The following is a 288358-nucleotide window of genomic DNA, read 5'->3' on the forward strand; positions in this document are numbered from 1 at the left end:
CAGCTAGGAAGAGAGGAGCGTGTCCGTGTGAGGAGAAGCAGGCTAACGAGGTGGAGAAGATGCTCCAAGGTTGGGGGAGCAGAGCACAGATAGCAGGGGATGGGCAGGGGGTGCAGGGCCAGCAGGGCATACTCCAAACCAGGTGAGAAAAGCAGTCTTGATTTTGATTCAAAATGTCTACATCTAGAGAGTTCACTGACCCAACCACGAGACCCAGCTCCAGAATACCTTTGGCTGTTTCTCAAACTCGAGCCCTCCTGAGAGGCAGTTGAGTGTAATGGCCCAGGCCGGCCAGGACCCCGCAGGCAGCCACAGTGACTTAGGCGTCCCTTCCCCTGGGTGGCCTCTGGCCCGCACCGGGTGAGGGTGGGGTAGGTTTCAGGGCCCTCACAGCTCTTCATCCAAAGAGCAAACTTCCCCTCTCACCTGGAGGCCCCCTGTAGACCTTGGAGCCCGAGTTCTGTAAATGTGGGCAGGTGACTCAGACCGTCCAGCCTCATGCTTCTCAAATGTCAATTGAGCATGATGATAATAGTTCTTAACTTGCAGTGTTATGATGAAGATTACATGATTTATACCTGTTAAAGTATCTGGCCTATGGGAACTGTTAACTCCTGCCATAATAAAGGATGATGATTTGCCGTCACTTAGAACAGTCAAAAATTTTGCCACAAACTGAAAATAACTAGTAAAAGAGAAATCCTAAAGCGTTCTGGACATAATTGGAGAAAGTACAGCCTCCTGTGAGTGTGTGAGTGTGTGTGAAAAAACTGGAAGAAGACTGCACTGAGCCAACGTGAGGTTAAGAGCGGCCGGTGCAGTCAGAGGTGTGGCTGGAACCTCAGCCCCGGCATGCATCCCGGCACGGCCTTGGGAAGATACTCCAACACTCTCAGCCTGTTTCCAGTTGTAAAACGGCCCAGCACCAGTGCCTGTTTCATGGGGCATTATGAGCACCATGATGATGCACATGGAGCGCTCAGCACAAAATCCAGCACACAGCAAGCACACAATCAATATTGTGCTCAATATTACTATGGGCTCTTAAAAAACATCAATATATAAGTTATGGTCTGTTGGTTACAATGTGACAATCCTTTACTGTCATACCTCCTCCACGTTTGGCCCCCAAATCACCTGACTTAATTGTAGCTTTTCCCAAAATTGAATGGAAATATAGATTAGGTTTGATTTGAAGGTTGCTGAATTGGGTCTTTTTTTTCTTTAAAGACTGGCACCTGAGCTAACATCTGTTGCCAATCTTCTTTTTCCTTCTTCTTCTTCCTAAAGCCCCCCAGTACATAGTAGCATATGCTAGTTGTAGGTCCTTCTGGTGGTGCCATGAGGGGCGCTGCCTCAGCATGGCTTGATGAGCGGTACCATGTCCACAACTAGGATCGGAACAGGCGAAACCCCGGGCTGCTGAGGCAAAGCACGGGAACTCAACCACTCCGCCACGGGCTGACTGCCCCGTGAATCTGGTCTTAAATGAGCCCTAATGGGAGTGCCACAGCCGTCGTTTGACTCCTCATCTCCCATCCTGCCTGGTTTCTGTATGTAAAGTGTAAAGGTCCCTGAGGATTCACTTTGCGGTACCTGGACCCACCCCCAAAGATTATAGCCCCATCTTACACTGAGGGGATTACCACTTGGGGAAGACAAACGAGTTTTTCATGATTAATTCAGACCTTGGGTAGCAGTCCAGGAGGAAGGACTCAAACTGGAGTTCGATGCTCTGAGCCGCGGATCTCCACCTGATCCGGATTTGAGCGCCTGATCAAAGCCGCGTACCACTTCCCTTCTGGTGGAGGCATTAATTACACAGCAGCCTGTTGGTTTGTGGTCATTTGACCACACGGTGGCGCTTCACGCCTAACAATTCCGCGGGTCGTGTGCGTATCGCTCAAGATTTGAAATTCAAACGGAAAGGGAAAAAGGCGTGCCCTCTTTCTCAGAATGACACAGATACCGCCACCGCCGGCGAGCACGGGGCTATTACGGTTGGGGGGTGGGGGGTGAGCTGTGTTCGTTAACTGGTTGCCACACTGTAGGAAAAGCCTCAATTCTTGCTGATTTCCTCGGAACTAAGGGGAAGGTTCTGGTTTGAAATCAAAGGACACGGAATGCTGTAATCAGAGCCTATTTTTCAGAATATTCTTACAACATTGCACCAACTCCACCTACAATGTAAAATGTCATTTACCAGCGAGGCAGATGAAAAAAAGTGGACCCACATGAGCCAGAGTCTTCACTTTCCTGGTAAAAGAAATTTTTCTGAAGGTACCACCTGACTCAAGACAGGTCTAAGCTTCTTCCAGAAAAAAGAGATGGGTTATTACCCACCATTTTTATTCTTTTCTTGGAGGCTGCATAGGACATGGGCCTGAGCTGCAATACCAGCTCTGTCACTAACTGGTTTGGGCACCTCCAGGAAGCTACTTAACTTCTCTGTACCTTGATGTTGTCATCTTCTAAGGGGGGGATAATAGAACCTCCTTTATAGGATTGTAGTAAGAGTGAATTAATATGAAGTGCAACCTGATGAAATTGCCAATATTCAACAGTCTTTGACCCAGAGAGCGACGATTCCCTGTGGTGTGTCCTCGTGCTTTGGGTGGGGTGCACAGTGGGGCCTGATAGAGTGAGCTGTTACCTTGCAGCTGGTGTGACAAGAGGATAACAAGTGCTCGTGGTGAACGTGTAGAAAATAAACCGCCCTATCTTCTGGAGAGTTTTTTCCTGAAGATTCTTACTGACAGGTGACCCTGTTGTTCTGGGTGCTAAATTTCCGAATATGAAAATGTGCCTGAAAGCAGTCTGGCTCTAAATCACAAGCTGTGCCTTTAGCCAAGTCATCAGGACCACAAGCCATCTGTCAGTGAGGTATGAATCCCGTGAAGGGAGAAGACCAAGGCCAACCCAGTACCCCCAGTGATGTGAGTAAAATTGAACTCACTTTCATCTCTCCTCCACCGTCCAGACCTCCCTTTACTGTCCATGCAGAGCTTGCCTCTCCAAGAACACTCTGCGCCTTGGACTGACGTCTCTCCCCATCTCTCTGATGTGCACACAGCCAAGTTGATCTCTTCTACGTCTCCTTCCCTCTTCGCAAGCTGGGTGAATACTCGCTGATCTCATTGACCAAAGGAAGAGACGCTGTTTTCATTTTGGCAGAAGTTTTCAAAGCTGTAGTCAAAAACGGTGAGAATTTCAGACACCAGACAGGCCCGTGTGGGGGATAGTTTTGATCAGAAGGTCCTCTGGGTGCCTAGCAGTGGGGCCACATCCCACGTCATGGTTCCGCTGCTGTAGGCCTGGTGGGAAGCCGGTGGCAGCTCTGAAGCTGGGAAGCCTGAGGTGGGCTGGGAGCCACACACTGATGGTAGGCGTCCCCACCAAGAGGACGGCAGCCACGGTCCTAGACATGCCACAAACAAAAACCAGGGAGTGGTTATGTTTTATGAGAGAATGTTTTCTTCCCTGATGCTCTTTGCTTACACTCTCCCTCTCATTTCTTTCCTCAAACTATAGAGATTTGCTCCAGGGACCTCCCTCTGGCACCTTGCCCTTCCCCCCGTCATAGGAAATCTGTCTGTGTTTATGGACTTATGTCTAATGTGGGGAATGGTGTCTAACTCTTCAATTCACTCACCGTGGGTTAAAAGTTAAGCAGCCAGACACGGAAGAGAACATACTGTATGATTTGATTAACATGAAGTTCAAGAGCAAGCAAAACTAATCTAGAGAGACAGTCTTCAGAACGGGGCGGGGGGAGTGCTGACTGAGAAGGGGCGCAAGGGAACTTTCTGTGGTGATGGAGAGGTTCTGTTTATTACGCTGTGGCTTCACCGGTGTAGATTTATCAAAGTTCATGGAAATGCACCCTGAAGATTGATAAAGATAACAGTGAAAAATGTCCCTCAGAACAACGATTGCAGAATGGGCAGGAAGGCCCATCATGTCATAGAAGAGAAAAGGGAATTTCCATATACTGCAAGATCCTCGCTAGGCTGTCCGCGCGGTTGAAAAATATATAAAACGTCAGCCAATTTTCTAGACAGTTTCAAAATCCAGGGACGTTTTTTCTTCATGCACACACTGCCTATGTCTTTTCAAATGTTTACAGAGTATTTACAAAAAGTAGTCCTTTGGGTGGCAGTTGTAATTAGGAAAACTGGCAGGGAAAATTAACACATACCATGAAAGAGGGCTAATTGCTCCACTGCCATATACAATATTATTATCAAATGGCATTCACCGAGGAATCCAATTGGTCCATACCAGCTCCATCTCATTGTTCTAGGGCAGATCCCCCCTTCCTCGTTACCCTGAGGATGAAGCTGCCACGGCCCACGAATGATATGCCATATGGTACTTAACATCAGAATCAAAATGAGCTTGCGCTTTTTGTGTGAGATGCTGAAATTTATTAGAACATCAGAAAGCCTCGTTTCCACCACGTTCCTGAGACCTGCCATCTGCTCCATGAGAAAGAAAATAGAGATTTTTTTTTTTTTAACCATTTACTTATTGTGAAATGTGAGAGTGCTGGTGTGTTTCAAAAGCAGGGTTGGGGGCTGGGGGAGCGTGCATAAGAGAGAGCCAGAGCAAGCCCACTTGGCAGGGGAGAAAGAAGACTGTCAGCTGAATGGTGGCGAAGGCTTGGGAGGCATAATTATGGAAATCACCTATTCCAGAGCCTTTTTTCTCCTCCTGACCACATGTTCCTTCCACACAGGAACAGCACATGGAGAGGCCAGCTTTTGAGAATAAGCAAAGTCTCCATTTCAGACAGGAGGAAGGGAGTTCAAACAAGTACTGCTCTTTCCGAGTGTTAGGTGTCTTCACGGAGAGGGTAGTGCATGTAGACAGGAGGGTAACGGACAAGGGAGCCAAAAAGGCTAATGGATGGAGGGGGAAACAGGGCTTTCTAAGGGGATGAGCAGAAACGGGGGGAGGCGAGATGAGAGAGGGATCTGAATGGGGTTGGTGCAGGAGTACCTATTGAGTGGGGAGAAATCCTTCAACAAGTTGTTTGGAATTTTGCTCTGTGTGTTGGGTGTTGGTGCTACAGAGAAAAAGGCGCTTTGTCTTTAAGGAGGGCTTCTCAGAGGTCTGGGCACTCAGTTCAGGGCAATGCCTCTGTCTCCGGCATTATCAGGGGCACGAGATGCTGCCTTGACCGGGAGTCCTTTGCGTCCACAGAGCACTGCAGTCTGGAGGGCTCACCTAGCTCCTTGATTTTTTTGTATTTATTTATCGTTACTGTTGTCCTTGCATCAAAGCTGGCACGTCTCTTGGAACTACCGCAGGCGACATTCCTGGGACCTGGTTAGTGGCTGGGTTCTCTGATCACAATACTCGGGAGATAGACCTCCAGCAAGTGCCTACCGGTGCCTGAAATGGAGCGGGGATGGGGAGGACGGTCTGAGGCCCAGGGAACTTCACATAATAATATTATAGACGCAAGTCCTCATTAAGGCAGGCCTTTCTTGGACCACATCCAAGGAGGTTTAATTAAAGAAGAAGTAAAGAGACCTCTCAGTAGGCAATCTCACCTACGAGGCAGTCTTCCAGCGAGATCCTGGGGGCATCCTCAAAGTCAAGGTCAGGGTTCTAGGAGTGCTTCAGGACCAGGTGCCCAGTGACTGGCCACCCACCTGGGAGCACAGCCCATCCCGTCAGCCTCTCCACTCCCCAGGTGCTCATCATGGTGCCCTCACACAGGGAGGTGACCAACAGCTATCTGTCAAATGAGAGGATGGATGACTTTTTAAAAACCTGCCGGGTTTCTGGAATCCTGGCCTCCCCCTTGAGCCAATCGGAAAGAATGCTTCGTACAGAGTCAGAGGCCAACCTCTCTGAGGAGGAGTTAGTGGGAGGGGGGGCAAAGTGAGCTTCTGAATTTGCAGGGAAGTTAAGTGGGAAGCGACGATAAGCCCTGGGGGTCCAGCATGTTCGGGAGGTGCCTGTCCTCTGAGCCTTCTCCCACCGTGGGCAGCAAACTGGTGGGGCCGCCAGCCTCCCGGGTGCTCTGTGGGGCTCTGCGGGCTCCCGGCCCCAGGGCTCCATGCTGGCAGGATGGTGCTGCTGTTGTGTTGGCACCCTGGGGGGAAGTTCAGGTTTCAGGCTGAGCCCCAAGGGTTTAGCATTGGCCACGTTCAGCCCTGGGCCGCCTGGCTGCAGGTCCCATGTGGGGCAGCCTTACTTTTTACTCCCTGGGCGGCCGAGGGCTCAATAGTTAGCTCCTTGCCTGGGGGCCGGTGATCAGCTCCTGATTTCCCTGTGGGCCGCCCAGACCTCTACAAGTCAGCCTTGTGGAGATGCTGGGGATTCTCCTGAAGGCTGACAGGACCGGCAGGGGCTCGATGCTCCACAGCGATTGCTCGGGCCTGAAGACAGCTGCTGCAGGAACATGGTAAGCGGCTCTCAGCATCCTCTGTCCTGACTTCCTCTCAGCTTCCGTTAGTCAATCACCTATTAATCATAATGCATATTATCTAAAAGAACAGTTGTCGTTTCCTTAGCACTTGCCGTGTGCCAAGTGTCTCATACCGATGATCTAATTTAATCCTTAACACAACCCTGTGAGGAGAGGACCATGCTCAGCCCCCTTTTCCAGATGGAACAACTGAAGATGAATGAGATTTAGTGAAGGGCCAGGGTCAAACAGCTGGTCATATGTGGGGTCAGCAATCAACCCGTTTAGTCTGGCTCCAGAACCATTACTCTGTGACACCCACAACAGTCATCCGAAAGAGTAAGCACTGTTATTTCCAGTTCGGCTTGTGAGCAGACTGGACTCAGAGAGGTTAGGTCATTTACCCAAAGCCACACAGCTTTAAGGCACAGAGACAGGAAGCCGTCTGGCTCCAGAGCCCAGGTTATTTCCCCAAAGCCACATCCCCTCTCTGAGCTCACTGAGGCTGTATCATGTTATGGAACCCCATCCCCCAGCCAACGGATGGCAGACCCAGTGAGTAGGATTGGATATGGAGTGAGCAAAGTCATCTTTACAGCAGGAAGATTTAGCTAAACCTTAACAGTTTGGGACTTTTAAAGAAAGAAACAAACTGTTTCTTTTGAAGACTGGTGTTTCTCAGGGTGCCACAGCTACTACGCAAGTAGCCCCCAAAGATTTGGGTGCCACCTGCCAATGAGAGTCCCTACCTGCTTGATGAGCTAACTAGTTTAACGGTGCTAGTTCCGTCACGTTAGAGAACTTGGTGTGTCATCCTTGCCCATTTCACCCAGGCCCTCAAGTGTGTAAGGAATGTGTCTTACCAAGAATCCCTATGACGTGGTGTGTGAGAAGCTAATACAAACGCCTTCCAGCGTGTGCTCAACAAATCGTGTGGGACCAGCCCATCAGTTGCCTCTTTTTGCTCTCTCCAGGGGCAGAGAAAGACCCTGATGGCAGCACCCAGGACAAGGCATTCTTATCATCAGCAGAGGGTGAGAAGGCTGCCCTCTGACCTCTATGCTCAGGGCCCCCTAGTAATTAGCTATGCCACCGGCTTCAGGGACTAGTGAACGTCGAAGACCACGTCCTGGGCCGCCTCTCTCACTGACCCTAAATTCATTGAACCCAGGTGCTTTATCCTATGTGGTTGTAACCCAGCAGCAGACCGCTGGGTTCTCTGTGCCTCAGTTTCCTCTGTCACACACTAGGAGGGTGTCACTGGTCACTTGGGGCTTAGGCAGGGGCCAGGATGTTTTCATCTGACTCGACGCTCTTCTGCAGAAGTTGCTGGGATGAACAACTGTGATCTTCCTTACCATTGGATTGATTTTAAATGCCTGGAGGTTTTGAAAGATTTTCATGGGTTCAAACTTGAGGCTTCAATTCAGTATTTATTTACTCAATAAGAATTTATTAAATACCTGCTGTGCCAGGCACTGTCTTGGCATTTTAGTCAAAATATAGATAAATTACAGCTACTTCCTGACCCTGAGGAGCTTGGAATTTAGCAGAGGAGTGGGGAAAAAATTTATGCGTAAAAATAGTGTATATGTATCTACACAACATACACACCCATACCTATATTTATATGCGTGTGAGTATGGGTGCACGTGTGGATGGAGAGATATAGAGATAGAAAGGAAGAAAATATGTGTGTGTGTGTAATATTTTAACAAAACAGTCCTGTGGCGATGAGGACACAGAGGAGTGGAGAAGTGAGTCTGGGACGCAGAGAAGGGCAGCCAGTGTCCGGCGGAGGGAGAAAGGAAAGTTATAGAGACAAGGTAGCAGTGGAGCTGAGACTAACAGGCTACTGTCTGTCAATTATACTTCAATTAAAAAAAAAAAGGAGAAAGAAACATTATGTGAGAAGTGCTGTCTGTGCTTGGGGAAGGATGGAGGCATTCTGGGTGAGCCTGAGGCAGTGGGAGGAGGGGATCATGGGAACATTCAGACAGTTCTAGAGTGCTTTGAATGCCAGGTGGTCCTGTAAATGGGTCCCACCCAGGAGCAGGTAGAGCCAGGAAAAGCGGAGGAAGGGAAGAGGAGACGCAGCAAGGGACTGGAAATGCGTTCTGTTCTGGAAAGAGCCGCTGGGGTTTAGTCTCCCTCTGTCCTGTGAGCCTTGCTCTCTTTCCCTTTAAGAAATCTCCATATATGAAAATCCAAACCTATAAGGTACACCTTGAGCCTGATATTTGTGAGACAGAAGGATTCTTCGCTAGATGAAGATCATCTTTTTAAAACTGAGCTCCTTTGGTGGAATCCAGTCCCCACATGCCCTCAGGTTCGGGGTCCCACGTTGTGGGAAGTGGGGTGACCTGTGTGGGTCGTACTGCCCTTCCCCAAGCAGAAGCATCCATGGACTCTCTTTTTTCATTTTAAAATGTTTTTAATCTGAAGGAGTAAAGAAGGGATGTCACAGATTAGTGAGCAAACCTGGTAGAAAGTTCTTTTTGCTAATCCTAGTGCTGTCTTTCTTGTTGGTTTTTTTCTTCCTTTATTTTCCTCCACTTTTTATGTCTTTCTCCACAAACGCACCCATCCCTAGCTTCATTTTTGTAAAGAAAAGAAAATTGTCCTTTCACTGCCTTTTGGAATTGACATGAGGCGAGTGCCCTTGCTCACCACCACCCCCCCCCCACCAAATACCCCCTTTGCCACTGTTGTGTTTTTCAACTCTTTGTTCTAACCAAACAGTTCCCTATTCTGGAGATGATTATAGTAAACCTCTCTAATTCTAATCCGATTTCAAATTTAGCTGTGCTTTCTCGGTGGCAATGACTGTTCCCCGAGTCAGGAACGAGCTCAGCCGTGAAACGAGTAAAGTCACTAGAAATAGGGAAAAGGTATCTTTCGTCTCCCCAAAAGGATGTCTCTGCACTTTTTTGGAGCCCCTTCAGATCATGATGACTGGGGATTTCAGGCTCCGTTACCCACATTTCCCCTCGTTTTGTGTTGTAGTATGGATTTATCAACACCTGTCTGCAGTCCCTTGTGACAGAGAATTTTGCTGAAGAGACGTGGGAACAACTGAAGTAAGTATTTTAGGGGAAGACTAAGCCTCCGTCTTGTAGCTCGTCCGCCTCCAGGATCTTCGAGGTGACGCGTTTTTATTAACTTTGTGATTAAGCCAGTTTGTTGACACTAAAGAGATCAGTTCAAGTACCTTACACATACCCACTCTGTACAGAAAAAGCCTGCTCTCCCCTGCCTGTCTTTAAGGAAGGTGTCAGGCTCAATTCCGAAAACCAGCTTTAAAACAAGGTCCCCGTGGGAGTAACACCCATGCTATTCTACCTTTTATTTCACGAGTGAATTCTTATTTGCTCTTTTTAATCGCAGAAGAGAAAGCAACTGTGTTGTCTCCATTGCACATAAATGCAGCTGCCGAGACCCCACGGGGGCGGGATATCCCTTTCGAATGTGGCCGGAATCCCTCCTTAGGCATCTTTAGTTGACTGTCGGAGCTTTCCCTCTGCCTCCGCTGGTGAACCCCTTACGCTGCCGTTTCCGTCTCCTGATCATCTCAGGTCTGATTCCTGCCGGCTTTGCTATCCCTCTGCTTTCTCGGAGGCTCCCAGCAGTGAAATGTGAGAGGATGGGGCTGGAAGGGCCTCCAAGATCTCCTGGTCCTAAGAAAAGGGAGGAATTTAAAAATATGGAAAAATGATTAGCTTTCTCAGTTGATCAATGATATGCAAATGAAAACAATTGGGCATGATGTTGCCCGTTAAATCTCCAAAAAATTTAAGTGATAATAACCAATTCTGCTTAAGACACAGCAAAATGGGTAATTGCTGATGGCATGGTAAATTAGCGCAGCCCTTTTGGAAAGGAATTTGACAACATGTACCAAAAGCTAGGAAAATGATGAAATCTTTTGAATAGTAATTCCATTCTCGAGAATTTATTCCAGAGAATTTATTCCCTTAGAAACACACATACCTATATACAACATATATGTATATATATGCAAAAAGATGTAATGTAGCTTTATGTTTATAAATAATAAAAGAAAAAATTGTGTATAATATCCAAGAACAAACCAACAGACAAGTGGAATGGCAAATGAAATATGCGTCATTATCTGTGATGATTGCAAAGATCATGAAGCAACCTATAAAATTTTATGACAATATTAAGTAAAAAAACAAACAAATGAACGCCCCCCCCCCAACAAGATACAAACTTACATAGTTACTGGGTAAATCATACAAATAAAAATAGAGAAAGACCAAAATAATAGTTAACAGTAATTGAATTAGAAAGATGAAATGCTGGATGACTGACTTTTTTCTCATATCTGTCAAATTTTCTATATGTTTTCATTGCTTTTGTAATGTAAAAATAGCTTAAAATGCTAGTGCAAAGTTTCCCTCAGCCCCTCCTGCCCCATTTCACAAACTGATGGTCAGAGCTGGGAGTGCAGGTGACTGGAGGTTACATGAGGAGGAGCGGAGCTGGCCCCACAGCCTCAGCCCCACTCCTCACCTTGTCACAGCAGCCAACTGTCACACGTATGAGCCCTGACTGCCTCATTCTAGGGAAAGGCAGCCCCTGGCCATTTCCATAGCATCTCTGCAGTAATTCACTTAGAGTGACATAAACTCAGGTGGGAAAAAGGAGGTTTGGCGTCATGGAGGCAAAGAATACTCTTTTCCAAATATTTCAAGGAGGAAAGCTGGATCATTACGATAAGAGAAAGCCTGGACTGGTGGGCCCTTGAGCCATCACCTGGCTCAGATCGCCTCATTTTACAGGTGAGAAAACTGAGGCCCAGAGAGGTTAAGTGAAATAATGGAAATAACCAGAAGTAGCCTGAGCACATAGCCCTGAGTGGAGGTAAAACAACGAGGTGTTCCGTCTGCCTGTGACAGGCCGCTGAGACGCACTATTTAAAGATGGCCTCTTGCGCTCCCCTGCATTACGAAGCAGATGCAGCATGACCAGTTCCCAGGACCCTGACTGGGGGAGATTGTCAACATACCTTTGCAAATCCAGGAAAGAATAGCTTTCCATGTACAAGTAGATGGAAGAAGCTTTTAGCATTTTGTATTCTTGGTGTGACCTCACTGAAAGGAATGGTCCATTTTGCTTCCTGCCCCCAGAGGGGCCGTCCACACAGCATTCCCAAACAAACAGGAAGCCCTGGAGTCCACAGGAAGCCCAAGGTGAGGAGGACATTTGAACAAGGAGTGTGAAAGGGCGCAAGGGAATCAGAGAAACAGGTCTGGGATCAGAGAACCCAGTGGGGCTGTATCCCGAGTCTGTGTGGCCAGTTTTTACCTCTTTAATCTGAAGCACCAATTATCTGCTTAATTGAGTATCACAGGGTGTGTGTGTCTACAGAGCACTGGACACCTATGCGATTGCACTGGAAATGCACCTTTAAACCAAAGGCGAAGCCCATCTGACAGGCTCAACCAGCTATGAAAACTGCATCGTATTAAACTCGTTAAAAAAAAAAAAATGGTGCAGAAAACTCAATGTATAAAACACAAATTAAGGCAAGATTATTTGCTGTGTAAAAGGATTTGCCTCAGGCTGCATTTAAGTAACAAGTTCCCTGGTGCTTTTAAAATAGAGTTTTAGCTGAAAAAGAAAAACCTATCAGTTCCTACACAAATTTTAAGAAGAAACGATTAGGCAAAATGAAGTATGTCTCCAGACTTTCTGACATAAATTTTATTTTATGTGAAATAATCAGAAACAGATGTTTCTCCTCCTTTGCCTGCATTGTTTGTTTCCCTCTCATATAACCTAGATTTATAGATTTCTAATTATGAACCACTCTCTTATAACCTCCTGGCTAAAATCTTTGTCAAGACCTAACAAGGAGAAGCAGCTAATAGATTGGAAGAGTAAGGCCCCTGGAGTCAGATAAACCTTTACATTTTGCCTGGATCATTAACTAGCTGTTTGACTTGGACAAGTTTATTTATTCAACAAATATTTCTTTACTTCCTAGTATGTGCCAAACAGAATTCCTGGCACCGGTAAGAGTGTGAAGGGCTAGACGAGGGCTCTGTTATCTGGGAACATGTCTGCTAACATTGGGGGCAGACAATAAACAAGTAAATAAAAAAAATCTTTCAGATTGTGCCAAGTGCTATAAAAATATAGGGTACTTGGTAGTGACCAGGGAGAGGAGATGTCAGTTTCCCCAAGGTAGTCAGAAAAGGCCTCTCTGCGAAGGTGATATTTGAGCTGATAGGCAGGAAGGGGTCAGCTTTGAGTCAGGGAAAGATATGTGTTATAGGCAGAGGGAACAGCAAGTGCAAAGGTCCTGAGGTGGGACTGAGTTTGGTGAATTTGAGACCCAGAAGAAAATTCAATGTGACTGGTGTACTATGAGAGTCTGGTAGGAGATGAAAGGGGAGAAGTCATTAAGGATCAGAATAGATAGATGTATAAAAGATGGAAAAGAGTTGAAATTGTATTCCAACTGCAGTGGGTTACTGAGGTTTCTGAGCCTTGGTGTCCTCACTTGTAAGTGGGGATAACAATAGTCTTTGTGTCATCTACTCGTGGGGATTGAGATGACTAATATAGGTGAAGCGCCTGGCACTTTGGGTGAGGAGCTTAGTCCAGGATTCTGCTTTCAAAGATCAGCAATTCACTATGTGAACTAAAATTTAAAGGAGTTAGTAGAAGGATGCAGGGGACTCACAGAGCTCAACTGTGGAAAGCACCAAGAGACCTCAGAGGTGACGGAAGAGCAGTAGGCCTCTCTCCATTTCTGTCTCTCCTCATATTTACTCTGTTTTCCTAGCTCTCTCTGCAAGTCTCTTAATTTCTATTTCTCCCAAACTTTTCTGTATGCTTTTTCAATTCAAGGGATCCCCATCCTCTGATTGGCTCAGTTTCTTGGTGCCTTCGTTCCAGATGCCTGAGACAGAGGATTTGATGGGCCGACTTTGGTCAGGTGCCCATACCTAGCCCAATCAAGTGGACTTTGAAAAGTAGGGTCCCAAAAAAGAGGTTATGAGTAGAGCCGCCATGATTGGCGTCTTCTCCACTATATAAACACGTGCGTGAAGAAGAGATGAGTGGCTGGAGGATTTATGTATGAATGAATGAAAGATGAATAAATGAATGGTAAATGGACCAATGACTACTGAGCCCAAACCAATCCATTTAGGAGGGAGGTGGCTGGGATTACATGACTTCTCTCTGTGTTCTTAACCAGAGGTTCACGGACGGACTTGAGAGGGTCTGAGAACCTCTGAAATCATCTATGAAAACGTATACACGTGGCCGTGTGTGTTTTCTGGGGAGAGAGTCCATGGTATTCATCAGAATCTCCAAGAGCTCTGTGACCTAAAAAGTTCAAGGATCCCTACCTATACTTTCTTGGGATTTTTTCTTCTTACTAAGTAAGAAATGGGCCTAACATTCTGACATCGTGAAAAGTATCCCTTCAAATACATTGAAAAACGATTTGAGCCAGAAACAATCAGGATGGCTCCCATTCATCCGACTTCTCCTCCACCTCCTCCAACCTATCGACTCACCAAGCCTCCCCCTCTTCCTTAGAGACCGAGAGCACCCGCTCCTCCCAAGTCCTCTGCTTTTCCCATAAATAAAGTCTAGTTAAAAAGTAGCTGAAAGCTGAGTTTCTATTTTTTAACTTTTCTTGAGGAATGCTGCCTGTCTCCCCACTCCTACTCCATTCCTGGCCATGAACATGTGTTTGCTGATTCATCAGGCTGCCTGGAATCGTAGGTCCTCAGAACGAGACGAGCCCTGAGAAGTCAGTTTCGTTAGGTTGTCGCAACTGGGGGACTCACCCCCAAAAGATCATATCAGAATATTCAAGGGCTTAGGAGATTTTAAAAATATATTTAATATTATGATATTTTTATAAATATAACACAGAAATTGTTTTTCTAATAAAGATCATTGCAAGTAAAACTTGAGAAACATTTTTGTTAAGTGGGATTACATGGAAGATCAATTTAGCAGGAGTAGGAACAGATATACTAAGGCTTGAAGCTTACGTAACTTGGAAAGCTTCCTTTAAAAAAGAATATAAAATTACAAAAAAAAATTTACCTACAAAAGTGAGTACTGATTTAGAATGAGAAAAAATTTTTAAAGCTGGCAGATAACATCAACATCAAAATCCCAAAAGGTAACATTTATTTATTGTTACTATCATTAATTAACTATTGACCCATTTTTATAACATTTTCCCCTGCATCTTTGGCTGCTTTTGCTTTGCCTGTTCCTCTGGCAATAATTTAATAAGATCATTTCCCATAAAGAGAATAGAATGAATATTGATTTAACATGACTGGTTGAAAATTGTTTTTAATTATATTCTAGTTATGGGGCCGGCCCGGTGGCGCAGCAGTTAAGTTTGCACGTTTCACTTCGGTGGCCTGGGGTTCGCTGGTTCAGATCCCGGGTGCGGACATGGCACTGCTTGACAAGCCATGCTGTGGTAGGCGTCCCACACATAAAGTAGAGGAAGATGGGCATGGATGTTAGCTCAGGGCCAGTCTTCCTCAGCAAAAAGAGAAGGATTGGCAGCAGATGTTAGCTCAGGGCTAATCTTCCTCAAAAAAAACAAAGGTTAATTCTATTCTAGTTTTATTGATAGCTTAGGCAAATTTCTTTCTGCACATCTATAACTTTTTCAGCAGTTTCTTGAGAAATTTCTTTTCTCCTTGTGGCAAGTCCCAGGACGCCAGCCCTTGATCTCCCTCCACACGTCTCAGCCCTCTCCCCCAGCTTCCTGCAAGTTCTCTGGCATGAGATGGGCCCCAGTCAGGGAATTGTGGACTCTCCTTTGGATGTCTTCTTTTGGGGTCACATTAAGATCTGGATGCTTGTTGAGTCCCCCGGGGGGAGGTGGCTATGGGGCTGGGTGGCCTGTAGTCCTCCTAACAGGCACCCAGGACCAGTATCAGGGCATGCAGGGTCCCACCCTCCCAGGTCGGGGATGGCCCCAAGCCACAGCGGGCTGGGCAGGGCTGCTTCCTCCCTGGCAGCCTCCGCTTCATTTGCTTCTAAAGCAAATCTGGTTCACTCTGGGCTTAAATGAGACATTTTGGTCTTAAGAAGCTTCTTTACTCTTGAAAATTATTGAAAACCCCAAAGAGCTTTTGTTTATGTATTGGTATTTACTATATTAAAAATTAAAACTGAGGAACTTAAAAAGGTTATTTATTAATCCATCTAGGAATAACAATAATTAACCTATTACATGTCAGCATAAATAACATTTTTCAATGGAAAATAACCATATTATCCAAATAAAAAAATTAGTGAGAAGAGTGAAATGTCACTCTTTTTATATTCTTTGCAAATCGCTTTAATGTTTGACCCGCTAGAAGATAGCTAGATTCTATCTTCTGCACTCTGTTCTTTGTGATCTGTGGTTTTGTTTGAACTATATGGAGAAAATATAGATGGAGGAAGTACTTTGATGCTCTTTTCAGAGAATTGTGGAGATTCTTTAAAACCTCACGAAAGTTCCTCAAGTGGTAGTTTCTCAAACATCAGTTACAATGTTGAGTGTGAAGCCACACCAATGACCTCTTTCATACTCTATGTGAAAATCCCGTGGCCTGTGTTACACTTTGAAATAAATCTTTTACCATCATTTTGAACTATCAGGCATTAGTCATTTGGAAAATATTAGCTCACTGAGTTATGCAGATCTTACGAATGATGTCAAGATACAGTACATTATCCAATATCAAAATCACATTTGTCAATATCACCAGCATCTCATCAAAGCCTCTAAGAATCGGGAAGCTAATGAGCTCACAGTAGCAGATGCAAGTTTTCCAAACTTCCAATTTTCACTTGAAAGCTTGAGTTTTATCGTTGGCAACAAATTCTGTCAGTTATTCTCCTTGAAATGACAAGCTAACTTTGTTCTTTTTTTAAGAAAACGTCTGCCAAATATCCAAGTCTGAGTAACCGTTGTTCGTCTGTCAGTGGTTCTTTCAAGTAGAAATGATGTTGCGTGAAAAAAGTGGCTAATTCAGCTCACAAAAACAATTGTAGGGTGCTTTTCCTGGAGGTGACCATCGCCACTTTACACAGCACAGGGCTTTATGTGTTTGTGTACTTCCCATTTCGTCACACAGATGTACAAAAGATGTGTACTCAAGGCCAAGATTTAATAAAACTGACATTTTTTACTGCTTCATTAAAGATGACCTGAAGTGAAACTGGCTTAAAAAAAATTTTTTTTATTACTGTGAGTGTGTGGCAGTGAAGAATTCAATGACGGCTTAGTACAGGTCAGTGCCACTGCCTTGATTCATGCTAGGGCAGTGATGGTTTCACCCACTAATGCTTTTGCACCATTAGCGCAAATGTCAGCCAGTAAAAAAGGCAAATAATGTCTTGAATTTTTATGAAAATGGTTTTGACCTCTTGGACCCCTAGAAGCATCTTAGGGACCCCCAGGGGTTCCATGGAACACACCTTGAGAATTGCTGGTTTCTGTGCCAGAGTCTTTCTCAGTGCATTATATCATGTGTTGGCTGGGGAAAGTGGAGGGCAAGGGAGGGGAGGGCTGTACATCCAAATCTTCTTGGAAACATTGACCTAAGCCAATACTGTTGTTGTAAAGATGAAGAAATGGAGGCATAGTGAGATTCGTTCCAAGTCATCTACCTCTGTCATGGTAGAGCCAGGGTCAGTGACACTCACAGTGACTATGTAAGCCTCTGTCAAGTTAGGTGTGTCATACCTCCTAAATTCTCTTATAAATATTCATCGGACCCTTATTTTGTGCCAGGTACAGTGGTAGGGAATTGAAGATATGAAATCAAATGACGTTTTCCTGACCTCTGGGCCTCTGTAGTCTAGAAAGCATGCAGACAGGTAAATCAAAGCCTACAGTGCAGCCGGTGCCAAGAAAGGTAAATGTGGTGAGCCTCTGGGCTCAGAGGAGGGATGCTGAATCTGATTCCTGCTCAGAATGACAGTAGCCAGTGACTCTTAGGCTGAGTTGGGAAGGAGGAACAAGACATTGCCAGATAAGAGGGAGTGAAGGCCCTTCCCATGGAGGGAGAGTCTGTGGGAAGGTAGGGAGGAAGGAACTGGCATGGCAGGAACTTTGAGGAGCTAGAGGAACGGGTGGCGGAGATGGTTGGAGGTGAGAGGGGAAGACTCAGGGGCTATGTCATGGGGGACTGTACGTGTGAACCCAAGAAGTCTGGACTTATGAAAGTCTTGGGGAGCTGGAGAAGCCGGCTGGAGGACTAGCTAGAATGATGACGGGCTGGTGCTTCTTCCAAATACCAGATGGTCATGACACCAGGACAAGCCCTTTGACTCTCAGGGCCTCACCTGCCCCAACCACACCTCGAGTCACATGATAACACACAAGTTTGTTATATGAATTCCTGCCTACCATAAGGGAGCTCTTGAAGGAACAATTTCCCATGCCTTAGAATTAATCCCATTTTCTTGGCCTGAAACTTGCTACAAAGTGCTATTTATTTTTCCTGTGGGCTTTATGGCTCACTCCGGACTCTTAGAAACCATTACATCAGTTTAGTAATGTTGAACAATGTAAGATCTATAATTTGTAATCTGTTGCCTTGCCAGACTGAATCCTAGAAAGTATTTCTGAGCAGGGGTTTCCAAACCTGGAGAGTCATCTGAGACAAGTGGTTAAAAAAGTACCGATTTCCAGGCACCGCCTCCAGGGCCCGGGAATCTGTATGTTTATTTTGCTCCCCAAGTTCTTCTGGAACAGGCAGCCTGGCCCTGATTTTCTGCCCAGACATTTTGGGTATCACAAATTGGAACCATCTAAAGAGGAACATACATTTAATCGCTGACTGTTCCAGGTAAATGTTGATTCGTCAGATCACTTACGCGCTGTGTGTTACACGGCCACTTATGTGGTTGGTATTTTTCATGTTACGTGAAGTGTGCTCCTCCTTGTGCGAGCTGGAAACATTGAACTTTTACTTCATTTCTCACATTTGTTGCTTTTCCACCCCCCGACTTCTTCAAAATGTTTTCTGATGGCCATTTTTCTCTCCTTCCTTTCTTCTTACTAGAGCCTTTACCATCTCACTAGAAAGATATCAATCGTTTTATTTATTTATTCTTGGTGAGCATATTGCTTCACTAAAGCAGTTTGAATGACTATATATGCGAGTGTGCACTGATTCTGTGGGAAGTGTTACATGCAAGAGCATGGAGATCAATAAACAAGGCTGACAATTCCTGTGTAATCATAACAGTCTGGGCATGTCTGGCATCCCAGAAATGTGCAACATATATATATAAACCACATAAATCTTTGACACTAAATTATTATGAGTTCAGCCTACAGGAAAGAAGACTCTGCCAGACCCCGCCAGGGATGAACGGGTAGTCCCATCAGAGGCCTGCCAAGTGCCACAGAGTTTCCTACATTTCCAAGGGTCCTGGAGATGACATAATCCTTCTGGGGCCTTCAGAACAAATTAGGACAACATGTCAAGTTTGAATTTGGTCTTGCCCATCGTGTTCAATTTTGCTCATAGGCACAGACGCACGGCACGCGTTTTCACAAAGGCCCACAGGCCCTGGGGAGATGGGTGGAGGGTGATGCCAACATGGCAGCGAGCACCTACTCAAGGGAGTGATGCTGGTTCAGATCCCTCCTCTGCCCCGGGCCCCACATCCTACTCCTCTGAGCAGCTGCATCTGATGATGCTCGGAGACCGCTGTACAGACATGAGCCCAAACAGGAAATTTCACAAGGGAGGGAAACTCAGAGAGCCTCTAGTTCAGTGGCGTTCAACTGGAGGGACCGGGCCCTGGGGCTTTTAGAGATCCCCAGTGAATGCGTGTGCATGGGGAGGGAGGCATGGAGTTAAAAAAAAGTTGAGGAATCCTGATCTCACCAACCACCTCTTATACTTTACAGACAAGGACGTGGAGGCCCAAAGAGGGGAAGTGAATTTCCCTGGGAGCTCATTCATGTCAGGGATAGGCCTGGAACCGGAGTCCCCTGACCACCAGCCCCAGCCACCCCCCAGTATGTTCTCATGATTATTACAGTTCCTCCTCCCATATCTGTGGGGTTCTCATTTTCTCCAAGCTCTTTCACTTTGGTTATCCTCTTTTACCCTCATCAACACTCTTGTCAGAAATGGGGCACAGGTATTATACACTTGATCTTAGACAAAAGGCCGAGAAGCGATAGCTGCACAGGTATTATTATCCCACTTTACAGTAAGGAAACTAAATTCCAGGTAGATAAAGGGGTATTTAGCCCAGAAAAAAATATAAAGATTTAGGAATGAATAAGAATCTTCAAATGTTACTGGGCTGGTCCCTGGAGGAGGGACCAGCCCAGTCTGCATTTCCCCCATTGGCAGAACTAAGGCCAGTAAGTGAAACTACTCGGCAAGATGCAGGAGCTGTGTGGGCTTCAGAGCTCAGAGCCCAGATCCTTCACTTGTCAACTGGGTGATCCTGGCAAGACGCTTAACCTCTCTGAGCATCAATTTTCTCAATAGCAAAAGGGATGATCAGAAATAATCTGTGGCCAAAAGCAGATCCTCAATAAATAAAAGGTATTATTAGGGCCCCAAAATAGGTTTCAGTTGTACATAAGAAAGAACTTTCTAGGGGCCGGCCCCGTGGCGCAGCGGTTAAGTGTGCACGTTCCACTTCGGCGGCCCAGGGTTCGCCAGTTCGGATCCCGGGTGCAGACATGGCACCACTTGGCAAGCCGTGCTGTGGCAGGCATCCCATGTATAAAGTAGAGGAAGATGAGCACGGATGTTAGCTCAGGGCCAGTCTTCCTCAGCAGGAAGAGGAGGATTGGCAGCAGTTGGCTCAGGGATAATCTTCCTCAAAAAAATAAAAAGAAAGAAAGAACTTTCCATCAAATAGAGCAGTCTGTAAGTGCAATGCACTATCTTGCAGAGGAGTGAGCTTCTTGTCACTGGAAGCATTCAAGACGAAACTGGAAGATCAGCAGTCAGAGGTAATATAGCGTGGCAAATTGGACAATGAGGAAATTTTATACCTTTCCCAATTCCAAGATTCTATGGTGTGTTCTGGGATAAACTCAAATGTTCTGTACAGTTTTCTTCTATATTCTTCAAACATGCTTTCTGCTGCCTCAGAGCCTATTCTCTCTGTGCAGAATGCTCTTTTTTGCCCACCCATGCTTCAGACTCAGTTAAACCTCCCTTTCCTAGGGAAGTATTCCCTGACCAGCCTCCTTCCCCCAGAATTGACTGAATTGCTAACTGCATTTTAGTGATTCACACAAGGACCAAGCCAAGAGTGCAAGCCTTCTAAATCCCAGGTGAAGGCTCTTTTCACCGGCTTTGGTGAGCTGTTGCAAGACTAAAGTCCAACACAGCCATCACATTGCAAAATGTGAGATACTCAAGCAGCTCCTCTACCTACTTCAGACCACAAGGCTCCACAACCACTGAGTTCTAAGTTCACTACCATGTATTAGGTTTTTAGCATGTGCCAGTATAGTGCCACTTGCTTGGGGTCTAAAGATAAAAATAAGTCACAATATCCATGCTGGAGGAGTCCAGTCTAGGGGGTAAGACCAATAATCTTGACATAAATTGGAGAAACACATAGCCTTCCGTGGGCACTTGAGAGGGGAGCTCTTGGCCCAAACTGGGGTCCAGGGAAGGCTTCTTGGAGGAGTTGACACCCAGACACTCTAGTGTTTTCCATTCCTTATGATCAGGAGAGTTCTTGCTATATTCAATCTTGCTGGGTCAGGGGATAAATTCCTGGGGCAGAACTCCGGTGGCTGGGTTTTCATACAACGTGGTTTATCTTTCAGAGCTTCTGCAGAAGTGCAAGATGCCTTCATGACTTACACTGTCTATGATGACGCCATCACCATGAAGCTCATCCAAGAGGCCTGCAAGGCTCTAGGTGGGTATGAAAGGAACTTGTTTTGGTTTCCCAGGGCTCCCGTGACAAACGACAATCAGTACTCATTATTTGCCATAGTTCAGTTCTATAAATTCTCTGCAAACACTGAATTTGCGAATACTGGGCCATCGCTCCTAGGGGAAATACAGGGCTGGGTTCCTGAGAGCCTCTGGTCACAACATTTTCATAAATACATAACCTCATATTGTGTGTGTTTCTGTAAAGGCGCCTTATTTAATATATATTATTAGTCATTAACATTAAACTCATGGCCAACAGCACTACTGCTCATGCCTGCGAGAAGCTTATCTAACACCTGTATTTTCTCTGTGAGGCACATCACGACCGCACACCGAGGGACACTAGACAACACTTCAGGCCTATGCCTGGGGGCATTTTAAACAGTAGAATCACCAAAGTACAAACATGCAGAAACGTGACACTAAATAGATGGCAAAAAGGACGCTAGTTTATAGTATGAGAACTGAAACAGGAACACAGAGCGTTTCCTTGTTTGACCTTAGCTAGAAACATCGTGCTGGGCGACTCCGAGTTTTTGCTCTTCTGAACATGTCCATGAATGACTGGGAAAGCTCTGTGAGTGTTGATTTTGGGATTACAAATATATTTTGGCAAGTAGGTGAATTTGCAAATACAGACTGCGAATAATGAGGTTTGACTGTACCACAAAATGGGCAGCTGAAAACAACAGGAACTTATTCTCTCAGAGTTCGGGGGCCAGAAGTCTGAAATCAAGTTGCTGGCAGCTGCTCCCTCTGAAGGCTCTAGTGAAGACTCCTTCCTCTTCCAGGCTCTGGTGGTCCCAGGTGTTCCTTGTGGTGGCATAACTCCAGTCTCGGCTTCCGTCTTCACATGGCTGTCTTCCTCTTGTGTCTCTGTGTCCAAATTTCCCACTTCTTATAAGGATCCCAGTCATATTGGATTTAGGGCCCACCCTAAACCAGTAATCCATCCTTTCCCTTTGAGTAGTCTTAGGCTTCTTACAGACAAAAGTTGTAAGCATCACTTTTAGTTTCATCATCAGCGCCACCAGCGTCACGTTTGGCCTTGATGTTGACTTTGACAGGTGCTATAATACCTTTGAAATGGATCATCATGATTACGTCTGGGTATCAGGAAGAACAGCACTGAGCATTCCCTTACGTCAACCATACTTGTGTTTATCTGGAAATGGACGTGGTGTACTTTGTGAGGTACTGAGGGCCCTTCTCCCTGATCTGCTCTGCCATGGAACATCTTCCCATCTGCCTAAACATTAAAATGCAATGGAAGGTGTCATAATGGGGGGACCACATATGGATGGTTCCACTTACAGTGCACATGTACTCCCAGAATGATTTCTGGCAAAAGATGATTAATTGTTTTAACCTGATCACCCCTCAGGTCCCAGGAGGGAGAGCTATGGGAAAAAGACAGAGTTTAGCTTCGCCTCTTTCTAGTTTGATGACCCAGGACAAGTTACTTACTCCGTCATAATTTTCCCATTGGTCAAATTATGAGAAGAATAATAATATCTATGCTTCAGAGTTGTTCTGAGGATTAAATGAGATAGTGTATGTGAAAATATCAAATGTGGTATCTGGCATATAATAAGCTCTCAAAAAATATTTTCTTCCTTCCTTCCTTCCCTCCATATTAATTTCCTAGGGCTGCCATAAGAAAGTACCATAAATCAGGCAGCTTCAAACAACAGAAATTTATCTCTCACAGTTTTATGTCCTCATAGTGGAGGCTAGAAGTTCACTGTCAACGTGTCAGCAGGGTTAACTCCTTCCAGAGGCTCTGAGGGAGAACCTGTCCCGTGCCTCTCTCCTGGCTTCTGTCGGTTGCTGGCAATCCTTGGCTTGTAGCCTCGTCACTCCCATCTCTGCCTCCATCTTCACATGGACTTCTTCCCTGTGTGTCTTCACACAGCCTTCTTACAAGGACACATCATTGGATTAGGGCCCACCCTAACCCAGCAGGACCTTATCTTGATTTAAGTAGTTATAGTGGCAAAGACCCCATTTTCAAATAACGTGACATTTGGAGACTCAAGGTGGACATGGATCTTGGGGGGGACACTATTCAGCTCAGTACACCCTCCTTTCCTTTAACCTTCCTTCTCACCAGCATTGAGCACGCAATGAGCTGGGGCCTGGAGAGGCAGGAGGGGCAGGTGGCCTCCACTGTCTAGACTCTCGGGGGCTGCATGCAGGAAGCAGAGGAGGCCCCTCTGGTACTTCCAGGCTCTTTGACGACATCACTCTTTTGGTCCCAGTTGAGCTTTCTTTGCCCATTCCTCATGGGCAGCGTGGCTTTGGGTCACGCTGAGATGGCATTTAGGGATTACTGCAGGTAGACTCTGCGTCAGCATCCTCTCCTGGCACCTGAGAGCTTGGGGCAGATTGTTGGCAGTGTGGGTGAAGCCTGGGAGCTCAGGGCCTTCTGGCTGGTTCCTGTGCAGCCCACGGAGGATCAGGCGGCAGGGGCTGTGGTTTCCAGCTGTTTTTCAAGCTGGTTTTCACAGTGTCTCTGAGGGCCAAGCAATTGAATGCTGTCCTTGGGAGCTCTTCCTGAGGTGGTTACAGGTTAAAGCCAGCCCCACGCACCCAATAACCAGCCCCGCAGGTGTGCTTGACAACACACCCGGGCAGCTGCCTAATGTAATCCAGTAGGGACAGGTGGCTTCTCCAGGGTGCAGCTGTGATGTGTAATGTGCCTGTGTCAAGTGAGGCATCAAGCTTATTTCCTTTTCCTTTGAATTTCAGAGAAATTCTCTGATTTTTAAAAAAACTGTGCCAGCTTTAAGCCCATGCACCTGGATCTGGTAGAAAAGAAAGCTTTTCCCTTGATTTTCCCATGGCAGTTCCACATCTGCGACTCTCCTCGTGTTCCTGGTCATCTCCTGGATACAGAAAACCTTCCAGGCATCTACATCTGGGAGAAGCCCCAAGTCTCTGCAAGGCCGGGAGGGGGATGCCGTTGAAGCCTGGGGAGCTGAGCGTGCATGATGCGCAGAGCCTCTCCAGCAAGGGGCAGTCACCTGCTGTCCCTGCCAACTCCAGGCTACCTGCTGCCCCTGGCTCATCTGGCTGCTCCAGTCTGTCTTGGAGCCACAGAGCCAAGCAGGGGCCAGAGGTGCCAAGGAGGGCTGGCAGGATGACGGCGATTGGAGTAAGGAGGAATCTGGGGCACCAACTGGTCTTTAACTTTCAACCAGATATGTGTTGGCTCTTAGTCACTTGCCCCCATACCTCCTAATAAGATTCCACAAGGTTGTTTCTGAGACTGGAAATAAGGCGCAGAGAAAGAAATGTTTGTTTGCTCCTTCAGCTCCGGGAACTTGGGCTGTAAGAGCAGCGCATCTCCCAGTGCCTTCTGAAGCCAGTGCTCAGCCTCCCTCCGCAGGGACCCTTTGAGGGAGGATGCCGGTGACAGGCAGACAGGGCTCATGTGGCCTCCCAGCAGTGGCAGCTGGGATTTTCCTTACCCACTGCCCTTTCAAAGATGCCCACAGAGAGAATTTCTAGGAAAAAGCTGGGCCGGGACCTAGGCAGGGTCAGTGGCACCTGCAAACCCACCCCTACCCTGTCCAGCCTGTTTGGGGGACGCCTAGACCTCTTTGTCTCCCCTTTAGCTGATGCCAGGAGCGTGGGCATCAGAAAGAAACGCAGGGGCAGTTGGGATTTCTCGGCAGGAGTCTGACCCCAGGGCGTGTGCTCTTTATAGGGCTGTGCTGCGCCAGGGGTCTGGGAGCCCGGAGACCTGCCTTCTGGACTCAGCTCTGCTCCTAAGCATCCACCTTCCTGCTCCACGCATGGCAGCACCCCTGCAGCAGAGCGAAACCTCCCAGGCCCCTTATTTGACACAACTGCCAAGAGATTTATGATCTTAAACGCTGCTTTTTAATATTGTAAAATATGTGATATTGATATTAAATATGCCTTTCAAACCCAACAGGCAGACCATCCCTTATTCTAGCTTGCACTCACCCGCGTATGCAGGGTCTGGATGCGGTCCCTCCAGCTGACGGTTCTGTGACAACTGCCTCCTTTCTTCCAGCTGAGTAGGAGGGGCATCCAGTTACTCTCCCTCCACAGAAAGAGTAAAAATCATTAGGTGGGAATTCTGTACTGAGAGGTGACTATTTAGATTTGATCTGAAAAGCTGGAATTTTGACAGAGCTTGGAAAATAAAAGAGCGAAAAGGCTTGGATTGGGTGGTGGAATAAACCCTTCCTTCAGTCTTTTCTTGATTTTGTTTCAAGAGACCCCAGCAGCAGGAGGGTATCACAGCTGTATCGTGCGGTGTCAGTTTGGTTCTGAGCTCTCTGCCGAAGGGCATCTTGTCATCATTCTAGAATGAGCACCAGGGATTGGATTCATCTCTGTGATGCCAGCTGGGTGACCTTAGGCCAGTGACAGAATTTCACGGAGAGTTAATCTCCTCAAAAATACTTGCTTCAAAGGGTCATAAGAAGGAAGGAGTTAAATCAGGTGACAACTGTAAGGCGCTTGGCAACATGTATGGCACACAGTGGGTGCTCAGCAAATGTGAACAGGATGGTGAATCTGAAGGGGAGGCGGGGGGATTTCTATGTTTTGTACCTCTGGCTTGTTGTCCCTTAAAAGTAGAGGCAAGCTTTGCTGTTCACCTTGAACGGCTGTGGTATAAAACACTGTCTGAGCCCTTTTAGTGGTAGTTGGCAAACTACAAACAGCCCATGGGCCAAATCTGGCCCCTTGCCTATTTTTGTAAAGAAAGTTTTACCGGAAGACAGCTATGCTCACTCGTTTACATATTGTCTATGGCTGCTTTCATGTTGTAATGGCAGAGTTGAGTAACTGGGACAGAGGCTGTATGACCTGCAAAACTGACAATATTTGCTATACCCTTTACAGAAAAAGTTTTGTCATCTCATGCTCTAGAGAATGGATCTTTTTTTTTTTAAAGATTGGCACCTGAGCTAACAACTGTTGCAAATCTTCTTTTTTTCCTCCTTCTTCTTCTCCCCAAATCCCCCCAGTACATAGTTGTATATTTTAGTTGTGCGTCCTTCTAGTTGTGGTATGTGGGATGCCACCTCAACATGGCCTGATGAGCAGCGCCATGTCTGCGCCCAGGATCTGAACTGGCGAAACCCCTGGCCGCCAAAGCAGAGCGCACAAACTTAACCACTCGGCCACGGAGCAGACGAGTACAGGAACTCTAATAAGTTTTTAGATCTCCAGAAAGAAATATTGCCTATGTCTAATATCACACGCAGACCGTTTTTTAACAGTGTGTAGCAGAGAGATGCCATCACACACTCGCCCTAACGCATTCACAGTTCCAAACCAACCGATACATTTAGAGGCAGCAACGAGTTTATAGACCAAGATGCGGGGCTTTCTACCAAAAGCCAAAGTATATCACTGTGATTTCTTTCTGTCTCACTTCTTGTTGTTTATCACAACAACACCTCTTGCCTTATACCTGAAAGGGTGTTTAAGTATGGCAAGTGCATTTTCAATTAAAAAGTTGGGATGCAAAATCGAGTAAACACATGCATGTGTCTTAGAATCAGGGTGGCCCTGGGAAGCATGGGCAGAGTGGTCTCTCTCTCTCTCCATACATATATATCTCCCATGAGTCGGAGAGAGCAAGGCCCTGCCAGGAGGAAGTCTGCTGGAAGGACATTTCACTGTTTCACAAAATACACTGGTCGCTTGAGATGAACTCCTCCCTTAGACAAAGAGAAAAGCATGCTCAGCTACCACTAGTCAGTGCTTTGCCTTCCAGTGGGCTCCAGAATGCAATTTTCCTACCTTTAAGCAATTGTTGGGACTCTTCCAGACCGCTCTGCCACTGCATAGCTCTGTGCTTTCTAATTAGCATAATTCAGGATGGGACCAGATGGCGGGTTGAGCATTGCATAAGGAATTGTTCTGTATATGAATAAGTGCCTACTTAGTGTGTAAGTGGGTTATTAACGATCTGAAGTGACAAAATTCAAAACAACACACAACAGCCATTTGGCACAGCTGTGTCCGTCTAGACTTCGCTTGCTGAGAAACCAAGAGCAAAATGTGTTTCAACAGTTAGCCATCAGCAAATGCCAACCAGCCTTCTCTGCACCTACCTCTTTAAAAACAAGAGTAACAGCATAAAATTGGTGAAGTCCTGAAATCAGGCATTGTAATAGTTGCTCTTCACCATGACCCCCTGAGGTGGGACAAGTAACCCAGGCCACGGAACCAACTGAAAAAAGGAGACTTGAACTCAGGTGTCCTGACTCGGAGGCCAGTGCTGAAGGCCGTGGGCCGAAGGGGCTGTTGACTGGGTGGGCACAAGGTCTCTAGCAAGGGCTTTGGGATCAGACAGACCTGGGTGAGCCTTACGTCTAAGAATGTAACCTGAGTCAAATTCCCCACTGGTAAATGGCAATGATACCCACAGCACCGGCCTCAGAGTCTTGTCCTAAAGGTGAAATCCAATAATATGAGCAAAGTCCACAGCACAGAGTGGGTAGTCAACAAAGCAATCCCCTCGCCCTGTCCCTCTCCCCCGACCCCGCCCAGTAGACGCTTGGTTGGGCTGACTTCTCTGTTCCGAAGTTTGCAGGGAAGCCCTGAGCTTCCTACCTACTGGGTTTGAGTGAGATTGCTTCACCCCTGCAGAGGACCTCCCACTGAGCCACCTTAACTCCCCAGCCCCTTCTTCTCTGTGCCCTGATAGACTTACTGCTACACCTGGAACCCAACCCTCCCAATTTAGAATCTGTTTCCTCCTGGCAACTGATGATGCCAACGTGGGTAGCTGTTCCTCTCTTTTTAAACTCCTCTTTCTCCTACTCACAAAGGATGTCTCCGTCCATGATCTCATGCCTGACTTGAGCGATACCGTTTGAGAAGGAGAGTGCTCTGGATGAGCGGCTCTTTCCAGATATCCGAAGCTTATTCCTTTGGATACGAAAGCCTTAAAAAAAACTTACCTATTTTCAATAGAAAACTTTAAAAAATGTACTGCATATACTTCCCTGTCTTGTGGAAGAGCATATGTTTTCTGGGTACCTTAGGTGGGCCACCTTGAGGAATAGTTCTTGTCCCCTGTATCTGGGTGATGGGAGGTGGGCAGCGGTCATGGGCAGTTCATCAGCCCTGAGTGGACCCTTCGCTCAGGAGGCCCGGCGTCGGTGACTGTGACTTGGCGTCATCCCTCTGCCCGCCCACCCTCACTCAGGGTTTAGCAGGCATCCTGTCCTCTGCCCTGGACAGCCCACCTCTGCTCTTTCCAGTCCCTTGAGCTATCACCCAGCAAGAAATAAACATTTCCTGGTGACGCCAAAAAGCCAAGCTCGTTAATCCAGGAAGTTTGAGTTTATACATCATTCCAATCAAAAAGCTTCTTAGAAGGCTCCACACTTCTCCTGGAAAACTAAGCATAGATGCTTTATGACTATTATTTTCCCGCCAACAAAGAAGTCTTCTATTTAAAAAAAATTTTTTAATAGATTTTTTCACACATGCACAAAAGTAGAGAGAATTGTATACTGAAGCCCGCATATCCTTCACCCAGCTTCAATAATTATTAATATTTTGCCAATCTTGTTTCATCTCTCTGGTCCCTCCACCCTTTTTCTGGTTTTGTTTTTGCTAGAATGTCTTAAAGCAAATCTCTGGTTTCCCCTAATGTTACTCATAAATATTTCAGTATGAGTCTCTAACAAGATAAAGACATTTTAAGACATAATCATAATGCCTTGATTATACCCAAGAAAATTCATAATATTACAGAGGCCCAGAATCCAGCTGTATCTCGGCTGGCCATGGATAAATGTGGTCTTTGTGGTCTTATTATATTAGATTTCTTAGGGTCTTTTCAGGACAATAGGAAAACTTTTTACTTTGACGTAATTTCAAACTCACAGAAATTTTGTGAGAATAGTACAAAGAATTCCCATGCTCTTCGTCCATAGTTCCCAAATGTTAACATTTTACCATATTGGCTCCATCCTTCTCTCTATATCTACATCTATAATTTTTTTCCTGAATTGTGAGTATGTTGCAGGCACGATGTCTCTTTATCCCAAAAAATTCTCTTACATAACTACAGTACAACCATCAAACTCAGGAAATGAACATTGATATAATGCTATTATCTAATCTACAGACTTTATGGAGATTTTTCCAGTTGTCTCAACATTTCCTTTAGAACAAAGGAAAACCCTGGATCGTGTCAGTTCTTTGACTCTTTGGGTTTCTGTAGTCTGGAACAGTCTCTGAGTCTCTCTTTGTGTTTTATAACATTGATATGTTTGGAAAGTTCTTGTCGGCTATTTTGTAGAATGCCCCTCAACTCAGCTTTTGCCCATATTTCCTCATGATTCAATTCAGGTTATGCTCTCTTGGCAGGAAGCCCACAGAAGTGATGTTTTGTCCTTCTCGGCTCATCATATCAGGAGGCATATTATGTCAATTTGTCCCGTTATTGGTGTTAACCTTGATTACTTGGTTAAGGGGGGAATCTGCTGGGTTTCTTCATTGTAAAGTTCCTCTTTTTCCCTTTGTCATTAGGATCTTGTGAGAAAATACTTTCAGACTATGTAAATATCTTCTTGCTTCTCAAACTCCTTCTTCCCTAATTTTAGTATTCTTTGGTGATTCTTGCCTGAATCAACAATTATGATGGTGGTCAAGTGGTGATTTTTCTAAGTATATCATTCCTTTTATATTTATTAGTTGGATTTCTACTATAAGAAAGAATTTTCCCATCTCCTATTTATTTATGTGTATCAATGTGAACCCTTGATTCTTATTTGTTAATAGGTTGGAAGCCTTTACTTTCATTATTTTTGATATTCAAATTTTCCAAGATGTAGCCAGTGCCCTTCCAAACTGCCCCCTGTGTCCTTTTGATGCGTCCCTATCATTGTTTGGTCACTTCTTTACTTTCTGGCGTGATGAGAGGTTATAAACTCATCTCATCCTTTCTATGCACCAGGCTTGAAATTTGCCATTTCTCCAAGGAAGCCTGAACACACACACACACACATGCACAAACACCGCCCTCTCTCTCTCTCTCCATCCATTTCTCTCTCTAAAACCATGATGGGTTTTGTGGTCTTATTATGGTAGATTTCCTAATCTGCACCACAGCCTTCATTCTGTTCCTCCCCTTTCCATAACTGTAATTCCTTCTCACACAGCAAGAAATCTGGTTCCCATTATGTACAATGTATTTACTTATATGCTTAATCCTCGAATCTTCAGAAAGTCATTTCAGAGTTGCTCTCCCACACCGCTGTGCAAAGGAAGCCTGCTAACTGCAGTTAAATATTTATTTAAAGTCCTTTTTGTCTTTAGCCTGAGGACAAAGCCGTTGAAATATTATGTTCAAATGCTACTGGATTAATTTTTTTCCTGGGTAATTAGGTTATTCAAAACTGTTCTGTCGAAATACTGTTCTGTTAATCTGTTTCTGTTTGTATTCCATCTGAGGATTTTCCCTATCCTTATTGATCTTATTTATTTTCTTTATTCAAAGTATATGAGTTATTAACACGATTCCCTAAACCAGAACTATTCAAAAAGGTGTGCTCAGAGCAGGGTCAGTCTCCTCCACTCCACAATTTTTCTAACCTTTCCACCTCACTCCCGCCAATGCCTGTAGGTAACGAATCTCAATAGTCCCTGGTTTATCATCCTGGTGTTTAATTTCGCACAAATAAGCAGATAGATACATATTTCCTTATTTCCTCTTATTTGTTACATAAAAGATAGAATATCAAGCATACTATAGATTCTTCTTTGCACTATCAAAAGCTCTGTTAAGGAACCCACAACTTCGGTTTAGTTCTCTCTTGCATTTTCTATATATCCTTGACTCCCTGTGACTTAGAAAACTTATGGAATCCTAAATCCACTGAGGTATACTGTACAACAAACTCAAACAGGTGGTGGTTTTAAAAAGTGACTTTTATCCTCTGCTAGACAAGCATCCTCAACCAAGAATCCTAGAAGAGGCCCCAAACCCAGCACAGAGCGAAAACACCACACACAAACCCGAGATCCATGTTCAAGCAACAGTTGTCTCAAGCCAGCCGTCCTTTCCTCTTAACAGAGCTGGGTGCCCAGAAACAAAATAACCAGGGTCTGGAGCAAGCAACTTTGTGGATTTTTTGTAGGTTTACAGATTTAAAAGAACAGCCAAGTGGGCAGACTTTCTACACAAGGTGGCCACTGTCACTTTACTGTAACTGCTTGACTTGCAGACAGCCTAGTCCTCCCCAGAGAGGTCCCCTGGAGAGGGAGGGCTCTGGGATCTGTGCTTTCCTGGCAGGTCACAGGACGCACCTGCTCAGAGCTCCACCCTCCGGGATGCACAGCACAGCTGTTTTTTCTCAGCTTGAACAAGTTAGATTTAGCAAGAAAGCAGGGGTGGAAGGAGGAAAGAGGAAAGAACAATTCCACACCTGTTCATGTACTTTTCAGGAGTTCTCCTCCCAGGGACTCATAAGCTTTGGAAAGGACTTGAGTGGAATTTATTTCAGTTCCCTTGGGGGTTAGCAGGTGGCTCTTGATTGCTGTTATCCACAAGCCTGCCTGCCTCCAGCTAGCGATGGACCTACAAGCAGAGAACCCAACAGAGGCAATTAATGCAGGCTGTTGCCCCCTCCCACCCTAGCCTTCCAAGCTTCCTCTAGATTCAGAAGATCTGGCTAATACGTTTTGGGGACGTATATAGAACTCACCTCTGACAAGACCAGACCTCCTCAGTGGGGATTCTCTCATGCTCAAATTACGGAATGGTTATCTGCCCGATAGTCTGGCCGTAGACAATGTGCTGCAGAGAATCCGCTGCTCATACCATCTCAGGAAGCAAGGAGAAGCTGGAAAGCGCACAGACCTTCTTGGATCCCCTGCCACCCCCATAGGAATTGGTCGTAGGAAGCTCAAGTGACGTGGAAAGCCCCTTACTATGAATTCCAGTCCCGGCCAGAGCATTATAGGATCCAAGGGTCCAGCCAAGGATTCTGGTGATTGTGAATCCCATGGCTCTCCCATAAACCTGGGCATTCCAGACCTTCTCCCAGCCCCCAGGACTTGCCATGAGTCACAACGCCACCGTAAATAAGAGAATGTTTTCTCACAGATGCGCCAGGCCACCAGCATCAATGGCTTCTCTGTCTCCTGTGTCAATGATGAAAAACCTGTCCACATCCCCCACCTCAGGGGAGACTCCTTGTTTCTCTGACTGCTTCTCCAGAAGCTTTGGGATATGGTACAAAAAGTGCTGAATTCAGAGTTAGAGCATCTGCCACTCTGTGTGATTTGGGTCAATTCACAAAGATGACTCTCAGCCTCGGTGGGCTCACCTGTAAAAAAGAGCACATGATGGTAAGATTATCTTACAAGGTTTTGGCAAGCATTGAGTAAAATAACATTAATTAATGTGTGTTTCCGAAACTATAAAATATTCTTAAAAAAAACTGGCTGGGCCAGCCCAAGTGGCCTAGTGGTTAATTTCAGCATGCTCCACTCCAGTAGCCTGGGTTTGGTTCCTGGGTGCAGGACCACACCAGTCATCTGTCAGTGGCCATTCTGTGGTGGTGGCTCACATAAAAAAAAAAAAAAGATTGACAACAGCTGTTAGCCCAGGGCACATCTTCCTCAACAACAACAACAAAAAAAACAAAAAAACAAACACAGTCTGCCCTTCCGTAAAGGAAATGATAGCGCGCTGTCTATTCCAACAGTGCAGACAGGGCAGCAGCCCCACTATCACAGATTTACCCCACGTATTTATCAAGCACCTACTTTATGTCTAGCACAGAAAACACATAGAACGAGGTCACTGCCCTTCAGAATTATCATACAGTTAGGAAGAAAAGAAAAATGCAACACTCAGGAAGAGAGAATTCAGTGTGACATGGGATGTTGAGAGAGATCTTTATGGAGGATGCAATGTGAAAACTGCACCTCAAAAGGAAACCAGGATGTGGAGAGGACGAGAGAGAAGGGGAAGACATCGCAAGGGTTTGGTATCATCTTTTGGGTAAATCGGAATGACAGAAGTTTGTTGATATTGTTTTTTAGTGGCAGTATTAGTTATTTCTCAGAGGTAGCTTTTTATTCTGCTTCAAGGCCATTATATTTAAAGATGCCTATAAGGGGTAGGAGAGATTGCAGAGGGCCCAAAACTGCCCTGCCCAGAGCGAGCTTCATTGTGGGGGCCAGATTTGGCCATCAGAGTAATGTGAAGCTTCCTGTTCCCTTCTGGACTGTAGAGAAATTTTTACCATGGGGGCCACAGAAAAGACCAGAGTAGGGCTGGGGGACTCATGTTTCCTGAGCACCTACCAGGTGCCAAGCCTGCACTGGGCTCTTCACCACGGCCCACTATGTGGACATTATTACTGGCATTTTACTGAGGAGAAAAGTTAAGCCTTAGAGAGAAGTTCAGGAACGTCTCACACAACCAGATTCGGACTCTGTGGAAATAAATGAAACTGCCCGGATGAGAACACACACTTGGCAGGTGCTTATTCTGGGGATCTGCCTGGCTTCTGCAGGTATCTCCATGGACGCCATTCTGAAACTCTTTGGAGAATACTTCTTTAAATTCTGCAAGATGTCTGGCTATGACAGGATGTTACGGACCCTGGGAGGAAATCTCACGGAGTTTATTGAAAACCTGGATGCCCTCCACAGTTATCTCGCACTCTCTTATCAGGTAAGGCTATCTGAGTCTGGTCTTGGTGGCCCTGAGAGGAAGCAAATGTCTGTAGCCGCTCTGGGCCATCTCCTGCCTCCCCCACGAGGGCTGCAGATGCAAGGGGCCTGCGGAGTCCTTGGTACATGGTGTCAGTGGGCCGAGAAGTTCTCTGGGGAAAGGAATGGAAAATAAATACCTGTTGATCATTTTTATAAACCGGCTGACAACAGCTGGAGAGGCTGGCTTTGTGATGGATGATGACCTATTCTGATAGGGGCTGGTGTGGGTTTGGAATGAAATCTAGAAGACTGATCACAATGGGAACAAAGGCTGGGAAACAGTCAGGTTTCAGTGGACTTGTAAAATCTCTCCTCAGGTTTCCTGGCCTGGATAGAGCTGATAAATAGCTTCTGCAGCCAGATTCATTTATTCATGTATCAGAAGGAAAGACTTGACATGGCCAAGAGCCGGAATCGGAAACCATCCAACTCTGATTAACCCACGGGGTAACTGCCTGAGGTGTTAAGAAACTAACTTCCCTACTGGGATATGTCCTTCTGGAGTTCATTCCTTGATTTTCTTGTTTGTAGAGATCATTGGAAATTCTAACGCCTAGACTCCTTTTTCTTTTTTAAAAAAGAGAATGCTTTATTGAAAAGGCAAAGTGACATTTACACATATCATAATAATAATTTATTATTTTAATGAAATAGTTTCTATTTATTTTTAGGGCCCTTTATGGTTCACTAAGCTCTTTCTTTACCGTTTCTTTCTTTCTTTTTTTTTTTTGGTGAAGAAGATTGGCCCTGAGCTAACATCTGTTGCCAACCTTCTTCTTTTTGTTTGAGGAATATTGTCACTGAGCTAACATCTGTGCCAGTATTCCTCTATTTTATGTGGGATGCTGCCACAGCATGGTTTGACAAGTGGTGCTAGGTCCGCGCCCAAGGTCCAAACCTGCAAATCCCGGGCTGCTGAAACAGAGTACATGAACTTAACCATTGTGCCACCAGGCCGGCCCCTACCATTTCTATATTTAATGGCACAACCATCCTTGAAGGTTGGTTGTGCCATCTCCGTGTCATGAAGATAAAATGGAATTATGTACATTAAAGAAACTCTTGAACCATAGTGTACCCTGATAGGTGTTAAATGGGAAAACTATTATTTTTCTCCAGTTGTCAGATAAGGAATAAGAGGCTTGGAAACCTAACTGACTTCAAGTAGGATGAGTAGGCGGGTCTGTCCTGTTGTTATCATGTGAAATACCTAAGGATAGAGGGAGCGGAAAGAGCCCTGGCTATGGGTCAGATGGGCCTACTGTGCTGTCTAACCAGCTCTGTGACTTTCTAGCTGTGTGATCCCAGACAAGTTATTTGCCCTCTCTAGACTTCCATGTTTTTTTTACTTATTTATTTAATAAATATGTATTGAGCACCCACTATGTGTCAAGCACGTTTTCAGTCATTGGACACACACAGAGATAAAAAAGGAATAAATGGAGAAAAAAACCCTCTCTCATAATGATGTGTGGACTAAAAGAAATCATACATGTAAAAGTCTCTAGTGTTGTAATCAGTACAGAAAAGACATTTCATAAATAATAACTCCCTTCACCTTCCTTTTCTCTCTGTTCCATATGGCTAGTTTTAAAAGTAATTCATATAGCAACTTCCTTTCAAATATCTTTGCTAAAGCACTACAATTCTGGCATAAAGAAATACAGATAGGTCACTTCAATAATTTTCCATAACTGTTTTAAAGTCTAATCTTTCATCTGAAAATTTGGGTAATATTTTAAGACACAGTTCTAGAGAAGATATTAATATTCTTCCATTCATTCATTAAATCAAAAAATATTATGGAACATCTTTTTTTTTCTTTTAGATTGTCACCTGAGCTAACATCTGCTGCCAATCTTCCTCTTTTCTTTTCTTTTTTTCCCCAAAGCCCCTTAGTACATAGTTACATATTCTAGTTGTACGTCCTTCTGGTTGTGGCATGTGGGACGCTGCCTCAGCGTGGCCTGGTGAGCTGTGCCATGTCTGCACTCAGGATCCAAACCAGCAAAACCCCAGGCTGCTGAAGCAGAGCACGTAAAATTTACCACTTGGCCATGGGGCCGGCCCCTGGAACATCTCTTATGTTCTACATATTGTCCTCAGCATATTTCTGTCTCTTTTATGGATAAGAGTGAAAGGAATTGAGGTTCTGTAGTCCCAAATCCATTGTTTTTATCCCACTCCTGCTATTCTTCTGATAGTCATTCCTTCATATGCCAAAACCAGCGCTGGAGAAGCAATAGAAGAGAATGTCTCTAGGGGTGAGAACGTTTTGCATATAATGAGATAAATAAAATATGTGACTATCATAGTAGGAAAGTTGAAATAAAATACATACCGTGATAGCTATACAGTGCTTTCTACTGGGTAAAATGTTATAGATTGTCTCTTTAGTCAAAAATAAAACAAGATAATCCTGACTTTTTCTTTATGTCTGTCTCCAGTAATTTGGCTGTGGCTGAAAGTATACATTTCTGCTTATAGCTGTGCCTTCAGTCTTGTTGGGTTTTAGCTAACTTTCACTGGATTCTAATTATGAGGCAGATGTTGGGCTAAGCAATTTATAAACATTGCATTATCTTATTAGCACCCCTTAGATTAGCTACTCTTACTTTTCCCACTCTACTGATGAGGAAACTGAGGCCCACAAGGGTCAAATCGCCCAGGCTGTGGGGGCTGAGCTAGGACCCCACGCCAGGGGTCCCTGTCTCCAAAGACCATAGTCTGGTCTGCTTCTCACTGTCTTCCTTTTGCCCTGATTATCCACTTTTATAAAGCCCTATTTTAATCAAGAAATAAAAGTATAGTCATGTTACTTAGAGAGTTGGAGACACTGACCAGAATTAAAGGCACCTGCTTTGTGAAGTGTCTCTGGAAGTGGGCTAGCTGGGGGCGAGGAGTGAGGGTGGAGATGGCAGCAGCAGTATGTGGATTTTCATTTTAGCCCTTCTGTACTCTGCTATTCTGTTTTCATTACATCACACAGATGTAGGATTTAGATATAATTTTTAAAAATAATTTTTAATTTCCTGTTTTACCATAGGCTTTTTATATGTGCTGCCTCTAATCTTCTTTAGATTCAGTCAAGATGTAAACACACATACACACAAACACATGCATTCTTTATGTATATGCTTTTGGAAAGATAAAATAAATATTTGAAAAAGAATCTCATTTTAATTAGCAACCCCTCCTGTCTCGTGGAGGAGAGCAAAGATCTGGGAAGGAACTCAGCTCCTTAATCTCTTCCCTCACTCGGACCAAAAGTCAGGGTGCTGAGCTGCCTATGAATCAAACAGGGGAGAAAATTCCTTCTTGGGGATTCCCCCAGGCAAAATCTTCATCCTTGTTTCCCGGCATACATCTACCATGAGATGTCATTCCACCATTAATCTAGTCTTAACTTTCCCGGGTCTCAGTTTCCTCCTCTTTACAATGAGTATAATGCTTGCCATATAGAGTTGCTTAGGGAATTAGGTATAATATAAAATTCCTGACAATATAGGAGCTGAAACCATGGTAGATTTTATTTTTCAATGATTGGAGGGGGTTTGGGACATAGTTCTGTGTGATGTGGTGGATAAGTACTGTTGTTTCACAAGGCCTCCAAAGCATAATTTAACTAACTTTCGTTCACTGGGAAAAACATATTGTGTCTTTTCATTAGGAGATGAATGCACCATCGTTTCGTGTGGAGAGAGAAGCAGATGGGAAAATGCTTCTCCACTATTACTCTGATAGAAGTGGTCTGTGCCATATCGTACCAGGTATGGGAATGGCTTCACCAGTCTCAGAACTGTGAGGCCTCTGGAGTAAGGATGGCTTTCCCCACAAATTCTGCAGAATGGCCAATAGCCAGCTGTGGGTAGGAAGTTAAAGTTCCATTTCTTCTATAGCCTGATTCTTAGCCATCTTAACCATTACTCCCAAAGTTCTGAGTCTTTAAAATAAGTTTCCAAAGTGCCAAAAGAAGGGATAATTTCATTTTCACATCAACATTTAAAATTATGCAGGTCGTTAGATCGTTGTGATAATTCTGCATCTATTATTTTATACCAACTTTTTTTTTGGTATCCGGTATTATAGAAAAAGCATCCTTTCATGTTTTCACAGTCTTTAAAACCACCATCTTCAATGCTGAGTGATATTCCTACTGTGATTAGCTGGTCCCTTATTGTTGGACTCAGCTGATACTCTCCCTTGCTATTATAAACAGTGCTGTGATGAGCATCTTCATGCATGCTTTTCCCATGCTTTATGTTACAACCCTCGGATAGATTCCCAGAGGAACGCTTAACACCACCATCTTTAATGCTTTTACAACTGAATTTTGCTTCCATTATCTCCAGAGTTTGTTTCAAGGGTTAAATGCCTCCCTGAGATAAACAAATAAATAGATGCTGACCTAGAAATTAAAGTGGCAGGAATATATTTGGTATCCAGCCACATATAACTCAAATCTCTGCCTGTAAGTTTTTTTAATTTTATTGATCTTTCATATACTGCCTATCTTGATGCAGGGCCTGGGCGTGGTGAGCTCTGGAATATTCACCAGAAGTTGTATAACTTGATTATTTTGTGATTTTTGTTGACACAACTGCCTTCTGCCATCCCTTACTATGAGGTATTCTTCTGCTTCCTGCAGGTATCATTGAGGCTGTAGCCAAAGACTTCTTCAACACTGAAGTGACCATGGATATCCTTGACGTGAATGAGGAAGAGGAGAGGACAGGGAAGAAGGAGCATGTTGTATTTCTGATTGTGCAGAAGTCTCCCAGACAGCTGAGAAGGGCAAAGCCAAACAGGCTACAAGGCAGTCAGGGCATCCAGAGAGACCAAGAGGTACTGGGTTTGCTACGTCTTCAAAAAGCATTCCCTCCCAGGGCCGGCCCAGCGGCGCAGCGGTTAAGTTGCACGTTCTGCTTCAGCAGCCTGGGATTTGCAGGTTTGGATCCCGGGTGCAGACATGGCACCGCTCATCAAGCCATGCTGTGGCAGTTGTCCCACATATAAAGTAGAGGAAGATGGGCACGGATCTTAGCTCAGGGCCAGTCTTCCTCCGCAAAAAAGAGAAAAGGATTGGTGGTGGATATTAATTTAGGGCTAATCTTCCTAATTAAAAAAAAAACAAACAAAAAACAAAAGCCGTCCCTCCTAGTGGGAGAATCAGCTGGACCTTCTAATAGAGGAGTCAAGGCAGGGTTCCTCAATCTCAGCACTATTCACCTTCTGGACCAGATAATTCTTTGTTATGACAGGCTGTCCTGTGCATTATAGGATGTTTAGCAGCACCCCTAGTCTCTACCCACCCACTAGATGCTAGTAGTACCCTGCGCCCCCAATTGTGGCCATCAAAAATGTCTCCAGGCATTGCTAAGTGTCCCCAGGGTTGGGGTACAGGACAAAATCATTCCTGGTTGAGAACCACGGGGTTAAGATAACCTGGATATACGTTGAGAGGCTTTCTGGGGTGTACCTTAGCCTGGAAAATATCAATATAAAGGGCTTAAAATTTGGATCTAGTGGCTTATTTTGGAATCCTCCTAAAGCAAATTGACCTTTCAAGTCCTTAGTGCCTGCTTCTGCAGCTGAGGCCAGTCAGGGCTCTGGCATCAACTCGTGATCCTGTGATCGGCTGCCTCAACTGCAACCTGTGGAGTGAGCATTATCTGTTTGGGTATTACATATATTAGTGGCCCAGCTCTCCTATCCACAGAGCTTGTACAAATATCCAGATAAGCCTGTGATTCCTAGAGCACACGGTGTTCATATCTTAGAGCATTCAAAGTCCACTTCAAATCCGTTCACTGCAGAATCTTCAACCACAGGAAGAGAAGATGATCATGTGTGATTTTCCTGGCAGCCCCTCTTGAGATTTTGTAAAAAGTTCTTGCTGCTTTTGATAGAGAAACAACATGAGGGTTATTAGAAATTTAGGGGCTTACGAAGGCTTGGTAGAATTGACCTCATACCCCGTCACTGTTCCTCTGGCCCTAATCACAGCAAATGGGGTTTGTGCATCTCCAGTTCCATGACCAGGCACATGACCAGACACATATGCTTCTTTCCCTGCCATCTGCAGGCCCTGGACACAGCTTTCCTTAGGATGAAGGAGAAATATTTGAGTGTCTCAGTTTGTCTGGTGAAGAAGTCCCGCTGGGAAGTTGTGAGAAGTATGGTCATGTTAGGAAAAGGTGAGTGGGCTATTCTCCCACCCCCGGCTCTCAGAGCACAGTGACTGCCTGGTGAACACAAATGGGTGAAGCTTCTATGACTATGACGTCCCTGATTTCTGCAGAGCTTGGATTTGGCAGGCATGGTTTTTAACTTTAAAACGTCAGACTATAACTTGCCTTCCTTTGCCCCTTTTATTTGTGCTGGGTGACACGGAGACACAGTCTCTCTTGTAATCAGGGAAAGCCCCTGGAGAGAGGATGGGATTCAGTGCCACTTGGTGACTGCGTTGAAGAGAAGGAGGATGAGTACTGATATATTACCAAGAACAATGAAGTTCCTCATTACTCCTCAGGCCTGGGATGCATTCTGGCCTAGAAGTCTGTGGACAGTAACCATGGTGCCTAGTAGTGCAAAGGACACTGGACCAAGAGCCAAGAAAGCAGACTTCTGGCTCTGTCCCTGAGGAGCTGTGTGATCTTGGACAAGGTCCTCCATCTTCCACCTGAAAAATGAAGGCAGTAGGCTCTCTAATGGTGGTCAAGTGGTTAAGATTCGGCATTCTCACTGTGAGGCCCAGGTTCGTTTCCCAGTCAGGGAATCACGTCACCTGTCTGTCGATTGTCGTATTGTGGCGGCTGCATGTTGCTGTGATGCTGAAAGCTATGCCCCTGATATTTCAGATGTCAGCAGGGTGACCCATGGTGGACAGGTTTCGGCAGAGCTTCCAGACTAAGATAGACTAGGAAGAAAGACCTGGCCACCCACTTTCAAAAAAATTGGCCATGCAAACCCTATGAATAGCAGTGGAGCATTGTCTGATAGAACGCCAGAAGGTGAGAGGATGGCGCAAAAAGACAGGGCAGTGTTCTGCTCTGCTGTCCACAGGGTCGCTAGGAGTTAGAATCAACTCAATGACACTAATAATGAAGGCTCTAGAGAGGTGCCCTGGTTGGCACTGAGCTGATCTTACGATCAGCACCTAACACCTGAGTCAGAATAAGGGCTCCGACCCACTGGGAGAAGAGAGCCAGAGTGCTCCTCATCACGTCCCCATGGGCCATGTTGACATGCATCTGGGATAAGGGCTGCGGCGCTCAAAGGGCTGCATTTTAAGTCCCTCAAGCTATGGCAAGTGAGTCAAACACGCAATTGACATCCTTTGTCTGGGAGATTTTCATATCAAAAAGGCTCCATTTCGAATCTCTACCCCCTGCCAAATAGGGCTGTTGGTTAAATTTTCATGTGCCACCCCAAACTGTCAGTCTAAAAAGCTCCATGGCAAATGTCCCTGACGCTGGGCCGGCACACACACTCTACTCTGCTAGCTCATTGTCTGGCTGTCACCGTTTCAATGCCGACTCTGTTTTCATGGCGAGACGTACTCAATTGGCCCAGAAACTCTTCAGCGGCGGGCAGAAACTTGGCAGGGGGCAAGGGGGCTTCTCAACCTGGTAGCAAGTTTTCTGTTTGTTTTAATTTGGAAGAAGAATTGCCGTGGCCATCTGGAGATGCTGAGGGAGCCCGTGCTGAAGAGCAGGGACTGCATTTTTCCTTTGAGCCGTTTAAGATACTGTCCCGAGCTCTGCTCTGTGCCAGGTTCGTGCTGCGAGTGGCCTGTGAACAGAACTCTCTTTTTCTACATCCAGGGCATCTCGTGAACAACTTTGTGCCGATTTATCCCAAGAGGCTCTGGATTGAAGAGAAGACGTTCTGCAATGCTTTTCCTTTCCACATTGTATTTGATGAATCAGTAAGAGGCCCCTTCCCTCTGTAGCTTGGATTGTGGATAGGCCTGGGAGGGAGTATGGTGTGTGGTCTTTTATGGCTGGTGGGGACTTTCAAGTCCCCAGGACTTGGGAGATCAGGATTTAGCCTGGCAGGTCCATCGACTTCCTTTTCATTGTGGCATCCTCCAGAAACCAGAATGCAGGATCTCCTTGATAGGTATTGAAGGAAGCACTGCCAAGGGATTTGAACTAGTGAGGGCATGAGAAAGTTTGCCATTAGAAAAAATGGAACTGACCCTAAAATTCACTACACCAAGAGACAAAAGTCGGTAGCAGTGGCAGGGTGGAATTCTCAACATGACCACTTGCCATCCTTGTGGCTACCGTGGATGTCTCAATTCCACCAAGCTACACTTTCTGCATCTTGGAGGTGGCAGAGAGGTCTGTGCCAACTCAGGCCACTGTTCTGTGGGAATTGTGAGGATGACCGTTAACGCATAACGTTTGGTCGATATCAGTTACCATGGATAAAATGTATGTCAACTAAACTGATTATAAGCTCTTGTAAACGGCAATTAGGCAAAGTAAATTTGGTCCAAAAAATCAGTTAAAATGCCTTCAGTCATTGTGGTTTTTCCCTGATATTTATTTTTACGCATAGACATGTTGAATCATCATCTACCAGTGGACTGCTAGATACAGATTCTAGGACATTTGAGGGTCATCTCCGTTTGCAAAGCATTGATCCAGCTGAGGAAATAAACACCCCTATAAGAAACAACTAGGGAATTATGAAGCAATGTACCCCAGCTTTTCCCCCAGTGCCATGAGGATATTATTATTATTGCTACTACTAATATTTTAAATTCTGATCTACTTAAAAAAATCCCTTTCTTTTTAAGTTTTGGGCATAAAATAACAAAACTTAATGATACTTATTGCATAAGGTCAGGTTGATTTCTATAGCCTAACAAAGTCCCCATGGTTAGTGAATTTAAGTATTCCTGGACAGCCTGGGCTGACATTGGACATTTCATGTAAATGATGCTCATTTTGCTTCTTCCTTCTGTGTGTTCCCTGGAGACAGAAGGTGTTTCCCCATCTCTGTGATGGACTCCTTCACCCAGGGCTGGGTGTCAGATCTAATGCTACAGAACTTGCAAGTTTCTTTATTAATTAAGTCTAAAGAGAGGGAGAGAGAGATAGAGACAGAGAGACAGGAAGACAGAAACAGAGGCCTCACAGAGCTAGGGAAGCACTATTAGCCCAATGAGAGCTTTAACCTCTGTTTCTGGTTAGTCAGAGATATGCTTTCGAGCATTCTCATACTTTTCTCTTTCAGAGATTAGCTGCAGATTTGACTTTTAGACTAATATTTATTACTTCCCTGGTGTTTGTTCCATTACTTACCCCTTCCCCCCAGAGAGTCGCAAAGCATGGCCCGAATGCTAGTTCTAAGGGAAAGCTTACGGTGCAGGTTGCTCTTTATGCCCCATTCTTACATCTGTCCTCTGTGACTAGCTGAGGGTCAAGCAAGCTGGAGTGAATATTCAGAAGTACGTCCCAGGACTCCAAACCCAGAAGATTCGATTGAATGAGTATTTCTCCATCGTTCATCCCCAAGTTACCTTCAACATTGTCAGCATCTGCAAATTTATCAACAGTCAATTTGTCCTGAAGGCACGAAGGGAAATGATGCCTGACGCATGGAAAATTCAACCCCCCCTCAAACTACGAGGTAGTGACTCACCCCTTCCCCCTGTTCTCTGCTGTTTGGAGACTGGTCAGAAAGGAGGGAGGCAGAGTTTTCCAATTTCCTCCCTCAAAAAAATGGTGAAAAAGCGGAGCAGGGACTACATTGAGAACAGTTGTTTTTTTCTGATGTTTCCATTTGGCCTGATCTGTAAACAATATATTTTATTTCCTCAACCATTTCTGGTTTAGAAATAAATGAACTCTAATTAGACATATCTATTGTATCAACATATATTATACCACATATATAATAGATATGTGTATACATACATATATACACAATTATAAAATTCTGGTCTCTGTTACCAAAGTTTTCAGAATGTATGTGGTACTATTGGTATTAATGTAATGTCTGTCCTTTAGATAGCAATGTGATCATCTGACCTACTATTAATAGGGCACACATTTCGTATTCATTTTTGTTTCAATTGTGGTAAAATTTACTAACATAAACTTTATCCTTTTAACCATTTTTGAATGCACAGTTCAGTGGCGTCAAGTACATTCACTTATTTAATGGTTGTTGCGCAACCATCACCACCATCCATCTCCAGACCTTTTTTCATCTTGCAAAACTGAAACTCTATTCCCATTAAGCAATTCCCCCTCCCCCAGCCACTGACAAGCACATTTTACTTTCTGTCTCTGAGTCGGCCCGCTCTATAGCTACCTCATAGTAGTAGAATCATACAGTATTTGTCCTTTTGTGATGGGCTACTTTACTTAGCATAACATCTTCAAGCTTCATCCATGTGGTAGCATGTGTCAGGATTTCCTTCTTTTTTACGGCTGAATTATCATTAGATTAGTATAATTATATTATTCCATTGCATTTGCTGATCCATTCATCTGTTGATGGACATTTGGGTTACTTCTACTTTTTGGCTATTGTGAATTATGAGTGTACAAATGTCTATCAAGTCGCTACTTTCATTTCTTTTTAGTATATATCCAAAAATGGAATTGCTGGGTCATATGGTAATTCTATGTTTAATTTGTTGAGGAATTGCCATACTGTTTTCCAAAGCTGCTATACCATTTTACATTCCCATCAGCAGTGCTCAAGGATCCCAATTTCTTCACATTCTTGTGAACACCTGTTATCTTCTGGGTTTTTTTTTTTTTTTTGATAATTGCTTATTCTAATGGGTTTTAAGTGGTATCTCATTATGGTTTTAATATTCATTTCCCTAACGATTAGTGATGTTGAGTATCTTTTATGTGCTTATTAGCCGTTTGTATATATTCTTTGGAGAAATGTCTATTCAAGTACTTTGCTCATTTTTTAATCAGTTTGTTTTTTTGTTGTTCAGTTGTAGGAGTTCTTCATATATTCTGGATATTAATCCCTTGTAAGAAATATGATTTGCAAATATTTTCTCACACTTTATGGGTTACCTTGTCTCTCTGTTAATTGTGTCCTTCGGTGCACAGAAGTTTTAAATTTTGATGTAATCCAATTAGTCTATTTTTTCTTTTATTGCCTTTGCTTTTGGTGTCACATCTAAGAAATCATTGCCAAATTCAATGTCATGAAGCTTTTTTCCTATGTTTTCTTCTAAGAGTTTTTATTGTTTTAACTCTTACATCTAGGTCTTTGATCCATTTTGAGTTAATTTTTGTGTGTCTGTAAGAGAGCACACATTTTGAGCTGTCTTTTCTGTTAGACAATCTGACAGTTAGGTGTTCTAGGCATAAACACAGGCAAAGCTGTGGAGACATCCAAGAGGAGCCCTAAATGAGTTGTAGAGTAGAGAAATGGGAGATGAGGCTGGCAAGATGAGGATTTGAGCTCTATTGTGCAGTTGAAAACACTTTTAAGTATCTACCGTGATCAGATTTGAGGTTTAGAACGATCGCTGCAGGTGTATGATGGATGGACTGGAGAAAATGGAGGCTGGGAGGCCGGGTGGAGGCTGCCACTGGAGAACGGGTGAGAAGCTTTAAAGCGCTGAATGCACTCAGGCAGTGGCACTGGCATGGTGACGGAGGAATAGATTCACAAGATAATTAAGGCAGAAATTGGTGACCATAGAGGTAGGGGTTGAAAAAAAGAGAGAATATTTGGGATAATTATTAACTTTCTTGCCTGGGAGCTGAGTGTGATTAACTGAGAAAAGACACGGTGTAGACTCCCTGAGGGCAGGGATCTTTGCCAGTTTGAGTGACAGCTGTATTCTCCAAGTCTAACACAGTGTGCCTGGCTCCTAGTAGGCACTAAGTGCATGTGTGATGAGAGAATTAATAAAGAGAAGATTTGCAGAGGGGATTGAAGGCGAGTTCAGTTGTATACGTCCACGTATAGATAGGTAATAATAATTTTTAAAAAGTCACTTTGATGAGAATGTAAGTTGTCACAATCATTCTAGAGCACAATTTGGCAGTATGTATCAAAAGCCTTAAAAATGACCATATTCTTTGTCTAGGCAATTCCACATCTAAGAATATATCTTTTAACAAAAGAACCATGATTATACACTTGGCTCAAGTTTGTTTATTGCAACGTTGTGATAAATTAGGTGTAATATAACCAATGCTAGCTTATTACTTAAATATAATATAGTATAACCAATGTAGCCACAAAAACAGGATGCTTATCTATATTTAATGCTGTGGAAGAATATCTATTATATATTTTAAGTGAAAAATTCAGATTACAAAAAGAAGATGCGAGATAACCCCATTTTTTGGTAATAAAAACATGTATTCCAAAATACTAATAGTAATTATCTATGTGGTATGACTGTGGGTGGTTTTATTATTTTCTTCCCCTTTTTTTCCTTTTCTGCAATGAATGTGTATTACTTTTATAATAAAATAATGAACATATCTATTTTTAAAGAAATACGCATCTTGAGTCCGGGGAGCGAGGTTTCCTCTGGAAATTCAGATTCATTGTTAGCATGGTTTAAGATGCAATTGTGGAATGCTCAAAGAGAAGAATATCAGAACAGAATACTGGGGAATACCAGCATTTAAGGAATGGACCGAAAAAACCCTAAAAGTGTAATTGAAAGAAGTAGGGGAAATCTCAGGGAGAAAGCAGCGTCAGGGAAGACCCCAGAATCGAGATTTCAGGGAGGAGAGTCTACGTCATGCCATCCAACAGCAGAAGGGCTGAGGAAGGAAAAGGCTGCCAGGCTTGTGTTGCAGCAGGCAGTTTGGAGGCCACAGACGGGAGCCACCTCAAAGTAAGAAAAGCAGCTGTGGAGAGAGCCATTGTGGAGAGAGAGGGAGATGAGTGAGTGGAGACAGAAAGTATAGATAACGTTCGAGAAATTTGGCTACAAGGGAAGGACAGGCTGTGCAGTGGACAGAAAGTCATATTGTGTGGGTGATGACCTGGCAAGTTGATATCATCTCCTGTTGGTGACATGCTATATTGTCGCGTTTCTCTCCGTGGTGGGAAGGCCAGATGATCTGGATGGAGTCCATGTGGTGCATGATATACATGTGCTCCCCGAAGCTCCGCAGGCTGCAAGAGCTGGAGGCGCACAAGATGTATCTTTCTGATATCGCCCCCCACGACACCACCAGGGATCTCATCCTCCTGAACCAGCAGCGACTGTCTGAGATTGAGCTGTCCAACCAGCTGGAGAGGAAGAAGGAGGAGCTGCCGGTCCTCTCCAAGCACTTGACCATAGAAAAGAAGAAAACAGAGACCTTGCTTTATGCCATGCTGCCTGAACATGTGGCCAACCAGCTGAAGGAGGGCAAAAAGGTTGCGGCAGGTAGGGCCTTCCTTTCCCTTCACAGGGATTTCAGAGCAGGAGGCAGTGCATCTCAGTGGTTAGGGCCACAGGCTCTGAAATCAGACAGATCTGGGTTTGGGTTCTGGCTCCATGCCTTGTTAGCGACATGTTCTTGGGCTAATTACATAAGCTGTATATCCTCAGTTTTCTTCTCTCTACATTGAGAATAATAAAAATAATACAGGAGTGAAATATAGATTAATAAAAGTGCCTGTCATCTGCACACACATATATTACATTCTCTAAGAATTTAAAGCTGTATCTTGAGACTGGCCTCTTTGCTCAGTGACCATGAATAGGGTTCTTCACTGTAACTGGAAATGATACACCTGCACCTTATATAAATCATGGGGTGCCTCTAAGGACCATTCTAGGAGAGGAAGCTATTTCTGGAGGGAAGAATGCCATGTTTACTCTGAACTCACTTTCCATTTGTCATGGGGAGTGTTCATTCACCAGAAAGGCATAGAGAACTTACTCAATGCCAGGGTGTTGTCCCAGGTCTTGGGGACCCAAAGGAGTTCATAGTCTTGTGGGTTTGACAGATATATACAGAATAAATTAATGGGGGTGGAGGAGGCCAAAGGAAAGGAAACTAACGTGCATTAAAGAGCAAGGATTGTGCCAGGATCTGTGTCAGACATTTTACATGTGCTATTTCATTTAATTTTATGAACATTTCTATGAGGGAGGTGTTATTATCCACAACAGCCAAGCAAATTTACATTCACTTTAGTTTATGAGGAAAAGAGCTGGAAACCAATCAGAAGTCCATCTAACACCAACATTCATATTCTTTCTACCACAGAAGGTGCTGTGGAAACACAGATGACAGGGAAATTAATAATAAATAGACACTGGAAGAGAAAGAAATGGGGCAGGTTGGGACTGTGAAAGCTTATATAAAGCATACGCTCTTGAGTTGGGCCTTGAGTCTAATTTCAGCAAAAAAAGAAGGGAAAGGATTTCAGCAGAAGGGGATAACAAGCACAAAGGTGAGGCAGTGTGAAGATAAACACTGCAATGCATTGTCCCCAGAACATGGGGTGCACGGTAAAGTGGTGCCTCTGGAGGCTGGGCAGGAAGGATGAGGCTCCAGTAATAAGTGATGAATCTGAATTACATGGAAAAGGAAGTTGTCTTTTATTTTAGATGTGGGGATTCATGGAAGTTTTTTTTTTCTTATAATGGAAGGAAGCAATTAGCTTTATAAATATGATTTTGGCTGCAGCGTAGGGAACGGATGTAGTGAACACAGTGCAGGGAACTGAGCTCAAGTGCGGTTGAGTGATGGTAAAGTCCTGAATCAAGGCAGCATGAGTAGGAATCAGCAGGATCTCATTACTGATAAGATGCGGAAGGGAAGAGACAGGAGTCAGCGATGAATGTGAGGTTTCTAGTGCAGAAAGATGTGATGCTTTATCCTAAGACAGAACCAGAAAGAAGAGCAGCCTTGAGGGCAGGAGGGTAAGGTCAGTTTCAGAACTGTTTAGTTTGAAATGCCTGTGGAATACTCCACATAGCATGACCAACAGGTAGTTAGGAATTGTAGGGAGAGTTCAATGGGAAGTTCTAGGATAGAGCTACCAATCTGGGAGTTATGGCAGCATAGGTGGTGGTTAATCTCCATAAATGATGGCTAACATCATATAGGGAGCATGAGGTAAGAAGAGGCTTGGGTATTGAACCCTAGGGAACACCTGTTATTTAAGAAGGGAAAAAAGCCAGTGAAAACAAGGAGATCAGAAAAATAGGAAGAATATGAAGAGAGAATGGTGGGCCAGGGGAAGACACAGTTACACAAAGGGGAGATTATTATCAGAGGTATAAATAATACAGAAGGCACCCAGCTGTGTTCAAGGAGTCATCCATTCCGTCAGTCAACAAGTATTAATGAGCATCTACTTCATGCGAGGCCCTGCTCTAGATGGTGGGGATACAGCAGAGATCAAAACAGCCTTCCATCTCATGGAGCTTATATCTCGGTGGGGAGACAGACAGCAACCAAATAAACAATCTCATATAAAATATCATGCCACATACATCTTATGGGGCAGAGGGCAGCAATCAGGCTAAGAGGATAGAGATCTGGGGACTGTTGTTTTAGATAGAGTGTGAGCACAGTTCTCACTGAGGTGGTTACAATTGAGACGTAAGAGAAAGAGCCCTTTGGATATTTAAGAAAAGAGTGTGTCAGGCAGAGGAAACAGCAGGTGCAGAGGCCTTAAGCACTTAATATGCTGGAGGAACCCCAAGAAGGCCAGTGTGGCGGGAATGGAGTAAGCCGGAGGGAGAGAGTGGAGACATGAGGTCAGAGAGGTGGTGTGGACAGAGGGGGCCCCTTCTAGGCCATGATAAGGTTTTGTGTTTCATTCTAAGTGTGACGGAAGTCGTGGAAGATTTGAGGCAGAGGAGGCAGGGATCTGACTTAAACAGATCATCTGGCTCCTATATGGAAATTAGCAAAAGCGGGGGCAAGAGTGGAAGCAGCCAGATGAGTTAGCAGGGCATGTGGAGGATATGGCGGCTTCCCTTCTGTACAGAGACAGGGAACTCGTCACTTCATGGTGACCAGTCTCCATCAACCCTGACCCTGGGTCTCCGGTAGTTGAGGCTGTGCCTTGGCCCACCTGCCAGGGACTTCTCTGTGAGCCAGTGACCACTCAACTCATGTCTGTCATCCCACAGACCTCATCACATCTTACAGAGTATTTGTTTACTCCTCTGTCTCCTTCTCTGGACTGGGAGCTCCTTAAGAGTGGGGTCCTGTCTGCTTTTATATGGTCTCCTAGCATGATGACTAGCTCACGACAAGCATTCAATAAATGTCTGTTGGGTGAATAGTGAATGGGGAATGGCATCCAGCTCCTTTTTCCCAAGGCACGGTCAGATTTGGTTCCCAAGGGGCACTTGAATTCAGAATTCATAGAATTATTATTCCATATTCTTGGCTGTCACTGACACTTGGTTTCTGTTGCAGGAGAATTTAAAACCTGTACAATCCTTTTTAGCGATGTGGTGACATTTACTAACATCTGTGCTGCCTGCGAACCTATCCAAATAGTGAATATGCTGAATTCAATGTACTCCAAGTTTGACAGATTGACCAGTGTCCACGAGGTCTACAAAGTAGGTGTTTGCACACCGTGGGGTGTACGTCACAGTGCACTCAGGCAGGGCAGGCACTCTGTTATGGGCCTTTCTTTGCCTCTCTCTTCACTGGTCTGGGGTTTGGTGTGGATGGGAGTGGGGTGTAGAGGAAGAGATAAAAGAGAATTGGGGGTATTTCAGGAATTTTAGTTTTTTAGGAATCCTTTGCCAACACCCAGTGCTAAGATGCTTCTGAGGAGCAAACACTGTCTTCCCAGGGAGTGGTTCTCTCTTTCCAATTTCAGCAGCAAGTCTAATGCAGACCATATACATCTGATGTATACCATCACATGACTACCCCAGCAGCTTCATCTTCTCTGGGATTTGTTTCTGCCCAAAGCAGAAGGCATTTTTGCTCTCTCTTGGTTGTTTTCTGAGACATTTTCCTTCTACCTCCTTCCTCACACTCCTCACACCCGTAGCAAACAATCACCAGCTTTAATATGGTCCTGCTGACACTATGTGGAAAATTACAAAAGTATTTAATGATATGTTTAGTGCATTAAGGAAACTTTCTGAATACCTTTCTTTTTCTTTTGCAGGTGGAAACAATAGGAGATGCTTATATGGTGGTAGGGGGTGTACCGGTGCCTACTGGAAGCCATGCTCAAAGAGTGGCCAATTTTGCCTTGGGGATGAGAATTTCTGCAAAAGAAGTGATGAATCCTGTTACTGGAGAGCCCATCCAGGTAGAAAGCAACTGAGCACTTTGCTCAATACCAACCTTCTCACACACAAAAAAGAGAATTCTGTGTATTAGGCTGCTCTGATGATTACTGGATATATTACAGTAATTAAAATGGGTAATTTCTCCCAAGCCTTTTCCTCTCTTGCATATGTTCCTAAGTAATAGAGATATTAAGATATTATTGTTCTAACTTCTCTCAAATTTCAGAAGAGGTTTTATAGCTCGAGATTCTCATGAGATTTATCGTACATATACGGTTCTCATTCTTCCTTTGTCCGTAACTTAGGATGGTGCTGAGCATGTCTCCTCATTTACTTTGTAGGGCTCAATCCATCTTGAAAGCCAGGAATTTTGTAATTCCTGCGTGTTTTTTCAAGCATTTCAACAAGTGGTCCAGGTTTACTAAACAGCCAACTTTTCTCCGCTTACGGAAATTGTGTATCCAATGCGCCGTCTGACAGGTTCAGAACTCAGCTGAGGTGTGAAACTGCCTCCAGCCAGCAGGCTAGACACCATGGTGCCATAAGATATTCAGAATAGCTTTCCTTCCACTACGTGGCCATTATCGAGACATCTGCTCGCCTTTCTCACAGGAAGCTACTCTTCCAAGTATGGAAGTTTGTTCACACTATAAAAGTTGGACAAATTTAGAGATGAAAAGTAGGTGCCCTCTTCTGTCTGCTCAGCAGACCCTAACCACCCTAAGATGGCTTACAGCAATGTCTCTGCCTTTTAAAATATACTCCCTCTCTGCTCCTGTCAGTCCAATCTTCAAAATGAACTAAATAGCCAAAGGCATTGTAAGATGGAATATGATTTTTCTAAATTAAAAGCCCTATGCAGGAGATTCTGAAAAATGTGCTATACCCGCCCTCACCACCATGATTTAGAAGCTGAGAAATATTGCAGGTCCTGGTTATTGTGTCCACTGCAGACTTCTGAGTAAAAGCTGGCCTTAGGTAGTCACAAGAACAACATGTCCACAATGCCTGGCTTGTTGTAAACACACAGATACATCTGTTGAATGTAACTCCCAATGTAAGAAATGAAAAATCAAGATGGGAGCTAATGAGGGAGTAGAGACAAGAAGGTCAGATAAGAGATAAGTGTTTCAGTTAAAGGACTCTATGTAAGCCACTGGAAAAAAATAATTGAAAATATACTGTTGTGTAAATAGAAAGAGCGTATGTGTGTGTGAGTGTGTGAAAGAGGCATAGCAACAGAGATGTAAATAATGCTGCACCAATAAGAATGACATTAAACAATGAATTCCTGGAAAATCTTGTGGAGGATTTACTGAGAAGAAAACAGGAAAAGAGGCTATTAATTCTAGGATAAGAATAGGGACATTGTTGTGAGAATCATTAAATATCTACCAGAAACAGCATATCCTGTGGGTTTATTTAAGGAAGTAAGGGAAAGGACTGAAAACTTTTTCTCTCTTAAAGGAATAAAGGAATCATGCTGCCATTTCTACATTTAAATTATACCCTAGATCTTCTATTATTTCATCCTTATACTCATTAATATACATTTACTGAGGTCCTACTACGCATGAGACACTATCACTAGGTGCTTTGAAGGATTCAGAGAAATATTGAGATACTCCTTTTCCTAGAGGAATTTATAATCTTATTTCAGGGAGGAGAAAATCTAGCATGAAAAGACCAAAAGACAAGTACATCTGGTTAGGATATAGAAAGCTGCAGGGGACTTCTGTTCCCATACTAGTAGTTTTTAAAAATAATCCATCAGAGAGCAAAGAAATAGAAATGAACTCAATTCTAGAAAGAGACAAGCCCTTTCAAGGAGAAGACACCCATAATTACATTCATCCCGAGTAGGGCAAAGGAGAAGTAATCCACCAGAGGTGAGGGTAAGAAGAAATCAGTCTAAACTTTAGGGAACTTTTAATGGACACCTTGGGGCTGGAGTGACAGGTTAGAATCCCAAAGATCCTGTCTTTGATAAGGCCTAGCCACAGAGTCTGTACTCATCTACCAATTCTTTTCCATAGGCTTTCACCAAGTGCATGGGGTTATTTAGCAAAGGCTAGAGACAGGAGAAGAGAGGTGAGAGAGCTCCCAGCCCCTGAGGTATATGGGGCCTTCCCCAAATGCAAGGCAGTGGCCCATGGAAGAGTGGTGTTAGAGTAAAGGAACTGAGAGAAATCCCTCTGAGGTACTCTTGGCTTTCACCAAGTGCACTACAATGATGCTTTGAAATTCTGGGAGCAGAGAGAAATCTCTGAAGGTACAGAAAGCCAGGTGGGACTGAAGAGCAAGGAGATCCTCAAAAGTCTCACTGTTGGTCTGTAAAGCAGAAAGAGATCTTCCACAATTCAGAAAGCTGGCAGCTTAGCTGTAAAGCATAAAGAGGTTCTCAGAGTTCTGCTGTGCTCAGCTCCCAAGCCCTGCTGGACAGAAAGCCCTGATCTTGCCTTTATAATATTTGAAATCAGTGCTGCCTGGAATCTAGCAATATTTCTGGAAGATGCCCAGATGCAACTCAAATACAGATTAATTCACTCAGTCTCCACTCTAGCAGTCTGACAGAAGAAGGGGTGTGAACTTTTCTGAGGGATAAATATTATCAGCCTCTGTACTGTACTGTCATTTACTGTAAAGAACTGTAGACTTTTACACACAATATGGGACATACAAGTAAATAATTTAAAATGCAAGATGCAAGAAGAAACAAGAAAATGGTGGTAAGGTATATAGCCAAGAGAGGAAATAGTCAATAGAAGCAGTTCCAGAGATGGCCTACATGTTGGAATTATCAGTCAGAGTCTTTAAAATAAGTATGATAAATATTTTAAAGGATCTACTGGAAAAGAGGAATGACAAGTTTAAACAGATGGTAATACACACACACTATATCTTCATCTATCTTCCTGTCTGTCTGTCTATCTATTTATTTATCTATCTTAGGGTAATGGATATCAGAAATAAAGAATTTATTTTATGGGCTTAAAAAAGACTAGACATGGTAGAAGAAAGATAAGCGACTTTGAAGACAGAGCAATAGATATTATCTGAACTGAAACACAAAGAAGAAAACAGCATGAAAAAAAATGGAATAGGGCATCCTAGATCTGTAGGACAGTATCAAATGGACCACCATATGTGGAACTGGGGTCTTAGGAGAGTAGAGTGACAATAGGTCCGAAGAAATATTTGAAGAGAAAATGGTTGAGAATTTTCAACATTGATGTAAGATATCAACCTTCATATCCAAGAGCTTAGCAAATTAAAACAGGATAAATACAAAGATAAGAACTTCTAGTCAAATAACCAAAAGCACTACTCAGTGCAAAAAGTGAAGAAAAAGAAATATAAGACATAAATTTGAAAAGGAACAAGGGAAATAATCATTCTTCACCAACCAAATAATGGTGCACCTAGAAAACCTTAACAAACTTCAGTAAACCACCAGATCTAGTAAGCGAGTTTACCCAGGCCACAGGATACAAGGACAATACGCAAAAATTAGTTGACTCTTTATATACTAAGCACAAAAAATAAAAGCAAACTATATAAACCTAGTTCTAAATTTTGGAAAATAACAAAACTGGAAGACTTATACAAACTAATTTCAAGACTTATTGTAAAGCTACAGTAATAAAGACAGGGTGGGAATGGCAGAAGGATAGACAAATAGATCACTGGAGCAGTGAAGATAGTCCAGAAATAGACTACATATTTAAGGCCAGCTTATTTTTGACCAAGGCACCAAATCAATTCAGTGGAAGAAGGAACCCTTTTTTGAGAAATGATTCTGTTACAATTGAACACCCATATGGAGAGAAAAATGCACCTCAATCCCACCTCACTCCACACGTAAAAATTAATTTGAGGGGCCGGCCCCGTGGCCGAGTGGTTAAGTTCACGCGCTCCACTGCAGCGGCCCAGGGTTTCACTGCTTCGAATCCTGGGTGCGGACATGGCACCGCTCGTCAGGCCACGCTGAGGTGGCATCCCAAATGCCACAACTAGAAGGATCTGCAACTAAGATATACAGCTATGTACTGGGGGGATTTGGGGAGATAAAGCAAAAAAAAAATTTTGATATGTATCACAGACCTAAACATAAATACTGGAATCATAAAGATTCTTGAAAGGGAATATAGGAGAATACTTTCATGACTTTAGGATAAGCAGTGATTTCTTAGATAGGACACCAAAAGCACTACCCATGAAAGAAAAAAAGTGATAAATTTCATTGTTATGAGCCAAATTGTGTTCCCCGTGAAATTCATATGTTGATGCCTTAAGCTTTAGTACCTCAGAATGTGACTTTATTTGGAAATACGGCCTTTAACAGAGTGAGTAAGTTAAAATGAGACTGTCAGGTGGCCTCTAATGCAATCTGACTGGTGTCCTTACAAGAAGAGGAAACTTGGATACACAAAGAGATAGCAGGGATGCACACACACAGGGAAAAGACCCTGTGAGGGCACAGTGAGAAGGCGGCCATCTGCAAATCGAGGAGAGAGGCCTCAGGAGAGACCAAACCTGCTGACACCTTGATCTTGGACTTCCAGCCTCCAGCCCTGTGAGAAAGTACATTTCTGTTATTTAAGCCATGAGTTTGTGGTATGTTGTTATGGCTGCTCCAGCAAGCTAACACATTCATCAAAATTTAAAATCTCTGCTTGTTAAAGAAAATAAATATACAAACTCACTGGGAAAAATATTTGTAATACGTATATATTACATATCCAAATATATATGGAACTCCTAGATATTAACAATAAAAGATAAATGACCCAGTTTTTAAAATGAGCAAAAAACTTGAACAGACTTTTCAGAAAAGAAGATATATGAATGGACAATGAGTGTGTGAAAATGTCCTTGACATCATTAGCCATCAGGGAAATGCAAATTAAAACCACAATAGGATATCATTTTGCACCCACCAGAAGACCAAATGATGGTGAGAATGTGGAACAACTGGAAGTGTCACATTGCTGATAGGAATGTAAAATGGTTCAAACTGGAGAACTGTTGGGCAAGATTTTTTGTAACATTAAATATACACCCACTTTTTGACCCAGAAGTTCCACTTCCAGGTACATACCTAAGAAAAATGAAAATGTATGTCCACAAAAAGATATGTATGAGAATGTTCACAACAGCTCCAATCTGGAAATAACCTAAGTGTTCATAAAGAGAAGACTAGACAAATAAATTGTGATATATTCTTACAATAGAATAGTATTCAGCAACAGAATAAACAACTGATACATACAGCAATATGAATGAATCTCAAAAACATTATTTTTGGATAAATGAAGCCTGATACAAAAGAGGATATACTTACTATATGCGAAGGATATACCTATATCCTTCGCATATAGTATGAAGATATACAATTTATGTGAAGTTCTAGAACAGGAAAATTAAGCTTTGGTAAAAAAATAAGAAAGTGGTTACCTCTGCAGAGAGGGATGGACCTGAACTGCAAAAGGGCACAAGATAATTTTGCAAAGTAATGGAAGTAGTCTATATTTTATTTTGGATGGTGGCTACAAGGATAAATGCACTTGTCAAAATTCATGGAGCTAAACACTTAAGATCTATCTTTTTTATTTTATGTAAATTATACCTTAATTTAAAAATAAAAGCGAGAGTATTTGATGGTCCCTTTTCAGTGAAGTTCTCTCTCTGCAGATCAGAGTGGGGATCCATACAGGACCAGTCTTAGCGGGTGTCGTGGGGGACAAGATGCCACGCTACTGCTTGTTTGGTGACACTGTGAACACAGCTTCTAGGATGGAAAGTCATGGGCTTCCCAACAAAGTGCACCTCAGCCCCACCACCTACAGGTAGTCATTCATTTATTCCTGGTTTCCTTTGGCCTTTCTCCTTCCAGAACGTATAGAGGGCCTGGCAGCCATGGGATGAGGGTAGTGGAGGGAACCTGTGTTCCATGCCACCCTCGCGTACAGAAGACATTGTGTCAGACAATAAATATTGTTGAGCCTCTACTATAACATAGCTTTTGCTCTTAAGGAGCATGTGATCTAGTGCAGGAATTGGCAAATTACAGCCCACAGGCCAAATTCAGTCTGCTGTTTGATTTTGTAAATCAAATTGTATTAGAACACAGCCGTGCTCCTTTATTTATATATTATCTAGGGCTGCTTTCATGTTACAAAGGCAGAGTTGAGTAGTTATGATAGAGACTGTATGGTCTCCAAAGCCAAAAATACTTACTGTCTGGTCTTTTACAAAAAAGCTTGCTGACCCTTTGTCTAGTGGAAGAAGAAAGAAATATTTGCAGATTTTTTTTAAGGAAGTTTAGCCCTAAGCTAACATCCACTGCCAATCCTCCTCTTTTTGCTGAGGAAGATTGGCCCTGAGCTAACATCTGTGCCCATCCTCCTTTATTTTATATGTGGGATGCCTGTCACAGCATGGCCTGATAAGTAGTGTGTAGGTCCACGCCCAGGATCTGAACTGGTGAACCCTCAGCCGCCGAAGGGGAGTGTGTGAACTTACCCACTGCTCCACTGGCTGCCCCCATACAGATCATTATTTTTAAAGTGTGTTTAAGATATGTATAAAACAATACTTACGGTTTCTTGAAATTTACAATAGGCCACATTCTGTTCTAAGCTCTTTTACATATGTTAGTTCATTTACTATTGCAACAACTCTAGGAAGATAAACTATTGTTATTCTTATCTACAGATGAGAATAAATCAGGCACTAAAAAGTTAATAACTTGCCTCAGGTCACCAGTAGGCTTGGAAGGAAAGAGCCTGGATACAACCCAGGAGGACAGGCTCAGAGTCCACTTTTTAGCCACTGTGCTCCCATGGCTGAGGGAATTCTAGCCCGTGTTACAGGAGCCTGGGCAAGGGTGCCTAACCTAGTAACAGAATTCTCTGCAGAGGAGAGATTCCTGAGCTGAATCTTGAACAAGGAGTTCTAGAGTAGGATTTAGCCAAAACCAAGGTATTGGAGTGCAAAACAAGCAGAACAGCACAGATGTAGAAGAAGTGCAGAGCACCACAAGCAATCTAGCTTTGCTGGACTGGAAAATAGGAAGCAGAAAGCAGTGAGAGCTGTGTTCCCTATTGAAGGGCCAGGGCTTACACCGCAGGTGACAAAGAGCCCTTAAGAAGTGTGAGATTGGAGAAAATGACAAGGTAGAGTCCTGTTTGACACTGACCACTCTAGAGACCCTGTAAAGACAGATTTGAGCATCAGGAAATGAGAAAGAGAAGACTTGTTAGGAGTTTGGTTTGAACCAGAACATTTGTTAGTGGAAATCTGGGGGAAAGTAAAATCAGCTAAACTTGGTAATTACTAGATATGGGGGGTGAGGAGGAGGGAGGAGCTCTGAATGTCTCCCGGATCTCCATCTTGGGTGACTAGGACCTGAATGGTGACATCACCATCTGAGATAGGGCAAGCAAGAGGAATTCCATTCATAGGGGCAGACAATGAATTCAGGTTTGGACATGTTGAATTCAAAGGAATTGTGGAGCCTCTAAGTAGAGGTGCCATTAAATGAATGGATGAAATTTGGAGTCAAGTTGTTGGTTGGGGAGCTAAACTTGGAGTCAGCAACATATGGGTGGTAATTAAGCCAACAGAATTGATGAGATCATGTGGGGAAGGACGCAGTGTAAGAAGAACAGTGGAAAGAGAACAGAATCCTGGGCAGAATTAACATTTAGGTGGCAGTGGGAGGAAGAGGAGCCCATGTAAGGGGCAGAAGAAATAGAAAAAATACAGCAGAGTTCAAAGTGAGAATCACCCTTGTGGATATTTTTAGGGAGGAAGAATTGAACAAAATTGTCAAATATAGGAACAAGGACTGAAAAATATTCACTAGAGCTTTTTGGGACATTATCGGAGTGGTTGTGGTAGAATGTTGGGCATAGACACTGATTATGGGTTGAAGAATAAAAGGAAGAGAGCGTTTGTATGGGATTAAAGCAGGAGATAATCAAGTGAGAGGTTCTTTCCTTCTATTTCGGATGGAAGAGACCTCACCGTGCTAGTAGGCTGAGGGGGCATGCAAATGGAGAGGAAGCTGAAGACAAAGAGAGGGAGTGGCCGATGGGGCCAGGGCCCAGGGAGGTGGGAAGGGAGTGTCCTTGAGCAAGACACCCCATCCCCTGAGGTTGGGGGAAGGGTGAGTGTGGTCAATGGGGTAAGAAGTTACAGCATCTCACCTAAAATGGTTATACTTTTGTAGATGAATCAGGTCACTAAGTAGGAGGCAGAGTCAGCAACTTGAGAGTGAGGGGAGCAGGTGCCAGGTCGGGACATGTGAGGAGTGTGGTGAAGGTCTGAAATCTCCATGAAACCAACCAATGACAAGGGAAGGTTGACGAAGTGCTGAGACCCAGTTGAGGCAGCTGACCATGAAGTTGAAGCATTGCTCGTCTACATGGTCCTATGGTTTTTCTCCAACATCTCTCAGCTGCCAGTAAATAAACAAAAAAGTAATCATTTCATAATCATCCCATATCTGTCTCTTTTCATGATCCCCTCCCTATACTCTTCTTCTTGGGTCCCTTGGCAGCCAGAAGTCATGGAGAAGCTTGGGTAGTTAGGATGAGCATGATGACAACTGTAGGCTATTTCAGGAGCTCAGGGAAGATGGAAAGAAGAGAGCTGATATGCAAGGAGCCTCCTGTTTCAGAAGCATGCGGGGATGGTGCACACAGGGGCATTGAGGACATGGTTGTAGAAGCATGACGGCTGTGGGGATGAGTGCTGTGTTGGAGGAGAAAAGGTGGTGACAGGGCACAGGGTTTTGGTGGGTCCCCTGTGTTCTCTCTCTGCCTTTGGCACCCTGTTCATAATGTCTGAGCTTCACGCCTTTTTGTCCCCCTCAGCAGGCCCCAGCTGATGTCTCGGAGGCCCCCTCCTCCTGGGTGTCCTGTGTCCCAGACTTCTCCTCTTCTATCATTCTTAACATTGCAGCCAACTCTCGAGTTTCAGACCTTCAGTCTCTGACATCTGGTGCACTTTTTTCTCTGTGCAGAGCCCTGGAAAATCAAGGGTTTGAGATCATTGAGAGGGGTGAAATTGAAGTGAAAGGTAAAGGGAAGATGACCACGTACTTTCTGATCCAGAACTTGAATGCGTCAGAGGATGAGATCATGGGGAGACCTCAAACTCTGCTTGATCACAAGGGTAAGTGAAAAAGAGAATCCTGATCATTAGCGTTGAATATTTTTTCCACTAACAACTTTGCGTGTGTTTAGAGTGGTCCTTGGGTTTGCAGGGTCAACACAGGTGTCATCCCCACCCCCACCAAGCTGCTACCTTCCATTCAGTGAAAGCTCCTGAGGATCAGCTCAACCATTTTGCCCTGAACGCTCTTCTCTTGCATCCTGGCTGTTATGGTGTTTCCTGAGCTGGGCTGATGGATCCAGCCTAAAGGGTCTCTCATGCATTCGTTTTCAAGGTTATTCCTTGTCCAAGAAAGGGGCTTTTTCCATTAGCCTCTCCTGCGGCTAGGGGATGATTTCAGAGTCTCTCTCTGCTTCTCAGCCTCCGAGGAGGCTCCAGAACAGGGTTTTCTCACCCACTGGAACCTTCCATCTTCCTCATTTTTTGCTGGCTTCCAAAACTGGGAATCAGTACAAACTCTGTGACTCACCCAACTGCAGGAATGACAAGATTGAGTTTAGGGTAAAACAATCTAGTGCTAAGCCGAACCAGGGATCACCATTTGGCACACAGCGCTCAAAAAAAGCAGCAGCTGGAATCCAACAGCAAGGTCTCCATCAGCGTCAAGGCAGAGCCATCCACCCGATGCGGTCAGGGCCCCTCAACAACCGGCCTGGTCAATGCTGGGAAATGCTGACCTGAGGGGGAAACTCAGTAGCAAGAGGCAAACTTTCCTGAAGCTCTGAAGCAAACTGGAGAAGGAAATGTATTCATTCTGACAGGAGTTAATCTTTAGCTGCTCCAGGGGCCTGGAAAGGAAAATCTCTAAATCCAGAGGTTCCTTGTTTACATAGCTAATATATGCAGGATGTCCCTTTGGGACACATGAATTATGCTTACTATTTTTTGAAGTGGGGCTGTACCAAGGGAGAGATGGGTATTTGAAGAACTTGTAAAATTGTTTTCATAGTGCTTTCATTCTAATTATCAGCTCACCTTATTGTCCTTGAGAGCTGTGATTGGTTTGGGCCACAATTTACTGATGGAGACACTGAAATAGGAAGATCTAAATTAAAAACTAGAAATAACTTTAGCTGATAAATACCAGGAATCACCCTCATGAGAGTTTGCGGCCCCTGAATGTCTAGGCTCTGGGTGCCTCGCCCACCATCACTGCTTCCCCCCACCATGTCCTCCCCACAGTACGGAGGGCTGCTAGACAGGGGTAAACAGACAGTTTTTCCTTTTCTTTTCTTTGTTATCAGAAATAGACAAAGTAGAGAGGGAGGTAGGTGTTTTGCCCCTTGACTGTGGGAGAGAGGAAGGCAGAGCTGAAGGCTTTAGCACCAGGACAGGGCAGAATCTTGCTCAGAAGTTGTGCCTCACCCAAACCTGATACTATTTTCTCTCATTTTCCCTGCATGGGGTTCCAAAACCATCCAGTTTGAGAAACAGAATTCCAAAACAGGGTCAGGGTCAGTAGCATCTAATCTACTTCCAGTTCTGAGCTGGAAACAAAAGATAAACAACCCAGAGTAGAAAATGAGTAAGTGTCTCAACTGAAGATCTCCACTTGGATGCTAAGAAAGAGGAGAAAGAAAGGATGTGGAAAGAGGCAGTGGGGTGGGGGGGGGGGGGGCCCTCCTAGAGCCTAAACAGTGTCTCCTTGCAAACTGAGAAAAGGCATCCCTTTGGCAGGTAGCCCCCAGGCATGGCTTATCCTAGAGGAGAATCACTCCTTCCTCCGGGCTGATGACAGCCCCCAGCCCTACCCACTTGGCCAGGTATCTCTATGCAGAGAAACAGCACAGCCCTGGGTGTGGATCCCAGAAGAGGGGTCTTGGCCTCTTTTTTTTTTGTCCTTCTTTATGTTTCCCTTGCCTCTTTCCCCATCAGCCTAGGATTTCCTGTGCAGAGCCTCAGCTGTCAGGCTCTGGGGAAGCAGGTGTCTGCCTCTCTCTGCCTGCCCCTCCTATCCTCATGGAACACAGCGCTGGCAGCTTCAGCAGGAACAGGAAGGCCAGGACCCCTCAGGGGAGACCCCATGCTGACACTGGTTCCTACATGTTTAAGTGGCTTGAGAATGTGACCCCATTAACCTCCAGGAGCCAAGGGACTTTCTCCCACAGCAAGATGGAGTCTTTCAAAGCCAGGGATGGCAGAGGGGGATACAGAAACACTAACATGCCTGCTAATGCTCTTCTCAAATTGGCCTCTTCCCTCAGATTATCTCCCGTGGGACACATTCACTGGCTCTTTGGATGATTTGGGGGAGGCCCGGGAGGGAGACTGAGGAGATGCACTTGAGGGAATTCGAACATGCAGCCAGCGCCAAGAGCTATGTCTTAGACCGCAGCAGTGCAGGGCGAGGGGACTTAAGCTGTGTCCTTTCCGTGCCCTCATGGGTGAGAGGCCCAAGGGGCCGGTGATGTTCCGATGCATCGAAGGCCCCCCACCTCTACCGCTCATGAAGCCTGCTTGCACGAACCTTCTTACTTTTCGGCCCCTCGTGCTTTTTTGCAGAAGCAAGTGCTCAAGGAAGTCGAGACAGCAAACCTGTTGCAGTCTTGAGGTACGCGGACAGCCGGAAGGTGCTCCCCAAGAGTGATGTAGCAGACAGTGAGGACACAAGATCCGTTACAAAGACTCCCAGCTCTGCGTTGCATGAGAAGAGAATTGGTGGGTTCAGAGGTGTGCCTTATGGGGGATGGGAAAGAGCCAGAAAGGGATAGCACAGGTGGAGCTTGGGGCTCTAGGGCATGATGCTTCTGCTGGTTGCTCACTGTATTTTGAATAAGCTTTTTTGTTTAATGCTCCCCAACCCACCCACCTCCCCACCACAAGTGTCCCAGGGGGCCCTTCATTCTGAAAAGGCCCTTTATGCCCTCCTCCAAAAGAATCTCTAATTCTCAGAAAAACTTATTAGGATGTACAAAATGAATTTTCTGTGGACGTGGTGCTGTCAGTAGCGTGCCACCTATTAATGAGGAGTGCCTCCTCACTATTTCCACCATATGGTCCCTCATAAAGACCTCAGAGCATTGACATTGCCACAAAGTGTAGGCCCAGTGACCGTCTTCTCTGCTTTGTCCCTGAAGGTGGTGGGGGTGAGAGATTTCTCTCAATTCATTCTTACGCTTGACTGCCCTGGCCAGCCATTCAGCTCCCTCAAGAGCCGTTCTCAGAGCTGACACAGCTGGGGTTTGAGTATGGGGTTACAAAGGAGTGGTGAAGGGTCAGGGATGGGCCTGCAAAATGAATCGCCAGAGCAGCAGCCCTTCCTCCCCCTGTCCTTTCTGGCTTTGTGCAGCCACTGCCACTCTCTCGTTCTGGAAACCCCATGTTAGGTGGTCCAGATGGAGTTAAGCTTTTGAGGCAAGGAGTAGCGTATGTCTGCTGCAGTGCACCATCTCTCAAGGAAAGACGGTTTCTTAAGACAAACCAGACAATCCATGTGAAGAGTTAGAACAGCTGAATAATCCATATAAAGAACTTAGCCATTGTTAGTTTTATTAGACAATATCTCTTGGTTGACTCTCACTTGAGCCCTTGGCATTGGGCACTGGCCCAATGCCTGAAGGCTTCTCAGATTCTCCAGAATCTGCGGTTGAGGGAATGATGGGCACCTTTCTGTTCAGTTCTGGTGAGAGGAGACAGAGCAGAGCTTCCCTGGCTCTGATCCAAGGTCAGGTGGAATCTTGGGTTCTGGGACATGGAAGCTCTCAGCAGGCTTTCTGCCGTCACTCAGAGGCACTACCCACTCCCTACCTTCCTGCAGTTGCATGTTTCTGGCAATGTTCAAGACCCAAATAGTCATCCAATGTTATTAGGGTATGGAATTATAATGTTCACAGATTCATTCAACAACAACAACATTTCTTGTAAAACTGTTGCTGCTCCTGGAATACAGAGTGTCAAGGTGAGGTACTGGGCTAGGATCTGTTGATGCTCAAGGCTTGTTGAACGAAACACATGGGGTCCCTGCCTTCATACAGCTTGCATTTTAGTAGTGGAAGACAGACAACATGTAACAAAATAAATAGGATTATTTCAGCTAGTGATAAATGTTAAGAAAATAAAACTGAATAATGGAGGAGAGGGCCAATGAAGGCTTCTTTGGGGAAGCAGCATTTAAGCTGAACCGTGTATGAAGGGAAAGAGCCATCCACATGGCTATCGGGGTAGGGGCTTCCAGGCAGCATCATGCCCTAAGGCAGATGTAAGCTTGACACGTTTAAAGAAGAATAAGGCCAGTGAGTCTAGAGAGGGGTGGAAGAGAAAGGGAGCAGTAGAGGATGAGGTTAGAGAGGTGGGCAGGAGCCCTGGACAGTCTGGCCTTGAGCTTCCCTATCCACACACAAAAACTAGGAGCATGAAGCACGGGGCAATGTGAGGAGCTGCTGGAGTCCACAGGAACATTCAAGGGAAGAAGGCGTCTGCCATTAGAATTCCTAAATGGCTGCTCTATACACAGCTCAGAAGGGGAGGTCTAAGAACTCCTAATGCTCCAAGGAGGTGAACAAATTCATTTCTCAAACTTTTGATGCATGGAGGGTCCCTCCACAGGAGAGACCGACAGGGCTGGGCATCTTGCTTAGAGGTGGGAGACAAGTTTCTTAACAGGGCCCCTATACCTTTTCTAATTGTTACTTTCCTTGATGAAAACCAACACCAACAGCTAGAGAAGGAGAAACTGAGGCCAGCTCAGTTTGGGTGGGAAAGCTGAAAGGGTGGAGAACTGGTATTTGTTGAACAACTACTTTGTGCCTGGCATTTTACCCTCATTATCTCACTTGATACAACAGTCACGTGACTAGTCCCATAACAGAGGTAAGAAACTTGAAGTTCAGAAAGCTTATATGATTTACGTAACGTCCCACAGCTGGGAAGTAGAAGAAGTAGGACTGGATCTTCAGGCTTGTTTATCTCAGGCAGACTACGTCCGTGTGAGATCTCTTTGAGTAACAGACCAAAATAATCTTCTAGTTTTCCCTAGTTGTAGCCTGCTGTATTTGGACTTCTTGGCTTCACAGTGGCCCAGCCATGTTTCTCTCAGATCCTCTGGGCTCCATCTGAACAGAGTTCTGATTGTTGGGTGTGATTAGCAGGTGTATTAATGAGGAATAGCTGACACACTGTAGGTGAATGATACACTGTGTGGTGTGAGCCAGAAGCTTGGAGAAACGAGGACAAAGCCAGCTGGGCCATTGGACCTCGCTATAGCTACCCAGACCCAGACCGACCAAATCAGAAGTTGCTTTCAGCAACTTCCCCAGGTAATTTGGGATACAGTCTTCTTATCACCGCTGGTTGGCAGCAGACATAGAATTTAGCCTTGAAGGATTCCTGTCACCTGCTCCCAGCGTCTGCCTTTTCGTGGTGGTTCAGATCCTGGTTCTCATGGGCTTTCGGCTACATCTGCTAACGTCATGCTTAGCTCTGAGGTAGGTGAAGGCTGCAGAGGGTCACTGTAGGAGCCCCACTGTCACCTCCAGCCCAGGGGCCATTCCACCTGGCCCGTATGTGGGTGTCATCATGGGACAGTGTTTCCATCAGTAGCCAAAACCCGTCAGGACTTGGAAGATTAGGCCGCTGGATCTGGCTGCCTCAGAGACCTGCCTGTTTCCCCATCTCTAGGCAGTCGAGAGGACAAGAGGACGAGGACGTTTGAGGCTCACCTCATTGATCTCATCTGCCATCAACCTCACCAGGTTACCACCTGGTTGTTAAACCATGCTCCCTCCCCAGGGGCATGCACTTCCCCGTGACTTGGCTCTGGGTTTGGGAAGCAGGCTCCCCCTGCCTCCCTCTCCCCTGTAAGGACCATCTCTCCTGAAACATATCTCAGAACCTTGGCAGCCCATGGAGCTGCAGTGGCAAGGAGCACACCACATAGACAGGGCCAGCTGAGATGTGATGCTCACCCCTTCCTTGGGCTCTCTTTAAAAAGGGGGCCTCATCGAATGGCTGCGGCTGCGGGGCCCAGCCAACATCTGCCAGGGCAATAGGAAACACTCCAGCGGGACCCAGGCCTGCAGGCTGCACCCAGGACCTCATTTGCACTTCAATGATGCGCTTTTCTTTCTCTCCACTCTGTATTTGGGTGTTAGCTGTGTCAGTGGAGAGACTCCCCGGTGCAATTAAACGGGAGTATTGAGTCGGAGAGAAATCAGTGTGTTGACTCGGATGTTTAAGCAACCACCTTTCAGTATTGACTAAAAAATTGGCCTTCCAGCTGTCCCTGCTGGCAGGCTCTTCTGGCATCTCGTCAGACCACTGTTAATGTGTTTTTCAAATTTTGGCTTGCTCCAACTCGTCTCCTAACTGATTCTCCCGGCGATTATGATAATGGATTCCAGGCTGACCTGCGTACAGCACTCAGGCAAGTAGCCCAGACTCCTCGCTGGAGGTGACCCCCTTATAAATCATGGTCCGAGGTGTCCGCTGACTGGGTTCACGGCAGGTTAAATTGGTTTGGAGGAGTTCTTACACCGACTCCCGATTGCTCCTCTGGAGTAACAGCGAGGGTCTCTCTCTTGACTGAGTTTAGGGTTTAGTCGTCCTGCCTGCTGGGGGGTTTGCCCAATCCCTCCAAACTTGACTCAGTCTTCCCAACAGGAAGAACTTTCCCACCGATTGCAATCCCCAGATGGGTGATTCTTGCATAGGTCTGTGGTCACTTAATTGCCAGGTCCTTGCCCTTCACTTTGCAGAGTCTTGACAACACAATCGCCTTTCCCAGGCGTGTCCCGTGAGCTGAGGTCCAGCTGGTTTGGAGCCAGGCTAAGGAGCCTGGGCCCCTATTCTCAGCCCTGAGGCCTTTCAACAGCCTTTCTGAGGCCTTCGTAGGCCTGGCTGTTAAACCTTCCTGACCTTTTTTTTCTTGGGGCTGATGAATGGCACAACTGTTGTTAACCTTGGACTTTCTAGAAGTTGAGCTGTTAACACAGCAGTGTTCTGGAGAAGGGTCCTGGGAGGTATAAATGAACTCCTTACAAATAAGGAGGTTGCTAACAGAGGAGTATTCGATTTTCAGCGCACCCAGAGCTAGCTTCTAAAGTCACTGTCAGCCTTGATACCATCGACTGGGATGTGGCGTCAGAGCTGGTTGGCATGGGAAGGCAGGTGGGAGGGCATTGAATCACCTGTGGTTGACAATGCAGGCAGCGGGTCTCACCCTGAAATTGACTCAGTAGGTCCAGGGGCGGAGAGGGGCTTCGACTCTGGTTTGTTAACCATCTCCACAGGGCTTTCTCATGAGCCACTGGGCTCTGGAACCACTGTCACAGTGGAAACAGCATTAGCTTGAAATCAGAATTCCTGGTTCTGCGTCCAGGTCCTGGCACCCAGTAACCAGCTGTGTCACTTTGGGCAAGTCCTTTTTGCCTCTTTTTTTTTTGGATCCTGAAAGCAGAGGTAATAGAGTGCCTGCTTTCCAGGGTCACTTTGAGGAATCTATGAGTTACCACGTATCACTCAAAGACTGTGAAGTGCTGAAGACATATCAGGTATGCCAACCGTATCATCACTGAGGGACCCAATGATTGGGAATTCATCCACTTAACAAATATGTGGGTCTCAGCCCAGAACTGTTAAGAGGCACTACAAGGGTTTTAAAAAGATAAGAATGATCTGCTGCGCACAGGAGCTTTAGATCAGTGGGCAGAAAGAGATCCACACCAAAGTCAGGACCCCAGGCTCGTGGAAGGTGTTAGAGGGCCAACAGCGAGCACAGATGCCACCAGATACACACGGAGGACTCGGAAAACCTCTAAGAGAAGGTGCGGGTGATGGCAGGATGGGGCATAGCCAAGATGTGACCTCTGCTCTGATCTCTGGAGAATGCAGGGGCTTCTGGAAGCTAGAGAGCTAGTTCCTCCAGAGTGTGGCCTCTTTTGCCCATGGATAGAAATAGAAGGCAAGGCGAGTGGGTGATCGTAGAATGGCAACCCCTCCTGACACCTGGAGACTCCATTGTACCCTTTTTGTTACTAGGATAAAATTCTCTCACTGGTGGAGTTAGCCTCCAAAAATATCACTTCTAGAATGTGTGGCTCCTTTCTCTGTTCATACCTCTTGTATGGTCAACCCACCCTTCCCCTAGAACAGGTGGATTCATTGGAATATTAACCCAGCTGGAACCAAGTGGAGGGAGATAAAGTGTTCCACACTTTAATTATATCTGTTACATATACACTTTTTCTTACAAAATGGGAATCATCATACATACACTGTTTTGTAACTTGGCAGGTCACGAATTTCTTTCCTTTGAACATTTAAACACATTTCAAAACATAGGAGGGAAACTTTTTAAAAGACATAATGTGCTTGACATGGTACACTCGTTTCGCACAAGACTTGTGTTGCTACACACCAAAAGCCACATTTACATTGTGTCAAAGGGAAACCCCAATTATCTTGTCCTTCTGCACATTTACAACACATCTGCAATGACCCTGATATTCTGTGAGTCCTGAAGTTTCCTCTGAATTTTCCAAGAGAGATTAACCCAGCTCAATTTAGCTTTGGTTTTTAGGTTTTTCCAGGTGTCTAGAAATGAGTAATTCATGGAAGATGTATATTGCAATTTTCAATTAATCAGAAAACTTAATGAACCAGAATGCTACATTCCCAACCGTCTACAATAATGAGCACTAACTGTAGCAAAATGATGATACTAATAGACAGTCCTCAGGGACTGTGAGCAATGGTCTCGTGGGAGTGAAAGATGATGGATGAGAATTCATCTCAAGTAAACAAGGAAATTCTTCCACCATCTGGATTGTGGAATAGGATTGGGGTAAAGTGTCAATTATGTACGTGTAGAAATTCCAAGAGAGTCTTGCAGTTCTGTGCTGACCAGGTCTTGTCTGAATTGTCAGGTGGCATCGACTCAGACTGATGCAGTCATATTTGGCCTGCTCAGCTTTCACTATGCTGTCTCTGCTCTCTTCCCAACACAACCCTAGCTGGTCATTTTTTTTCTGTGGATCAGAGAATTTTTCCTCAAAGGGATAAAAGAGAAAGAGGAAAATGAGTTTAATAGAAGTGCAAGGGAAATGGAAGTAGAGATGGGGAAGGAGGACCACAGTTAAGAGCCAAGTGAGAAAACGAAAAACGGCCAGATTAGAAGAGAGAAGAAGGTGCTGTGGAGGAGCGAGAAAGGAATCAGCAATGAAAAGCTAAGTTGAAAAGTTTTTGAGAAGAGAAATTAGAAGGATGAAAAAGTGTTGAATAAAGGAGAGACTAAGAGATCTGGGAAATAGTATTTCCTAGTGTTGAGTTTACTTCCAAAATTCTTTGTGAGAGGTTAAGCCACAAAATAGATTATTCATCTTGGTTACAGAGAAATTATGGTGCTGTCTGGAAGCGGGAGCTCGTCATTAACAGAGCCTGCCTCTTGATAGGTGAAGGGGAAGCTTTCCTTTGCTATAATCCCTCTTTTTTTTAGCAACTCCAACCCCTTCTTGTTTAGTTTTATTTTTGTTAGGATAACCCCCACTTTGGGTACGATTACAAAGACACAAAACAAATAAGTTCTGTGATCACAATACTATTTTGTGGAGATTTTCTCTCATAGGTTCTTGTAATATTTCTGAATTGAGTGGGAGATGGATGTATTGGTTAGTGTCCTTTTACATCTGGAGAAACTGAGGCACAGAGCGAGGATAGATGGGGAGGGTCAAGTTGCCTTTTCTAGTGCCAGTGGGCAACCTGGAGGCCCACAGCCATGTCTTCTCAACAGAAAAAATATCACATTTCTATCTATAATCAATTCCTTTTTCTTTATTTGCTATGATGCCAAAACAAAACTGAACCCAAACTTTTCAAAAAGACACTGTCCTTATCATTTATCCTGCATGTTTCCATTTTTGAAAAATTCAATTCCTTGTTAAATTATAATAGCACAGCTGAAAGAAAAACAATACTGAAATAAACTCTAATTCAAAATGAAAGAGGTAAAAGGTATTTGGAATAATAAAACTAGTAGAGAATTAGCAAAGAACAAAAACAAAACCCCCCATATCTGAATAATTAACAATTTCCAAATAGCATAAAATATTGCTGAATGTGATTCTGTTTTTCGCCTGTGCAGGTGGGGGGAAGGGAGTATGTGCTACGGTGCTCAAATGACCATGTGACTAGTGACATCTCCGCTTAACCGACTCTGGTTTGGCCATACCCTATAAAAATGCCACATGTGAGGGTTTTATGAACCTTGATTCCTTGTCAAATTAGCCCCCACTTAATGTGTGAGCCAAATACTCCATGAGTCATCACCTAGAGATGAGGACAAACCAATGACTTGGTTCTAGGTGTTTCAGGAACTCCCCTCTTCTTTTCTCCAGGGTCTGTTCCCCAATTCTCACCTCATCCTTGGCCTGAGACTAGGGAGAGACTAGAGACAGGTCCAGTAGCCCAGATATTTCCACATGTATGTCATCACTTGTATTCATTAATAACCAGTACTTTAGCAAATTGAGCTTGTCTCAGTCCACTTGTTTGTGCTGAAAACTGCTCCTTGCTTTCAGGATCTTAAAACAAAGTCAATCACTGATCCAGGTTCAGGAAGAAGTCTGAGGTGCTAACAGCCCCTAATGGTCAGAGAAGTCATTCATTAATTTGGGAACAGAAGGGTGAAGATAGAAGCTGCTCCTGCATTTCCCAGTTAGAACACTAGACATATGTGAGCACCAAATCTAATATCTGAGGCTTTCTGGACTTGAATATCTCTGTAACAATGATTAGTGTAAAAAAAAAAAAAGAAATAGGGATGATATATGACTTTAAATCTTAGATGCTGACCCTTCAAAATGAAACTGGAGGGAGAGCAGGAGGAGATGGAGGCAGTGTCTTCCATCTAGGCTTCTTGTTTCTCTTCTTTCTCTGAGTCCTGCTCCCTCCCTCCTTGCCGTGTCACAGCACCAGAGGTAGTTCTTTTCCAGTACCTTCTCCGTTGGCTCCCTCCCACACTTAGAAATAAGAATTGGCATCTTTGAGTTTGTACTCTGTGTGGGGCATTGTGTTCATCCCTTTATATAAATCATCTAATCTAACTATCACAACAACTCTGGGAGGTAAGTGTAATCACTATTTCCCCCACTTTTCAGATGAGGACAAACGAGGCCCGCAGAGGTTAATAATGAGCAGTGGCAGCACTGGGTCTGAACCTCAGCCTCTGCGATGTTGATGCTCAGACCTCATGAATAGTCACCAGGCCATCAAGTCTGAAGGCTTGGTGCTATTATGTGAGTTATGCACAAGTCAAGATTTGGTATGTGACCAACAAGATGACACAGTGTAGGATGAAAGAATAGCGACAAGGCAGAGAGGTTGTATGGGCCTTTTCAACCTGGACTATGAAAAGGTTCTCTTGACCAGGAGGTAGGAAAAGCAGCCCATAGTGTCCACACTGTTTTCCCTGGAAGCCTGGCTCAGACAGAAACCCTCTGACTCCACTGATTTGTTCACCCCACTGTCTTGTTTCAGCTTCTGACAAATCGACACCTGAAGGGAGTCCAGTGGCAGGACAGGACTCTGTGGAGGCTGCTGAGCGACAATGGTCTTCGGATCAGATGAAGACACATCACTTTCCTAATGACACTCTGCCGTCTGGTTTCTGCGCTTTGTTGTAACAGAGGGAAAATGAAGCCCTCGGCTTAATTTTTCCCCTCCTCGGTTTTATGGCAGCAAAGAAAAGTAACTTCTCTTCATTTCTCAGGTCAAAACTTCATAAGCTGCATCTCTTCCTCATTGTCCCTTTGAGAATAAAAGTCTAGAAATGAAACACAATCCTGACAAGTTTGGAAAATCTGCTTTTACATTCTCAGTTCAAAGCCAACCCCTACACTTTGAGACTTTGGGTCTTGTTTGTTCTCTTAGATGATAAGTTCAGCCGTGGGGCCTCTTTCTGTTTTCTTCTAACAGGAGTGCATGGCTTTCCTGCTCTCATCACTGTGGTTCCATGGAATCTTTGCCTCGGAGCAAAAGCCCCAGTGGCCGACTTCAGAGGACACCCTGACCTCGGATCTGGTCGTGTGCAATGTCTTGTTTTAAATGATGGTGGGAGGGAGGGAGGAGGAGGAAAGAGACCCAGACCCGGCAGTTTATAAATCACCCCTAACACCGCCAGGATGTGAAAGGCACTCAGCCAGGGGTTGTGAAAGGAAATAATTTTCATTCCCAGCCCTGGGAATTACGTGAAGCAATAGAACAAAAACTGCATTCCCCAGAGATCTTCTGAAAGTAAGATGGAGGGGAAAATGTGAAAATCACCGGAAGGGCAGAGTTAGGAAAGATAGGACAGCCAGGCAGAGTGCAGCCAGACACCAGGTCCCTAGGCAGGCTGCCTTCCCGACACGGAAAACTCCCCTGCTGCTTCTAGCGACAGGTATGGAAACACCTTCTGCAATGGAGAGTGTTGGAAATGCTCCGACGCATGGGCTGGGGGAGAGAGGAGGCAGATAAGTGGCCTATGGACCATTCATCTGCATTTGGTGATGTTGAGAAAATAAGTATTTTTTTCACCTTGAGAATAAAGAAAATCTGAAGGGCACACACAATTTTGTGATTCGTCCTTGCTAGGGCCTTACTTGTCCCAAGAGGCATTCACTGTCTTTCAGCAATTCCCAGGAGGGCAGAGGCAGGACCTGACTCTATCCCCAGCCAATCTCAGGGGCAGGAGGAGAAGGGAAGGTGACAAGAGTTGAATTCCTTGCTGCATCTTCCAGACAGCAACTGTGTCTAGAATTAGGCAGGTGGCCCATGTTCGGAAGGGCCACAGCAAGCCAGGACTAGACTGAATACAAAGTGCAGAGTCCAAAGATGTGAGCTCTTATCCAGACTCCAGTGCTTAATATCTTGGTATCTCAGTTTTACCAGCTATAAAATGGGGTTAGTGACAGCAACTCCACCTACGTCATGGTTTTTTTTTTGTGAGGATTCAGTGAAATACAAGAGCACAAAGATGACTGGGATACTCACAATAATAGTAACTACTAACATTTATTGGCCATCAACCACATGTAGGCACTGGCCCTGCACGAGTGTTACACGTTACTTCTGCTCTTGGCAACAACCCTGTAATATGACAGCTCTTTCAGCTCCTACCTGACAGACGAGGAAATGGAAACTCAGGCAGATTCAGTAGCCGGAGACCACACCATCGGCGCTGTCAAATAGTTTGAGCAGGACACATGGTGCTCAATGTCATTACAACATCAAAAAGACAGGATTGCTTGGAGGGTGGACCCTGGAGCCAGGTAGAGCCAGGTAGAAGCAGGTGTGAATCCTGGCTCCACCACTTACCAGCTGTGTGAGTTTGGGAAAGTTGCTTAACATTACTGTGCTTAACATTAACAAACTACAGGGTCTGGGTCTCTTTCCTCCTCCTCCCTCCCTCCCTCCCACCAGCATTTAAAACAAGACATTTTATTTTGTAAAATGGGGATAATCAGAAGATCTGGCTCATGGGGGTGTTATGAGGATCTCAAGAAATATACAGGAAGCACTTAGAAGAGTTACTGACACTTAGTAAGCCCACTTTAAATGCTAGCATTTCTTGTTTTCAAAATGCTCTTATAGGGAGTGCTGGTGGCCTAGTGGTTAATTTGGCATGCTCTGCTTCGGTGGCCCAGGGTCGGCTCCCGGATGCAGACCTACACCACTTGTCTGTCAGTGGCCATGCTGTGGCAGAAGCTCACACATAAAAAGAGGAAGATTGGCAGTGGATGTTAGCTCAGGGTGAATCTTCGTCAGCAAAAATAAATAAATAAACTGCTCCTACGAAGTGCTGTTCCTGCTGAAGTGGGGGCGAGGAAAGATGATCCGGTTCACAATTCTTTCTACTTTCCCTACATGATTTCCTTCAAAATCCTCAAACACAGTTGTGAGCAAGAACCCAACCGCGAATACGAACACTGTTAGGAGGTAGCATTGCCTGAGAGATGAAGAGCAAGACAGTTGTTTGGTGGAGTGGCGGCTTTTTGTGTTTTGTTTTTGGAAGGAGGAAAGCAGAAGCCTGTGGCCTCGGCTCCCAGCTGGCAGCACGCTGTGCCTCCTTGGCCCCAGTAGAATATGTCAGTTTAATGCTCGGCTCTACCTGAGACTGCCAGCAACTGTGAAGCAGGTGCCCTAGCCCTGATTGAAAATGGAAAAGGATTTTGTTCAGTGTTTATTATGATTGAAATAATCATTTCCAGCTGTAAATGAATGACTACATCCTACATTTGGTATCCCCCTGGAGCCTACTATTTACTCTCTGGAATAAACACTGCTGGAGACAAACTTCAGGTGCCCGGGGAAACCTGGCCAGGCTGCCGACGTGTTTCATGAGCCCCTGGCACTCCCAAGGAGCATTCTTTCTGGGTGGAGCCCTCAGGAGCCCCTGTGGCAAGCTGGGGTGTGTGAACACCCTCTAAGAGGGCAGGTTAGCTCACAGCCCCTCTGCCTGCCTCTGCAAATGCTATGCTCTAACACCAACATCTGGTGGCCTGCCTGATATCCGTCAGCCAAACGTCTGGCTGTCACTCCAGATAACAGACTTTTGTTTATGAGCAGCGAATGCTTGCTCAGCAGGGAAGGCAGAGGGACTCTAGTCTGGGCCGCATTCCAGCCTTAGGACCTTGAAGGAGTGGAGCCCTCCGGCACCTACTACCTGTTGGGTTCATTTTACGCTGTAACCCTATCTGGCTCCAGTCTCCTCCAGCTCCTCCACCCCAGGGCACCGGCCCAGGGGCACAGCAGACTCAGATCCAAGCAGATGGCTGGTCCAGCTTCCGACCTGGGCCAGCAGGCCAAGGACTATTACAAACTCTCTGGCCTCGAGCCTATGGAGACAGGCGGACGTTTTCATTAGTAAGAACTTGAAAACATTGTCCACCGTCCTCCCTCTAGGGAGCCTAGAACTTAATCCCAGGGCTTCTACAGCCAGCCCTGCCTGACCTCCGAGCCTTTTACACCCCAAGCCTCTCTGGGGAGAGTTCATGGACCCGGGTGGTGGGGATAACGATACCCCAGGTGTCCCTTCTGCTTCCCCTTTCTCCCTCCTTCGTGGACATCTGTGCCCAGCTTCCCAGTGCTCAGGCCTGGCTAGGGGCTGGCGTCTCCCCCTCCTCTGGACTATGACAGGCTCATTCTTTACAACAACCCAACCTCTCTCGCCCCTTCTTTTTCACCCTTTCTTCTTTTCCAACTTTCCTTCAGCTCGAGTTGTGGGTGAGAGAAAGAGGGCGAATCATGTGCCTGGCTGCAGAATGAGATCATTTCTCTCCCCTCTTAGCAGGCTTGCTGTCTGCTAGTTGGGGTTACTGGAAGAAAGCGGGAAAGCTCGATTTCCACAGAGAGCCATCTGGCTCCACCAGACTCACGCTGATGCTAATCTGTTGGTTTCTTTTTCTTTATTCTTTTCTTTTTTTTGTTCCTGTGGAACACTTCATCTGCAGCTGTAAACTCAGACCTGGTCCATCTGAAGGCGAGCGTTCATTTGGTGCATATATTTATGATGGCATTATGCCCCCGCACCCCCATCCCCTTGTAGGTGTCAGGACATCATTGTTATCATTGGTGGGTCCATGTAGTTGTAATGTCAGGGCTGTACTTTCAAATGGAAATCAGGCAATTATGCTCCACACGGAGAAATCTGACACGTGCAGAGGTTTTACACCACTGGCTGTGTCATGGGGACAAAGGCAGCCAGTGCTCCCAGGGGATGGTTAAGTAAATAGAATATGTTTCAAGAGCACAGAAAAATCCAGGAATAATTAACTGTGTGATGAGAGTTCATAGATCCTGTGGCTGTTTAACTTCAAAATGTGATAATGATATGTCAACGAACTGCTTAACTCATCCTTGAAAAGGCCGCATTAGGAAACTGATTACAATGTGCATTCAAATGGAGGCAGGGGCTGCTCTGCGCATCTGTTTTCCAGTTTCCATATGCAAAGCTTCAGAGTATCTTCACTTGTTTTGCTTCCCAGTCACAGGGGGCTCCAGTTGGCTTAAGCAGATGAGGAGCTGGTAGCAGCCTGATGTCTACCTAATGGAGCAGCTTCATGTCTATATTCAGTGTTAGATATATAGGTGCTCCTGATAAAAAATATGGTGACAGTATCATCGTGGCTGCTAGTAGGTGAGCATGCGTCATGTACCAAGCGACAGCTAAGTGCTCTACTCCTGTGGGTGTGAGGTAGCGACCATTATCATCTACATTTTACAGATGGGGAAAAAGGCACAGAGGTAAGTGGAAGAGCTGGGCATCAGATCCAGCCCTGCCTAACTCTCATCTTGACCTTCAGCCACTGGGCTGTGCCCTCCCTAATGTTTCAACAGATAGTAGGAAGAAAGATATGTACTCACTCATGCAACATTTATAGAGCCCCCTATGTCAGACACATATAGTTGGAGTGAATGAAACAGGAGAGACTTAAAGAAAAGTTAAAACTTAATTTTCCCCCTAAAATATCCAGCTGTTTAAACAAATGGTTAGTTTGGAGCCTGAAACATGTGGTAAGCTTCATCACTCAATGTGTTCGCAACCAGGTTTAAATTAGCTCATATTACCAAAAAGTAAAGTACCCCCAAATCCTGGCCATCGCTCTCTTCTGTCACGGAGGAAACAATTCGGAACAGACTTGGGTGCATGGCTTTGGGCTTGCAGCCTCTGAATGTCCCCACGATGCAGCTGCCTTGGACTAGACTAAAGCTGACGCCGATTGAGAAAAAGGGGAAGACATTTTCCCTCTCAGAAAAAGTATTTTTTAAACGAGGCATATGACAAAATTAATAAAACAGGTTTACACAGGAATCTCTAATGCTTTCTCAGATCAGCAAGTGTCATTTGGGAAGTCCATGAGGCCCCACTGTAGAGAGAATACATTAATCAAACAAAACCAGAGGTTTCAGGAGACAAAACATCTACTAACTTGCTAGTGACTAATAACCACCAGTCTCATGCACAGTGCCCTTCCATCGTGACTTATTTTACCTTATCCAACGTGGAAAAACCTTTCAGGAGACTCAAAACCTTTTAGAGCATTAGCTGTGTCTTATGTTAGGAAAAAATTAAATTTCTACTTATAGAAAAATTAGTTTTACGTTTTTCATCTCTACTGAGCATAAGTATTTGAAAAAATTAGAGTAATAAGCTTGCATTGCAGAAATAACAAATGCCATTAAAGTGTCCTCACCAATGAAGATCTTAATTAAAGAGGACTGAAAAGACTAGTGACAAGCACAAAAGAGATAAAAAAAAGTCACAAATCACTCAAGAATGGATCACTCAGGAGCTCAACAAAGCAACAGGAGGGTCATCCTGTGCGTGGGGTTATGCGAGATCTTGGGCCCAGCCAGACTGAATAACCCACCATCACAGCAAAGCCTTGTTCCACAGAGCACAAATGACCTAAGAGGAAAAAATCGGAGCGAAGAAAATGGGAAAACCAATTAAAAGTCAGGAGTTTAAAAATTTTGAAATCAAGAATAACTAAAATGAGGGTTAACTATCAAAATATAGGTCATAGCTAACGTTATTCAACTGTTTAATGTCCGCGATCAGCTATTAGCATATAATATCTTTCCAGAAATTTGTTTAATGTCTTCATTCTCAGTTCTTTGCACATCAAAAAGTATTTTTAATTAACTATTTGACAAAAAAAACCCAAATCAGTTTACAGAGAAATCTCTAACACTTTCCCAGATTCAACAAGTGCCATTTTGAAAGTTCAAGGCGCCTAAATTGCAGAGATAATTTATTAACTAAACAAAACCGGAGGTGTCTACTAATTAGCCTGTGATTAATGAACATCAGAATCATTAGTCATTTTAGCTTCCCAAACATAGGAAAGCATTTAGAAAACCATTCAAAAGCTTTTTGGCCATCAAGTTATCTTATGATAGAGAATTTAAAAAAACTCTTGATTAAAAAGGAATTCATTTTGCTTTTTTCTTCTCTTTTTAAACACATTTATTTGAAAATATTATTATAATAATCTTGTGATTGTGACTTTTTCAAAGTGCTTGTGACTGACAAAATCAAAATTTATTTTGACTGAGTTCTTTCAAAAGTAATGCGTGTGTTTGAATAGTACCCAGGATCTAGGTAACATACGTATTGTGACTACGTATATGGCTGTGTACGCATATCACTATTATACCTAAGCATCTTGAAAAAAGTAAAGCAAATTGCTGGCCAACAAGGGTACAGATAAATTGGTAGCAATGCAACAGTGCGGGAAAGCTTTCCATTAACCATTCCAATAAAAACATATCAAACTTCTTTACACCTGGTCATGGACAATGTGAACTTGAAAAAAAACATGTCACATTAGAAGAAGAAATGAAATGAAACAGTGGGCAGACCATATGAAAAACACATGTGGGATTTTTCAGATTATACTCTTCATACCCTTGAGAAAATCTTCTCAGGCTGAGCCACAGTTACTCATGGAAGTGAGTCATAGTCCTCAGATGGATGGGTGGAGAAACGGTTGAAAGCCACTGATTTAGATCAAAATGTTAATAGCGGTCATCTTTAGGAGCTAGAATTGTGAGTGACTTTATTTTTCTTCTTCATGTTTTTCTGAGTTTTCCAAGAGTAATGTAATGGGTTTCCAGCATGATGCTTCAATGAGTGGGCACTGGAGCCAAGCCACCAGATTTGGAGTCTGGCTCCACAGCTCATTGGCTTGAGCAAATCACTTTCCACCTTTGGACTCTCAATTTTTCCCCTGTAGAATGGAAACCATCATAGAGCCTACTTCAAAAAGTTTTCATGATGATTACTTAGCGAATGCTCGCAAAGCACATAGTGCCTTGCGTGTGTAGCTGTGCAATAAATGTTAACTATTTAAGAAACAAATCCTTATACAGTCCATGATTGTATGGTTTCTCACAGAAACAGAAAAAGTGGAAATCCTGTCTCACTGATGAAGTCAATGTAGTTTTCATGTGCCACATTTCCTGACCACCTGGTATAAGTGAGCACATCTCCAGTTCCTCCTCTGCCACACTTCCCTGTGTTTTTCATTCATACCACTCATTGCAACTTGAAGTTAGATTATTTGTTTATGTATTGGAAACAGCCACTATGGTTGATTTTAAGCCACCAGTGGTTTAACAAATGGCTTGCAAAACTCCTGAATATTTAATAATTGGCCCTCATGAGCCAGCACACCATTGGCTAATGTTCTACTTTGATGATTTCAACATCTTAAAATGGGTTTTAAATGGTAGTTTGGGTTTGACAATGAAGGAAAATAAACCCCCCCTCTATACCCGCAGGCCAGCACAAATATGACAATTAGTTTGTAGGCAATATTACCAGTGGGGGCCATTAGCTGTAACTAAACATATAACCAAAACGGTCAATTTTCCGGGTTGATTTTTATTATTGTGGTGGTAAAATGTAAGATTCCTTGGAAAACAATGGGTTGGTCAAAAGAGGACCCATTATTACCTCCCCAAACAGCTCCAGCACCCTGAGAAAAGGAGTAGGATTAAGCATCTTTGGATTTCTTTAAGACCTAAGTATTTTCTTTATCAATTCATTTCAAAAGTCAAAATAATATAAAAAGGCGTACATTAAGATGTCTCTCTCCTACCTAAATCTATCCGCCCATTTCTCTCGTTATTGATAATCATTTTCTATTGATTTCTTGTTTCTATTTTCTTTATGAAAATACCACCTCTTCCTTTTATCACCTCTTCTTTTCACAGCTAAATTGGGTCCAGAAGAGTGCTTACTGCCCTTACTTATGCATTGTTTCCTCTGTTGTAAACCTGCCACTCATATTCTGCTCCTCGCCTCATTATCCCCGTTACAGATGTGTCTTACTGACTCGTCCTGGTTTCTGCAGCCATGTACTCTTCTCTCCTCCGCTTCCTGTATGCTTCCCTGCTTTTTGCAGCTCTTCCATCTATTTTGTTGTTCACGATTTTGACTCTCTCCTAGTTTTGCTGAAAATGGAAATTTTGTTTTCATTTCTTATTTTCCATTTGCTTTCCACAACTTCAAAGAAGAGAGGGGGAAAGACAGACTTCCTACCTTCATCTTCAGACCAGAAAAGCACACGGACATTAGTATTTCAAGTTTCAACATGGATAGTCTAAAGGATTGAAGCAGCTAATTTTGAAAATCTTTTAAAGAGAAACAATATGGGATTCAGTTTCCAGAGGACATAGATATTTTGAAGCCTCAAGGTGGATTTAAGGTGTTCGGGTATTATCTTAGCTTATTATTTGGACAAGTCATCTTCTCTCTCTGGACCTCACTTTTCCAATGAAGGGAAAGGATCTCTAAAGCCTTAAGACAGAGTGGACAAGTCAAGTTTTAACTCCAAGAAATGAATCACCAGTGGTGGAGTTTAGGCTCAAAGATACTTGGACGGGGGAGAAGTTGGGGCCCTGAGGTGCAAAGAGGAGAACTAACTTGTAGAAAGAAATCTACGTGCCTGGCTCTGTGCTAGGAACTTTATATAATATGTAAAGTTTTTAATATGCCTGGGAGACAGGTATTATTATCCATTTTAGAGACACGGAAAATGAAGTTCTAAGAAATTAGGTAACTTGTTCAGGATGGCAGAGCCACGCAGAGCTACCAGTTTGGGAGCCCAATGTTCTTCCCAGAGCAACTCTCATTGGTGTGGAGGCCTGTCCTGCTTGAAATGCATGGGCTGTGGTAACGTTTCCAGTCACCATGGCCCTCTGCTCGCTTGCCTTCCTTCCCATCTTCATGGCAATTATGTAAAAACCAGGCCTTTTAATACTCATCATATTGATTTAATTTCTAATCATGAATGCAACCAAAATAACTGGATCCACTCTGCTATTCATCCCCTGATGACCAAATCCAGACTGTGTCAAGGTAACCACATGCTGCCCGTTCAGGCCAGTGTTCTGGAAACTACATTCTAGACAACAGGGTATTCATTTACTACAACTTTAATAAAATAATTTCAGGCAAATCATCCATTTTAAAAATAGACCAAATAGATATCTTTGAAGACCCAGGGCATCTTTTACCCAGATCGTTTCTTAAAAACAAGACAAAACACACAAAACCCATTGGTGCTTTTGTTCACATTTTAAAAAGCACGATACTGCATTTTGAACATTTTCCATTTTTCACTGATGAAATCAATGCAAATCACCTTCATATTTGTTAAAAGAGAAAAATAAGGTAAAAAATTCATTTCCTAAAAATACATTTGCTTAGAAATTCTTTTTACCTTATGAACTTCCTTGGCCTTATAAACCTGTCAGCAGAGCAAAAGGGGAGCCAGTTTCCTGTGGCCATAAACTCCATCACCCTTTTTACAAGTCTTTATTCTTTGGAAATGTGAATGCTGTGTTGAAAAGCATTCACTGGGAAGATAAACGAGCAGCAAAATGATTAGTGCCCATTTGGTGCTTAGTTACCTCTAGTCGCTGGTCAAGAAGAAAGCTGATTTGATTGGCTTTGACACCTGTCACCCTTCTTCTCACCTGGGGAAAGGAGGTCCTTTGACTTCCCTGTTGCTCTGCCGGGGCCTGCCCAACCCCCAGCCCCTGCACAGGCCACATCCTCACAAGCCTGTTAGTCAGCCTTTGTGGAGTCTCCTCGGAGCAGAGGTTCTAACCTCAACTTATCTTGGAATTTCTACTGCCACATTTACGCCACAGCACCAGGCAGAGAAAAAGTGAAATTATATCCCAAAGAGATTCTCCAAACCTCTAAGAGCTGAGACTGCCTCCCCGTGAATTCTCCTCCTCTTCTCATCCTGAAGAACGGGCAGATGGGGCACACAGTAGGTACAGGTGCTGTTAATTCCCTTCACCCCCTTGGGCCTTGTCTCAGGCCACACCTGCCTAAACCCCAATTGTTCCAGCTCAAGCCCACCTCCTCCATGGCGCCCTCTCGTCTCTGCCTGTCAACCCTGATCTCTCTCTTTTTATGGCTCTTCTATTCTGTTTGAGAACGTACATTTCCATCCGCTTCAAAGTCAACTCCTCTGCCTGGCTCTGAAGACCTGGATAGCCTTACCTCACCCAATTCATTACCCACTGCTCCCGGGTTCTCTGCGTAGCCAATCTGAGTGCTGGAAAGGAAAGACAGATCACAGCTCTGCCAATTAACAGCTAATGCACCTCAGAGCCGGCTGTCTTCCCTGGAGAAGAGTTAACAAATGGCAAATGGAAGGGTTTACGTTTACTGGAGGAGAAAGCCTTCCCAAGAGAGTAAGTAACACATGCATCCTCATTGCTGATACTGAGCTTTTACCAAATAGTCAAAATAAATTAATTAACTTCATCTTCCATGTAGAGTGAAGCATACAAGGGAGGGGGTGGCACTGAATGGCAGTGTAGACTGAGGGCCATCATTAAAAACACCATTCTCACAAATGACTTTGTTCTGCACTATAGGGACGTTCTTGGAGTGACCCACTCTGAAATTGCCCTGGTTTTTATAGTTTTGAATTCTTTTATCTGCTTGTTCTAGCTGCTCCCCTCTTCTTGTGCTGTTGAGACAAAAGATATTATTTCCTTCTCTTATCAGTGCACCTGCCTATTGGCTGTGGGCTAGAAACTAGAAAACAGAAATTTTAAGTCTTTCAAAAATAAAAATAAATTGGCTTCGAGTGGAAGCCTGTGCCCTGTGAAATATGATTGTCAAGGACGAGGATTGGGGGGTGGGGAAGGAAGGGATGGGGACTGGGGGGTATTGGGAGGGCCGCACACTGAAATCCCGGTGCCCAGACCACACCCCAGACCAGTTATCAGTACTTTTAAAGCTTCCAGATGATTCTCAATGTGCAGCCAAAGCTGAGCAGTACTCACTGCTCTGGAGACTGTCACTGTCCGTGATGGAATTGGCCAACACCGTAAACACGTGGTGGAGGAGACGGAAAGCCAGGGAAACCGCAGTCGGGGCTGAGGGCAGGCCTGGCCCACGGCTCCCCACGCTCCCCCCTTCAGATGCAGAATATTTGTCTTCATGAGAAAAAAATTCTGACAGGCTTTTACTGTGTTAAATTTCCTGAATCATTTTTTATTCTGCCTTTTTTGGAAGCATGTACGTTCTTTCTTTGGGTCATTAGGATGTAGTTGATAAATTATAGTATTTCTTAGTTCTTTTGAGAATTTCCACAGGATAAATTTAGCCCTGGCCCTCCAAGGTCATTTTCATTTCAAAAAATAGGTAATAAACCACTTATTAAATGTCAAATACTGTGCAAGTTTCTGGGGACATAGTGGTGTTGAGGTCCCCAAGACCACTCACATTTGAGTATGTGCTATAAGGACTCACAGGAGCTGGATTTTGGTTGTATGCACAGCTAAGATTTATTACAGCGGTGCAGTCAGGCTACACAGTGAATCATAGGGGAAAAGACTGAGCTGGTCTGGAGAAGTCATGTGCAGGCTTCCTTCTGCTCTCCCTCCCATGAGTGCACTCCGGTGGTGAAATACAACATGCATGCAATGGTTCTGCCTGGGGAAGTTCATTACAGACTCTGGCCTTAGGTTTTATGGGGGGCCGGTCACGTAGGCACCCTCTGCCTCGTGCGTCCCCAAATTCCAGGTCCCCAGAAGGAAAGCAGGTATTCAGCATAAGCCACGCTGTTTGTACGGTTTAGGCACAGCGGCCACTCTGATCATATCAGTGTGAGGAGCTGGTTAGCGGCCAGTTCCCAGGTATCAACAAGGGCCGACCTGGCAAGCAGTCGACGACAGCAGCCTCAGCCCTGCTGGGTTAGCTCTCCTCTGCAGAAATGGTAGGCCGAAATGGCCTCTGCCCTCTTGAAGCTCTGTGTAACTGGGGAGATGAACGTTCACCTGGTCAGCACCCCTACAAATATAAACAAGTCTCTGTGAGAGTTCCAGGAAGGAGAGGTACAGGGTGCCACGAGAGCTGCCACAGGAGCTCTGCCCTGGCCTCCCTATGGCTTCCCCCCCGGCACACGAGGGCAGATCCGAGCCGAGGGAAGATCAGGACTTATGTCATTGGAGAGGGCTTTGCAGAACGTTCCAGGTGAGGAAACAGCAGGTCTAAAGGCTGTGTAGCTATAAGCATGGCGCCACCGAGGGGCTGAAATAGATGGAAGGGTGGGAGCTAGGGAGGGCACGCAAAGCCTTGCAGGTCACGGGGAGGATGTGGGGCCTCATCATAAGAGCAGCGAGGGACCACGGAAAGGTTTCAAGTGAAGCTGGGTGTGTCGGGGAGGACTTCAGTCATTGCTGTAAAGTTGAACAATTTGGTTACTGTCTGCTAAGGCTGTAATATCAACAAATGTGAAACCTTATTTTTTGTGCTCTCTTCTATCAGTCGTGTCTTTTTAGTCTCACCTCTATTTTGTAGATAGGAACAGTAATTCTCAGTTCTGGTTATGAAATGTACCAGAGCATTTGCAATGATTTCTGAGGCTCTTGGTAAATCTTCAAAGCCAAATTAATTTCACCATCCATATTCACGTCAAACACACACAATTTAAAGCAAAACATATATTTTTGACTGAGTAAGTGAAGCCAAGGAATCAAGAGTAGGGATCTGGAACCTATAAAGGTTTGAGGACAGAAGAAGAGCAATTACTTGATTACTTATAGTATTTGCTAAACATCCACTTGAATAGTAAGCATGGAACAGTGAAACATAGCTTCTTCCTCCAAGAAACTTACTAAAGGAGACACAAAACTTTAAAAAAAAATTATAATATTGAGAGAAAAAAATATAAGGGACTAATGGTATAAATCAACTGAGTATTTTTACACTTATTGTTTTTGTATTAATATAATAGTACTATGTGTTTATCATAGACATTTTCTCACATAAGGAGGCAAACAAGAAAAAAGACAAAAGGGAGAAAGAGAGAGACATCCCCTGTACTTTTAGTACCAATTTTTAAAAATAATTTTCCTCAGCTCTCCAATTTAATTATTTCCAATTATTTACTATTTAAACAGTCTCACAACGAATATTCTTGTAGCTGAATCTTTGCACACATTCATGGTTATTTCCTAAGTCTATATTTCTAACATGGGTATTGCTGAAGCCAAAGGAATGCAAAGCTTTGCATTTAAAGCTTTGGATATTTATTTCCAACTTGGCCTCCAGAAGTTGTACTTTTTATATCCTTCCTAGCAGTGCCCATTTCCCACATCCTCTCTGGCTCCGAGCATGACGCTTTTCTAAAGTCCTTGACAATTTGATAGGGAAGCAGTACCTCGTTTTATTTGTGCATGAGTGACTCACGTGCTGAGTGTGGACACACGAGACATGCTCAGCTCTGTGGAAACAGAGACACGGGACATCCACTCTCTGCCCTCAAGACAGCTGACCATCTAGGTGGGAAACAGCCTCACGCCTGGTGGCAGCGGGCATGGCGAGGAAAGGGCTTCTTTGAGAGTGCTGGGGTTTTACTGTTGTTGATCTGTTTTAATTGTAGCTTCCCATGACTTATTTCTGAGGGAGGACTCAACAGGACTTGGTTCTTAGATGAAACAATGAAGTAGATGGCATGAAAAGTGACTGTAGGGCTGCTGGCTAGAAAAAGGATAGAAACTGGATATTGGAAATTGGATAACTATGAAAAAGACCTGATTCAGGGCCAAGGATACAGTTACCCAGAGGAGCCTGGGTGGGGGTGGGGGTAGGGATTGCTTTTGCTTTCTCTGTCTTTTTAACTTTTGGGGGAATGTACCATGAATTACTGGTGTAAAGAAAAAAAATAATGAATTTTTGTAATCTTAGGTGTGTCGAATTTAAAGCATCAGCAGTTTAAAGTTCAGAGGCCAATGGAATACGAGGTTGGGGCACAGTTAAGAGAGTGGGGCTTCCAGTGACAACTTAGGTGTCATCAGTATCCAGTGGCTTTGGCCACCAAGGGATGGATTAAATTTGAGGCAATGTGTATGTATGTATATATGTGTGCTTGCCTGTGTGTGTATGTGTATGTATGCATATATATGTGTGTGTATGTGTGTATGTATATATGTGTGTATGTAGGTATATGTGTGTGTATGTGTATGTATGTATATATGTGTATATATATGTGTGTGTATGTGTATGTATGTATATATGTGTGTATATATATGTGTGTATATATGTATATTTCTCAAATTGGGGAGCCTCATACATGTGGAAGCACGGTGCCGACATAGAGGTTTCCTCGAGGTAAGTACTTCTGGAGGAGAGAGAGAGACAGACAGAAAGAGGACAGCCATCACACTAGCCAGTTCTGCTGCCCTGAGATGTGGTCCTGAGAGGCAAACCGATTTGCTCAAGGACACACAACATACTCTGCAGTAAAATTCCGGTGTCGGCAGTTGCTTTGGGCCAAAATACACACTGAGCTCCAAGGACAGTGTTTGGGATTGTGTAAGGAGAGAACAGAGAGAGCCAGCTTTGCGCTCCACAACTGCACGTTAAACTATGTGTCAGGCTCTTGATCCTCACCCAAATGGCCTGGATTTCAAACAGGTAATTTCTGTGGAGCACTCCCTCTTGGAAGCCTCTGAGACATCCCGAATTCCACAACTGACTTCCTAGAGCTGGGTTTTTGGAGAGGAGGATTCACAATATCAACTACAGAAACACAAGAATGTTAAACGTCCCTCCAGCTTAACAAAAATTTCTGTGTGTAAAAGGAGGTATGTAAAAAAATACAGAGTACTTTCCAGAACCAGGTTCTACTTACCCAACGGAGTTGGAGAATCAGAAACGAAATTATTTCCTGAAGCAGAGGTTTGGGCTCATGTTGGAATGCAGGAAGATCATCTGAACAGCTTCCACCCTATTCCTCTTGCATATCAAGTGGACAAGCCAGTTCAAACCCAGACATTTTTACACAAAACCCCCCACAGTCCCCTAAAACATAGTCACTGTGCATCAGAATTCCCCACTAAATTAGTTTTTGGCATTTACTTCCAACCTTCCCCCATATTTTAAGCCCTGCTTCTAAAAGATAATAATACACATACCGGACAGATGATTTAAAAAGGAAGCAATGTTTATAACTTCAGCAGATGTAAAATGCACATGTTCAGGTATCATTATGAATTAGAAGCTGCCAAACTGATAAGGACTAAAGAAAAGTCATGCTTTTTTAAAAAGTAAAGGTAGAAACTTGGTTCATCAAAGCTTTTAGTGTGGGATCAAGTACTTAAGTCACCATATACAAACCTGAAACATGCTCGCCCAACCCCAGGAAAGCAGAACAGGCCAAAGTGGTCAGGCTTAAGAAATGACACGAATTTCACAATGAGTCTTCTCCTCTCAATGTTTTGAAATCCGAAGCACTACACTGGAAAAATCCACACGTTTGTTGGGCACAGGCTCAGGGAAGAGGAGTGACATGGCTTGAATTCCTCAGAGATTGAGAAGGTTCACACTCTGGGGGTGCTTTCAATTTCCATGACAGAATCACCCTCCGGGGGAAATGCCGCGGTCCAAATGGACTAGTGGTATTGATCAAAGAAATAAAACATTCATGATTAGTTCTTTAAAATACATCTTTTGGCATTTGGTGATTTTCTAGCAAGGGCAGAAGAAAAAGTCTTAGCCCTTTGGGAATGTCTTAAGTTACACTGAGAAGCAGCCAAGCCTTGCGTAGACCTGCTGTCACTTGTCCCTTTTCTTTCTTTGTGCTGCCACCTAGAGAGAAAAGGAAAACATATGTTGTATCCTGGTGAGGAGAAGCAGTCACCTGAATGCCCAAGCACCATCTGCACCTTCTAGAACAGAAAAGCAAGGCTGGCTGGTTTAGTCCTCAGAATTGGCAGCTGTGCGTTTTCGCTTCTAAAAGAAGAACGTGGGTGCAGGAAGGGGTCCCATTGTGGCCAGCCTCGGTGATCTTCTAGGGCTCATAGTGGGCTTCTGGAGGGGAGTGGGTGGGCAAGAAGCATATTTTCCTTCCAATGTTCAAAGGGAGTGAAATACACAATAATGTAAGGTCACCCAAACTTATGAAACGGACGCCATCATTTTAGAAAAAAATGAAAATATAAGAAACACATGAAAACAAGGTTCTAAAATGAATAATTCTTAAACCATTTTTCTCCTCTTTTCCTTTTCTTTTTCTTCTTCTTTGTTTTCTTTTTTAAAGGTAGACCCTTTTTAAAAAAGTAGGAAGCCTTACATAGACTCCAATGCACATAAAAAAGATAAATATAGACTTACTGGTAGAAGTAGTCCCTAGTATCCTTCTAAAGAATGCCTCTGAACAAGTTTAATCACTATAACTGGATTTCCTACTGAGGATGAAGTCAAACATAGTTTATTCTGGAGCTATAAGTTACAAAAGAAAACTGTTGATGGCGATCAGATGTCTATGCCATGACGTGGACAAGATGTGACATAGGACAGACCTTCCCTGACCACCTGCCTCCCGAGGACTCTGTCTGCCAGCCTAGCTCAGCTTCTCCCCTCGCCCCCAGCACTAGCTGACAAGCCCATCTATCTGCCCCCTAGAACAGAGACTTCTTGAAGGCAGTATTTCTGTCTGCCATGTTGAAAGCTGCACTTCTAGTGCCTAGAACATTTGGCACATAGTGGGTGCTCAGTAGATGTTCTTAAAGGAAAATATGAATCTAAGCTTATTCCTTGGCTGCTTTTTCTTTTGAAAGAACTAATAACATGACTAACTTTAATTTTACACATATTCTGATTAGAACACATGTGTAAGGTAACAACTCTTTTAACGTCTGTGAAGAAGCTCTGATTCCTCTGTAAATCACATTTGGTGCTTTTCCCTCCTCTCAAATAGGCATGATTACTGTAAGACCATCAAAATAACATTTATTAACAAAAATACAGTAAATGCTAAAAAGCTGACAGCTGAATTAAAGATTTGACATGCAAATGCACCAGCTAAGTAGAAGCTTTACTTAAATTCTGGCTCACCACTGCTGAGGATAAATTGACCTGCAAAATTCATTCTGAATAGAGCAAGAAGATGAAGCAGAATAAATCTGATTTTTCTTTTCTTAAAATAAAATTCACAATTAAAACAGACTTTATTGTTAGTGCCATGGAGTCAATGCTGACTCTAGCGACACTGTGTATGGCAGAGCGGAGCCCTGCCTGGTTTTTTTGCGCCATCCCCTCACCTTCTGGTGCCGTATCAGACATGTTCCGCTGCTATTCATATGGTTTTCATGGACGATTTTTCTGGAAGTGCGTGGTCAGGTCCTTCTTCCTAGTCTGTCTTAGGCTGGAAGCTCCACTGAAGCCTGTCCACCCTGCGTAGGCACCACAGGGAACCACACCACCCATTGGTTGGTTGTCATACTGTGGTGGCCAAGTGTTACTGTGATGCTGAAAGCGATGCCACCAGTATTTCAAATACCAGCAGGGTCACCCACGGAGGACAGGTCTCAGCAGAGCTTTCAGACTAAGACAGACTAGGAAGAAGGACCTGACCACCCACTTCCGAAAAAAGTTGGCCATGAAAACCCTGTGAAGAGCAGGAGAGCACTGTCTGATAGAGCGCTGGAAGGTGAGAGGATGGCGCAAAAAGACCAGGCAGGGTTCCACTCTGCTGTCCACAGGGTCGCTAGGAGTCAAAAGTGACTGGATGGTACTAACAAGAAAACAGACTACTGAAGGATGAAAGACCATAAGGCTACACAAAAATGGTATAGACAGAATCTGGGGGAGGCGAAAAGGAAAGCAGCTTGGGCCTGAGGATAGAAGAGGAGCATGGGGCTCTGCCACTTTCACTCTGTGTGACCTCACTTTGACCATCTATAAAACAGGCGTACGTCCCCTTCCTGGTCTACCTTAGAGAGTTGTTGTAAAGATTAATTTAACTACTGATATGGGATTGCTGTAAAAACTGTAAAGTACTATTAAACATAAGGTAGGAAAGCTTTTCGTCAATCTAATGACCCTCAGGAGTGTAAAAACCTGAGGAGTGTATAAATCTCAGTGTATAAAAAGGTGTAGAAATCTAATCAATTTCCCGATTACTCAGATGAGGTCAAAGCCTGTGGACATCTTCCAAGGACACTGAGAAAATATCCTTGCACTCGCCACCTTCCTAGACTGGGGGCTCTTTGTCTTCCAAAAAGCGGTTTGACTGTTTAATGCAGTAAACTCTAGAGATGTCTAAATTTTGGATTAGTCCTGGAGAAATGGCTGTTTGGGAAAAAACATGTCATACAAGGCAGCTAGTCAAGTGAGATCAACTTTAAGAACAGAGAAAGTCAATCCTAACCTAAGTGAAGAAGCTGTCTTTCAAATCTGGCGAAGGGGTGACTCCCCAGCATGTAACAGAAGTCAGGACTTCAGGGCAAAGGGACTTTGGCGTAGAGAGTGAGGGAGTCAGAGGTTGTGAGTTTAAGTTCTGGCTCAGTTATTTATTAGTTGTGTGTGACCCTGGGCAAAGCTGACCTCACCTTTTCCAACTGTAAAATGCGGGAATTAAGGTCAACTACGCCATACAGTTTCTGGAGGGATTAAACACACAAATTCCGTGAAAAGTGCTTAAAAATTGCAAAGTGCTTTGTCAGTCTTTATTATTACTTTCCAATAACTGTGCTCTTTGCATTTGTTTCTAATGCAAACTAATGTGATGTATGGGAAATGAAGAAAAGAGACAAATATATACCATGAACACCACAATAGATGGAGATAATCCATCTAAAGACCTTTGAGGAGAACCTGAGGCATGCTAAGCACTGGATGGATGCTAACTCTAAAAGCATTTTGCTCACAGGTGTAAAGCAGATGAGGCTCCCCAAGAAGCAGTGACAGCAGAGAAGGACATCGAATGACTCAATGATCCAGTCTCATCTGGCACAGAAGACACGACCAGCAACGCCTGTGATCTGTTCATGGATCACAGACTGGAACTACCACCAGCTATAATCCAGCTACTTTAAATTAATTGGTCTTTTTCAACCAATTACTGTTACTTTTTAAAGTAAACTTTTTAGTTTAGTTTGAAACATAGTTAATCATTTTTCCCTTCATTTATGTTTTTAAAGATCAAGATATCTGTTTATTAGTATTGTCATAAGTTTGCGGACAATATAATCAACACTGTACATTTAGCAAGTAAATGGGTACATTTTAGTTTCTCACTTTGAAATTGCCTTTGCGTCTTGCTGAGGCCCCAAGTAAGAGAAATAGAATCCTGGGAATGGACTGCAGCACACTAGAAATAGACCCGAACCAACGAAACACAATTCCACTTGACATCCACATTAAACCTGATGTAGGAGGATCTCCTTGGGACCGCAGAACCAGGAGTATCAGCCTTGGAAGATTAAAGAGCCTGACAGCCAGAGTACGAGGAAAAGTCAAACTGAAGATAAACCAGACATAAAAAAGGAAAGAATGTTGGCAACCTGAGATCAGTTTCAGAAATAAGTATGGTTTGATGAAAAAGATGGAGGCTCTTGTGTGTGTACACAAGTGGTTTTATAGTTTGCAGAATTTTTTTGAAGTTTTCCCCAAACTCAGCACATTAATCAACAAGAAAAATGATCTAATCAGGAGAAAGAAAGGGCCAAAGGATTTGAGTAAGCTAAAGTATCCTCATGTTTGATATAACAAAGTCTAAAAAGGCTCTAGTCTGAAACTCCCTAAAGAATTTGAAAGGATATATATGTGCATTGATATGTACATATGTGTATACTTATGTGTACATGTGTGTGTCTATGTGTGTATAAGTGTATGTATATATATATAAGCCTCTACTGATTTATTCCTGATATTATTCCCCAAAACAGCACTTTCCATGTGTAATTCCTTTAGTTTTTCATTTTTCAACTACTATTTAACTCCTAGTTAATGCTGCACATTCCAAGTGAGATTAGGGTCTTCATCTTGGCATCAAAGGTGAAGTCAAATACGGAAGAAAACAGAACTGCTGATTGCACAAATTGCCATTTAACCTATATCTAAGTCGTCGTGTGATCTCCTGTTTAATACTCCTGGGATCTAACGTACAGCCTGGTGACTACAGTTGGTAATACTCTAGTGTATACTTGAGAGATGCTGAGAGAGGAGATCTTAAGTGTTCTCACCACACACACACACAAGATGGCAACTATGTGAGGTGATGGATGTGTTAATTAGCTTGATTGTGGTAATCATTTCACAATGTATATGTATATCAAAACGTCATGTTGTGTACCTTAAACATATACAATTATTATTTGTCAATTATACTTCAATAAAGCTGGAAAAAAATAAAGCTCCTGAGAAGACAAGGAGTTTCTATAGACCACAGAGATTCTCAAACTTTAAAGTTTAGGTTGTGTGCTGGATATAAATAATTTCTAAACGCCATATAAAAGCAAATTTATTAACAGTAGCACTGCCACACAGATGTAAACGATATATTCTAACTTCAGATCTCGTGACACAGATAAAATGAGTATAACAAGTACAGCTCAATCAACTGACAGAAGAAATTCTCAGCCCTTTATATATGGAGATTAAAGATTATATCTATTTATTTCTATTTAAGTTTAAGCCTATACAAGGAGGTTACTAACAAGTTTATGAATATGTCTTTGGACTTCAAATTCTAGAGCATCCCAAAAAACCCACTTTCAGAATGATCCTTGAATTTCAGGGTTCAGCCACAGGTGTTGAGAAACCAATCTCGCACTGTAGAACACTTGTCTGAGGTGTCCAGTACAGATTGAGTGATTGTTTGATTGATTATCTCATGCAGTAAACACTTATTGAAGTCCTGTTCTGTGCTGTCCCATGTTAAGTGCATGGACACAACTGTGAACCAGTCAGGCAAGGTTCTGTGAAGAGGGTAAGGCAGAAAAATGAGATGAAGAGGGACTGAGTAGGATGGGGTGGAAGCAGGTAAGGAAGGTCAGGAACTGCATCTCTGAAAAAATGATTCTTGAGATAAGGGATAAGGACAAGACGGAACCAACCATGTGAAGATCTGGAGGCAGGGGTATAAATTCAAACCAGTCCACACAAAGACACCAATGAGGGAGCAGCTTGGCATAGTTAAAGACCAAAAAGAAGGCCAGATAACAGCTTAGACATTTGAAAGACAAGGTAAATGAAGATCCTGACTTTGACCCTTCGAAGAAAAACAATCAAGTCTCAACTAGTGAGGATACTGGTTAGATGATTCAACCCACCCAACTATCATTTATCCAACATTTACCAGTTGCATACTCTGTGCCCAGCACTGTGGAAGACACAAAGTTGAAACAGTACAGAATTCCTGCTGTTAAAGTGCTTAACTTTGATAGGGATGATAATTCAAGTGTTAAAGTAGCTTTCTTCTCATCATGCCCTTTGGGTTGGGTGTCACTATCCTAGCTCCTATGGTACCCTGCCCTACAATTATAGCTACTGTGGGGATTAAATGAGTTATTATTTGTAAAGTGCTCATAACGGCCAAGCACATAAATGCTACACAACGTTTGTTGTTATTAGTATCATTAGTTATTAGTACTATTAAAGGATCACATGAGAAACAGGATATTAACATAGTTTCAAAGTATCTCAAAAGTTGAGGGGCATTTTACAAAATAACTGACCAGTACTCTCAAAAGTGTCAAGATCATTGAAAGACAAAGAAAGATTGACAGACTTACACATTAGAAAAAACAGAGTAGATATGACAACTAAATGCAATGTGGGATAATGAATTGGATTCTGAAACAGGAAAACATTAGTGTAAAAACAGGTGAAACTCAAATAAGGTGGCAGATGAGTTAATAGTATCGCATATGTCCTTGTTTTGACAATTGTAGTATGGTTACATAAGGCATTAATGTTGGAGGAAGCTGGGTGAAGGGTATACGTAAATGCTTCTGTTTTTGCAACTTTTCTATAATTTTCAAATTATTTCAAAATAAAAAAGTAAATAAAAAAGAAAAGAGAGAGAAATAGACCCAGAAACAACAGAGATGATGGAACAAGGAGACAAGGGTATTTAAGCAGCTATTGTAACTATAACAAAGTATTTAAAAGAAAACATGAACATAATGAGGAGAGAAATGGGAAGACATCAAAAAGAACCAAAGAGAACATCTAGAACTGAAAATTGCAACATTTGAAATAAAAATTCACTGAGGTTAATAGAAGATGAAACACTATACCAACATAAACTTAAAAATATAGCAATAGAAACTGTCTAAAATGGAACATTAAAAAAAAAAAACCAAACAACCAGAAACTCAGTGAAAGGATCTCTGGGGAAATATCAAGTGGTCTAGCATACAAGCAATTGGAGTCCTAGAAGTTGAGGGATTAAGAGAAAAGGGGAAAAGAACAGTAAAGTATTGAAAGAAATATTGGCTAGAAATTTTTGAAATTTGATAAAAATTATAAACTCAAAGATTCAAGAAGCTCAATGGACCCACAAACAAGATAAACACAAAGAAAACCACATCAGCTCATCACAATCAACTTTCTGAAAACTAATAATACAGAAAAAATCTTAAAAGATGCCAGCGTGGGAAGAGGGGACACATTACATAAAGTGGAAGAATTACAAGAATTATCACAGATGTCTCATCAGAAATTATGCAAGCCAGAAGACAATGATTCTTTGAAAGAGTCAAAGAAATTAACAAATCTTTAGCTAGACTAATCAAGAAAACAAAAAAGAAGACACAAATGACCAATATCAAGTACGAAAGAGGGAACATGACTGCAGATCCACAGACATTAAAAGGATAATAAAAACATGAGAAACAACTATGCCAATAAATTTGACAACCTAGATGAAATAGACACACTTCTTGAAAGACATAAATTACTAAAAAGGGCACAAGAAAAAGGCTAAAATTAGAATAGCTCTGTATCTATTACAGAAATCAAATTAGTAATTAAAAACTTTCCCAGAAAGAAAATTCTAGGCCCAAATGGCTTCACTGGTGAATTCTACCAACATAAAAGAGGGAACAACGCAAATCTCATACAAACTCTTTCAAAAATAGGTGATGAGAGAATATTTCCCAACTCATTTTATAAGGTCAGTTTTACTGATACCAAAACTAGACAAATCATTTCAAGTAAGGAAAACTATAAACTAACATCCCTCATGAACAGAGATACAAAACTGCTTAACAAAATATTAGGAAATAAAACACAACACTATATATGAAAAGAATAATACACTGTGACCAAGTAGGGCTTATCTCAGGGATGTAAAGTTAATTTAACAATCACAAATCAATCATTATACTGTACATATTAAAAGATAGTTCCTTATTAAAGGGAAACTACATGGTCATCTCAATAGATGCAGAAGAACAATTTATAAAATTCAATACCTGTTCATGAAAACACTCAAGTGAACTGAGAACAGAAGAGAACGTCCTGAATCTCATGAAGAAAATCTACACACATAGTTCGATAGGAGCAATGAGCATACTTTGTGCCTAGATCTTGGTTTCTAAATACCATTCTTCACTAAAACTAACCCTGGCTCCTTGGATAAAAGACCAATTCCAGGCTTGGACAGGGAAAGTACAAGAAAAGCCTGGAATACCCTGTCATCATGGAAGAGATAAGCAAGTATTAAAGAACGATGGAAACATACCAAAAAGATATACAAGCTGGCTTGAAGGGACTCCCACTGGCCCTTCTGGGACAATATGAGCAACAAAATAATGTAATATAACCCACTGGAAAAAATAAAAATCTACAAGTCCATACTGATATAAGTACATCAATGAATAAATAAATGGACAAGGGGAAGCTTGTCCTTATAGGAAAATGCCAACTAAATATAAAAAAAATAAATATAGAAGAAATGGAGTTAGAAAAATCATCAGTAGATTCTAAAACTTGTGGGTAAATGATGACAAATAGAATATTTACAAGTCCCAGAGTATTTACCCATAAATTACCTGTTAATTACAAAGAGAAAAATAGTTAACTCTATAGTGGATAAACCCAGGAGACACCACAAATCAAGTGACCAAATTTAACATCACTGGTATAGGGACACACTGTGACTTCTGATATGGTGCACTGAGAAAGACACATCATTGCTTCTCTGGGTGCCCAAAAGGTCTAACTTGAATCTAATCAACAGGAAACATTACCTCAAAGTGAGGAACGCTCTACCAAATAGCTGGCCTGTACTCTTCAAAAATGTCAAGGTCAGTAAGACAAAGAACAAGTGAGAAATTCTTCCAGATTAAAGACTATAATGACAACAACAACAACAACAAAGAGAAGGCTCAGTGCTAGACAATTTTACCACTGATGTTCTTTGAAATTTTCCAGAAACAGGACATTCCTACACAAAATTATTTCTTCCAGAACACTGGGAAAGCTGGAAAGCCGGCATAATTCAGACACTAAAACCTAATGGCAATATTGCTTTTGAATATAGATGCAAAAATCGTAAATAAAAGCCTTGAAAACTAGATTTGACAAGGGCTAAACCAAATAAGGAGCATCTAATACGTTAGCCTTTCTACTGCCAGGTGGTGTTTATTGTAGGAACTCAGGCACGGATTAATAGTGATAAAAACTCCATAGTCATCTCAATAGGTGCCAAAAAGACATTTGATAACAACCAACATCAATTTCTAATTCAAACTTTAAAGAAACTAAGGTATAAAAGAAAATATCAAAGATGGATTATTCTTTATCATATTAACAACGGTTAGTGTCAGAATTAATGGTAAAATACATTAATAAAATCACAAAGACCAAGATGATGACCATTACTACTCTTTAACACTGTTCTGGATATTCTTGCTTATGTAACATGACATAAAAGATATAAAAGAAGTCTAACTATTGGAAAGAATTGCACACAATTTTTTCAAAGTAAGATTACATTGCGTTATGCATTGCAAACCCAATATGAATAAAATGGAAAATATTTAGATTAATAGTTTAGTAAACTGGTTATTTAAAAGATAAATATATCAAAATGTAAAACTTTACCACAAAATAGCTAGTTATAAGATCTAACTGAAAAAATAAAAGATTTTATTAATAGCAACAAAAATTACCTAGAGATACTCCTTAAAAAGAACTATCTAGAACCTATATGAAGATTACGAACCAAATGTTGGCGAAAGGTATGATTAGGAGCTTCGTAAATATAGAGAAACACTATATTCTGGAAGGAGAACACTGAATTTTGTAAAGATGTCTGTTTTTCCCAAAATAATTTATGGGTCTAACAAAATCTCAGTAAAAATACCACTGAAACTTACTCTTAGAAGCTGATTAAACAATCCTACAGATCTAATGGAAAAATAAACAGGTGAGAAAATAATCAGATTAGTGCTTTATTTCAAAGTATATTTAAACATAAATTCTGTAGATGATTTAAGTAATTAAATGTAACACAAAAAATTAACGATTAGAAAAAAATAAGTGACTAGTGACCTTTCCTATAAAGGCAAACATCTTCCCAAGTATAACGTCTACATAACGGAAAAGCATATGCATATGTGTCTACAAAAAACCAAAACATCTGCACGACAACAAATCATACATACAATTAAAGGCAAATTATAAGTCAAGAAAAAAATTTATAATGAATATGGTGGACAACACTTCATGTACTTAAGTTACAGAATACTTTTGGAGTCAATAAGGAAAATCCTGACACTCCAACTATTTAAACAAGGACATAAACAGATAATTCTCCACAAGACGACAAATGATCAGTAATGTGAAAACATGTTTAATATCATTATTAATCAGGGAAATGTAAATTAAAACCACAATAAAATGCCTTTTCCCACTTATTTGCAAAGATAATATTCAAAGCTAATTTGTCAGAGTATAAGATCCTATAACCTTTCCATGAAGTAATATTCCCACAAATACGTATTCGGAGAACTTACTTATGAACCAGTAAGCCCAGATCTAAAAATCCATTCTAAGGAAACAATAAAAGATGTGGACAAATATTTACATACAATCTGATTCTTCAAACAACGAACATTTGGAAATAATCCAAATGTCCAAAATAAAGTCATGGTCATTAAATAATCAAACATCCAAATAATTAAAAATTACTGCCTGTAAAAAAGCATATTTATGAAAAATATTTTAGTAGCCTTGGAAAATGCTCAGAAAATGATGTCAAGAAGAATGCTTATAAAATCACTTCAGGGCCAGCCCCAGTGGCCTAGTGGTTAAGTTCAGCGTACTCCACTTTGGTGGCCCAGGTTCGCATCCTGGGCGCGGACCTACACCACTTATCTGTCAGTGGCCATGCTGTGGTGGCAGCTCACATACAAAAAGAGGAAGATTGACAGCAGATGTTAGCTCAGGGCGAATCTTCTTTAGCCAAAAAAAACACCAATACAGTCATGCATTGCTTAATAATGGGGATATATTCTGAGAAATGAGTTGTTAGAAGATTACGTTGTTGTGCAAACATTATAGTGTGTACTTACACAAACCTAGATGGTATAGCCTACTACACACATAGGCTACATGGTACTAATCTTATGGGACCACTGTTGTATATGCGGTCCATCATTGATCAAAATGCCGTTATGTGGACCATGACTGTGTTATAATTCCTTTTAAAAATTATTATTATAAGAAAATGCCCCATTTTATCTCTGGGTAATAAAAAGTTGGTAGATTACAATTTTTGTTTTATACTTTTCTCTATTTCCTACAAAGAACATATATTCATAAAACAGAAAATATCATTAAACAAAAGATTTACCAAAAACTAAAGACTTTTAGAAAGTAGTAGTTTATCTGATAGCTTTATCTGATTTCTCGCAGTATATTGAAAACCATATTGTTATAGCTACGATGTGGCAAAGTTGCATAAAATAACAGGCATATACTCAAATATTGTCACAGGTCAGTTTATTGAGGAAATTGTGATGCTAGAGATTAATTCTATTCACTTGATTACTTTTCATTATGTCAAACAAGACTCCAAAGGCCACAAGCCATGAAGTTACACAATTACTTTTCCATATTTTGTTCAGAAATATAAAAATCAAATACAAAGAAATACTCAAGTGAATTTGAAAACTGGCTTTTTTTTTAAGGTGGTAATTAAGGGTCAGGAAGTATAGTGACATGGAGGAAGGACAAAAATAGAACACGTAAAAGGTAAATATTTTTGCTAGATTTCATTCTCAAAGTTTCAAATCTTTCCAATTCTTTTTTTATTTTTCACACCAAAAAAAGAATCAATACTTTTCATCCCACTCTTGTCAACTTTAGCCAAAGCCTTCTGAGCTGCAGTCATTTTGCTATTTTTCTGTTAATGAAAATAAAAGAGAAAAATTGTTACGAATGTAACATTTATAAACCATACATGCAAATCAAACAAGACAGTGCATGTCTTCAGGTTCATTAAGGGAGGTAAGCATTTGCTGCTAACACGCTTCTCAAGGGGGTGATTATTCAAAAAAGTTCTGATGTCTATTCAGAAATCAGCCCTAAGAGAAAAATATGTTAAAAGAGGCAGGAGACAAAACTGCCGCCTTCTAAGGAGTGGAATGTTACAACCGATAGTTTACTTTGGGGGAATAATTCTGGAGCGTGCATTAAGTGCAATAACACAAACAATGGAACTGACACAGGCAGCAACTGTCAGAGGGGGGAATTACAGCCTTGTATTACCACACGATGAATAATTCACGCCACTTTACCATCTGATGTTATTCAGAGGCTCTATGGGAAACCAAAGACATCGCTATTATATTCAAAAGATAACCTGGACTGCAAGGCATTCTGGACCAGCAGGCTAGCTGCCCCGTTTTCCCTAGAACAAAGAAATACTCTCCAAAAAGCTGACTCCAAATATCTCTGCCTTGTAAACTTCTCTCTCTTCCTGGTCATTGTTTTTTTATTTGTTGTTGGTTGTTTTTTTCCATGTCCCAGAACAAGCACTAGTAGAAGGTAACTAACAGCTGATTTTACTTTGATGCATCACAATTTTTAGCAGAAGCATAAATAATGGGAATCAGCAAGGAAAAATCTCATTTGTCTCCCCTGGAACAGTCAGACAAAGTCAGTGCCAAGGTATCTTTTAAGGGCACGGTATGAAATCTTGCTTCTGTCACTTATAATTTAGAAGGCTTGTTTTTTGACCAGATGGTGAAAAGTGACAGTCTCTTTCAGACATGTTATTCCCTGCGTTTAACTGACATCCTGGTCCACCCCTTATCTCACTGGTGCTGAGCCCAAGTGGACACGATGGGAAGCAGCGCTTAGACGGGTGGGGCAGAAATGCTTCTCACAGAGAAATGTAAAAATGTCCCTGCTTCCAGAGCGCATGGAGATAAACAGCTATTTAGCCAAATCTCATGCTAGACTATTCCCTGACGTCACATGGCCACATAAATTACATACAGATTAAAGAATAAACTTTATAAAAACATTCAGCTCTTAGGGGAGTAAATGTTGTTAAACTCCAAGTGAAAGTTAACTTATCTTAGGACAGGCAAGGTCTTTCTAAGCACAAAAATAATGAAAAAAATCATTAAAAAAACACAATTTCTAGATTTACTCCTCAGAAAAACTGAAAACTAGTAAAAAAACAAATGAAAAGGCTAAATACAAACTGGAAAATTATTTGTACCCTAGATGTCATGGAAGAGTTAAAGCCTTAATTTAGCATGACTCATAAAACAACAAAAACAACACCACTACCCCACATAGAAGCAGGCAAGAGACCTGAACCAACAATCTGTAAAAATGCACATGGACAACAGCACTTGGAAAAACAACTAACCTTTCTAGTTAAAGAAATGTAGCCTAAATAGACAGGCAAATATTTTCAAGAATAAAAATAATATTCAATGTTGTCAGGAATGCCACACAAATACTCATTAGCAATAATGGCTGGGAGAACAGGCTTCTGCTACATCTTTGGAAAGCATTTTAGCTGTATCTCTCTCTCAATAATCATGGAAAGGGCTCATGTTTTCTAAGCCCTTACCCTTAGTTCTAAATTATAAGTTCTAATGAAATAATCAGAGATGCAGACTATAAATGAGTGTTTATTACTTCATTAAAACAAAAAATAAAAAAAGCAGAAGCAACCTATGTGCTCAAAAATGAGGGGAATGATTAAATAAATTATATTCCATATGGAATAACACTCCTGATGAATATTATGAAACCATTAATAATTTTTCAAAGAATGCTTAATGACGTGAACATTTTCATAATGTAGTGCTAAATAAAAAGGGCAGAACAAAAACTATATATATATATTACAATGCCACTTTTAAAAGCTACATATGTATTTATAATGCATGTATAAGATAAAACTTAGTAAGAAATGTTATGAAAATACTTGCCAGGGTGATTGTGAATGGTGGAGTTATTAACAATTTTTGTTATCATCATAATTTCTGGGAAGCTTCTGGGCTGTAGAGTTGACAAAAAATTACCTGCAGAGGCTCCCTCCTTCTGCCCCACCCTATCACTGTGAATACATAGCAAAGTCTAGGCACACTCTTGCTAAGTATATTGCCTTCCTTTGATTCATAAAATGTCTTCCCTGTTTGATATTTCGTTGTTATTCACAATTTTGAATTAATTATTAAGACAGAAATGTGAGTCAATAATTCTTCATGGTTAAAGTTATAAAATCACAATCAAGCACACAATCACTCCTGGACATCCTCATGCAGCACCCAGCACCCACTGAATCCAAGAGCATGCCGGCACGACCTGGACACACATACCTTTTCAGTCTTCAAGTCTTTAGAGTTAAACTTAGTGTAATCTTCTTTCGCTTCTACAGGCTCATCTGATAACTTTACTTTCTGCAATGTTAGAGCAGTGGAGTGGTATCAAATGTCACCTTGACACATCAATTCATTTAAAAAAAACCAACATGTACAATTTGGACCCACATTGTGGCCCAGTGGAGCAGCAGATCATGCAAAGGGCTTACTTTTTACAAGCTCCTTCACATTTTGCCAATTATCTAGGGAACTAAGCCACACATCCCTTCCAAGAAGCGGCCTTGGTGATGTGGATATGATTAGGCAAGTCCACGACCCAGCCCCTTAGCGGTCTAGCAGTCCTGACCACATACTTCATATGTACCAGGACGAGGGGCATCTAGGTGACTGCTGACTTCCAGCACAGTCTAAGGGGTGAATGCAGGCACAGAAATCAGAGACAAGAATCTCCTTTAAGGAGACCAGGTGTCCAGACAGAACCCCATCTTTGTTCACCTCCTGGGCTGATGTAATGTCTATTTGGGAATACAGGGACAGATTATTCTATTATGACCATCTTTGTATAGCTTCAGTTCTTATCTCCTTTCAATTAAATTACCTCATTTTATCTACACAAGAACAGCCTTGCAAAGCAAGAAGCCAGCAGGAGAAGGAAGCACAGAAGAGGTTAAATGGACAGTTTAAGTCCACCTGGTACAGGACTTGGGGTGAGAGCTCAATTTTTGTGCAAGTGTTCTTTCCATTAGGCCCAATGCAACTAAGTCAACCTCTACTCTATGTTTTCACCTTTCACGTGAGCCTTTTGCACCAATGAATGTGAGAATCTTATCAAGATCTAGGCTGTGGCCTTAATGTTCACACTATAGAAGGACTGGTGACACACTTATTATGTAAAAGACACACAGCGGGGCAGATAAGTCTTGATGTTTAACACAGACAACTGATTGCATGGTGATCACACTTGGATCTTTCCAGATCTTCAAGGTCTTTGTGGAGAGACCATGCTGACAAGACTCACACGGAGCTACCCTAGGAAACACAGCTTTGTTCCTAGCCTCACTCTCACGCTCCAGCTTTTGCTAAACAAAGAACTGGTAGCGTTGGTGCTAAAGACGCCACAGCACATGGGTTACACAAGAGGATAAAGCATGCCTTGAAATTCTTCACTTAGAAGACAGAGGGGCATCCTGGGAGTGTATCACATAACGTGGCCAAACCTTCTCTTGGCCACACAGTGACCTCAGCAAAGGAATCCTCAAAAGAAAAAGACTAGCGTATCACGTATGAACCACCTATCAGCAAAGTGAATGTATGGATACAAGCGACTTTGTGAAGAATACATGTTTCTACTTCAAATTAAGACAGTAAATGGTGTTTAGATGATGGATATTTTTACTAGAAAAGTATCTTCAAGAGCAGAACTCACAGGTAATAATGACGAAGGCTGTAGTAGTTTCAAATCGCAAAAGCTTAAAGTTATGAGAATGTTTGCTCTCCTTCTCTGTGGTAAAATGTTCCTAATACCGACGTTATGATAAACACTTAGACACTGTCACTTTTCAGTGACACATCAAATAAAAAATGTTCACGGCAAGAGCTTAAGATGAAAGGTACTTCCTTATAAATATAAAACATTTAATAAAATGCTGACTTGTTCAAGTGTTTCAGTGGCTCACTATCAAACAAGACTCCAGTTATAAGTGCTTATAAAAAAGAAAAATGATTGTGCTAGCCTCTGCACATAACTAGTTTTTATGTTATTCCCAGCACATTGTTGAATATGTTTGAAAAAACATGATTGTTACATTAACTTAAATTTTTGTTATTTAAAAGACCAAATAACTATGGATTTGGGGGGATGTTTCAGAAGAAATAGAAACATGGCTCTGAAAGACAGTAACAAAGGGTGTGATTCAATGGGTACAGTTCTGGAAAAAGAAGAGCAAACAGCAAAATACCAAAAGAATTAACTCTAGGACTGGTCTCATCATTCTCACAAATGATTTGCAAGAAGGCACTTAAGAGCATCTCCAAATCCACTGATTGCATTCGGCTCTGCTAGCAGACAGTGATAAATTCAAAAGGCTCAAGAGCGTGAGGACTGGAAGCTGAGCTTCAACATAGGAAAACATGATAGTAAGAAAATAATGCAAAACATGTAAAGGATGACAGGCTCCAGGCTATTGATTAAACCCAGATACAAAGATACCTAACAGCCGCTGGAACATATTTCCTGAAAATAATCAACTACATTACTGTAAAAATCAATCAAATCCTGGAGATGGACAGAAGACATCATCCTGGGCTTGTTTAAACCACGGAACATCACCCAGTGCAGCTTGCAATGTGTGCACCAGAGTCCAAAACACACAACAGAGTAGAGGACCTCGAAAAGCCACTAAAATAAGCCAGGAGATGAGGCTGAGATTCAGGGGAAGCAAGCTGCCGAGATCTAAATCACGGCTTGGCAAACCACAGCTCACAGGCCACGTCCAGCCGGCCGTCTGCTTTATAAATGAAGTTTTACTGGAACCCGCCGTGCTGATTCGGTTATGAATTGTCTGCGGCTGTCTTTGCGACACAGCAGCAGAGCTGAGTAGCTGTGACAGAGACCATCTGCATCATTAGGCCTAAAATGTTTACTATCTGGCCTTCACAGAAAACGTTTGCTGACTCCTGATCTAAATCATAAATGATGAAATCCCAAACGACTCAAGTTTTAGAAATTAAAAAGTAAAAACAGAAAAGTAGGTCAGAGAAGAATAAACTTATGAAACGCATTACCCCTTACGGAATCAAAAACTAGAACCTTCAAGAATAGGTTTAGATCCATTCATGAATGATCTCTAAGTTATTAAAGAAGACAGATATTTGGGAGAAAGACATATGCTTAGTTTTTGGAGGGAGAGAAATAAGAAACAAATGCGCCTATCCTCTTAGTTACAGCAAGACGATGATGTCTACAGCCCCGGAGCGCTTCTGTCAAAGATTAACTACTGCACTGGACAAAGCACAGGTCTGACTGAGACGGCCCCAGATCTCACAGCTGCTGCCTTCTGCCCCGCACTGCTCCTCCAGAGAGCAAAGATGAACCTCCTTTGGCAATCTGCTGCAGATGGCCCACACTGAACACGGATGCAGTTTAGATTTTCCATCTTTTTCTAAAAGTCAAAGTAAAGCATGTTTTTGGAGCTACCACCACCTCGGAACTGGACTGATACAAAAAAATCCTGAGCATGCTGGCCACCTTGAAGGCAGAGGAAAAGGCAGGTTGTTTAACATCCATGACGTGTCCACTTTACACTCTTAAGGCATCCATCATTTTGCCGGCTGGAGAATGACCTTGCTGACAAGATGGTGCGTGTGTTTATTTCCCTGTCTCTGAGCAGCGCGCATTTGTCTGAGGTCAGGCCTGGACCGAGGGCTGCTACGTGTGCCATCCCAGGTGTGGCTTCTCTGCTCTCTGGATCTGGGAGACGAACACAAGTAGCAGCCCATGGGGCAGAGCAGCCGTGGGTGGCAGTCTGAGAACATCTGCGAGAGGAAGAGGTTTTCCCCAACAGATAAAAACTGCACACAAATGGTGTCGATCATTTCAAGCACAGAAAAAAAAAAAAGTGTGGTCATCTTGCTCAAAGGAGTCTTTGTTACAAAAATCATGCTCTGAATTTTTGTGCCAGTGACAGCCTAGATTTGGCAAAATGAGTTCTATACATAGAGCATTCCTGCTGATTAATAAAGTTAATACAGCATCTGGTTAACTCAATAAGATTTAATTTTAATTACGTATGTATAATGTTCTCACATAGGTATCTGGCTATTTGTTTTTCACAGCACTTTATTATCATTCAGGTAAAATCTACAAAAATGAAAAAATATTGATGGAGAGCCCAGACGATCCTTATTCCACATAACACCACTCTGTGCAAGGTGGCCTTAGTACCATTTAAAATAGACTAGAACAAACTAGACTTATGTGGTAAAAGTGTAATATTTTTCCAAGTGCCCCAAAGATATCTTAGTCACAGCTTTTTACCTTTGATGGAGGTTTTGGCAATGAAGCTGAAGGTTCTGGAAGCCTAAGGAAGCAAAAAATAAGAATCATAGTCATGCTTTTTCATAGACAAGCAAACAGAAAGACTGAGCCAACTTAAGACTTGCTAAGTCCTGCTTTCATCTCACAGCGTCACATCTTACTAATACGGTCACCTCAGTGTAAAGAATGAAATCTCTCCAAATGAATAAATCTTCATTTCTCTACTTAATTCCTTGTATCGGAATTGTCTGAACTAAAATATAAAATTAGAACTCATTTGTTGAAATGGAATTGCTTTTCTTTATTCCCTATAAATTTGCATTTTGGTGTTGTACTTTTTCTTCATAAATGACAAATCTATAATATATTTAAAAGTGAAAATTATTTTAACTGTTGACAAAAAGCAACACAAACGTTACCTTTTCTTCCATTAAAGAGAAGTTTAATTGACATCCCCAAATCTTTAACCAAAACCTAAAAATTTCAGTGGAAAGAAAAGAATCTAAAAATATAATGGCGTATAAAGAAATAAGATCTCTAACAAGACAAGCAGCTATTAAGAAAGCCAGGGAACTATTAAACAGAGGGGTATGATCATCAATTTAAAGCAGGTTTTCAACACACTTTACCTACTATAGAAAACCGTTTCCACTAATTGTTTTTTAAAGTAGGACCTATGCAATTTGCTAAAAACGGCAACTCTATCTATTAAAGAGTCATTTTATTTTTATGGATTAGAGGAGAAAAAGGATTTATAAGATCAAGAAAAGCTATTAGATCATCACGCACATAAAATCTTAACAACAGTTGCTGAAATCTAGAAAATAAACACACTTTTTTTCAGCCTAAGGTAAAGTCTTTATATTATATTAAAGATCTTCATGAAGGAAGGAACACAAATGAAGTCATTTGTAAACCCTCTTCCACCCTCAAAGAGACCGGAGGCGTCTCAGCCTTCTTTGAGTTCTAAGTGCTGGGCACAATAAAGGTACTTGGAGAACATCTAATGACAGTGAAAATGGTAAAAAACCTTTAAATGTAACTTTCAAAAATATGCTACATGCCAGCTGCTCTTTCCTTCTACCTTAATTTCTCTTAGAATGATCACAAAGAATCAAATTAATTAAGTCTAACTAGGGATAAAATTTTAACACAGCTTACCCTCTAAAATCATACCAACCCATAATTCTAATTCTAACATTCATATGAGTTCCTGCTGTGAGTATCAACTAAATCAATTTGTTGTAATCAATGTCCATTAAAAATCATCTCCAAACCATGGAGTCTATGACATAACTCAGAATAATCTCTTACCAGAAAGAGTGATGTGATAAGCCATAAAGAAACCCTATTGCTGGGAAACCAAGTAGCACAAACGTACTTCTTAATTATGCCTAAAGATGAGCAATACTTACTTTAAATATTTAGATAAGTCATCACTTAATTCTTTAGAGATGTAATCAGATATCAGACCGTGGGCATAACGAATATAATCCTCTGAAAGAAATAAAATGTAAAATGAAAGAAAAAATAGTAATAATTATGGTAGTTTTACAGTCAAATTAACCAGAGTTCAAATTCTGGCTCTATCTGGCCTTAGAGAGTCACTTAAGCTCTTAGCCTGTTTCCTCTTTTGTAAAATGGGGATGCTAATATCTATCTATCAGGGTAGTGGGTGATATGATGGATATGATACAGGATGATATCAAAGATAGGAGATAATACAAATACAACAAGGTAGATGCTCACTAAATGACAGTTAGTTGTTTTCTGAGTTGAAGCCCTTGAATACAAATGAAATTCAAAAATCAGCTTAACAATGTGAAATATTTGCGTCTTTTTAAAAGACTAATCTTTTCTGGGTCTGTTTCAATATAGAATCAATCTAATAATTGGATAGTAATGAATATGCTTATTTAAGAGAAACAATATGTCATATGTCTCTATTAAGTACTTGCTTTATAAGAGTCCTGAACATTACATATATTCCCAAGCTAATAAAATGCCTTAAAAAAAGTAAAAAAAACTAAACTCCCAGAATGTATAACCATTAATTCTAAAGCATCTGGATCCTCGGTACTCAAATGAAGCTGTGGCATCAATTAAATACAGTTACATAAGACAATAAAACCTGTTTCAAAGCCCTCTTTAACTCAGTATTTTATGCAGAATACTAGGGGATGATCAAAGTTAATTATAAGACGGGATAACCACATGAGGATATAAACTACCCAAAGCAATATCGCAGGTTTGTTGCTGGGATATTCATCTGCGTCTTTCTTTCCTTTCTCTTCTGCCTTCCAGCTAAGATAACAATTTGCCTCAGGATTACTGAGAAAGAGACTGTTGCCTGAGCCACCCAAACTCACCAAGTCTTCAGTGAAAGATTTTCACTGCCAACACAGAACTGAAAGTTACCACTGGACCCTTCTTAAAATGTGCTCCTGGTTCTGAGTTAGTAATTATGCAATGAGTCATGAATAGACAAAGAAAACTATTTTAAGAAAGCCAACATATCATCTGTTAGCTTCTTCTGGTAGCATAACCAAGTTAAAGATCTAAAAAAAGGAAATAATGTAAAGAGTGTTAAGCTTACTTTATGGCTGGGGACCCTAAATGGCAATACAGCTAAGCCTAGACTCTCATATTTAGAGACTGGTAAGGACACTGGTCCCAGAGCAGAAGACCTGGCCTACCAGCTAGGATGAGTGACCTTGGATAAGTCACCTACTTCTCTGAGACTATGGTTTTTCATTTCTAAAATGAGAAGATCTGTCTAAATAATCTCTAACATCCCTTCTCCTACTTTAACAGAAATCTATGGTTTTATCCATCCATCCATCCATCTGACTCCATCCCTTCTCTCCTTTTGTTCAAGCCAGTCAAAGACACTGGCAGCTGGTAAACTCAGGATGGCAAGGGCGCCATCCACCACTCCCAGAATGGCGGAAGCCTGCTATTGTCTGTATGTGTGAGGTATTTTAAGGTCAATTTCTGGAAATCAGAGACTGCCTGAATTACCATCAATCACAAACAGGCAGCAGTTCATAGTTTTTATTTTTTTAATGAAAAAACTCAGATGTTTCAGAGTTGTACACCTGAAATGGGGATTAGTCAAAAAAATTTCTGTCCCACCATTTGAGAGTGTTAATTGCATTATATACCTTTTTTACTCAACTATACGGATAAAAAGAAGAGGACACTACACTAGAAAAAGCTAAAGAATGTACCATAACAACCTAAAAGAAAAAAACTGCCAAGTGAATCAAGTTTCATCTAAACTCAAAATATTGAGACCTATAGTAAGACATATGCTTCCTGAGAGTAAGATGCCGACAGATGCAGCTCACTGGAAGTCATGTGCCCGCGAACAGTACAACAGAAAAGTCAGGAGTGTGGACCCGAGAATGACACCAGCTCTGGTACGAGCTCAGCTTTACCGTGTCCCAGCTCGGTGACTTTGGACACAGCCCCAGGCTCTCACTGTAAAATGAGACTCAGGGGGAAGGTCAGATGAGACGACATGTGTACACTGGCAACTCAGTAAAAGGTTTGACACATAACACACCTTCAACACGTGATAGAGTTGTTAGAGTTATTTTTACTATTAGAGCAAAATCAATATTTGCTAAATGAATGATTTAAGTGTCAATCACAGACAAGTGATCTACATCAGAAATATTACTTGGTTTTGAAACAAAATGTACATCTGCCACAAGATCCACGAGGACACACTGGCAAGAACGGGAAGCTTCTGAGACAGTAAGATTTTAAAATCATAAGACGGGCATTTATACATAAGCAACTTCCTCCAGATAAAAATCATTTCTAATGAAACGATTTCCTTACCTTCCTTGCCACTGGAAACTTGGTCACCGGAGAAAAATGCAGTTGACTGTACTCGGGCACCAACATTTACATTATTGGTTTTTAATGCTGCCACAGTCTGATTAACCTATGAAGTAACCAGAAGCGTCATATCAGGGTATTTTCAACTACCTTTAGAAATCCCTGACTTTCCAGATGGTCCTCAATCTATGTAAGATCCAGGGAGAAGTGTTTGCGAACCTAGAAATCTCTCTGCCAGGTATTAGAAGGTGAGAGATGGCTGCACATTTGGAGAAAGGTTGAGCAGCAGCAACAGCATTTCAGGAGGATCTCAATACATGGACTTCCTAAGGCCTACACATAAGAAGCAGCATATTGTGATGATCGAGAGCACTGACTCTGGAGTCAGGCTGCATGGGTTTTCTCTGTGACCATGGGCTAGTTACTTAACCTCTCTGTGTCTATCTGTGAAATGGGGATAAAAATAATACCTACCTTACAGGACTGTTGTGAGGATTAAGTTAGTTAACATACGGAAAGCCCTTAGAACACAACCTGGCACAAAGTTTATATGAAATAATTTTCTAAAGAAAATAAATAATACAAATTTCCTACATCCTAGGAATTTAAGAAAGGAAATACAGTCAATAAATGTAAACTTCACTTTGCTATTCACGTCATTATCATTTGCTAAGAGCAAAACCTGAACGCCAAAATTCTGCTCAGCACTTACCCTCTTCTCCACCCACACAGAATGCTACTACCAATGACAATACTGCAACAAACGCACAGGAAAAGTGAAACAGGGGCACTTTTAAAATCTTTTCACTACTTTGTACCGTAGGAGCCCGATTCATTCTACAAGATTCGTTTCCACGTTCCCAGGCTCCCAGTGTGCCCCATAACATGATAGAACAAACCAACAAGACAGAAGAGAATCGTTGGAATCAGACTATAACTACTGGCACCCACTGAAGTTGCAAAAACTTTGTCATCAATAGATCCGGCCTGGTGAGATTCTTAATACGGAAGTACAATATCCTCAGACCAGTGGCTTTCAAGGTTTTTTGTTTTGTTTTGTTTTGTTTTTACCACAGCCCACAGTAAGAAATACATAGCAATCCGATACTCAAACACATATATAAATATATGTTTCATTGAGCCATAATTAACACTTGACCTTACACTGTGTTGTATTTTAATTTTCTATCCCGTCCCATCCCACGCCATTCCATTCCAAGAGAAATACTGGTTCTGACTTACTAAATGATTTGAAAAACACTGCCCTAGACCTTACATTAGGTGTAACTCCTAGGATTGCCAAGACACAGGGTTTGCCTGGAAGATGACCCTGCTTTGGCATCCAGACACTGAGCGGGGGACTCACGCCCTCTAAGCCTGAGTCCCGTCTGCCTCAGTCCTCTGCCTGGCCACGTGCGAACAATATCAACCGCTTACTGCAGGACTGACAGTAGCAAATGCATGTCTGGCCTGGAACTGTCTGGCTTGGAAGTCTCAAATCTATACCAACAAACAGCAAGAACTTCTTGCATTCAGTGGCGAGGATCACAGAGAAATGGGGATGCAGTCAAAGGAAAACATCAAGCTACCTCCAGAGATACATAAGTTAGGGAGGATGAAAAGTTAAAGATTACTTCTCATATGTGGATATCTTTATATAGTTTTCCTTTTTTAGCTGGATATACAAGATGGTCTTTGGATTTAGACTAACCACCTTCTCTAAAGATTTTTTAAAAGAAGGATTAAATTTTTCTCTGCCCCAAGGCCCTGGAGAGGTACTATACCTTTTTTTCCAGCCACTTTAATGTCTTCTCTTTGCTGAACTTGTAATATTTCTTTTTGTCTATTTCTGGATTAAATTAAAAGAAAAAAAAAGACAACACAGTAGATTAAACAAAAAATAAACTCAAGTTTACATCCTATACCAGATAATTTAAAAATATTTCATAATAGTTTATATTCTTGAAAAACTCAATTGATAAACCTGACAGCATACTTGAGACATTTAAAAAAAATCCCAAAGGAGAATTAGGGTACCTCAGGTTTCATCCAACCGTCAAATGAGTGGGAATTTAAGAAAATCATCAAATTATACAAAAGAATCTGTAGAAAATGTAATTTTTAAAACTCAGCCAATAACATGCCAAGCAACCTTCATTTTTCTGAATGATTTTAAGCTCCCCTCAATGTTTTCAATGAAAGACTTTTCTAAAATAAAAATGGATATCCCAAGAAACAAAACTGAAACAAAATGCAGGTGCCTATGAACTTCACTACATACATTCAGGAAAAATGTCCTGTTAACTACTCAGTACCGTCCTGCTAGGATTAGTGGAGAAAGAAGAAAAGATACATCTATCTTTTAACGTGTTATCAATATAACCATAGCTATTTCAGGGGAATTCAGATTTATGGCAGGCTCAGTCTGGCCCTTTATGGGGATAAAAGTTTCAGCTCTTATAAATTATACTTCCTCCCCGCACAATCCACCAGCTTTACATACTACGTCATTAAACCCTTATTTCCTCGGTCACACTTCATTCATGGGGTTTCTTGCTTTCTGCGCAACCAGCGGAAGCAGCACTTCCACTCTGAGCCCCCGCCTCCAGGCAGGAGTTATCTTTGTGACCACCGGAAATCCTAAGGCCAGATGCATACTCGCCGCCTGTGACTCCGGGAGCCATCCTAGAGTCGTAAAGAATGACGTTTCCTCTTCCTCTCGATCGTAATCATGGCGCGAACCGGAAACTGCTTATTCAGGGATCTTTCTCCGCAGTCTGTTAAACTGCTCGGGTTTCATTATATGTAGTTTGTAGGGAGGGAGGCCGGCAGTCCCTGGCCTTAGCTCCTGTACGTATCCTCCCCATTTCAGCCTGTGGGTGTCAACACTGTGGGCAAGAGGAGGCAGGAGAGAGTCGGGCTGGGCCTTTGCACCCATCTTCTCAGAAGATGTTATTAGAATAGTAAAAAGGAGGGATTGTTGCAAAGGGCGTTGTCAGAAGTTTGGGAATTCCAAGGCGCAATGTCTACTATCCTGGAGCTAGGACAGCCTGGGCAAACAGGCTGCTGGAGAAGCAAGGCAGATGAGACTGCACGTGAATTCCCTGGAGACCATGTCCCACCCCCACATACAGGAAGGGGAATTCTAAGAGAGCATACAGCAATCACTCACTAAACGTATGCTGGTAAACGGGGTTTAGTTCTGTTCATTGCCTGAGAATCTCCAGAGAAGCTCAGTGCTCAGGCTTCTCCTCAGAAATCCTCCTTTGACTTGGCTACTCACTTCTCTCTTGCTTCTCCCTCTGAATTTCCTGAAAGAATGTTCTACAGTCTGCTGTGCTTCTCCTCCCTCTCTCCCACTCCCTGAACCCCTTGTAGACCACTCCTTTCCCTCTTGAAAATGCTCTTTCAGAAGAAGCGGAGACCGCAGGCTCTCAGCGGTACTGCTGGGGCTCCTGCACACCCAGCACATGATGTCTCCTTGGGAAGTCACCTACTAATGAGATGATCCAAACCAATCTGACAGCACGACACCAGGCACATAAGGAATTGATTCTTTCCCAGCTCAGCTTCCTCCTGCTCCAAGGCCAGCTGTACCTTTGTCCTGGGGTGAGTTCATCCTGTCTCAACAAGACTAAACAAACCCAACCTGGAATCCCAAAGCCCTGAGCTCAGGCTCTGTGTCTAAAGCCACACTGTTCATCTTCCTCCCAAACCATCCTCCTGGTCACCCAGGCTGGAGTCTCAGAGCCATCACTCACTGTTGCCCTGCTTCCCACATTCCATCACTGGATTTCATGGGAGAGGGAAGTGTGGAGAGGAAAGGAGCCAACGTTATCTTGTGGAGAGACAGTGTGGAAGGAAAAAGCAAAAGAAAGAAAAAGGAAGAAATACTGTGCCAGAAATGAGGAGGCTTAGCTTCTTGTGCTGGATCAGCAACTGCTTCATTTCTTTAAAAAAATCAACTTCATTTAGGGCTGCTGTTCCTGTGATTAACACACTCATTTTGAGTGCACGGTTTGAGGACATGGACAAATGTGTAATACAGCCATGTAACCATCACACCAAAAACTTCCCTTGAGCCCTTCTGTGGTCAGTTCTCTCACACCCACCAAACTTCAGGTAAACGCATCTGCTATCATGGGAGCTTCATTTTTCCTGTATTCTAGAACCTCACAGAAATGGAATCCTACTTGACTGTGAGAGTCATCCATTTTGTTGCAGCTAGCAATAGATCCTTTCTTTGTATTACGGAGTAGTGTCCTGTGTATGGATATCCCACATTTTGTTTACCCATTCACCTACTGAAGGACATTTAGGTTGTTTCCAGCTTTTGGCTATTTTGAAAAAGTTGCTATGAAAACAAAAGGCTGCTCAGAACACTCTTGCACAAGTGTTTGCATGGTCGTATGTTGTCATAAGTCTTGAGTAAATATCTAGGAGTAGAATTACAGAGTTGTAAGACATTTTCAAGCGGTTATACCATTTTATGCTTTCACGAGCCAGGTAAGTGAGTTCTAGTTGTTCCACAACTTGTTAGCATTGTCTCTTTTTTTATTTTAGCCATTCTGGTGGATATTAATGATATTTCCTTGTGGTTTTAATTTACAGTTCCCTGGCGACTAATGGATACTGAACATCTTTTCGTGTGCCTATGGGCTATTTTTAAACCTTCTTTTGTGAAGCATCTGTTCAAATCTTTTGCTGACTTTTTACTGGGCTGTATATCATCCTATTATTATGTTAAATGAATTCTTTATCTATTTGAGATACATATCTTTTATCAGATATATGCCATGTAAACACTTTCTTCCAACTGTGGCTTATCTTCTTTTTTCATAATGGTGTCCTTCAAAAAACAGAAGATGTTAATTTTGATGAAGTGTAATTTATAATTTTCTTTTTACAGTTAGTGGGTTTTGTGTCCTAAGAAATCTTTGCCTATCCCCAAGGTTACAAAGATTTTCTCCTGTTTTTCTCTAGAAGTTCAATTAGTTTTCATTTTTGCATTTAAGTTAGTGATCCATCTTGAGTTAATTTTTCTGTATGACTGTGAGGTAAGGGTCATATGTTCTTCATATGGATATCCAATTTTTCCAGGTCATTCGTTGAAAACACCATCCTTTCTCCCACTGAATAATCTTGACACCACTGAAAAAAATCACTTGACTATAAAAGTGTGAGTCCACTTCTGGATTCTCTGTTCTGTTCCATTTATCTATATATTTATCCTTATGCCAATAGTATACTTTCTTGATTATTGTAGCTTTATAGTAAGACTTGAAATCAGGTTGTGTAAGTTCTCCAATTTGTTCTTCTTTTTCAAAATTGTTTTAGCCATTGTAGGTCCTTTGTACAGTCTTATAAATTCTAGAATCAGCTTATCAGTTTCTACCGAAAAAAAAAGGAAGAAGGCTGCTAAGCATTATACTAAATCCATAGACCAATTTGGAGACAATGAACATCTTAATAATATTGAGTCTTCCAATTCATGAACATGGTATATATGGTATATCTCTCTCTATGTATTTAACTCTTCTTGAATTTCTCTCAGCAATTAATTTTTGTATAGTGATCTTGTGTCCTGAGACCTTGCTTATTAGTTCCAGTGACTTTTTTCTTTTTAAGATTTTATTTTTTTCCTTTTTCTCCTCAGAGCCCCCCGGTACATAGTTGTATATTCTTTGTTGTGGGTCCTTCTAGTTGTGGCATGTGGGACGCTGCCTCAGCGTGGTTTGATGAGCAGTGCCATGTCCCCGCCCAGGATTCGAACCAACGAAACACTGGGCTGCCTGCAGCGGAGCGCGCGAACTTAACCACTCGGCCACGGGGCCGGCCCCTCTAGTGACTTTTTTTTAATAGTCTCCTTTGGGCTTTCACACACATGACCATATTGTTTATGAATAAAGACTGTTTCACCATTTACTTTCAAATCTATACATCTTTTATCTCTTTTTCTCGTCTCATCGAACCTGCCAGGACTTCTACTACAACTGTGAATAGAAGTAGTGAGAGCAGACATCCTCATCTTATACTAAATCTTAGAAGACAAGTGTGTTTAGTCTTTTAGAACGAAGTGTGATGTTAGCTTAGGTTTGTCATAGATGCCCTTTACCAGACTGAGGAAACTCCCTTCTATTTCTAATTTGTTGAGAATTTATATTATGATTAAATTTTGTCAAATCCTTTTTCTATATCTATTGAGAAGATCATACAGTTTTCCTTCTGTCGTGTGTAAATATGATGAACTCTATTGATGGATTTTCTAACGTTGAACCAACTTTGCGTTCCTGTGATAAACCCAACCCCAGGTTTCAATCTATTATCTTTTTCATATATTTTATTTGCTAACATTTTGTTAAGGATTTTTCAGTCTATCATCATAATGGATATTGGCCTAGTTTTCTTTTCGTAATAGTTTTGATTTTGGTATTGGGGCAATTCTGGTTTCATAAAATTAGTTGGGAAATATTCCTCCTTCATCTAATTTCTGAAAGAGTTTGAGTAGGAATCAGTATTTCTCCCTTAAAGTATGGTAGAATTCACCAGTGAAGTCAGCTGGACCTGGAGGGTTTTTTCCTAGGAAGTTTTTTAATTATAAACGTATTTTTAATTAAACACTCCATGGACAAGATAGCCACTAAGAAACATCCTTCTTCAATATCCCAGAATGCTACACAAGGGCCAAGTACATAAACTACTGCTTAATTTTGAAATTTAAAAATTTTGATAAACAAGGAGGTTTAGAATATTCACGAGGCCCATAGATTATCCACAATTATGAAAAGTACCATAACATGTTCGTTTGTGTCCTAAATTTAATATTTGTGAGAGTTAGTGAGTTAGATAATATGTATGTATGCTGGAAAGGTTTCTTTCCCTAATGTGTCTGGTGCCTATAAAACTGGTCTCAAACATCTGGAAAGATTGGATTTACAAAATAAAGATGGAATAAAAGTAAGTCTACAATTAAATAACATGTTCAGCAATTGGGTAATCGGTTCACAAACTGGAATTTCCCTGATGTATTGTTGAACAAACTGCCTAGAGCACATTTTCACATCTACCTTCTCAATGTTTTCTACAACTGAGAAACTCATATGGTCTCTTTTTTTTCCTGCCTCCTGGGGATAGAAACTTGGCAACTGTACTTGGGGTATTTTAATCAGGTAAGTTTTCCTGGCTCTTCCTGTTAATCACATCGGACAGTGCCGTGCAGTTTTTGCTTGCAATATGAAACAGAGTGTTATATTCAAGATCAGGTTTATAACCCTCTGTTAGTCCTTTCCCCCGTCATCTCTCCACTGAATGTGAGCTTCTTTGGCAAGAAATGTGCTGAGCCCCAGAACTAGCAGAGACACATCGTTTCCTTCACTAATAAAACGGGCAGTGCTAAGTGAGGTCACTGCCATCATCATTCAGGATACAAACAAGCATGGTCGGGTTTATTCGGCAGGGAGAAAGCAAGAGGGGAAGGTTCTCATAAACCTAGCAGGCTGAACCTGATCTTTAATGCCACAGACTTTTGAGACAGCATCTGGAGTCTGATATCAAAATAGCTGGCTGGGGAATTTGAATATTTTAGGCTTTACTCTGCACAGTGCCTGTGGAGAGGCTGGAAGTTAAAAAACATCAGCTTTCTTCCTTATCTTTGCTTCCTGTCATGGATATTACCTGACCACTCCTTAGCAGTCCTCTTTCTTATTTAAAAATCCTAGTGATTGGGGCCAGCCTGGTGGCCCAGTGGCTTAGTGGTTAAGTTCACAAGCTCCACTTCAGCTGCCCTGGAGTTCACAGGTTCAGATCCCAGGCATAGACCTAGCACCACTCCTCAAGCCACACTGTGGTAGCATCCCACATAAAATAGAGGAAGATTGGCAACAGATGTTAGCTGAGGGCCAATCTTCTTCACAAAAAATAAAAATAAATAAATAAATCCTAGCAATCAAATACAGAGAATGGAAGCAAACACTAACTTATAAATGGACAATAATCCAAATTCAAATAAGCAGCCAGTACCCAAGGCAGTTACTAAAGAGGGTAACATGGTGCCTGAGAACAGCAAGCTCACTGCCAAGCTGAGAAGTGTCTTTTCCTTAAGCTATCAAATTTCTCTCTGTCTCCTTTCCTCTCGCTCTCTTTTTGCCTCATAAAGGGGAATTATTAAGAGGAGACATATAAGATGTAAAAAAAAATTATTTCTGTTTTCACATGGAACAACACCTAAAAACTCTAATTGAGTATTTTGGAAGTGTTAACACAGTTGTAAGAAAGAGGGGAAAGAGTTGCTGTCACACAGACACGAGTTCAAATCCTGTTTCTACCACTTCTGGTGCTATGATACTAGTCAACTTACGTGAACTCTTTGAGCCTCAATTTCCTCATCTGTAAAAATGCAGGTTATAATAATAATGAAAGGGAATTATTGCAAAGATTCAGCAATATATGTGAAACAAGCATAGAGATGGTAAACAATACTTTCTCAATATATGGTAGACATTTTTACTATTTGATTATCTCCATTCTCCTACTTAAACCACTGACTATATATGAATCAACAGACCATCAAACAAATGTGTATTGGTCACTTAATATGCACCTAGAACTTAAACACCAGCAAAGAATTAAACATTTCTAATTCAGGAGGGTTAATTGTACTAACACTTATTGAACATTTTCTATCTACCCTGCACTCTCTGTGCATTGATTTATTTATATTATCTCATTTAATTCCTGACGCATCTCTTTGTGGTAGACACTAGATACTAGTAACTGCAATACTTAATGTTCATATGATGGTCATTCAGAAAGCTCAATACTATAAAGCTAAAAGAATGAAAGCTTTATTTTATGATTTAGAACAACTGTGCAGAGTACAAATTATAATGTATGACAGAATACGGGGAATACTCTCAACTCTTCAAACTCTTCATCTTACAGATGGAGGACGCCGAAAAGTTTGAATGATTTGTTCAAAACCATATAGCAAATACATTTTTAATTTTCCTTGCAGGCCATGAGATCGTGAGATCAGATTACCAGGAAATTCTTAAATAAATTCTTTCCCCAGAAGAGATCTGAAGAAAATATAACAAAACATTAACACTGGTTGATTATTGGGATTAGGTACAAATAATATTTGTAGTTTTTTTCTCTGAGTTTTTCTGCATCTTTAAATTTTTTAACTAAAAACAAATTGCTTCACCTGCCCATCTATTTTCATTTTTAAAGCAGATATATTGTCAACCTTTATATACACCAGGTTTCTAAAAACTCTAGGCCTCAAATTTTTCTTTTTTTCTTTTTTAATGACAGTAAGGCAAAACATAAAGTAATTCAGATTAAATTTCACATCGTCAAAGATGTAGGCAGTTCTCTGGAAGTCTCGGCACTTCCTTCATAATCTAATTCTTCCCCCAATGAACTACATTCCGTAAATCTTAAAATAATGAAGGTTTAAAAAAAAAACCAGGGGCCGGCCCCGTGGCCGAGTGGTTAAGTTTGCGTGCTCCGCTTCAGCGGCCCAGGGTTTCACCGGTTCGAATCCTGGACGCGGACATGGCACCACTCATGGCACCGCTCATCAGGCCATGCTGAGGCGGTGTCCCACATGCCACAACTAGAAGGACCCACAACTAAAAATGTACAACTAGGTACCGGGGGGCTTCGGGAGAAAAAGAAAGTAAAAAAAAAAAAAGAAGATTGGTAACAGCTGTTAGCTCAGGTGCCAAACTTAAAAAAAAAAAATTGTATTAAAAAGCCCCCAAAATTTTAAAAACAAGAAAAAACAGTAAGATCGCTCATGCCTCAATCTTACAAAAAGCCCTTCATCAAAATACACACAAGCAATTCCACATTACTTGCTTCACCTCTTGACTAGAACACAAATATATGAAATATTTTTCTTTACGTCAGTTCTGTATACAAAAACAGCATACTGAGATTGATGCCTTTTTCCATAAAGATCCAAAGGGAAATACCAGTATTTTGAGTTTACAACTGGTTATTTAGAGCCGGTCAGACAAGATAAGGATAGGGCACGCACTTTCTATTACAGTAAAACTCCCCAAAGTTAGGCGATGTTGAGAAGTGAAAGAGATCAGGATAGGTGTTCAGATAATAATTCAAGAAACAGTCAGGGGTCCAGTGTGCAGAAGTCAGGAAGGAGAGAGGGAAGCTCTTGTTTTGAAACACAGGTTGTAAGCTAACAAGTGCCAATGCATTAATACCGTTTCTGAATCTGGGTTTCTTGGTTTTGGTTTAAGATAACCGTTCTCATACAGTTATCGTAAGAATTTTGGATAATGAGTTCATTGCATTTTCAATTTACGTTAACTTGGTAAAATTAAAATGACTTGCATTTATTCCTCATTACTTTAGCTTTCAGAAATGGTTATGGCTACCTCATTTGTCACCCACAAAAAGATTACTGCTCCTGCCAAGCTCAGTATCAGGGAATGGCTTTAACTGGGCTGCTTTGATAAAACCTTGGCGCCACACATTCCTCAGATCCAAAATGGAGCTCTAAGTCTGGCCAAGTGTGAATTTATTAGACCCCTCAAATGTGAAATGCAATCAAAGAGGTTTTACCCTTTCCCACTGTAAGTTTACACTTCTTAGAATCACCACTTTCTTGGTCCCAGAAGAACTGTCATAGTTGGCCAAACTGTTTATGACCCCAAACAACCACAACTTATCAGCCTGTTGTTTTGGTTCCCACACTATGTTTCCATATTAACCCTGAAACTACTTGCGTGAGTTTTTGAGGCACTGATGCTAAGTTTGTATAGCAGTTCTAACCTGTCAAAGCAGTCACACACAGCCTCACTTCCTCCTCTCAAAATTTGAATGAATATTATCTAAAACTCATCTCTTCATTATCCCAGCCAGCTCCTCTCACCCACGTTCTCTCTCTCCAGGATGCCATGGCTACACATTCTGTAGGTCGAGACACAAATCCACAAGTCATCTTGACTCTTCCTTCTTCTTGACCACCATCGAATCACCAAACGTAGCTGCTTCTACCTCTACAATGCTACTTCCTTCTAGTTCCATCTCTTAAGCTCAGGCTACCATCATCTCCTGCCTGGACAACTGCAGCAGCCTCCATGGACCTGGCCTTAGCTTCTCCAATATATTCCCCACACTATAGCACTGCCCTGCTTAAAACTTGGCTGACACTCCACTACCATTTGGTAAAGCCCAGATACATATAAGGCCCTTCACCACTGAACCCTTGCCCAGCATTCCCACCCATTTCTTCCTTACTAACCTAAATGCATCCCTGGCATGCTGTCCCCTGGCTACAGTGAACTCCTTGCAACTTCCTAAACATAACAAACTTTTCCTTACCTCCGTGCCTCTGTTACGCTGCTACTCTGACTTATCCTTCAGGACTCCACTAAGAGGTCATTTCCCCGAGAAAAGCAGCACAATACCCACCTACCCACGCTCCCTACCCAACCCAGGCCAGCTTATAAACCTGTCCTGTGCATCCCCAAAAAACCAGAGTTCACTTCCATTACTCCCTACTGTCATTGCCCTACTTGTCATTTGCCCTCATCAGATTTGAAGGTTGGTTAGGGAAAGGATAGTCTTATTTATAGTCATGTGTCGCTCAATGACAGAGATACTTTCTGAGAAATGTGTCGTTAGGCAATTTCGTTGTTGTGCGAATATTATAGAGTGTACTTACGCAAACCCAGATGGTATAGCCTCCTACACACCTAGGCTATCTGGTACTAATCTTTTGGGACCACTGTTGTATATGCAGGCCGTCACTGACCGAAATGTCATTATGCGCTGCATGACTGTTTAAGTATCCCCAGACCTAGCAGTACTGCTCAACATATGCTTTTTAGTAGGTGCTCAATAAATGCTTCTTGAATCAATAAAGGTTCTACGTAATTTTACAAATGAGAAATCTGAGGCAGAAAAAGCAGTTAAGTGACTTACCTAAAGACACAGACTAGCTCAAAGAAGAACTGAGACTACAGCTCAAGGCTCGTGATTCCGGGCCCTGCAGGAGACAGGCCACCGTATTTCACTGGCTGGAGTTTCTAAGACTTAATAATACAATGTGACAGAGGACTCCTTTTGACAAGCGGAAGCAAATCCGAATGACAGCTTCCCCTATGACCAACGTAGAATAAGTATTACATCCAGCGGGCCTTCAAGTAGCTACCTTCTCAGACAAAGGCCAGCCTTTCTAGCAGCATAAGCCTGATTTCAAAGGCCATATACTATACCTCTTTCCTCCGTCACGTGTCGAAGTAACTTCTCAAGTTCAGGAAGTTTCAGTAACAAGATGCAATTTGGAAACTTGTCATCCACCACAACTTGATCTAGGGGCTGAAACTTTCCCTGAAAAAAGACTTTAGTCAATTAGAAAGCAAGGATTCCAGTCTACAAACTCACACATTAAAAAAAAAAGACATATTACCTCATGGCTGGTCCTGCAAACTTAGTTCAAAGCCACTTGTTTCACCTAAGGAATTCCTAAACTGGAGCAGGCTCCAGAACTGACTCTCAGCTCCCTTCAGGAAGCTCTTGAAAGCACTGGGGTTCCAACCAGCACACCACCTACCTCAAGGGTACAGTCATTGGATGAAACAGGGGAGCAAAATTCTGGAAAGCGCTAGAAGCTATGGAAACTTGCAAAGATGGTAGAGATTGCCTAGGGCTGGTCCAACCAATTCAATTTGAGGAAGAACCAGCTGAGGTCACAGAGCAGGAGTCTTGACCATCACCCAGGAATCAGCCCAGACCAACCCCAGAGCAAACATCTCTCCTCCTCATCCTCACTCCAGGAGTACTCAAAGAGGCACCGCAACAAAAAGAAAAACACCCAAAGTGAATTTACACCTGTCAGAGCTGTCTGGCAATGCTTCTAAACACAGGCGATAATAAAAGAAAAGGTAGCTAGAGGGATAAGTACAACTGCAGACATATTGAATCAGGCTCAGCCAGACAAGTCTGTAAGGCCTGATGGCCAATGGGTCAGAGTGCAGAACATGAGAATTCAGAATATTCTTCTTCTCAACTGGGTTTAGTTTTTCTTAGTTTTACTGGTAGCATGGAGGGGTGAAGACTGTCTAAATTATTAGTCCCCTGCCTTGGGGATACCAGACTTTATAAAAGATATATGGTTGCCCATGTCCCACTTCTAGCTCACTCTACTTTTCTGTTTTAGTGACAACTTTGTTTGAAGACAGAAAAACTGTGTTTGATCAGTTTTCTTCCTGCGAATGCAGCTTCCTCTGTTTTTAAGGGTGAAGTCTTATCATTCATTCAGTAACACCTGTGAAAGCTTGTCATACTTTCTGTTAGGTTAACAAGTGGCAAGAAATGCCTCAATTTAAATGTTCTTGGACCCGGCCCCACGGCCAAGCAGTTAGTTTTGCATGCTCTGCTTCGGCGGCCCAGAGTTTCACCGGTTCGGATCCTGGGCGCAGACATGGCACCGCTCATCAGGCCATGCTGAGGCGGCGTCCCACATAACACAGCCAGAGGCAGTCACAACTAGAATATACAACTATGTACCAGGGGGTGGGGGTGTGGCTTTAGGGAGAAGAATTAAAAAAAAATAACAAAGATTTGCAACAGTTGTTAGCTCAGGTGCCAATCTCAAAAAAAAAAGACAGATTGCCAATTTAAAATAAATAAGTGTTCTTTTTTTCCATAATATAGTAAGAGTAATTCACAGATTTCCTCAGTCTTATTGATTTTAGATTTCTACTTTAAATTCTTCCAAGATCAACTAATATTTTAAATATTTAACTATTTTAAAACAATATTCTACTTATATATAATGGACTACCACACAGTCATGACATAATATAATAATTTCATAATTAACTATTTCATTCTTGTTTTCTTCACCATATATACATAAAAAGGAAATGCAATAAAGAACTAAGGTTTTTTTTTGGTTTTTTTTTGAGGAAGATTAGCCCTGAGCTAACTGCTGCCAATCCTCCTCTTTTTGCTGAGGAAGACTGGCCCTGAGCTCACATCCGTGCCCATCTTCCTCTACTTTATATGTGGGACGCCTACCACAGCATGGCTTGCTGAGTGGTGCCATGTCTGCACCCGGGACCCGAACCAGAGAACCCTGCACCACCGAAGTGGAACATGCACACTTAACTGCTGCACCACTGGACCGGCCCCAAAGAACTAGTTTTGAATATAAAGTTAATAACAGTTGGGATAGCTAGAAAGAGGAATTATTTTCACTGATGTTAAAATAAATCTTATGATTAAAAACCATAGGCCAACATTTCAAAAGTGTGTACCAATATATTTTTTAACTAAATGGGAAAATATCACATCTAAAACGTAGGGAAGGAAATACTAAACATCTCATGAGTTACTTAAAGGGACAGTTCTAGTATTTGAGAAGAGAAAGATGGTTTACAATGAAAGCTAACCACCAACTTGAACAGGATTTCTGCTTCAATCTGCATCTGTCAACCTGAATCAGCCACAGCACCCCCAGAGACTCCCAGAAGGCCAGGGTGGGGGTTAATCCACCAGAGTCACGGTCTTAATGGGAAAAAGGGAAACACTACCAAAAAGTGGGCAGAGAGGCTTTAAAAGTTCATCAGTGCAGGTACTAGCTGGTTGGTGGCTTTCTCTCTGTTAATGTATCCTAGAAAACAAATGGGAGCCAAGTGAAGTTTCAGCTTCCTCCCTGTATATTGCCAGGGCCTTCCCGGTGGTGACTAGAGCCATTTCTGTTCCTTAGAGACACACAGCTTACTAGCCTCATGCTTGTATGCCCTAATTATATTGGCTACCACGGCAGCTGCCAGATAAGGGGAAATATGATTAAACTAAGGAATAAAACTTTGCTAATCCACATTAAAGGACAGAGGATTTAGAAAAGGAGGAAAATAAAAGAAGCTAAGCTGTATCCAGAGAAATCATGAATTAACATTTTAAGTCAGTTTTATTACTTTCAGTATCTACAGCAAATTAAATTGATATACTCACAAAAGGGCAGTTTTGGAAATTAGGTCTAAGATGAACTCATAAGCACTTAAACTACACGCAAAATTGAGAGTAGCAAACAATAGATTCTCCTGAGCAGTTTAAATAACACTTATTCCTTAGAGTTGTTAATTCAAACGTTTTCAAACTGTGGTTGGTGGATCCCTGGGAGTCCCCAGTATGCTTTGAGGGGGTCCACAAGCTCAAAACTATTTCCATAATAATGCTAAGACGCCATTTGCATTTTCACTGTGTTGACATTTGCACTGATGATTCAAACGCAAAGGTGGGTAAAGCTGTGGGCTCCTCAGCATCAGTCAGGGTGGCGGTGACTGTCCTAGAGGCCACTGTGTTCCTCACCGCCACGGCCACGTACTAGCAGTTAAAAAAAGCCAGTTTCACTTAAAGATGTCCCTGGTCAAGGAGTAAAAGCAATTACTTTTATTTAAATTTTGACCCTTGAGTGCAAGTCTTTTAAATGCTCTGTGTGATGAAAGTAAGGTGTCACGAAAGCACGTCTGCTACCCACCAAGGCACAGCGATCATCTCACGGAAAAGCACTGGTGTGAGCCAGTTGTGAGCTGAACTAGCTGCTCTTATCATGGATACCATTTTTACTTGAAAAAAACACTGTGAACTATGATTATTTAAACTTAGGTATTTTGCACAACACAAATGAAGTGAACCTGCCACTTCAAGGGCAAGATTGACAGTACCCGTAGCCAATGATAAAATACTTGTAGCCAATGTTAAAATTTGAACAGTCAAGCAAAAATTAGAATTGTAAAAAATCTGTATCTGCCACTATGACAGCTTACCGATACTTAAAGAATTCTCTGATGAGATTGGTGGTGATATGAACAAATATGAGTGTGTGTGTGTGTGTGTGTGTGTGTGTAATGAGATGTGTCAACATTTGGAAGAGCTGCATAATTCAGTGAAACAGTATTTTCCAAAGGACCGATGCATGATATTACAAAGTCACACATGGGTAAGAGACCCATTCTCAGTGCAAGATAGACCACTAGATTTTAATGTAACAGAACATGTAAAGTTCATTAACAGGGTTTCAGATTCCACACTGCAATTAATTTTTAAGAAACTACCTGTTTTTGATTTTTGAAGTAATATCAGAGAAGAATATCCACAATTGTCTGAAAAAGCTATTACACTATTCCCCCCTTTTCTGACTACATATCTGTGTAAGGCTGCATATTCTTCCACCAAAACAATATATGCAAACAGAATATCTGAAAGAGAAAATAAATGCAGACTCAGATATGAGAATCCAGTTTTCTTCTATTAAGCTAGACACCAAAGAGATTTGCAAAAATGTAAAACAATGCCATACTCTTCATTGAATTTTGTCATTTGTTTAAGTGAAAATGTGCTATTTATGTTAACATGTACTGGGTTTATTATTTTTAAGTAAATTAATAAAATTATTTTTAAATTTCTCACTTTTAATTTCTAATATATTAAATATTGATAGATAAAGCCCACAGGGACAAAAAGCTCTTTGGGATCCTTAATTTTCAGGACTGCAACTGTATCCTGAGACCGAAATGTTTCAGAACCTTTGGCTGAAACTATTACTACTAATAAACTCTGTCTTTATATTAAAAAGGCAAATTTTATCCATCTGAGATTTCTTAGTCTCAACTAGAGCTTCCTCATTAATGATCTTTAACCAGACAAGCCCCAGTTTACCTGTGTCACAGTCTCTCACAAAGAAGAAAATGAAAGAAAAGTCTTTCTTCTCTTCAGGCCTGAGGTCAATTTCTTAACATTTCTATTGTATTTCAAAACTAATGAGTACTTCATGATAACATTTTCATTGGCAGGCTTTGTCAAACAAGTAGGACGCAGAGCAGGGAGCCTTGGGCAGTTCTCAGAGGTCCTGGGTCAGCTCACCCAAGATCAGCCGCTGGTTCTCAGGTCTGCGCTCAACGCTCTAATCCACACAGCACACATGATACACGTGATCTACACCCACCAGATTAAATCTGAATTGTGGGGAATCTACATTTGGATCATTACAAGGAGAGAGAGGAGATCAAGTAAAAACCAATCTATTCTGTTTCATTGCTACTATCCCAACCTGGGAAACTCACCTCTTTGTCAGCCTTTATAAGGTAGTGGAGAAGCAGAAATAGAGGGTCCATCGGTGTGGCAAAGTGGAGAAGACCCCCTATAGATTAAAAAGAGAACAAAGGGAATTCAACGTCTGGGAAAGATAACTTAGTTATTTCATCTTAATCCCAACGTGGAAAGCGTTCATTGAAAAATATATGTGAAATTCCAAATTCAGAAGCTCTTCTTACACAGGCCCAAGATTCTATGTGATTCTCTCAAAAGGCAGAATGTGGTCCATGAGATTTTACTCCAAAGAGCTTCAAATCCCTGTGTGGAGAGGAGAGCCAAGATACTGAAATTGATCTTTAACTTTCTATTTCTTCTTTAGAAATCATTTTTAACAGAGCCCCCCCACCCCAAAGAAAGCAGGGGTTGGGGGGACTATAGAGAGAAGGTGAACCAGACAAACTTGTATAAATCTATCGATAAAGCCACAGTAAAATGTAATTTCCTGTGCTTTTGAAGACAAAGCCAAGGGAAAGCAATATTATTCTCTCTGTACATAGCTCCTTCTACGGTCTGTGGGCTCATAGCTCTGAACTGCCAATGACTCAAAGCTCAGAAGGTTGTTACCCACTCCAGACTCTACCCCATGTCCCTACCTCAAGGAAAAAGGCAAGAGGGCATGAGTCTAACAAGACTGAGCATAAGAAACTGAAAACTCTGCAGTAAGATTAATGATGCTCTCCAGGATAGGAAAAAAGGCAAATTAAACAACTAGCCTATCCAGTCCCCACTCTTCTTTCCTCTATCAACTCCCCTCCAAGCACCCCAGACTCCTTTTTCCATGGAAGTGAACCAGAAGAGGTATTGCATCAAATGGAAGAATAAACAATTCCTTTATCTCCGTACTTGTTATTTTGGTTTCAGGAAACTCACGTACTTACTTTTATTCTCTAACAGGGCAACCTACCTATACAGCCAAGAAATTCTCACCCTAAATTGTATATATGAATCCATTTCATGGAAAGTCACAAAAATTTAAGGAAGTAATTTCATATTATGATATTAGTTGATTATTTTTTAAAAAGGAGAAGAGAAGTTTATGAAAACAACCTATCAGAAGCTCTAAGCTCATTTTATATGAGGCATCCATTATATTCAGAAATTAGGAAGAGGTTTCTAGGTCTGAAAACAATAACCTAGTGGCTATTTTTAAAAACAGCTCTTTCTTCAAGGTTAAGTTTAAAAAGAAGACAATAATGAAAAAAGCAGGTACCTTTGCTGTGAACCTAAAATAACTCTAAAAAATAAGGTCAATTTAAAAAGAAAGCAGATACCAATTCAGACAGTTCAGAAGAAATGATCAATCAGTGCCTTCCAATATTTTCCAGTTTCATCTGGATATAACTGTGTCTATCCATCTAAACCAAATTACAAGTGTATGACATTAGAAGTTAGAACTCTCATATATTGCCAAATGAACAAGCATAGCAGCAACAATAAAAGGGAATATATGCTTTCCATCTGCCAGGCTATACATAGACTACCACTGCATTTCAGCAACTGAAAATCATTTCAATTCTTCTCATGCACATATGTACATGACATTTATCACCAGCAATAAACCCTTCTGGAATGTCTTAGAAGAAAGGCAAAGTGGCCTTTCTACCTTAGCGTAGTCAACAGAAAGTAGAGGGCATAGAAGAAATAGAAAGCACTCTCTGGAAACAATGAGAGAATAGGCAGAGGGAAGTTAGAATGCCTCAGCTATCCTATGACTCCCTTCCAGATCCGTCAGAAAGACATGAGGTACCCTTTTCACTTTTGAGTCAACACTGCCTCCAAAATACAGGAATATTAAAAGAAATAGAATTTTGGTGTTGGGTGTGTGTGTGTGTGTGTGTGTGTTGGGGGGGGGCGGGTACTGGCAGTAGTAATTTATATAACAGAGCATTAAAAAAAACTTAGTTCTATTCTCTTTTAAAAGCTATATCAGTATTCATTTTCAAGGATATCAGATGTTAAAAACTTTAAAATCCTCAAATGTGGCTAACAGAAGAGCAAAGAGTTTCCAGTCAACACGATGTGCACTCCATGGCACAAAGGTCACCTAACTTCTAAGGATGTGTCAGTGTTTTAGGAGACAAATCAGAGTGTTAGTTAAAAATTTCCCACTATCTAAGACATATAGCTATGGTATTGATCTAAATTTGCTCAAATTTATCTTTCTTTTCTCCTTGATTAAACCCTTCTGTGATACCAAGGGAGAAAAACCCATGGACTAAAGTCCCAGCCGGGTAGACAGACCCGTGCGCCCATGCATGAAAGACGGAAAAGCTAGAGCACGCGCTTAACTGATGAAGACAAATACACTAGTCACTTACCTGATTGAACCGATTGATTTATAAACCAAGAATGGTGTTTTTCCTTGAAAACTTTTATTTCAAACAGCTGCTGCAGACATATATTGAACAAGTAAATGGCTCCTTCCCCTGTTAAGACAAATCTGTTTTTTATTTGTAAGTTTTCTCACACACACACAAAAATCAAGACTATCCAATAGTTCTGAGGAATAATTCCTAATATGAACACAAACATACATAGATACATTCTATACAAACTGACCCCAAGGAAAGCTTATAGCTATTATATACAGATGCTTGTTTTCCAGCTCTATAATCCTCACTAAACTTAAACCAATAAATAAAAAAGAGCAAATCGTTTATCCTAACCACTGTAAAGCCTCTCACGGAACCCTCCCTCAGATCAGGGGGGAAAACGCATTCTTAAACTACCCAAACCTAATGGTTCAGCCAGAGGAACTGAGCTGGCATGTGGGCCCCTGTCCCCTGGGCAGTCTGTGGCTCCCCACACGTGGGGCCCAAGATAGGAACTGAGCCTGCAGACCCCGAAGGCCAGCTCTAAGTGAGAAACGCAAGGGCCCTTCAATGCTGACATTTTTTTCTAAACATAGTGTAATCAGTGCCCCTGAGTTTGAATCTCTTTCCATGCTGGGCACGTGCCTGTGGGGCAGTTACGTAAACCTTTCCGTGCCTCTGTTTCCATAACTGTAAAATGGGAGCAATACGGAACCTACCTCACAGGGTTTTTATAAGGATTAAAGAGACCAAATACACATAAAGTTCCTAAAACAGTACTTGGCATATATCAAGTGCTCAGCAAATATTAGCCTTTATTTTTCTATAGTCAATGTAACAGATACAAACATTTATTCCTCTGTTATCTGTGAACATTCAGATAAAACAGAAATTTTACAAGAAGGCTGACTTTTTTGTACCTCTACTTTTGTTAAACGCTTTAAAATATTTACTGCTACCTAAACCTTCTCTTGAAAAGCTATTTCACCTCAACTTAGTCTTACGCATAATTAGGAGTTCCAAATAATCAAGCTTACCAACTATATTCAATTTCATTTCAAAGAAAGGAAAACTGGAGGAAGCCAGGAATGTTTTCCTCTCTTGTTGCTTTTACTTATATGTCTTTCCAACAACAATAACACTACCTATTGCCTTTCCCTCGCTTTACTATTCAGTAATACAGTCACCAGGAGAATGCTCTAATTTGCTAAGTATCAGATGTCCACTCAAAAACCTATAAAATTAATAATAACCTTATAAATCTTGTAAAATAAATTAATGGAAAAACAATTCCACATAGAGATAAATAGTATCATCAATATTACTATATATTTATAGTATATTTTAATATTTTTGCCTAAAAATTAGAAAACAAAACAGAAAATAGACTGACTATAAAATTAAAATAAAGTCATTTCTGATAAAATATGTATCTCTTCAATATACGAGTTAAATACAAAAAGAAAATTACCCTTTGACAGGGAAAAAATATAGTACTTTTTGGTCAGAATCAAATAAGGAAAGTACAGCTAAAAATGAAACTATTCAAAATCTTGGCACGTCAAGAAAAACTTTCTCTCACTCTTTTTTTTTTTTTTAACTCTGGTTGTTTATTTTGCTTTATAACATAAAATGAATATAAATGGAGGCTAATGTCGGATAACTACTCTAAGAAAAGTTGGCTTAAGAGCCAAAGAAAATTAGTCTGTTTTCAGAGAGAAATCAAACATACTACTTTTTTTTGTTTTGCCAGCATTTCTGATGAATGAACAGTTCTATGGATGAAAATTATAAGAAATAAAAAATGTTTAGGTCAAGTGAATTATCTGAGAAGACTAGTCATGTCATTTTCTTGCTTCTGTCACCCTGCAACACCGTCTTACCTTTAAAAGCTATTCAGGAAGAAGAAACACACAAAGGCAATTAAGTATGTACCCTTTTCAGTCACAACGTTTAAAAAAATGTTCAAGTTACCATCATCGGGGGGAGGGAGGAGGGGAGGGAAGCGGGGGAAACTTACCTGAACATGGATTAACCAATTTTATAAACATAAGCCCACTTTTCATCTTCTTTGAAGCATCTTTTAAATATTCTGAAAAGAAATGATGAGTTTGTAAAATTAAAAGACATTTGCTTTGTTGCTCACCTTAGTTACTTGACTGTGTTTTTCTTTCTTCTATTTATATGATTTTTCTTTCTAAAATTTTTAACTCAATTCTATTGCTTACAAGCTGTGTGGAGTTGAGCAAATTATCAATTTCTCCGTAGGGTGCAGTGGAATTTTAGGTAGTTTTAATTTATTTCTTTGAGTGATGGGGAGCAGGACTCTAAGGCAGATGGCCTGGGTTATATATAACCTTGGCTCAACCATGTGACAGCTTTGTCGCCTTGGACAAGGTTCTTCATGTCCTATCTCAGTTGTCGCATTTATAAAATGATGATCGTAACATATATACTTGCCTTTTAAAGGATTAAATTAGCTCATCTGTTGGAAGTTTTTAATACTCAGACAAACAGAAACACAGAATAAATGATAGTTATTATTACTAGTATTACTATTTTTATGAAATGGAACATTTTAAAATAAAAATTAACTGGACATTTATAGTTTTTGCCCCTAATTGTGATTACCTAATCGTGTCCTCTGCCAGTTTTTCCAGTGGGGTTTTCTTTATTTTACTACTTTATGAGGAATCTTTATACAGTAAGGATATCAACTCTGTTTTTAACGATTTTTTTTGCCATGCAGAAGATGTAAAATCTTTGTGTAATTATATCCATATTTTCCATTATGGTTGTACCCTTTGTATGATACTTAGAAAAGTCTTCTTTTCCTCAAGATTGTGTGAATTGCCTATATTTTCTCCTAACACCTTCATATTGTATCTTTAACCTAGCTGGAATATATCTGAGTATGAGAAACGGGGAGGAGATCCAACTTTAATTTGTTTTCAATGAGTTGTCCAGTTGTACCAACACCATCTACAGTTGTACCAACCCATCATTGAAATATTCCTTTATGCTAAATGTTTAAAATATATTTATAAGTCTGTCTATGGATGTTCTATATTGGTCCATTAATCTGTGTCTTTATGAGCATTAGTACCTCAATATTTTGATTATAGCTTTAAAATACATTTTAATATCTAGTGAGGTAACTCCCCTCATTATGTTTCCTCTACCATATTTCACCGTTAACGTTTTAATCATATAGATCAAAACATAAAGACCATGACAATTTTATTTAGAACACCCTCCACAAATTTTGAGTGGCACATTCACAGAACTCTCTTGAGGACTCTCTCTCCAAAAGGAACAAAGGGGCTTTGATAAGATGAAGAAATGGACAGAGCAACAACCTACCAAAGAGCAAATCAGACAACTCTGAGGGAAGGAACGGTTAAAATACAACTTTCTTCTTAAAATAATAGTGACATTAAATATATAAAGAAAAAAACCCTAATTTTGAGGCAGGCCCAGTGGCATAGTGGTTAAGTTTGTCTGCTCTGCTTCAGCAGCCCAGGGTTCGCCAGTTCGGATCCCAGGCATGGACTTACACACTGCTTGTCAAGCCATGCTGTGGTAGGCGTCCCACTTATAAGGTAGAGGAAGATGGGCATGGATGTTAGCTCAGGGCCAATCTTCCTCAGCAAAAAGAGGAGGATTGGCAGTGGATGCTAGCTCAGGGTTCATCTTCCTCAAAGAAAAAACCCCTAATTTTGAGATTTCCACTTGCAAGCAAATGGAGTAACAGGAACCCAATTTAACCTCCCACCTGAGACAATAAAAAAAAACAAAACAACAAGATATGTGAAACAACTATTCTCACGACACTGGACACTGAGCCATACAGGACAGTGATCCCTGAGAGAGGGGAAAGAGCTGAGGTGAGCCCTATGAATACCCCAGCTTACTGCCTTGAGAGAGTTTCCAGGTCACAGTGCAGAACCAAGAACCTAGGTGAAGACTGGCAGACTCCCTGAGTTGAAGAGATGAAGCTGAGAGTTCTGGAGACACCATGGCTAGAGTTCACAGGTCAGCATACGGGAAAGGAGAGAGCTAGAAAGAAAGAAAATCCCAAGGATCTGCAAAGGGTATAACTTGAATATGCAACAGAGTACTCATCAATGCATCCACATGATGACACTCCCTGAGGGCTAGGAGGAAAACCATCTGAACAGATTAGCCAGAATAGTAGCTCACATTCATTCAGGGCCCTGAATTGGGCCTATTCCCAGACACACTGGAAAACCTCATAATTCAGAGGGCATTGGGTAGCGTACTCAAAAGGGTCCTGCCTGAGTAGCAGGGAATAAATAAATCTAGACTAAATGCTGCTCTGGTCCCACCAAACTAACTTTAAAAGCAAGACCTAAAAGGATCATACTGTTTCCAAGTATCTTCACTGTGTCCCAGATTGAAGCTCAAGATTATTTATAGGAATACAAAAATATTCATCAGCCAAAAAGGTAAATGTCTGGCACATTTATAAAATGTCTGGCATCTAATCAAATATTACTAGGCATTCAAAGAAGCTGAAAAATATGGCCCATAATGAAAAAATTAAAGAAATCAATTATTGAGAGAAGGGGATTGATATTAGACACAGATGTTAGAATGAACAATCAAGGTCATTAAAAACAGTATTCCTCATGCAAAAAAAATTAAGTGGAGACACAGAAGATTTTGTGTGTGTGTGTCAGGAAGATTGTCCCTGAGCTAACATCTGTGCCAATCTTCCTCTATTTTGTATATGGGACGCTGCCACGGCACCGTTTGGTGAGCAGTGTGTAGGTCTGTACCTGGGATCCAAAGCCACGAACCCTGGGCTGCTAAAGCGGAATGCACAGACTTAACCACTATGCCACCAGGCCAGCCCAAAGAAGAAGATTTTTTAAAAACACCCAAATTGAAATGAAAAATACACCAGATGGGATTAATGGCAGAAGATTAATGAACTTGAAGACATAGCAGTAGAAACTATCTAAAATGAAAACACAGAGAAATAGAAATAAAAGTAAAAAACGAGTATCAGTAAACTGTGGGACAACTTAAAGCAACCTAATAATATATACTTAATTGGAGTTCCTGAAACAGAGGACATGGAGAACAGAAAAAATATTTGAAGAAAGTATGGCTGAACATTTTCAAATTCGATGAAAAACATAATCCCACACATCCAAGAAGTTCAATAAACCCAAAGCACAAGAAATAGGAAAAAACTATACATCAGAATCAATAGTTCAAAACCAGTAATAAAGAGAGAATCTGAAAAGCTAACAGAGAAAAAAAGACATTATATACAGAGGAACAAAGCTAAAAATGACAGTAAATTTCTTATCAGAAACAATGTAAGCCAGAAGACAACATTAAAGTACTAAAAGAAAATATGATGAACCCAGAGAAAATATCCTTGAAAAATGAAAGTGATAAATAGACTTTTTCAGACATACAAGAACTGAAATAAATAATCGCTAACAGACCCACACTACAATGAAGATTAAAGGAAGTGCTTGTGGCAGAAGGAAAGTGATAACCAGATGAAAATATAAATGTAAAGAAAGCAATGAGGAACACTTATAATGGTGACTGCAGGGGTAAATAAATAAGGGTTTTTTTTAAAGATCATTGACTAAACAAAATTAACAACAGTTTAGCGCAAGGTTTATAACATATGTATGGCAACAATAGCATAAAGGCCGGGAGCGGAGACATGAAAGCACAGTATTGTAAGTTTCTTATGCTCTATGTGAAGTGGTGGAACAACACTTGAAGGTCGACGTAATCAACGTATCTGTACAATAAACCCTAAAGCAGCGACTAAAACTACAAAACAAAATTGCGGTCACTAATAAGACAACACAGGAGATGAAATCGAATCATAAAAAATAATCAAAAAGAAGGTAGAAAGGGCATAAAAAAGTACAAAGAACAGATGAGACAAACAGAAAATAAACAGCAACATGGCAGACTCGAACCGAACCACACCAATAATCAGATTCCATGTAAATAGTCTGTACACCCCAGTCCACAGGCAGAAATTGTCAGATTGCACAAAGAAGTAAGACAAAACTACATGTTCCTATAAGAAACACACTTTAAATATAAAAACACAAGTAGATTAAAAGCAAAAGGAAGGAAGAAGATATATCACGCTTATTGTGCTAACACAAATTAATAGAAAGATGAAAGGGCTCTCTTAATAACAGACACAGACTATTACCAGCAATAAAGAAGGTCATTTCATAATGACGGAAGGATCAAGAGGAAATAATCCTAAATGCTTAGGCTCACAAATACAGACCTTCAAGATGCAAAGCAAAAACTGATAGAACCTTCTGCACCATCTCTAACCCCTGACAACCACTAATGTGTTCTCCATCTCTATAATTTTGTCATTCTGAGAATGTTATATAAATGGAACCATACAGATTCAATTTTAAGAATCTTTTAAAAGACTTTCTTTTCTGCAACTTATAAAAATGTAAAGGATAAAGTTTAGCACTGTTAAAAACTTTTCCACAAAACTAAAGCAGGTTGTGGTTTTCTCTCTTTTCCCCCCTGCTGTGTCTCACTTTTCCAGCATCACATATCTTCATTATGTCTCATGGCAGAGAGAAAAGCGACCTCTCTCTTTTTCAGCAAGACACCCTTTATTTTATTTCAGCACTACAGTAAATCTTTCAACTTTAACCTGGTGAATTATTATTGATTTCTTGTTTCCTTTTTTTCAATAGAAAATTTTGGTTCTAGCGATCCTTGCCAGTTCTCCTTCAGCTTTCCCATTCCTCCAGAGCTTAAAATAATTAAAGTTTACAAATACCAAAAGTCTTAAAAATATATTTTTAATAACTATACAAGGGAAGCAGTGTTTCCATTTTTCCCAGGAAGGGCAGTTAAGTCCAGAGGATTAGCTATAGCCTAAAATGTCAAACTATAAGAACGTTGGAATTACTAAGGACAAATAAATACTGACATTAATGTGTTCTGCTGCAAATGCCAGTGTTCTCTGAAATATGCTTTGAGATATATTAGTGTAGATAATGCTGAAATGTCTATTCAGTAGGGGAAAAAAGTCATCTTTTCTCACATTGTGTTGTAAAAACAACTTGCTCTTGGACTGAACATTTCCACACAGAATTCCAAGTGAGATGCTAAATTCAAATTGTTTTGTCTCTCTTTAACCATGGAATGCATTTCAAACTTAGCCTCTCCTGCCCACTTCATTCATTCATTGACAGTTTGATTAGCAAAAATAGACCCAGCCCCTACCCATTGGGAGCTTATGGACATTCTGTGGAGGAGACAGATAGTAAATCAAGCAGTCACAGGCACAAACAGACTGCAAATGTAACAACTGCTACAAAGAAGAAATACACAGAAAATGAAACCTTGTGAAAGAAGATATAACATAGACGAGCAAGTCTGGGAAGGCTTCCTTGCCTAGCATAGGTTAAATTCTTTGCTTTGATGGCTAAGGAAACAAAGGAATTATGCATTCTCTTCACCAGCTAAATCTTTAGCTGGCTCCTGGGCCCAACCCAAAAGGGTTTTGTTTGATATGCACACTTTAAAAATAATTTTAATTAGGTGCCAATATTTAGAAATCAGATGATTTTACATAAAGTGCAGACTTTAAATATATTTTCCCTAAATATGAAAAAAAAATTATTAGGCAAACATTTTGCCTTGCACAATCAAAAAGCCAGGCAACAACAAACTCCTTTGTCAAAGGCAGCTACCACTCTCCATTTCCTCTTTGTCCCATATAGCATCTTGTACACAGCTCATGGTTAATGATGATCAAATACCAAGTCTGTCCTCACTAAACTGCCTTCTCATTGGCTAGATTCTGTGTATCCACAGGAGGACACAGCCAATATCAGGTGCTGAATAAACAACCATGTAATAATAAACCCCACCCTCTTATTGAATCTTTTTTATATTACCAATTTTCTGCTACCAGTTTAGGCACTATTCTAGGCACTGAAGAAATAGTTGGGAATAAAACAAAACAACTGCCCTCACAGAAAGACTGCATTCAATTCCTTCATCTTCCTCTGCCCACTTCTCCACCGCAGTCCATCAATCCCCACGCTCTGCCCCCAGCCCACAGTCGTCCAGTTCTACAGGGCAGGGAATAGGACCTAAAGCTGCCAGGACCTGGAGGCCCTGGGTCCAGGACTTTGCTGTCCAACAGAAATACAATGTATTCCACAAATGTGAGCCATGAGTATAATTTAAAATGTTCTAGCAGTCACATTAAAAATAGGTAAAATAAATTTTAATGATATATTTCATTTAACCCAATATATCTAAAATTTTTTCATTTCAACATATAAAATACTTTTGTATGAAATGTGTTAGCACAATGTTAGCTGTGGTTTTTCAGTGATGTCATTTTTCAGATTGAGAAAGTTCCCTATTCCTAATTTGTTGAGTGTTTTTATCATGAAAAAGCATTAGGTTTTTTCAATGCTTTCTCTGTGGCTATTGAGATGAATATGTGATTTTGGGCCTTTATTTTATTAAATTGGTATATTACCTTGATTAATTTTGGTTATGTTGAATGAACCTTGCTTTCCTAGGATATGTCCCACTTTTTACATACTCCTGGATTTGGTTTGCTAGTTGTTGAGGATTTTTGCATTTTTGTTCATAAGGGATATTGGTCTGTAGTTTTCCTGTCTTTAGATGTCTTTATCTGGTTTTAGTATCAGGGTAATACTGATCTTGTAGAATGAGTTGGGAAGTGTTCTCTCTTTTCCCACTTGTTGTAAAAGTTTGTAAATTCAATGTTTAGTAGAATTCACCCCTGAAGCTATCTGGGATTGGGCATTTTTCTATGGAAAGGTTTTAATTTACTAATTTAATCTCTTTACGTCCTATAGGTCTATTCAGATTGTCTATTTCTTCTTGAGTCAGTTTTGGTAGTTTATGCCTTTCGAAAGATTTGTCCATCTCACCTAAGTTAACCTTTGTTGGCACACAGTTGTTCACAGTGTTCCCTTATAATCCTTTTTTATTTCTGTAACATCAGTAGTGATGCCCCCTCTTTCATTCCTCATTTTAGTAATCTGAGTCTTCTCTCTTTTTTTCTTGGTCAGTCTAGCCAAAGATTTGTCAATTTTGTTGATCTTTTCAAAGAGGCCAACTTTGGTTTCAATAATTTTTCTCTCTGTTGTTTTTCTGTTCTCAGTTTCATTTATTTCTGCTCTAATCTTTGTTTCTTCCCTCTACTTGCTATGGGTTTAGTTTGCTCTTCTTTTTAGTTTGTTATGATAGACGAGTAGGTTATTGACTTGAGATCTTTCTTCCTTTTTAATATAGACATGCATAGCCTATATATTTCGCTCTAAACACTTCTTTATCTGCATCCCATATGTTTTTGATATACTGTGTTTCATTTTCACTCATTCGAAAGTACTTTCTGGTTTCCCATGTAATTTCTTCCCTGATTCATAGGTTATTTAGGAGTGAGTTGTTTAATTTCTACATAATTGTGAATTCCCCAAATTTTCTTCTGTTATTGCCTTCTATTTTCATTTCATTATTTTTGGAGAGCATATTTTTTTTTAATATAATTTCAATCCTTTTTAAGTTTATTGAGGTTTATTTTATGGCCAACAGAATAGTTTGCTCTGGAGAGTGTTCCATGTTCACTTGAGAGAATGCATATTCCCTGTTGTTAAGTGGAGTGTTCTATAGATGTCTGTTAGGTCAGTTGATTTATACAATTCTTGCTTGAGAGTCTTTTTCTTTCAGCATCTTGAATATGTCATTCCACTAATTTTTGGCCTCTGTGGTTTCTAATGAGAAATCAGCTGTTAATCTTATTGAGGATCCCTTCTACTTGATGAGTCATTTTTCTTTCGCTGCTTTTAAGATTCTCTCTATCTCTGTCTTTTGACAGTTTGACTATGATGTGTGGAGGCATGGACCTCCTTTAGTTTTTCCTACTTGGCGTTTTCTGAGCTTCTTGGATGTGTAGATTAACATCTTTCATCAAATTTGGGAAATGTTTGGCCATTAATTCTTCAAATTTTCTTTTCACCCTTTTCTCTCTTTTCCTTTTGGGACTCCCTTTATACATATGTTGATATGCTTGATGGTGTCCTACAGGCCTCCAAGACTTGTTCAGTTTTCTTCTTTTTTTTTTCTGTTCCACAGCCTGGTAAATTCCAACTTATCCATCTTCAAATTTGCTCTTTCTTTCCTCTGTCAGCTCAAATCTACTGTTGAGCCTACTAGTGAATTTTTCATTTAAGTTATTGTACTTTTCAACTCCAGAATTTAGATATTCTTTTATAATTTCTCTCTCTCTTTATTGATATACTCTATTTTGTGGGACTCCATTGTCATACTTTCCTTTAATTCTTTAGACATGGTTTGCTTTAGTTCTTGAAGCATATTTATAACAGCTAATTAAAACCCTTGTAGAATAAGTCCAACATCCGGGCCCCCTGGGGGACAGTTTCTCTTGATTACTTTTTTCCCCCTGTGTATGTATTTCCTCCTGCGTACTTCCCTATTTCTTTGTGTGTCTCATACCTCTTTTTTTTTAACTGGACACTTTAGATAATAGAATAATAAATGGGGTAATTCTGGAAATAAGTCTCCTCTCCCCTAGCTCCTCAAGATTTGCTGTTGTTGCTGATTTTTGTCATCACTGTAGTTGTTACTATTTGCTACTTTAGTAACTTTCCTGGACTAATCCTGTAAAGTCTGTATTCCCTGTAGTGTGCAACCACTGATATCTCAGTTAGCCTAGTGGTTAGCTAATTATTGGTCTTATATTTCCTTAAATGTTTTGAACCAGTAAGTCTCCCAACCTTTCCTGAGGGGTTCTGCATGTTTGTTGGGGCACACTTTCAACACTCAAGCAGTTTAAACTTCTGCCTTATCTTTTTTACTGCTTGCCTAGAGCCTCAAGATCCGTCAGAGGTGAGAGATTAGGACCCTCTCAGGTCTTTCCTGAACATGCACACAGCTCTGCACAGGTGCAGAGCCTTCTAATTCCCTAGGAATATGTCAGAACTTTTCAAAGCCTCTTATGGACATCTTATTCCCATATTTTCCTTTTAGGTTTTTGGCCAGGTTCTTATTTGCCCAAGTGGTATTGCCCCCTCAGCAGCTGCAATGTTAAACAATTGCCACTGAGTGTTTTTGACAAAGGCCCTGGGAAGAGGGCTTTTCTCACAGAGCAAGTTCTGAGCTCCAAGTCAGGTCAAATAAGAACAATGCTCTGTGAATGGGGCTTTTTCAAGGAGGCATGCGAAGGTCAAATAGGGACAATGCTCTGGGAATGGTACTTTTTCGAGGAGCTCAAAACAAGGCTTGCCCCATCCAGTGGTTGCAAGGCTGCTGGTTTTTACAAGTACCATGTTTGTAAGACTGCTGGTTTTCAAGGTTACTGCAGACCTGAGCAGAGGGAGATGGGAGCAGTTCAAGTTACAATGCCACAAATCCTACTTAATGAGATTCAGCAGTTTTTCTTGAATAAACACTCCACAGATTGTTGAAAGCCTTTGGCTAATTTCAAGAGTTCTGAAAAAGTTGATTTTGGCCACCTTTCCCAATGTTTTCATTGCTTTTATGGAGGGGCGAATTTACCCCCATCAGATTTTGAAGGCTTAGTATGAGGAAAGACCTCATATTGCTATAACACTTCTGATAAATTCCTTAGTCTATACCTGGCCTTAGGCACGCAAAGTTACTTGTGACTATAAGTTAAAGGCTCTATCAAAGTTAAAGAGTTTTTTATTTTCATTCAAATTTGGAAAACCCTGGGTCATCCCATAGGCGAGTTCCTCACCCACAAGGCTTGGAAGCTTCACCTTTTTTCTAACTTTCACCTGCACCTAGCACAGCTAAAGGATAGCTAAATTAATTAGGGAAGAGAAACTCTGCTTTTAGAATAATAGGAAAGAATCAGAAAAGTAAGAGAGTGAGAGTGTGAAGAAGGGTTCTCCTCTATAAACCTATTTTTAACTGATGTCTATTTCTTTGCTAATATCAGCAGAGGAAGAACACAAGATCTGGAGTCGGAGAGGTCCACATTCCAGTCACAGTTCCTCTTCTTACTCAGCAGTGTGACCTTGGGAAGATACTCAACCTCTCTGTCCCTCAGTTGTTTCATTTATAAAGTGGGCATAATAATTATTATTTTGCAGGTCTTTGTTAGGCTAAATACAATGTATGTCAAAGTGCCTAGAATATGTAATAAGCACTCAAAAAAGAATCAGTTTCCTCCCTCTCAACTACATGGAAACAGTAAGGATATGTAGGGAATAATAGGATCAAAATACAAAAGTAGAAAGTTCTAAGCACAGAATTACCTAAGCACCTAACAATTAGCTTTCCAAGAAGAGATTAAATTAGGACCAGTATATCCTGTTTAAAAAGCCAGAACACAACGCATTTTATGTGCAAAAGTTAAGATAAAATATAGTATTCAGCACAGTTTCTGGCACATGGAATATGCTCAATAAAGGTTACATGAACGTGTTGTTCGATTTTAGAAAAAAGCTCAATAAGAATCGGTAAAAGCAAGTTTTGATACTCAATGAGCCAAACAATCTATCTAGAAAATTTACTCATATGAAACACCTTCTTCTAAAACTATGCTGAATAAACAAGACTTCACATTATATTTTTAAAGGAGTAAGCTTTATGCTTTCTTTTTTTGACTGTTTTCTCTTACATAAGAGATGATATAAGCCATGCTGGATAAGAGAGAAAAAAATCAGACAAATCAGATACAGGTACTCAGTCTTTTTGGGCATTTCGGATTCAGTAATTTCTTAAACTTTCCAATTATCTCAAGTCCTGCCACTCTAGTTTCTCATGTCTAACCAATTCCATAGCAGTTTTCTTATGGTCTCTGTGTTCTCTGTAAAGATACAATTTTACGTCCACTGGTCACCATTAACTCCAACCGCAAATCTTCCGTCCGTTTACCATCCCAATGTAAATACCTCAACATACAGGAAATTCTGATTGCTACTTTCCTGACATTTGAACTTTAAAGAAAACGTACCAGTTACAAAAAGACAACTGTGTCCAATGAATATAAAATAACAAATAATGGCTAATATATCAGGCATTTACTATATACCAGGCAATGTCCTTTATGTAGGTTACAAAATATAATCCTCGTAACATCTCTATGAGGTAGGTACTATTTTAATTCCCACTTTTTTGGATGATAAACTTGCCCAACGTTAAGAAACCTGTCCAAGGTCACAGAGCTGCTCGACAACTATATAGAGAGCCAGGATTTAAACTGAGGCAACAAACGTTTTAAACTACGACACTTTAGGGAAATTCTTAATCTCAAATCCCATCCTCCTAACTCAGAGAACACGAGCTGCAGCTCTGAAACACAATGATGATCTTGGTATGACTGTTCTCCTATGACACAGACATCTCAATCTCATCTGTCCCCCTCTTGTTCTGTCTTCCCCAGGCTTGAAGACCAGAGCATCTTCTCATCAGCTGCCTCCACTCCAATTCAGCCAGTACACCACACTGCCAGGGGTGCAGCAGAAGGAAGAGGAAGGAGGGGGAACTGGGGGAAGCAAGAAAGAGAAAAAGGCAGGATCAAAGAATCCATAAAAGAAGGATGAAAGAAACTTGTTGTGGGATACAAGAAACACCTAGTGATAAAAACAGATAGAGTTAAGCTTGACCAATGGCAAGAAAAGGAAACTGATTTTCCTATTAGAGATTACCATGCCCCACACATAGCTGTACATACCAACCGCCCTCCACCCCCGCTTATCTGCGACATTTTAATGCTTAAAAATTAAGAGTATACAGCATGCATCAATGCATTGCTTAACCATTCTGTAATTTGGAAAAGTCAGCCATGAAGTACTGTACAAGCCAAAATGGAACAGTAGTTTTCATCTACAGAATATATAGTATGGGTTGTGGTACAGTTGACATGAAATCTATCAACCAGTTTCTAAACTTGGCAGCTCTTTCTTATCCCTCTCTTGGTTAAGACAAGTTTATTCATATCATTTAAAGTTCAAAGACATAGGAGAGAGAAAACCACCTTTTTGCCAAGTGTTCTTATGACTTGGAAGCAATGGACATTTGTTCATGACCCTGTCTGCTTTTAGGCACATAGCAGATAAGCCCTGAGACACACATACCCACTGTTACACGGAGAAGAAAGAACAGACATCAAAGCACCATTCACGTTATTTTTAGATACCACATCAAGGCTATTCAGGTTTCTCAAGAAGACCCAATAGAAAGAAAAAAGGACGAGATTATCACCCTCATGCTCTTGCAATACTGTGTTCTAAACGGGTCCTATTCCGTTTCTTTAGACTTCAGCCATTAGAATATATTCAGACCCCTTGGTTGCCTTCTGTCTGATCGCCAGAGATACCGCCTTGGAAATGCTTGCTAGGACACAAATACAATGCATGCAAGACAAATCAGCATAATTTTCAAGTTACTTGCCACTTCCAGGAATGCTAATTTCAGTAATAGCTATATGCTTTCCCTTCCCAAGATGTGAGCACTGCCATCAAAGAGGCTGGGGTCATTTTACTGGCTTTGAAGCTCTCAGCATCTTCAAACACTACAGGAGGCAAACCAGGAAAGCCAGAGAGAGGCATGCACTAGAAAAATAATTTCCAAGTAATGGGTTCCTCTAATATCTTTTTATTTTGAAGCTTTGAAAAATAATAAATCCTGGCCTTCACCAGACCATAGAAGATAAAATCTCCATTCTTTTAGGGCTGTCCCTATCGACAGCCATATTTCTGGAATGGCCTGTGCACTGAAGAAACTGATGAAAAAGTTCAGGTTTGCAGCCAATTCAAAGCCACAAAGACCAGCAACACACAGAGATGGAGCTAAGGCCTTGAAATATGTAGGAAGCTGGAAAATTCTGGAGCGGAGGAAGGACAGATCTGACTGGGATGTCCAATATCAACCTGGGCTGGCTCCAGGAAAGGAGATGTGCCTGGTCCTCGATCATCAAACTGACAACAGAGGGAACCGCAGGCGTCCTGGCCCTCCTATCTCTCCCACAGTGGGGAGTACCAGCATTCAGTCAGCACACAGCAGGGGCCCTGGGGGACTGGGGAGAGCCAGCAATCTTGGCCACTTAATTCCTATTGAGTGTTGGACAGATTATTTGACTTCTCTGAGTCTTGTAAAATGGAGATAATAAAGCTTGCTGTGAGACTTCCCAGGGTCATTGTGAGGGTCAAATACAATAACACACATCATAGTGCATTGCAAAGCTATAAGAGTTAGAAGATAAAGCCTAGGAGATGGGCTTCCTAAAAACTACGTAAACCTTGGGTAAACAAAGGAGAGTATAAGTTACACCCAAAATCCAATTCTCCATACAAATAAGCCTCTGCCATACCTATGTGCCATCCAGTCAGAGACCAGCAACAACTGAGAAACTCCGAATGCTTGACTGAGACAGACCAGGTCCCATGGGGCTCAGGCTTCTGGCCAAAATTCAGTCACACTGGAAAGTGACAGCAGTGGCGAGCTCTTGGGCAGTCTATCCTGCACCTTGTCCTTTTTCGGGAAAAGCACTCCATACTCTCCAACGCCCCCTTGTTCTCCCCTTCTCCCACCTCATGCTTGCAGTTGAACCTGCCCCTCGCTGGCCACAGCTAGTAGAAGGTGCAGGGTAGGATTACATGTGGTCACAGTGGGGCCAGTCAGAAGGACTGGTTTAAAGTTTAAAGTTAGAATTAAGAGAAAAGGGGCAGCAGGCACCAGGAAATCTGAGGATTGGTGCAGCGTGCAGCCTATTTTCCACTAAGCGGAGGAAGTTGGTTGAGAAGAGAAACTTAAGTTCTGCTCAGAGAGGCAGAAACTCTGGACCTCCTGGGGCTGCAACATCCTAGATCCATATTTCCTTATGCTCTTCACCACCCCCACACCTCTGCCCCGAGTACACAGCAGGCCTTCTTAGGAATCTGTGAACCTGCTAATAAACTCCTACAGAAGTCTAAGCCAGGTTCTATACACCATCAGGATGCACTGGCCCCACATTAAACAAACTGTAATTTCCATACCAAGGTAGACTCATGGTCTATTCAAACTTGCATCCTATTTGCGGCAAGCACACTAGAGGACGTTTGCAGGAAGTCATTGGCTGTCCTCAAAAATTCAACCTCAAATGCCTTTCAAAACATCCTAGTTTGCCATGCTGTTCATTACGGTTCTGTGAATTTATCTTCATCTGTCTTGCCTCTCCTTGTATTTTCAGTCTTTAGCCACTCTTAAAGATAATCCATTCCAAATATGTACTGTCTACCCTGTGAAGCAGTACTTCATATTCGGTGTATTTCTTACAATATAAATAAACTCATAATAAGCCTCTTCAAAGCTCACAATGTGTCCTACAAATTCTCTTTGTCAGGTTTGTTCACGTCACTGTGTGAATTTCTGTCTTTATCAAAATCAAGAGAAAAATCTCAGTCCACTAGCTCTCCGTTAAATTAATTTACCCATCTTTCTCTAATTCTCTGTAGTGAGCAGGACCATATAGTACTCTTGTGTAACCCCAGCATCCGTGAATGTTTTAGTGAGTGTTATAGCAAATAAGTAGCAAGAATAAATAACAAAATAAAGGCAGAAATAGAAAAAAATTTAAGAACACTGGAATTCATTTTATGATACATACAACATAAAAAGACTGGAAAGAAATATGTCTATTTTTAAGTGGCAGGATAATAAACAAATTATATTCTTCTTTATATTTTTCTGCATTACTAAAATTTCTATATTGGATACATGCTACTATTCTAATAAAAAAAAGTTATTTAAAAAAAAACACTGGGAGAAAAATGTGTAAATGAAGCGTTAAATGGTCAAACTGAGATTAAAAGAGCAACTGATCACGGCAGAGAGCCTCACTCAACGTTGTGGGGACTTTAAGCCGTCACTGGGAAACAGGCTCTGGTTAGAGAGACCTCAGCCAGCCTGGATTCTAGCTGTTTCAGAGGCAGATAATAAACAGGCCTCCGAGTGCGCATATCAGACTCTTTCACCAGCTAGCCCATTCCACTTTAGCCAACAGTCATACCTAGAATAGAAAGTCACTTTTAAGGATATTTTTAGAGAAAATATAAAGGACCTCTGAACAAAAGGCTGGAAGTCCTAACTGGCATGCTCTGCTTTCAGAGGCACTGGGCAAGGCTGGGCACCGAAGCTAAGGTCAAGGCGCCCACCACTGAGATGCTAACGGTGGCCACTCAGGGAGAACGCATCTGCATTCTCCCCAGCTACAGGCATGTATTGGGTGTGGGACATATATTTACGTAAAAATGATGGTGAACTGAATAATCACAACGAAATGTGTAGGTGGTCAAAGAGGTACCACTAACTTGCACACTAAGAGGAGGAGAGGCTCAGAGGGAAGGCTTCCTGGAGGAGGTGACTCTTGCACTGGGTTTAAAGGATAAGTAGGCATTTGCCAGGAAGAGATCGTGGAGAAGAGTGGGCAGGGGTCCAGGCAGACACAAGGTCATGGGTATTCAAGGAAAGAGAAGTTGTGTAATCCCAATATCTCTGAGTGTTTCACAGTAAATAAGCAGTAAGAGTAAATAGTGAAATAAAGGCAGAAGTAGAAAAATTTAACGACATTGGAATTCATTTTGTGAGACATACAAATGGCTTAGCTTCGTAGAAACCAAAATTGAACTGAGCCTTCAAGAAAGGGTAGAATTTGGAGAGAAGTGAAAAAGGAGGAAAATGATTGGCATAAGCAAAAAAAAAAAAATGACTGCAGGAAGAAATGTAATGTGAGACATCTACTCTTTCAGTAAATGTTTATTGAAAGCCTACTCTGTCCCAGCCCTGGGGCTAGGAGCTCGGGTGCAAGACGGAGCTTACCTGTGACTCACCAACGGACAGCAGCCCAACGGACAGCAACCCGGGGAGACCAGAACTGTACCCCGCAGTGCAGAGACGGGGCAATGGAGGCTTTACAATGAGGATGTAATTTGTCCAAGGACACAGAGCTAATAAATAGCATCAATCTAGTTTTGGGTGTGTTTTAATACAGTCAGGCTTTAGACGACATTGATGAGTTACTGTTTCTTAACATCATGCCTAAAGCTCAGAGGATACAGGGAAAACCCACACTGCCCCAGTCCTGCTATTCAAATAACAAAGTATGAACATTGCTTACTTTCATGAATTTTTCTCTGCTCTACAGGATTAAGTAAGAGTCATGAGTTCTCACTTATAAACATCCCAGGTCTTTTGGAACAATTACTAGCAGGACAAGATCAGGCTCCAGAAACAGCCTGATTACACCAGCTGGCAACTGATTATGTCCATCCACTTCAGAAGGTGCTCAGAGAGCAAGGGGAACAGATCCAGTGGCCATCTGAGAAAGGTCAGTCGAGTTCCCACCAAAAAATGTTTCACAAAGATAAAGCCAGACTCCGGATTCGTGTGGAAAATATTAACCATGCTCTGTGCTGGAAAAGTCAGAGACTCCCCCGCTGCCGACCGCCTGCAGATCATTCAGTAAGTGACAAATCTTCCACGAAGCTGAGCTTAATGATTCAGAGGTTGTCTGCAGTCAGCCCTTGAGTTGGCCAGGTTTCCTATCACTGGTCAAGTTAAGTGCAGGTTCCTCTCCTGTGAATAAACTCTTCTGAAAGTGAGGAAGCTTTCAGCCCACAAGGTATATTTCTAAACACAAACGTAGACACATGCAAACAGGGTTGACAAAGAACAAAAAACCTGCTCAAATTTTTCTTCTGAAATTAACCATGTGCCCGTAGGTAAAGGAGGAAAAAAGCGTTTTTTGTTTTTTGGTTTTTTTTAGGGTCATTGAAAAGTCATTTAGGTCTATAGTAACTCTTCCTTTGCCACATACTTTAAACTTCAAACCTGTTTTTATTTTTGTACTCCATTTGGAGAGACAGAGCTGATATTATCATTTGTGATGATCATGGCGCCTCACGTGAAAGGCTCATTACCATACCTGGAATGTCTAAGGCAGGCAGGCAGGCCAGCCTGGATCTCACCTCCTAAAATGCAACCCATTCTCTACCCGCTCAAAAAGAGGCATTACTTATGCTAGCTCTGGGGAAATAAAGAACAAATACAACTCCTCCTAAAATACTGTTTAACACGTATTTTCATGAAATAAAGAGGAATGACTTCATTGCAAAACTTGTCTACAGTTGAACTTGCAATCTGTAGTCCAGTTCGATCTGGGCGCTTTTCAATCAGGCGGCTGAATGAGGGATGTTTTCAGCCCAAGTGGACCCAAATGAGCTTTAATGATCCTGAGGTCATTTCTGTCCTTCTTTCTTCTCCTCGTACAACATTAGAGTTTCCCAATGTTTTAACATTTCCTTGGAGACGGCTAAGGAACAGGGTTCAACCACAGCTGCAGTCAACACAGTCTTGCATCCCGCACTGAGGGAATCTGTTCCCAGCTGGCCTTTCACATCGCGGTCCACTCCAACTTAGGAGAACTGACAAGCATACAAAACTTGGGCTAGAGAAAAATGTTAAAAATATGACTTAAACATTTACTTTTAGGGCAGCAAAAGCGGGATGGAAACTTCGACCATATTCCAAAAAATAGAGATGTTAATGGTCTTGTACAGTAAATAAAACTGCAAATAGGCTAGTATTCCCAGGACATTTTGGAGAAATGTTTAAGACCATCCCAAACTACAACAAACTCTTCCCCTGCTAACATGAGCTCCGTCTCCACTGGCCCATGAAAATCAAGGCCCCAAGTCTGACTACCTCATAAGCATCCCTTCCAAGTTCCAGCTTCTGGTTTTTTGGGGGGATATTTGACTTCTCCAGACATTGAAAACGAGAGGCAAAGAGACCTAAATAGTACTTTTTAATATATGCTTCAAGATATAACACAATGCTGCGGTGAGCAACTCAATAAATAACATGAATTAAATGTTGGGAAAAAAGTGTCATCTCAAGGTTCAGTGGCCTTATTTTTGTCTCATGGATAAATCTCTGAAGTTCTCTTGGCCTCTTGGTTAATGTGCTCACTTTCCAGTATACAGAGTAAGCTCTTCACATCCCAGCAAGTTTTCTAAAACTGCTTCCACCAAATAGTTTTGAAAAAATATTATATAATCTTCTTCTTTATTAAGAGCCCAACTTCACTGTAGCTATGGTGCTCACTCAGCCGAGGCTACAGTCTCCTCTGCTCAAAGGCATAATGTTCTAGGGCTGATTTCCCACCTGCTAGAAGATCAACAAGACGGGCCTCATACCCTGTGCTGACATGCACTTCCCTGACCAGGTGAATCGTGGCTTATCGCATAGAGAGCTAAACCTGAGGCTGGCCATTCCCATCTCCCAAGCCAGCTCCCCAGGGCTGGTCTCACTGCGGTGGCTCCTGGTGGTGTCCCCAGACCAGCAGCATCAGCATCACCTGGGAACTTGTTAGAAAGGCACGTTCTCAGGCCCCACCCCAGACCCACTGATTGAGAAACTCTGGGGGTGGGGCCCAGCTCCAAAAGTGACCAATGCCCTCAAGTTTGAGAAGACGTGTGGCACTGCAGTGACTATCAAACCACCAGTAAACCCTCAGAGCCTGCAGGTGGCACTAAAGGCTGGCTAGAAGAGTTACAGGCGCCGGAAGCTCAAGTTGTGTTACAGACCCTGCCTGCCTGACCACACAGTTCTTTCTATCAGTTCTTTAACAGCTAGCTCAGCCTCCTCCAACAAGGTCAAAGGTCAGAGTACATCTCAGCTTTGAACAGGAACCTGACTGAAATTTCTTCTCACAGCCCAGCAGCAGACATAATAAACCTACAATTTTCAGGGATGCAATCAATATTTAATTATTTTGAAGGTTTCTGTGGCTAATGCAACAAGGATACCAATACATTTTAAGAAGGAGGATGTCAATATTGATTAAACAGAACAAAAGAAGAAATTCAAATTATCCTCAGCCATTGTACATATCTGAATAAAAATAATGCACTCAATTCTGAAAGAATGATTAGAGTTCCTACCCTTAAAATCTCATTGAATGATGTGACAAATGTGAGAAAAGGATTTTTCTAATGTAAAGCGTGTATACCAGTAGGCCTTTGCTAGATTCTGTCAAAACTGTGAATTGTGCATTACCCATTTTACTAGACGAACATCTCTAGTGAGGATGTGGAGCAACAGGAACTCTCACACACTGCTGTGGGAGTGTAAATTGGTGCAACCACTTTGGAAAACCATTTAGCAGCATCTACTAAGGCCGGACGCAGAAGTCTCTAGGACTAGCAATTCCACTCCTGGGTACACACCCCAGAGAAATGAGTGCCTCTGTCCACCAGAAGCCTCCTGAAAGAATGTTCTTAGAACTGTAATTCATAATAGCTACAAACCGGAAACAATCTAAACATGCATCCACAGCAATGAAAACCCAAGAGAAACAACAAACCAGACTACTGCTACACACAATAGGGCTGACTGAGAGACATACCGCTAGTGAAAGAAGACAGACACAAAGGAGTACACACTGATCCAAACGGCAAAAGGAACCTCTGGGGACAGAGGTCAGCATAGAGGTCACCGGGGCTCTCTAGCAGCAGGTATAAGGAGCTTGCTGAAAAAGTTCCAGATCTTGACCTGGATGGTGACAGGGCTGTATACATATGGAAAGTTCACTGAGTTGCACACTTAAATTTGTACACTTTATGTATGTTATACGTCTTTATAAAGAAAGTTAAACATACGCAAAAATTCTTGACAGACTGTCATGTAACAAATTTCAATAGCCACCACAAAAATCTAGATTACTGGGCAACTGTGTTAACGTCAGAATATAATTTACTGCAAAACTACTGCACTAGCTGAGCTAAATCTGAAAATTAAATACAGGGAGCAAATTTTATTTCCAATATTATGCTATCATACCAATGTATCATCCCCTGTGTGGCTTTCACTCCCTAGTCCCAAACTCCGTTTATTCTGCCACAGGGCCCATCCTGTGTGGCAAGTGACTGTCCGTCATGCCAAGCCCCTGCAGGCCCCGATGGTTGGTCAACAGGCAGGGGGGCGGTGAAGGCCTGGCTCCAGCACTCCAGGCATTACCTACCTGCCTGAATCTCTTTGAACCACCCTTGTCCTAACCCCTACCACCATCCGCCTTCCCTCCTGCCCAGGACCCAAGGCCTGTCCCAGGGCAGGGGCCTGTTAAGCCACTGCACAGTCTCCGAGACCATTCTGGGCCTACTGGGTCCTAGGTTCCGATCCCATAGGAACCCAGACGCTGGGCCAGCTGCCATGTGGGAGACACCCAGTAGCACCCCAACGGCAGGCATCTCTGGGCCCCAGAGCGCGCCCCGAGGCCCGTGAAGCCGCTCTCCGCAGGCCCAGGCCGCTGCCCCAGCCCACCCGACCCACAAAGATTTCGCGCTATAGCGGGGAAATACGCTCGGCCCATTGCAGCGCTTCGCTTGGGTCTGAACACCGCCGCTGACGGTGACGTGTGACCAAGATGAGGAGCACCGTGGTCCAGGAGAGAAGCCACTTCCACACCCGGGCCGAGGGCGCGCCGAGCCCGTGCCGACCGCGCCCCGGCTCCGCGCCGCAGCGGCCCTGCCGGGGGCGCGCTCGCAGGCCGCCCCGCGCGAGGCAGGAGGCCGGGTCGGTGGCGGCCGCCCGGGGGGGGCGTGTTTACCTGGGAGCAGGAACACGTGCTGCCGGGCGCGAGCCCCGTCCGCGCCGTCCCCGCGGCCCGCCATGCCTCCGGGCGCGAGCGCGGCGCCGCGGGCCGCAGCCCTGGGAGCGGGCGGCCGGGAGAAAGGTCTGTTCCGGGTGGCGCGGCGCGCGGAGGGACTGGCAGCCCCGGGGGCGGCCCGCGGCACGAATTTCTTTTCGTTGCGTTTCCGGAGCCAGCCGGAGGATTGTGTTTTCAAATTTAGCGCCAGGCCGGGCAACCCGCACCCTGGCGCAGGGCCCGCCGGCAGGGGAGGGTCGCGGCCTCTCCCTTCCGCTTCTCGGCCAGTGGTAGGTGCTTGCCGAGGGCGCCGAGTGACGCGGCGCGCGGGGCGGCGACCCTGGGACGCGGCGGCGGGGGGGTCGCCTCGGCTCGGGGCCCCGGGTCACCGCCCCCAGCGGCCCTCCGGGGAGGTGGTGGCGCGGCCGAGGGGCTTCCAGGTGGGAGAGCGGGCTGAGGCCGGGTCCCCGGGGAGTGGGGGCAGGACAGATGACGGCCTCCACCCTTGGGGGACTGGCACACATCTAGCAGGGTGGAAAAGCCTGCAGCAAGTCCATGCTAAGGACAACTGGCATATCCGAATCGTAACGTCACTGGTAGTTGTCAGTTTATCTTGATTGTCCCTTGCACTGTGCGTTGGAATTAATGTCAGAATATTGTGTGCTTTGTGATTCGTAACGCATTAAGCAGTCCTCAAATTGGGCTTAGTCCTCATCACTAAAGTGGGGTGCACAATTTGAGGCTCAAAATGTGGATTTGTTATTTTGGGAGACTTTGTAATGAGTTAAAGAATAAGACATTTTAAAAGCCATGTTTAAAAATTTAGGGTCATGAAATTTGGGGATTTAAACTTTTAAAAATAAAATTTTAATTGAAAAAGTTATGCTTGATACGTGGTTTTAAAAAGAAGATAAGTATTTCTCTCATATTTTAATAAAAAGTCTCTCTCCTACCCCAGATCCCCAATTATGGAAGAAAAATATTACTTTTAATGCACCTCGCTTTTCTTCTTTAGTCTTGAATATAGTTAAATTCAGCAGCACTAGATCTATCTCAGCCTTCTGAAAAAATTTTTAATTTCAGTCCTCTTTCTCATGAGGTGAGAGAAATGCAGCTGAAGTTGACTGCAGGATACACCTGGTGGAGAGGAAGCCTTTCTGGCTGAGGAGGGGCACCCAGATGCCAGCTCTGGGGCAGGCTGTAGGTTGATATTGCTCTGATCTCTTCCCTCCCCCACGATTATACTATGGGAAAAGCTCTGGTGTGGAGGCCAAATCCCCAGTCACTCCATAATCCTTCCTAACAGTCACAAGAGCAACCTTACCCACAGTTCCCTTGCTCCAACATGCAGAGCTGTTTTCATTTTTCTCTAATCCCATCCAGCTATTGGCTGTTTGAGGCTGTATTTTTATGTTATCTTCACAACGTAAAGACCATTTTGTCTGCTTTTCTCCCTTAACTTTGTCATAACGTGGTTTCCTGTTTTCCGTTGTCATAACATGGTTTCCTGTTTTCCGTGGCATCTAGAGCTATGTTGTTAATGGAGACGTTATTTCACACTGCTAATGCACCAAGGTTACTTAACCATTCCCTAGTGTGCAGTATTTAGGTTATTTCAAACTGTTATTATAAATAATGCTACAGTGCATACTATATATGGACTATGCAGCAGTGTGAAGCAATAAACTAGATGAACACTTAGTGAACTAGATGAATACATAGCAACATGGATGCTTTATATCAAGGGAAAAAAGTTAGAGGCAGGAAGGGATTTATAACAATACCATGTAGGTAAATTAAAAACACATAAAACGACATATTTTTGCAAGGATACATGCACATTTGAGGCTATGTATCAACCACATAAGAAATGGGTGCCTTTAAAATGGAGCGAAAGGGGTAAAGGAGGGATAAGGAATGGGGGGGACAAGAAAAATCAAATTTTGTGTGTGTGTGTGTAATTAACTCTCTGACCTTTAGGTCCAAGGACAAAAACCGTTTTTTAAAATGTGCTGCCACAAACATCTCTAAGCAATTTCCTTTATCCACTTAAATTATTTAAGTACCTTCTTGGAAGGGGGACCAGTGGTGATATGGGGAGTGACTCCAGATTCCTATTGTCCTCAGGGTAAAGTCCAAGGTACTAAGCTTTGAACACGTGGCGCTTGAGATCTGGTCCTCACTTGCCCCTCCAGCCACAGTTCCCACCACCTGCCTCCCTCCCTCCCTCCCGTGTCCACAGTCTGGCCACGAGGAAAGGCGCTCTGTCACGTCCAGCACTTGATACTGTGTTCTGGGGCCGCCCTGCTCTCCACTAGCCTCATTCCTCCACCTTTTCTCTCACCCTCTACCACTGCCTGGACAACTTGTACTCATCCATGGTCTTATGATGGCTTCTCCATGGCACTCCTTTTCCTGCCTCCCAACACCCTCCCTAAGAATGAGTGAGATGCCTCCAATCTTCACTCTTATCTCACTAGGCCCTGGAGACTGATTCTCAGTCAGTTCCTTGAGGAAGGATGGCATCCAGTAATTCACCACTTTATCCTCAAAAAATAGCAGTGGCTTTCATTGAGTATTAGCTGTAACAGACACTATGCTAAACATGTCGCTCCAATTATTCTTTCAGTCCTCCAGCAGCCTTAAGGGGAAGGGTTAGCGTGATCCCCACACTTTACAGAGGAAGAGTGTGAAGTTTAGAGAGATCAGCTAATTGCCCAACATGTACAACCAGCAAGTGGCAGAGCAGGAATTCCAGCCCAGAGACTGGGCTCTTGACCTTCCCTCCCTCCTTCGCTAGTGTCCCAATGCCTAGGACAAAGGTGTGTGGGCACAGCAGGCGCTCAGCAAATATTTCTTGAATAAACATGTCTGTGGACAGATAGGCAGTTATGAGAACAGTCATTGTGGCTTGTGATATTTCTAAGTTTTATAAACAAGAACAAATTGGTTACATCCAGTGTATAATAAAATATTCCAAAATTAATTTTTATACTAGTCACACTAATGTGCAAAAAGACGAGCAGGTCATTCTCCAAAGAATAAGAAGGGAACAGCAACCTTAATACCTTTGAGTAGAGAATCATAGAAACTCTTATAAATGCCAGAAGCAAAAGATGTTCATTTTCTAGTAGAAGAAAAAGGACCTGGAGGAAAAAGAACAGTGCAGAGTTCAATGACCTTTAGCCATGCTTAGCAGTAACCAGAGCAGAGAGAGCCTAAACCAAGGGTAGTGAAAACAATTTTTTTTCTCTTATAGATTATTAAAAACTTTTGAACATGCTTCTTTCAAAATGAAAATGAAAATCCATGTTTATCATAAGAAAAGATTGTGGTCTTGTTTTTGTCTTTTTGGCAAATGCTCATCTAGTGACAGCAGAGAATGCAACATGATAATCAAGCATAAGATGAGGAGAAAAGGATCAGCGCTTGCAAGAGCCAAATGTTTAGAAAGGGGACCAAGGAGTAGCACTGAACTGACCTTTCTGAGGAGAATATTTCCTTTATATTCACACTCTTATCTGAGCCAACCTAAAATTGGATTGTACTTGTTGCGAAAGGGGCCGTGTGACACATACCCACATATAAACTTGTGAGATATGCCAGTTATAGAATAAGAATGACTGAAACTGTTGAGAAAGAAAGAAGAGCAGCGGCTGACATTCAGAAGCTGGCCCCATGCTCACAGCCAGACCATGTGACTCTCTGGATAGACATAAACAATCTCCCAGAATACCAGCCTCAGACAAGGCTGCCCTGAGACCACGATAAAATGAGACCAAGCAAGGCCACTTCCGGATTTTGGTGACGCACAGACAAAAACGGGTCACTGTGCCACCCACAAAATACCAAACACCCCCTCTCTTGGCCAAAATGGGTGACTGCTACTCCTTTACCAATTCCAGCTTCATCCCTCATTCCAGCTTCCCCTCCTGTAGACAAGATCCATTGAGATGCCCAATCATAGAATTGCCCCACTTTCTAACAACACCCATTGTAGAGTGAATCCCTGCTTCCTCAGACCCTCCCCGGAGTCACCCAACCAAAGCCCAAACCCTCCAAGTTTCCTTCTAACACCCCCCTACTGAGATGCGCAGGGTTTCCCACGGGGTGTGTTCTCCCACCCTGCAACGAGTAACAAACCCACTTGTTCCACTACAGGTGTCTTTGGTGGTCTTTGGCTGAAGCATATTGACACTGTGTTTACACATTTTCATGCATGTGTGTGTGTATATGGTTATAAACATTACATATATTTATATAAAATCAAGGTAGCAAGAAAATCCAGGCAAGTCAAGCTCCAAAATATATTTTTGTGCCTGGACTATCTGTAGAGCTAGGCTGCCAGGATCAAATGAATCAAGCAGATAATGACATATTTTGCTGTATGACAGCCCAAGCAATCAGCACACATTTCAGAAAATTTTAATAAATTAATGTCCCAGTTATTCTCACTTAAGTTACATTGATATACACTATTCTTATTTTCTACAGTGCAGTGCTTTTGAGATGTGGGTTTTTTTAAGTTATGAATTCCCTAACAAGTTAATAAATTGAGAAATGCCGAAATGTTGGCTATTTTTCATTTAAGTATGTATTTTCAAAAACAGGACACAAACTTGTATAGAGAATATGATCACAACTAAGAAGAAGAATAAAAATAAAAGATAGGTGACTGAAATTTAACTACAGTTGTCATTTAATCGTGTCTTTCTACTTTGATATATTTTCTAAAATTTCTCAGTTAATATTTTAAATTTAATAATAGAAATATTAATTTCTAATTTCATTTTACTCTGTGCTTCCTCCTATATGCATAAACAATAATAATCTGGTTCTCTTTTGGTAAATCCTGAGTTCTTTTCCTAATGATCTCATGAGTAAGAGGCTTAAGGATACACATTCATTTATAACATCAAAGCAGTACCTTTCTGCTGCTCTCTGCCTACAAGTAAAATACTCTTCAAGTAGTGATAAGATATTAACTCATTCTGTCAAACCACCTGGAAATAGGGCCTGCAACTGCTAAATATTGCCAATGTATTACAAAAGATTAACAAATTTTTCTGGTTATATGAATTCCACCCAGTGTTTTGCTCAAGAGCAAAAATAAGTAATACGGATTGTGTTCAATCTTCTACAGAATAATATTCAATTTCTTGTTGACTTTTGTAATTACATTGATCATGTAACATTCCTGAAAACTAAAATTGTCTTCATTAGTTCATTAAACATTCCTAATTCTTTAAGAACTTAAATTAATATAAGGATTGTCCTTTAAAAGTGTTTGTAATTTATCTATTTTTAGCGTGAACCTGAAGCACAGCTTTTAAAAAAATTCTTCATCAAGATCTCTAGACAAAACAAATGTCTTTTTAGTTCATGAAATAGCCCTAATTCTTTAAGAACTTAGTTAAATTAATAAAAGCATTGTCCTTTAAAAGTGCTTATAATTTCTCTTTTTTAGCAGAAATATCAAACACACACACAAAAATCTGTCAAAACCTCTAGACAAGTGAATCTCCTGTATTTCTTATGAAGATCATACCAGAGATGAAGATTTTGAAACAAAGTAAGTACTCCTTGTTCTGGATTTGGGAAAAAGCCAAAGAGATTAAAAAAAAGATTAATATTGATTTAAAATGTGAAAGAATTGCCATAAACTTAAAGACTACAATATTCATTCAATAGCTTTGGCAATAATTGACTAAATTGTGACTAAATTGACTAAAATGTGACAAGTTTGTAATGAAACACAATCTATCATCTTCCTTGTTGATGGAAACCATCCAAACATGTTTCCGGTTACTAAAAATGCTTAAGATAAAAAAATATTAAATATAAACAAGATATGGTGCAGTACTTCTGGCTTCAGAGTTAAATACTGAGATAGGAGCATTGCAGTTGAATTCATGTTCAAATTGCTCAGATATAAGTACAGATTGGGACAAAGGAGGTATAAATTTGGGGGCAAAAGAAAAAATAATCCTTTCAGTTCCTCACATAATTCTAATAGTATGTTAAATATGCATAGATTAAGATGATGATTAAAAGAAGTGGCTACATGTGATCTCTCGCCGAGCTTTTGCAAGTTTTTTTGTTTCGGGTTTTGCTTTTTTGTTTTTGCTATTTATATGATGTCAATCTACTTAAAGTTTCCTCCTTTTGTTATTTCTAAAATCAGGTATGTCTTCTATGAGCCAACTTACAAATGACATCCCTACAGCAATCATGTACAACTCAAAAGTGATATTTCTAGCATTTCTTCCTGAAATTGTTTCACAATCATCTAGCTTTTTAAAAATGGGAACTACTTCTTATGTGATATTTTAACAATGCGTAGGTCAAGGTGCCCTTTCTGGAATAAGTACAGAGAGGCATGGTTGACTTCATTAAGTACAAGTAGTAGCCCCTCCTTCTGTGTTGCAAAATCTGAAGTGAGAAATAAGTGAAGTGCGCCAAGTACATAATGCTCCTGCCTTGGGGGACAGAGCCAACTCCACTGGGGACCTTTCTTCCCTCCAGAAACACAATTTCAGGACCCATCACATTGATCCAGTTACATTTCTTCCTAAGTTTTATGTTGTGAACCAACTGACCCTGTAATTTCTTTTCTGATCTCCTTTGCTCTTTCACTTTCCATGTTGGATAAATAACTAAGTTCAGCATAAGCACATATTTTGACAATTTTCCCTAGATTAACCGTCTTAAATCTATAAATTGTAATCAGAGGCTTATTTTTTCACTTGTGCTACACTCCTGTGGGATGGGTTCCTGGAAGTCAGTGGAAGCTCTTGTTCTAATGTCTTGAAGAGCCAAATGAGGAATGGGTCCTATAAGAAGAAAATGTAAAATAGAATGGCTGCTTCCAAGAAGAGTTAGACGTTTTTGATGAAAAGCTAGAAATAACGTAAGAATGCAATAACCATCTCCTGGTAGCTTTGTATTTGAGGCTTGATCTCTCATCTCTCTCTCTCTCTCTCTCTCTCTCTCTCTCTCTCATCTCTCTCAATATGGGCCGATCTAAATTAATTTGAATTATTTATTGACACCTACTCTGTGCCAGACACTGTTCTGGTTACTTGGGCTATATCAGTAAATAAAACGTGCAAAAATACCTGCCCTCCTGGGCTTTACACCTAGTAGAGGGAGCTAGACGACCACTTCACATAATAGATAAATTGTGTGGTATGTAGAAGGTGGCTAGTACTATGGAGGAAAGAGATCCAGCAGGGAAAGGGGGCTCATGAGTACAAGGAGAGTTGCAATTTTAAATAAAGCAATCAGGGTGGGCCTCATTAAGAAGGTAACATTCGAGCAAAGAGTTGAAGGAAGAAAGGGAGTTAGGTATGTACATATCCGAGGGAAGGATGTTTCTGGCACAGAGAACAGCCAGTGCAAAGGCTCCGTGGCTACAGCTCTCACTGCACATTCAAGGACAGCAAAGGAGGCCGTGTGGCTCCAATGGAGAGAGCAAGGGGGAGAGGCAGTAAGAGATGAATCTGGAGAAGTGAGGACCTTGCACACCACTGAAGGGGTAAAATGGGATCCCCCAGAGGGCTAACCAAGGACTACTAAGAGTGTGTAATAATGTGTAAGGAACGGACTTTGATCATTATGCCACCAAGGGGAAAAGGTAGAACAACCAAGAGTAGTTGCAACTAAAAACCTGAAAGAAGCCCCTGTGTTGCTCAAAATATTTTCCCTGTAGTCCACAGGAAGAAATACATTTTGCAGCACAACCCAGTCGTCACACAGAAGACACACACACAATTGTAACAAAGACTTCACAAACCAACACTTACGTGCATTGTGTTCAATATACTCTAATTCTAGTCTGTTGGGTTTCTTTTCTTTATTCAATGTTGGTGACATTCACTAAATTGATTTCATAACCTGGTAATGGCTTGTGATCCACAGTTGAAGAAGCATTGCTATAGGTAATGTGATCGTTTTGGCTACACCCTAACACAGGGATAACATAACCACCATCATTGTCAACTCTGAGCGGGCTTTGGCTAAACACCACATAAGGCCTAATGACTTTAAACAGGGAACCACCATTAGCTCATTAATCAAAATCCGATGTATATTTAAGATACTCTGCTTTCATGACAGCTGTCATCATATAAAAATACAGTGTGGGCTGGGTCACTATTAGGAAATGTAAAACATGTGAAATTTGGGTACATCATTTCTGACAGGCAGCCAATATTTATGGTAGTTGGCTAAAGAGATTTTACTTCAAATAAACAAATGTTGACTGTTTCCATAAAAGCATAGACATAATCCTAATTAGTAAATTTGCTAATAGATTTTTGTTCCTTATCTCCAGACCAATCTTTAGATATATTTGTTTGGAGAAAATGCTGCAAATTTTAGAACTGTATCTCAAAATGTTACGAGAGTTTCTCAAAGTGTTTGAGAGCAGCTTAATTTTATGACTAGTACTTTTCTGAACTGTTAAATTACCCTTTGAAAACTCAAAATTCATTTTCAACTAGATTATTGTTTGAAATATTTTTTTTTTCCACTGGAAAAAGTTCTTAGGTTTGCCATTGCATAGATTCAAGTTTTATAGTACACTGGAATTATCTCCTCTGAACCACGTACCACACACAGAGTGGCCAATTTTTTCAACAGTGTTATCCAATGTATCTTTCTGTGATGATGGGAAAACTCTATATCTATGTTTTCTGTTAAGGTGGCCACTAAGCAACATGTGGCTTTTGAGCACTTGAAATGTGGATTATGTGACTGAGAAACCAAATTTTTAATTTTGCTTATTCTTAATTAATTCAAGTTTAAATAGCCATACGGGGCTAAAGCCTGCCATATTGGACAGAGCAGTTTCAGAAAGAAAAGCTGGGCAAGTCACTTCCCTGCTTAAACCACTCCAGTGGCTTCCAACCACATTTCAAATAGAATTTAAAATCCTCAGTTTGGCATTCAAAGCCAAGACAAGCTGATTCCTGAGCACCACTCAGTTGCTGCCATTCCAGCCTCTTGCGTCTTCTTTCTGCTCTTGCAGCCTGCCACACTCCTTCTGCCCCCAAGGACCTGACACAGGTTGTTCCCTCTGCCAGGAAAGTTCTTTCCACTCCCACCCAACATGCTTCTCACCTCTACCTTTCTCCTGGCCAAACTCTACTCAGTTTTTAGGTCTCCTTCTCTTATTGTTTACTTACTCACTCATTCAGCAAATGTTTCTTGAGTTCCAACTAGGAGCCAGGCATTGTGCTAGATGCTGGTGAGTGACAGCAAACACCATAGAACAAGATAGACAGGCTCTCTGTCCTTGTGGAAATTATAGTCTAGTTAGGACAATAAGCTTTTTAAAATAAATAACTGAAATAATAATAAATTGTGACAAGCATCTTAAATCAGGGCTCTGAACTGGACCAGGGGATAATGGCAGATGGGGAGAGGACTCTCAAAGGATGTGACATTTTTAATGAAACCCTGAAGGGAAAGAAGGAGTCACGGATGTGAAGAATAGGAAGAAGGGCACTGTGGAGAACTTATCACAGCAGAAGTTAAGTTTGTCCCTGTGACTACATTTTTTGGTGTGTGTGTGAGGAAGATTTGCCCTGAGCTAACATCTGTTGCTAATCTTCCTCTTTTTGCTTGAGGAAGATTGTCACTGAGCTAACATCTGTCCCAATCTTCCTCTATTGTATATGGGATGCTGCCACAGCGTGGCTAGATAAGTCATGCTAGGTCCATGCCCAGGATCCGAACCTGTGATCCCCAGGCCGCTGAAGTGGAATGTGCAAACAACCACTATGCCACTGGGCCATCCCCTACATATTAATTTAATGTCTGTAAGTTCCATGAGGGCAGGGGCCCTGTCTATTTTGTCTTATTTTCTCATAGCACAGAGTCTGGGACATAATCAACACTCAGTAAATTCTTGTTAATGGGTGAATAAGTAAAATTTTTAAAGTCTAAAAAATAGAGCAATTGCTGTAGAATAATTATAAAGGAAAAGTCATTACTGATTATTAATTGTTATTTACTTTGGCTTATAAAGATAATTTTATCTACAGGTTTTGAACCTTTAAAGTATAACCTGTGAAGTACAAATAATAATCTCTCAAGAATCAAGAATTTGTTGATACTCCATGAATTCTCAGAATGTCTTAATGAAACAACTATTCCTTGGTTCTCATCTTTAGTGCCCAAGTTCCTACCAGTTATTAATCACTAACTTAAGCCTGACTGAGGCCATTCCTTCCATTTGTGCTTCAGATTCCCTCTTGGCTATTCAGATAAGAAGAATGTCAACTCAAGATTGCACAGTAATTTCATACTTCAAGTCCCCACCTACACTATTCCAAACAAATAACATTTATAAATATGATATAAAAATTGAAAAGGCATAGCTCGTGTTGTAAGGCAAGACAAGCATCTCTATGGACTATAAATAGAGAAGAAATACAGAACAGTAAGTTGGGACTGGTGCTACAGGCCTGTGAGGCTCTGGGCCCAGAAGCAGGCGGAGGCAGCTGGGAGTTCCACTGTGGTGGGTACTGGAATAAAAGGCACCCTATGTGAGACAGGGATCAGGGAAGGCTCATTGTTTCAAACCAGGAAGTGAGTTAGGGATGAAAGGAGGCATAATAGGATGAGGGAAGATGCAGGCATAGCCTCACAGCCAGGACCTGTGCAAGGCCACCTGTGACTAGGTGACTGGATCTTGGATATCACCACTCTGACCATTGGTGGGAACCCTGAGCTGCAGATATAAGACTTAGCTCTGAGTTGGGAGTTGGGTGGAGGCAATAATAAGATTGCTAGATAAGGAGGCATGAGTGGAGCTGGAAGTAGGGATGAGGAAGACAAGCAAAAAAACTATCCTTCAAAATGAGCCTGCAACCTAGAATCCCAAAACACATGAGGAAGAGGACAATTTCATGTAAAACATGGCCCACAGAATCTACAAGAGAAACATGGATTCTCTCAAGATAATATGAAATTAACAGAGCAATCTGAAAGTGATAACAAATGTGTCAGAGCCCCGAAGAGATAAAAGAACACCCTCACAAGAAATGACAAGAAGTTATAAAATAAAAACTGACAGAAATAAAGTGAGAACAAGGGAATATTAAAAAGAAAATCCAGTTATATTCCTCAGAATGAAAAATACAGTCATTGAAATAAAGGCATTAAGTAGAATAAATTCTAGACTGAACACAGTCAAAAGGAGAAGTGGTGAATTGGAAGATAATAATGAGGAAATGAATGATAAAGCAGCACACTCAAGGAGGTGGAAATATGAAGGAGCTCTTTGTAAACATGGTGGCTAGATTGAGAGGCTCTAACAAGAGTTGGAAAAGAATGGAGAGAATGCTAGAGAAGCAAGATTTGGAGAAATAATGGCTGAGCATTTTCAAGGATCACTGAGGTGTATGAATCCTACTGAAAGGTGCACACAGAGTTTGTCCCCATCTCCTGCTTGGCACCAACCCCTGAAACTTCCACTGTGCCCACTGGAACTCATAATCCACCACCCCCTGAAACCTTTATATCTCCGCCCCTTCTCCTTCTTGCTCTAAAGCAAACATGGATCGCCCCAGGGACAGTGCTTTCCTGGAAGCCCCCTGGAGTTTGCCCTCTCATACCACCTGGCCTTGAGGTGGGATACGTATTCTTGCTCCCCATTGCTAGGAAGAAATTTTTACGGTCTTAAAACAAGACTCAAAAATCAAAAACTACAGAAAAACAATTGATGAATTTGACTACATTAAACAGTTTTTAAAAACATAAAGTATGACACCTAAAGGTAAGAGACAGTCCACAGATTGGGAGAAGATATTCGTAATGTCTATAACTGAGAAAAGATTAGAAAACAGAATGTATATATTTTTAAAGTCTGCAAATCAGTAAGAATGACAAAATAGACAAATGGGTAAATGTCACAAACAAGCAATTAGCAGAGGAGAGAATGTGAATGATCAATAGGCAAGCAGATACACTTAACCTCAAAAAGAGAGAAATGAGAAGTAAGACAAGAAGATACCAAGTTTACACCTATCCGACTGGCAAAATTTTAAAAGTCTAATAGGATCAAGTTGGTGAAAAACTCTCAAAAACTTCCTGTGGAAGTATAACTTTCCATAGGCGGTTTGGAGAGCAATTTTTATTAAAATTCAAGATACGCATATCCTATCCACTTCTGTGCATATCCAGCAATTCCACTTCTAAGTATACATCCTAGAGGAACTCTCAAATATGTGCACACGTTGATCAGTATACATATGTTCAATATATAGTTTGTAATAGAAATTGGATGCTACTTAAATGTCCATCAATAGATGAATGAGTAAATTAATTGTATCATTGTTACGCAATGGAAAACAAGTGAATGAAATTAATCAATATTGTCAACTGGGAGAAATCTTAAAAACATATTCTTACACATAAGTAAATTCCAGAGTGAAACATATACTGTGATATAAAGAATGTGAACACTCAAAAATGGTGCACGTTGTATATGGAATAAATATATATATATCCCATAATACATATGTATATGATATGTGTATACAATACATGTATATTATATATACATATATAAGTATATATGTGATTTAAAAGCTGGACAGAAAGAATATGCACTCAGCTTCAGGATAGTCCCCACCCTTCGGAGAGAGAACAGACAATGTTACAAAGGAGACATCAACTATATCCATAACATCTTAATTTGTTAAATAAAATATTTAAAGCAAATGTGACAAAATTTCTCTGTACTTTCTGAATATTTGGAAATTCAAAGAACTTGCCTTATTGTAATCAGTACTACAGATGGCCATTTACTTTAAAACTGAGACCAGATATAAAACACAACACCACATCCTTAACTTTAAAGAAGATAGGCTGGTAAACATATTTTAAAAAACCAGTTATATGGTGTGGATGTCATTTTTCAGCAAAGAAAACCCTAGTCCCTGTTTCCACTTAGGTTTGTGATAAAGAGGACAGACTTGAGTCTCAGCCAAAGAGATTTAGATTAGGCATTAGAAATAACTTAGGATCTCTACCAGACGTTGAAGTTTGCCTGGGGATTTTGAGAACAAGAGGTTTGCTGAAACAGCTTAGATCCTAGCCTACTTGGAACTAGAAGAGATTATTGATGACATAGGTGTCCTTTGAAATTTGAGATTCTGTCCACCAACTCTATAGATATGAAGATCTTAACTGATGTACTTAGAATTTACAGCCAAACAGAGAGGACTCCGAGGAACGGAACAAGAAAGCTTGGTTCTCAGTCCTCACAAGAGCCTACTCTGACTTGAGAAACTAGTGGTACCCTAGCAGGACCAGAGGCGACAAAGGCTCTGGAGGGCCAGTGACCAGGGTGAGGTGCTGCTTCACCTGCAACCCAGTTTATTGCAATCTGTCCATTAATAAGCGTTGTGGAAGAGCATTCAAATTCCATACTGTGCAAGATGCTCTGCAGAGTGAATTTAAAGAAAGAATAACATCATTGCTTATTCTTAAAGAAAAGTTTACCATCAAATTTGAAAAGACTCACACATACGAAATAATTAAAACATTATGAAATAGCAGTCGATAATCAAGGGTGAGCACTACTGACTGTAAGGGAAGATTATGGGCTGGGCTCACTGCGAATGAGGAGGGGTTTCTGATGAGCCCTGTGGGATGAATGGAACTGGAACAGTCCCAGAGCAGTTGAGGCATTTCAGATTTCAGCTAAACGTGGGCTATAACCTGAGGGAGGAATACTCATGAATATCAGAGAATGTTGTTAAATGGAGGGTTCTGGCTACAGTGCAGATGTTTTTAGAGAGCATGAGAGGTGATGAAGTGAAACAGCTGATTAGTGGTGTGTGGTCACAGAATGCTTTGAAAATCAGCCAGAGATTTCCAGACTTGAGGATGGAGGGGAAAGAAGCCAGTGTGTGTTCTTGAGTAGGGCAAGGATATATTGAAAACCATGTTTCCAAGATTTATTGGGCAGCAATTTTCACAATTAAGTATTTCATATGGATTGGGTATAAAATAAAAGGTCTGCATGCTTTTCCTGCTTTTTTATGTTAAAATATAGGAATTTTTTGGTTGGTGTTAAATGTCTACTCTTAATTACGTTAGAACACACTTAAGAAAAGTAGCCTCGGTATAATTGGATAACCTTACCATTAGTCAGATAACTTGTGCTGAGCCTCAACCCTGGAGCTTAAAACCCTTTCCCAGTGATTTGTTCTTTCAATTTTCACTGCATCTAAGCACTATTTCTCAAAGAATTGCAATAACTGTATTAATAGCTAACATGGCAAATATGAAATGTTCAGACTTCTTAAGTACAGAATCTCAACAGTTTTGTTTGAAATCCCTAACATAATGGGTCTGTAATGCTCACGTGCCATGGGAAAGGGCGTCAGGGTTGTGCCTGAAGGCTCAGTGTGTCAGAGCAGCAGGCTGAGCACTCAGCTGAGAGCAGGAAGCTTGGGCCCGTCTTATCTCTAAGTCTTCTCAGTGTTTTTCCTTAGGCAAGTCACTTCTCCAGCCTAGAGTTTATCTAAAATTGAGGGAGATTAAGTTGGACAAACTAAAAAAACAGTTTTCAGCTCAAACTTTATATAAAGATACATTTATTTATGTGTCAGGGGTTCTAGCTTGAGCCTAGCCTGACATATTTTAGGACACGACTGGGCATATTTGGCAGGTGGATAGGAAAGTCTAGTTGCATGAAAATAGAATTCTCTTGGGAAAATAACTCATTCTTAGAGAGTCAGGCACACACACTTGATTCAAAAATAGTCCTCTGGCACTGGCAAATGGAGACAATATGGTGTATATTGTCTGCTATTTGAAGCCTCTTTGACCCAGTCGCCAAGGACTGGTGGATGAATTCTAGAAAAAATTGAGAGACATTGGAGTACAAATTACTCAGAAGACCGCTTAACTCAGTGGAGTATTTTCAACTGTGAGAAATCAAAATCCCTGACTCAAGCCTCCAGAAACAATAAGAATATTTCTCTATATAACCAGATTTCAAAGATAGAGCAGTATTAGTTTCCTCCTAAGACTGGCTCTCTTAATGCTCACAATCTGGCGGCCAGTGGCAGTGGGAGCTACATACTTCTTGGCTTACATCAAAGCATGAAATAGAAGTCCTTCTTTTTATTCTGTCTGTATCATCTCAGATTATGTGCCCATCTCTGGCCTAATCACAGTGGTTGGGGGCCTGTCATTGACCTGAACTAATCAGATTCTATCCTTAGTGATCCAGATGGAGGTCAAAGCCCCCTGAGATGATGGAAGAGGGGTAGGTTTCCGAAAAGTACTTTGGTTCTGTAAGCTACTAATGAATATTCTGCCAGCAATAAACATCTTCCATGACTCTGATCTAGTGTCTGGGGAGGTGGGGAGAAGACAGCATCATCTAGTGGGTGAAAAAACTTACCTCGAGGGCACTTACCTTGAGTGTTGTTGACAAATGTGGATGTCTGTGATAGTTTTGTAAGAGTTGAAATGACTTGCATTCCTCAAAGTAATAGGCCTTCCAAAATGTAGTTCTGATGTTTATATTCTTTAATATGAATTGGGTTTCTCATTCACTGCTGTTGATTTGGGGGGAAATCACATGTTCCGTGCAGCTGGAAGGAAGTTGCCTAAGAGAAGTTATCAAATATGTGTGAGGTTTGGAGACCATACCAAATGTACAGATGAAGAACTCGCTGGCTGGGATTTGGGATGAATGGAAATTCAAGAAATGCATTTGGACAGACCTCTGGGGATTTAGCTAAAGCAGAGAGTGGAAGATATTTTTTTAAATGTTTTTTCCTTGATTCTTGATATAATTATACTTTAAGTCATGAACCCAGCCTATTTCTTGATAGGTGGGTTTGAACTGTAGAAATTCCAGCTCACTTTTACTGCCGCTGAAGGTGTCATTTTAATGGTAATGTCTGTTGACTGTACCCTCTTCCTTTAGCAATAAGACCTCCTTGAGCTCACTAGAGGAGCCGTGCTTCCTACATCTTTCAGTGCTTCTGCTTTGCTTGTAAACCAGGAGCCTGGTTGTGGCCTAACTGAATTTCTATGCACATAAGTGTGGTTTCCTGATAAAGAAAACGAAACCTTGTCCCCATGTCATTATGAGTCTAACAGTCTAACATACCTGCTAACTTTTTTTTTAACTGTACCTCTGACTCATACTGAACAATCTTATTTCTACTCCAAAGGAAAAAAGTTAAATTTAAATTCCATGCCTGTAAGGCATTTTAAAGTTAATCGGGCCCTTTGGGTCTAATTTAATTTGTGTAAGATTGCTGTTGATGATTAGAATAGCTATTTAAGATTTTTGTTAACAGTCTGTTACGTGGACTTAATGGAAACACTCCAAAAACAGTCCATTCACTTTCCCCTGTCAAATTTAGGTTACCGAGCCTTCACAGATGTTGTAAGTAGACACTGATATGAAAAGGGGATAGAATACAAATTAAAATCATAAGTGTACTCGAACTGCCAACGTTGAGCTTTGGTTAAAAACATCTGTCACATAAAAGCAAACATTCAGAGCTATTGCATCTTGTAACAATTGTCTTTATTTTTCATATCTTTGGCATTTTAATCATTTTGTGTTACTGCTCCCTTTGGAATTTTTCTTACGAATGATCGTTTTTTTTAACATCACTGATTTCTCTGCACAAACAGCATTTGTGAAGCTTTGGTACCAACGCTATATAGGGAGAGACTCCCACGCGTAGCTGGAATTCTAATGGTCTCATAGAACTGGAAAAGTCAACTGACTATCGCAGAGCACTGGAAAGAAATGAATGCATTTAACTTGTACAGGCCCATATTAAATCAAACTAGCTCTTCGGTTCCTCCTACAAGGTTATTTTTCATCATTTAAAAGTTTACAATTACCATCCTCATGGATATAAAACGACCATAAGAAACAGTTTGGTCCGGTTCACCCTTTTGTACAATCAAGGAAATTTCAGGATTCCATCGAGTCAGTCTTCTATTATTTGTTAAAATCAGACATTTTTTATTCAGATTTAAGATTTGATTTCTCTCATTACTTTGTTCCATAGCTTTTAAGTCTTTATCCTTTCATTCTGTTTTCATTTTCACTATCCAGGCTTTGTGTTTCAAAACTGGGACCCTTGTAGTCATCTTCCTCTTCTCGCTTTTTCTCTTCTGTCTCCTGGATTTCCTCCTCCCTCCTTTATTCTTATTTCTTTTATAGAGTGAGAGATTTCTCTGAGGGCATGGTAAGTCTCCTGTGAGCTGCAGCTAAGCATCCACACACCAGCAGCAAGAACAAGGAGACAATGACCACCACGCCCCAGCACCACGTTCCACTGCCCAGGAACAGCCTTGTTTCTTGTGTGGCGGGGGAGGGCACAGCTGGTCACGGCAGCCCACATGCTAAAGACTGTGGGCAAAGAGTTTGAAAATAATCAAGTCACGCATTGAGGGGGAAGTGGTGGCTAACTTTTATTTATTCTTGATTTAACCTTAATGGTGATAGGTTATGATATTGCAATTTTTATGTTGTAGTCATTCAGGTGGTTAAGGACTTAAAACTTACGCGGAAAGCATTATCTTGAGAGGCATTTGGCTGGAGGTTCACCATAAAGTAATCATATTTTGAAATGATTTTAAAAAGTGTATATATTCATAAAAGTGGAACATAAGATTTAGATTAACCCTATTCCTTAATTTAGAAAAGAAATCTCTGTTTTACAGTGTTTTATTTAATGAGTAATTGACATTAAGAAAAGGGATGTAAAAAACTAATAGAAAAGGTTGTGGATCATCCCACCCAATCCGCTCTCTTCCTGATCACCCCAGGCTGGTCACCACGCTCTCCTTCCTTAGGTGGTCTTTTGCACCATCTTAAGATTATATTAGCTCTTACTTTTCCTTCCTTCAAAACAAGATCTCTTTCGTACTAAAGCTGAGATTATGTTCAATGTCGTGAATGCTGAGACTCAAATACAAAGGCCCAGCAATCACGTTTTCTCCTATAGCTAATTATGTAATTTAAACATTTGGTCAAGCCTTTGTATTATCTCTTCAAATACACTTTTAAAGATTTTTGTAGACGAACCTTTTGTTTCTACATCTCTGACAGTAATGATCACAACACTCTTACCGCCCCCTTCCCACATGGCTATCATATTTTTAATACTCTTGATGAAATCATGAGATCACTGGGATTAAAGTGGAAAAATTTGGCAGTCTTTTCATATTTACTTCGACTTTGGAGATCTAATTTGAATGTGAGCGCTCCCTATAACTCTCCAGCCTCCCTCCTGTATGGAGATTTACCAGCGGTGACTCCATTTTAGGAGCTGTCTTTGCTTCTCCGTCGCATCTCCTTCATCATATCTGCCTTAGGACGTGGTGTGCTGGTGAATGTTAGCGGTTGGCTCTGGTGGGGAGTAGGAAGGGTAGTTTGTAGCATTTGCTCATTTCTATGGTGTCGGTACTCCCAGCACTGCCCATTTCAAACTACCAACTTGACACCACTGAACCCCAGATTGGGAAGTGTTCTGCACAGTGGGCTTTTGGGAGCAGGTCACATTGGCTCCAGGATTATTAAACTACTGTTAAAAACAAGACAACAGGCCCAAAATGGAGATGCTTGTGCTAAGCCTCATGTCATCAAACTGAGACTTAATTACAGTTTCGTCTCTCTCAGAAATAGAATCTTAACCCAGTCAATAAGGACTCGCCTGGTCAGTACTAACTGGGTCCTCTGCCTGAGAGACCCCTGCCATCTCCTGAAGGAAACCTTGCAATAGCTAACCCACTTTTTTTTGCCTAGTGTAACTTCCTGTTCCCGCTCTCTTGTGTCTATAAAGTCTTTCATTTTGTAGAGCTCCTCAGAGCTCCTTGCTATCTGCTAGACTGGATGCTGCCTGATTCTAGTCAATTTGTGCTCAAATAAACTCTTAAAAATTTTAATATGCCTCAGTTTGTCTTCTAAAACTGCTCCACGAGCATTTGCCTCCTGTGAGTTCACTGTGTTTGTTATGAGCTGTGAGAAGAGAGGATATATAAAATAATGTCTCTGACAAGGGAGAAAGAGACCCAAAGCAATGACCAGAGGAAGGCAGTGTGCAATAGTGGTCCACAAACTCCACTGAGGGGGCTCGGAGACGAGTTCTAAAGAAGGGCTCCTTCGCTGGGGAAGTGTGCTCCAAAGACGCTGAGGATTTTACTCGGTGGAGGGAAGGGAAGAAGGTGTTCCAGGCAAGGGGAGGCTTGAAGGCTGCAACAGTTATGGCATATTCTTAGAAAAGACAAACCAGATTTTCAGTCACCAAGACTGCCCTGATGACTCCAGTGGAAAGCTTTTTGTACTATTACAGAATATCCGTTTCCCATTTACCAGGCATTTTTACACACAGTGCTTCTTTTGATCCTCACTATAACCTTGGGAGAGAGGTATAACAGCTGTTTTTATTATCCTCATTTTGTAGATAAGGAAACTTAGAATAAGGGAAGGTAAGAGCCTTCACAGACTCACGTAAGCCCAGGTCCAGAATGCCTTATCCCACCCCTTACCGTCTGCCAGTCTGAGAGTCCTGCCCTGAGGTTCCTTGCTAAGTGGTACATTCATACAGTGGCCTCTCAAAGGCAGGGCCCCTCAAGTGCATGCGCATGATCCATTTTTTTTTTAAAGATAAGTCCTGATCAAACGTCAAGAACCTTTTTTATTTTTCCTGCAGGGCAAGATTTGCCCTGAGCTAACATCTGTTGCCAGTTTTCCTCTTTTTTTTTCTCCCCAAAGCCCCAGTGCATGGTTGTATATCCTAGTTGTAAGACCTTCTTGTTCTTCTGTGTGAGCCACCACCACAGCATGGCAGATGGGTGGGGTGGTTCTACCACTGGGAAGTGAACCCAGGCCGCCAAAATGGTGAGAGCGCTGAACTTTAACCACTAGGCCATCAGGGTTGGCTCATGATCTTTTTTTTTTAATAAAGAAACTGAAGGATTGTCTCAGTGACTTTATAAAGAAGAGCAAAGTCTTCTAATGGAGTCATTATCTGCACCATTTATTCAAGATACTACAAATCTACTTTGGAAATAGACCAGTTATTTGAAATAAATGAATGAACAAATAAGTAAATAAAAATTTCACATAAATGGTTTTACCTTATTTATTATCCCTCCTCTGTCTACTTCCACAAAATGTTTGAGACAGCTCACAACAAAGTGCTCTGTATTAGGCAGGGTTCTTTTGCTTGCACGTGGCAGAAACCCAGTCAGAAACCAGCTGAAGCCCTGAGGAACATTTATTGGCTCAGTTAACCTAACTGGAGGATGGGCAGGCATGTTCATAGTTTTAACATAACTGAACACATACGTAGTTTTCACATAAATAAACAATATACAGCTTTTTGTGTGTTTATAAACTACATAAATATTATACTATTTAGTTTATGCTGTATAGTGAACACTGTGGTATGGTCACTCAGACCTTCAGGACAAAGCACTTTTTCAATCCCATTTAGGAGTTTTGACCACAATTGAATCGCTCACTGGAAATTTCCATTAGCTGAAGGGAGCAACCTTGCCCAAAGTCACATCCCCTCCTTGGAAGCATCCACTAGGTGTTGGATGGGGGAGGGGAGCCGGTAGAAAAACCGGGCCTTCTTGCCTCAATTCAGGGCAACTCTAAAGGGAGATCCCAGCTCCAGAGTTCCCCAGAGTCAACTGAGGCTTCTGTTGCAACTGAGTTGTGGTCCAACTTCTCTCTCTCTCAGTCCTGCTTCCCTCACTCCCTTACAGGCGTTGATCCAAAGGGCAGGCCTCAATAAACTTTGTGTATGCTGTTGCACACAGGCAGAATCTGTTTCCCAGGGAAGCTGAGCTACGGCATTCTACAACTTGATTTTGACATAGATCGTATTCTAAAGATTTACCTACATTGATGCTTATCCAGTGTACTTACTCTAACTGCTACGTGGCATTCTATTCTATGATAAACCACTCTTCATGCAGTTATTCACACATTGAGTTAATTTGATGGTCCTTTTATGCAGTTACAAAAGTGTTACAATGAATGCCTATATCTATGTCCATTTTACACATGTTAGAGAGGTTCTTTAGGGTCTACACCTAGATGTTGAATGGCCAGGTTGTAGGTTATGTGGACCTCCAAATTTATTAATTAGTACTAAATTGTTTCCAAAGTGATGTAGCAATTTACTCTCTGACCAATGATTTCTAAGAGCTTTTCTTCTTCCTCATCCTCATGAACATTCTGTATTGTCAGATTAAAATATTTTCTTTGCCAAGCCAATAAGTGTAAAGAGCCGTCTCAATATTGTTTTAGTTTTAATGTCTCTGACTACTGGTGAGATTAACTATCTTTTCATGTTTATTAGTTATTCAAGTTTCTTCTTCTATAAATTGCCTATTTACATTCTTTATCCATTTTTTTTTCTGTTGGGTTATCACTTTTTCTCATTGATTTGTTGAAGTTCTTTACAAACTAATAATGGTCTGCTATGCAAATACCCTAGTGCGTGCCTTGGTTTTGACTTATTATATGGTATTGTGTGGAGGATGCTTTTTTAAATTTCCCTTTAAAAAGGAAATTCTGGCACAAGCTACAACATGGATGAACCTTGAGGACACTATGCTAAGTGAAATAAGCCAGTCATCAGGAGACAAATACAGTATGATTCCACTTATATGAGGTATCTAGGGCAATCAAATTCAGAGACAGACTGTAAATGGTGGCTGCCAGGGGTGCAGGGAGAAGAGAAAGGGGAGTTATTGCTTAATGAATATAGAGTTCCAGTTTTGCAGCAGATGAAAAAAGTTTTCGAAATTGTTTGTGATGATTTGCACAGCAGTGTGAATGTACTTAATGCCACTGAACTGTACACTTAAAAATGTTTAAGATGGCAAAATTTATGCTATAGGTATTTTAAGATGATTAAAAAAAATAATTTAAAGAAATGAGTAAAATTATCTTTGGATCTGTTTTATAATGTGTTCAGGGGTGAAAGCACTTCCGAAAGAGGAGTCAGTTGTTTTTGTTAAGGTTCTAAGTCCAATCTGGTAGCGTCATGTCTTATCCACCTACCATAACATCACATCCAACCGATCCCTACTCACTGAAGTCAGTTTTTCTGATAATTCTAGAACTTATTTCCCCTGTCTATTAGTATTCCAAGTCTTGGGTCAGGCTCTGTCATTTCTTCCTTTGATTAACACCATAAAATCCTAACCAGTCTCCCTGTTCCCATCTATGTTCCATACTTGAAGCTGAGTGATCTTCCAAAAGCGTGAATCTATTAAGGGGGGGCAGGGAGGGAAGAAGGGAAGAGTAGGAGATAGTGGTTAACAATGTGAAATGAGGCAGAACAGTCAAGGAGAAAATGCAGGCTGAGAAACAGTTGATGGATTGGTGTCCTTCAGGAGAGAATAGTTTAGGTCATGGAGACAGAAGCCAGATAACAAGAAGTAAGAAGAAAGTCAAGAAAGTAAAATGAAATTGCCTGTCTGCCTAGAATTATCTCCGCCTACTTGTCTGCCTGGCAAACACTTAGTCTTTAAAGACCAATCAATGTCATCTTTCTCACAAAGTCTTCCTTAATGTCTTCAGGAAACGTTGAGAGCTTCCTTTTCCCCCTATCAGAATGCCTTGTTCACGCATTTATCATGGAATTCATTAAATCCCTCTAATTATTTGTTTTACGTCATCTTCTGCCATTAGACTATGAGCCTGTGGGAGCAGATATTATTTTCTCTTTATCTTTGTATCCCCAGATCCTAGCATGATGTGTACAACACCAGTACTGATTGAATGAATGAATGGTGTTGAAAACATCTCTAACTTTGTAGGGATCTTAATCTAATTAATTCTTCCCCACCCAGAGGAAAGCTACTACATCAGAATCTATTGAGAATCTAGCTCCCTGACCACGGTCAGGCACAGGATCGTTATGGCTTGATATGATATGTCCTCATTAATCCCATGAAAGAGATCTGGAAATTGTTAATTGATGGAGTTATATTTTATGCATAAGACAGAGGCAGCCACTGATTCTGCCTGTAGCCAGCCATGGATCAACACATTTTGTGCAGAGCCTGTAATTTCTTCTGTAGAGTCTAATTTCAATTCTAATGCCCCCAACTCTTTTGTTCAAGGATCGACACACAGGCCAAATCCAGCCCACCGCCTCCTTTTGTAAATAAAGTTTTATTAGAACACAGCCATGCTCATTTATCTACCTATGGTCTATGGCTGTTTTCACGCTACAGTGGCAGAGCTGAGTAGCTGCAACAGAGACCGTATAGTCTGCAAAGCCTAAACTACTTGCAATCCTGACCTTTAGAGAGAAAGTTTGCCTACCCTGCTTGAGTTATAAACTAAAGCTGTGTACATCAACATGATTTCATGGCTTACGCTGTGTTAAATAAATAGTACAATCTTTTGGTTTAAGCTCCGTATATTATACCCAAATCATGTCTACTATGCAGTGCCTTTTTCCACTTTTCATAGTCTCAGCTGTTTAAGTAAAAGAAATGAATGCAGTAATGGTAATTCAGGATGTTACTATTTTTAGGTTAGCTCTTCGCTCACTGTTCTTCTCTGTCATACACACAACACTCAAAATTGTAGATGAAGATTCATTTTAACTTATATTAGTAACTTCTGTTAAATTATACTGGATTGGTTATTAAGTGAGCATTATTATCCACATTAAATCTGTCACCAATGAAAAAATTACACACAGACAAGAGTGTAATCCCCTCATTAGCCTGAGGCCTCGGGTGTGCCTGAGTATGCACAGAGGCCTGGAATGCTCCGCTTTCCATGTGGAGCGCTGACTTTGCTGAAAGATGTCTAGAAACTGATGTATTCAAGCAGCTCCCTGCTGGCTACGCATCTGTACAGAACTCAGAAGCATTGTTTATTTCAGCAGAGATCTGGAATAAATTATCCTTAATAATTTGGCTCCTGTAATAGTTTCAAATGTTACACTATGGCGAACTTGCATATTGTGGGAGCACTCACATCTAAATCATGATTCTTTTATTTTTCCAGAAGTCAGCTAGAATGAAAGCTCCATGGAACTTTTATCCTATATCTCCAGGCCCTGAAATAGTCCTTAGCACATAGTAGGTACACAATAAACATTCGTTGAATAAATTTATTATGTGAATTCCATCACAAATATTGGAAATCCTAGGGGGCATTTGTGAAGACCAAGGAAATCTTAAGCTCCTTCACATTTAGTATAGATGTTGAACTTTGAGGTGTTAGAGCATAGTTTGGCCACATTTAGAAGGAGTGTGTGTGTGTGTATGTGTGTGTATTTAAGGTAACTTTATGACGGGTACACAGCCTACACCTTGAGGATAATGCACAACATCTAATGAGGGGACAAGACAATTTTTGAGTAAGATGCAGAAAGTTATAAAAACCTGTCACTCATAGTCTAACAAGGAGAACAGACCAGAAATGCTACAAAATCATAGTTTCATTTGTTGCTGTTTTTGTTTACTCGTTTTATACACATCAGAGAATCCATGGGGCAAAAAACCCCTAAATTAACTAAATTTTAGAAAGAATCAAGCTCTTCCTAGAAAAGGAGTCCCACAAACATTTTCATCCCTAGGGACATGTTGGAAGGATCATAGAAAGGAGGGAGAGACTAGCTTATCTGTAAGCAAACTTTCAATGATTGCATGTGGGCTGGCATAATAGATTAGATTCACAAGGTGCCCAGTAACAGAGCTGGTCTGTACCCACTCAGCCTGCAGTGAATGCACGGGAGCAGTACACTGAAAGTTGATGCCTGGGCAGGAGAGCTGAAAGATATCCTGCAGAGGTACACAAAATCTTCCCCAAGTGCAGGTGGCCTGCTGAAAGTGGAAGCAAGGCAGGAGAGATGAGAGAGATTCTCCAAGGTATACAAATTTTCCTCATTGCAAGGCAGAGGCCCAGTCAAGGTTTGGTACAGGGCAGCAAGGCTGAGAGGAGTCATCTCCTAAAAGCGTGGGCTTTCACTAGGGCAAGGTAGCAGCCAGTAGAGGCTGGGGGCAAAGCTGGGGAGAAATGCCCTCTATCCCAAGGTACACCAGGCCTTTACTGAGTACATTGTAGCTGCCTACTGACAGTTGGGGTAGGGGCATCAGAGTGGAAGGAGATATCCCAAGCTTCTATAACATGGAGGCAGAGTTGTAGAGCACAGAAACATTACAGCAACCCAAAAAGTTGGTAACTGGGGTATAAAAGTATAAAGAGGTTTCTCATCGTTTGGAAAGCTGCAGGCTGGGCTGTAAAGCTTCGAGAAATTTCCAGAGTCCTGTAGGCTGTAGAATTCTAAGATATCCTGAAAGAAAAGTCCTGATCCCACTCTTAAAACATACAAAACCAGTCATGAGCTGAATCTAAATATCTGCAACGAAGCTTGGAACCAGCCCAACTACAGATCAGACTGACAAGTGCCCTAGCCGTAGAGGACTAACTGCTGTTTGATAGGAGTGATATTATTTGCCCCATCTCTATTGTTCTTTTAACTACATGGTCAGTACACAACAGCAAAATTGTGAGATTCTAAGAGTAGTAGGACAATGTGACCCATGGTCAAGAGGAAGGAATGTCATTAGAAGCAGATCCACAGATGGCCCAGATTTTAACAATAGAGGAAACTGGTTATGAGGTATATGGAAACTTTATTATCTTTGCAACTTTTTTGTAATCTAAAACTAATTTTAAAAAGTTTGTTTTAAAACATCTGTGGGACAATACCAAATCATCTAATATGTATGTAATTAGTGGCCCAGAAGGAGAAGTGAGAGAAAATGGAGAAGAAATATTTGAAAAAAAATAATGGCCAAGAATTATCAAAATTGTTGAAAAACACCAAGCCATAGATTTAGTAAATTCAGTGAATACCAAGCAGGATTAATATAACTGCCCCACCATACACCTCTAGGCACATTATAGTCAAACTGGTGAAAACCAAAGGTAAAAAGAAAATCCTAAAAACATTCCAAGAAATAACACACATTACATTCAGAACATCAATAAGAATGATGATTGATTTTTTTTAATGGAGGCCAGAAGACAATAGAATAACATCTTTAAGGAGTCGAAGGAAAAGAAAAAAATTAACGTAGAATTTGATATATATCTCAGCATTGTTTAGTAGTTTTAGCAATGTTTTGTGTGTGTGTCTATGTGTGTATAGATACCCACTGGTGATATATGTATATGAGCAATGTTTGATAGTTTTAACAATGTTTAAGATAGATAGATAGATGACAGATAAAGAGAACATGTTCATAGATAAAATATTCAATATTAACGTGTCAATTTTCTCCAAATTGATCTATAGATTCATCACAATTCCAATTGAAATCCTAAAAAGCTCTTTTGTAGGAAACGACAAGATAATTCTAAAATGCATATAGAAATGCAAGATATCCAAAATAGCCAAATTAACTTTTAAAAAGAAGAACAAAGTTGGAAGATTAACACTACCTGATTTCAAAGCTGAGAATAAGGCTGCATTGATCAAGACTGTCTAGTTTTGGCATAAAGGTAAAGAGATAATGACACAGTTTAGACATTCTCACATATGTGGACAACTCACAAATTTCGACAGACGTGCAAAGGAAATCTGATGGAGAAAGGATAGCCTTGCAACAATGGTGCTGGAACAATTGTATATCCTTATTTAAAAAAAAAGGAACATTGATCCACACCTCATGTCATATACAAAAATCAACTCAAAATGAATCATATACATAAATGTAAAATGTAAAACTATAACTCCTCTAGAAAAAACATAGGAGAAAATGTTTGTTACCTTGGTTTAGGAACTTAGCAGTAATACCAAAAGAATAATCCACAAAAGAATAAAATGATAAATTACACTACATCAAAATAAAAAACTTCTGCTCTACTGTTAAGAGAAGGAAATGAGAAGCCCCAGACTGAGAGAAAATATTTCTAAAGCATATATCTGATAAAGGACTTACATCCAGAATATATAAAGAACTTCCAACACTCAATAATAAGGGAAGAAACAGCCCAATTAAAAATTGGGCAAAAAATTCGAACAGACATTTTACTCAAGAACATACACACATGGCAAATAAGCACTTGAAAAGATGTTTAACATCATCAAGAAATGCAAATTAAAACCGTAATGAGATAACACCTACCAGAATGAGTAAAATTAAAAAATTAAAAAGACTGTTTCCGCGTAGGGAAGGATGTGGAGGAAATGCAACTCTTATATATTGCTGGTGGGACTGTAAAATGGTCCAAACACTTTGGAAAACTTTTTGACAGGTTCTTAAAAAAGTAAACATACACTTACCACATGACCCATCCATTCCACTCTGTGATAGTTAATTTTATGCATCAACTTGACTGGGTCACCGAGTGGCCAGATATTTGGTTAAACATTATTCTGGGTGTGTCTGTGAGGGTGTTTCTGGATGAGATTAACATCTGAGTCAGTAGACTGAGTAAAGCAGATTGCCCTCCCATTGTGGGTGGGCCTGCACCAATCTGTTGAGGGCCTGAATAGAACAAGAAGGCTAAGAAGGAATGAATTCATTCTCTCTGCCTGACTGTCTTTGAGCTGGAACATTGGGCTTCTCCTGCCCTTGGACTTGGACTCAGGCTGGAATTTACACCATCAGTTCTCCTGGTTCTCAGGCCTTCAGATTCACATTGGAGCTATATCATCAGTTCTGCTGAGTCTCCAGCTCACCAACCACAGATCCCAGGACCTCTCCGCCTCCATAAGCACACGAGCCAATTCCTTATGGCAAATCTCTCTCTCTCTCTCTCGATATATAGATACATAGCTACAAGTTTATCTATATAGTTGTATATTATATATATCCTATTGATTCTTTTTCTCTGGAGAACCCAGACTAATACACATTCCTAGGTGTTTACCTAAGAAAAATGAAAACATATGTTTATACAATTACTAAACACAAATGATGATAGCTGATTTATTCATAATAATTGAAAACTAGAAATAACCCAAATATTTCATGAGGTGAACACACAGAATATAGTATATCAATACAGATAAAACTACTCAACAATAAAAAAGGGAATACTTGTATATAAAACCACATGGATGAATCTCAAAATCATAATAATGAGTAAAATAAGCTAAATACAAAAGACTATATAACTATATAACTCAATTAATATAAAGTTCTAGAAAAAACAAATTAATGTATGGTAACAAAAATTTGATTAGAGAAGGGAGCATTGGACTGCAAAGGGACATGAACAAACTTTTGGGGACGGTGAGAATGTTCTATGTTTTGATTATGGTTTCAGTTTAATAGGGATGTACATCTGTCACATTCACTAAATTGTACACTTTAAATGGATGAAGTTTATTTTATGTAACTTATAGCTCAATGAACTCATTTTTTAACACAGATATATACTTTTATATATATGCAACTGCATAAAAAATAGTTTGGACAGTCACCTCTGTACAAGGAAGTAATTGGGATTTACCTTTTTACTCTATATAGTTCCAGATTTTAAAAATTTAGTGTAAAATATGTTTATTGTAAAAATTAGAATATAAAACGAAAATGCATAGCTTCATAACAAAGATTGGGGAAGTATAGAAACCTTTAAGAAAAATTACCCATTACCCATAATCTCATCACTCAGAAAGAGCCTTCTTAACATCTTAGTTCAGTTTAAACTAGTCTCATGCGTTGGGTATTCCTGTGAGCATGAGCGCACAGATGCACGTAAAATTGAGATCATTCTGTATGTAATTTTTGCATCCTGCTTTTTGTTGAATATTACATCATAAGCATTTCAAACGTCTTTAGCCATTGTTTGAAAACAATTTTATGGAAATGTAGTGTTCCACTATATGGAGGCACTAAAATTTATTTAACCAATTCCTGGCTGTTGGATACGTGGATTATTTCTGATTTTTTTTTATTCTAACTAATGCTCCAATAAATATACTTATATGTTAATCTTTTCATGCATCCCTATTAATTATCTCAAAATAGATTCCAGGAGGTGAAATTATTGGATCTAAACAATACAGATACTCCTCACTTTGCATAGTTCCGATATGATTGAGCTTCGGTTAAACATGGCACCATGCAAAGAAAGGGCTACCTCCCTTTGTGAGGCTGTTGATGCATATGCCTACACCGCTCTTCCAAAAACTGTACCAGTCTACATTTCCACTAGCAGCTATGCTATGCACTAGCACTAGCAACTATGGGACATCCCAGCCAAGCCTGGATAATGTCACTTTTAACGATCTTTGATAATTTGAGGCAAAAACATAGTACCTAATTTTTAGTTTATTTTTCTTTTATTATTAGAATGGCTTAACTTCTGTTGTACATTTGTCAATCGTTTGTATTTCTCCTTTTGTGAACTGTAAATTGCTTTAAATTTTGAAGCAAAATGCTCTGCAAAGGCACAATGGAAATTTAAATTTAAATATTTAAATAAATTTAAATAAATAAATTTTGTATCTCTATAATAATCTCTCTATTCTCTATAAAACTTTCAAATCTTTGGAGTCACCACAATATAATATTAAAACATGTCTTGGATGGTATCAGCAAGGATGGAAGCAGTGAATAAATAATCCACTGTAGATAAATGCTGTTAGAGTAGAAACAAATGAAAAAGGAATAAAAATCTCAATGTCTTCCTTCAGTTTAATCTCAAAATTTTCAAATCCACAAGGTTTGGGAAGACTCACAATTCTCAATGAAATCATTCCTTAGACATACAATTTTCCATTTCCTATGAAAATAACCTACGTTTTGTTTCATACTGTAGTTGTTGGAAATACAAATATTTCAGGTTAATAGTGTATTTATAATATGTAATTTTGTATGATGAATGCAATAAAGACCTATTTGACATGATGACATTAGTCATTAAGGGAGGGAGTATGACTGGTTTGAAGCACATCTCTCAGGATAACAGGTCAGAGAACGTCAAAGCAAAATGGTCTTTCAGGGTGAGGGCTCAGAACAGGCCTAGGCACATGGTAGGCACTCAATTAATGACATTAAGAGTAAAGGCTGACTAATTAAATACTACTCCTACCTCCTTAGGAATTTTTTTTCATTTTTAGCAAGATACAATTTCCATATAATATAATGCACAAGACTTAAGTATTCAGTCTCATGAGTTTTAACAGTTGCTAACTCCTATGTCATCACCACCCAAAACAAAATAGAGGATACTTCCATTACCCCCAGAAAGTTTCTTCCCAGCCTTTTCCAATTAATTACCCACCTCCCAGATGCAGAGACAACCACTTTCTGATTTTTATCACCATAGATTTTACTGTTCATGGATTTCATATAAATTGAATCACCAGTAGGCATTCTTTTGTGTAGAAATTATTTTGCTCAATATAATATTTTTAACATTCATCCATGTTCCTGTGAGTATCATTCCTTTCTACTACTAAGTATACATTGTATTCATATACTGGTGGATATACTGCAATTTGCTTTCTCATTCTCCTCTTGATGGACATTAGGTTATTTTTTCAATTTGGGGCTATTACAAATATGGCTGATATGAACATTGCTGCACAAATCTTTTTGTGGACATAGTTTTCATTTTTCTTAGATAAATTCCCATAAGTGGAATTTCTGGGTTAGATGGAAAATCTATGTTTAACTTTATAAGAAGCTGCCAAACACTTTTCCAAATTGGTTGTACCGTTTTATACTCACCAGCAACGTATGAAGAATTCTAGTTGCTCCACATCCTTGCCAACACTTACTGTCAGTCATTTTTTTTTATTTTAACCACTCTAGTAGGCATGTAGTGATGTCTCATTGTATTTGTCTGTTCGGTTTTTTTTTTTGGGGGGTGGAGCTATAAAGTTTAATGAGCTTTAACAATTTTACAAACCATGTAATCACCTTGTAAAACAACATATAGAACATTTCTATTACCCCAAAATTTCCCTTGTGCCCATTTTAGTTGTTTTCTCCTTTGACAAGCAACTATTTTTTGATTTCTATTATCACAGATTAGTCTTGCCTGTTTTATAATTAAAATAAATAGAATCATACAGTGTATCAGTTACCTATTTATGCATAAAAAATTGCCGCAAACTTAACAGCTTAAAACAACAGCTGTTTATCTTACAGTTTTTATAGGTCGGAAATCCAATACAGCATGGCTTAATGCTCTGCTCAGAGTCTCATAAGGCCAAAATCAAGGTGTCGGCTGAGGGGAGGTTCTTATCTGGGGCTCTGAGTCATCTTCCAAGCAATGGTTATTGGCAGAATCCATTTCTTCTCACACCTTCCACATGGACTCCTCCATCTTCAAGCTAATCCTCGTTCTTCTCAAGCTTTGAATGGCTTTGACTTCCTTTTCAGCCTTTGCTTTTAGGGGCCCATATGATTAATTGAGCCGCCCAAGATAATCTTGAATAATCTATTTTAAGGTCAACTGATGAGTAACCTTACTTACACCTGCAAAGTCTCTTTTGCCGTGTAATGTAACATATTCACAGGCATAACAACATGCCCAAGGTCATGGGGCCAAAATTTTGCCACCTATGGTAAGTACTCTTTTTTTGTTCATTTGCTGCAATTGAATTAATATCTGTAAAATGCAGGCATATTGTGCAATTATCAATAGTTTTAAACTTTTTTTCTTGAGAAGTATTCCATTCTGTGACTATATCATAATTCGTTTATCTCCTCTCCTACTTGACTGACGTGTGTTTTTCCAGTCTTTGGCTATTGTAGATAAGAATACTATGAATATTCTTTTTTAAGTCCTTTAGTTAACATATGTTTGCATTTCTCTTGGTAAATACCTAGGAAAGTAATTGCGAGTCATAGGGGACATGTATGTTTAATTTTATAAGAAGCCGCCAAATAGTTCTCCAACTTGCTTGTACCACTTTTTTACACTCCCACCAGTGATGTATGAATTTCAGCTGCTCCATATCCTCCCTACATTGTGGTTTTAATTTGCCTTTTCCAGATGACTAATCATATTCAGCTACTTTTCTCATGCCTGCTGGCTATTCATCTCTCTCCTTTTGCAAAATGTCTGTTCAAATTTTGTGCCCAGTCTAAAAAGGGAATTTTTTCAATTATTAATTTGTATATATCAGCATACAAGACCTTTATCAGATATTTATGGTAAATGTTTTCTCCGGTCTGTGACTTGCCTATTCATTTTCTCAATAATGGCTCTTAAATAGCAGAAAATTTAATTTTGATAAAGTTCAATTTACCAATATTTTTGCTATTATTATTTGTGTTTTTGGAGTCTTGCCTAAGAATATCTATGATCTTTTCTAGAAGCTGCGTGGTTACAGATTGTTTACATTTAAGGCCATGATCCATCTTAAATCAATTTTCCTCTGCAAAGTGACATGGGGTCGAACGTTACTCTTGAAATATAGATATCCAGTTTTCTCTAGCACCATTTATTAAAAAGACTTTCTTTCCCCCATTGATCAATTTTTGTCAGCAATCATGTGAATATATATGCATAGTATAAGCTCTTCACCTCCATTCTTCTTTTTCAGAGTAGTTCTCACTATTCTAAATCCTTTACAAGTATTCCAGCACCGTTTGTTGATGTGATTTTCTTTCCCCACTTAATTGCCTTAGCAGTTTTGTCAAAAATCACTTGATCATACATTTGTGGGTCTATTTCTGGACTCTATTCTGTTTCATTAATCTATTTGCCTCACTTATTCCAACACCATGCTGTCTTGATTACTGTGGCTTATAAAAAGTCTTAAAATAAGCTTTATTCTTCTTCAAAGTTATTTTGGCTATTTTAGGCCTTTCCATTTCCATATGAATTTTAGTGTCAGTTTGTCAATTTATACAAAAAAGCCCACTGAAATTTTGAATGAGACTGCGTTGAAACTGTATATCTACTTAGGAAGAATTGACATCTTGACAATATTTAATGCTTCTGATCAATGAGCTCAGTATATATCTCCATGTATTTGGATCTTCTTTAATTTCTCTCAGCAATGTTTTATCATTTTCAGCATACAAGTATTGCACATATTCTATCAAATTTATCCCTAATTATTTCTTACTTTTTGAGGTACTATAAATGGCACTTCTTTTAAAGTCTCAATTTATAATTGTTTGTTGCTAATGTAAATACAATTTATTTTTGAATATTGACCTTTATCCTGCAAACATGCTATATTCATTTGTTAATTCTAGTGATTTTTAAAAAAGATTCCCATTAAGTTTTCTGCATAGATGATCAAGTTGAATGCAAAAAAAGATAGTTTTGCTTTTTTATTTCCAATCTGGATGCCTAATTTATTTTTCTTGCCTTATTACACTGGCTGGAATCTCCCAGAACAGTGTTGAATAGAGTGGTGATCATGAACATCTTTTCCTTGTCCCATATCTTAGGGGAAAAGCATTCAGTCTCTTGCCATTAGTATGGTGTAGCTGTAAGTTTTTCAAGGATGCCCATTTTCAGATTGAGGAAGTTTCTTCTCATTCCTAGTTTGCTGCAAGTTTTTATCAGGAATAGATGTTGGATTTTGTCAAATGCCTTTTCTGTATCTATTGATATGATGATGTAGTTTTTCTCATTTAGACTGTTAGTATGGTATGTTTCACTGAATGGTTTTCAAATATTAAATCAGCCTTGCATTCCTAAATAAACCTCAATTGGCCATGATGTATTATAATTTTTACACATTGTTGGATTCAATTTACTAAAATTTTTATTAGGATTTTTGGGACATGTTTATGAGGGACATGGGTCTGTAATTTTCTTGTACTGTTTTTGCCAGGTTTTGGTATCAGCATAATGCTTGACTCATAGAATGTATTCTGTATTCTTCGATTTTTCTGGAGGAATTTGTGCAAAATTGATTTTGTATCTTCCTTAATTGCATGGTGGAATATATCAGTAAGACCAACTGGTCAAGGAGTTTTATTTATCAGAAAGCTTCTAACTATAGATTAATTTTCTCTAACAGATATAATTTCTTTAATAATTTTCTCTAATCAGGTTATTTATTTCTTCTTAAGTGTGCTTTGGTAGTTTTTGTCTTTCAACGAATTTATCTAAGTTGTTGAAATTATTGGCATAAAGTTGCTCAAAATAATTTCTTATTATGCTTTTAATGTTTGTAGACTCCTCTGTGGTGTAGCGGTATAGTGATTGTAATTAAGGCTGCCATTTTGCTGCTTGTTCTTTTGTTTCATCTATGTTTTTGTTTCTCTATTTATCCTCCCTTCTTTTTTATTTTTAAATCAGATATGTTATAGTATTCCATTTTTATTCTTCTTGGGTTCCTAGCCATAACTCTTTGCTTAATTTTTATTTTTTATGTATGTAGTATAATATTTAACATAATCCTGGCTACTTAGAACTAATATTGACTGACTTCGGGTAAAATACAGGAATCTCACAACAATACATTTTCATTTAACATCTCTCCTTTGAGCTATTTTAGTCACATACATGATATCTTTATATGTTTTAACCTATCTGCCTATTATCATTTTTTCTTTAAATAGCTTTAGGTGTCTTAATGAAATTAAAAAATATTTAGTAATTTTTCACCCACATATTTCCATTTCTGGTGTTCTTCATTTTTTCTATGTATTGTAATAGCTATCTGATGTTCTTTCCCTTCAGCCTAAAGTTCTTTTTTGTTTTTTTGCACTTACTGTAGTGCAGATCTACTTGCAACAAACTCGTTTTTTACTTATCTAAAAATGTCTTTGTTTTGCTTTCCTTTTTGAAGAATAATTTCACTGGATATAAAATTCTTAGTTGACATTTTTCCCCCTCAGCAGTCCAAAGTCTTCTGACTTCCATATTTTGATTGTTGGGTAATCTTTTTATTGTTTCCCTTTATATAACACGTGATTTTTCTTTTCCTGTTTTCAAGATTTTCTCTTTCTCTTCCCTTTTTAGCTGTTTGACTCTGATGTATCTAGGGGTGGTTTTACTTGAGTTCATACTACTTATAAATAGTTGGACTTCTTGGAGCTATGCATTCGTATGGTTCATCAAATTAAGGAAGTTCTCAGACATGATTTCCTCAGATATTTTTTTGCTACTCTTTCTCCTCTCTCCCTAAGATTGATGTTGCACTGCTTGATATTGTCATACATGTTTCTGAGGTTCTGTTCATTTTTCTTCAATGTTTTTTCTGCTTGTATTGGCTTGGATAATGTCTATCTACTTTTTTCTGCAATTTCCAATCTGTCATTGAGCCTGTACAATGAATTTTTATTTCAGTTTTTATACTTCTCACTCCTATAAACCTTTTTTTAAGAGTTTTCATTTCTATGTAGAGATATTCTATTATTCATTGATACCAAATTTTCCTTTAAAACTTTAAATCTATTTATAATTACTGGTTTGCAGTCTTTGTCTGCTAAATCCAACATCTGGGCCCACTTGGAGTCAATTGCTATTGACTTTCTTTATTTCCTTAGTAAGGACACAGTTTTCTCTTTCCATGCATGTTTATTATTTTCTGTTTTGAGACTGGGCATTTTATTTGATACATTGTAGTGACTCTGGATTCTGTTATGTTCTTCTGAGGATTTCTGCTTTTTATTCTATTAGACAGTTAACTTTTATGAATTCAAACTGCAAACCTCATATGATGCAGCAGCTGATATCTTGCTCTGTTCTTATGGTTTCCCACCGCTGCGTTCTAGCCTGGACTCTTTTGTGTCTGTGTTACTTGTTGGTCAGCAAAGTTGGTCAAGTATGTTGGGCAGAGACGGGGCTCACCCTCTCAGTGGTTTCCTTATTGCTAGGGATCCCACAGCCAGCAGCTGTGCTGGCTAAAGGCTCTATTCTTCACACCTCAGATGTCTAGCCTTCACTTTTCTACAGCCCAAGTTGTTGCATGGTGGAGGAATGTACTTAGCTAAAAAAATTTTTTTTAAAGCAACAAACTCACAGATATGGCCTCATGTAATTTTATCTTTCAAGAGTAGATTTCCTCCTGCATGCTCATTTGTTGGATCCCTTAGGGGTCCTCCAATATCGGTGGATTTTAGCTGTTTCAGGGATTTTCAAAGAGTTTATGTTCAGAATTTGTGTTTCACTTTTTCTCTTCCTCACTCACTGCCAGGATTTCCCTTTTAAATTTCCAGCTGCTTTTCCATCCCTCAACTCTGATCTCTGGCACCTTTAGCTAATAAAGATATGGTTTACTTCCACAATTTTATGCAGCCATAGGCACTGGGATTGGGCAGACCCCTCGGACCAGAAAGCCACAACCTCATTATTCTTACCCCTTCAAATTGAAATTTTTTTAACTTGAACTCTCCTGCAGCTTCATTCTACTTTTGGATGTCCCACTGTCTTAAAATATTTTATTTTATTTTATCCATTTGGTATAATTTTTATTTAAAGGGAGGGTTCATGTGGCCAGTTCACTCCTCTGCCATTACCAGAAGAAGCAGTTGGTATATATCTTCTTGGATAATTTAAAAAATGTAATCGAAAGTATCATTGGATATAGGTTGTCTGACTTTTTATTAAAGAAACTATGACTTGGTTGTTTTTCCATGTCAGCATTTATACTATTCTTCTTGATAGTTTTAGTGTATTTCTTAGCATAATATTCTTTATTTATCTATCCACCTAAACAGAGATATTTAGAGGGTCTCAAAATGTGTGTTTTTTGCAACAAACTCTGATATTATAAGTGATACATATGGTTTTTGTGAACATATGTGATTATTTCCATAAGAAATATTCCACAAAGGGGAATTGGCAGATCAAAATATGTGTGCATTTAAAATTTTGGTAGATACTTCCAAATTATCCTCCAAAATGGCTGAACTAATTTATGTCCTAGCTACAGGCTAAGAGACCGCTCATTCACTTTTCCACACCCTCACTAATCCAGGATATTGTCAATTCATGTATTACTTTTAGATTCAGAAAAATCAAGAAATAAGTCTTAATCAATGAGAGCATCACAAAACGAGTTCTGACCACTTATAATTTATATTTTATTAATAGTTAAAGAAGCAGATTCATAGAATCTAAGTTCCAAGAGAGCATGGATTTTGTCTGTTTTTGTTCACTGCCTCATCCACAGAATAGTGCTTAACCCCAAATAGACATTCGGTAAACAGTTGTTGAGTGAATGAATAAAAGAATGAATACATGAAAAAAATATGTCAGAACCAGCAGGGATATTGGAAATTATCAATTTAACTGCTGCAAACGTGCAAGGTGAAGACCAAAGTGTTAATTACCTGTCTAAGATCTCACACCTGGTGAGTTGCAGCGACACAGCTAGACCTCAGGCCTCGCAAGCACACATTCAGGGAACTGGACAGTTAGAGGCGACGTAGATGAGGCTAAAGAAAATAAACTACACAAAACAAATTGCCAAACGACCAAGTTTTAAACCAATTAATAATTTGGTATTTATGTAATATACTGACAAAAATACATACAGCACGCATATACATACCCATTCCTGTGTCTGTATATGAAAAATACCCTTACTATCTAAAGAATGGGCTCCTTTGCACCAAAATCAATTGCTTCTTCGTGGCTCCTCTTGCCTTTCTGTTTCCTAGGGCTGCTCCTAAGCAGTGAGGAGTGAGGGAGATGACTTGCAGTAGGTCTCCAAGCATATAAGCTTTTTCCTTATTGCACCTCAGAGATGTGGGGGGCTTAGAGTCTAGTAAGTTTTCTCTATCCTACCCTACTCTGCCAGATACACCTGTGTCTTCCCTCAGCAATGACTGTTACTTTTATCTGATTGATACCTCTTTCAGCCATATAACGCCCAACATCCTATCTTAGGCAAAATATTTAGCCATGTCTTCAAAACCACAAACATAGACTAAAATTTCAGACTGTACCTGAAATTTCGTAACTGAGAGCACCTCATATCCCTACAGAACCAAAATGCAGCATCAACATCCCTGAGGTTGAAATCTGTGCCCTATTCCTGTGGTACCTTCAAAGTTACAGGGAAGTCCTCGCGGCTGTTATTTTCACTGGCCCATGAAGTGCATAGTCGGCGCTCCTACGGCACTTGAAAATCATCACCTAATGCCTCAAAATGACTCAAAACACACACTTTCCCACAAGGGAATCTGTGTCAGAGTAAACTCTTCAATAGTAGTGTTTAATACACCAAATAAAGTTTATTTGTATTCAACTTGTCTTCTTTCGAGTGTCATACATGATATACAATTTGATGAAAAGAAATTGCTTCTCTCTCTTTATTTTTCTGTTTTGTGGAGGAGGGATTCCCTTTTTTAACCATGAAATAACATATAACATAAAATTTACCATCTTAACCATTTCACCGTGTACAGTTTAGTAGTAAGGATATTCACATTGTTGTGAAACAGATCTCCAGAACTTTTTCATCTTGAAAACTGAAATGCTCAGCCCATTAAACAACAATTCCCCATTTCCCTCTCCCTCCCAGCCCCTGGTGACCAACAGTCTACTTTCTGGCTCTATGAATTTGGCTGCTTTAGATACCTCATATAAGTGAAATCATACGGTACTTGTCTTTTTGTGACTAGCTTATTTCACTTAGCATAATGTCCTCAAGATTCATCTATGTTGTAGCATGTGACAAGATTTTCTTCCTTTTGAGGTAAGTAATATTTCATTGTGTATATATACTACATTTTGTTTATCCATTGGCCCATGGATAAAAGCCCACTTGGGTTGCTTTTACCTCTTGGGTATTGTGAATAATGCTGCTATGAACACGAGTGTGTAAATGGCTCTTTTCAAGAGCCCCCTTTCAATTCTTTTGAATATACACTCAGAAGTGAGATCGATGAATCGTATGGCAGTCTACTTTTAATGTTTTGAGGTACTTTCATACTATTTTTCACAGTGGTTGCACCATTTTATGATCCCACCAACAGTGCACAAAGTTTCCAATTTCTCCCTTTCACACCAACACTTGTTATTTTCTGGTTTTTTGATAGTAGCCATCTTAATGGGTGAGGTGATATTGTGGTTTTGATTTGCATTTTTCTGGTAATTAGTGATGTTGAGCATCTTTTATATGCTTTTTGGTCATTTGTATATCGTCTTCGGAGAAATGTCTATTCAAGTCCTTTGCCCATTTTTTAATCAGTTTATTTGATTTTTTTGTGGTTGAGTTGTAGGTGTTTTTAAAAATATATTCTGAATCTTAACCCTTTATCAGATATGTGATTTGCAAATATCTTCTCCCATTCCATAAGTTGCCTTTTTATTCTGTTGATTGTGACTTTTGATGAACAAAAATTTTAAGTTTGATAAAGTCCTATTTCTCTATGTTTTTCTTTTGTTGCCTGTGCTTTTGGTATCATATCCAAGAAATCATTGCCAAATCCACTGTCTTGAAGGTTTTCCCCTATGTTTTCTTCTAGGAGATTTATAGTTTTGTGTTTTTCATTTAGGTCTTTAATCAATTTTGAGTTAATTTTTGTGTATGGTGTAAAATGAGTCCAACTTCACCTTTTTATATGTGGATATCCAGTTTTCCCAATACCATTTGTTGAAGAAAATACCCTTCTCCCATTGGATGGTTGTGATGTTCCTGTGAAAAATCATCTGACATATATGTGAAGGTTTATTTCTGGGCTCTGTATTCTATTGCATTGGTCTACATGTTTTTATGCCAGTACCAAATTGTTCTGATTACTGTAGCTTTGTAGTAAGTTTTGAAGGCAGGAAGTGTAAGTCCTCCAACTTTGTTCTTTTTCAAAATTGTTTTGGCTATTCTGGGTCCCTTGAGATTCCTTATGAATTTTAGGATGCATTTTTCTATTTCTGCAAAAAATGCCATGGGGCTTTTGATGGGGATTGTGCTGAATCTGTAGATTGCTTTGGATAGCATGGCCATCTTAACAATATTAAGTCTTCCAATCCACGGACATAGGATGTCTTTCCATTTATTTGTGTCTTAATTTTTTTCAGCAATGATTTGTAGTTTTCAGTGTACAGGTCTTTCATTTCCTTGGTTAGGTTTATTCCTAAGTATTTTATTCCTTTTGATGCTATTGTGAATGGGATTGTTTTTTAAATTTCCTTTTCAGATTGTTTATTGTTAGTGTATAGAAACTACTTTTTCTTAACAGTATAAAAATATTTATGCAACATAAACACAGAACCACCAGTTAAGTTCTAAAGGAAATCAGGTACTGAGCATAGCAGTCATATCAACCAAGTATCTTGCTTTTCCCTACCATCTTTTGCGTAATGCTCATGGGAATTTATGTGTGTAGAGAAAACCTATTTGATGTGAGGACTAGTAGAAGACAGATATGCAGATATCTGAGCTAGAAGAACTGATTTTGAAGTTAATGTAAACATAACAAGCTGAAAATAGAACTGAAGGATCCAGAGATATTTTAAAAGACACCCTAACAGCCAACACTTATGGAGAATTGCTATGTGCCAGGAGCTGTTCTCAGCCCACAACCTATCTTAACTCATTCAAGGCACATAATAACCCTCTAAGTGAGCTAGTTTCTGATTCCCACGGATGTCCAATAGTCCGTCTTGCTCCTGGCCACTTCCTATAAGAACACAACCTAATCAGGGCCCACATATCAGAGGCTTTTTATTACCAGTTGAAGATTTACTGTCAGTTAAGCCAAGCTTGAGTACATAAGCTTTGAACTTTGAGTCTAGAGAAAATACTTCATATTTTTCTTCTTAGAAATATCACATTTTAAACTTTAACATTTAATTCTTAATTTTTAAAATTTTTAAAATTTTCAAATGTATACAAAATAAGAGAAAATAGTATAAGGAATTCCCCAATATGCCCATTTCCCAGATTCTGAAATTATCAAGATGTTTCCACTTTTGCTTCTTTTCTTTTTCTTCTTGCCTCCTCCTCACCCTCCTGCTCTTCCTCTTTCTTCTTCTTTCCTTTCTTCCTCTCCTTCCCTTTTCTCTCTCTCTATGCCTTCTTATTCTTTCTCTCTGCCAAAGTTTTGAAAAGCAAATCCCAGATACCAAGTCATTTCACTCCTACATAATTCAGCATGTGTCTCTAATATGAAGATATTTTCTTATATAGCCACAGTACCATTATCACACCTAACGAAGTAACAATATGTTCTTGGTATTGGTTAATATCCAGTCCATAATCAGCTTTCCCAAGTAGTCTCAAAAATTATATTTTTTATAGTTGGATTTTTAGACTAAGGATCCAAAAAGCAGTACATATGGCATTTGGCTGTTATATATTTTAAGTCTCTTTCAACAGAATTTTGCATATTCTTTAAAACTTATATGCAAATTTGTTTATTATACAGACAAAAAAACTCAACCACCTCTGAAGTCTAAAGTTGACACACATCTACTGTCCCTACTTCCAAAATGTTTCCAAAGATGTTGATAATAGAACATGCAGATATTTTGCTCAGAAAGCCATTAAAACAAGATTTTAAACCAAGTAAAATACAACAAATATAAAATGTAAACTGAGTGGCGAGATTAGGAAAATGATTACCTGAGAAATCCTAGAATTAGAGAGACCTCTGATTTGAGCAGAAAACATTTTTCTGAGTTTCTGATGGCCAAAGCAGACAGGGAAAATGATAGACTATGTGATTTCATAGTGGTTCATCAGGAGAGGCAACACTTTCAAAGCTCTAAGCTCTATCAGCGATTTGCTGGGTGAGTGAGCCTCTGCACAGTGGATGTTGAAGTGCACGATAAATAATGTTCTTAATAGCAGTTTTTCCCAAAAAACATTGAAATGTTCTAAATATAGCCATTGTTTATTGCTACTTTGCATTAAAACTAAGGATGTGATGTTAGGCATATTTAGGAAATTCAGCCGAAATTTGAGTTTGAAAGCATGGAATTATTATTTCCTGAGAACTCAATTGACAGCTGTGTCTGTTCCTTCACTGAAACATTTCGTGGATGCAAGAGAGAAGCATGGAAGCCAGAGACCAAGAGTAACTTCATGTGTAAATCCAAGATCAGGAAGAGATCTCTGTATGGCAATGACATGGTAACTTACTTTCTGAATAACTTGACATCCAGAAAATGTGAATTGCTGGGAAATTCAGGTTCCTTGAATCACCTTTTTTTGGTTTAGGTCACATTAATAAATAGACTTTGTTCTGGACATTGATATGTTGATGGTCCTTCTCAATTTCTGTGTCTGGAGCATCAGCGTGAACTCTACTTCGTTGATTCAGTAGCATACAGTTAAAAATACATAACTAGGCAATATAATATAACATATGGTGCTTAATTAAATGTATTAATGATGATGAACCCTAAATCAATAACAAATAATGATGCATGATTCGACAAACTTAAAGGTGGGAAAGAATCTTACAGTGTTCCTCACCTCCTGGGTGAGGTAACAGGCCCACAGGAGTTCAGGGATCTGATGCTAAGTGAGTTGGTGAGGGGCTGCTTAGCCTGCGGTCAATGTTTTCTGGCTTATGTGTAACCATATGAGTTATAGCTAACCTTTTTTCCCCTCTAGTTTTCTATTCAGAATCAGTTCTGTTTCCTTTCTTTCTGTGATTAGTGAACTTTGCAATATAATTTCTCTCCTATGCTTTTTCTGAGGATCGAGGGGAAATGTTATTTGAGGAGAACAGCTACCAAGTACAGGGAATCAGTAAATTTACCATTAACAAAAGTATTTCTTGATAATAGTGGAGTGGGAAGAGTCCTGGATGATAGTACAGACGACGTGGGTCTAGTCTTGGTTTTCCTGCTTAGACACATCTGAGCCTTAGTTTCCTGTTAGAAGCATCAGATGAATGCACTTTAAGCTCCTTGAGTTGCTCTTGTTAACTTTACATTTTAAACACTGAGCAAAGTACACATTATAGAACTTTATCTCCAACAATAACTGGATGTCCCAAGAGGTCTAATGGGAAACATATCTTCAGGACCTAGCAAATTTTTTAAAGGCAATTTTTTTAGAGCAGTTTTAGGTTTACGAAAAAATTGAGAAGAAGGTACATACATTTCCCACATATCCCTGCCCCACACATGCACATCCTGCCCCATTATCAACATCGCTCACCAGAATGGTACATTTGTTCCAATTGGTGAACCTCATATTGACACATCAGAATCACCCAAGTCCATAATGTACCTTAAGGTTTGCTCTTGGTTTTGTACATTTTTGGGGTTTGGACAAGTGTATAATGACATATATCCATCATTGTAGTAGCATACATAGTATTTTCACTGCCCTAAAAATCCTCTGTGCTGTGCCTACTCATCTCCTCCCCCATCACTATCCCTGGAAACCACTGATTTTATTGTTTCCATAGTTTTCCCTTTTCCAGAGTGTCATACAGTCGGAATTGTACAATACATAGCTTTCTCAGGTTGGCTTCTTTCACTTAGTAATATGCATTTAAGTTTCTTTTATGTCTTTTCATGATTGGATAGCTCATTTCTTTTTAGTGATGAATAATATTCCATTATCTGGATGCACCACAGTTCATTTATCCATTCACCTGCTGAAGGACATCTTGGTTGCTTCGAAGTTTTGGCAGTTATGAATAACGCTGTAAACATCTGTGTGCTGGTTTTTGTGTGGACGTAAGTTTTCAACTCCTTTTGGCAAATACCAAGGAGCATGACTGTTGGATCATATGGTAAATGTACATTTAGTTTTGTAAGAAACTGGGAAACTATCTTCCAAAGTGGCTGTACCATTTTGCATTACCATCAGCAGTGAATGAGAGGTCCTGTTGCTCCACATCCTTGCCAGCATTTGGTGTTGTCAGTGTTCCAGATTTTGGCCATTCTACTAGGAGTGTAGTAGCCTATGCAGATTTTAATAACAAATGTAGGAGATCACTCTCTGGTATTGCTAAATGATTTACTTATTTGAGAGCCATCATAATGTCATGGATAAAGCAAGAGCCTAAATTTGAAATTTGGTTCTACCATTTATTCATTAATTCAAAAATGTATTACCAGTTATCTATGACATTTCCACTTCTGTGCCTAGCCCTAAGGTTAAAATGGCAAGTGTGGCAGACATGATCCTTGTCTTCCTTGAGTTGACCGTTTAGAGGGATGTGCAGGCAAGTTAGGTTCCTTATCACTGTGTGTGATAAGTGCTGTGGCAGAGAGTACTAGGGGTTCATCAACCTGTTTTCTCTCCATCCTTGGCACACAGCTAGATATTACCTAGTTTCTGTGCAGTTAGGTGTGGCTACATGACTGAATTCTAGCCACCAGGATGTCAGTAGAGGTGATGTGTGATGCTTCCAGACCTGACTCATGAAAACTCTCATACGTGTTCCTCCTGCTTTTCCTCTTCTACAAGCCGGATGTCGGCGCCCAGGACAACATTGAAAATGTCAAAGATGGCAGTGCCTCCATCTGTTGGGTCCCTGAATGACCTTGTGGAACACAGATCCCTTCCTCCTTGTCCCCATTGACCAGGAACACTTTCATTGGACTGTCACTCAAGCAAGAAATAAAGGGCTATTTTGTTAAACTACTGAATTTTTGAAGTTTATTTGTTATAGCAGTCAACTAATATGATGGCATGATAGGGGTCCTTGGGGAGTATATAGAGGATACAATTAACCACCCTTAGAAGGTAAAAGAAGATGCCCCAGAAGTAGTAATGCCTAAGATAATAACTGATGAAAAAGAAGTTAAACTACGAAGAGGAAAGCTCACTGCTCCCAATAGAAAGCACAGCATGGGCAAAGATCCAGAGGTGGAGGAAGTATACTGAATCTGAGGAACTGAGTGTGGACGTGACTGCAAGTGGCCATGGTGTAGTATGTGAGAGGGCTATGAAGAGACACAATGCTAGAAATTGAGCAGGGGCCAGGCCATGACCATCCTATAAGCTGTTTTACTGAGTTTTTACTTTATGTTAAGGGTAATGAAAAGCTGGTGAACCTGTTTTTTTTCAAATAAGGAGTGTCTGTATTGGATTTGTATTTTAGAAGGATGATCCTGGGTGCTCTATGGAAGATGAGTTAGAAGGTAGTGACAATGGAAGTGGAGAAGCCAGTTAGGAGAAAGTAGTAGCCACCCAGATGTCAGATGATGATGATGGTTTAGGTTAGGGTGTAGGTAGTGGATGGAGAGAGGTGGGTGGATTACAGAGATGTTTCAGAGGCAGATAGACAAATCACAGTGGTTGAGTTCACGGAGAAGATGAAGGAAGGGAAGGAGTCAAAGATGACACCTAGCTTTTCCCCTGGGACACTGGAAGAAGAGCTGGAAACACAGGAGGAAGGGCGGGTATGAAGAGTGAAGAAAATTAGTTCAGTCCTGAATAGGCTGAGTTCAAGGTGATTGTGATATATTCAAGGAGAGATGTCTCATAGCAAGTTGACATGTGTCCCTGGGACTCTGGAGAGACCTAAGTCACAGTTTTATTTTGGGAAGTCATCATCATGAAGATGGGAGGTGATGATGCTTGAAATATAGAAATGGCTCAGGAAGAATGTGTAGACTTCATTCATTCATCAAATTGGTCATTCAGTGCCAGCACTGGGGAAAAAGCAGTGAAGAAGCAAGATCTTTCTCTCACTGAAGTCACAGTCCAGAGGGGGACCTTCTGGGGACAGACAAGGGACAAGTAAACACAGCAATAAATAAAATTTTCAGATAGTCCTAGTGCTAAAAAGAAAATAAAAGTATGAAGTCACAGAGAGTAACTGTGTGTTTTAGACCAAGTGTTCAGGGAAGGACTTCTCTGAAGAGATGATGTATTATTGGAGCTGAGAGACAAGAGGATCAAGGACTGAAGGCAGAGGAAGACTGACACTTAAGGGCCAAAGAGAAAAAGGATCCCACAAAGAAGACTGGGAAGGACCAGCCAGAGATTTGGGGGAACATCCACACACGAAGGTAGCGGAAGCCACGAGAAGAGAGCTTTTCACGAATGGAGAAGTTAAGAGATTGACAAGTGGCCACTGAATTGACAACAAGGAGGCTGACAGGACCTTAGGAAGGGCCCCATTGCTGGAGTAGGGGAGGCCCAAAAGGCAGGTCACCACAGGGTGAGAATGGAGTTAGAAGTGAGGGGAGAATAGACAGGTCTTTCGAGAAGTTTGCTTCAGAAGTGGAGGTGGAAGTAAGCTGGATTCAGGGAAAATGGAATTTTTAAGCTGTGAAAAATAACAAACATATTTGATGGAAAGAAGCCAGTGTAAAGAGTGCAATTGGAAACTTATGAGAGAAAAAACAAACCAAAAAGAATTCAGTGATTGCTTTGTGTGCTACTTTACATATTTTTTTCTTTTTTAACTCATATAATACCAATATTATCTCCAGTTTACAGATGAGGAAGTTGAACCTCAGAGAGTTTAAGTGAAATTCCTCAATTTTACACAGTGAATAACAGGAGTTGTGGGCCTAAATCCATATCTATCTGACTCCAGACCTTTGTATGTTTCTTAAAAATTTGTTTTTAAAAATGACACAGGCAATTCAAGGACAAGTCATTCTTGTAAAATACCTAAATAATGTAGAAGTCCACTGTCAATCATTTGGTTAACAATGCTCCCAACCTTTTCACTCAGCTTTACATACATAGGCAATTTTTTAAAATATTGCAATCACATTATTACCCTCCAGGGGTCTCCCACCATTTAAAATCCAAAGTCCTTAGAACCATTGAGTCAAAGTTTATTGGGGAACTGTATATTTACACAGTCTAAAAATATCTCCTCACAAATGCTTTATTAATTACAAAGAGGAAAAGTGCCTATGCAAGGAGAGCATCTTAAACGAGTGGTCAGCACTGTGTACCACCAACAAGAAGACAAACTGATATCACATGCCTCCTGATGTGACACATTGAGAAGGACTCATCATTTATGTAGTATCATTGCCCAAAGCAGTGAATTTTATCATGAGAGAATTTTTACACAAGCCCCAAACTAAGAGGAAGGCTACCAAAAAACTTGCCTGTACTCTTAGCAAATATTGATGTCATGAAAGACAAAGAAAAGTTGAGGAAGCCTCTTTCAGCTTAAAGGAGACTAAAGACACATGACAAATAAATGTCACGTATGATCCAAAATTGGATCCTTGGTCAGAAAAAAACAGAGGAAGTCTATAAAGACACTATTGGGGCAATTGATGAAATATGGATATATTAGTTAGTAGTATTTTATCAATGCTTAATTTCCTAAATTTAACAGCTATGCCATGGCTATGTAAGAGCATGTCCTTGTTTTTAGGAGATTCATGAAAAGCATTTAGGGATTAAAAGTCATGATGTCTGGGGCCAGCCCAGTGGTGTACTGGGCGAGTTTGGCATGCTCCACTTTGGTGGGTCAGGTTTGCAGGTCAGATCCCAGGTGTGGACCCATACTATTTGTCAAGCCATGCTGTGGTGGTGTCCCACAGACAAAATAGAGGAAAATTGGCACAAATGTTAGCTTAGGGACAACCTTCCTCAAGCAAAAAGAGGAAGATTGGCAACAGGTGTTAGCTCAGGGTTAATCTTCCTCACCAAAAAAAAAAAAAAAAAAAAAGAGTCACGATGTCTGCAACTTACTCCCAAAAGAGGTTAAGAAAAAAATGTTTAGTGAAAGAGAGAGTTTGAGTGAGACAGATAAAGTGAATGTGGCAAATGTTAATCATTGATCAAGATTGTAGATAGAGAGTATATGAGTCCTTTGTAATATTACAACTTTTCTGTTGAATTTTTTTCAAAATAAAAAGTAAAGAAAAAAACCTGAATGTCCTTATGAAAGTCCCTAAATGATCGGACTCCAGCACTCCCTCTGCTCCAGCCACTAAGGCTTGTTGCTGTCCTCAAACACAATGAGCACACTCCCGCCTTCGGCCTCACTGTAGCCTTTCCCTCAGGCCCAACGTCTACTGGCTCACTCCCTCACTTCACACAGGTCTCTGCTCAAATGTCATTGTCTTGCCCACCATGTCTAAAATAGAGTCCCCATCACTTTCTGTCCCCTCGCTGTGTGTGGCAGACACTGTATGTTAACTGATCCTACTCTCCATTTCCAACTCCTCTTTTTTGTCTGTCTCTACACTTGAGGCTACAAAAGCCAAACACTTAATTTCTTGGTCTTCTTTTCAACTACAGTTGGTCATACAATAGTGTCCTGGCCAATGATACATAAAAAGAATTCTGTTGTTGCCTGTGTTTTTATTCCTCCTTCTCCATGCCTGGAACGCTGACTTATTGCATGGAGGGGCAGTAGCCATTTTGTAGCCAAGAGGAGAAAGCCACATGCAAAGGATGGTAGAGCAGGAAGTGAAAAGGAGCTTCATTCTTTCACAATCTACCCTCAGCTTCCCTCTCCCTCACCTGTGTTCCTGTTGTATGTGATAAACAAGTCCTTACTCATTTAAGCCTCAGCTAATTGGGTTTTCTCCTACAGCTGAACACAGTAAAAAATGACACATCGTGCTTTATTTTTCTTCACAGCACTTACCACTATTGGACATTATGGCTTATATTTATTGATTGATTTGCTTATTGTCAAACTTATGTTAGAATATAAGCTTCTTGAGGGAGGAATTCGATCTGTTTTACTTATTTCTGTGTCCCAGTATCTAGAACAGTGCCTGGGCAGTTACGATTCTCAATCGGTATTAATACTTGTCAGATGAGAGCATTGCTTTGCAACTTGCTTTTGTCCATGTTAGTAGCTATAGTTTCACCTATTTTTTGTATCAACATTCTTTGTAACAGGGACAAATACTCTCTTGGTGTCCCATGATTTTATTTATCCATTCCTCTACAGACTGGCATTTCAGTTATTTGCATCTTGTTCTTTTTTTATTACACACACTGTGCATACAACTGTGCTCAAATGTGACTATTTCTGGAGGAGAAAAATTATCCTCCAAAAAGACTGACTCAGTATACTCCCAACAACGGCGTCTGAAAGTAGCTCTTACCCTACGTTGTTGGCCAAGTGTATATGAGTCAGCTTTCATTTCTGCCAGTCTGAGGGGTTAGGAGTAGGGAGGCCAGATCTCAGTGTCGATTTCTTCATTTTCCTGATAACTAGTGAGGTTGACTATCTTTCCACACGTTTGTTGGATCATTAATTTTCTCTATATCCTTGGCTTATATTTAATCAAAATCTACATCATTAAAAAATTTATAGTTTCTCTTTGTATATTTATATGTTAATACTTTGCCTGTTTTTTATGTTGCAAGTATATTTTCTCAGACTGGACTTATTTAAATGTTATTTATGGCATCTTTCATTAAATAAAAGTTTTAATACTTTAGGTAATACAGTCTATCCAGTTTTCCCTTTATGATGTATACATAACGTATCTTGTTTAGAAATGCCTTCCCCACTCAATGATTATAAATATATATGACAGTATTTTCTTTCAATGCTTGTATAATTTTGATATTTTACATTTAGCACTTTAGTCCATCTGTTATTTATGCTTGCGTGTGAAGTTGGAACAGATCTAACTTTGCTTTTATCCAAATGGATAGCCAATTGTCACAGCACTAATCTTTTCTTCACTGACTTGACATAAATAAAATCATATATCTATATACCCTTGGCACTTGGGGCCCACCTGCCTGCAGAACAGAAACGGTGAGGCCTTGCCCAAATCCTCCTCTGGCTTCCTCCCTCTGTCACATAAATCAGCTTCCTGCTCCAGCTGAAGGGCCTTTCGACGTGGTGCTTCTGGTATATGTGTGTGTGTGTGTATATATATATATGTATGTGTGTGTATTCATATATATACATACTTGTTTTTGACTATTGATCTGTTTGTCCAATTTAGTACCATTATCACACTTTTAAAACTAGTGTAGCTTATAGTACATTTTGATATATGGTAGAGAAAATCCCTCCTATTTGTTTTTATTTCAACATTTTCCTAGCTCTTTTGACAGCTTCTCTTCCAGAAGAACTTGAGAATGAGCTTGCTTAGCTTCATAAATATCCTATCGAGCTTTTATTGGGATTGCATTCAGTTTCCAGTTTAATTTAGAGAAAATTGATAGCTTTATAAATTTGGACTGTTCAAGCAGAAAAGGAGTATTTTTCTCCATTTGTTTATATCTTCTTGTATAGTTTTTAATAATTTTGTTTACATATAGTTTTATGATGTCTTGAAAATGTTTATGTTTAGTATATTTCCAGTTACTTTGCAGGTTTATTGTTATTATGAATTGGACTATTTTTCCCCTGACATTTCTAATAGGTTAATGTGGTGCATAGAAAAGCTAAGCAGTTTTTGTATGCTCACTACGTATATATGAAATAAACTTTCATGTATTCTCACAGTTTTTCAGTTGATTTTCTTGGATTCTCTAGGCAGATGTTTCTATCATCCATAAGAACCCAATCTGTCAGCTTCCATACAACAGTGCTTCCCCTGTGAGTGTTAAATTTGAGAATTTAAAATATTAGCATGGGAATTTAAGAGAGCTAAAAAAAAGTGTTAATTTGAAGCATAGCGTAAATTGGGATAAATAAAATGAGAGAGTTCAAGGTATACTTTTTGCCCATCATATATATTTTATATTTTACCCTGGCTTTGGAATAATAGTTACTTAAAATCTTTTTTTCAAAAAATAAGGAATTGTTAAATAGAATTGTGTATTAAAATTAACATCCCCTGGAAAGTATTAGATTTTATTCTTAGCTAAAATGAATAGGCCATTAAGAATTCTTTCACTGTTTCTTTAACAAATCATCTACCATTATCTAGGAATGATCCATCAAATGGTACGATTTAAGCTTCTGAGAAAGCTTAGATATTTGAACAGAGAAATTAAAGATCCTATTGAATATGGTTTCAATTTTCAAATGAGAAGTATAGACCAAATAAAATTTACATAGGATTTCTTTGAACACATGCTTGAAATTTGTTCATTTCAGATTTGTGACTTATGGTCAGATTAGCATCTATAAGACTCCACTCGCTAATTAACAATGAACAGAGAAACAGAGAATTTAAAAAACACATTCTTTATGCTAAAATATGTAATGTCATATTTTTATATAAACATACATTTTAAAATATTTTATATCTTTTTCCAACAAGAAAAAAAATGGGTCACTCCCATCATGTTCACCCATTCTTTATTTTTAAAACAGCTTTTACCTTATTTCAACGCGTCTGACCATTCTCAATAATATTTTGAAACAAAATGATTAAAATGACCAAATAAATAAAACAAGCAGATCTGTTGGCCTCTCCTGTTTTCCTAGCACAGAGAGCCAGTGTGGGAAGGCACTAATCCAGCCCTCAAAGCTGGTTTAGTTCTCGCTTGCTGCTCTGAGAATTAAGAGTTAGAGGCTGAATTGAATCTCCCAGGATGAAGTCCTTACTTCAGGGGCACATAGGCGTAGTGATCTCGTAGCAAATCTGAACAAAAGAACCATGTGCCCCCAATGCCACTCCCCCACCGCCTTTTTTTCATTGCAATTACCAGAGGAAAGGGAGCTCCAGAAAATGGAAGAGAGAGAGAAGGAGATGAGAGGCTGGATAGAACCCCAATGTCTGTTCAACCATAACACCTCACAGAAGAGACACTGAGGAACAAGAGTAGAAAATTCCTTGGAGAAAAAAAGTGCATAAGGGAATGAGGATGAATGTAAGGAAATGGATAGGGAAGATTTTTTTAAAAGTTTTAAATGTATCATCCCAAGTCAAGCATTTCTTTCTATCACATTCTACTGGAACTTGAAAATACAGGGTGATCACGGAAAGTGATGAAGTGGTCACATTTTTTTTTTTTCACTAAGATTAAAGAACCTGGAATTCAGTTGCATTAAAACACTTCCTACATTTATCCTTTTCCTCATTTTTATTCCTATTACTTTTTCCTCCCCCAATTTCAATATTACAAGCCATATCTACACTACAACTGAAATAGTTCGGGAAATCAGCTTTTAAAATTTTCCCTCCAACGGAAAGAAGAGTCTTCAGCGGTTACATTTTCTGATCAGAAATGAAGGGGAAAGCCCAGCTAGGTTGTCTTGTTGAAATGATGCGTAGGCAGCATGAGAATCCATGGCCAAGCTGTCACTCAAACACAAAATCATTACCAAATCTACAAGAACTTGGAAAAATTGTACCTACTCTTTTAAAAATCCACCTTTGATTTTTTTCTGCCAACATCAAGAATTCCTCCTGGAAATAAACTCATTACTAAGACAGAACCAAGTAAAATGATTCATATGTCCAGAGAGAATTGCATTTGGTGTTGAGGAGATGAACGGCACTTCAGATTATGTCGGCACACGCAAGTGGGATTCAACATTTTTAACTTCTCTTTTCCCTCCCTTAACCAGACTTCTCTATTTTTCTACACTTAGTTTTACTAAGCTTCACTTGGCTCACTAGCTTAAGAGGGTCTGGGCAGGCAGCACATATATGATGTCCTGAAAACACATTGCCCTATGTAAACAATTGTTTTTGGCAATTCAGAAGATTCATGGCAGGATTGCGTTTTTTTTTTTTTTCTTTCTGAAAATCAAGTGTTTAGGCCAAAGTTAGAATTGCATGTACATTTTTATGACTTGGCATATTCAAACATTACAATTGTATGCTTAAAAGGGAATTTGATCTTTTTTGCTCCTTCTTCTTTAGGCTTCCATCTTTCCCTAGTTCCATTGTTTTCTCTTCTCCAGTACATTTTCATATCTTGGTATATCTCTTCAGCATCTGTTTCTCCTCAATCATAATTTTCATTCAAGAATAATAATTCTTTGGTCTCTTTGGACATGTTTTGTTTTGTCCCCACCTGTGAACTTCACCAGGGTGTGTTGAAGGTTAACAGCTCCATTTCTGGAATGCTTTTGGATCCCTTTTGGAGAAAAGTGCCAAAGTATATAAGGAGGGCTCAAATGTATCTGGGCTCTGCCAAGTCCTTTGAGGAAGCCTCCACATAGCTGCATCTTCTTCCAGCTCCCTTCTGTTCTCACCGTGTGCAGCTTCCTCATGATTCTACACAGGAGTTCATAGCTTTTGCTCGTGTAGAAAAGATCCTTTCAATTAATAGAAGCGCCAGAATACTCGCTTACCTGACAACATTCTACCTTGTCTCTTAACATGTACGTAGAAAATTGCTTCTCACTTCACTGAGTTTTCCACCCTTTTGCCTTTTCCATCCCATATTGTCCACGGTCATGAATGTTTCCACTGCTCATTTTCTAGTGCTCTCATCAATTGTTAGGAATGACCAGAGTTGTTCAAAGAGCTTTTCCCACAGTTGCTGACATAGTAGAAAGATTAGGTGACTGATAAAAGCATTGCTGAAAATGGTTGGAGGGACCTTGCAGCAATGTTTGCTTGAGGGGAATTGGGTCACAGGGTCACTCCGTTAACATCATACCTGTCCTATAACTAGTAGGACTCAGGAGATGGCTGCGGAACTTCTATCTCCTCAGTTTCACAGCCATAAAGGGTCATTGCATTCAGCTGTTTGATGGTAGAAGGTTTAGCCTCATAAAACGGGGTTTCCAGTGTATCTGGAAAGAGGAGCACTCCTGGAGATCTCACACTCCCGGAGATCAACCAGCCCTGGAGCGATCCTACCTTAAGACTTGTGATCTGAGACAATAACTTATTCTTAGTGACTAAACTACTATGTTAAGTTTTCTTGTTAAAAAAGAATTTATCTTTTTTGCTGTTTCATCTTTTGGCCTACACTTTCTCCTAGCTCCATTATTTTCTCTTCTACAGTACATTCAGCTGAAAGCATCCAAACGATATTGTCATATTGGCTCTAGTCGGGTCACGTACCCATTGCTGACCATTCACAATAGGACTGTGAAGTGGGATTGGCCTCAGCCTAGATGCCCCAGTCGGCTTCTGCAGTGGGATGGGGGCATCCCACCTGACTGAACGGACTGTGCGTGGAGGAGGAGGAACATCTGCTGGGAAATGAGAGTATGGCTTCCATAAAATAGTAAATAGATATTGTGAAGCAGAAATGACAAATGCACAGGACTTCGTCCTTTTGAACGTGCTGTTATTACGCAGTGACTTCAAATTGTCAGTATAGTGAGTAGAGAGTATATAATTCATTCCTTGGTTTGACAGCCCAGCATATATAAGTTTGGAGATGTTTTAGAGCAAAGGTGGATCTGCTATGCTATCGACTCATCTCAATAACCTATGAATACTTTTCCTCAGTTAGGGTCTCATAGCTCCAGCTTTGAAACATCAGCCATTTCAAGGTCATGCAAAGGAAAATGTGGCCCATGGCCAAGACAGACAAAGTCTTGAGTTGTAGGATAATCCAGTGCTCTCTAAAGCATACTAGAAAACCCAGGCAGCTATTTAAGCAGCATGTACCATCCCATAGGCCACGTGGTTTTCTGGCCTCCTTCTCTCATATGCCCTGAAGTTCAGTTGGTCTCATGGCTCTCAGAGTCGGCCTGGTATGGAGAACAGTGGGGCTTCAGGTCAGGTTGTCTACTGATTTCAATTCTGCTGTTGGCTGGAATTCTATCTGTCAAGAAGGTTTTGCACTCAGCCATTTGATAGTCGAAGAGTGAGCCCATGAAACTGGATTTCCTGCCTATCTGGAAAGAGGAGCATCCCTGGAGATCTGACATGTTCAGTGAAAATTAGGGGTTAGTTTTTACTATTCCCAGTTAGTCTCTGCTGAATCTAATGTATTTCAACATTTGAGAATTAAAAACACACATAGACACACATAAAGAAGAATTTCTCTATTTTTTATTATGAACTTAACTTCATCAAGAGACTCTAATCAACATTAAACTATTTACTTCCCTCCAAAGTAATTTCCTTGCTGTCAATGCACAGCCATGCATTTTTACTTCTTTATAATTAGTGTGAACATACTCGTTTTTACTTAAGAAAGGTTTTCTTTACCTTGGCGTTCAGGTTTGTTTTCACAGGCGAAGAAAACACTGAGAATGAGAAGGAACTTTCACTGGAGAGTTGGGAGGATTATATGAGGTCATACTATCCCCGAGGTAAAGAAACCTTAAAGGACCCGGAATCCCTCCCCATATCTCTGATGACCCCCCTTCGAAACTAACCAACTCACTGGTAGGGCTTTCCCACGCAAGGACCTCTGCAGATCTCACTCCTTAAGCAAGGGTGGACTCTCCCTTCTAAAGGAAGAATGCAAACCTATCCTCCCGGTCTGTAGGGTCCACTTGTCTGCCCTGGGCCTGCAACCCTGCCTCCTTCTTTACTGTGTTGTGGGGTTATCGAAATGGTTTCCCATGCAGGCAGAAAACAGAACCGCTGCTTCCGAACAGTGCGCTTTATCATTCCCCTCAAATGTCTTTTTTTTTTTTTCTTAAAGTGTAATCACACACCAATACTTTCCAATCTATCAAAGTTTAAATTTGCCAGGGCTTTTTCCTAAGTCAAGGAAGTAGCCAAGCAAGGTTTAATCAAAACCAGCAACTATTTATACAGCTGTCCTTGGGCTCATGTCTCGTAAAAGGATTTAGCTTCAAACTCTGCTGCCTAAATCCTTTGGAAGTTTCACACAAAAGCTCTGAGGCTGCTCTTCTGGGTAGTGCCAGCCCCATGCTTCCCGGGTGTCTTCCAGAGAGGCTGCGCCAGCTCTTAGCACGTGTGGCATGGAGCAAAGCAGAGAAGAGCAGAACTTCGACATACATAAGTCCCCTTTTTCTGTCTGGGGGACATGAGGCCTTGACGGTTGCTCCAAGAAGTTCCAGAAAATTCCCCTAGGGTTGGGAAAGAGAGGGAAGAGGATCAGGCACAGTCTTTCTTTTGTGAGCTTTTCTCTGGCTCCTCACACTTTCGCTCGCGGGTGGGTCTTTCGCACGTGGCCCCCACGCCCAGCCCCCAGGGCGTGAACGGTCTCTGGCAGGCATCCTTCAAAGGAGATGGGGGCTGGGTATCCCTGCAGACAGATGCATCCGCACAAAGCAGCATGTGTTCCCAGCAAAGCCCTGGAGAGGAGGAAGAACCAGAGCTCAGCATCTGGCTGATTTTCAAGTACACGCGGAGCAGCGCTTCAGGCAGCCTTGGGTCCGAACCAGCCCGTTCGGACTTGAAGCGAATGCAGATGCCAGCAGGAGTCACCGACGGCGGGCCCAGGGCGCGGCCGGCCCCACACGCTGAGAGACAAGGAGGCCCAGAGGCCGCGGGTTAGGCAATGTGACCCTGGCGACCCCGACCGCCTCCGCCTCCCTCGCTCGCTGCTCCACCTGCCCGCGGAGCGCGCCGAGCCGCTGACGGAGGTGATGGCTAGCCCCGCACCCTTAGTGGCCTCCATCAGCCACCAAATGGTGGCTCTGCAGACCCTGCAGCTGCTGCAGGAGGAGTGGGGCTGGGGGGATGATCCGGGCACCCCAAGGAGCCCGCGGGACCCTGATCACGTGTCCGCTTCCCCAGCGCGTCGCTCAGGCCCTCGGCGGGCCCGGCCTGGGCGCGAGGAGGGGGGCGGGGACAGGGGCGCCAGGAATGAGGGATCTGGGACTCGGGCGAGCTCCCCCGAGGTGGAAGTGGTGCGAGGCGCCGAGGGGGGCGTGGAGCTGCTGCCCTTTCCCCCGGACCACAGGCCCTGCAGTCTGGCCCGAATGGCGATGCGCAGCGCGCTGGCCCGCGTGGTGGACTCGACCTCAGAGCTGGTCAGCGTGGAGCAGACGCTGCTGGGCCCCCTCCAGCAGGAGCGGTCCTTCCCCATCCATCTGAAGGTGAGTCTGGCCTCCAGCATCCCCTGTCAGGCGCAGGATCCCCTCGCATGGCGCATGGCGGGGCTGAGGGGCTGGGATGGAGACGGGGTGGGGCCGCAGGATCCGAAGCAGAGCTGCCCCCAAGGATTCAGTCCCCTGGAGGGGGATGGGAGGAGGTGACACGCTGGGGAGTCGGCACTTGGGGCAGGGAACTCAGGTGGGCCCCAGGTGGACCCACCTGACTGCAGAAAAGAGATGCAGGGACGCCTTGCCAAAACCTTCCTCTGGAACTCCTTACCCTCTCACATAAATCAGCTTCCTGCTCCAGCTGAAGGCCCTTGCCACATGTGCAGCTTCTAAGGATGGAGGACAGCTTCCCCTACTCCTTTTCCAAATTAATAACCCTTCCTCCAGAGCCTTAAATATACATATTAAGTTCCCTCTGCCTTTGTATGATGAAATCACCTACATTATTTAAAGTTCCTTCACACTTAAGAATCGCAATTATTTTTGCATAAATCCAATTCCAGGCAGAGCTCAGAGGCCTTACAGAGTCAACCTAAATTCTCATAAAGTGGGGTGAGAGCGAGATGGGTCCCGGGTGTTGAAGCGTGAATACTAATGCTAACTCCTGCTAAGTCACGCAGCTCATGCTTGTAGGGCACAGTTTCCTTTTAAGGTACCAACTGTGTTAGCTAATTTAGCCAGGGAACAGAGCAGCTGCCTCCCAGGCCGAGCAGGATCATCGAAATCTGGGGATCTGGGAGCCAGTCTTGACCTTGCCATTAACTAACCTAATTGATTTAAAGTCACAAATCTCTTTGAGACCTTCTGGCTTTCCAATTTTGACCTGCTTCGTTCATTGCCCTTGGGAGTCTAGCAGAAGGAAATGAGGAGGGGTGATGAAGAGAGCTTAGAGCACTTCGCAAGAGTTGCTATTCTTGCTCTACAAGCCAAGGTTTGGAAAAAATTGGTCTATATTAGATTGCACGATACACTGTAAAAGATTAATTTAAAATCAAACATAAAGTATATCATACAAATAAGTATGTTACTCTAGACTAGGATTTCTCAACCTCTACACTACTGACATTTTGGGCTGGATAATTGTTGTGCGGGGTTGTCCTATGCATTATATGGTGTTTAGCAATGTCCCTGGCCTTTACCCAGTGGATGCCAGCAGAATTAGTCCCTCTGCCAAACTGATACAGCCAAATATTGCCAAATGTGGTGGTGGTCGGGGGGGGGGGGGCGGGGAGATCACCTCCAGATGCAGAGCACTATTCCACTCACGTTAGAAAGTTAAGAAAATGAAGCTGCATTTGCCCAGTGCTCTCAAATATGAGATGCACCTTTGTCTGTACCACCAAGAAATAAAAAATCCTACTGATTAAACTAGGACATACCATCGATTCTAAGGTACACCCTCACTTCAGAGATTTTTGAAATGTGAAAAAAATGTGCATCTTAGACTTGATGAAATATAAAGTGCTGTGTGATGTTAGGAGCATATCACACACAGGTAGACTGGCAAAAGGAGAGACTGATCAGTTTTACCTTAGGTGATCCTGGAAGGCTTCTTGGAGGAGATAACCTTTTTAAAAAATGAATATTTGCTCTCCAAGCGTTAAAGGGAAAAAGCATTTCAGGGGATCCAAGGCCCAGAAGCCATGAAAGGGCCTGGGCCTTTGGGGGAACTAAAATGAGTTCACTGTGGCAGAAGGGGTGCTGGAGAGGTAAGTGAGGTCAGATGATGAAAGGCCTGTGTGTGTGTCATGCTGAGGACCTTGGATTGTCTTGCAGGCAAAAGGTAGCCATTGAAGGGACTGAGGCAAGGACTGGGGCCTAGATAAGTCATGAGAGGGAAGGCTGCAGGTGGGGAGTCAGGTCAGAAGAGGATTGTCCGAGGGCCTGACCCAGCTCGGTGGCAGTGGTGACCTCTGCTCTGGACAACAGATCATGCCACTTGGGCTGAATGCAGCTGTCACTTACACTTGGTAATCCTTTTAACCCTTTCTACTTGAATTTTTGTCCTAAAACAAAACTCCTCAAACTTTATTCATCCAAACCTCAACCTTTTCTTCCCTGTCACCAGCAAACACGCAGACATCTGGATGTGTTGCTGCCGGTGTTTCTAGAGGTGTCCAGAGGGCTCATTAGGAACGGGGACCTTCCCCTGCGTTTTAGGCTCTGAGAACGGCCAGTGCTTTCAGAAGGGAGAGAGGCAGGAGAGGTTGCTCTGGGTAATTTCCTCTTGGCCAGCATCTTGGAAGTTTGCTTGGTTTGCTGTTTGGAGGAAAGGTGGTATCTCCATCTGGTCTGTAGAGGAGTGATTATAAAGCTCTTAGACTTAAGGACACGGCAGTCTGCCTTTCCAGCGGGCTGGTTATACAGACTTGGCTTCGTTAATAGTCGTGTTCATTCAAACGATTTGGATACGTGTTTTCTGTATTTTTAAAATAAGAACATGCAGATGGATTTTATATACCGGAATGGTTTCAGGAGGATTGGTGTTAATGGAAATAACATTTGTGTATCATTTGCAAGTGTGTGGAAACTTCCCCAACATCAGGTCTCTCCTGTAGTGTTACTTGCCGCAGAGGCCAGGAAGACACACTGCAACCAAAGGCTGTAGCCAGTGATGGGCATTAGGGACCCTGAAGGGGAGACGGCATGGCACAGGACAGTGATCAGGTCCCATGGAGCATTTCACACCTGCTCTGCCGCTTTCTGCTATAGGCCCTGGAGCAAGGAGTTTAGTTTTCCTGTGCCTTAATCTCCTCACCTCTAAAGTGGGGATAGTGGCATCTAACCTTATAGGGTTATTGAGGTAATGCATATAAAGTCTTGGCTAGTGGCCGCCCGTAGTAAGGCACAATACCTTTGAGCTTTTGTTATTATTATTATAATTATTAATAGCTGGTTGCTGCCTCATGAGTTCTCATTGACTGTTATTATTGTCACTTCCGTTCTTGATATTGATGGATCTGACCCATCAACTCTGTATTTCCTGTTCTGAGACCATTGACGAAAGCAGAGTTAAGATGACCCAAAGAGACTTCCAGGAAGCCTCCGCTATCCAGAGATCAGCTTCAGCCCATGTTGAATGAGTGTCTTAGAGACATTGCCATCGAGTGACTCGCTGATCAAACCACTGAGGATTAAGAAAGTGAAATTTTCAGGCGTGAAGGCAGAGAAACCCTCATCACAGTAACAGTGGATACCGTTATACTACTTTACACTTTTCTTAAAGGAGCCAACACTTACTATTCCTTTTGAACATTTAGAGGTTATCAAACACGTGCAAAAAAAAAATGAAATGAGTTTCTTCATGGTGGATAAAATATGCTTGACAGTGCAGAGTCTTGTTAAATTCGGTGGAGAGGATGGAATTAATCAGCTTGACAGACATTTATTACAGGAGGAAACTGAGGCTCAAAGGAATTTAGGACTTTGCTGAAGATCCCGCAGCTGGGAAGTAATGCCCCATGATTCAAACATGGTTTTATCTGCCTCCTTCTACCAAATCACAGTGCTAGCTCATCGGGGTGTCTTGAACATCACGCTGAAATGTGCATGAGAGTGCATGGTTACAGGGCACGGTCATAATGCCATGCACTGCACACCGTTTGCGCTGCAACAGTCACGTTGTAGAGTGGGTATCTTAGTCAGCTTGGGCTGTCATCACAAAATGCCACAGATGGGGTGGCTTAAACCACAGACATTTATCTTCTCCCTGTTACGGAGGCTGGGAAGTCCAAGATCAAGGTGCCAGCAAATTTGGTTTCTGGTAAGGGCTCTCCTCCTGGCCTGTAGACTGCCACCGTCCCACCATGTCCTCACACGGCCTCTCCTCTGCACATGTGGAGAGAAAGAGCTCTCAATGTCTCTTCTTATAAGGATACCAATCCTACTGGATTAAGGCTCCCCCCTTGTGACCTCATTTAACCTTAATTACCTCCCAAAAGGCCCTATCTCTAAATAACAGTCACATTGGAGGTTAGATTTTCAACATATGAATTTTGGGGGGCCCCAATTCAGTCTACAACACTGGGTGATTTGTGTGCCTCCTTATATAATGGCCACCTTACCTAGTGACAAAAGACACCAGGTAAATGTAGGAAATCATTGTCAAACCAGTAATACTAGCAAAGATGCTTTAGGCACTTGCCACCCAAAGGGAACATAGAAATGTGCGGGACACCAGAAGAAAGCCAGGCTAGGATTTTAAAACTGCTGAAGATGACCAATTCACATCGAGACCATTAACCAAGCCAATTATGAAGTCACTCTGATTGAGTTTTGTCTGTCTTCCTTTGAGAGTTAAAAACATTTATAGTTTCCAAGAGTTCTGTTCTAAAGCAAGTTTCATGGAAACTATAGCTGATGCCAACTTTCGGAGGCAGAAGAACTTTGCTGCCATTGCAGATTAAACTTGCCTGTGAGCTCACCCGTTTCAATTAGCTAATTCTGGTACCAATTACTCCATCACGTTCCGTAGTCCTTGCTGGTTTTCTCATTCTACACAGCAAGAGCAGCGGTATAAAACTGTTGGCTTTGGCTGCACAGTCATTGCTAATGCTCTTTGCAAACTGCAAGGGTGAATATTGGGTTACTCAGAGGAAGACAGTGGTGATGAGTACTTTTTTCCCCATTAACATTAGTTGCAAAGCCAGTTTCTGCAAATTTGGGAATTGTGTCTTTAAAAATTACTAACATACTATTGAAGAAATAAATGCTCATGGTTGTAGATTAGTAGCCTTACCAGAGGATTGCTCTTCATTTGGGACAAAACTGTGCTTTTATGTTAGAAAAAAATAACTTTTTCTGTTCTGTGACTCTTCTGAAAGTAGCTTAATTATAGCTTTGTCATTCCCTCTAATGTGGACAATATGAAAATCAGGACATCTAAGCTTTCTGAAATGAAAATTTGGGGAAAGATATTGCAGGAAGGCCTTAAAACAAAACTACTTATGTTTGACATCTTGGTGGAAATTCCACTGTGCTTTATTTTACAATTTTGGGGTTTGCCTTGTGAGCATACCTGAATCAAGTGCTTGTAGTCATGACAAAGTGCTTTTCACTGGACTTTTCTAATGAAAATGGTACCATACTCAAAGCAAATGCGTAAGAACCCTTAGTTACTTGTGAGCATTTACACTGGGTACACACAAGTAAAAATGTTTAATTTCCTGTGGATGATAGACTTTTTATGGTGACTGGCAGATACTTTGGTTCTTCATTGGGTCTTTTATTACTGTACAGTTGCATGTCTATTTGAGATTGACCTTAGGTTCAGGCAGCTGGTGACTGACTGCTCTGGGTCCTGTGAATTTTTTTTTTAAAGATTGGCCCTGAGGTAACATCTGCACCAATCTTTCTTTTGTTTTCTTCTTCTCCCCAAAGCCCCCCAGCACACAGCTGTATATTCTAGTTATAGGTCCTTCTAGTTGTGCTATGAGGGACGCCACCTCAGCATGGCTTGATGAGCAGTGCTAGGTCCGTGCCTAGGATCGAATGGGCGGAACCCTGCGCCACTGAAGCAGAACACACAAAACTTAACCACTGGGTCAGGGACCAGCACCCGGGCCCCGTGAATTTGTAGTTCAAAGCAAGATGTTGATGAACCAAGTGAAGATGGGGCAATTGGTGGTCCACTGTTCCTCATAGTGTGGTTTTCAGGATGTCTCTCTAAATAGAGAAATGACATTGCCATTGTAGGTCCACAGCCAGCGTGGAGGATTGTAGTGAGTCTGAGGAAAGGATTTGTGTTCCTTCGTAGGGCCCAACACTGGGCAACTTTAGTGGAGAGTGGTCTTCTGGTCGATCTGAAGTTGAGTAAGGCCATGCGCTATCGCAGAAAGTGGGAGAAAGCTCTTTCTTTCTTTAATGCTCTCTGTAGAGGATTCAGGGAGAGTGAGAAGGGAAAACGTGAGAAGCTGAAACAGTTTATGGAGGCCATGTGAGAGAATATAGCTCAAGATATGACTGTTTTGAAATGAACCATCTTTTTAAAATGCCAGTGGTAAAGGGAATATGAACAGCTTTATAGTAGATCTAGAAGTGATTTTGCAGGTGACGTGCTAGGAAAAAAGCCCAGAAAGCCTGTAGATTGTTTAAAAGTTATCTGCATTTTAGACCCTATAAAGTCATATTGTATTTTTGACTTTATTATCCATTGGTGTTGGTTTCAGAAAACAAGCTTTGAAACTGACTCCTGCTGCCAGATTCTTTTTGCCTTCAAGCCTTCAGTTTTGATGGGATTGTTTATTTTCAGTAAGAAGCTAAAAAAAGGCCTAACTTTTCTTCCCTTTTTGGACTTTGCAGGTGTATATTCAGTTGTTCAAGGATTCCAGATGTGTGCCTTCCTAATAAACACAATGCAGAATGCAGGAAAGAACAAGTGTGGTGGTTTTTCTAGGAGATCTCCTCACGCCGAGTAGGAGAGAACAGAGTGGAGGAAGGGAGAGCTCCAACGATGAGGTCTCTGATTAGCTGGAGGTTGGTTTTACATGGGGTACCATGCCTTGAATATCTTCCAGATAACCAAGCCCTCCCAATTACGTTACAGAGAAGAAGGATGGGCCAACAGGCCAGTCTTCAATTTGCATGTGACCATTGCCAATTTGAGCTTCGTAACACTCAGTTAACCTTAAGAAAAATAACCTGAATGTGGCCAAAAAAGAAACCAAAACAGTCCACTTGTAAGGCATTTTTGGTCCATCCCCAAAGCTAGTTTGGTGCCTCTCCCGCTTGCTTCCATGGTGTCCCTGTTCACCGCACTGTGGCATCTACAGCTCTGTGCTTCCTGTTCACCAGTCTGTCTCCCACACTGGTGGGCGGGTGAGCAGGGCACCTGGTCCAGTTTCTTATTTTATGGGTCTTTGATGAACATTTGAGTTTTGAAGAGAGGTTAATTCCGGTGCTGCCACTCATTTGCTGTGTGACTTAGGCACATCATTTAATGTCTCTAAGCCACATTTTTTTTCCATCTATCATGGACTGTTGTGAGGATTGAGCAAGACAAGGTGTGTAAGGAGCCTCACTTGGAGCCTGGCACATAGTAGGTTCTCAGGCTCATAGGCTAGACCAGTGTTCTTAACATGCTGGTTTGCCTTGTTACTCCCATGCTCAGAAGTCTCCAGAGACTTTACTGTGACCCTCAAGGCTTCCTATGCTAACTTATCTCCTGATTCCCAGCATAAACTCTGTTCTTTGCAGACTGGTCTCCTCCTAGCCTCAGCCCCTACTTGACTTCAAGCCCTTGCTTGTGTTGTTCATTCTAATTGCAAGGACTGTCTCTTTGCCCTAGGAGTCAAATACTGCTTTCCCAAACATCACCTAGAATAATGTCCTCAAGGTCCATCCATGTTGTAGCATGTGTCAGAATTTCCTTCCTTTTTTAAGGCTGAATAGTATTCCATTGTGTGTATATACTACATTTTGTTTATCCATTCGTTTGTCAACGGACACTTGAGCTGCTTCCACCTCTTGGCTATTGTGAATAATGCTGCTATAAACATGAGTGTGAAAATATCTCTTTGAGATCCTGCTTTCAATCCTTTTGGATATATACCCAGAAGGAGAATTGTTGGATCATATGACAATTCTATTTTTAATTTTTTTGAGGAATCTCCATACTGTTCTCCATAGTGGCTGCACCATTTTACATTCCCACCAGCAGTACAGAAGGGTTCCAGTTTCTCCACATCCTCACCAACGCTTGTTACTTTCAGTTTTTTGATAGTAGCTATCTTAATGGTTGTGAGGTGAACTCGACCACTCTTTGTGAGACTTAATGTTTGTCATCTCTACTGAACGGTTTAAATCGGTTTCATCTCACCAGTTGGATTCCAAGTTTCTATAGAGCATATTTTTTCTTTTCTTTTTTCCCCTCCCTTCCCCTCCTCTCCTTCTTACTTACCTCCCATCTAGCGGAGTACTTTAATTATAGGCTTAGGTTGATGGAGTGCTTTATAAATACAAAAACTTTCATATCTGTGAACCAATTTGACCTTCACAGCCTTTCCGTGTGGTAGCTATTATTGTTTCCATTTTACAGATGAGAAAACGGAATATTCCTTAGATGAAATGTCTTGTCCAAGGATGACCCATCAAAGGGGCAGAATCTGGGCTCTGAAGGCAGAACCAGGCCACTGAGGGAAAGTCCAGTGCTCGTGAGGGAATTGGCTCTGCATCCCAGGGGTCTTTGAGGCTGCCTGGAGGGCCACTGTTCTAACTAACATCTGTGAAGTCCATTTTGCCATGTAGCGTACATACTCACAGGTTCTGGGGACTAGGATGTGGACGCTTCTGGGAGGTCATTGTTCTGCCTACCACAGGGCAGATTTCAGCTAAAGATTAGGAAGAAATGTTCTAAAACTTAGCGCTATCTCCTCTAATGGGTTGCATACTAAGCACATGAGTTTCTGCAGTGTAGCCAGGCAAATTTTGGACAAGCACACATCAGGTATGCTATAGAAAGGCTTCACATGTAAGAACGAGCTCTGTAGGAACCCTGGGCAGTGCTTAGATTATGTCTATAAACGTCTGTTCTTTTATAGGATTGGTTTTTGTGCTTTACCATAGCCCTCATCACACTTCGCTGGACATTTGGATGTATGTCCCATGTGTTCCATTCCCCCTACTAGGTTCTAAGCTGTTTAGAGATCGGGTATCATGTCTAATTGCCTTTTATTCAGTGTAGTCAGTCATGTAGTGGAGACTTGGTATACATTTGAAATAAATTTAACTGATTCATTAACTGAGTCAAACAGGCCGAGGTCATTATCCTAGTAGATCCCTTGAGTCACAGGAGATTATCTGAACTCACTTTAAAATGTAAACGCTGGCCATCAATTTGGAACACTGTAGCAAACAATACATTTCATATCCAGAGTCTGAAATTACACAGGCTTTAGAAGTTCCAAAACCTGCTCTTAGATTGCTCAGCCGTAGTGTTCTAATTCTGGCAAAGCGCTCAAAGCACCATGTAGGATATTACATCATTTCTGGAAGCATCTGGGACTTGCTAAATAAAGGCTGCTGGGAAGATATGCTCTGTTGTTGAATGGAAAGCACCATAAGTGAAATCATCACGAACATTGATCATGTGAGTTTCTACCGAAAGCACGTGAGCCGTTTAATATGCTATTGCCTCAACGCTATAACTTGTGGCCCCCACCTCCTGCAGCAGCATCCGTAGAGGTTTGGTTGGAAGCCATATTATTGGATCCATAGTTGGCCTTCAGACCTTCCAGAAAGGAAGAAAAGCAACCACCTGTTTTATTTTTCCCTTCCCTGCCTTAAGAGTCCCATGGAAAGCCTATTCTTATTAATTTGTTTTCTTTGACTGTTCATATATTTGAGAAAGGATTAAATGGAAATGCTGTACTAAAATAGTAAAATAAAGAGACTTTGCAAAGCTCGCCAGAGGTCTCAAGTTTAGCCCCGGCCTGGGGAACCAGTACAGCCCAGCAGTGGAATTTTATTGTATGTATAATTTCCCCAAACGATGCCTTCTTTGATTCTTTACAGTAAATGTGAAATTGACTTCAGATTTTGGGCCCACAGATATCTTTTTAAAGGCATTTTAATCTTCTTTGGGTGATGAATGCCTTTGCAGACTGGCTAACAGGCACACGTCAGCACATATTTCAGTGGTTCCTTCTAGTTTGAATTTCCCTTTGCACGTTGTCTTTGATCCTTCCACTTTGTACTTAGAGTTGGATTACTTCTATAAAGCAAGCGGACAATTTCCCTTGATGTGGATCTCGGGGAAGTAGTCCAGAGTCATTTTTTTCTCCTATTTTCCCATTCCCAAGCAACATGCTCCAGCAATATAGGTTACCCCTAAATTATGGGACAGATTATCTGAGTAGCCCCTGGATACCTTCTGAGCAGAAATGAGCAACACGCTAAGGCACAGAAGCAAGAATGCTTTAAAAGAGAAACAAATCCAGAAGCCTGGTAGCCTGAGAATAGAGTAAAGGGACTGTAGCCTGTTTATCTTTCTGTCCCAGCGCCTAACTCACCCCAGGGTCCTGCCGCCATTGTTTGCTGAACTGAAGTAAATGGATGTTTGTTTCGTTTCTTGGGAGATGTTCTCTAACAAGCACTTGCCAGAAACCCAGGTCCTTCTCACCCAAAGGACAGAGGTTTTATTAGGGGGGAGAACAGCATCTCTTTCTATTCAGAATTAGGAAGAAAAGTCTACTTCCTCATCACAGTTTGGTCCAACTTTTAGTTCTTCCTTTTGTTTTCTTTTGGATTATCTATTTTTCTTTTCCTGTTGTTGAGTTGAATTCTCAGCTCACGGAGTTTCAGTGCTTATTCTTTACTTATGTAAGCATTTCAGTCTACGCATTTCTCACTTGCTACGTCCCACAAATTTATGATATAGTATTTCCATAATTGTTCAGTATAAAGTATCTTATACTTGCAATTATTTTTTTGCTGACCCATGGATTATTTAGAAGTAGATTTTTAAGTCATACATGTTTGGGGAAGATATCTATGTTATTAATTTCTCATTTATTTGCATGGTACAGACTTTTTGATATTTGTTGAGATTTGCTTTGTGGCATTGTAATATAGCCAGTTCATAAATATTCCACATTTTTTTTTCAGGGGAAGATTCACCCTATGCTAACATCTGTGCCAGTCTTCCTCTTTTTTTTTCCCTCCCCCTGCCAAAGCCCCAGTACATGGTTGTATATTCTAGTTGTAAGTCCTTGTAGTTCTTCTATATAAGCTGTTGCCGCAACATGGCTACTGACAGATGAGTCGTGTGGTTCCGCATCTGGGAAGTGAACCTGGGCTGCCAAAGTGGAGCGTGTCAAACTTTAACCACTAGGCCATCAGGGCTGTCTCCATATATGTTTGAGAATAATGTGTATTTGCTTATCTCTGTTGAACCAAGCTTGTGATTCGTGTTTTCAGTCTTTTCTCCCTAGGCTGGTTGTTTTGTTGTTGGATCTATCATTTTCTGAGAAAGCTGGGTTAACATCAGTCTTTATGTTTATGGATTGACTGTAAATTGAGGTTATTGTGTTATATACACAAAAGTAAAAAATTATTATGTCTTCTTGGGCAATAGTTACTTCTATTAATTGTAGTTTATTTTTTCCCTAATAATGATTTTTCTGGCTTTATTTTGGCTTCTCTTTGTCTGGTATATAGTTTAGTATCCATTTACTTTCGATCTTTAGGTAATTTTAGTTTTAAATCTGTTGCTTGTAGACAGCACATAGATCAATTTTTAAAATCCAATCTGGTAGCCACTATATTTCAAAAAGTGTCTTATTTGGTGCTTCTATTCACCTTGCTTTATGTTTGTATCTTTATTTCTTCATTTTTACCTTCTGTAGATAGAAACAATAAAGTTTTCATATACCATTTCCTTTTGCTGATTTTGAAGTTTTATGTATTATTTCTCTGCTTTAAAAGATAACCTTTACATTTCTCACATGCATACTTCACAAGCCTGAAACTTACCAGTTTTGCCACCTTCCTGTGGAATAATGTGATGCCTTAGAATGTCACTCCAGCCTACATGTTACTACTGTTCAACATTTTAGAACACTCTTGCTTTTGTAAACCCTAAATTAGTTATAATTTCTGTTTTGGACAATGAATTCTTTAGATTTACACCATGTTTTTAAATTTCTTTATTCATTGTTGCTTCTTGCATCTCATTCTTTTTTCTGAATTATATTTCCTCTTTCTGAATTCTATCTTTAGGAAGAAAGGACAGTGGGGATCTATTTGAGGTAACTCCTTTTATTTTTTTAAGTGAAAGTATATTTATTTTGTCCTGAGGTTTAAGTGTCAGTTTAGTTGGATAAAAAAAAAATTCTAGGTTGGCAGCTCCTTCAGGTTGATGGTTATTTGAGAATATTATTCCATTCTTTCTTTCTTCAATTGCTGTGGCTTAGAAGTTGCCTGTCTGTCTTGTCATCCCTTCAAATCCATCTTTCCTTTTCTCTCTCATTGCTTTTAAGAGTAGTTTTACCTTAATGAGTTTAGATTTGGATCTCATTTAACTTACTCTACTCAAGGCTGTTTTACTTCCTGAAGGTTTTGGATTAATTTTGGATAATTTTTATCCATTATTCCCTTTGAATTTTACCTCTCCTCCATTCTCTCTCTCGTCTTTGCTGGAAATGTATTTGATGAACTTTGTTCTTCTGTCTTCCATGTTGCTTAATCTCTCATTCATAGTTCCCTTTTATCTTGCACTCTGGGTAATTTTCTCATATTTATCATCCATTTTACTAATCCTCACTTTAGATGTCTTCGTTCAGGTGTTTAAACTGTCCATTGAGTTTTTAATTTGTCACAGTAGTGGTCATTTCTAGAAGTGGTATTTGGTTCTTTTTCAGGCATGTTTTTTCTTAAAACATTTTTGCTTCCTTCTTTTTTAACTTTAATCATTTTAAACATATTTTATAGTTTCTATCTGAAATTCTTGGAGTTTAATCCTGCCCTGAATGGTATCTGCTGTATCATGGCAGATTGTATTTTAAATTTCGTCTTCTGAGTTTGTCCTTGACAGAGCTTTATGGGAATACTACTGTGGAGCATGGGTTGTGAACATGTCCTTGTGGAATAGGCTGTTGTTTGCTTTTGCCATGTGTCCTTGGATATTTCAGCTCACTTCCAATGTTTAAGTTAATTTCTCAGTGTGAGTATTCCAGAACATGTATATGGTGTAGAGGACAACTCCAAACTTAAACTTGTGTAGTACAGGTCTACAGTTACACATTCTTAGGGGCAGCTTTACCTTCCACCCCAAACCCAACTCAATAGAGATGAACTTTCTTTTCTCAATGGATATTGGCAGGCAGCTAATCTACTTTTCCTATATTTCTGGCCCTTGGGGATTTTCATTACTTTCTTGCAAGCTCAGAAATGATGTTTGTTCTATTTTATTTACAACTTGGTAGCAAGGGGTTTGGGGGAAACTAAGTGTGCCATGTTGCCAGAACCAGAAGTCTGTGTGGTATGTTATTTTCACGTATTTAAAAATAAATCATAGGGGCCAGCCCAGTGGTGCAGCAGTTAAGTTCACACATTCCGATTCGGCAGCCCAGGGTTCACCAGTTCAGATCCCGAGTGCAGACATGGCACTGCTTGGCAACCCATGCTGTGGTAGGCATCCCACATATAAAGTAGAGGAAGATGGGCATGGATATTAGCTCAGGGCTGGTCTTCCTCAGCAAAAAGAGGAGGACTGGCAGCAGATGTTAGCTCAGGGCTAATCTTCCTCAAAAAAAAACTCATATATTCAACATTATCTCTGATGTGGAATAATTTCAATGTATTTATCCATGTATCTGTTTATATGCAACGGATTTTAAAATGTGAAACATTTGGGGATTAAAAATCTGTTTAATTACTTCATTATTTTAAACTACCTGAGAGTGAATTCTTTCTAAATTTGCATTGGAAATTTCTTGAGACCATGTTCATTAAATACAAAATCTTGTATTGGAACCTGGACAGATTCCAGACAGTGAATATGGACTAATAGGAACATAGGATATTTGTGTTTTCATCAAAGCTCTTTTAGGAACAAATAACAGAAACTCAACTCCAAGTGGCTTAGGTAAAAAGGGATATTTATTGACTCAAATAGCCCCCACATACTGGGGTTTATTGGTCAGGTACAGCTGGATTGACATGCTTAAAAAATGTAGTTAGAATCAGTCTCTTTTAATCTCTCGGCTCTACTTTTTTTCTGTGTTGGCTTCATTCTCATTTGGATTCTCCCCTTATGGTGGCAAGATGTTTTCCAGTAGCCCCAGTTAAAGAGAACTTCTCTTTCTCAGTCTAGCAGACATTCTGGGACTGTGGCATATTGGGCTGCCTTAGGTTGCCTCTCCATCCCTGGCCAGTCCAAGTGACCAAGGGATGATATGCTCTGATTGGGCTGGTCCCTAGAGTTGTGGAGTGGGGTCAGGTTTGGTCAAACCACATAGGCTGAGAATGGAGGAGAGTAGTTCTCTGAGAGAAAAACCCAGCCTCATCATCAGAAAAGACGAATGGAAGCTGGGTACACGCAATACAACAAATGTCCCCGTAACCTATCTAATTGCTTCTTTGTGTTTGCTGTTCATTTCAGGACAGTGTTGAGTTTAGAAACATCTGCAGTCACCTGGCTCTACAAATTGAAGGACAGCAGTTTGACAGAGATTTGAATGCTGCCCACCAGTGTTTGAAGACAATAGTCAAGAAGCTGATTCAGTCACTTGCTAACCTTCCTTCAGATGCCCACGTGGTAGCCTGTGCTTCTTTGAGACAGATCTTACAGAATCTCCCAGACATATGAGTGTTCAAGCCTCGGGGACTAAAACCACAGTGAGCACTACTCAGAGAACCGGGTACCTTAACCTGCTAACTGCAGCGGACAGCAGATATTTTTACTCTTAGTAAGAACTCGGCAGCATATTTAGCAGTCTGCCCAGTGGCATCTGTACCTTCAGAATTAAAGCATGTTGGGGAAAAGTTTTGAAAGCAGTAGTTCCATTTGTAAGTATGTTGATGTATTCACTGACTTTTTGATTGAAATATATTCCACTTTGTGGAATTGTTGGATTATATATGTATATATATTTATTAATTCGTATTGTGTTAATTTTAATCGAATGATACCTTGATCTATATTCATATTTAGTGTAGGTGTATGGGATTTAATACGGTTATTTATATGATTAAAGCTCCATGGTTCTTAAAATTATCTTGAATAAATGGGATATTTGATAACTGATATGTTCTGCTTACTGAGCACTTCGTTTTCTGTAGTGGGAATGATCCTTAGATGTTGTGGGAGCACATGTGTCAGTAATTCTGAGCTCCACTTCTGGCATTAGAACTCACTGTTGGGCAGAAGAAGAGCCGCCCCCAGCTCTTGTGCTTTCATATACTGATTTGTAAATTTAGAATGATAATGAGCTATGAAGTACCAAGGACATATGATATGTAAATACAAAGGGCAGTATTATTAAAGTCATGTGGAAACATCTAGTTTTTCTTACTGTTTCTAAGTATTCTGATTGAAGTAGGAAATTCTTGTGAAAAAAGGGAAGGAGTGGATATACTGGCAGGTTTCCCTAAACATTTAGAGCTAGGAAAAGAGAGGGTGACTTTTTTTGTAATGATCTGCACATGCTTAGGAAAAATCTAAATTTCCTATTGTTTAATGATGACTGTGTTGAGAACCAAAGTTAATTGAAATGCTGCTTTTCCCTTAGAGTTTTAATAGAAACGGCATCAGACTCAGAAAAAAAAGAATACAGTGTATACTTGCAGCTTGCTTTCTAAAGGAATTATAAACTGGGTCTGTATGGCGAGAGTATACACTTTTAAAAAATAAAGTGTTGGGGCTGGCCTGGTGGTTAAGGGCACACGTTCTGCTTCGGCAGCTGGGGGCGGCCGGAGTTCACTGGTTTGGATCCCGGGTGTGGACATGGCACCACTCAGAAGGCCATGCTGTGGCAGGCGTCCCACATATAAAGTGGAGGAAGATGGGCACGGATGTTAGCTCAGGGCTAGTCTTCTTCAGCAAAAAGAGGGGCATTGGCAGCAGATGTTAGTTCAGGGCTAATCTTCCTCAAAAAAATTAAAAAATAAATAAATAAAATAAAGTGTTAATATTAATCAAAGCCTTTTTAATTCCTCATACTCTAATCCTAGTTGGTTCCAAATATTTTCTTGCAGAATCTGAGGATTAAAGGTAAATATATTGCTTCTCTTTAGATGTAACTGACCGTTTCCCTAGACAAGAACTAAATTTATGAGAGAGACTTCTAAATGAAAGATGAAAGGCATGTGTTTGTGCGTGTGCATGTGTGTGCGCACACGTGTGTGTGTACAGGGGCAGGATGGGCCAGAAAGGAAGAGCATTTATTTCTTGGGAACAATCTTTGGAACTTAGTTCTCCCCCTCCTAGGAAACACTGTATTCTGGGGGTATCACTGTATTTTACAGCACAGTCTTTCTTTCCCCAGGGAAATTATCCAAGCCCTCTTCTCGAAAGACCTATCATTACTTATAGGCTGCCTTCCTCACTGTAATCAATAGCTCTCTCAATAAATATGAGTATTAAAGGTTTTTTACTCTTACCTTAAGAAATGTTGAACATTTTTGCTTTTCCCTCTGTGCTTGTGCGTTTTCCTCACTTTGCAATGTTTTTCCCATGGACCAATTAAAACCCTGTTCATCCTTGAAGGCCTGATTGACCCACCACCGCCTCCATGAACTCTCCCTGATCATCCTCACGGGACAGGGGCTCTTCCTCCTCTGCGCTTCCATAGAGCATATTCTGTGCACCTGCACTGGCATTTATCGCATACATCTTACAGCATGGCTGTTGGTATACCTGCCATCAAGATCGGCTTGCTGAGGACAGGGATTATTCTAGACATCCTTCTATATCGCATAGCAGCCACAGTTCTAAAAGTTCTTTGACCCGACTGGAACTTCATGGCCCCCTACCACCTTTTCACCCTCACCCCTTCAATTCTTCTGTGGCTTACTTACCGTGGTCAATTTCTATAATTGTTTGGTTGTATGTGCCACCGATTTCCTTCTCCTTTTTTCCTTTGGTTGAATGCTGCTGATAAAACTTCATTCCTGGTCAAGACTAACTCTCTGCCTACTCCATATCTGCACATGAGTTCTGAATGTGGCTGAGCAAAACACACAGTTGTGCCAATCTCACTTCAGTTCGTGCCTCCCAGTTTCAAGGCGCCCTCATGTTCTCCATTAGAGAACTTCATTTCCTAGACCTGCATTGTCTGCTGTGGCCACATGTGGCTCTTGAACACTGGAAATGTGGCTAGTCTGAATGGAGATGCGCTGAAAATATAAAATGCACATTGGCTTTTAAAAACTTAATTAAAAAAACTATAAAATATCTCAGTAATTTTTTATACTGATTACATGTTGAAATGATAATTATTTTGAATATGTTGGGTTAAATAAAATACATTATTAAAATTAATTCTGCCTGTTTCTTTTTACCTTTTTAAGGTGGCTACTGGAAAATTTGATATTCCATATGTGGCTTGCATTATATTTCTGTGAGATGGTGCTGTCCTAGAAAATTTACTAGACAATTCACTGCTGTACTTGACAATTCACTCTCTGAGGGGCTTGTTCCACACTTTCTCAAACTTGTTCTCCACCCTCCTGGTTCTCGGCTGATGACCTTGCTCCAGATTGCACAGGGAGAATAAAGCCCTCAGAAGAGCATGTTCATCTCCACGCTAGCAGATCTACCTTATCTCTGTTTCTTTTTGTTTGAAGGAGGACCTGCCGTGCTCCTACCCGAGGCTAGTTGGCCACTCAGGCCCTGGTCCCATCCAGTCTGGCTTATTCAAGAACTTCCCTCTTGCACTCATCCCCTTGCCTGCATGATCATTTTTTGCCTCTCAATAGGACCATTTCCATCAGCATGATATTATGTTATAGCATCCCCAAATCTTTAAAACCTAATTCCTCCAGCTACAACTGTATTTCTCTCCTCCTTTTAAGAAAAAAACTCATTGAAATTGTCTATCGTCTACAGTTCTTTTTTTCCTATTCCCTTTTGAACTCCCTCAAAACAGATTTTGTACCCACAACTCCACCAACATTGCTTTTGTCAAAATACCCTAATCACTGCCCCACGGATAAATTCAATGGTAAATTCTCAATCCTCATCTTTCCTGATCTGTCAGCAACTTTTAACACAGTTGCTTGCTCCCTCCTTGAACCACTTTCTTATTTTGGTCAGCAGACTTTCAAGGTTTTACTTTTTCACTAACTCACTCCACAGACTTTTCTCCTGGTTCCTCCACATCTCTCTGACTTAATTTTGGAGTGCTTCAGGCTCAGTCTTGGTCCCCTTCTCTATCTACACTTTCTCCATGGTGATTTTAAATGCCAGCTGTTCACCAAAGTCACCCAGATATAGGTCTTTCACCTTGAACTGCAGACTCCTTAGCCAACTGACTACAGAATATCTCCACCTGAAAGTCTAAAAGGCACTGAAAATTCCAAAATGGAATTCTTGATCCTCAAACCTGCTTCTCTCTCATCTTCTAAGTTGCATTTGGCAGTGGCTCATATCCTTCCAGTCACATAGGAAAAAAAATGTGAAGTCATCCTTGACTTCTCTACTACTCTTACTTATAGACACTCAATCAGCAAATCCTATTGGCTCAACCTTCAAAATATATTTCAAATTGGATCGCTTCTCACCACTACCCTAGTCCTAACCACTATTATCTCTTACCTGGAACATGGTAGTACCTTCCTAACTGGTCACACTGCTTCTCTGCCCTCTCCCCATTATCCACTCTGTACACATCAGCCTCAGTAATAGAAGTCAGACCAATTACTCCTCTACTCTAAACTAACCAATGCTTCCCTTTTTACTCAGAATAAAATCCAAATTCTGCCTTTGACCTTTCTATTCTAAGAACACTGGTCTCTTTGTCGCTCTTACCTGTTCAAACACAACACGTCTCAGGGCCTTTGCACTAATGCTCTTCCCTCTGCCTGAAAGACTTTTCTCTCGCTGGCTTCAAGTAGGTCTCTGCTCCAATGCAGCCTCATTAAAGAGGCCTTCTTTTACCTCCTTATTGAAAGTAGCATTCCTTGTCACTCTCTTATCCCTTCTCCCTGCTTTGTTTTCTTCATAACACTTGTAATGGCCTGAATTTATTTATGTGTTTATTGACTGTTGTAGTGGGTTGACTGGTGGCCTCCAAAGGGTACGTCCATGTCCGAATCAATGGAATTTGTGACTATTCCCACATATGGAAAAAAGTGATTATCACCTTAGATGGTAACAGATGTGATTATTTTAGGGATATTGAGATGAGAGTATTTGAGATTATCAAGGTGGACCCTAAATGCCATCACAAGGGTCCTTATGAGACAGAGGTAAAGGGAGACAACATAGGCAGAAGAGGAGGTGGAAATGTGACTGAGGCGCCGGTGGGAGTGTCGTGCCCACGAGGCAAGGAATGCCGACAGCTACAAAAGCCGGAAGAGGCAAAGAATGGACTCTCCCCTTGAGCCCTCGGAAGGAGAGCTGTCCTGCTGATGCCTGGAGTTTGGACTTCTGGCCTCCAGAACCGTGAGAGAAAACATTCTTGTTGTTTTAAGCCACCCAATTTGGGATACGTTCTTGCAGCAGGTGCATAAGAAACCAATACACCCATTTCCCTCACTAGAACATAAGCACCAGGACGTTGTCCACGGCTGTACCCCAGCACTGCAGCAATGCTGGCCACAGAGTGGCAGCTCAATAAATATTTGATGAATGAAGACACACAGCCATGCGGTTAGTCATTTAAACTTTTTTGTTTTTTACTGAGGAATTTGATCCCTCCAGAAGTTCCCCAAGTCATATATCTTTCACTAAATATCTAAACTCAAAGAAAAAAAGTTAAAAGGATGATTTTAAGGATTAAATTAATTGGTACATTTTGGTCAAGTGTTGGGTTAAAGCAATCATGTAGCTATCATTCAATAAATGGTTAATAATCGTGATAATCATTGTAACAATGACAGGGCCAGTCTAGGCCACCCTGAAGAGTGGTCTTTTTCTCCTTGGCTTTTCCATGTGGTCCTATTTCTTTTCTCCTTTACCTCAAAGATTGCATAAACATACCTTTAAAAAAAGCACATTTTAAACTTTATAATCGTAGGCTGTTTTCTTCTGCAGCTGTATCATCATCTTCATCAACAATAACAATCGACCAAAATGCCTCCATTTTGGTGACTCCAGCAATGTGTGGGGGAATTTGGTCATCTTGGAGTTGGGCCATGGTTTTTTTATTTAAGACCATATAATAGCTCCAGCAGTGTGTGACACTTGCATGAGGACAGTTTGTAGATGTCTCTTCATAATGCTGAGAAAAAGTTGAGTCTTCTGATATTGTCTCTGTTGGATTTCCTTGGATATTTCACCCTCCCATTCCCCTTGACTTTCACCTTTGGATACTCCATAGCAATAGATTTCTGGATCGTAGAAACACATTTGCTTATGGAGTAAAAATAGGGGCTGTGCTGGGAACTTTCTAAGCAGAGCTGGACAAGCAAATGACAAGATGGTACCTATACACCTTGTCTGCCTTCTCTACTTCTCTGGAAGCTCCAAAACTCTCAGATCAGCCTGGCCTATATCCTTTTGACTGCATGCCTTATACTGACATAGAAACTATCTTCATGTTCCTTTGGCTGTGTTCCATTTTCTTTTGCCTCTTCAGAATCAGTTCTCTTCCCCCATGTAAATGCTCTCTTACTTTTCTAACTGACACAGTTTCTCCCCAGAGTGGATTTGTTTCCTTGGCTTAAATGAAGGCCTTTGGAAGGTAGGAAACCATTCAGATACATGTTTCACGCAGAACACAGGATGCAAGAATCAAGTCTTTCATATTTAAAATTTCTTCCAACAATTGGCCCTGTCTTCCATTGTTCTTCATGCTCTGGTGCCAGATACTTATGTAGTAAATCTATCTGAGAGGAATATAAATTCTGTGGATCCATGAGTTTCAAGACGCTTAATTCAGCAGAACTTCAGATAATAAGTGTTCCGTATAATCTGGGAATCCTCATCAGGGATCCCAGTGTTCTATTCTATAGCCAAAAAATTACCACAGTCCTGGTTTCACTTTGCTACATGTCAGAACCAAAGGTCTGGGCTGTTGTAGCCCTGGCGCGTGTTAGCAGAGAGCTTACCTTTGTCTGATGTGACTTGTTTACTGCCATGCTCAATAGAAGTGATGTTTTAAGCTGAGCCATCGTTTATAAATTTCTCTTCTTGTCAACAAGCTCATATCTATTCCATTCTTATGATCACGTCAGGAGACACTTTCAAGGTTGGCAGAAATCTTTCCCAACATACAAGTAACACTAATTCGTTCCTCTTGCCTTGGTGAAGTCTTTGATAATAATCATGGCTTCATTTTCTTTCCTTAAAAAGAGTATTATGAAATGTCTGTGGAGCGTAAAGGGTATCTGGTGGAAAAATAAATTCACAGTGATCCTAAAAACAAGTTGCAGAAAGCTATTGGCTTAAGTTAGTACAAAGAGAACAGAGGTTTTTACAATCCCTTCTTCCCCCTCCTGCCTGTCTCACTCTAGCCCTGAATGTAGCTTAAGAGTACAGGAGTACAGCACAAGCTTGGAACACTGTGTGCGTGTGTGTGTGTGTGTGTGTGTGTGTAATTTCCTGGGTCATTAAGTTTGTGTTTTCTAAGTGTCCCTCTCACTTTCCTTTACCCATTTCAGCAGATTGAAATATGAGTTGAAAAGATCTTTGAATGAGGGATTTCTTTCTTAAAATGAGACCCCTAAAAATAAGAAAATCCAGAATGACATGCAGTTCTAAGCAATGAGTACATATCTAACATGTTCCCAAATGAACTTTTTGAGTACTGACTAATTAGTACATCATAATTTCACAGAGGTCTTTTAGCTACAGGTTTTAAAAATGGTTCATTATGAATAAAAGGTGTTCTTGGAAAGATGAGGGTGGCCCTTAGCAAATCAGCATCACGAGGGAAGGACGGAGTTGGCCAAATAAATAGCTCACGCACTTTTATATTTATTCAAATAATTCTTTATCTATTTATTTTTAACCTTTATTTTGAAATAATTATAGATTCATAGAATATTCAAAGATTATAGGTTCATAGGAAGTTTTAAAATATAGCACATAGGGTCTTGTGAACTCTTCACTCAGCTTTCCCCAGTGATGACATCTCAGATGACTGTAGTATAATAGCAAAACCAGGACACTCACATTGGTACAATAGTGCTGACTACATTACAGACCTTATTCAGTTTTCATCAGTTTTTACATGTTCTCGTGTATGCATGTGTGTAGTTCTGTGCAATTTTATTCCATGTGTAGATTTCTGTAACCACGACCACAATCAAGATATAGAACTGTTCCTTCGCTCCACGGAGCTCTCTCATGCTACCTTTTATAGTTCAATTCACACCATCCCCCACCCATAGCCCTGTCCCCTGGCAACCACTAATCTGTTCTCCATCTCTATACATTTGTCATTCAAAACACTTATATAAATGAAATCATACAATATGTTACTTTTTGAGATTGGTTTTTTTCACTAAGCATAATACGCTTGCGATCCATCCAAGACATTGCGTGTATCAATAGTTTCTTCCCTTGAATTTCTGAATAGTATTCTACATCTATTTATTTTTAAAATATATTTTTGCCATAACCCATTCCAAAAATGGGATTTGGGGGGCTCACTAAAATACAGTAGAGCAAGATAAAAACAGGTAAGTCAGAAAATCAGAATAAGGTGTAAAAAAAATTTTAATATGAAGATAGGACTAAGGTGAACACACAAAGTACCTGTAACACTGTTGCTAGAAAATTTGAATTTCTGCTCCCTGGCAGTCACCACAAGGAGAGAAAAACAGTCAGCAATGCAACTTACAGAGTCCAAAGATGGAGACAAACAAGCTGCTCTGAGCCAGCTTGGCCACTTCCAGTGCTCGAGCTGGAGAGAAGATTCTTCCCCAGGAGGTCCATCAGGAGACAGTGGCCTGCTAACGCTTAATTCAGAAATCAACCAAGACTCCATGAAAGTATGAGTGTTAATAGCTCAAGGAGTTTCCTTGAACAATTCAAGATTCTGGTTATCCACCTTCCTCACTCGGCTACCTTAGTACAACAAGGACGCAGATATTCTGTTTTATGTTTGGAGAAAGCCATTCGTGTAATTGAAAGTAAAATAATAGATGAGCAGAAGGGCAGAGGTATGTGAAATGAAAAACTGTTATGCTTTCTTCTGAAGCCCAGTGAGTTCTTTCCCTCACCTGGAGGTGCAGAATAGAATCCCAAATGATGATCTGTTGGCCCAACTAGGATGTGGGTGTGTTTTATGAGGCCCAGAGAGGGTGATTTTTGTCATTCATATTTAAACATTAGGAGAGTTCACATAACCTGGACTTCAGTTTCTCTTGAAGCGTTGAGGTAGAAACATTATGCATTCTGCTCCTCTACCCTCCACTCCCTTAGATGAGGCTTCCAGTGGCATTCACAGCTGCTGCCTCCTTCAGAGAGGACATGCTTTCCATTTCCCCCTGGTCAAGCCTCAGCTTGCTTCTCTCATTTAATTTATGGTACTGGCCCAAGAGTTTGCAACCTCTGGTCTAGACCAGAGGGTTCACTTTGGGTTTCTATGGCAGTATTAACAGGCACTGTATGCTGTGGGCCCTTGTTTGGGTTGGCAAACTGGGGGCTACTGCTCAGCCTTATTGTACATAACCCAAGGGGTCTGGTTGACAATAGGGCTGAGATTCTCAGAGGACAGTCAATAGAGGCCTGCAAACTGGGCTTCTGTTATATCAAGGTTTATATTATAACAATGCTTATATTCTAGTTTGACACTGACTCAATCTTCCCATTTACTCCCTTGTTATTCACCATGTGCCAGAAGCTGTGTGAATGTTATAAACATCTCATTTAATTATCATTTAAAAAACCTACAAAAACAGCACTATTATTCCAATTTTATAGACAAGGAAACTGAGGTTTAGAGAAGTGAAGAAACTTGCCCAAACTCCTGCAGACACTAGTGCTGACACCAAGATACACACCTTTGTCTGCATGCTTCCAATGCTTGTGAGCTTCCTACCATGTCACATTGTTTTTGCCCATTACTGCTCATTGGTGGTTTTTCTCCCCTCTTCACAAGATGGCATAGGAGAGATGGTATGGCTTCTTTTGTCTCCTCGAAGTAAAGAGAGAACTAGGGAGTCAAAGTAGGAAGCATACAACATTAGGAGTCAGGAAGCCTGAGTTCTAGCTCTGACTCTAGGGCTAGTGAGTAACGTGACTGCAGTTATGTCCCGTGGCCTCTGACTTTTCAATCTTCTTGTCTGAACAAGGAGATACCACTCCTTCCGTTCGAGATCCTACTGACACCTGGCATGGATCCCCTGAGATAAGAAGTATGAACGGACTTTGGAAAGTTGTGATTTCTTTATATATGTTAAGTAAAATTGTATTTATTATTATTAGTTTGTTGTAGGACTAATATAAGTTTTACAAATAAATAAAGAACATATCAATAAACGTTTATTTATATGAATAAATAAATAACATAATTTATATGAATAAATTAAAACTCAGTTTAGTCACAGGAACTATATTAGTTCTCCCTGAAATATGAGTGGATAGGTGGATGGCTGGCTGCATGGTCTGGGTTGCTCAGTGCGCCATCAGTCTTGGTCCTGGCTTCTTCTAGACTAAGACTAGATTGACTCGTAGAGGAGAGCTAAAGACTTGCAGATTCAACTTCTGTTTCACTTTCTTGTTTGCAAAATTCATTTTCTAAATGAAAGAGTTTTGTAAAACCCATTCAATGTTCATATCTGGAAATTCTGCTAAGTTGGTAAGCTCTAGGTGACAAATGTGACTACTATCAAAATTTTCGTTAAAATCATTAAAGTGAAAGCATTCTCTTACTTTGGGCTGATAAAATGAATTTCCACATGTGGACTCCTCTCCCAAACCCATATGACAAATATCATGAGCTAAATATTTCCAAGTGTGGCCCTGTCCTTTTAAGTGATTTTCCACATTTTCACTTCATAAGAGACCCCTTAAAATATTATAGTGGTGACAATGACCTTGCTCAAATAGATGCAGAGCCAGCCTTTTCTTTTTCTAATGAATTTTTCTGGAGTTTAAACTAGACTGTAAAATATTGCTTATTTGATCTCCTACCAGGTGTGGCTAGTAATACTTTGCTAATTTAAAAATTTTCCATGTTGAAGTTCCATCCAACTTAAAAAATACGTATTGCTCAAAACGCCATTTTTCATTTTTTCTTATTCTAGACATGAAATATGGAAGCTCAGTCTCTTTAATATAAACTGGTTATTTATTTCCAAGTTCAAAATATGGCATTTCCTATTTCATTTTAAAATAGATAAGAATGCCTTTGTAGAAAGAAATATCTCCTAGAAAAATCTTATTTCAAACTAATCAGAGGGAAATTTGGTATAATTTATATAAAATAAACATATCATGGAAAACAAATAGAACTTACACAAAATAATACATGTCTCCTAAAATGGCTGAGCCATAAAACATAGCACTTATTTATTTTACCATGTAATTTCAGGATCATCACCTTAATATTTAAACCAAAACTTCTGTCATCTACCTTAAAGTGTTTATATATTGGATACAAACAATTGCAAAGAAGGTATGGAGACTTTTTAGTTATTCAAGGGAGGATATTTAAACTCTTGGTTATCCTTCTTCCCAAGGCTTACAGCATTTTTGTAAGTCAATACAAGTGTGTATTTCACATGACATAGCTATTATACCACCCCACAGAAGAGTTCTGATATCTGTAGATTACTCAGAGAAAAAAAGAAGAATCTATCTAGTCTTTTATCTTTTCAGAGCATTTTGGTTTTTCATAAGTACAACTCAAATCAAACTTTGAACAGAAGTCTTAATTTAATTTAATTTATTTATTTTTGGTGAGAAAAATTGGCCCTGAGATAACAACTATTGCCAATCCTCCTTTTTGCTTGAGGAAGATTGGCCCTGAGCTAACATCTGTGCCAATTTTCTTGTTTTTGCTTGAGGAAATTTAGCCCTGAGCTAACGTGTGTGCCAATCTTCCTCTATTTTGTATGTGGGATGCCACCACAGCATGGCTTGATGAGCAGTGCGTAAGTCTGTGCCCAGGATCAGAACCTGTGAACACTGGGCCGCTGACGTGGAGCACACGAACTTAACCACTATGCCCCAGGCTGGCCTCAGAAGTTTTAATTTTAAGACATATATTTTACCATTCATTTTACAACTTTTGCTACATTCATGTCAAGATTTTCCTGCATTACTTTAAATATCTATCTATGAACTAGATTTATACATATAAAACTATATATAACTATTCACATATGTCAACAAGTCATGCCCTGAATCCCAACTGCAGTTAATTGAAAGACATTTGTTTTCATTCAGTAACCTAAAGTTCATGTCTTTTTGCCAATGGGGCTGATGGTATCTGTCTGTGCTGGACCTCAGGACCTTCATAACCAGTTTTCTTGTGCTTAGTTAGGAGTCAACTCTTCATCTTGCCGTGGCCTTTCTTGCTCTTGCTCTTTACCTTACATCTCTATGTACACTCTAAAACTCATCGTTGAAAATGTTAACCACATATGCACACTTCAGTAGACTTTCCACAGTTCTAGCATGGATTCAGCAGCTGTGAGGGCTGGAAGGATCTCCAACCCCATCTTCCCCTGTGGTTTTACCAGGAGCTTTTCACAACAGGTGGGATCAGCCATGCCCACGGGGGCACCTCACATCTGGGTTCCAGCACCCATTCTCCCATGCCCTTCTCCACATCATTAGGTTGGCTCCATATTCATTTATTTATAGCAATTTCCAAATAGCATTTCTATCGAAAACAGGGTTCTGCTGATGAAAACAAAAGTAAAAAATAAATACTGTAAATAAATGAATAAAAACAAATCAAAAACACCGATAAACACCAAGCTTCTTCATCTTCACAGATTTTTAAATATGAGGCTAGAGAATGTGGGCGACTTTTCCAAGATTACAGAGACCGATCCAGTTCTCCTGACTCCTGGTCCAGCCTTCCCTCAGGTGGTACTAAAACTAAAACACATTAGGCCACTGGTGTAGCTAGTCTTGTCCCACTTAGCTCGGCATTCCCAGGCCGTGTGGTGGAGGGTGGAAGGGCTGGTCATAAGTGGGAAGGGAGTGTTAATGCTAAACTCATTGGATGGGTCCATTTTCTCCCTGGGCCTAACCACAGAAATCTCTGCCAGGAACTTTTTGCAGGTGAGCAGATTTACCTCTCAGAAACGCCAGTCATTACAATCCTTTCTGGGACAGAAGGTTCCAGCCAATTATAAACATTTCTGTTAAACAGCTATGAGGGCTATGTAAAGCTCTTGAGGCTCCACTCAGTATGACCATACATCCATGGAAGCCTGAGGACTCATTGTAAAAAGGCTGGTACCGACACTATTTCCCCTCAGTGTTCTTTCTTCCTCGCATGCCTCTGACTTCCCTTTCTAAATGCTTTCTCTGTGTCCTGAACATTCAGTTTCTGCCTACACTCTTCCTATCTGCCTTTCCTTTTCCTGTTTAGATGCCCCCTATAACAGACCAAGAGCGTGGACTTTGTCAATTGGGTCACAGCAACAAGTTTCTGGGGCCCTGACAAACAAAAGCAGGATGCTCTGTGGCAGGTGCTTCCAGCTGCCAAGCACACACATAGACACACACACACCTTCCTGCGTGAAACCACCGGAAGTCTATGTGCTTTCAGTGGTACCACAAGTTGTCCCGAAAATGTTCAGGACTCTTTCTACTTTTAAAAGTTAATTTCTAGGGTCAAGTTCGTTAAAAAGAAAACATCATTAAGCTCTTTGAAATTCCTCTGGGCTTTAAAGATTTAAGACTCTTAGGGGGTTTAATATAAATTTTGCCAAACTTTTAAATAAACTAAAAAATTCACAACACTTGAATCCCCCAAGGCCCCTTTAAACACTTATAGATTGCTGAGATATGGGTAATGATGGATGACTATGGAGGGGCTCTGCGTGAATAGCATGTAGCAAAACACCTCTCATTTCTACGGCCCTTGGCACCAGAAGTTCTCTGTGGCCTTTCCCTAAGGTAGTGACTTGCAAATGCCAGTTGTGGACCAGGGCCAGCTGTCGACACAGTCTTCAACTTCAGTAGTGAGATGAGAAGGATTGGGAAAATAGAGTTGCCTCATTTAGCTAAATGTATTTAATAAAAACCTGTGTCCTTTATTTTGAGATTTTTATCCCTGCTTTTCTTGCCTTTCTATCTTGGTATTAAATGTTCGTTTCTTATAGAAAGTGTTGGGTAATAATGGGTGATAGAAATAGTCTATTTTATTTAAATGATCTTTGTTATAAAGCTAAAAGACAGAAACTCTGTATTGGTTTTAAAACCTATTTTAACTCTTCATGAAATTTAAAGTCTGGAAAACATTGCTTAAGGGTGGGTCAAGTCCCAAGACCAAGAGTGAATGCCTACAACCACTGACATTCTTATGAGAATTCAGGTTTTGTTTTGTTTTGTTTTTTTAGGAGAACTTCTCTTCCAGAAAAGATCCATCACTCAACTTTACTCTCTTTTCCCAACATCCATTGAAGTATAGGTGGTCTGAATGGAAGGGCCTCTTGAAATGTGAAACAGAAAATGGGTAAGGTTGAAAAAAAAAGATTGGCCCCAAACATTATGAGAAAAGTTGCCTCCATTGTTAATCTGTTTCTTGTGCCTGCTGGCTCAAAGGTTCATGAAGGGTGACACTGTGTCACAAACAGAGTCCCCAGGATGTTTACTTTTTCCTGACAAATACTATAAATTTTCTTCTTGTAGTGAACAAACGTTGTTTGTGCAGCTGTGATTTCTTAAATGAAAACTGACTTTCTACCCCAATGTCTCTTTATTTCAAAGACACTGAAGGAAAGCTCTCTCCTGGCATTTGGGGAGGACTTTTAAAGTAAGATTGCTTAATTAGGAACAATCACTGTGCGTTAGATCCACCAAAAAAAGAAAAAAGAAAAATTTGGCCTAGTTAAGTGCTTCCATCTTGAGTTACAGGCATCATCTAAAGTGGCTTCTCCCTCGGCCTCAATGGCCTCTGCCGTGGAGACTGAAGGCGAGATCGAATGTTGTTGGCCCAACAGAGATCTAGAACAAACTCTCAGGAAGTCTCAGCTCCTCAGGAAGTTGAATTCCCACTCCTCTGAGACCAGCTGAGATTATTTTCTTACTTCATTTAACCAGCCAGATGATAGGTTGACTGATGGGGTCATTATGTCCAGCGCAAAGTAATTTTAGAATGAAAATTATGCAATAGGTTAGACCACAGCTCAATTTTTATCACCCCAAATGCATACAATGTCCCTAATGTGATTGCCTTTGGGCTAAGACTGAAAGAAATGTTCAGTCCCAAGGTGGCTATATTTTCTGAAATAGATTGAGTGAAACCTCTCCTTTTTTTTTTTTTTTTGACCTAAACACATGGAAATGAATTTCTTCAGTTTTACTTTTAAAATATCTGGTACAAGGTGAAAACTACAGTGATTAATATCTCCTATGGGAGTAGGGGTTGGTGAGGAAAAGTCGCCAAGCTTTATGTGACTGTCCATCAAGTTGCTATTGTCATTTTCATGCTTGGGTCAGTCAAGCAGGTAGACAAGCTTCTTGACACGTGGAATTGCCTGGGAAACTGGGAATTGATCCCATTTTTAAAAATGTCCTCAACATAAAGATTTTTGCGTAAGTGCCTTCTAATATCAAATGCACCCCAGGACACCATAGTAGTTTCTCTTTGTGGCATTTTTTTGACTACCCTTGTTATTCCTATTGACTTTTCTACTTTTTTCTTTTGAAATGAAGAAAGAATTTTAATTTCATGATTTTATAGGAAAGCTCAGTTTGCAAGAATATCAGCAATTTCTCATTTGAATACCTTATGCTATTCCCAGTAGCTAGAGCTTAACTTTTGACTCCTAAACTCAATTTGTAAGTCAGTCTTCCTTTTCACTCTTACCAACCCAAGTTGACTCCTCTTCCTGGAGTTCTTAGCTCGTTTTTTGGCATCCCTACCTACTCAATAGCAAAATAATGAAAGAAACCTTGTCATCAGAGGGTCTCCTTTCCATCCATTCATTCATTCGTTCACTCTACACACATGTGTTGGGTGCCACCCATGAACAGCCACTGCTCTAGGTACTGGAGATGCAGTCATGTGCAAGACAGATAGGGGACTGTGGTCTTACAGCGATTACGTTCAGGTGCATTTGTTCCAGAAACACTCTCTCCTTTCATGGACCCCTCCACCAAATATAAAGGTATATATTTAAATATGTATAATGTATTTTGATACAACATATATTTAAATCAATAAAGACACAAAATGGATGTTCTCACAAGAATGGCCCAGTTTCTTTCGGTTACCTCAGATACTCACTGAACAGAAGTGAATATGCTGAAAAACTTGATATGAGTTGGTGCTACTATGGTTCCATCGGGAAGGTTAAATGCTTTGAAGTTCCTACTTTTGGATTAGATGAGCAATGTGCAATCACAAATCTCTATTTCTGGCTGGTCTTCTTTGTCTTGGTACACATTGAGAACTGGCCGACTGACTTTTCTTTGTTTCTGACAGAGTCCTATTCGCTATGTGATCCTGTCTTTTTTTTTTTTTTTGCTGAAGATGATTCACCCTGTGCTAACATCCCTGCCAACCTTCCTCTATTTTTTAGTATGTGGGCCACCAGCACAGCATGACCGGTAACAGAGCAGTGTAGGTTTGTGCCCAGGAACCGAACCAAGCTGCTGAGGTGGAGTGCACCGAACCTAACCACTATGCCACCAGGGCCGGCCCTAGTCCTGTCTTCTGGATCTTCTGCATCCCTAATAAGTCCACAAGGCAGAAGCACTCACAGGTTGGTCCCTAGTAGTATAGATCTTACCCCAGTCAGTGGAAAGTCTTCTCTTGGAGGACAGCAGTTAACTTCTCATTGCCATAACCCACTTTTCAGTCATTGTACCTCCTAGCCTTTGCACATGCTGATCCCTTTACTTAGAAAGAAAGTCTCTTCTGTCAGGCATCATCTTCTCTGGGATACCGTCATTGAATTCCTCAAGCTAAGCTAAATGGCATGTTCTCTCTATGATAGCACTTGTCACCCCCCGCCAAATGGAGAATAGCAAGATGCAGGGTAAAATGCGTGACTAAATTATACAATGCCCAAGCTAGCTATATGAGTCTGTGGTGAGAAGGCCCTCTACTGAGACATATTTTCCCTCTCCTTCCTCTTACTTTAGCCTTTCAATGTTCCAGAAATGTCCATTAAAGAATCCCTATGCTTTTTTTTTTTTTTAAGGTGAATCTGACTTCAAGATTTCCCAATCATAATGTCAGTACACTTTAGAAGAGTAGTACATTACTTTTAATGTTTTCATTACTCAATACTGAAAAAACAATTTGCATCTGGGAAAAGGCCTTGTAGTTCACATGGTACCTGGAGTCTGGGCTCAGAAGCAGGAGGAGGGAGCAAAGATATCAAATCCTATTACCTTATTTTTTGTATTTGCTTGTTTTTGACTATCATCTTTACAAGATTATAAATGCCACATGTGAATTCAAGAAAGAAATAAAGCAGGATTCTATTAAACAATAGAAAATTTCTTAAAGAACCTGGTGTATCTTTCATAGCTCTGACATTTCCGCTCATGTACCAAAGCTCATTGAAATGTATTAACAATTAGAGAATATAAACATTTTACAAAATTTGTTTAAATTGACATTTTGTTTTAAGATAGCAGTCTAAACTACAAATTAATTTTAATATATATCTTAACATCATTTAGTACTTTGCTAAGGTTTGAAGAAGCAGGCTACTCTTAAAAACAAAGACAGAGAAACAGATAGAACTAACATCCATCGCCAATCTTCTACTTTGTGTATGTGAGCCATCACCACAGCATGGCCACTGACAGATGAGTGGTGTAGGTCCACGCCCAGGAACTGAACCCAGGCCATCAAAACGGAGCATGCCAAACTTAACCACTAGGCCACTGCGGCTGGCCTTCACTTCATTTTTAAAATGACACTTCTAGGTAAAAGTGTAATTAAACTCTGCAAAGATATTTGGACACTAAAGTTTTGATAAATATACAAATATATTAAAGTTCTAAAAAATTTGGTTAATTTTAGAATGTGACCAATATGTAACTAAATAAGACTTAGATAGGAAAAGAATTTGAAGGTAAAGTTGGGAGTGTTTAAAAGAAGATTATTTATGTCTATTTGTTAGTACTTATAGCATGGATTTATTTATAGTTACTTGTAAAGTTTCAGGTACTAAATATTACTCTGAACTGTCTACTTTAACATGAGTCAGAATTTAAGGCAATGGAAAATATAAAGCTGCAATTGTCCCTTAGTAATTTATGTATTTTTAAATTTTGTGTTTATGTTCTCTATTGAAAGCTAAATCTTATCTAAGAGAATTATAAAAATCATAAAAATTATTAAATTAAGGAGAAAAAATCTACACATATTTAGGACAAAGATATTTAGTATGCTAGGATCTCTCTTCAATGGCCAAAAACAACCAACCAAAGAAGCAAACAAAAAACAATTTCTTGGAATATCATCTGAGGAGTTCGAATTTTAATATGTAGAGTGAAGTCAGCATTTTCTTATTCACATCTCAGAAAAATCACCCAAAAGCAGAAAGGAGAACAAGAAAAGCACTAAGGGAGGGCCCATCCTTTGTCAAACTAGTTAACAACATAGACCTCGAAAGAAAAAATACGACAAAAGACTTTCAAAATCAGTGAAGGTCAAACAAGGACGTGGGAAGCTCAGAGTGAAGACATCTGTGGATGCCAAGCTCAGAACAAGTCGTAAGTCCTAAGTGACACATATTGAAATGTAAACTCAGCTTTCTACAACAGGGGCTAGCAAACTTTTTCTTAAACAGCCAGATAGTAAATATTTTGGGCTTTGTAAGCCATATGGTCTCTGTCACAACTACGCAAGCCTGCCACCAAAGAGCTCTAGCAGCCATACATAGTATGTAAACAAATGAGCATGGCTGTGTTGCAACAAAACTTTATTTATAAAAACAGGCACCTGACCCATGGACCGTAGTTTGTTGACCTTTGTTCTATGCTAAGAAGTGTGTATCAGCTTGAGTGGGAGCTTTCTTGAACCTCAAACTGGTAAGCTGTCTAGAAAAAGGAGAAGAGATGAGGCTGGATGAAAGTTGTACAAAAAAGCCATACTTGCTGGAAGCAGCCTATTGGTATGCCAGGGAGAAGGAAACTGACTTTGCTTTATGGATGACCCAAAGCTGCTGATATCAATTGGCTGGAGAAAGTTAAGGACTAAAGTAACCCACTTTTTCATGAGAAAATCTCCTGTTAGCTGGAACATGGCCCATACCCTACTGTCAAAGAAACCTTTAAAAGATAGCTCACTCAGGAAAAATTTGCTGTATCCCAATGTGATTAATCTAAAAGGAGTTAACTCAGGATCTATAAAGAGATATTAAAAGACATGAAGGAGGAAAACTAAATGATGGTCAAGAAATACTCACCAGAAAAATATCTGAGACAGATGAAAATTGTGACCAAATATATTCCTTGAATTTTTAAAAATGGATGAATAATCACCTATATGCAATTTCACAGGAACCAATGACAAAACAACAGAAGTAGATTAAATACATGTTGGCAGAACTAAGGGAAGATATGGGAAAAAAAGTAAAAAAGATCACAGAAATGAAGGTGAAAGTGCAGCTTGGAAGTAGCACGAAGAGTGGGCACTACAGAAAGCACAACTAGGGATGTGGAAGAAAGGATCCAAAAAATGGGAGTATAAAGAGAAAACAGACAAGAAGCTTAAAAGGATTATATGATAGATACGGAATACATACAGAATAAATTAAACATATACATAATTGGTGTTCCTGAACAATAAAACCAAAATAATAAGATATCATTCTTAGGAATATTATAGAAAAATAATCAATATAAAACATTATTAAATAAAATCTAATAGCACATTAAAAAGCTAACAAACCATAACCATGTGTGATTTATTCTGGGAATGCAAGGATGGTTCAATATTAGGATCTCTATTCATTTATTTTCACCACACCAATAGATTAAAAGTTATGTTCCTAGATGCTGACAGGCACTTGATAAAACCCAATACCATTCTTTCTTTTTAAACTCTATCAATAAAATGGTAATAGATATGTCCTGCAAATAATTAAATATATTTATCTCGATCTAAAATCTAGCTCATGTTTAATGGGGAACCTCAGAACTATTTGTGTTAATGTCAGGAACAATACAAGGATGTCTACCATCCCTACTGCTAGTAAACATTGATCTAGACATCCTGGCCAATTCAATTACACAAGAAAAAGAGAAAAAAATATAGAAAATTTAGAAAAGAAAACAACAAATCATAATTGTTTGTAAATTATATCATATTGAATTACAATAAAGAGTAATCCAACTGAAAAAATATTACAAATAATAGTGGAATTTAGTTAGGTCCTTGGTTACAAAATTAACATATAAAATCATTGTCCTTTATATGTTAAAATAAAAGAATTATATATTAAAATTATATATTAGAATTATAAATTAAAATAAAAGAATAAAAATTTATATATTAGATTCATGGAAGAAAATGCTTCATTTTTAGTAAAAATATGACTAGAAAATATTTGAAATAAATTTATTAGATGAGAAAGATCTATATGAAGAAATCTTAACAATGCTACTTATGGACACAAAAGAGCACTTGTATAAATGTAAAGATATGCTATATTCCTGGTAAGGAAAACTCAATATCAAGCAGTTTTGAACTCTTTCCAAATTAATGTAAAATTTAATACAGTTCTTATAAGTATATCGATGGAATTTTAGGGTGTATATATGATTCCAATTTCCTGTGGAAAAATAAACAAGCAAGAATAACGAGGAAAGTTAAGGGGGGACAAAAGGAAAATATGTGGTACTAGTCCTACTAGATGTTAAAATATTCAGGCTATGGTAGGTGTGGCATTTCAAATCAGTGGGGAAAAAGTTGAAATTAAACAACAAATGTTATTTCTTCTGGTTCAGTTATTCTACTGGGTTGCCTTCTAGAAAAAAGCAATATTAGATTCTAACCTTACACTTTGCATCAAAATAATTTCCTGATGAGTCAAAGATTTCTGTGTAAATAATAAAAATATAAAAATACTAGGACATTCCATGGGAAAGTTGCAAAAGTATTTTAGTGGAAAAGACTTTTCTAAGTATATCACAAAACTCAGAAGCCATAAAAATAGGATCATGAATTTGATAACACAGAAATATAACTGGGCAAAAAATGTGCAACTCATGATATAAACTAGCACTATCCAATAGAAATATAATGCAAGACACATTTATAATTCTAATTTCTAGTAGTTACATTAAAGAAGTAAAAAGAAATGGGTGAAATTAATTTTAATAACATTTTATTTAGCTTGACATATCCAAAATTTTTTCATTTCAACAAGTAATCAATACAAAATATTATAGATGAGATATTTCCATTCATTTTTCTTTGAAGTAAGAGATCTGGTGTCTATTTTATACTTATTGTACATTGCAATTTGGACAAACCACATTCCAAGTGTTCGACAGCCACACGTGGCTGGTGGCTATCATATTTGACAGCACTTTAATGTGTTAATTTCTTAAATATAGAATTTCTAATATAGAAATTTCTCATATATCAATAAGAAGAAGGACCAAAGGATCAAATAAAAAAAGGACCAAATATTATTAATTCACTAAAATTTAAAGAATTTCAAGTTAAACTACAAGAAAATACTATTTCATCTTGGACTGGTAAAGTTCACTAAATTTTATAACATGCTGTGTCCATGAGGAAGAGGAGAGTCAGCCATCTCATACACTGATGGAAAGAGTATAAATTGGTACAACCTTGGTGGAGGCAAATTTAGCAATATCTATCACAGTGACCAATGAATAGACCTTTGACCTAGTAATTCCAATGCTGGGAATTTTTTCTACAGATACACTTGAAAAGTTGAGAAATTATTTGTGTGCCAATGATTTATTGAGATATTGTTACAAATGTGAAAATTTGGAAACTGTCTAAATGCTTATCAGTAGAGTACAGGTTAAAGAAATTATGAGACACCATACAATGAAACACTATGCAATGAAAACTAATGAGGAAATATTTTATGTAATGATATGGGAGGTTATTTAAGCTGTATTGTTATGTGGGGAAAAAAGGCACGGTACAGATGAGTATAAATAGTCTGGTACCAAATGTGCAAAAATTAGGTACATACGTACTGTATACATATATACAGACATACGGTATGTGTCTGGAAGGATCTATAAGTTGGTAGTAATAGAAGTTGCCACTGGGAGGGGAACTGGTTTGCTCTGGGACAGGGATAACAGGGAGAATTACTTTTTACCATATATCCTTTTATGCCTTTTAAGTTTAGTACAATGAATATATATTACCTATTTAAAAGTTATATCAAACATTTAAATATATTAAAGGGCATTGAAGCAACAAGAATATCCATTGAGACTATTTCACTTAATTTTTGATATCTATTGCAAATGCACATTTTAAAATTTCTGCTTAAAATTCACCTCGACATAGCTGTGTTAAGGCAACATCCTGTTCCAAATGCAGACACCAACACTAATGACCCAGGTTTGCTCTCTGAGAGTTTCCTTTTTGGCTCCAGTTTTCTCAACGCTCAGGAACACCTGTTACAGTGTTTGCTTAGACCTCTCTGACCTTCTCCATTCAGTGGGACCAAATGGCAGTTATTTCCAAATCAGAATCTCCTCCACTAATTGCTCCCTTAACCTTCTTATTAGCTCCTGGGTGCGGAGGTCTCAGTTAGGCCTCCATCATAATCAGCAAGTGCCCGAATTCCTGAGGGGCTCCTCTGGATTTAAAGGGTATATGGTAAGTATTTCCTGACATATTTTCGGGAATGGTAATGGGCTTGTATTTTTTCAGGGTGCAGAAGCCCCCATTGTCTACTTTGCCTTCCATCTCTGCAGAAAACCCTGGCTGGTTCTAAATCCCGATGACTCCCACAAGGAGATTCACGGCCCCCCCTCAGTAGCACTGGTCCATGCAGGCTTTCCTTGCCCACCTCCTGACAGACAAGGAAAGCACTGGCAACGTGATATCTTGCACGGGTTCAGTCTGTAGGTGAGGTTATTGTATCAACTGAAAACGGTTTACAATTGCCAATTTGAGTTTAAGTCATTTAAAAGATAAAAATAAATCAACAGTAAACCGAGTAGTCATTAATACTACCATGGGAATAGATTGACCTCGATTTGTCAGATCCCTGTGAATTCAACCTTGAGTGTGCAAACCTAGTGTAAGCAAAATGGTGCCACATCCTATTTTGGTTTGTGGCAGTGCAGGGCGGTCTGAGGCACTCCAAGGTCTGTAGTCCCACAGCTCAATGTTGGACCAGAGTTTTTCAGAATCTACATACGTACCTCTGGAAGGCGGATTTACGATCATTTAAAATTTCCATCAACAGTGAAATGCTAGAGTCTCCAGGCAAGGTGTTGGCGGGCTCCCTGCCCAGCCTGGGACAATGTTTGGAGAAAGGGATTAGGTATTTTTATGCCAACCAGTGGAGGTCAGTGTTGAGTCACCGATCTCTTGTTTTAACTGGATGCAGAAGTTAGCACGGTAGACAGGTCCTTGCTCATAAAACAGAGATAGAAAATGGACACTCAAAGATGAAAAATGTGGCTCTGTGACACACTTCAAAGTGTGAACAGCAGCTCCAAGCTGCTGAAGAATGATTGCCTGGAATAGCTGATAACATTTGTAGTAACCTCATGAAGGGGTGCTGCCTAGCGAGAAGGTGAATGAAGGCGTGACTGTCTAAGCTGACAACTTCCCTACATTCCTCTCTGCTGACAGGTTCTGGGATCCAATGGGAGCGTGCTGGTCTCCTCATTATCTCTGTGAGCTTGTAAAAGCAAGGAGAGAGACTGGAAGTTGCTTCCCAAAGGTAAAGGGAACTTCTTGCAGGCAATATGATTCTCAGGGTCACAGTTCTTATTTCTATGAAGTTCAAAAGGCCTCCTCAAACATTCACTCCAGATAGAAAGTCCACCCCATCCTGACTTGCTCGTGGTCACTCTCCGGTTGGGCCTGTCTTATTAACCTCCAGAGACTGCGCAAGTGTGGAACTTTAAAGTACAAGGGAGGAGTCTGGGGCTATAGGCTCCAAAACCAACCCACCAACATCAGGAGACAGAAAACCCCAAGGGCCATTCATAGATCTCTTCTCTCCTCACCTCACCTCTCTTCTCTTCACCTTCGTGGCCACAAGTTTTCTCTCTATAATTAGAGGATTTGAGGGTATAAAGAAGTGAGTGGAGTATTTGCCCAAATCAAATACTTAAGCTCTTTGAGTTTCACTCAGCCACTATTATTTTGGTCTTCGTTATTAAAGTGATTTTGGCTGGAGGGAGGGATGGGGCAGAAGTTTTAAAGTGCAGGAAAGCCCCACTTTTTAGGGCTTTAATATCCTTGTTGGTAGTGGTTATATTTTCAGATGCTTGTGCTCGTCATTGAAGGCAGCTGAGGGATGGATGGCAGCTCTGTATTTGTTAATGCCTGAGGGTGTAGGTAGCAATTAGTGACTTAAAATTAGACACCACAGAGCACTCTTTATTCCCCAAAGTGTGTGATTCCTGTTCAAAGCTCTGATCAGCAAAGCACATTTCTTGAACCCGAAAGGAAAGGAGTGCTTTCGTGGTTTCTGAATTTGGTATGCTTCTTTACATTTTGCTGTTTATTTTTTTGAAGAGTTTCGGTTTCTTTTTCACACTCAGTCAACCAGGGGTGAGCACTGGCCCTAGATATTTCTCCTCTGATGCAAGTACCACGTGCTTTAATTCCCAGATGCTGCCTCTGTTCTTTTCCCACCACAGCTCTTATGCCTTCGCCGATGCCACTTTCTATTTGTCACACTCCTTTCCTTGTGTACCCTACAATCTTCCATTCCCAGGAGAGGTATCTTTCCTGAATGGTGCAATTCTACTTATTCTCCAAACCTAGTTCAAATGTCACCTCCTGCATAAAACCTTCAATGCCCCTTGCCAATCCTTTTTTCCCAGGCAAAACTAATCATTCCCTTCTCTATCTTTCCAGAGTATTACATACATTTTGATAGTGTATACACACAAATGTATGGACATCAAATAGTTAAATAGCAAAACTTCAGCAGTGTGGGAGATGGATCATCAAAAATCTCTATTATTGCCGTTGAGAAAATGAAGGCAATGCAATACAGGCAGTAGTCACAGACTAAAAGACTGGAAATAAGTGGAGGAAAGCAGAGAAGGCTTTCCTAGATAGTTTCTAAATAGAAAATTTTTCAATTGTTGTCCCCAAAGCAGAGAGGCCCATAGTACCACGCCCCTCCGTAACAGCATAAAGAGAGGACATTTTACAGCAGTCGTTTTATAAAGGCTTTGCAGAGGAGATCCAAACCTCCTTAAGTTTCTGCATTTGCTCAGGTCTGTGCAGTATTAACTAAGAATGGAAATAGCTAGCACTACAGAAATGAAGTTCTTCGAGAATCTATAGTGTAGAATCTAAACCATAATGTCAGAACCTTTACAATTGCAGAGAGAAGGAATTCTCTGTAGTTAATAAAATCACTCTGATGGTAACTTATCGGACCAATCTACCGAGTTAAGCTGGGACATGGACCAAAGTGGAGTAGAGAACGGCATCAGCAAATAACACAAAGCAGTGAAACCAAATACAAGACTCCAGACTCGAGCGAGGCACGAGTGCTTTACATGGACATTTGTGGTGTGGGTTTTATCAATGCATTAGTGAAGAAAGACGTTTAGTGAAACCAGACTGTGTTACTTAGAGGCTGGAGTATGTGTCTGTGTGCACATGTGTGTAGTAGAATAACATTGCTACATCTTGACCCATCCACTGCCCTATTCCCAACCAGGCAAAGCTTATCGACTGTTTTGGTTTACTGACTCTGAAAGGATGTGTTAACCGAAAACAGAGAAAGGGGAGCCTCTTCCAGCTTTTGAGTTCCTAAAACCAAAGCCCAGAAAAAAGCAAGGAAGATTAAAAGCAAAGATTCCAAGTGAAAGATAAAGCTTCCAGGAGAAGGATATAGCTTCCCCAGTTGGGGTGACAGAGAAGAGTTGGAGAGGAAAGGAGTGCTTAGACAGGGACGCAGCTTTTCTGTAGGTGGGGTGAGGAGGGAAGGATGCCCACATGGATGTGTGGGATCCAAGAGCAAGCGGGGATCAGGATCCCAGTGTGTGGACGACTCCAGAGAAGCAACAGCTATGGGGCACTAGAGCTTTGACAGTTCCATGGAGTTCCCAGTGCTCCCACGTAGGGGGTGACCAGTAGAAAGGTCCTGCTTCTGAGTTCTGGACAGCTTCCAAGAGTTTTCATGCCTCGGTGCAGTTTGGGAGCAGCCAAATATTTCTCATGAGCTCAAGAATGGCCGAGACATAGCATAAGGGAGCCCCAGGCTGGATGAGGCCCTACAAACATGATTGAAGGATTGTGGGCTAAAAACCAGATAGGACAGTGGTCATCTCAGTGGAAAGGAGCATCTTCAGGTGATGATGAAGAGTCAAATGCTCTGTCAGAGCCCTGGAATTGCACTGGACCCCCTCACCCCCACCTACCCTGCCCTGAACGCACATGGAATCGCGAATTGCCTAGGTTTCAGTTTATGTTGCGCTAGCCAAAAGGGGACTTTATTTATAAATTAAACTGAGTAACCAAAAGTATAAAAAGTTTTACTTTTTGCACAGTTGAGTTTGCAGTGAGGTTTGTGAGTTTTGTAATTCTTCATCTACCTGTCTATTAGACTGTGAACTCCTTAGTCATTGTTGTTGCCCTATGCCCAAACGGTGTGACCTGGAAGAGGGGCTTAATCAACATTTGCTAGATCAATTAAAGAACGTTCCTAATGGTAGAGTGCAGTCATTCATTCTTACAATTCTTTTGTGCCCCTCTCAGATTCTGGCAGATTTGGAGACACAGAATCAAGGCTCAATACTCGTTGAGTAAATGAACAAATAATAATAATAAAAAGAGGTAAAATATGTGACACCAAAGGGATGTTCAGTGTCCTTAGCATTTTCCAAAGGCGAATCTGCATCTCTGTCCATTTTCCTTAGTTAAGTGTCTAAAGATCTGAGCAGAACAAGCCCCTTAATCTTTTCCTGCCTTGAGAGTAAATAATTGCTATTGAACTCAAGCCTTAACAAAACATAAAAATGCTTTTTAAATACTACAAAGAAGAAACAAACACCTACCCTTTTTCTGTCTCCCATTCCTACTTCAAAAACCTTTCTGAGTCTTTTATTAAAACGTAAAAACTTGCAAAGAAAAAATTCTGCTTCAAGTGTTCCTCAGTAATTGAAAGCTTTGAGGCATGATACAAGGCCCCTGTGTCTGGACCTCTTATTATATTAGCATGTTTCAGAAAAAGATTAGATTTCTCTCAAGATTGACTTTGGCTGCGTTTCCTCCCTCACGTCCTTCCCCCAGTGACAGAGCTTCCTGCCCTGGACTCCAGGCGGGATTCTTAGCACCGAGCCTGGGTTTCCAGAAGAGTGAACCCCAGTACACTTTTTAATGCCAACTGCTTTCCTTGGGTTGAATTCAGGTTCTAGATCTACTCTCTGGACCCACATTCCTGCCTGCTTGTCCCAGAATAAACCAACTCCATCCAATGCGCTCCATGTTCAGGTCTTACATCATCTCAAGCCTGATCATATATCAAGTTTATTTCAAAACCTGTAACGGATCTCCCTTTTCAATTGCAGAATTTTCCTCTGCTTGTCTATGGCATGTTTTCTTCAATGCGTTTGTCAGGATGGGCTGACTGCTTTAACACCCCACCCCAAATTTGAGATGGTTTAACACAAAAAATTTTACTTCTTGCTCACAACACAGTGCGATGCAGTCAGAAGGGGAGTTGGGGTTTGGCTCTGTGTGGTCTTTCAGGGACCCAATTTCCTTCCATCTGGTGGCTCTACCCTGCTCTAGGTCTCCACAGACCTCTCTACTCAACCAGAGGATGTTGGAAGAGCAAGGACTGGACATCGGCGTTTTCATGAGCAGGACTTGCAGTGGCATTTCTCACTCTTGTTCACCTTCCATTGACCAGAACTCGGTTACATAACCACTCCCAAATGGAATAGGTAATCCGGTAGTAAGCTGAGACTGAAGAGGAGAGCACATATTGGTGAACACAAGTAAACTGAGTCACAGTGATAGGACTTTCACTTTCATTACTGAAGATACATGGTTCATAAAACTTTCAGGCCAACAGTGTCTGTTGATGCTTAAGACAAATTGTTCCCTAAATAGATCTGGCCACAGTGATCTCGCCTAACTCTTACTTGCAGTCCCTTTTTTTGTTTTTTAACTTCAAGAATAGAAAAATGAGTAAGCAGAGGTCACTCATAGTAATCATACCAATTATCTCCGATTTCCAGTTTGTGTGCCTGATCTCAATTCTGTAGCTTGCTTAAAATAATTTCAATAAGAGTTAACATTTTAGATTGCTGATAAAAGAATATTTAAATAGCACTTGCAGCTTATTAATGAATTCAATAGAAACCCAAATAAGGGTTATACACATATAGTACTGAATGGTTTGACATGGATAATTTTAATATTTTAACTATAGTTTGAATTGAGATATATTGGACAAAAACAGAGAAATGTCACACTCCTTCCCAGTCTAGCCTCAGTCCATCTTCACCATCATCTCCATCATTCTCTTCCAGGAAATAGCACTGGTAGCTGGAACAAGGATAACAGGGGTGAGGGGCCACATTTCTTTCTGCCCTTTACTGTCAAGCTGCATTTGCTGATTGGGAGAGTAAGCAAAGTACTGGACAGCAATGGGGGACTACGGCGGCATGGGCATGAGTTCAAGGTGAATTTGCTTCTTTAATCTCATTGTAGCCCCTAGTATCACAGCCAGGGACTCTTGGGAGAAGGCCACTAAAGCCCAAGGGGATCTGTGTGGCTTAAAAAATGTATAATCTATTGACCAGAAGTTGGTTTTCTCAGGTCAGCCTCCTTCTCTAGGAAAGCATGTATAGATTTCCTATTGACGATATGAGCGAGCATATCTCCAGCTTCTGGTTCATAATGGTAATTCACAAAGCAAGTCACGGACTTCATAGTTTGGGATCATTTTTTATGGTTTTTGAAGCCAGACCTGTGTGTGGTAATTCTTAACTAGATGGAGATCATATGTCAGCCTAGCTTTCACCAAATAATTTTATTGTGTTTGATAACAATATACTTAATTATCACCCCAGCCAGTCAGCTTGCAAATGTGGGCCTTTAATCTCAAAGGAGTTTATGTGTGAGGGTTGTTTGCGGGGGCAGGGTGGGTGTATACCTGGGTTTGAATCCTATATTTGACTTTTATTGTGACCTGCAGCAAGGTAATCAATTTGAGCTTTAGTGAATGGAACTACTAGATAAAAGATTGTCATGAGGTTGGATGAGAACATGTAAAGAACACCTGCTCTTCTTTTTTGAGCAAAATCTATCCCCACTACCAATTCCTGCAACTCAAAGTGCAATTCCAAGGAGTAGCAAGTCAGTGCTATGGTCCTCATATAAAAAGAACTAAACATTTTCACCAGATGCCAATGGCAGTAGGACAGCCTGATGTAGATGGAACACAGAAGCAGGGGTCAGAAGCCCTGGGTTCTAGATCCAGTTTAGCTCCAGTCAATTGTGTGAATGTGGGCAAGTTAACCTTTCAACTTCCTCATTTGTAAAATGGAGAACATCATCCCTGCCCCAATTACCTCCCAAAGCTTATAGAAGACTCAAATGTCACAATGCTTGTGAGTCCATCACTGTGATCAGTCACCTCATGTTAAACAGGGTCCTTTCTATGCAAGTTTCAAAAACACTCAACTCTTATGACCGGGGCAGAGGGGTGTGACACATTCATTCAACGATATTTACTGATGTCATCTGCTGTGCTGGGCATTGATAAGGAGCTGTGATACAAGGGTGAATGTGAAGCGTGGGTAGAAGTGTAGAAACAACAAGCAAGTAAATGAATAAATAATAGATGATTTCAAATCCTTATAAGCAGTTCAAAAACTAAGCAATGTGAGGAGAGTGAGTAGGGAGAATGGGGATGGCTTAAACTGGTTGCTTAAGGAAGGCCTTTCCAAGGTGACATTTGAGCTGAGACTCAAAGGACGCATTTGGTTATGAGACACTGTGGGGGAGTGGAATTGGCCACCCCAAGATATGTCTCTTTGGCATGAGGATTATTTTGGGCTGGTTACTTTTAAAAACTGCAGTCAGGAAAGAAACTTTGAAAAGCAGAATTTACTTATCCTTTGTTAAAAGACTTTTACATTGTAAAGGAAATCTCCATCTGTAAAGATGTCTCCCTCTCTGTACTAGGAAGAAGAGGGGATAACCTTATCTCTAGAAACTCTTCATAAATCAATGCAGAAAGCAAGGACTTAAATCTGCATAATAATCTTATTCTTGTTTACTGTACTTGTCTGGTAACCTCCTATAACTGACTCCCCCCAGTGCCAACATCCTCCTTTGTCTTTAGCTGAGGAGGATATTTAAGGTGGTGGCTTCAGCCATATTGGCGAATTGCTCAGTTTGCCCGAGCCTCTCCCATGTATACATGTTATAAAGATTTGTTTAATTTTCTCCTGTTATTCTGTCTCATGTGAATTTAATGCGTTCTCCAGCCAGAAGAACACAGAGCGGGTAGAGGAAATATCTTCCTCCCCTACAACACCTTGTAAACAATAGAATGACAAAAATGATTGCACAAGCACCATTCATAAATTTTAGTTAAATTCTCCTTTTGGAAGTGAGTAGTAAGCAGAGTAGGATGGTGAAAGGAAGAAACAGACCCAGGAAAAGAAGGCAGGAGGGTGCTAAGGAGATAGTTTTCTCATCTCACAATTTGGCTGTCTACACCTGCCTCTTGATGATTGTCTAAGTTATGGTCCTTCTTTCTTTCCCTCTTCATCCAAATATCCTGCCCCTTTACCTATCATTTTTCAAATTTTATTTATTGTAATGAGATTATAGTCACATTAAAAAAAATTTTCAAAATCAGCCATAATTTTACCTCCATGTCAAATCTGTGTAACATGCATGCCTCCGTGTGTATTACACAATTAGTATCCAGTCATGGAAGCTAGGCTCTGAGGGATATGGGTATTAAGAAGACTGATAAGTCTGTCATCCTTTAGCAAGTAAGGAGAAGCTACTATCAGTCCAGTTCAGCTATCTCAGAACTCTTCCACCCTGGCGACATCTCTTAAGGAGATGCCATCTTTCTCACAGTGCCAACATGGGCCATGCAGGGCAATCACTTGGTATGGCTTCACCTTCTCCACCATTTAAGACTGGACACCTTCAGTGGTGAAGTTGTGCGGCAAAGTTTGTACTTAAAATTTCTCTCTCTTCATCTAATGCTGAAGCCACTAAGACAGGTGAGATATCTTCCTTCCAGAAAGCCACAGGCCATGTTTGGAATTTTAAAAGAAGACTGGTGTTGGCATTAAATTTTGCCTGTTGAAAAATTGTCTTCCACAATTTGAGTCTTGGTGGAGCTTCTGTCCAAACAGGCTCTACGTCTTCCAGGGCCCAGGGAGAAATGGGAGCTTTGTTTCAGAAAGGCTTCCTGCCCCCTCCCTCCTTTCCTCTGGGTTGTCTGTATTGTTTAGGTAAAGTATTGCCCAAGGGAGCCTGCTCCATCACCTATACACTATGCTGGCCAGGGGCACATTCACCTTGAAGCTAGTGGAGCTGGCAGTTCAGAGCCCTCACATATAAGAGGCACTGGCAAGGCCCTGGGAGAACAAAATGTGTTCACGTGGTCATATGTTTTAGAAAAATTTGCAAAAGAAAGATATTTAAATTGCAAGCAGCTAAGACTGCTGTCTATTTCCAGAGTGTCTTCTCCATCACACTTCTCCCCGAGGACATTTTTGGAAGTAGCTAAATGGAAGTTGCAGTGGGGATTCACTTATTTTGGGTTTAGTGAGGTGTATTTATGTGAACTGCAGTCACTTTTCTGTATGGTTATTGAGCTAATACATTTCCTGAGTAGAAGTATCCTCCAGGATGGAATTTTGGACAGAAGTAATGGGTAGACTCTAGGATTATTTGCTAATTCAATTAATGAAGAGGAATAAATCACTCACATGATTTATTGAACACATTGAAAAGGTTTTAATTTCCTTCCTATCTGACATAAAACATTGACATCGATGTAGAGAACAGGGAACTCATATTCTCCACTACAACAGGATGTATGATGCACTGGCTGGTGAACGTCATCAATTTAAAGAATATTTAGGATCAGTCACTGTGCAAGAAAACTAGAAATGACCTTAGATCCAATGTCCAGCTCATATATGAAAGAAACTTGAGAGATGTTTCCCCACATTTGATAACAATTCCAGAAAACCAAAAAGTGAAACATTGCCAATAAGAAGTTGTGAAGCAGAGAGTTTTCAGCTAGAAAGACTGACACTGAATTATCTCTCCAGTCCCTATGTAGAAAAGGCTCTTACAGTGTGGTTGTCTTAGGAGAAGTGGGTCAAAGAGCAGCCAAGACAACATGGGAAACACATAAATGTGTCAGGCTGTTAACTAATGAAGATGTGTTTCTAAATTTTGTGATTTTTCTGGTATTTGTCAGATCTATCAAATTGCCATTTGTTGTAGTTTCTTTTCTCATTCTAAATCTTTATTTCCACACAAATTGTTATTCATAATTTTGTAATTTTTTCTTCTTCAAGAGAGCCCTCCAATTGTGTGATTTTTAGGCTCCAGAAAACTTGAATCCAGCCCTGCCGCCAGCCCCTCGGGTTCATGAGGGGAGTTTCGGATGTTCCTGGAGGGGCTGAGAGCAAGTACACACACTCATTGGCACACACATGTGCACCCTGCTCTACCTTGTCCCTTTACCCGGTCCCCACTATTCCCCAGGTGGCCCTGGGGTTGCTTCTTCTGGGGGTACAAGTCTCACTGCCCATATTTTCTGCTCTCTACTCGGTCATCTCCTGCGGGGCCCGTGGAGGATGGGGTGGGGAGCACAAGGCAGGTGCTGGGTGTGTGGGTGGGGGAGAGTGTAGGTGCTCTGATTGTGCACACAGCCCTGCCTGGCCCTGCGAACAGCTCAGGGAAGAGCCCAGCCAAGCAGGGGGGGTGTGTCTAAGCAGCAGTAATTCTCCTGAATCCTAATGGGACTCATATGGTTGATTTAATAAAGAGTGATTCATGGAACCACAGGTTGAGTACATTTATGGTGAATTTTACTGCTGAAACCCCAGAGCCAGAGCTCCCCTTGACTCTTCCTTTGTCTCCTTACTCCCCTCCCCTCTCCCGTCCCTCTTCCACTTGCAAGCCACTGTCCAGAGTCACTAGCTCAGATGGAAGAGGGGCTAGCCATGCCCCCTTCTCTACCGCCTCTTTTGCTTTTCCTTGGGCACAGCCCAAGTGAGTCTTTTCAGGTTGACCAATGATACACTAAGCAATTTTTTTCTTACTTAAGGAGAGGACACATTTTTCCTAATGAGCACAAAGGCTCAGTCCTGGTTGTTCCTTCCGGAATGAAGTGGAACCTAGAGACAGCATCCATGGCTAATCTCCCCCAGGTAGCCTCTCTGGCTGCTATTGCCTCATCTGTAAAATGGGTTAGTGATAGTATCCCCCTCATTGATTGAATAGCCAGGAGTAGAGTTCTCTTCCTTCCCTAACTAGCAAGTTTGCAAGCCCATGCCAACCACCCCAGCCTAACCACTAGGGCCTGGCTGTCCACTCTCCCTGCCATTCTGAATTTTCCCCAAACGTGCTTCCTCCCTACTAGTGTCCGAGAGACCAAGAATTTCTCAGCGCTGTCTCTGAACAAGAATGACTTCAGACTTCACGGCAAAAACCTCCATGGCAAAGATAATAAGAAAAAGCAGCGGGGGTCTCCTTAAACTGGGGGTGTTATTTTGGTTCACATGAGATCCTTGTGGGCCTAAAAGGGACTCTAAAAGTCCACATTTGCCATGCAAAGAATAAAAAAGGATCTGAAAGAAGAAAAACAAACTTCTCTCCCACACAGCTCTTACGCTTTTCCCCTTCAGATCTAGTCTATTTTTTTTCAACAAAGAAAAAGATGTGAATGGTAATAGACAAACAAATAGTCACGTAAATAGATAATTTTGGGAAATAAATACTTGTGGAAATACCTGCTATTTCATTCTGAGATGTTTCAATTTACCTGATCAGCACTTTAACGTTATGAAGAATTCTATATAGGCAACATATTTTGAAATATTAGAAATGGCCAGTAATTGTCTCACTTGGTCTTAGTGTTCTTATCTACAATATGAAGAGTTAGAACAAAATGATTTCTGAGGTCTTTTTTTCGGGCTAACTTTCTATGATTTCATACTAAAGATGTTAACATTATTTTGATATTTAGTTAACTTTTCTTTTGTTTCGTATCTTTTAGGTGCCTTCCAATCAAGTCAACAGGCGTTGATTAAGCACTCACAGGACAAATAACTCTTAAAAGCACTTTTCTGTAGGAAAAAATTGTGTTCTTGAAATGTGAATGAAACGTATATTTTTAAAATGAATCAACTATTTTGTAAATACAGTGAAGTTTTCTGCTTTCAAGAATCCCATGATGAAGCTTTGTAGAGCTTATTTATCTAGCATGTCAAGTTCAATTTTCTTAAAGACGGAAGTATGTTAATACTGGGTGCTGGAGCTGCACTGAATCTCATTTTCCAGAGGATGCCACCGAGGCAAAGAGAGGTTCAGTGGGGTTGCTGAGAAGTCAGGGCAGCCCTGGGGCCAAGACAAGAACTCTGGAAACTCTAGGCTCACACTCTGACCCCAGCATCGCACAAGTCCTTCCCTGGTTAATTCTTTCTGAGAATTAACATGTTAACGTGCCCATGTGATGGGCATCCACTGAACACACTGAGCTCTGAGACACCATCACCCTCTAGGCAACATTTCACGAAAAACAGACAACCTTCTGGATGCTGTTGTCATATTGTGATGAGGCTCTGTCTGTTTGGCAATACAACGACACTCCAGATGTACATTTCCCTAAATTAAAACCATCTATTTACAGACATACAAAGGGAAAATAAACCTCACTCGGCTGCAGACTTCTTAGTAGCTACTCTCTCCTTTGATAGGACCCAGGCTCCCCTCTCTGTTTATGGCTGACGATAGGCGCAGTTGGCGGAGTGGCTGCCTCCACAGTCCTGAGGAGCGTGAGGCGGAGGCCATGCCAGAGCACATGGGACTTTTCCTTCTCCTTGTTCTTCCCTGTGCTTTGGCCCTCGCAGAGCACCCTATGAACAAGGAGCAGACCCCTTTTCCTCACATCACTTGCAATAGGGGCAAGTCTTCAGTATTACGAGAAGCCCGAACCCAACATTTCTTATCATCTCCCTCTGAGGTACTCTCCCATCTATCATTTCCACATCTGAAAATCCCAGGCTGGGGCCCTTGACACTATGTTTCTCTCAGGAAATATCTCTTCCCTTATATTTTCACTTCTTGACTCCTTGAAAAGTGATAGAATTTGGCTCAGCGTTTCACTTCAGGAACGTGAGAGCGGTATAGCAGTTCTGCGTTTGAAGTGAAGTATTAGAGTTGAAGAGGTGGAAAGCATGTTGATGGTGGAGCCTAAATATTTAAAAAGAGTACTTGACAACGAGGTTCTTTCTATTAAATGCTAGGAATTACTTTTCTCGCCTTCATCCTTTTCTTTCACTGCTTTGGTATTATTTTTCAGTGTTTTCACACACACACACATGAGGGACTGGGGTAGGGCACATGTGGGAGGATGTTATGGGCCAGCCTGGAATTGGTGCACACATTTCCACATCCATCCTAATAAGAGGCTGAGGAATGTAGTCTAATCACAAGCCCTGAGAGATCCAGCCAGGCTCTGCCCCAGGAAAAGTGCTGGAGCAAAGCTAGACAGCTCGCTAAGTGATATTTACTGCCGGCGACTGTGCCCACACTGGGCCAGAGGCGGGAAATACGAGGTGAAGTGAAACTGACAGTTTAGATCACTTCCTCTCAGGGCGTGTAACACAGCATGGTGGGGAATTCCTGCTAGTGGCGTGAACAGAGCTGAGAGAGTAGCAAGCCGGGGAACGCCTGTCCTCTGGGCTTAGGGAAGGTTTCACAGCCGGGTTGCGTTGGAGTGAGTCTGCAAAGGGTGAGTGCAGTGTTGTGAGGAGGGTAAAGGGATGGCGAGGATGAGTGAAGGAAGCCGCTGAGCTGGGAAAGGAGTGGCAAGCGTCCAATGCAAATGGGGGGTAGGGTGGGGCCATAGAGTGCTTTACAAAGATTGTGGTGGAAATGGGCTGTTGAGCATAGATGGTGGGGAATTACCCAGGGAACATGTCTTTGCTGAAGGTTGAGGTTCAGGGGAGCGACATGATTGGATCCATGTCATAGGCAGCAGGTTGTGGTGGTGTGTGGAAGATGGAGGGAACGGGGGAAACAGTGAGAGGCAGGGAGCCAGGTGAGGAACCTGCTCCCACATCCTGGGCAAGAGGTGTCAGAGCAGGTGTCCAGGAGGAGGTGGCTCAAGACTTCTCAAGGGGCTTGTTGGCCGATTGGATGTGGCAGGTGAGGGCCTTGGCCCTTTGATTCTCTCTCTATTTATGCTCTTAAAATTGATCATACCTTATTAGTTATTTCACTATTAATGAGTAAAAAAAGAAATGATTTTACATTTTTTGAAAACTATTGTCCCATTTTTACAGATGAATAAATCAAGGCACAGAGAAGTTACAGGACTTGGCCAAGGAGAGATACAGGTGGTGGAACAGAGATTCAAACTCAGGTAGTTTGGTTCCAGAAAAGTCTCCTTATTCACTCACCATGTATTTATTGAACACTTTTCTCCATTCTTGACTTTTCTGAATTTCTCCTTCTACTGAATCCAAGGGCTTTTATTTTATGTAACAAATAGATACTGGGCTGCTACTGTGTGGCAGTTTCTGGATTAATTTACTTCTGGTAAATTGTATTAATGTTGTATAGTACAAGCTTAAAAACAAGCTCTTGAAAATATGCCCATGCTCTGAAAAAAACCAGGCAAGGAATCTTCTGGGCATTCATTTAATTTGCCTTGTGCCTTCTGTCAGGATCTTCTGGTTGTCGATGCATGTGGGGAACCAAGTATACTTGCCACCAGTAGAGGGAGGAGCCAGAAGAGGTAAAAATCAGGCTTTTAGATGATGGAGTTAGAGTCTATGTAAATTCCAAAAGCTGGTTTCTTCCAGAACCTTGGGCCCGTGGAATTCATATTTGTAAAGCTGGGCATGCAAAATGATGTTATAGGAAGGTTCTCTTTGACCAAATCTGCATCATCCTTGCTCTGCTTCAAAATTACCTGATGTCTGCCATCTCATCTGAATGCTGGTCCTTTATGACAGAATATCTCCAAGCAATTATAATTGGTGATTTTCTTCTATTTCAGCTGTCAGCACGTTCTATTGTTGTTTTAACTGTGTCTCTGTCTTTAGATAATAAAAGCACAGAATGAAGGGACTGGGTATCTGTGGCCACATCTGTAATATGAGTTCTCTGTTCCCTGAGAACATTCAGCAAGTACTGGTGATAAATGTTCTGTACTTGGGGAAAACAGGTTCTTCCTACTATACTTTGAGGTATTTATCTCCATTTCATGGATGACAACTTCAACTTCCAAAGTCAGGAAATTCTCCTGGAGCACCAAGTGAAAGAAAGTGATGCTACAGGAGTGTTCCTCACCCAGCCTGTCCAACAATGATGATGCCTAATTTACCATTTAGCTTTGCAGCCTCTTACTCATCTAGTAGTTTCCCAAGTTGCCTTGGGTGATCCTTTCTATAGCTGGAGATGGAACTCCTATTAACAACTCCTAGGAACTCGTAGTAACAACTATTCAGCATCTTAATTTCTAGATTCCAATTTCCAGTGGGGTAAGTTGACTCTAACTTTTACCAACATATTTGGCCTCTAATACAGCAAAACTCTCAGAGAAAACTTTTCTATCCTCCCTTCCCCCTCAAAAGAATCAATAACATTTAAGGAAATGATAACATTATACTAGCTGCAATTATTATGAACTTTCACATCTTCTGATTTAAGCTAAAATTCCTCAAAATGTTAAATGACTAAAATGCTAGTGAGTATCTGGCCTCATTCCTCATTCTTGGTGCATCCATCTCTGAGTCTCACTTGTTCCAACCCAAGGTGCCCGCTGAATTTGGGTTTCCTCCAAATGATTTGATATCGTGGCTGGGTGAGTTACTCTTCAGCTTGAGTCAGGGGGGAAGAATATTAACACAGGCCACCTGGTAGATTACCCCTTGGCAAACTCTGACTGCAGTGGACCAAATGGTATACTAGTGATATAAAAGTGTCATGGCACTTCTGTGGTGCGTGATGGAAACTGAGGGGTCATTCCTTCTCATCCTATAACTGGCCCCCATAGAAACACAATCATATTAATTCTGGAGAAGAACAAGGAGTGCCAGACTGTCCTCCACTGGGAAAGTGCTAATTTGTGCAGCTGAAGACTGCCAGTTTCAGGGTGGTGATTGACAGCTCTAAGCAGGAACAGTTTATCCAGAGGTGCAGGGCAGAGAAGACTATGAATCACTTACTTTCATAAAGCACTTAACTGTTTACACAGATCCAGGGAGGGGATTACACGGCAGGCGTCCAGGGAAGGAGGTTGAACAGCTAGAATGATCCCTTATTGCAGATCAAAGAAAGGAGGCCCAGACAATGGACTTGCTTCAAGTGGCTTGTCTGAGGCCACAACTAGGGAGAGGTGGCAAATCAGGGATGATGGTCCAGGCTTTCAAATGCAATGGGATCTAATCTATCTATGAGGGTCTCCAGGACTGGCTGCCATGTGTTCCTATAGGAAAGTGTCCTTGAACACTTCTGAGTGTGACAGGCTCCGTGGAAGAAAATGCCCATGACTTAGTTAGGTCACACATGTCATTGTTGAAGAAAATGTGCTTCAAAATTCCCATTGCTCCTCCTCCTTTGAGATGGAAACATGCTGAGGGAGATGAGGGAAGGTGTGAAGTGAGCACCCCAGGAGAGTCAATCACCAGGCTAAACTAAGGCAGATATGCAAATAGAATTCCAGTATGTTTGATTTCCATGTGAGATGCCCGGCTGCATTTTTCCATCACTCCTTATGGGCCTCTAAGGAGCTGTGAAAAGCACCTGGTCTCTAAGGACCAATATTCTGAAGTAAGCAGCTGGGAAAAATCCTTTAATATGTCTTGAAATGAACTCATGATTGGACCAGAAATATATCTTCACTCAACATGAGCACGTCAATAAGCCAAAAAGCAGAAGTGCTTCCAAAGCACTTCAAGTGGGTATTTGATTAACATCTCACAGCCCACGGCAGCTCCAAAGCGCATTTGGAAATTCTCTGCGTCCAAGTTGAACAGAAACCCATGTGCCAGGCAAAACACGGGAGTGGGTCTCTGAACCAAAGCCGGAGCTTATGGCTTTACAAGGAGAATTTGCAGCAGGGGGCGGCAACTTCTGAAAAACAGGGAGTGGGTAGCTTTGTGATCCTTATTCTGGCAGGAACAGTGACAGCAGAGCCCTAGGGGGCCTGGCGATGCCCCCACATGTATTCCCTTGGGCACAGTATGGGCCATTGTGGGAAGGGGCCTATGGCGGGGATCAGGGAGACAGCTGGAGGGGATGGGTCTGGGTCTGTGGGCACCTACAAAGTGTCTGTTACTGGTGCAAATGTCAGATTACAAACCTCAGCTCACCAGTACATCTCCAGCATCTTGTGTTGAATTTGGTGGCTCCCTATCTTCTTTCTTTTTTGTCTTCCTGCCACCTGTTTGTGGAAGACACTATTAGCTGTCAACTCATCAGCTACACCTTCCATTTTCTTTTGCTTACAGGACCACAGTGTATTCACCCTTTTCTGAGAGGCTCCCAGTAAGGGAGGCTAGGCCCTTCCCCACACTAGGGACAGAAACCTTAGTGGTGTCAGGGAATCATAGTGATCTCCCTCCATTACTAATAAACGAGAGAGTAGAATGATTACAATGTGGAGTGAGAGGGTTTGGAGACCAGTTAGGCCAGAGGGGGTCATATGTGGAAGGCACAGATGGCATGGCTTGGAAAGGTAGGTTAGATTCAACTTACAGTATGCTCTGAATGAGAGGTCAAGAAGTTTAGATTTTGTTCAGTGTTTGGGTTTAGAGAGTTTATTTGGGAGGTGATCACAGGGGAAATAGGGGAAGAAGTGGAGGAGTGAGACAGAGAAGGGAGAGAAGCCAATGAAGCGTTTGTTAGTGGGTGATTTACTGCTGTGGGCACCTGGGGCTCAGTCCTGCGGGCCCTCTGAGAAACCGAGGAGCACACTTTACTTGACCTACTGAGGGATGAGGAGACTGAGCCATTCAACCAGTGACTCCTGGTCCACACTGGCTAAGGGCTACTCCAGGGGTGTCTACTTTTCCCAACCTCTGAGTTATACTTTTTGTAGAACAAGCTCTCTTGATGCTAGGGAAAACTTTCAGGAACAAAAGAGGAGAGAGAGTCCTTTAAGGTGAAGAATTGTCCCGGGAACTGTACCCCATAGCTACAGGTAAAATTGGGGGGGGGTGAGGGAATGTGGGTCCAGGGAATCAATAGCATCCCCTACATTCAGTAATTAGTGGGAAACACATAAAATTTTTTAATTGCTAAAGACATGATTAGATATTTCTTTGAAAAGACTTTTTTTCTGGAGACAGTGTATATGATAGGTAAAAGTTCACATTTTATTCAAAAGACATTTTTTGAGTCCTGTGCAATATGACAAGAGTATGGTAAAGAATAAATCTGTTGCCCTCAAGAAGCTCACTGTCTGGGAACTGGGGCTATTGCTGTCAGAAGATGAGGAATCTATGCTGCTGGTCAAGTGACATAATAAGTAAGTTCAAGCTGTGGCAGGGGATGGTAGAAAGGAGAAAATGGATGTGAGAGACACTGCAGAGATAAAATGAAGAGCTCTCGGTAGCTAGTTGGATGAAAGAGTTGAGAGTGGGGAAGGGTTCATAGATGACTGAAGTTTTGACAATGGCTATTTGAGAGTATCATGCTGTCAGAACAGAATCTTGCATGTTAGGGAGAAGAGCTATGTTGGAAGATGGTATCAAGGTTGGGAAAATGATCACCATGGATGACATCCATACAGGTCTGATTTCCAGCAGCCATTTATTAACAAACATTTTTTAGGGAGTCTAAGTCTACTGTGTCACAGGAATCATGCTGGTCACTGTATTGAAGTCTAGTTACAAAGACCAATGAAAAATGGCTTATGTCTTCAAGGGGCTTATGGACTCTGTGAAGGAGGTGGACATCCAGGTATGCTAGGAGCTCATGGGTAGACCTCTAGGGGAAGGAAGGAATGCTAAGGAAGGCATGAGATGACATTTGTGTGAAGGTTCTTTTGGGCAGATAACATACTTTTGTTGCAGAAGGCAATCCCTATGTATATAAATAGAACTATAGTTTGGATATATATGTGAAGGACTGACCAAATGTTAAAGGATATTAATGTCTTACGGAATCTTAAAGTGTGTAATGGACATGACATCAAATTTAAAATTTCTGTGACGACTAATAAAAAATCTTAACATCAAAACCATCTATTTCTTATCCTTATCTTTTCAGAGTGCCTGGGGATCCTGGGGGTCCCCAAGACCTTTCTGGAGGTCTGTGAGTCAAAACTATTCTGGTAGTAATATTAAGATGGTATCTGCCTTTTCACTTTCATTCTTTCACTGCTGTATGGTGGAGTTTTCCAGAACCTAAATGATGTGTGATGATATCATTTCTGCAGTGTAAAATGTACTTTTTTATTGTATTTGAAACATTTCTTTTTTATTTCTAATTAATTTCTAAGGTGCTATATATACAATATGGTAAATATTGATTGGTATAACCCACATAAACAAAAGCTCTTTGGGATTCTCAATAATTAGTAAGAGTGTATAGAAGTCCTAGGATCAACAAGTATTAGGACCACTGCTTTATAGATATTTATTGATTTGATTTGGAAAAATGCCCAAGGAACTTGCATTAAGGAATGTAGGCAGAAATATCCCAATTAGTTGGATGAGGAAACCAAGGCAGAAAATCAGAGAATGATTGATTGATTGATTGATGATGCCTAGGATAGATGAAAAGATGGATGGCCTGGGAATTCATTTGAAGAAAACCGGTTTTGGGTACTGTATTAGTCAGGGTTCTCTACAGAAACAGAACCATTGGAATGAGAGAGAGACAGGGAGAAAGAGAAAGAGAGAGACAGAGAGAGAGGCAGATTTATTATAAGGAATTGGCTCATGCAATTATGGAGGCTGAGAAGTCCAAGATCTGTAGTCAGCAAGCTGGGGACCCAGGAAAACCAATGGTATGGTTCCAGTCCAAAGGAGAAGAAGATCAAGGTCCCAGCTCAAAGACAGGCAGAGAGAGAGAGACAGAGAGAATTCTCCTTCCTTGAGTCTTTTTGTTCTATTCAAGCCTTCAATGGATTGGATGAGGCCCACCCACATTGGGGAGGGCAATCTGGTTTACTCAGTCTACTGATTCAAATGTTAATCTCATGCAGAAATACCCTCACAGACACATACAGAATAATGTTTAAGCAAATTTATGGGCACCCTGTGGCCTAGTCAAATTGACACATAAAATTAACCACCACAGGGTGCTAACTCTGGGTGGGGGAAATGGAGACCCATCAGTAAGAAAATGGAGGACCTGGAGCGCAGAGGAAGACAAAGTACTGCACTTCCGGACTCCCTGGCTGTTCTCTGCCTAACCACAGGCCCTCACTGCTCCCTCAGCATGCCCGCAGATTCCATTTCCACGAGATCAAGCAAATGCCTTCTCATCCTCCTTTCTGCTTTTTGTCTCATCTCATCTTTGCAGGAATCGTTTTGGGCAAGGACCAAAGCTAATTCTACTTTCTGGACTGAGTTTACTTCATCTCAGCAACCATGAAGCATCAAGATGGTGTTCTCTCCCTACCTCCAACCCATATAAGGGCTGCACCCACATCCTTATAGAGGCAAAGAACACATATATTTCTCCAGCAATGTAGTAAATGTTAAAGCTTGTTTTATGAGGAAATCCTTAACTGTAATCTGATTCCCACATGATAACATATTGCAAATTACTAGTAAATGCTCTTTTCACTAATCTGCAAACTGATTCTTGCTCTCAACAAGTGAGTCATTAGTAGAAAAGAAAATGACCCTTCACATTTGGGAATGCCGTTAAATCCAGGTTTTAAATCAAAAAGTCCTTGATGACATTCATTTGGTGGGCTCAGCTCATGAATCCACACAGAGCAATAATCTGTGGTGCAAAAACCACTACTTGTGAATGATGCAGACAGAATTGTTCTTTACCCTCAGGACACACAGCTAGGTCGTACGGTCCTGGGTGGCCCAGAGGTGCTCAGAGTTCCCACCATTGCTGTAAACCCAAGTCTACCATCTCAAAGACACTGACCACCTAGTCCTTCTGCTAGCTGTCTGTCAAAATTTACCAAGGGCTCAGGCTTTTTCAGGGAGGGGTTTGTTACCATTAACAGGTAAACTCACAGTTGATGTATTAAAGGCAATGTGTAGTGATCTTCAAATTGTGTTCCATAGACCACACTAGATCTAGAAGGTGAGGAAAAAGTGTTTCATGGTAACATAACTTTTAAAAACTTTCTTTGGAGAGTCAGAATAATAACATTTTAAAAGTTTTGAAAAGACCTTCCACGAAGATGGCTATTTAGCTTACACGAATTTGATTAGGTGGCAGATACTGTAGGCCGGCTCACTCACCTTCCACTCCAACACCCGTTACAGTGTGCATGCCTCTGTTTTCTGAGAATTACATTTCCCAGGACTCCCTTGAAGGTCAGATGCAGACCTAGATGACCTAGATGCAACCTATCAGAAGCACGTCCATGGGACATGTGGTAGAGGAAGCGAGCTTGAAAGGGGAAAATTGCATCTCTTGACAAGCGCAGTGCTGCAAGTGTCTGGTTTTCTTGAGGGGGCTATGGAGAAGTGCCTGGTATCCACCCTCAAGTGCCATAGGTGCCAAGTGGCAGGCGATGGCAATAATGGTGTTTCTGCCAGAAAAGCGTGCAGTGTGGTTGGGCATTGTTCTCTGTCTCTTATTGGCCCTGGCTGCATTGTTTTCGGTTGAGTAACATACAAGTCTGGCCTCCCAGGGTATAATAATAATAATTAGTAATAATAATAATGATAAATTATCTTGCTACTTAAGCTAGCTAGAGGGAATCCAGATTGCAACTAAACCCTGACTATTACAACTACAGAAACAATTAGATATTTAAGGATATCCCATAAAACTAGTTGCTGGAGGAATCCAAGTTTGGAAATACTTGTTCTTTAAAAAGAGGACTTGGGGAAATTCCAAACTTATTCCAAGGGAATATAAACTCTAAGGGTGGACGTTTCAGGTACTGTGCCGGGCAATGTCTGTCATGAGCGTGGAGGACAGAGGCTGTATATGCACCATGTTATTTGCTATCTCTGGACCAGAAACTTTTAAGGTATTTCCCAAGTCTACAATTTCATGAAAACATTGGCTGGACTAAGCATATGTTCTTTATCTCACATCCTGCTAGGTCCTCATGAGGTATTCCAAGGAAGTAAAGGGCTTGACTTCCCATTGGGACTAACAAGAGGCTAGAGATTTATGTATGAAATCACCAGGGAATGCAAAATCATATAAAACTAAGTGTTACATTTTGAGGTTTAATATATCTAACTTATTAAACACATAAATCAAAAAGCGATTTTTCCATTATCTAGGATTTCTTTCTCTCAATTAGAGCTCTTTAGCCAAATTGGGTCCATAGGTATGTTTTGTTTTTCCCACACAGGGTTTAGTTTAAGTGAATTAGTTGACAACATTTTCAAAACTGGGAGATTTTTACCTTAAAACTTAAAAGAGCTGGCAACTAAAGGCAGAGATTATGTTATTCTCTGATATGAAGACTGGTTTTTGTCTGTTTGTTTATTTTTTAGGGCCTAGAATTATTCTTCACAAGGTACACTATCTGGCTGGTTTTCTAAGTTCCCCAAATGCATCTATGTCCTTAAAAGAAGCTTGTTAAATTACTAGAAGGTGACTTACCTGATTTTCCATACCTGTGGGATGGGAAGAAGAAAGAGGAAGCAGCAGCAGACAGAGGAAGTCAGGCATGGAGATGGGGAATTTGAATTTGTCATTTGGTCTTTCTGGGAGCAACGTGCCCAGCTGGTAAAAGGCAGGGCTGGAAATACAACACGGGTGTTCTGACTGCCAGTGCAGCGTTCTGTATCCTTTATCCTGCCCCTTCTAAGGAAAGTGAAAACATACTGTTTACTACATGGGAGGGGAAAGGTCCAAAGGGTGACAGCAGGTCGATGGAAAGGTGGAGGTTGCATAGACTAAAGCTCCCTCCTTATCCAAAACTTTGTGACACCTCATTGTTTCTTACGGACATCTTCAATCAGACTTCTAACTCTGTTAGGTAACAACAGGAAGAGACTACTTTAAAGAATGGATTATGGGCTTGAATAAAAAATGGTTTCCTAAAAGAAGAAATTATTTGCTTGATTGCCACACGTAAAAATCTGGTAGAGTCCTGGTAGCCCCGTGGTTGCAAACTCTAATGCTTTCAGGAGCCAGGAAATACAACAGGTCAGTTGTATGTCTATTGGGTGCTGTGGTGACTGTGGGAAACTCCAGTTCATTTATCCTGTCTCAAAGGGAAGCCACAACTTAGCTTCAGCTTACCATTGATAGGTGAGAATGTGAATGTGGCACAATATTGGCCAAGATTCAAAATGTTCAAGAGAAGATGGAAATCTGGATTTTTATGTGAAATGTCCAGAGTAACAAAGATACAAATAAAATCTGTAAGCCACCAATTTGTAACCTCTGTTCAGAATCTTCACTCGATTAGGCTACTTATGAACAAACATAGAAATAGCAGAGAACTTCCCTTAACAAAATGTCTACTAACTGTAGATAAAATGTTAAAAATAATGCTTAAATATATAGTTAAGCTTTTGAAGAGTTAGATAAATCCCTAGAGTAGTGAGCGTACGAGCTGACAATGTGCCGCTCCTGGATTTGGGGATGTTTCCAGTCTTAGAAACTAAAGGGTTTCTGCTCAATTGTTTGCTTTTAATTTAATGTTTTAAATTATGGTAAAATATAAATAACATAATATTTACCATCGTAACCATTTTTAAATGTGTAATTCAGGAGTGTTAAGTAGTTTCACAGTGTTGTGCAACCATCACCATTATCTATCTCTAGAACTTATTCATCAACCCAAACTGAAAGTCTACAGCCATTAAACAATGACTCCCCATTCCCTCCTCTTTCACTCTATCCCCTAGCCCCTGGCAACCACCATTCTACTCTATGGATCTATGAATTTGACTACTTTATGTATCTCATATAAGTAGAATCATACAGTATTTGTCCTTTTGTGACTGGCTTATTTCACTTAGCATAATGTCTTCAAGGCTCATCCACCTTGTAGCATGTGTCAGAATTTCCTATATTTTTAAGAATGCATAGTATTCATATATGTGTGTGTGTGTGTGTGTATCATATTTTGTTTATCCATTCATTCATCAATGGACACTTGGGTTGTTCCCACCTTTTGGCTATTGTGAATATTGCTGTTATGAATGAATATGTGTGTGCAAATATCACTTCAACTCCTTGCTTTCAACTCTTTTGGGTATATAGCTAGAAGTGGAATTGCTGGATCAAATGGTAATTCTATTTTTAATTTTTGAGGAACTGCCATACTGTTTTTCACAGTGGCTGCACCATTTTATACTCCCACCAGCAGTGCACAGGGGTCCCAGTTTGTCCACGGCCATGCAAACACTTATTGTTTTCTGTATTTTGCTTTACTTTGTTTTATAATAGCCACCTTAAGGGATGTGAAGTGAAGAGGCTTGAGTTTTAATGACCATTTAGGAATAGGAATTGAGATCTTGGGCCCACAAAAGGCTCAAAACCTCCTCTACAGGTAATATTCTTTTTTTTTTTTTTAAGATTTTATTTTTTTCCTTTTTCTCCCCAAAGGCCCCCAGTACATAGTTGTATGTTCTTTGTTGTGGGTCCTTCTAGTTGTGGCATGTGGGACGCTGCCTCAGCGTGGTTTGATGAGCAGTGCCGTGTCCGCGCTCAGGATTCAAACCAATGAAACACTGGGCCGCCTGCAGCGGAGCACGCGAACTTAACCACTCGGTCACGGGACCAGCCCCTACAGGTAATATTCTTAAATGGCTAATCCCTCATTAAAAGGGAGAACTATAAAAAAAAATCTACCCATCAGCATAAGGATATGCCAAAGAAAACTGTCTACTTCAATCTGGACTCTGGTTGGAAAAATGTTCCCTAAGATACAGAAACCCTGAAGCTAAGAAATCAGTTAAAAAGCATACCCAAACCAGTAATAGAACTGGGATACTTGGCAATTCAATGAAAAACCTCTTTTCGGGGCTATAGCATTCACCAAGGATCACAGATCACTTCCACAGATAAAGCTCAGCTGAAGATACACACAAAATGCAAATTTGAGTCAAAAACTCAAAACACGTAATGATACAATCCACCATAAACAGAAGTCAATTGACCAAATAATTAACTTGATTTGATACTCCAGATATGCAGATAATACAACTCCCAGATAGAGGTTATAAAATAAGTATGGTCAAAATGACTAGGAACTTAGAAAGGAATCAAAAACATAAAAAAAGAACAAGGCCCTTGGGGAAAAAAGGCTGATGTGAAAAAGAATTTCTATAAATGAAAAGCCTAGTCACTGAAATTAAAAACGCAATTGACAGATTAAATAGTCACTGAAACAAAGCCAGAGAGAAATTTAATGCATGGCAAGATATATGTGATATATCCAGATCATAACGCAGAGAAAAGACAGATGAAAATTATGAAAAAGAGAGTAATGGCGGAGTGGAATGTTTGGACGCTCTCCTGCCAACAGCAATTATAAACTCTGGGAAAAGTGAACAAGCAACTGAGAGGTGAACAAAAGCTGGCAGGAGCTGGTGAGGATTTGATCCTTACTGAGTGAGATGCACATTTATATGGTTTTTCCCCTTAGGGTACTCCCATGTCCATCAGAGAGTGGCAGCTGGAGGTGAAGCAAAAAGTGGCAGAAAGGACTGAGGAATCAGAAGATGGAGTTTGGGTCTGCCAGAGAGGCCTAAAATTGAGGGGAGGGGCTTCCAGAAAGGAGGAAGCCACATAGATAGCCCCAAAATCTGTGTTGAAACGCCACTCAAATCATTGGCAGATCCCTAGACTACCCATGCATGGGATGAGACTCCAAGATGCCCAGGGAGAAAGCAACAGGTAGAAAGCCAAAAGAACTGAGCAAGGTTTCAACAGTTGCCTATTACAGACATAGTTTGGAATTCAAGCCCTGCCACGTTAAACAGATTTGAAAAAAGCTTTAAGCTTTTAAAATTAAAACCCAGAAGCTATGCCTTAAGACTTCAGACTAGAGGATTCAACCTAGGCTAGCAGCAAAATTGTAATAGAATCACCGTAACAAAGCCTAAAATCAAGCTTCATAAAATCAAGGTTATCTGTCAGTAAATTAACTGTCAAAAAGTCAACACTTTTCAGAGAAAAATGAATCCAGAGTCTCTACAAAGTGTCATCCACAACATCTACTATCAAACAAAAATTTGCTAGTCATTCAAACACACAGAGAAAAGTGACACATAGTCAAGAGAAAAGTCAATCATAGAAAGAGACCCATAGACCAACTAGATGTTGAAATTAAGACAGGTTTTTAACATAATTATGGTAAATGTGTTAATGAACTTACAGTAAAGCACGGATATAATGGGTGAAGAGATGGGGAATTGTCAGGAGTGATAGGTAAATTGTAAAAAGAATCAAATTTAAATACTAGAACTGAAAAACACACTATTTGAAAAAAATTCATTTTCTGGGATTGACAAAATATTGAATACAACAAAAGAAAGGAGTAATGACCTTGAACACAGGTCAATAGAGATCATCTAAGCTGAAGGATAGAGAGAAAGAGATTATTTTAAATGAGCAGAGCCTCACTGAGCTGTGGCACTGTCTCAAGAAGACTAACTCACGTGAGAAAGAGAGGAGAGACAAAATGGGGATGGAAAAATATTGCAACTATATTGGTTGAAAGTTTTCTAAATTTTATTCAAAACAGCAACCCACACATCCATGAAACTCAGCAAACTGCAAGCAGGGTAAGTGCAAATAAACATGACCTAACCACATTATAGTCAAATTGCTGAAAATCAAAGCAGAAGAGCAAATCTCAAAAGCATCAAAAGAAAGAAAACACAAGATATTAGGGAGAATAATTATATGAGTGATGGGTACTTCTCATAAAAAATGAGGCTAGAAGACGTAGAACTATATCTTTAAAGTGATGAAAGAAAAAATTGCCAATCCAAAATTCTATACACAGCAAAAATATTTTTTTTAAATGCAAGTGAAATGAAGACATGTTTAGATAAACAAAGGGTGAGGGAATTTGTGGCCAGCAGACCCACACTATGAGAAATTCTCAGAGATGTTTTTCAGGCTAAAGAAAAATAACACCAGATAGAAATTCAGAGCTACAGGGAGAAATGAAGAACATCAAAAATTGTAAATATTTTGGGCTGGCCCAGTGGTGCAGCAGTTAAGTTTGCACCTTCCACTTCTGCAGCCCGGGGTCCACCAGTTTGGATCCTGGGTGCAGACCTACGCACCACTTATCAAGCCTTGTTGTGGCAGACGTCCCACATATAAAACAGAGGAAGATAGGCACGGATGTTAGCTCAGGGCCAGTCTTCCTCAGCAAAAAGAAGAGGATTGGTGGCAGATGTTAGCTCAGGGCTAATCTTCCTCAAAAAAGAGTATGAAAAAAATTGTAAATATTTGAGTAAATACAAAAGATATAGAAGACTGTCAAAATTAACATCTGTCCTTCAAAACACATCATTAGGAAAATAAAAGCAAGTCATGGGATAGTAGAAAGTGTTTGCCCCCTTGGGACCTGCTGCCACCGTTTTCACTGACACCACTCTGGAGAGATTGCCTGGAGCTGGGTGCTAGGAACAGTGAGAAGAAAAACAATGGGAGATTTTCTCTCCAGAGCTTCCTTTTGCTCTTTAAGCCAGCGTTAAGGGTGTCTCCTGGAGCTCTCTCTGTGCATCCTGGTTCCCACATCTAGGTTTCAGGCTGCCTCGTGTTCAGGCCAGGGGACACAGGAGGAAAAACGTGAAACTCACCACCAGTTCAGTGGTACTTTGAACTCTGGTCTTATTTCTCAATCTATCCACTACTTTTCAGAGTCCTCAGATAGCTGGTCCAGGTTTTGGAGCTGCATTCAGTGAGACAGACAGGTTGGATAGAGTGTGCTCAACCATTGTTGGAGGAGGTCATCGAGAGGGGGTGACCATCCATGGACACATGACCTGGACTTGGGTAATCAGAGGCTCCTTACACTCTTCCCTGTCCTTGGATTGTACATTTTGCCCACTATTCCCATGCTAGGAGCCACTTCAAGGGTGCAGCCTTGAAACAGTAATCTGTTATTGAGACCATCTGAACAGTATATGTGACTGAACACCATTAAGGCCTCTATATAAACCCTTAGGATTCTGGTGGTTGGGTGTGGAGACTTCCTTGTTTTTGTATCTGTGCAAGACAAGCCTCACGTGTAAATGCTCTTGCTTATTAAAACTGCTACCTACCAATCTGGAGTGGTCTGCCTCTTTCTCTGCTCTCTCCTTGCCCTCTGTGTTTGGGGGCCAGTGTTGAATTTTACCTTGGGAACTCCCAAGGTTTTTTGAACCAATGTCCATCTTACCCAGAATCAAAAACCATGACTTAAGTTTTGAGCATGTTAAGCCTGAGCTACTTGTTGTACGTCTAGGTGGCAATATGTGTCTGGAATCTAGAAGCAAGATTTGGGCTAAAAATAAACATTTAAGTCTTCAATGTATAGGAGCTTCCAGTCACAGGCCTGGAGGAGAGCAAACAGGAAGAGCGCGTACAATCAGCAAAATGGACAGAGAAGAGAAGCCTGGGGACCATCAACATGGAAGAAGTGAGGACAGGAAGAGGGGCCAGAACATAGGGGTCAGACAGGCTGAAGGAAAACCAGGATGCTGGGGTCAAGTCTCCACCAGCTCTCTCCTGGACTGCGTGCGTACCGGTGCATATCAGAGTGTTTCCAGTGTTCCCAGTTCTTTGTGTATCAGCCCCTGCGTCAGAATCACCTGGGGGGAGCGGTGATAAATGCGTGCTTTCTCAGGCCATACTCCAAACTGATTCGATTAGAATCATAAGTGGCAGGGCCTGCCTGCCTGCGTTTTTAACTAGCTTTCCAGGGATTTCTTATGAACAGTTAAGAGAACCACTGCCCTAGGCCTAAAGAGTGTGGAAACACCCCTGAGCCTGTCACTCGCATAAAGAGAAGGTGGTGAACAAGTGGAAAGGAAAGAGAAAAGGAGGAGAAGGAAGAGCTAAAAAGGGAAAAAAAGAGATTCCCAAAGTTTGGTGAGTGATATGGAAGGAGGAGAAGGAGGAAAGAGACCATTTATCTTCATTATTCCAGACCTGAGGCAGACACTCTTGGAGCAGCTGCATTGAGTTCATCTTGAGAGCTTTGTGTTTGAAGCCCATTAAGAGCCCAACACAAGCCTACGAGGCCCCAGGATGACTGACGGGACAGTAAGCCTTGGGTGGAGTGCAGCCAAGCAGTGTAAGGGATATGGTGATGAACATGATGGGTGATGAGCAATTCGGCTGACACTGTCCTTCTTTAAACAGCATCCACTGGTAAGGGAGTCCTGTAACTTTTACATGACTCAACCAACCTAGGTTAACTGGTGCATTTTATGCCAAATCCAGTAGTCATGTTTTATGCTGTGCTGCTCTAGCCAAACAACATCTGTTTGGATAAGGGGATGAATCTTGCTGAGATGCAAACTCACACACACCCCTTTCTCCCCCAGCCTCCCTACTAAACAGTAAATTTAAGAAATCTCTTAAAAATGTCCAAAAGCTAATGTCAATAGAAACCACACTAGATGAAAGGAAATTCGTCACCCAAAGTGCTTGGAGAAGAAGCACTTGACCTCTTTTCCATCTCCTAAGGATCAGCGCAATGCCAAGTTTTCTTGGCCTTCACTTATTTTCTTCCCAACCTTGATTCTTCCCTGTGAGTGACTCAAACAGTGACTGGGTCTCTTTGTATTCCAAGCTCCCAGCACAGGGCCTGGCACACACTAGGAGTTCAACGTTTGTTAAACTTAGTGCGCTTAACTTCGAGTCTAGCATCAATTTGACGTGCATTCTTGCTAATGTCTTCTACATTTCTTTTTCCTTCATTCCAAATTTCTCCTATTCTTCTTTTTATTCCTTTCTTCTCATTCCCCTTTTTTGTCTGTTTTCCTCTCTCCTCCAGTGCCCAGTTATTGCCAGAAGAGGATAAAGTTGGGAACCAGAGTGTGAAGAAAGTGAATTCCTCCATCTCTCTTCTTTCATTTTTGGTCCCCTCTCTGCATCCTCTGGGATTCTCCTCCTTCATCCCAAGCCCTCTATGTTGAAACACTAACATGGAGAATGCAGTGTCATTCAAGTAATAGAAATAAAAGCTATTTCTCATTTCTTATTAATCTCGTCTTTAGTGATTCTTAGTTTTGAGTAAAAAACTCCTCTACAGCCCAAAACACAACTTCATACCAAGATGCAGCATGATCCATTTAATATACCTAAGCTTTCAGTATTCGTAATTAGGGAATGCACTAACATTATAAAGAATTGTTATATGTTCATCCACATTTGGCAGATGGTCTGATGTCCTGAGAACTCAAGAGATTTGACCAAAGTCTCCTCCATAAGATAAATTTGCCAGATCTTCTATTGAATAATGAACAAATGCTTATGGAGAACAACTGTGCCAGAAATTACTGAGATTATGGGTTCACATATACGTACTTTAAGTAACACTTAAAGACGTTTGATTTACTTGAGTCCCTTATTCTTTTGACTCACTGTCCTCTCATCAGCAGTTCACATGTTCTGAATAATCTAGGCCCTTGGGCCATCTGGAGATTTGCTGGTTGATAGCAACCACTCCTGGCACTAGAAGGGGGAGGATGAAAATTCAGGTCAGCATATTTTCCTTTCTGAAAGTGTTACTGCTCCAGGTTCGTTTTTGCCCACTGCCTAGAAAGCCATACACCGAGACGACGAGATTGCAGAGAGAGAGAGTTTAATCACAAGGCAGCCATGCGAGGAAGCGAGAGTCTCAAATCCGCTTCCCTGAAAATAGGGACTCAGGTATATTTATGGGATAGGGGGCAAGGTGGTCTGAAATGTGGAGACAGATGATTGGAGGTGAGGAGAGGTAATTGATGATCCGCGCAAGTGTAGTCAGACTTCACTCCTCTTCACAGGACGCGTGCTCACAAAATGGTGGCATTAGCATGATCTGAGGGTGGAGTTTTTAGCCTCTTGATGTCAAAAGGTTGCCTATAAGACATCTGTGCAGGTCCAGTTGATGAGTTGGTGATCTCAATCAGCCTGAAGTGGACAAGGAGTTCTAATTCCTGACAAACAGCTCACACACCCATTACCATGGTGACCCAGGCTCCAGGGAGATGTTATCTACAGGAGCCTAGTGGGAGTCAGACAGCATGTTGCCTAAGCAGCACAGTTTACAATGGACAGGTTAAAGAGCTAAAGGCTATAATCAGTAATTGCAAAAAGGAAAAAAAATTTAGTTCCTAGCTACTTAATCACCAGTGGCTGTTTGCTGGTTTCAAAAGCAACTTTCGTAAAAGCTGAGCTTCTGCTGGAACTATACTACTTTTCAGGAAGAAAGAAAGTAGGAGTGGAAGAAGAAAACCAACATTGTCGTACCCCTTCTATATACTACTCACCTTTTGAGTGTTAAGTCATTTAATTCTCACAAAAACACTGTAACTGAGGAGTTATTATCTTCATACCACAGATAAAGGAATAGGAGCTCAGAGAGTTCAAGTTAACTTGCGCAAGGCCACAGAGCTAGAGAGTGGTGAAGCTGGGATTCAGACCCGAGCCTGGCTACGTCCAAAACCCACATGCTTTCTAGCACACTCTACTCTGTCTGCAGTGCTTTCAACTCACTGTGGGACTCTGACATAGTCTCTACTCAATTCTTTTGCCAGAGCACTGTGCATAGTGACCAGCTCCAGAAATGGCTCCATCCACTGTTCCCCTCCCCTCCTGTCTTCCTCTCTACCAGCCTGTCTTATTTTAGTTTCATCAATAACAACACCTCACATTAGTATGGTGCTTCACATTTACCAGGTGCTTTCACATTCTCATTTAGTCCTCACCATGACCGTGGGAAGTGGTATTATTACTGTTTGCAGTTTGTAGGTGTGGACCCTGGGCTCTGGAGTGATAATGGGATTGACTCTTTGTCAGACAGCAAGTCAGTGTCTGAGCTGATTCTGGAAGGAAGATGGGCCATGGGCCAGGTCGCTGGGGAACCCGCAGGGCTCATCAGGGAGATCCGATTGGTGAAAGGTCAATGGGAATGGGGCACAGCGGGCAGTATGAGCAGCTGAGCTTTGCCATCCAGAGGCTGAATTCTGTTTGCTGGGAATTGCAGAATTTTCTGATAGTTCTATTTCCCATTTTGCTGTTTAGGGCATATTTATAAGCACCTAAATCCTGACCGAAAATTCTTACTTCACCCAAAGAATTGCTTTTCTTTTGATGTTCATCTCCTAAAATCGTTCTTCGTTTTCTCCTGTCTGCACGTGCACAATTTCTGATGCAGCCCTCACCTCGTCTCACAGGAACACCTGCAGAGCCTTCTGATTCTGTTCCTATCTTCAGCCAGCTCCCCCTGCCCAGCAGTTCACACTAGACTGATTTTCCTTAAATGAAAATGTAATCATGTTCTTTCTCTACTTAACATCTCTTAGTGTCTCCCAATCACCTTTAGGACTAAATCCACTCCTCTTTACAATGTATCGTATCCTTCCTAACTCGACCCCTACCCATCCCTCCAGGACCGTTTCACAGCAACGCTCAGCTGCTGCTTGCTCTTGCACACTCTATATCTGTACACACCACTGTCCTGCCGGCAGCTGGCTGCCTCTCCCACTCTACCCTAATCAGTTGCCCAGAAGATGGCTCCTCGTCTCTCTAGCGCTGTCTCGTTTCCTACTGGCCCCAGCAGACTTAGGGTTTTCTTCCACAAGCTGCCATCATATACTTATTTGGTGGTTTGCAGATCTCTCTCCCCCCACCAGTCTGAGAGATAATTGCATGAGGGTCTTTAGCTTTTCAATGTCCCTTCCTGAACGTGAATCTTTCCAAGGATAGGGGGACTTTTTGTAATGATGAGGAGGCAACTGATGCTTTTTTTTTTTTTTAGCATAATAAGCGACAGGGGATTAAGCTCTATGGTGTGAGACTGTGTTTTCGTTGTCGTTTGTTTGTTTTGTGGGTGGTGGGGGGAGAGGTTCTATTCTTAAACCACTTTGGTAGCATCTTCCCTCTTTGTCCTCCACCTTCAAGATGTGTATACCTTCTTTCTCCTCCATTTAATATTTTAGTACTTATAAATGCTTGTGAAAAGAATTCACGTTTCCATCAAGGTCAAAAGTATTTGAATTAGGGGCCAGCCTGGTGGCGCAGTGGTTAAGGTCACACGTTCCGCTTCAGCAGCCCAGGGTTTGCTGGTTTGGATCCTGGGTGTGGACATGGCACCGCTTGTCACACCATGCTGTGGTAGGCATCCCACATATAAAGTAGAGGAAGATGGGCACGGATGTTAGCTCAGGGCCAGTCTTCCTCAGCAAAAAGAAGAGGATTGGCAGCAGATGTTAGCTCAGGGTTAATCTTCCTCAAAAAGAAAAAAGTATTTGAATTAGATGAAAAAGACACTTGTATGTCTTCAGAGTCAAAGAAATGCAAAGTCCAAATAAGTGATGTAGTCAAGATAGGTTATGACCTGCGTTCTGCCCTATTCCATGAGTTCCATAGGGCCATGGGCTATATAGGTTTTGAGGGTGACAAGTCTGTTTTTAAATTATAATGCTTCAGTTACAGGCATGAATTCATACAGCAAGCACCCTGGCCAAAATCTCCAGTTGTGATACAGTCTCAGATCCCTCTCCCCCCAAATACTTGGTATTGCATAGTCAGAAACCCTGTGAAGACACAGAGCTAAATAGAGAAATCGTTTAAAGAATCAAAATTGTTTCATTCATATTTTCACTTTAAGAAATCTCTGCCTACTTGGTTTGACTTCTGGGTGGAAGCAATCAAAGTTGGCATGTCTCCTTCATCCTTCCTTTCCTTGTGAAGTTGACCTTGGAAGCATGTGACCTGGCTGGTGTACGTACTACATGGGGGAGGGCTATGTCAATCACATTGGATCCACCTGAGGGAGAAATAAACCTGCATTGTGTTGTGAGAGACCATGAAAGACAGAATTTCCACTGTGGCTCTCACATATCCTTGTCCTCAATAGCTGTGCCCTGCACCCCTACCCCTTCTTGCATATAAACTTGGTCCCTGATTGCTCCTCTCCACCCCTCTTGATAACATCCAAATTCCCCACCCACGGCTGCTAATCCACAAAAATAATTGCTCTCTCTTCTGAAAATTCTCCTTGATTCAACTATTCTTGAAACCGAACTTCAGCAGACCCCCCTCTCGCTAAAGTCCTGTAAAACATTCTGGCCTCCTTCTGCAAGTTAGAAATCCCGTTTGGAAACTTCTTATGCCTGGAATTTTTGATAAAGACTTCTGCTAATGGAGTTCTGGTTGACCTTTTCGACAGTGTCAAGCCATCCAGATTTCAGGTTTCATTTGTTTTCACATTGCAGCCTAGCCTATACTGACTAACATATTTACAAAATTTATAAACAACATTGGAACATTTTTATTGAACTTAAGATTCATCACATTTAGAAATTCGCTTGATTAGAATCACAGGAAATACTTAAATGCATAGAAAGGTTTACCATTAGACAAGTCAAGTACTTAAAAGCATATACATTTATAAATGAATTCAAAATATTCAAGGGTGCTTAATTAACTTGGTTTATAAAATGAGGCCAAATATTATTTAAGGGACCCTTAACTGTGACTGCTAAAATTTGCTAGACTTATAAATAAAATAATATGATTTGTAAGTTGCACTCGAAAGCTTAAGGATGAATGCATTTTTAAATTATGACTTTAATAAATCTAATACTGCTTTTTATAAACCAGCGCAAACTCTGAATGGTCTTTTCTGTGCATAAAATCCATACTCAGAGATATTTAAAGGCCTTCGTATTTATCAATTTGCTGTGGAGCCAGGTGGAGCTGACACTGACTGATGACCCACACTGAGTCACTCCTCAAGGATAGCGAACTCTCCGAGAGAAGGGGTCCAAAAAACAGAAGGCTGAGGAAAGAGGTGGTAGAGGAAAGAGAATCTGCAGGAGAGGGGCCAGTAGAGAAGTTCCTGCTGTGGAGGGGGCAGCCAGAGAAACGAGAATGGAGATCGGGGGCAAGATGGATAAGTTAGAGAACACCCCTGAGGGCCCAGCACACGGTGAATCTGAAATATTGAAGGATGAGTCTTCAGTGTGAGGGAGGAGTCAGGTCACTTTTTTCCCTCTTAACTCCCTTACTGATGCTGATGTTTCTCCACTATGAAAAAATGGATCTAAGGGAGTGATACCTGACACCAACTGCCTGGCTGAATGGTAAGATGGTTTTTATTACTGTCTGCCCGACTCCAACCCTTTCGTGATGAAGGCTAATAGTAATAAGCCCTTACATGTGTATGGCACTTCACAGTGTGCAAAGTGCTTTGTAAAATCCCCAAACCTCATCCCTTTGACCTTTGCCATAGACCTCTGAAGTCCCTATTTCTGTCACACATTTTATTTCATTCCAAGTTCGCACATGCGGAACCATAATCTCGTACACTTCTAAAGCTTTGAGAGACCAGAGAGATCATTGGGTTCAAACCATTCTTTCAGCAGAGGAGGGGGCTGAAACCTGAAACAGTTAAGTGATTTTACCAAAGCCATACAGCTAGTTGGGATAAAGTCAGTCAAGTTTTCTCTCTGTTTTTTACTTCCTAATAACTCTAAACCCAGTTAAAAGATTGGGTTTTGGCAGTGGCTTGGTGGCATAGTGGTTAAGTTTGTGCACTCTGCTTCAGCAGCCTAGGGTTCATAGGTTCGGATCCTGGGTGCAGACCTACACACTGCTCATCAAGCCGTGGGATACTGTGGCAGTGTCCCATGTACAAAGTAGAGGAAGCTTGGCACAGATGTTAGCTTAGAGACCATCTTCCTCAAGCAAAAAGAGCAAGATTGGCAACAGGTGTTAGTTCAGGGCCAATCTTCCTCACACATACAAAAAAAGATTGGGTTTTAAACGGGAGGTATGTGTGTGGTGAGAAGTGAGGAAGGAGAGGAAGGGGGACCGGCAATAAATTGACCCTTCTCTAAAAGCATGTGTTTGCAAGTTGGTTGAGCTCCTCTGATACAGTAAATTCCCAAAGGAACTCAGTTTTGCTTATGGTGTCTAATTGTTGCATGAGTCTCAGTGTACTGGAATAAGACGTTCTCCATCATGGATTACACAATATTCAGAAATAAGGGCTGAAGTAGGCAACCTCTAGGATGGTCCCCAATTATCCCTGACTCCTTGTGTAATCTTCGCCCCTTGAGTGTGGGCTGGACTTAGTGACTCACTTCCAATGAATAGAAAAAAACAGAAGTAAGGGAGTGTTTCTTTTGAGATTAAGTTATAAAAAGTCGATGGCTTCTGTCTTGAGTATTCTCTCTCTCTCTCACTCACTCTGGAGGAAGTTAGCCACCATGTTTTCAGTCAGCCCTGCGGTGGGGAACAGAGGGAGGCCTTCAGCTAACAGCCAGTGGGAAACAGAGGATTTTAGTCCAACTGCCCACAAAGAATTGAGGCCTGACAACAACCAGGTGAGTGAGCTTGGAGCTGGACCCTCCCCCGTGGAGACTGCAGATGAGACCACAGCCCCACTGACCTCTTGACTGAAGCCTCATAAAGCCCTTGAGCCACAGCTCCCAGCTAGTGCCATCGAAATTCCTGACCCATGGAAACAGTGACAATAAATGTTTGTGGTTTTAAACTGCTGAGGTTTGGGCAATTTGTTATGCAGCAATAGATAATTAATACAAAAGTGAAGTAAGGACAAAAGAAATCTTAGTTAACTGATTATTTTCTCAGTTTGATCAATGTGTGTCATGGTCTTGAAGACAAACTTTGGAATGTTTTAACTTTTCTTCAGCACTGTTAACAATAGGCTTGCAAACCACAAAATCGAAACGCTTATCTATTTTCTCCTTAAATGCATTGCTCACCCCCAAGTGTAGTTAAAAATACATCTTGGGAATGAGGAAAAACATTGGGGGCCAAGTCAGCTGTAAATTATTTCAGCAACTTCCTGTATCTGGATCCCAGGTCTAGAATCTTTTTGAAGAGCTGCTGGAGTTGGTATTTTTAGGTGTGAATCACCGTCTGGGCCACGCTGCTTCTCTTCTTTCTGGGTGCCCCTGCCCAACAGCTGGTCAGTCCTGGAAGCTGCTCCAGACGCTCCTGCACTTCTGCTGACACTGCACTGCTTATTTGCAGAGCTGGAGATATGCCTGCAGAAGGAATAAAAATTCCTATTTTATAATCACATTTAGAAGGAGAAATATTTCCATGTTCTACCTCCCGCCTACCCAGTCTGTGATCAAGTTCAGTCTGAAAGATGGAAGTTTAGAGGAAAACAGAAGTTGCTTGCAGTAACAAGAAGGCCAAATCGCATGCCTGAAGAAATAGACCTGGTCTAAAGGCACGAGCTCTTGAGTTTAGAAAGAAAAGTTCTATGGAGGTGTGGCAGGTGGGGAAATTCCAAAGGACCGTGTAGCCAAAATGAAAGGGAGCTGTGATCGTTTTGGACATCTGTCAATAAACCCAGAATGGCAGATGAGGGGAGAAGTCAAGAAGAGTGGTGAGCAGTGAAGATCAAATGAATTCAAGGCTCCTATGATGAAAGAACGGCTTGTTTATATCTGGGTGCTGGGCTAGAAGCCCAATTAGTTCCCCTACCCCCATCTTTTTTTGCTAATTCCTTTTAAGAAAAGCATTTTGATGGACCTGCCTGAATAAATGAAAGAGACTATCACAGCTTCATGAAGCACATACAATCAGCAAAATGAATTTCTCAGTCTCTTTTTTCCCTTATTCCTCTCTTCTCTCCTCTCTCTCTTTCTTCTCCTTCTCTTCTTCTTTCTGCTTCCTCCTTTCTCTCCATCTCCCCTCCATTTTCCCCTTCAAAAATATTTACTAGCCTCTTGCCCCAGCCTCCTTCTGGTCTGAAAGGAGACACAAACAACCCTTCCAAAAGGTGGGGTGGAGGCTTGAGGAAGCTCTGTGACAAGAGGACAGTCTGCAGCTCTTGTGAATCTTTTTGTCTTTAGCTGCACCAAACGCCATAGATATACACTCTTTTTTAATTCAAAGGCTCATTGTTTCTAGACTGGACTTTTCAACATTTATTTTCCTCTCTAATAGAGTCAACCCAATAGACTCACGTCCTTCATCATCAAGGAAGAAAACATTTACATTTTCTAAAAGTATAACTTACTAATGACCCAGGGTGGTTTTAAATAGAGAAGTGCTATTGAGGCTCTGTTGTGTGAAAGGAGCAGTCAAGACCCCTGTCCTGGCCAGCTGTGAAACCTGTGATTGATTTCTGAAAAAAAGTTAAAGGAGATCATGTAAGAAGTAACAGAAATAAATTGAACACACATGTGCAATCATTATTCATAGGAGCATTCTCTGTATTACTTCATAACACAGCTGTATACACAAAAACACAGTTCCCTTCGCTTCTTCCTATTGGAGTCTTATTAATTTCTGTTTAATGAAACACAAATGTTTGTGCGCTTTATTTTGAGGAACGTGGTCTAGTTGGTTATTTGTTAAGCACTGGCCAGAGTGGCTGTGCCCATCTGATACAAATGTCTGTAGGCCTTTCAGAGCCCCTTGACAGGGCATCTTTTGAGCATGCCAGTTGCCATGGTCACCAGTGTGCTGATTTGCAAGGAAAATTGGAAGCCTGCTCATTACGTCAAAAAAGACGATAAAAAAGGGATAAGAGAGCATGTTTGCTTCAAAAGTTGGCAACTGGGGTTTGTTAGCTTCCCCGCCCACACACTTCCATCAAACAATGTCTCATTCAACAGCATAAGTCAAAGTTTACAACGCCCATCTATCCAGCTGGAATAGGCCTGAGGAGCGTGAATGGAAAATCATCACTCACAGAATCACAGCACAGGCTCACGGGCCAACCTGTTCTGGTGACTTTGCAAGGACAGTAAAGGAAGACGGATGAGTAGTGGAGTGGGAAGCAATGACAACCTGTGTTCTTGGCACCAACTAGATGTTGGATGTGGCTTGCAACATTTTGGATTTGCTTCATCCATAAAATGAGGTGGTTGAGAGAGCATCTGTATGATCCCTCTCATCTCCCAAACTCTGTGATTCTAAAACACATTCTTTATGCTGATACATTCATATTATGTGCCCAGACACACACATAAGGCTTTAATTTATTTGTTTTTAAATGCTCACTGATTTGACAGCATGAATGGAATGCCCTGAGGTGTGGATATGAAATCAATCCCATCCCCCAAGACAGTTGCCCAACCTGCATAGTTAGCATAGTTACAGTAGCTTGAGAAGTCACCTTATCACACTCTGATTTAATCACCTATGATCACGTTTCCTGGCGGTAGTGATTGTCATCCACACTGAAATAATCCAAATGTTACCTGTAATGCATTCCAATTCTTCTTATCATTTCCTTTTGGTTACCTTACAAGAAAATTTATGTCTAGGGGTAATTCTAAAGTTCATATTTTACAAGTAGATGCTTATATTAAAAAAAATATATATATATATACATTGCTGAGTATCTGTTCTGCGCTGGATGCTTTTATATCAAGAGAGGCTAGGTAATTTGCCCAAAGTCTCTCAGCTGATTGGCACAGCTTGGGTTTGAATACAGATCGTTTTGATGTCAAAACTCATTCTTTTCTTATCTCCTAGGCTGCCTCTTTTCTTCTTCCTGCCAATCTTCACTTAGACAGCCCTGGAAATCAGAGTGGGAGTAGAGAGGCTTACTAAAAGGGATAAATCCACGAAAATTTGTAAGCCCAAATGGACTTTTTCGAGAAAAAAGTAAAATTACACTGATTAAGGGGTGTATTTATGTATATGCATGATACTAAAAAGTGACTAATATCTAGAAAGGACAAGCCAAAAAGTTAATAATTTTTGTCTCTATTTCATTAATTAAGCTAATTATTTAAGTGAAACTACTGAACTTTGAAAGCTTGCATATTGTATCAGGAAACTAAATTTATCCATTGACACCCATGAGAGAGGAATAAGGTCGCATTATAGCTGTTTTGGAGGTTAAAGAAAGTAAGGTGAGGCTGACAAAGCTACACGTATCGATTCAACTGTGTGACTACTTTTTTTTTTTTTAGTATTTTCAGGGTTATTTTTCTCTCATTGTAGGATTATTTAAGAATCAAATAAGTTAATGGATATGAAATTGGGTTGTAAAATGAAATATTTAAGCAGTGTTAATTGCTATTAAACAAACAAATATTTGTTCTTACAGATGTGTATATAGCGTGTGTGCCAGGAGCCATTCTAAGAGCGTGATTCTCCCAAGGACCCGAAGAGGTAGTTATTGCTATTATCTACCTTGTATAAATAAGGAAAGAGAAGCCCATAGCTCAGTACTAACTGGTGCAGTGCATCCCTCTATGACCTTGGTGTAGAAGACTGTTATAAAGCCTTACGGATCCCAAATATATCACAGCTGACTTCATTATGGTTTTCAAATTATTTAGTAAATTGCTTCAGTTTTATTACCTCTGTAAAATTTGCCTTATTGTAACTACAATAAAGTCTTGGCCTCCTTTCCCTGTTCTAATTCTAATTCCTTTCAGTTATGTGTACTCTATTTCCTATGAATCAGACTGAGAGAACCAGAAAATCCACCGCTATTCAGAGAGTGCCAGCTAGATGCTGATAATACCCATCTCAAAGAGAACAGAAAAAAAGTACTAGGAAGACAAACTTCCTTTCACTGTTGTCACTTAGCTTCATTTGGGGGTGCCCTGACTTCTCTTAGCATTTTTAACATGAGGCTTGGATATTAGACAAGATGGTGAATTCATGCTAACACAGGTAACCACAAATATGTGTATTTTTTTAATTGCGACAAAATGTACATAACATAAAACATCACTTTAACCATTTTTAAATGTGCAGTTCAGCGGCATTAAGTGCATGCATACTGTTGTCCAACCATCACCACCATTCATCTTCAGAGCTTTTTCATCTTCCAAACCTGAAACTCCATCTCCATTGAACAATAACTCCCATGCTTTCCTCTCCCCAGCCCCTGACGATCACCATTCTACTTTCTGTCCCTGTGAATTTAAGTAGACTAGGTATCTTCCATAAGTGGAATCACACAGTGCCCTTTTGTGGCTGGCTTATTTCACTTAGCATAATGTCCTCAATGTTCATCCATGTTGCAGAATGTGTCAGAATTTCCTTCCTTCTTAAGGGTAAATAATATTCCATTGCATGTATAGACCACATTTTGTTTATCCATTCTTCTGTTAATGGGCACTCGGGTTGTTTCCACCTTCTGGCTATTGGGAATAATGCTGCTATGAACATGAGTGTACAAATATCTCTTTGAGTTTCCTGCTTTCAATTCTTTGGGGTTTATACCCAGAAGTGGAATTTATGAGTCATATGGTAATTCTATTTTTACCTTTTTGAGGACCTCTCCATACGGTTTTCCATAGTGGTTGCACCATTTTACATTTCCACCAGTAGTACATAAGGATTCCAATTTCTCCACACTCTTGTCAACACTTGTTATTCTCTACTTTTGGATAGTAGACATCCTAATAGATGTGAAGTGGTATCTCATTATGGTTTTAATTTGCATTTTCCTAATTATTAGTGATGTTGGACATTTTTTCATGTGCTTAGTGGCCATTTGTATATATTCTTTGGAGAAACGTCTAGTCAAGTCTTTTGCCCGTTTTTTTTAATTAATTTTTTTATTGAGGTTATGATAGTTTACAACATTGTGAAATTTCACTTGTACATTATTGTCAGTTATCTTATAGGTGTGCCCCTTCACCCTTTGTGCCCACCCTTCTTCTCCCTGGTAACCACTAAATAGTTCTCTTTGTCCATGTGTTTGTTTATCTTCCACATATGAGTGGAATCATACAATGTTTGTCTTTCTCTGTCTGGCTTATTTTGCTTAATGTAATACCCTCAAGGTCCATCCGTGTTGTTCTGAATGGGACAATTTTGTCATTTTTTATGCCTGAGTAATATTCTATTGTATATATTTACCATATCTTCTTTATCCAGTCGTCAGTCGATGGGTGCTCAGCTTGCTTCCATGTCTTGGCTATTGTGAATAATGCTGCAATGAACACAGGGATGCATAAGACTCTTTGAATTGCTGATTTCAAGTTCTTTGGATAGATATGCAATAGTGGGATGGCTGGGTCACATGGTATTTCTATTTTTAGTTTTTTGAGAAATCTCCATTCTGTTTTCCATAGTGGCTGAACCAGTTTGCATTCCTACCAGCAGTGCATGAGGGTTCCCTTTTTTCCATGTCCTCTCCAACATTTATTTTTTGTCTTGGTTATTATAGCCATTCTAACATGTGTAAGGTGATATCTTAGTGCAGTTTTGATTGGCATTTCTCTGATGATCAGTGAGGATGAACATCTTTTCATGTGCTTATTGGCCATCTGTATATCTTCTTTGAAGAAATGTCTGTTTACATCCTCTGCCTATTTTTTGATCGTATTGTTTGATTTCCTTTGCCCACTTTTTAATCAGATTGTTTGTCTGTTGTTGTTGTTGTTGAGTTGTAGGAGTTCTTTATGTACTCTGGATATTAATCCCTTGTCAGCTATACAATTTGCAAATATTTTCTCCCATTCCATGATTTGCCTTTTCACTGTACTTGTTTTTAAACTGGCCTTTTACTTTTACAGTGCTGTATTTTAAAAAGCTTCCTTCCTTGTCTAAGGCTTTTCGTGCATGGAAATATGTTTACTGAGCCTGTTCCCTTAATGGGATACACAATTTGTGAAATTGTCAATAGACCTTTGTGAGCTAGACTTGAATCACCATATGCAGTTGGGGTCCAGTCAGGAGACAGAAGCTATACCAATGATTGTAATAGAGTGAATTTAACATAAAGAACCATTAAGCAGGTGTTGGAGAACTGAGATAGTAACTTCAGAAGCAGCTACCATCCCTGGGGCTCAGCGAATACAAGGAAGAGGTAGGGATTATTAAAATTTAGCAGGGGGAGAGGGGCTTGTGAGGTTGACCCAGACCTCTGTTAGTAATTTTTTTTTTGGTAAGGAAGATTTGCCCTGAGCTAACATCTGTTGCCAATCCTTCTCTTGTTGTGATTGAGGAAGATTGTTGCTGAGCTAACATCCGTGTCAACCTTCCTCTATTTTGTATGTGGGACACCTCCACAGCATGGCTGATGAGTGGAGTAGGTCCGCACCCAGGATCCGAACCCATAAACCTGGACTGCTGAAGCAGAGCATGTGGAATTTT

At 41.0% G+C, this 288358-nt stretch overlaps 3 protein-coding genes and 2 long non-coding RNA genes across 15 annotated transcripts; 4 read left to right on the plus strand and 1 right to left on the minus strand.

Moving 5' to 3' along the window:
• The first annotated feature begins 21273 nt into the window (after positions 1–21273).
• Positions 21274–72429, plus strand: LOC106837722 (guanylate cyclase soluble subunit beta-2-like). The gene is made up of 14 exons (XM_044777211.2): positions 21274–21355; positions 33912–34072; positions 37784–37883; positions 38762–38958; positions 40199–40310; positions 41940–42043; positions 43542–43758; positions 47186–47506; positions 50508–50656; positions 51220–51366; positions 57041–57195; positions 60378–60529; positions 63032–63187; positions 71999–72429. Exons 1-14 carry the CDS (start codon positions 21289–21291, stop codon positions 72142–72144), a joined length of 2184 nt encoding a protein of 727 aa, XP_044633146.2. The 5' UTR covers positions 21274–21288; the 3' UTR covers positions 72145–72429.
• A 12542-nt stretch (positions 72430–84971) lies between these two features.
• On the minus strand, positions 84972–167748 carry RNASEH2B (ribonuclease H2 subunit B). Of its 9 annotated transcripts, none has more exons than XM_070520621.1 (11): positions 167620–167748; positions 131481–131552; positions 129467–129574; positions 127118–127194; positions 122261–122375; positions 111797–111861; positions 110013–110118; positions 107579–107660; positions 106164–106206; positions 102125–102205; positions 99265–99684 (listed from the first exon to the last, which is right to left on the minus strand). In XM_070520621.1, the coding sequence occupies exons 1-11, from the start codon at positions 167681–167683 to the stop codon at positions 99568–99570; spliced, it is 930 nt and encodes a 309-aa protein (XP_070376722.1). In that variant the 5' UTR covers positions 167684–167748; the 3' UTR covers positions 99265–99567. The 9 variants fall into 9 exon arrangements, with proteins under 9 accessions (XP_070376725.1, XP_014706894.2, XP_070376722.1 ...); XM_044777209.2 differs by lacking the exon at positions 167620–167748 and adding an exon at positions 152136–152650; XM_044777207.2 differs by lacking the exon at positions 167620–167748 and adding an exon at positions 152136–152427 and having other exon boundaries at positions 129467–129588.
• A 39133-nt stretch (positions 167749–206881) lies between these two features.
• Positions 206882–225763, plus strand: DLEU7 (deleted in lymphocytic leukemia 7). 2 transcript variants are annotated; one of them, XR_006532211.2, is made up of 3 exons: positions 206882–208814; positions 215121–215294; positions 222919–223052. XR_006532211.2 is itself a non-coding variant. In XM_014851432.3 (2 exons), exons 1-2 carry the CDS (start codon positions 208362–208364, stop codon positions 223123–223125), a joined length of 660 nt encoding a protein of 219 aa, XP_014706918.2. In that variant the 5' UTR covers positions 206885–208361; the 3' UTR covers positions 223126–225763. The 2 variants fall into 2 exon arrangements, 1 of the variants encoding a protein (XP_014706918.2); XM_014851432.3 differs by lacking the exon at positions 215121–215294 and having other exon boundaries at positions 206885–208814; positions 222919–225763.
• A 32834-nt stretch (positions 225764–258597) lies between these two features.
• Positions 258598–275293, plus strand: LOC139046618 (uncharacterized). Of its 2 annotated transcripts, none has more exons than XR_011506890.1 (3): positions 258598–258743; positions 259297–259376; positions 265493–265760. It is a non-coding gene; the product is annotated as an uncharacterized lncRNA (long non-coding RNA). The 2 variants fall into 2 exon arrangements; XR_011506889.1 differs by lacking the exon at positions 265493–265760 and adding an exon at positions 275085–275293 and having other exon boundaries at positions 258599–258743.
• On the plus strand, positions 269526–273367 carry LOC139046619 (uncharacterized). Its single transcript, XR_011506891.1, has 3 exons — positions 269526–269630; positions 269732–269873; positions 272963–273367. It is a non-coding gene; the product is annotated as an uncharacterized lncRNA (long non-coding RNA).
• Positions 275294–288358: the final 13065 nt, after the last annotated feature.

The sequence above is a fragment of the Equus asinus genome, chromosome 11 (genome assembly GCF_041296235.1).
Source record: "Equus asinus isolate D_3611 breed Donkey chromosome 11, EquAss-T2T_v2, whole genome shotgun sequence".
Taxonomy (NCBI): domain Eukaryota; kingdom Metazoa; phylum Chordata; class Mammalia; order Perissodactyla; family Equidae; genus Equus; species Equus asinus.

What these genes read in the sequence shown, in the direction of transcription:
- RNASEH2B (XM_044777205.2), bottom strand. Translation starts at nt 151,107, where the DNA reads ATGTATACAGCCCTGTCACCATCCAGGTCAAGATCTGGAACTTTTTCA. An exon ending in TTATAAAGGCTGACAAAGAG is followed by an intron (nt 122,376 to 127,117) that starts GTGAGTTTCCCA and finishes GTCTTTTTTCAG; the next exon opens with GGAAAGTTTCAGCCCCTAGA. An exon ending in GACTTATCTAAATATTTAAA is followed by an intron (nt 106,207 to 107,578) that starts GTAAGTATTGCT and finishes TTGCTTCCTTAG; the next exon opens with GCTTCCAGAACCTTCAGCTT.
- LOC106837722 (XM_044777211.2), top strand. Translation starts at nt 21,289, where the DNA reads ATGACTTACACTGTCTATGATGACGCCATCACCATGAAGCTCATCCAA. An exon ending in GCATCCAGAGAGACCAAGAG is followed by an intron (nt 38,959 to 40,198) that starts GTACTGGGTTTG and finishes TGCCATCTGCAG; the next exon opens with GCCCTGGACACAGCTTTCCT. An exon ending in TTACTGGAGAGCCCATCCAG is followed by an intron (nt 51,367 to 57,040) that starts GTAGAAAGCAAC and finishes CTCTCTCTGCAG; the next exon opens with ATCAGAGTGGGGATCCATAC.
- DLEU7 (XM_014851432.3), top strand. Translation starts at nt 208,362, where the DNA reads ATGGCTAGCCCCGCACCCTTAGTGGCCTCCATCAGCCACCAAATGGTG. An exon ending in CCTTCCCCATCCATCTGAAG is followed by an intron (nt 208,815 to 222,918) that starts GTGAGTCTGGCC and finishes TGTTCATTTCAG; the next exon opens with GACAGTGTTGAGTTTAGAAA.